Source organism: Pygocentrus nattereri, chromosome 5 (assembly GCF_015220715.1).
Source record: "Pygocentrus nattereri isolate fPygNat1 chromosome 5, fPygNat1.pri, whole genome shotgun sequence".
Lineage (NCBI taxonomy): Eukaryota > Metazoa > Chordata > Actinopteri > Characiformes > Serrasalmidae > Pygocentrus > Pygocentrus nattereri.
In genome coordinates this window covers 43,836,155-44,096,006 of record NC_051215.1, presented here as the reverse complement: position 1 = coordinate 44,096,006, position 259,852 = coordinate 43,836,155, and the positions used below count along the sequence as shown (strand labels likewise).

The window sequence follows — 259,852 nt, the reverse complement described above, 5'->3', positions numbered from 1 at the left end:
AACGAGGCGGCCGAGCGACGGACACTCGGTTCATACCGGCCTCAAAAGAGCCGCCTCCCGTTTCTCAAACGTCTCCGACCGCACCACAACACGGACACACGCAACTATCGCCCCAAGAGAGCGATTCAACCCTCTGCACTCCTCCCGAGAAGGTATTTTAGTCGAATAAGTAAAGAAAAGTAATTTTGTTGGTCACAAAAGAGAAGCCAGGAGGCTGGTTTTATACGAGGAGCCATCTTGCATTTATTCCTTCCTCCATGGTAGCCGCGGCCTGATTGGTTACATGGCCTTCGGGGGACCAATCAAAATGTAGATTTCGAGAGGAAGCAGGCGTCTGGATAAAAATAAAAATAAAAATAAAAAAATAAAAAACTCCTTGACAGGATATGTGATTCTTCTCGCCCATAGTCTGATCTACCTCTCACTCTTTCTAAAGACAGCGGATTCACCTTTTGGGTTAAAGTCCCTTTTGCCGAACCGAAACAGATGCGTAAAGAACTCAGTGGAGGTCCTAAGTTGTACAGCACTGAGGCATCCACAGGGGCTTTGATTTGTGCCTTTATCAGACTGCTAGTATATTGTGTAAAAACTAATCAACTTGGATAAAATGCTTTTAGATGTCATTTTTTTAATTAAAACGTTATTTTTTTGGTATAACTTTGATATCTGGGTGATAGCAAGCTTATCACCTGTATCTGCTGAAGCACCAAGCACCAGGCCTCTAATGCAGGCCTTGAAACGTCAGCTAACAGTGGATGAGTCACATTAGGAAGTACTACAGGCTGCGTTTTCAAACCTGTTTTGCAAAAAAACATTTGCCTCTAAAGAGGCAAAATGCAGTGTGAAGCAGGATTTTGATGCTGTCATGCATTTTTTTTTATACTACATGGCTCTGATGCTTCCAGAGTGGCTACCTGGACCAGCTCTTCAAGCCCATATACTGGAGTATCTGTGAACTGCACAGCACATGAAGGACATGACAATTAGCTAACAGCCTCAAGCAATTATACTGGAGTAGGCAAAATGTACTCAATCTCGCAATAGTTCATCTACGCCAGGTAGCCAGCATTGACTGTACACCTAAAAATAGATATCAATCAATCGTATTTGAAGGGTATCAGCTGTTACATTTCAAATGCAATAGCCCAAGACCAGGTTATGCTCTCAAGCTATGTTCTTATTTATGACAAACACTTTTAGGGTAGTGTTTTGTAGTGGTTTAGAGGCATCTGGCACCAATCAGAATAAATGAGCAAGCACTTAGTTTGTTCATCTAAAAAGAACCGCCATATGTACAAGTTCTGTCTGTGTAAGACAACCAGTCAGGTGTAAACAGTGCAGAGTCAGGTGTGGTTTAATGTGAAATGCTACATTGTAGAGAAACTGCCAACTCAGAATTCATTACGATGGTGATGAAAAGATCCAGGGGTCACAAGGTCTACGATGTACATGGAGCCATTTTATTATTAAATAAATTACAAACCTAAACTCAAACCTAAAACAGAGCCAGAGAACGTACATGTACCTTCTAATACGTGTCAACTGCATATTATTTTTGCAATGTACTTCTTATTTTTGTACTGCACATGATTTCTTTTATTGTTTTTAGTATATTTTTATTTTATTTTATTATTTATCTTTACTTTCTATTTATGCAGCTGTAAATAGTGTACAACATAATTTTTGCTCCTATTCATTGTGCTCTTGTTTTGCTCTTTACTGTGCTTTCTATCTATCTATCTATCTATCTATCTATCTATCTATCTATCTATCTATCTATCTATCTATCTATCTATCTATCTGTCTAATAATTAATATGTAATGCCGATAATATAAAATAGTGGTAAATCTGAGAAAAAGTTTTCTTTCTTACTACGTTATAAAATGAGGTCTATTAGCTGGTCCAAAGTATAGTGAAGAAATGCTGAGTTGGAATTGCTCATCATTAAAAGGCTGTAATTAGCTGAAATACTGTCAGGCTACTATGTAATAACTGTGCACATTCACTGTCTTTACTTTCCCTCAGTGTGCATGTCTACAAAATAGTTCATACCATTTTGGAAGTAAAGCTTTGCTGATATTAATAATGCTGTACGTGATTGTTGTCCACTATATCTAAGAGTGTGAGTTTTTATGTCTTGTATGATAAATTTATTGTTTATACACTTCTAGTTTTTGTTGACAGATGCTGCAACTAGCTATTGGGTTATACTGCAGTTTTGTTGATCAGCCGTAAAATTGTATTTTTAATGAAATGTCCTGACCATGCATATTTGTTTGTTTGGACATGGTACTGTATGTTCTCATTGAAGTTACTTTTATTCTTTTTACTAAAAGTATTGTTTGCCCTTTGGCCTTTGGCTTCTCTATGCTACCAGCTGGTATTTTTTTTTGGTAATTGCGCTTTTGAAAATATACTGTAGATTGTCTTGCAGAGCTGTTCACAGGAAGAAGCATATCAGTTTTTTCTGCCATGAGTTTGAGGAACCTGAGAGGACCACACTTCCCTATGATTTCTCTCCGCATAAGCCTGAACCGATGCTAATAGTCCTTAAATAAACTCAGTAAAGCTAGAAGGAACTGCCTGGCTTTCACTCTTATGTTAGTTTCATAGGATTCACGCAGACAGTGTTTAAATACTACTGGATTCATTTTTAAATTCTTTATAGTTATTCTTGGAATACTACGTCTGATTTTACAGTCTGTTCTCTTGGAGAATCAGTGTGGATAACCTAAAGGTGGAAAAGGAAGAACGAAGCTCTGACATGTCCCTAAAGACACTCCTGGTAAAAATCGAATAATAATCTATGTTCCAATAATTTGATCATGAATACCGGTACTTATCTTCATTTGAACAGTTTTAACAGTAAAATATACTCTGATTCATTTTTGCAACACCTGTTAAGAGGACTATAGAAAGTGTAGGAAGTGTGGATAGTTTTCCTAATGGAGACAGTAAATAACAATAGAAATAGTTAAAACATTTTTTTATTAGCTCAAGAAATATGACTATTCAAATTTGGCAGAGTTCTTAGCTATTAGAAATTCTGTGATATGAGACACACACACACACACACACACACACACACCATAGCAGACAAAGTAGAAAAACAAACTGAACTAAAGTAATATAACAAATCTAAGACATATAGACAGATATGCATCTTTATAGGTGAAATCAAATCAGACAACACTATGGCCTGAAATCCATCCATCCATCCATCCATTTTCTAAGCCGCTTCTCCGTCTGGCCTGAAATGAAAACCAAAAAGTAGGATTAATTAACACATCATGAAAAGATGGCAGAAAACAGTGGTAAACCTGTCTATGTAGAGTTTACACCACAGTTCTACAGGGTTTACAGCGTCTTGAGACTTCCCATGGAACTTGGACTTGGAAAAAAAAGTTTTACCCATTTACACTTCAATGGGCCCTGAGTTGGGACTGAGAGGCCTGACCCCTAGCACCCCTAGCTTTTATTGTGATTCCATCTATGTACAAGTACACGGTGGAGTGAAATTACGTTCCTCCAGGAACATCACGGTGCAACAAGGAACAAAAAGTACAAAGTGCAAATGTTCAGAAATTGTGTGCAAACAAAAAATTAAGCTTGAAACAATAAATACGATAAATTATACAGACAATAGACACAGTAAACAGACAGGGCAGCGCAGCACCAACACAGCACTCATTCTGGACATGAGGTAGTGGAATAAGGTGCAGAGATATTTAACATGCTGTGATCTGTGAGTCACGCAGTCAGATGACAGATGTAAACACAGCAGTTACTGAGGTAGAAAAACCTGAGCAAAACGGTGAAAACAGTGTTAGCAGCACTTTCCAGATAGTGCAAGTATTGCATCAAAAGAGGTGTGTGTGTGGAGTATGTGTGTGTGTGTGTGTGTGGGGGGGGGGGGTTAGCTCAGTCCTTGTGAGTTTAAAAACCTGATTGCTTGAGGAATAAAGCTGTATCAGAGTCTGGCAGTGATGGCATGGATGCTCCGGTACCTTCTGGCAGACGGCAGCAGTGAAAAAAGTCCATGTGAGGGATGGATGGGGTCGTCCACAATGCTGGTGGCAATGTGTGGTGTAAATGTCCATGATGGAGGGGAGAGAGACCCCAATGATCTTCTCAGCTGTCCTCACTATACGCTGTAGGGTCTTGAGGTCTGAGGCGGTGCAATTCCCAAACCAGGCGATGATGCAGCTGCTCAGGATGCTCTCCACAGTCCCCCTGTAGAACATGGTGAGGATGGGAGGGGGGAGATCAGCCTTTTTCAGTCTCCGCAGGAAGTAGAGGCGCTGCTGGGCTCTCTTGGCTATGGAGTTGGTGTTGAGGGACCAGGTGAGGATACCGATGTGGACAACGAGGAACTTGGTGCTCCTGACAATTTCCACAGCAGAGCCAGTGATGTTCAGTGGGGGGTGGTCACCTCGCACTCTTCGGAAGTCAACAACCATCTCCTTAGTTTTGTCTACATTCAGAGACAGGTTGTTGGTTCCGCACCAGTCCGTTAGCTACTGTACCTCCTCTCTGTATGCTGACTCATCGTTCTTGCTGATCAGACCCACCACAGTCGTGTCATCAGCGAATTTGATGATGTGATTTGAGCTGTTCTTTGCAGTACAGTCGTGAGTCAGTAGAGTGAACAGCAGTGGACTGAGCATACAGCGCTGAGGGGCACCGGTGATCAGTGTGGTGGCGCTGGAGATGTTATTTCCTATCCTAACTGACTGAGGTCTCTCAGATAGGAAATCCAGGATCCAGTTACAGAGGGAGGCGTTCAGGCCCAACAGGCTCAGTTTTCCAATCAGCTGCTGAGGAATGATGATGTTGAATGCTGAACAGAAGTCTATGAACAGCATTCTGACGTAAGTGTCTTTATTGTCCAGGTGGGTGAGAGCCAGGTGGAGTGTGATGGAAATGGCGTCGTCTGTTGAGCGGTTGGGGTGATATGCAAATTGTAGTGGGTCCAGTGAAGGAGGAATCTGGTCTTTAATGTGCCTCATGACAAGCCTCTCGAAGCACTTAGTGATGATGGGAGTGAGTGCAACAGGATGGTAGTCATTGAGAGGGATGATGGGATGGTGGACTTGAAGCACGTTGGAATGACTGCAGTGCTCAGAGAGATGTTGAATTTGTCTGTGAGAACATCAGCCAGCTGTTCAGCGCATTCTCTGAGCACTCTGCCTGGTATGCTGTTGGATCCTGGGGCTTTTTGTGGGTTGACTCTGTGTAGAATTCTCTGCACATCCGCAGTGGACAGACACAGTACCTGTTCACTTGGAGGACGTGTGGTTTTCCTCACCGTCGTGCCGTTCTGTGCCTCAAACCAAGCATAGAAGTTGTTAAGCATGTCTGGAAGGGAGGTATCACTATCACAAGCCGGTGGAGGTGATTTGTAGTTGGAAGGTATTAGAGTATTAATATTAGAGGATGAAGACCAGTGCGCTATTTAAAGCCAGAAATTCACATTCATTTTCTCAACTTCTGTTGATAAAGCTGCACCTGATATTTGCCCTTTGTGTCTTTGACTAGATCAAGTGATCATACAGCTCTTTGCTTTTAGATTATAGATCACTGGATACTTCCAGTATTTCACTGTTTGCGGATTTTAAAGCTCTTTGGATGCGTGTGTCTGCTGAATAAATCTAAATGGTCACTGTAAAAAAAAAAGTATTTTTATTTTCCTCCATGCTCTAAAAAACTATAGGTGTCCTTTATAGTGTGTGAATGTTTTATGATGAATGAACCAATAGAAATGCTCCAAAATTAGTAGGAGTAAAATCTCTTTCCATTACCTTGCATTGAAACTTAAACCCCTGTCTACTTATTTTCATGATTTTCTTCTATTACCTGTCTTCTAACTTTTATTTGTTATTGTGGTGTTTTTACTGGACTGGTGACCTGGCCAGGGTGTATCCTGCCTCCGCCTGATGACAGCTGGGATAGGCTCCAAAATGTGTGTGTGTGTGTGTGTGTGTGTGCGTGTGTATTTACTATGCAATGACAGAAAAAGAATGATATACATTTACGGCATTTGGCTGACACTTTTATCCAGAGCGACTTACAATGTGGTCATTTTATACATGCAGGCCAAGGCGGTGTTAGGAGTCTTGCCCAAGGACTCTTATTGGTATAATGTAGGGTGGTTACCCAGGTGGGGATTGAACCTCAGTTTACAGCATGGAAGGCAGAGGTGTTACCCACTACACTAACCAACTAGTAAACCAAACCAAATTACTTTCTCTGCCATTTTCCTCTGTTTGATTTGAGTAGACTGGGATTAACTTTGGCTTAAGTGATGTCAGATAGAAGTGCCAATCAGAGTTAGCAATATGGATACAGCAGCTTCCTTTCCCTCAGATAAAGTGGCTGCTGTCATGCTGCTGTGAGTACCGGCTAAAACCCTGAGCAAGAAGGTTATTTAAGACTCATAATGGGAACTTGTGGGACATCATTGTCAGGACCATGGCCCAACAGTTAGCTAGCTTACTATATATTAAGGATATTGCTGCTGAGCATTCAAATTTCCAACACAATATATCCATGATGTACATCCGGTATAGGTCAAAGGTCCACTTATAGGTCCAGTAGTGGACCTTAAATAAGTTTACATAAGTTTACAAGTACATATTTTATTTGTTCATAACCTAATATTTTAAAACAGACCAATAAAATGAAAACGCCTGGAGATGAGACGAGGTGGGTGGAGTCAATACAGCTTAGAAAATATCATTTCAAAAGATTATGACACAATTATGTTCCCACCCTGCTCCCTCAGGGTGCTGGAGCCTATCCCAGCGGTCATCGGGTGGAAGGCAGGATACACCCTGAACAGGTCGCCAGTCCATCGCAGGGCAGACAGACAGACAGACACACACACACACAGGGGAAATTTAGCATGTCCAGTTTGCCTGCATGTCTTTGGACTGTGGGAGGAAACCCTGAGAACCCGGAGGAAACCCACGCAGACACGGGAGAACATGAAAACTCCACACAGAGAGGACCCCAGTCACCCAGGGAATTGAACCCCCCGGGTGATATAAATTTATAGTGGATGCATTAAACTTAAATCATCATTTGGACCAGTGGTGCCCACTGCTCAACACTGCTCCTGGAGAGCTATTACCCTGCAGAGTGTTACCACTGTTACCGTTGTTGAGGAGTAACAAAATACAAAGTAACATGTTACAGTAAAGTGCTTCTATTATCCTGTAGTGAAACTACAGCTCTAATTACTGTAATCACATTACAGTTATTGACGCCATTTGATTTCTGCTACTTGCGTTACTCTCACCCACTACATGTATGTGTACATTTACAGCATTTAGCAGATGCTCTTATCCAGAGCGACTTACAAGAAAGAAGAACCCACTACAGAATCCAAAGAACATGCATTTTAGAATTATTCACTTACAAATGAATGTAGTCCAGCTTGTCTGATGGACAAAGCTTTATTTAAAGACAGAGTTTGAGAAAAAGAGTGATCTACATGGAAAAAAATGATGAAATACAAAAAAATAATAAAAAGAATATTATTCTTCTAAATCTATATCATAACATCCAAAACTAACAAAGAACATAAAATATGAAATATTTTTTTCTGTTAAACTAAAGGTTTAGTTTATAAAAACCTTAAATAACATCCTAATGCAGGTCCAGGGTGATGTACTTCCTTCTACATCCTCTTCCATCATAGCATCTGCCTCCTTCTGTGTTGTTCATGCCGGAATTTTAGAAGTCATTATTATTTTGCCCTCTCAAGTAGTGAGTCTCAGGTTCTTTGAGCATGATCAGGACTGCAGATGGCATTTTGCCCCAGGGACAGCTTTCCCACCCTGACGCTTGCCCCTCGTCATGGTGTTCTTATCGCTGAGGGAGGTGAGAGGAACATTCTGGCTGATATTTGGCAGCAGGTTAGGACGTAGCACAGCCTCATGGACATATTTGGGCTTGGCCTTCTGCATAGCCGCCCTCCTAGCCAGCAGAGGCTGTCTGTGTACCAAGTCAGGCCTACAAACAGCTTTTGGCTTCACCTCATTATACTGCATCCCACCAGCACGACCATGCACAATTCCTGGCTGTCCCAGAGGAGCATGTTCAGATGCATCTTTGCTTATTGCAGCCTTTGAAGGAGATCCAGCCTCCTTGGAGTCGGATGAGATCAAAACTTTCTGGTTACGGCGGATCCTGACAGTCGTTGACCGCTTTGGTTTGCCAGCAGGTGGCTCTGGGAATCTGCAAGGTTGACCAATGGCTTTAGGACCAAGGATCTTTCTGATCGGCGGAAGTTCTCTTGGCACCCTGCTGCAAATGGCTTTCATAGATGGTTCTCTGGCTGTACTGAGCTCTCTAGAAGCTCCATCGTAAAGGGTTTGGAACCTGGTGACCTTCCTGCTTTTTGTCGAGTAGGCAGGGAAGGCCTGAGGCTCTGCTGTCATGCTGGTAGCTCCAGCAATGCTTGGAAAGCAGGTGCTGCTCTCCTTTCTACGCTGACGTTTCAGCTTAGATTCTTTCACCAATTCAGGGAAGAAGTTCTTCCTTGTAGGGTTTCTACTATCATCCATAATGATAATCTACAGAGCAAATGCGATGTGAAAATAAGCAGTGTCAATACATAATGAGTAAATATGTTACTAATCATTTGTGTATGCGTCACATACAATGGCACATTTTACAGTTGTAAGCCAAAGTTTGAACACTCCTGGTCAAATGACATGTTTTATTGATTTTCTAAGTGAATATAACACATCTTCTACAGAGAATGCGCTTCAATATGACATTATTCAGCAAAGTTTAGTGCAACATTTAGGTTAATTTGCTGAATTTAACTGGAACATAAAACATAAAATCTGCCATAACGTTTGGTGAGAGAATTGTAATTCTCTCGAATCCTCTTGCAAGAAAAACAATATATAAATAAAAAGAATAAAAAAACACATAAAAAGAAAAACAAAATATTAACCTGATAATAAATATTAAAAGAAAATAGATCATTAATATGGTAATAGTAAACTTACCGTTCCTGATCTCTCCTGAGTCCAGTAAGGAATGACAAATGCAGCACGTGTCAGATCTTTATTACTGTTGGTGCCACTGTGACATCACAAGGGCAACATTCTGACAAGCTCCTCTTAGTTACTGTTGCTATGGCCATCAGACTCACTGCTCAACCTGGAAGCATACATAGTGCTAAAAGACTTTAGCAGCAATTTTTTAAACAGCCAGAAGACAGTTTTCAATTATCCTGGCTTCACAAGATGTTCAGAGCAAATAAAGAAAACAAAGAAAGAAAGAGGAAAAATAAAGCACATTTACACTATTCAAAACAGTGAAATCTTTTAGTCTGAGGAGGAGCTACATCTTTATGTGAGCTATTGAAGCTAGTGGTGCAGCTTCACCGAGGACTCATCTTTTACACAAAGTTTTTCAGCAAACTTTAATGAAACAGTTCTAACGCATGTCCTAATGGCATGTGCACAATTGCATCAATGTTTATCTGTACACAGAATGAGAGCACTGCTCATTTCTGATTAAACTGACTGATTTATAAAGCTAACTATCTATAGCTACGTTTAAAAGAGTGAACCTAACGTTGTCCTGTGGCATCATTTCACTGATAATATGTTAATGTGTTAGTAAGTACAGTAAACCAGATTTTTGAATAGTAAAAAAAGTAGCCATACATCTTGTTCCTATCACCACCACTGTAAAGAGATCCACTGAATTATGCAAAAAAAAATTTATACTTTATAGCAATTACATATTAGTAACTGCTTAAAGTTGGTTCTGGCTCCTGGTGACCAAATGAATAGCTGTCACACCTATTGGCCGCTCTGTCACGCCTACTGGCCGATCCTTCATTCGGACATCAGCTTCTCTGGAATATTGAGAAGCTGATTCCTCCCACACTCACACACCTGCCTACAATCTACTCATCAGTAACCCCTTATAACCCGGACTCTCACTCTGCCTCCTTGCGAGGTATCGCCACTCTCTGTGTCTTTATTGAGCCGTTATCCCTGTATTCTGGTCTGTCCTGGTTTTTTGACTCTTTGCCTGCCGGTACTATGATTTTGCTCTGTGGACTTTTGGTTTATTAAAGATTCTCTGCATTTGCATCTCTCTACCCTGTCTGAGTGTTACAATAGTGTTTCTCTACAACATCCTGACTTCTGTTGACTCTTCAAGCTTCACAGCTGGTTTATGATTCCACTGATTGTTTTCTGGAGTCGATGCCGAATCTCGATTCTTGTGGATGGAATCGACTACATTGAAAACAAGACAGCTCCAGCTGGTGATTAGAATGCAATGCAGCATATTCAACCATCCTAAACGTAGATTGCTGGTTATGCCGTGAATGGGGAAAGACCCTACCCCTCATTGTGGAGATCTGCAGTAGCCAGAACAACCGCCCCCCCCCCCCCCCCCCCCCCCCCCCAGAAAACAAGTTTTTTATGCATTACTGAGGCGACTCGAGATTCATATCTAGGTTTACTAATGACTTCAAATATGTTCTGACAGTAATTTGACTGACCTCAAGTTTTGAGTATTTTGGTCTCTCACCACAGAGAGCCCCGTTTTGTATGGCTGGAAAAAGCTGCCTGGGTCATTGCAAAGATGGCTGCTGAGTGAACAGCCTTTCCTTATAAAAACATTGAAATGACTTGACAAAATACTGAAAAAAATGCCCTTTATACTATTAATGAGCCAGCTATGGCATTTTCAACACTGCATGTACACAAAAAAGTGTGCAGTTTTTTTTTTTATTGAATTCCATCATTGTGATTTAAGGGATGACAGTGCAGTCATTTGAAAATCAAGTATATGGATTCTTTTGACAAGATATTTCTATGTGGTTCACAGTGCTGTAGGCTCTGCCGCCTCCACTCTAATCTCCCAGTCCATTCAGTGCTGTAGCCTCTAGCATCCCCATGCTAAACTTAGCCTCTTCTTCCTCTGTCTAGCCTTTGGCTGCCAGTGAAGCAGAGAACAGCGAGAATCTCTGGCAACTGGATCTGAACCTGACAGCGTTGGTGTTCACCCACCATCCCATGTTGAGCCAAGAGCATTTCCTGGCATACAGAGTGCTGGAGCTCTGTGAGCAATATTAAACCAAAACGAGACAGTGAGGTTCTAGACACCACACATACGGTTATCAGTATGCCACGGTTTATGATGGACTGATTTCTTATACTGCCTAGACAGATAACAAGGACATTTAGTAACAATGGTTCAGCGATTTGTTTGTTCTTTGTGCCAGTGTTTCAGTCTGAAACTCCAGCAGCACACATCAATTCTCGATGACTCACTGTAAACTTTTCATTTGGCCTGTTATCATGTTGTATTTTGTTTCGTTCGTGGGTATATGAGTGTGACGCACGGATTCATTCATTTTGCAGGAAAGTAAGCATTGGAAAAAGAAGAGAAGGTTCCTGTCTCTACTGGTCAAAGTAGAACTGGACATCCTCACAGCAACACATCTTCAGAAATGAGCAAAGGTTTATGCTGAATCTGTGGTAGATGTTGGCTTGAGTCTGCATTTAAGCGGACACTGCTTTGCTCTCTAGTTTAAAGAGAGCAAAGCTCTCCCCACAAAGGTGGTTTACTGAGTGTAGGGAATTCCTAAGAATGTAAACAGCGAGTGACTGAGTAGTGAAAGAGAGACTCATCTTTTGAATGTTTTGAATGCAGCAACATTTTTATTCCATAATATGGAATATGTTCTGATAGGCCTGCAAAGCAGCCAATTCACTTTCCTTCCTGTTTGTTTCATTGGCTTCTCATTCTTCTCTTCAGTAAGTGACATTTATGTTGACTGAGGTGCAGGTTGAGTGACAGAAACACTACAATCAATAACATTCCCCTTTATTACTTTGAGAAACACCACAGTTGCTTTAGTATGTTAGAGGTATTTGGAGCACAGAGCCAAAAGAACATAAACTGAGTCACTGTTCAGTATGTGCACTGCACCGTATGTCAAGAGACAGAATTGACCTAATATGCGTTTTATTTACATCAGCATTTCATTGTTTGACTTGAATAATTATTTCTAAAATGACTTACTATTTTGGTGATTAATGTGGCTGTTTTTCCTTGTGACAGAAGAAGGACCTTGGTACTGCAGTATTAGTCAGTGGCAATAAAATGAAGAGCTGCAGAGCCAGAAAACAGTCACAGAGCAATCTCTTAGTGTTATTACTGTTTGTTGGGTGCTAGTACATCCTTTTGCTTGAAGGACTAATATACATTAATACATTGGCTTCTTTGGAGGAGCCTGAAAGTCAAAGAAAAGTGTTAGCATTCAGCACTACATATGCATAAAATCAAAATAACCCAATAAAAATGAGTTATAGGATAGTTATTTGAATCATTTGCCTCTTGAATCATTTGTCTCTTCTGGTCAAAGTTACACTGGACAAATGCATTTCATTCCTTTTCTCTTCATTGATGAGTGAATGATGGACTTATAAAGCAACATGTTTCCTTATATACAATGAAAAGCTTACTTTGCTCCTCGCTAAGAATGCCAAATATAACATTAAAAATACAAAAGAGTATATATACAAGCATATATATTAATCAAGAAATACGTACTAAATATAGGCTACTAATAGAGGTTTTTAAATTTACAACAGGTTAGGTTACAGTGTATAAATTACAATGGTATGGATGGATAGTGCTGTAATAGTGCAATTGTAAACATGTGCTACAGTAAAGTGGCAGTAGGTGCAGGTTGTTCCTGAGGAAAGAGCTCAGTAGCCCAAACAGCCTGAAAATATTTTTTAAATGTTTTTTAATATGGAACCTTCAAGTTTAAGCATTTTGGTCTCTCCCCATTCAAAAACATAGGACTTTGGTCTTGAATATCTGGAAATAACTACCCGGTAGTGTTGCAAAGATGGTTACCAAGTCACCAATAAGGACTTTGTTCTAACTCTGGTATTGTGCTAAAGCTGCATACCTGCATAGTGACGTTTTACAACTAAACTAGCTACAAGAGTGAATCTTGGACATTATACATGTCTTGGCTGATTAACTGCATTCAGGGTCAGCAGAAAATCATGTCAATTTGAACCATTCCTATAAGTATTGCTTTTTAAAATATGTCATTCAATGTTTATACATGTAAGTAGCCTTCAAATAAATTGTTGACGATAACTGCACTTTGTCATATGTATGTTGTTGAGACATGATGAAAATGAATTTCACTTGGTTTTGTATCTTTTTAAAAAGAGGAACAACTAAGAGCTGCTGTGTCCTCGTTCAAGCTGTCAGTAAATGGAAAATGTGGAATCAACATCGAATGGACATTCATTGGAGGTACAAAATACTTTTTTCCCTTATAATTCTGATATATAATAAATTCTGAAATGTGTCATGTATTACCCTCTGCTTTCAGAACATCTAATAATCATGTTGGGATGATGAAAGTATGTAAATTTAGATGACCAGTCTCTGGCTTTGACATCCTGTTATCCGTTTTCAGTATTATTCTATAACAATGCAATAAATGCAATAAATGATGTGCCATACTTTAAGCTAATCCATGCAAAAGCATACAGAGTGCACCATCACAGTGATAGTGAACTGCTTTCGCAGGTGTATGAGTCTGTTACAATTGGCTAATGTCATTCTGGCCGCAGTATATTTACTGATCTCTGACAGGAACAGAGTGTCTGTTTGAGTGTCCACAGGTCAGAGTTAAGCAGTGAGCAGGTGGTCAGGTCTCATTACACAGGTGTTGGTACAGTAAGTAGAACAGTTCGCCTCGGTCCAGTAACTGGAGTCTTAACCTTCTGTCTGCAGGATAAATGACAGAAGCACCTGGATATTGAAATAGGAAACTGCCTACGCCCACCTAAGCCATGATTATTTATATAAGACATATCAAACACCAAATAGAGTTAATATGGCTTGAATATCGGCTGCTTTCAATCCTCAATATCACAATAAATATGATATTAACAATATAACTAAATAGTATAGGTGGAGTTTTTAAGCCAGATTTTTTTTAAGCTGAATTGCAATATTACTATATCACAATTCTACTCTTATGTATTTAAAATTTGGTTGACTTCTGGTCAAGGTAAATGTCTGAAGACATTCTAAACATGGAAGGCACAAATTTATTTTACCTCCAATATGAGACATGTAACACTACGTTTTGATGATTTTATAAATGAAAAGAACTTAGCACATCCTTTACAGGGAGCAAATTTAAATAGGGCAATTCTCTATCAATTTTAGTGCACAGCTTCTATTTATTGGCTTAATATAAGTTTAATATATTGAAAAAAAACCCCAATATAAAATGTGTCATAACTTTTATGCAGGTCAGATTTGATGTTTTTCCCAGTAATGTTAACTTCAGCAAATAAACAGTATTTAGGGTTACAGCTAATAATAATATGTATGCTTTATATTACTACATATTGTATACTGTATAATAATGTACATAACAAATAATAATATGTAATAATGCATACATGTATGTATACATATACAAAAAAGAAAACAAAATAGAAAACCTCTGTTTATCTGAGGACAGAGTGTCTTTTATATCTTTGTCTCATGTTCTCTGTGCATCTGTGTAATCAGTTTACTACATCCATCAATCCTCTAAATCCTCATTGTCCTCAAAATCAGCCCAACTTTCTGCAGTTGATTAGATACTCCTCCATACAGACAGAGTGCAGGGTTGTCATGACAACCTCGCCTTTTCCATTCTCTTCAGCTTCTATTGAGATCTTTCTCAGCAAAATCTGCTGGCAAGTATGTATGGCTGCTAATGTGTTTTGCACTCCCTCAGCCAAGTGCCAGCATAGTCCGGAGAGGTTGTTAATTGAGGTGGGTAACAGCACAAGGGTTTCACCCCAATCACCAAGCCAATTCCGAGCTCAGTCAGATGCTGGAGGTGAGTGAAGCCACTGGAAGAAATGCACAGCTCTAGAGCAGACAGTCTTCTCTTAGTACAGTATAGCTTGCTAAATTAAATACTTTTATTGGTGTGTCCAATTTAAAGTATCTGTTACAGGCTGAATTAGCTTCCCTTCAAGAAAATCCCAGTTCCATGTATTCATATATATGGAATATATGGCAGCATATTTTTCATGATCTTAAAAGGCCCATACCACCATCCTACATTTTGGAGGTCCACTTATGACATGCACCAAAAATGGTCATAATTCATTTTTAAAGGAGCATTCTCTGACATATTTTATCCTAGAATTACATAGATTGTTGTTGTTAATATGCTTGTAAGGCTAATATATGTAAATGAGTTCTGTGACCTCTGATTGGCTGCCCTGTATTTTATAAAACAAATTTTATAAAAATGATATAAAACACCTTATAATTTTAAAGTGAATATGCATGAATAAATAGCCATAGCTTGAATAAGTAGGACATGTCTAAATGGTTGGTTTCTGTGATATCACAAAAACAATAGATTCAAAAAGGCTGTTTTTATAGCTTAGTTTCCATATTTGGCTGTGTGGACTGGGGAGTGAATGGTATGTTTTGATTCTTTAACAATGTTTAGTATTGAAAATATATTTAAAGGTGTAATGTGTTTGATTTAAGGGGATGTATTAGCAGAAACACCCGCGACCCAGAAGGAGAAGTGGCTTAGAACGTGTGTCCTCCTCCAACTAATGCTGCAATTTTGTGCCACTATGTTCCTATAGTGGCCAAGAACAGACATGGTGCAGCCATCGCACCAGTTGGAAGATGTAGAAAGAAGAAGAATTTGTGGTCGCTGCTGATGCTGGCTAACCATTTTGTGTTGTGAGAGGTTTAAGAACCCAAATTTTGACAAATGGACTTACTAATTAGCACAAGAAAATGCAAGAGAGGATGAATCCCCATAATCAAAGAAGTGAAAACATGAATAGGAAAAACGAAATGGGGACAGGTGATGGCAGAATGCCTGGTGGACAGGTGGTGTAGGTTCTGCTAGACGCTTGGAAAGGGAGAGGTGAGGGAGGGGTGTTCCGTTGGTTGCAATCTGCAACCTCACCATTAGGAGCCAATAAACCTTACACACTGCTTCATTAGTCTTTTAGTGTAGTTGAATATTTTTTTACAGTAATCAAAATGAAATTCAGTCATAACAGATAGTTCTTCAACAAAATCTACATGCATTGGCTGATGTGCAGCTAGCAGCTAAATTATGGAATAATGTGAACGCAGGTTTCATTCCACCCTGTTGCCTCAAGTGTTCATGTGTCATCATTGTGCAGATACAGAAAACTATTTACCAATTCTTTCCAGACATTTTTGTGAGGTAAATCAGACGAGGCAAGTAGGCTATAGATTACCTGCTGCAAAAATAATATGCATATAATAACTGTAAAAGATGGAAAAAAGAGCTGACTCGTGGAAACAAAGCACAGTCTAATGTATAGATGAAAATGACCACTAATGGCTCTATGACGTAGAAATGCTCCGAAAATTTTGGACCCTTTTAATATTATAATACTAAAATATGCACTAGTTTAGTTAAATGACAGTCTTGGCCTTTTTGTGTTATGTGCTGTCAATTTGTTCCAAGGACAAATGTAAATAGTTGATGCCTTATTTCTTTCTAAAGCAACATGGGTGACTCTTTGAAGGTTTGAATACAGGGTTGGGACTGCGAGCCGGAGTCCAGCAAAAATTCTTGAGTTTTCTGCTCTATCACACCAACTTGACCTGGCAATTAACTGCTGAGTTGAATCAGCAAACTGTGCAGAAATCCGGCTTTCCGGTTATTTTTAGGTCCCCCACTCCCGGCTTAATGCTTTTTGGTCACTGCATCATTCCACATGTGTTATTTCATAGTTTTGATGCCTTCACTATTATCCCCAAATGTGGAAAATAGTGAAAAAGGAGAAAAGCCCTTTGAGAGTAGGTGTCCAAACTTTTGCCTGGAACTGTTTATTGCATGTGATACATAAGTGTGCATCATTTCCTCTATGAAGAATGTCATTAACTGACTTGGAAAAGAAACAACATGTTTTTCTTTTAAATCTACATGACTCTCTCAGGAGGTATGTGAGCAAAGGGGAGGACAGAATATCGCTTTTGTCTGGCCAGTCTGGACGAGGAGTTCTTATTCACCACAGACAAACAGTTGGACATGCCCAAGTGCTTCATGCTGACGGTGCTCTGAAGTCACCCCTTCAGGACTCTTTCCACTGCATGACCAAGAGATCACAGAGGAAATGCTAAAAGTTAGGCAAGAGGCTGAGCCTTACTGAGCTCTGTTTTGCTGCTGGTCTGTGGAGTCAGCCAAAAGAAATGGATTGGATGACCCATGCTAACCTTACGTAACTAAAATCAGGCCAGTTGGGTTGCAGGACTCCTAGTTTTCCTTGTTTCGCTTACATTACTGCCGTGGAATTTCAGGCTATGCTGATTCTTATTTTGCCCAGTGCGAGGCCCAGTCTGTCCTTTGCTGAAGGTAATACATCATATGTCATTATTGCATTACTTATAATTATCACACAGAAACACTTAAAGTGATATGAATTCCAGATATTCACCAAGTCAGCCATCACAACAATCATTAAGAACAATACAAATAGTATAAAAAGTTTTCTTATACTGTTAGCGTTTCTAGCTCTTTTAGCAGATGTCGTCACCTAGTTCCTCACCCAACCTGTCCCAGCTCTGCCTAGTCCCACCACCTTGTCCTGTCTTTGCAATTGATGATCCCCAGCTGTGCCTGGTTAGTCTTTGTGCATGTTTAGCCCTATTGTTCCTTTGTCAGTTATTGTGTGTGCAGGTGTGTTTGTTTCATGGAATATGGTCTTTGCAAGGTTGCGTTTATGTTTGCATGGTACTTCCTTTGTTGTTTTCTTTAAACTCAGTCTAGTTCTATTTTCATACACAGTTTTGGCTTGGTGAACACTTCTTCATTGTCTGGACTTCACTAATGAAAGACTCAAATGCCTATTGTCATGCTTCATACTATTTTCCAAGTAGGATTTTGAGAAAAGAACCTCTGTTTCAATAACTGCTGTGATCCTGAGCAGCAATAACTTCAATGAAATATCTCCCATAAATATTGTCTACGGCTACACTGCTTTAAATGAGTGACATTAGTAGATGAACTTCCACTTCAGGTCTTTCCACATGACTAATTGATAAGGGTCTGGATTTTGACTCATCCATTCCAAATCTGTGATACTGCCACCACCACGTTTCATAGTTAGGATAAGGTTCTTATGCTGGAATGCTGTAGTTTTTCACTAAATGTTTTTCATTTAAGCCATAAATTTCTATTTTTGCCTCATCAGTCCAGTCAGTTCCCTGCTATCATGCCATACACACTATTCTTGTTCAGTGTTTGCCTGAAGGTGCACTCATGAACACTGACATTAGCCTGCGCAAGAGAGGTCTGCAGATCCTTAGATATTATCCTGGAGGTCTTTATAAACTTCTAGAATATTATACACCATGATTTCGTCGTATGTCCACTTCTGGGAAGGGCAATAATGCTGTTGAATTTTTTCATCTGCCTGGGATTGGATTAATAACACTCAGACTCTCCTAAAATTGTTTAATAACCTCTTCTAGCATACTGAGCAGGTCCTCAGAAATCTCCCTTGACCGAGACATGGTGTGCACTCACAAATATATGTGGTGAAAACCAGACTTTGAATAGGGCAGGGTCACCAACAGTCACACTTGATGTAACAAGTAGCTAGTGAGCCTCAATGCTTTATTAAACATCGCAGATAGATAGATATAGATGGGCAAATGCTGAAATGAAAAAATAAGGAAACATGTTTACTTGTAATGAATCTTGTTTGTCTTTCATTTGTTATGATTGATATTTTTTCCCCATATGATCAGTTTGTATTATACCACTGAGGGCAGAAACCTCAACTCTTGGAGGTTTCAGTTTCTCTTAATCACCTCTTATTTTCTAATATTTCATTCATTCTCCTCATAGAAAACATCTTTTGTGTGTGTTGTGTGTGTTATAGTGTTATACCCATACTAAAGACTGAGTTTGGATAGATTTAGCATGTGTTTTGATTTGTTCACCATGGTGGTGTTTTGTGTTTAAATATGTCAGTATAGCTTGTCTTGCTGTGATAAAAGTAAACTGGTGGTGGTTTTTAAGCTTAGTAGTAATTGGCTGGACTCTCAGTAAGCAGCCTTCTGAGTTTTTACTCCAGTATCAGGGTGTCACATGTTTGAATCCTGGCAATGCCACAGCCACAAAAAGCCACTAATTATCGGTACATTGTTCTCAATAGTTTTGTTGGTTTTGCTAAATCCAGGTTGTCAGAAACGGCTGATCAGCACACCAATACATTGTTTGGGTCTGATGGAAGATGCAGGAGTTTTTTTGTCTTTTGATTTTTTTTTTAATGAAGTGAAGGAACTCTCCTATATATATATATATATTTATATATTTATATATATATATATATATATATATATATATATATATATATATATATATGTGTATATATATATATATATATATATATATATATATATATATATATATATATATATATATATATATATATATGCACCAAATATGTACTGTAATTTAGCTGAATTTTCCTAAAGGAATGACACAATTGTTTGTTAACCACTGATTTCTGGCCGGTATAATTTAACTGTTTTAACTGTTCATCCTAGTTACATTGCTGATTATTAAAAGCCCTCTTATTCTTTGTTTTTAATCACCCAAAAAGTGTTGTTGTACCCTAAACTATTATAAACCAACCACTGTTGGTTCACTAAAAGAGAGCTTTTCAAAGAGTTGTACTTTTACTTTTTTGTAGATGAGATGCATGAGCATGCAAAATCTGTTTAAAACATCAAGAACTTCCATATAATATAAAGGTTCAATACCAATCAAAGTTTTTTTCTAGAACTGTATGACCGTTTATGAACCCTCATTTTTAAGATAAAATTTTCCTGTGCTTGCCTGAAATATAGACATATGTTATACACCAATAAATGGGAAATGTGATTATTTTTTGTTGAGATATTGGAATTATAGCAGAAAATTGCAGCTGATAACTTGGTACTGCAGTTGTGCTTGCTCACCCACTGATACAGGTACAGTTGTATGTATCCCCCCGACGCACAAAGATTCCATTCCCCATCAAGGCAAGATTACGACTGCTGTACCAGTAATCAGTTATATTAGTTATTGTTAGAGGCCCAAAAATTCCATATTAGTGCATACCTATTTTTTTCTCGCAAACTTGTTTAACTGTATGTAGTTTTAGGTACTTAGGTACATATTTGATAATACAGTTGTGTTGCTTCTGTCATTTGTTTGGGGGAGATGAACATTTGGAGAGCTCTCTGTGATCCGCTTGGCAGCAGAAACACACAGAGAAGAGGACTCTTATACTCTTCTATTGGTCTCTCTCACATTCACTTCTACTCCTACGCACTAGACTGTTGGGAAAGATCATGATTAAAAAATCTCTCTCTCAACACTTATAGCCACAAACAGGGATTTCAGAGTGGCAAAGTGGCAGCATTGGCAAAGAATTTCCTACAACACTGAGGGGAGCAGTGCTATGACCAACAGACACTGACATTAAAAAAAGCACTCGAGGCAGGAACTGTTTTGGAGACGCAATATTTGAATGTAATTCCAGAAGATTGCAGTGAATTGCAAAGCATGTGTGCTTCTCCCAGGGTAAGAGTTCATAGACTGTTTAATACTAACAGGTGCTAAAATGTTCAGGAATTGCCTGGATTGTTCCAAAATCCTTAAATGTGACTACAACTGTGCTGAATGTTGGTCAAGTGTGGGTATTCAACACAATGGCAGGAACAAAACATCCAAAGTGGTTGTGCTAACAGACTTATGTGGCACAGAGAGAAGTAAATTGAAAACTTTTCATTTAAAAAAGTGAACTATAAACTGCCTTTTAAGCCAAGTTAAAGCAAATAGCTGCTCTGGAAACCATATTACCATCAGTGACACCAGGGAAACATTTTAGCCATTGGACATTAACACTTTGACTTATGGAGATTGCACCTTCAAATGAGCTCCTGCTACAACTGTGCATGGACTATTCTATTGAATCCCACAGTAATAAAAGTATTTTTAAAAACAATTTAGTATTCGGACCTTAGATATTTACAATGACAATGCTGACCTTTTTCATTTCTTTCAAAGTGAAGTTGAAGATTTAGATATATCACATGTTTAATATGTCTGCGTGGGTTTCCTCCAGGTTCTCCGGTTTCCTCCCACAGTCCAAAGACATGCAGTCAGGCCCATTGGACATGCTACATTGCCCCTAGGTGTGAGTGTGTGAGTGGGTGAGTGGGTGAGTGACTGTCTGTGTCTGTCTGTCTGCCCTGCGATGGACTGGCGACCTGTCCAGGGTGTATCCTGCCTTCCGCCCGAAGACTGCTGGGATAGGCTCCAGCACCCCCCCGCGACCCTGACCCATTGGAAAATGGATGGATGGATGGATGTGTTTAATATTCACACAAAAAAATCTGTCCTATGTTTTCATATCACTACTGAAACAAGACGAGTTTTAGTCCCCAATTGCTTTGCGTTTTAATGAGAAGTGTTATGATTTTATGGGTGTACAGCTGCTGAAAGATGTGTTTACTAGTCATGTGGCTAGCATTTTTGAGTTATGCTTATGAAATGTTCAGCATTTCAGTCTGGTTGACACTTTGGTGAATGGCATGCTTGTTAAAATGTTGACATGCTATGAAAGATTAGAGTTTCCTCCATGGATTCAGTCAGGCTCTGTCTGAATAAGGAGCTGCTCCTCTGGTCATTTTTAGCTACACTAATATCATCACTGTGCAAAGAAACACAAGCATCTCCAAAATAGCAACTTTACTGCACAGGGCAAAAACTTTCTGTACTTTTAATATAATTTGGAGCATTTCTTGGTCCATTCATTAAATTTTCACACAATCACTAATGACTCATCAGATGAGGAAAGCAACATGCTAAAAGTTAAATTGAGCAAGCTAGCTGACTATCTAGATACCTCACCTCAGTTTGGCTAATTTTTTCTGGTTCAAAGGGTAAAAAACATTTTTAACGCATCCATTTAATGCTGAATAAAGACAGAATCACTATATATTTTTTTGTGATTTGGTTTGATGACTGAGGTAAGAGTTACAGTAATGCTAACTAGGTTGAATTTATTAACATGTAGATCAGTGGCGAGGCCAGCAGTCTACTTGGTACTACAGGGATTTCCAGTGGTTGTATGACGCATTTCAGTGTTTCTCAACCCTGGTCCTGGAGGCCCACTGCTCTGCACCTTTTAGTATTTGGTGTATTTTAGTACATGCATTTAATCATTCACACAATTGGGTTTAATATGATATCGGCCCACCCTTTGCAGCACTTCACCACTTCAGCACTTCTTCCACAAGGTTTATCAGAGTGTCTAAGGGAATGTCTGACCATTCTTGCAGAAGCGCATTTGTGAGGTCAGACACTGAGTGTGTTCCATCGGGTTGAGGTCAGGACTCTGTGCAGGCCAGTCAAGTTCTTCCACACCAAGCTCGCTCATCCATGTCTTTATGGACCTGCTTTGTGCACTGTTGCGCAGTCATGTTGGAACAGGAAGGAACCGTCCCCAAACTGTTCCGACAAAGCTGGGAACAAAAAATTGTCCAAAATCTCTTGGTGCTGAAGCATTAAGAGTTCCTTTTACTAAGGGGCCTGAAAAACAACCCCACACCATAATCCCCCCTCCACCAAACTTTACACTTGGCACAGTGCAGTCAGACTAGTACCGTTCTCCTGGCAACCGCCAAACCCAGACTCGTCCATCGGATTGCCAGATGGAGAAGTGTGATTCATCACTCCAGAGAACACGTCTCCACTGACTGTGGAATATTTAGTAGTGAGGAAATTTCATGACTGGACTTGTTGCACAGGTGGCATTCTATCATGGTACCATGCTGGAATTCACTGAGCTCCTGAGAGTGACCCATTCTTTCACTAATGTTTGTAGAAGCAGTCTGCAGGCCTAGGTGCTTGATTTGATACACCTGTGGCCATGGAAGTCATTGGAACACTGAAATCCAATTATTTTGATGGGTGAGTGGAGACTTTTGGCAATATAGCATATGTAAGGGAATGAAATGGATTCAGAAACTAAAGCAGCATTGATAGTATTGCTTCTACAAAACAATGTTCAGCCTTCAAAAGTCACATTCTGATTCTCAAGTGACACTTGAGACTTGAACTGAACAAGAATCCAACCCAAGCTGGAGGGAGGAATTCATCTTTGATCTCAAAGAAGCCAAGCTAGACTGACATGTGTTAACTTGCTATGCATTTTTCAAAGGTCAATTCAATTCTATTCAGATACATAACAGGAATGTATTTCTGTTGCTCCATATAGTATCACTATAGTCTCCTGATGTCTCATGGAAAACTAGGTTTCATTTGAACTGATTGAGATAAATTCCATTGTGATTTTACAGTGTGCTCTTTTTTAAACGTATGATTGATGGAGATAAACAGACATGCTGGTGCTCTGGTCTTACTTTTTGCAGCTTTATTTCTTCATTTAGGTGCTCGTTTGAGTCCTTCATCTTTTATACCCTTTTATATTTTACTTCAAAGCTTGTTTCTGAATCTGTTTTTATGAATCATTTTGATGCTTTTTATTTTGCTTGTGTCACTCAGCTACATTGAAAATGAGGATTCACTTCAGTGTAAACCCAAACATAAATAAAGAATTAGATGATGAAGACGAGTTCTTTAGAGCGGTACTCACATTGTACATCGGCACTACAGTAGTCTGTAGAATAAGATTTTCCAGTTTAAGGACTGGCAAGACCCCTTTCTGATGATGGAAGATTCTGATGATTTGGAAGACTTGGGGTGGATTGTGATGGATTTTTGATTATTCATTTATTTATTTATTTTATTTGGCTGGTAAATGCAAAGGCAAATGGCTAACATTAATATTTGGAGGCTGAGTATCTTAATTTAGGAGTATAAATAATAGATTAATCAAACAACAAAAACTAGAAAAGGGCATTTCCTGAAAAAAATGCAGAGCGATTGCACAGCTCAAGCAGTTGATACATGGTTGGTAAACCTAGCAAGCTAGCTGGCTATCTAGATACCTCTCCTTAGTTTGGCTAATTTTCTCTAGTAGATCAGTAGCAAGGCTAGCAGTGTGGTTGGTACCACAGGGATTTCCAGTGGTTGTATGATGTATTTCATGGTTTCTCAACCCTGGTCCTGGGGGCCACTGCCCTGCACCTATTAGTATTTAATATAATTATATAAAGAAATTATATAAAACTGTGAATGCTTTTGAACTGATGAGGCTGAGCTATACAGTGCTGAGCTACAAAATGCTTGCAACAACATGCAACACTTAAACTTTTATGACACAACAAATAACATGTCTTAAGTCGAAATACTCCTTTAAATTGACATACATCTCAGTTATCAGTTGTCATAGCAGATACACCTTGTTACATTACTTTCACTCAAATATTGCAGCATTTTATTCTTTTACAAATGTCTTAAAAAGGAAATGCTGTAGCATCCCACTGCTTGCTTGTGCTGCTGTAGAGGCTCAGGTGCTGTGGCCATATGGGGAGGCTCATAGTAGATGTGCACCCTCTGGAAATGGATCTTATTATTCTTGTTTATGTGGTTATCTGTTTGTTAAATTATGTGTTATGTGCTATTTGTGTTATTTTGTGTGCAGGGGAGTCACCATGAGGTAGAAGCCTATGGCTACTGGTGTTTAACAAAGCGCACTTTGCATGTTGGAAATCATGGCCTCCCCTGTGTCTTATTCTACACTAATACTACAGTGGTGTCAGAAGTAGTATATTACCCCCCCAGCAGTCTGGAGTGGAATGGCACTACAAAGAACTTTAAGGCAAAAGGAGAGAGAAGCAGAGCCTGGTGAAAGGCCGTTATGGCAGGGACAGTGCTACATGATTCCACAGGGAACATGGGATGCCAAGGCTCCATGGTAGAACTGACACAGGGAGGCTCGATGACGAAGCTGGCAGGGGAAGGCCTGTTGATAGGGCCGGCATGTGAAAGCTGAACGGCAAAGCTGGCATGGTGAGGCTCGACAGTGGTGCTGGCGAGAGGGAGGACAGTGAAAGCAAAATCGTTGAAGACTTTAGAGTGGAAGTGCTGTGGCAAGCAGCAGAGCAGTTGGTGAGCTATTATTGTGTAGAAAGAGGACACTGAGCTTGGCGGTGTTACAGGTAAATGGATGCTGGCGAGGTTTAGTGGCAGAGTGGACAGCACACAGCTCATTGCACTCATCACTATGGGCTCGCTAATATCCCTACTGCAACCAGGGATGGTCCTACACACAGAGAGTGGTACATCACCAACGACCAGCTCAGATCAGTTTTGGCACAGTGAGTGGTAGAGAAACTGGATGACAGTTGGGTGGAGTACCATTGTGCCATTGCTGCTGCCATCACCTCCATCTGCATGAGGCTTGACATGGTGGACTGTGGGGAGTTCCACCACACACAAGAGGAGCTGTGACAGCAAGGTTGTTTTTGCTGGCTGGGATTGCACATGCCCTGGGACTTGGCTCGAGCTGGTGGGTTCCCGGGACGGTTGACCTTTGACGTGTGGGCTATGTAGTGTCCCACCACTATGCATCTATCTAGAGATCTGTTGCATTTCTGTTTTGCTCCATCATAGTGTTACTCAAATAGTATGCTTCTGTTTTGGTTACCCTATTAGGAAGACAGTAAATTTGATAGTACATAGTATTTCATTGTGCAGCAATAGGCAATGCTCTGGTTTTAACAATGATTATTATTAGCAGGCTTATTAAATTGACAAATTAGGTTCCACAAAGTAGACAGCAGCACTGTCTATGACATTTGCCCCTATCAATTATGAAACATTAGATCTTCCTGGGCTGTCCTGTTTTCCAGTGATTCTTCCTTTTCATCCAGCTCAGTGTCCTTGCCAGTTTGGTAAATCTTTTGCTGTAACTCATCAATACTGAAAACAAGTTCACTTTTGCGTTGCTATATATTTAAAAAATTTCTATATTTAGATTTTTTTTGACACACTCTTTTTCCATGACCCGGGTCTAAGACAAGTAAGTGGGGAATTTTAAATTGAAAATCTTTTGTTTTAAGATTAGATCTAAGACTAGGCTTTATCTGTGCTGTATACGTATTAGGCCTGTAAAAATTAGATATCTCTCACCTCCTCAATTCATCAGCCGGTTACAAAGAAAGTAAACTGATGCACACTGACTCAACCAAAAAAATGACGCTTTTTCCATTCAGAGAAGATAAGATGATTCAGCAGGACGTAACTATGACTAACGTTAGCACAGCCATTGATACTTGACTATGTGATTCATTTTACCTTCTGCTTTTTTTTGTGTTGAGAGCATCAGAGTCTCTAATAATCTACAGCTAAGAAAGAGCAATGAGCAATAGAGCAAAAGACAACAGAACTCTTTTTAGACTAGAACTTAGGCTGAAGGACAGTTTGGTTGATTGGAGGAGTTTGCTCCCGACACACTGGAACATCTACTGCTATTCTGCCTAGGCTGGAACACTAGCCCACTGCCTCCACTGCTGAATTAGAGATAATCACACTGTTGCACTCTTTCTATAAGGAACAGCTGAAGAAACACACACTTCTCTTGTACATTTTGCAAAACAGTAGCGTTGCTCAAAGATCAGCTTTGTTAGTACAAATGCTTCATTTGAATCGTAGGATACAGAATGCAAATCAGCATTTATACGTGAATAGATTTGACACAGCCAAAGCACAGGAGCAAAACTAATCAAGCAATACCTAAAGCTACACCATGTAAGTTTGGGGGATTTGGAGACCTCTGATGGAAATGCGCAATTGTATACAATGTGCGGAAGAACATTTGTAATGTTGGATGTGCTTTGTGCTCCTGGCATGAGCAGATGAAGCTGATGACTGTGAGTGTGTCAAAACTTGGTAAAGGAAATGTCTCCCGAGGATGTCGCTTATTTGCCCATCAACTATATCTTCCTCAGTATAATGTTGATTTTGCATTTGAGATCCAAACATTGAGCCGGACCTTCATTTCTTACGTTTGACATTGATACGTATACGTATGATGTGACCCAACACCTCCAAGTTATTTATTACCCTGCTACTTCATGTCCCTTGTGATTATAAGCACAATTCTTCATATATCATAACATTTCACACTCTTTATCTTTCATCAGAATGTAATGACTTTTGTTTGCCTCTAAAACATTGAGTTGGTGAAAAATAATGTAAATGTTACACCTCCCCTGCGTCTGTAGTATACTACTGATTTCCATGGACCATAATTCTAACACATTTTCCTGCCCTTAGTAGAACAACCGAAATTGTTCAATTGAAACCAACATAGCAGATACCAGAGGACATCAAATTACTGTCTACAGTAATCAACATCAACAATCAGCCATCACTGATGAGATGAAGTTGAAAATACCCTTTGCATAAATCTTTTAGGATGCATATTCTCACTTGTCTCTGATAACCAGATCCATCATTTATAACAGGAATGCTGATAAGGCTTTTGTGTATATAAGGATTGTGTATATAAAGTATGCGATCTTTGCTGCCTGGAACAAGAGAATCCACAACATAGATTCCTAATGTTGAATTTGCTTTTGCTCTCCACATTGAAGCCTGCCCCCATGACATCCTTTCTGAGTGGGTTTTCCTGGCCACAGTGGTCAGATGCCAGGAAGGAACCACTTATTTAGCATGACCGGGAAGCCTCGTAGTGAGCTGGTGACTCTGCTTCATAACTAGGATTTTGCCTTGTTCAGCACCAGAGAAAGAGGTTGGTTTCTCTGACTGTAGAGAAGCCAGACTGGGCCTTCACTGTTTGCTTAAACAAAGCTCATATTTTTCTAACTGACATCTTAAGCTGGATTTGCATTACTAGATGAAGTTGTGGAAGCACATACTTGTATGAAATGGTAGTAAATGAACTTCTTTTAAAGAAGCATCCAGTATGCAATCCCAGATCTTAAAGACTTTATTCAGCATAACCTTCATACCATGCCTAAACAAAGGTCATAAGAGGCTGAGATAATAAAGGCTCTCATGTGGAAAAATTATGAAAGAAATCATAATTTACTGGGAAAAAGTGCCATGGGGTTGTATTTCACCTCGTCTTTCAAGTGAGGAATCACACACTAAATTATTATTATTATTATTATTACTACTTTTAATAGAATACTCTAAGCACACTTAATTCATACTGCCTTAAGTATTACTAGTTGCTCTCAAACTGGTGGCTTTTCATAATTTTTGGTATAAAATGACTTCGCTTATCAATACAGTATTATGTTAATTGGGGGTACTCTAACGCCGGGAACTGCTAGAGAAATGGAACAGAAAAAATACACGATGGTACAACCAACATGTTGCATTTTATTTTAAAATATTCTGTACTAAAGTGCACTTGTAAGGTCGCAAGCTAATACTTTACATTCAACATTTCTGAGGTAGCTTGGCTGAAATTAAGTCATGAGTGCGCTGATGATAAAAATCACAGCATAATTTTCTATAGTTGCTTCTCCGTGTCACATACCTGCTTCATTAGCACACACACACAAAAATAACAATTCTCAGGAAAAAAAAAAGGAAAAATCCCAAAGGAAGGAAAGAGTGGATGAAACAGGCTTACAGTATTGCACATCTTAAACACTTTGCACCTCTTTTTTAGTCCTTATAATGCTTAGCATTTTTTTCCCCCAATGTATCTCACAATTTTCTTTTAAAAAGTCACCGAACAGCTCACATGGTCCTACTTCAGACAGTCTTTTTCAGAGTGTGTTGTGTATTCTCACAAACACTCAATGTTTCTTTTGTAGCAAAACCCGGTTTGTCACATGCATCCACCTGTCACTACTATCTGTCAAAGCATGGGGCTGTGCATGGGTAAACAGACGTCACCTGGTAGGGCCTGTTTGGTATGTTCATCTTAGTGTCCAGTGGTACAGACATGGTCTGAGGCTGTGCTTGCCCATGTGAAGAGGCACTAGAGGTATGCCGTGAGGCAGCGTGAGTCAGGTAGGCACTTGGGCCGTGGGCTGAGACGAGTACAGGTTGGCAGCTCTGCTGGGTATACTGTAAGGCAGGTCTGTGGATGTACTGGGTTATAGTGACATTCTGGTTCTGAGCAGGGAACACGGCCTGCCCAGGCTGCAGACTGGGCTGCTGCAGCTGCTGGCATTTCTGCTTGTTGGCTTCTTTTACATCACTGTCATGGGCCCTATAAGGATAAGATTAAGGTTTATAGTCTGATGCAAGAACAACAAGATACAAGAATACAAGTACAACACATTTATTGCATAGGTGCCATCTGTGATAATGTGATTTGAAAATTTACATTTACAAAATTACTCTCCCTAAAATACATTTTCTCACAGCAAGAAAAAAAAACTTTAAGCCCACCAGGCAGCCCACTTACATTAGCAGTTTCTCTACGCAAGGAAGCAGTTGCTCCCAAGTGTAGGCAGTGAGACGTTGTAGGCGAGGGGGCCACGACGGGGACAGGCGAAGAATGACTCGAGACGAGGCCACACAGGCAGCAGCTACCAGTGATGGGGCGAATCTCAGAAACGCATGGTCTGAGGAAGAAAACCAACACATTTTTGATAATGGAAAAATAACCAAGGTTTCAGTCTTTCCTGTTCAGTAATTGAGGTCAGTAACCAGTCTTAGATTTAGACGTTATACATTGTGTGTGAGTCCAGAAACGCATGTTGACCATTTTATGACATTTAAATGGACATTTAAATAAAACATAAAAACTAAAAACCTCCCCTTTACCTTGTAAGGAGACTTCCAGAAAGTAGTCTGCATATTTGGTCATGTACAGCATGGTCTTCTCCAAGCACACCATCGGCCAGCCATCATGTAGGTCCGTCTCTGTGACTGCGATTGACAGATAGTACTCTATGAAGTGGGCAGCCGTGGGTAGGTAGAGGTTCCAATGAAAGGTCTCTAGTAACAGCAGCTCCATGTGGAGTAAACCTTGTTTGGTCAGCACCAGGTTCATGGAGCTCATACAACCAAGGCTGTTGAGCGTCTCCAGCTTTGGCACTCTGTCCTCTCGCTCCTCAAATTTACCTGCAATTAAAGGGTTTAGGAAACCACTACGTAATATTTATATATTTATATATATATATATATATATATATATATATATATATATATATATATATATATATATATATATATATATATACACACACACACCCACACCCACACACACACACACCACTTTATTAGGTACACCTGTTCAATTGCTTGTTAAAACAAATAGCTAATCAGCCAATCACATGGCTGCAACTCAGTGCATTTAGGCGTGTAGAGGTGGTCAAGACAACTTGCTGAAGTGCAGACTGAGCATCAGAACGGGGAAGAAAGGTGATTTAAGTGACTTTGAACGTGGCGTGGTTGTTGGTGCCAGACGGGCTGGTCTGAGTATTTCAGAAACTGCTGATCTACTGGGATTTTCACGCACAACCATCTCTAGGGTTTACAGAGAATGGTCCGAAAAAGAGGAAATATCCAGTGAGCGGCAGTTGTGTGGATGAAAATGCCTTGTTGATGTGAGAGGTCAGAGGAGAACGGGCAGCCTGGTTCCAGAAGATAGAAAGGCAACAGGAACTCAAATAACCAACCAAAATCTCTGAGGAATGTTTCCAACACCTTGTTGAAAGTGTGCCATGAAGAATTAAGGCAGTTCTGAAGGCAAAAGGGGGTCCAACCTTTTACTAGCAACCTTTTAACTAGATGTACCTAATAAAGTGGCCAGTGAGTGTGTGTGATATGTATATACATACACACACACACACACACACACACACACACACACATCCTATAAATGGAGAAGCAGAGCTTTTGGACATCCAGCTTGAACCGACACACTGAAGCATTTACAACAGTGCAAAAGCTCTAACTCAGAGATGCATGAACAGCACAACCACATCAGCGAGGAAAGAAAGGTTGAGGAATCATGTCTAGCCAGCCACTTACTAGCCAAAAGCAGACAGGAAAGGGCCACCAAGTGAAGCTGCTGCACAGAGATGTCATAGCGGTCCATAAAAAGGTCCAGCAGGTAAACAGCCAAGTGCCTGGCAGACGGGCACAGCCGGAAGCGATTGCTCACTATAGCTATGAGGTCTGCAAAGTAGCGCCTGAGGTTGAGCTGTGGGGACTGACCTTTGTAGACAGGTAACCTCAGTTCCTTAAAGAAAAGAAAATCATCATCAACCTTTCTGAATTTTGCAAATGGGTGCAGACCAAGCGAGGTTCAGCTGCATATCCCTGGGTCATTTCTCAGCATGCATTGGTTCTACAAACAGCAAGCATTAATACAAAATCAACCTTGTAACGCAGAGCATGGTATATATCTCCAGCAAGTTGTTCTTTCCACCACTGGCCCTCCAGCTCCATTGGATGAAACGTGTTGGGGTGCCTTGTAGGTAGAGATCTTGGTTAGTGATGCAGCATATACAGGCCAACTACTACAAACGTGCAAGTCCCAACTAGTCTAACTGCAAAGCTCTGAACAGGGGCCCTGTATGAGCCATTATCGTTACCCATTGGCTCAATCTGTGTCCAATGGTGTCCTCAATCAAGAGCTGCTCATTTAGCCTGCCTTAACGAGTCTCAGCACCACACAGTCAACCACACAGAAAAGTTAGGCAAGCAACTGCCTCAAATAACATCAACTCAGTCCTGCTGGGCTGTCAACATGAAAAGAGGCCACCTAACGTAGTAACCGGTAAAAATAGAGTAATCAGATCAATCAGATCAGATGTGACTGAAGGCCATTTAAACCGGAGGCAGTCTTCGCTCCTCAGAGTCAGACTGACTTAACTTTGGTACTCACCCCCGGACAGTGAAACCCGCATACAGACTACAGAGGTCGGACTGGTAACTCGAAATCTAGTTATCCTTCACAACAAAGTTGTGAGACAACAATCTGAAAAGCACCACAGGCTCTGCTCGCGTCTGCGGTGAAACATCTGCGCACAAACAACAATGGACAACACGGCTTTGGACGGCTTCCGCCAATCAGATCGCTCCTTACAGCGGCAACCCTCAGTGACCGTCCAATCGGGAGTACGTTTGTTGTGACGTCACGGAGTACGTCCCCACAACAGATGAGCTGCAGGCAAAGGAGACAACTTTAATTCCTTCTTTAAAATATATTATTTAAGAGACTTTTTTTTGGGAGGAAACTTTGCCAACCTTTTCTTTATTCTTCTTATAAAAATGTTTTTCTAATGGTTTATTTCTTGTTATTTCTACCAGTTGCTCAGTCCATAGACAAAGAAAATGGCCCTCCACTCTGTAAATAACATGTAAAGAGCCCAAACGCAAAAAAAAGCAGGTAAATAAAAAAACTAAATAAATAAATATATAAAAGCTATTTATTGTTTTAAAGAAATATTCGCTGGCATTGTCTATATATAAAACCCTCTTTTTATTTTACTTTCTTTTTCTGTATTATTTTTACTTCCAACTTTATGTTTATGTAGGCCTCTCGGTTATTTTTTTTTATTTTAATATTTATTCATAGTTATTAGTGTTAATTACAAATTATGATTGACTTCTGTGCACTGTGTGTATTACCATATTAAACTAAGTGTGCTACTGTGGTCTATGAAATAAAAAAAAAATCCATCCATCCATTTTCTAAGCTGCTTCTCCGTCAGGGTCATCGCAGGGCAGACAGACAGACACAGACAGTCACTCACACCCAGGGGCAATGCAGCATGTCCAATTGGCCTGACTGCATGTCTTTGGACTGTGGGAGGAAACCGGAGAACCCAGAGGAAACCCATCTTTTATATAATCTTTGATGTAGAATATTGTTGTGCCTCAAGGTTTAAAATCCTCTATATTGGATTATTCTGTAGGGTTCACAACAGCTGAAGCACAATGTTCTGAGATTTCCTTCTAATTGACCATATTCCTCAGAAAGTACCAGCATCTGCTGAGATTAAAAGCAGTTCTTTTGGGATGGTGAAGCAATGTAAGTGTCTAGGATGGGGCAGGTGCTGGTAAACCTTTGGTAGCACCATGGACCTTGCCACTGCAATGTGTAATGCATTCGGTTTTTTGTTGTTGTTTAATTTTTTGCATGTGTAACTTCTGATGTGTGGATGAACTCTATATCAGGTACACAGATAATGGCCAGGTGAGTGAACTCTGATCTCTGCAAAGGGTCTGAGAGTGGTCCAGTATCTTTGATCAAAACATTAACAAGTACACCACTTAATGCAACAGTTCAGACACACTCTTACCAGCCAAATGTAGATCATAAAAGATCATCAAAACATCAGCAGTCACTGATCATCTCTTTTCCTGGGAGGTGCAGTGGTCGTGCAGTGGTCTAAGCCTAATGCTACTCTGTGCCCTGTTTTGTATAATATTAAGACCTTTCAAGAATCATAATGCACTTTCCTTATGGTATCAGGGAGGGTCTGAGCTAAGCATTTTTGCTCACAGATAGGGTGGTGGGAGGGGGAGATGAAACCGAAACATTATATCATTGGCTAATATTTTCCCAGCCCGCTGGTACCTGGTAATGTAATTAAATATGCTTTATAGGCTGGCAAACGTCTTTACATTTTTGAGGAAAAACAAAAATTTGGTACTTTAAATAAGATAATATTATAGCATCTTGGTAAAGAAGGAGACACAAGAAATGAGAACTGCTCTTTATTTTTTTTTACAGCTCTCAGCTGTCTTCATGCTGTCCACTATGCTGTCGACGCTAGCGAGGGTGCTGCTTGCGCATGCTGGAGCCCTGACTCTCTGCCATGGCTCTGTTGCTGGTGACTGACCTGTGCTGGTCTTTCTGATATGCCTCTCTCGGTGTGTGTGAGCACATGTGGTTGTAGTTGGAATAATGATGAGCCCATATCAAAGAGTCTGATGAGCCTACTGCCGTCTATGCTGTACTTGACCCAGTGTCCATGACTGCTGGCGATTCTCCAAGCTGGCTTCCGTTTCTCCACCAGCTCAGGTTTGTGCCATTGTCTGCCATGGTGTCCCCTCTTCCTGCAGCACTGAAACACCATGTGCTTGGCTGCAAGGACTCGCTCGGGGGCCATGCGGCACATATGTTCCTCTGCCGCACAATGATCAACGCATGTTCCTCTGTCGCACAATGCTGTGCTGATCATTGTGGTGCTTCCATGCTGAGCTCTGCTCTGCCGCCCCCTAGCTCGATGATGCCAGCCACTTTCTCAGATATCGTGCAGTATGCAGGGGAGCAACATCCCACTTCTGACACCAAAGGAGACATGGGAGAAGCCATGATAAAAAGAGGCAGGGGAAGGACTTTTCATCTCTACCTCTAAAGTACCCACTGACACTGACCACAAAAACACAACAAAACACAAGCAAACACAAATGTAGACACCTTCTAACTAACAAACAACAGTGTAAACAACAATGACAGCAGCAAGCAAGGAGGGGGAGGCTGAGCAGGCAGCCTAGTTCTGCATGCCTCTAGAGCCCCACATGCCAACCGGAGCAAGTAGCAGCTGCCACAATATGATAAATTATACTTACTATGACCAGGGACAACAAGTTAAAAAGGGGGTCATTTCTGATTTCAAGTTAACTTTGGTTCACCTGAACTATAACCTTTATTTAATGTCCTCTGTATAGAAAATATCAATAATAATGCTAATAATAATAATACATTTTAGTTATTTACATTGATTAAAAACTGCTTCAGAAGATCCACAGTTGGTCTTATTTTTCTGTTTTTACTACATACTTACAAACGGTTGAACTGAAAATCAAGCAGACCTGTCGTGGAGCAACTTGCCAAAGTAATGGAGCAGGTCTCCATCTGAATGCAACCTGACAACCATTAATAGGCCCATGCAACATATTGCACAATATAAAAGAAGCTTGTTCTAACGCTGTAGTTTCTACCTTTGTTGCTGTTTCGAATTCAGTACAACAAACTGACCTGATCGCATTGCATTGGCTGGCCTCAGTTCTCTGCCACTGTAACGCTGGCTGAACGAGTTAATACGACTGTTATAAACTGTTGATAGAAGCTCTAAAGAGGAAACACGTGCTGCCTAAAATAAGGGCACCGCTCTTGTGTAGAGTTTGCAGGCTACCTGCGCCCCGTGTCGGCGCTGTAAAAAAAAGACCTTACACACAGAAGCGACCGGACAATGCACGGACACGGCTGTTTCACTGAAGCGACGTGGTGGTAATCTATCGTTATCCGCTTTCCTCGCCGTCCCTGTCGGTTTAAAGCTTTCGCAGCGTCCCCGGATTTGACTGTCATGGCTGCCATCCGCTGTTGACTAAACTACGTTAGGTTTCGCTATGAGGACGTAACAGCGCGTAAGTCCGTTTGAAGCAGAAGTTTTGTGCTCTAGCTTTGCTTGGACATAGTCGTCAAGTGAAAACCGCAAGGTTTTCTGACTTATGTGTGTTTAATTGAAGTTGTGGTTGGCTTGCGCCGCTGGGGAAACAGGAGGTGGAAGTTAGTGTATGAGTAGCTAAACTCAGAGCTGCAACACGTACGTTAGGCTAATTTTACATAAGCCTGAGAAAAGCCTAGCTGAGTGACGAAGGGCGGTGAATAATGGTCTGTCGCGGGTAGTGTGTGCACTATAAGAAGTTTTCTTAACTGAAATGCCTTTTTCTGAAGTTTAAAACTAACTAACGCCTTTATTTCGGCACGGTGCAAAGTGCAGGCTATCTCTGCACTTACGCTACTTCACTACAGGTACAAACAATGGTTTGTTGTTGTCAGCTAACCAGCTAAGCGGGTAACGAGCAGTGTTTTCCGAGCCGTTTTACCGTTGTCCAATTCCGTGAACTGTAACGTTAAACTTGAGTGAATTAAAAATGCAGACGTGCGTAACGTTAAGCTTAGATGTGAGGAAGACTGGCAAAGTCGACCCTGAGCTCTCACACTTCACAGGTGGACGTTACTCGGTGGATCTGTAACGCTGTTTTGCTTAACGTACATGTTGCTTTGATGCCTGAGGACTAACGTGGCTTAAGTTCATTTAAACGGACTTTGCTTTGTAATAAAGACGTTGTAGCCAATGGTTTAAGGCTGAGGTCCCTAATGTACTGCCACAGCCACTGGGGAGCATTTCTGAAACAAACCCCAAACGTTTTGTGCAGCAGTGTGTAGTTTTGGCGCTGAATTATGCTTCAGTGATATGAAGATGCTGTATCTATTACCATGTGAATCACCCTAAGGTTATTAGTGTGAGTACAGACAGCACAGCTCCAGCCTCTGGGGGCTTTTCAGATGTTTTTGTAAAATAATGGGCTAGTCTGCCGTTAAAATGACATTTTATGATATGAAAGATGCCCTTTTTATTTATTTATTGTTTGCCTCTCATTAAGTAATAACATGATGTTAATTAGGCCTGGCAATGTTAGATTTATAGCATATCACTATATACAATAATGTTAACTCTCCAGGAGGTTATAATCAAACCAGAATCCACTTGTATCTGTAAATGAGCTGCTCTATCTCTGTATTCATGAGAGCAGATGTCATCAGTGGCATCCAGGCTATTCCAGGCAAATGGAATAGTCACATTTTAATGTGCTGGAAAGGCATTATATTTTATTTTACCGTGATTTCTTGAGCTTTTGGACCCTGTGGCTTCCAGCTTTTAATACTTTGTGGCATTTTGCCAGCTAGGAACCTACAATTTGTGATGATAAAGGTCCAGGATAAAGATCATAATGGGACAGTCATGGGCTGGAGTTTAGGGAACCAGCCTTGTGACCGGAAGGTCCCCGGTTCGATCCCCAGAGCCGACAGCACATGACTGAGGTGTCCTTGAGCAAGACACCTAACCCCCAACTGTTCCCTGGGCGCTGCGGATTGGCCTGCCCACCGCTCCGGGCAAGTGTGCTCACTAGTGTGTATGTGTTGTTTCACTTCATGGATGGGTTAAATGTGGAGGTGAAATTTCCCCATTGTGGCACTAATAAGGGTCACTTAATCTTAATTAATCTTAATCTTAAATATTCTGATATCCATATCTGTGACTTTGCTAATTAGCTAACTAATCAAGACGCCACAAACTTTATGATAATTGTTATGATTTAACTAGCTAAAATAATTTTGTGTGTGTTGTAGGGGTCTGTGAATTGAACATGGAAGTGGAACACACCAACCCAAGCAGCCATCCTGAGGATGCTAACCAAGCTGGTGACAATGAAAGAGGCAACTGGTATAGACGCCTACGACTCAGGAAATCCTCAGCTTCATCTCTTGCTGTGAAAAGTACGACAGAGGAGGAGAAAGTAGTTATAAAACCACTGAAGATGCCATCCCAAAATGAACCCCAGGCTCACCAAGGTGTCAACAGTTCTAGCAGCAAGCTCACATTCACTTGCTCTGACTGTAAGGACAACACAAAGTATAGTCCACCTGATTTGTTGAACCACTTCAGTGTCTTTCATGGAGGAAAAGGAGACCCACCAGTTTTTCCTTGTGACATATGCAGTTTTGCTACCCCTGAGTTCACTATCCTCCAGCAGCATCGCATGAAGCACAAACAGTGTAGGCTCACATGTGACATTTGTAATGACAATGTTTTACAAACATTATCCCAACTCAGAAAGCACTGTAAAACTCAGCACAGTCTAAATGGACAGTACCACTGTGGAAAGTGCAGTTTTTCAACTAAAGAGCTAAAGAGTTTTGTGCATCACTCTTGCCCAGCCAGGACTGACTTGCCCATAGATAGCACTGAGAAATCAGGTATTAAACCCATGAATGGGGAACTGAACGGAAATCATTTGGCTGCTGCTGGTGGAGCACCTCAGAAAGAGGAGCTCATAAAGCCCATAGCTACAGACTGCCGTCAGGGGTGGAGAAGAAAGAACTGGTGGAAAAAGAAAGATGTTCACCCAAAACATCACAGTATTAATGCACCAGACTTGAAAGTCCTGCTCACAAAACCAGAAACTCAGTGGACATCCTCAGGGTTTCTGCCTTTCTCAGCTGCAGGTTTGCTTGATGAAAACGGTGAACTTCTAAATCCAGCCAGGACCTTAGAGGAGACTCAGCAGTTTCTGGAGAGGACCGTGAACAGTGGAAAGAAATGGCCAGTCAGTCTAAAAGGTGAATCAGAGCTTGCATCTCAGCCTTGTACTGGATCTAAAATTAAGCAATACAGCATACCGCTCACTGGATTCAGGAATTCTGGGCAGAATAAACTCCCAGCTCTAATGGAAAAAAATAATATCTCAGTCCCTCCTGATTGCACTACAAAGGTGGTTGGTTTCAAGATGATGGATGGGAAAAAACATCTAATCCTCAAAGTCATACCATCAGCCAAGTCAGATGTTTCTCCAGACACAGGAAAAGAAGCGTCTCCCGGTTTAAATCCTGTAGAATTCAGTAGTGAATTGGGCAACACGATTACTAAAAAGTCCTTGTTTCACTTTTGTGATGATACCTCAAGTTCTGGCCAGTCAAAAAAACTCAATGAAAAGCTTCCTGAAGATTCAGCAGCACCTCAGGCAGACACTGTATATGACTGTAACCAAGGCAGGGGTGCATTCGCTGAAATTTCTAGTGAACCTCCACAACAAGCTGTCTCAGGAAGCGAGGAAGATTTTAATGTAGCAAGTCAGAAGAACACTGAAAAACAGTTGATGTCCCCTCATATAATGTCTCACCCACACACCATGCATCACCTTAATGAAGTTGTGGCAAACATATCAGTGGAAATAAGTTCTCTCAGAAAGGCGGATATCCAAACTCTCAATGCAAACATACAGGATGTAGAACACACAAAGAAGCATACAGACTCTCAGGAAAAAGCAGTAGAACATTTGACAGAAAACCATCCTAAGCTTACCACAAGCCAAAATGATTCAGGTTGTCATGGAGATTTGGCTTCCAGTTTTCCATCTGATTTAGACAGTTTGGAAGAGGGATTACAGTCCCAGCTCTCAACCCCGATGTGTGAGGAAGACAGAAGCTCAAATGTGGACTTGATCAACATAGATAAGAAGTCAGGTGAAGACTCCCCAGTAATGCAGTCACCTCTGCTTCCCTTGAATGAGCAGAAAATGGTGACAATGCCGTCCAGTGCAGTTTTACGCTCTTCTACAACTCAAGAGAAAGAAGCCATATTCGAACTGAATGTTATTAATCCAACAGTTGTTTCTTTGCAAAAACATACTACTGAGCCTCCGTTTAATTCCCCAGGTGAAGATGGGGGCTTGTTATTCCAAGACAGCGGTGATGAGTACACAAACAATGGAGACCCCAGAGATGCTCCTGTCCCCTTAGAGCAGAGCTGTACAACTGAAACTGTAGAGGAACCGAATTGCTTAGCAATATTATCACTAGGAGACTCTTGCCATAATCCGGACCTGTATCAGACACTAGAAGAGCTCCCTGTTACAACCATTAACCATTTGCTTGATGACCCTGAAGTTACATCCAGAGGTAAGCAATAATTTCATATTTATAACACAAGTGTTGCAGTGAATGCACTGAGCTTTTATCTTCAAAGCTCCTGCACAGCTATTTTTAACCCTAATCTTACTGCTTGGATTCATGTGGAATCATTATTGAACTTTTGTAGGCTGTGAAACTGTCTTCTCATTTCCTGTTGCAGTTCATTTTTTTTTACATAACTGTTGAAACACAGTGTTACCGTTTCAATACAATGAATCACATTGAAAATTAGACTTTTAAAAAGAATGAGTGATGCACCTATATGCAGGGAACTGTGGGCCAAAACAGATATGTGATGTCTTTTTTTGCACATATCTGCAGACTGATGCCAGCGCTGTTAAACTTTGAGAAAATGTACAAATTTCCTGGACTACCCTTACAGCTATGTATTACATATATTTCTATAAGGTTACATATGTAGTACACTGAATAAAATGCAGATATTGTAGCATGGTAACCCAGAGACACCTAAATACTCTGCCCTTCTACAATAAATACATCAACAGATATTAGTTTGAAACATCAGTTGAGTCATGTGAGATGCTGTACCATAAGTATATAAAGTAAATTTAAAAAGACCTTCACTGTTTTCTATTGCCATGGAAAATTGTAGCTTATTACAGAAGAGTTTTCGAAAATCTTGATTCTGCTTTGGAGAAACAGTTGAGGAATTAAGAGTTAAGTAATTTGCTATTCACTGACCTAAGTAAAAACCCTTAATGTCTGTGTAACAGGTTTGACATGAAATTACCTCTAATACAAAATTTTAAGGCATTTTGATGATCCGAATTATTAAAATGGCAGCTCGTTCCTTGTGGGACCTTTCATGGATTCTCTTTTTCTATGCTTCTGATATCTTTACAGGTGTTGCACACCAGCCAGGAGAACTAGGTAGCCTGTCTGCCCAACACGTGGGCCTGCAGTCACCCAAAGCCATACCAGTAGCAGCAACGGCAGCTACTGAGAAGAACTCTACACAGTCTGTGTGCCTGCCACCAGCAAATGAGCCAGCTATGAAAAGAAAGAGACTAGGACAGCCAACTACAAATGACTCTCAGGTGCCCTTCTCTAAATTTAGGAGGAAGCTGGTCCAAAATTCTCAAGACAAGAACCCACCAACATCCACCCCTTACTGGCAACCAATTCCAGAAGCACAGGAAAGGACCCTAAGGCTCTTGCCTTACAAGACCTCACAGCCTATAAAAGTTCCACGCCTAAACCAGCCTGTTATAGTTCTCAATCACCCAGACACAGACATTCCAGAGGTGGCGAACATTATGAGAATAGTTCATAAGCACAAGGGGGCAGTACAGAAGGTAGTACTGTCTCAGGGAACTCTGAAAGCCCTTTCGGAACTGAGCTGCGACACATTCCGGAAATCTCTTGGAGCTAACTGCCATTCTTCTCACTACAGAAGAGCTTGGCCGCAAGTGACCGTTAAAGAAAGGTTCATTCTGAAACTAAAGCTGAAGAGGTTGTGTGGTAGTAAGTATGAGGTGGCACCTTCAGCCTCTAAGACGAACAGGTACCAGTCAACCTTTAGGTGCTGGTTTTGTGGTCGGCTCTTTAAAAACCAGGAAGCGTGGGTAGGTCATGGTCAAAGACATCTTATGGAGGCCACTCGAGACTGGAACAAACTATTCAACGGTGAAGGCCAACGTAATAGCCCTGATCAGTCGTACTTCCATTGAGCTTTTGTTGTGACACTGAAACTGATGCACAGGCATTGCTTGTTGAAAAGACTGTATTTTACAAAAGCTTTTCATGGGCAGTGCTGGATTCAGAGGATGCGGAATAGACAGGCAGTCTGAAGTACGGTCTGCTTGTGTTTGTGCAGATCCTAATGTCGTTCAGGGTTTTGAGGTATAGCCTGCTATTTGTCAGCAATTTACTCTCGGTAGTGACGGGTTGATAAAACATCTCAGGGACAGTGGGCCAACGAAAGCAGCGTTATTTATTTATTTATTTATTTTCCTTTTAGCAGCATCTCACTGTGAAAAGCAATGTGCATTATTTGTATAAACAGAGGGTTAATAAGTCCTTGTTTCGATGTGGTCTGACCCAAATCTTCACATTGCTGTAGGAAAGCTTTAGTAATATTATGTGTGTTGAGAGGAGATCATTTGCCTGTATTGCTTTGCCCTTATTTGAATACCAAATAGAATTTCTTTCCTTGAGCTAAAGGCAGGACAATCTGTTTGAATACTTTATAGTTTGACCAGCTTGAATGGTTTCCTTCCAACTTGGTATTGAATGTGAAACTACTGTAGATAACTGGCATTTATAATGTATCTTAATGGCTACAGTGCATCCTTGTTTCTAGCATTAATGCACTGACGTCAGACATGTCCTTTTGAGTGCTGACTGATTTTAAACAAGAATACTCATTTTTCTCTTGATTTTTTTTTTTTTTTTGCCAGGAAGTTCATCGTCATTCACATTCCTCTGGCTTGGAGTTGTTTTTCAGCTCCACCAGGAATACATAAATATGTCTGCTGTTAGTCATATTGGAAGGTTTCTGAACCCAGTTGAATTGGAGCTATAGGCTATTCGTTGTTTAGCCTTGACAGTCTCACCTACATGCTTATGTTTTGGTGAATAGACTATAAGCAAATGTAAGTTATAAAGAGTTATAAAGCTTTAAAGGCATAGTGATATTTTGAGACTAGAGCACTTCACTGTCGACTGTGCTGAAACGCTGTTATGTTCTTAGAATCCTGTGACGTTTGTACACCAAGGGTGCTCACTGTTATTTTTTGCCTGTGCTGTAGTGATATTGCTGCAGATGATTGTTTCACTCTGCTGTAGGTAAAATGATTTTATTTATACCTAATTTGTAAAGACATCAGTATTGTCAAAGATCAAGCTTCATTCCAAATCATGTTTTGTGTTATACTCTTCACATCTTAATTCATTTCTATGTTGAGAACTTTTAAAAAAATCTGTGTTGCATCTTTTATTTCAGGTGAATTAGGCCAATACAAATGAATGTTTCTCTTGATTATCGTTGCACTTGGTTACGACTGTGATCCTTTCCGTTTGGATTCCAGTGTAGTAACTCAGATCCAAGCCAGATAAAATAATTGAAAATGATTATTTTTACTCTAGGCCTCTTCTTCTCTGAGTATAAGATCAAGATGTTGTCTTTTTTCTTTTCTAAGATTAAAACACTGGTAAAGGTGTGTGTAAACCGTGACAAACTGTGAATAACATTTCCTAATAATGTACTCAAGTGCCTTTCCTCAGGCTTGTTACACCCTGTCTCCTCGTGCTGTGTGTATACTTGCTGTTGGTGAACAGATGTCTGATTAAGAGAAATCCAGTTGAACTGACTGTTGTTTGAAGGTTTCAGGACAGCTGCATGTTTAGTAACTAACCACATATGTAGAACAAAATCAAGCGTAACTCTGAATGTTCCATATGTACACTAGAAATACACTGGACAATTTGAGCTTAAATGTCATTGCAAAAATAACCTCTGTTAGAAAAAGTATTCTAATAAACTATGAGTCAGAGGTACACATGGTTCTCCAATCTGGATATGATTTTGAGGAGAAACAAAATATACAAAGACCACAGAATACAGTTCCAAGTATTCATACTTTACACACTATTACACACCATTTTCTGTTTAACCAATCTAGACACCCCCTTTTTTTTGCAGGAAAACATTTCCATGCTTAGTCAGTATTTCCAAAGTCTGGTACTGTTTGGATGGATGTGGGAGAGTAGTGTGCCATCAAGCATGGCATCTCTTTTTACACAGTCACTGCCACAGTGGTTCTCACAGCTTCACTGCATGCCTCAGCTTGGTGGAGTCCTTGGTGTTGCTTTGTGTGTCCACCAACACAAGTGCATTCTTTTGGTGGTTCTCAATAATGTCGGAGACTGTACTAAACCGCTGCAAAAGAAAATGAGTGGAGATTTCAGTAAATGTTATCTAATAGCCCCAAGGATAGATACAAGTAATAATGGCACAATTGTTCTTTTTCGATACCAATATTGAAACCTTTAGTAATGTCCATCCCAAGGGTTCCAGTTTTTTCTTTAAAAATGGCTAAGCTATAACAGGACTATTTTACGTGTTATATATGTATACACTATGTACAAACACTAACATTTCACCCTTACTGTTATCGTATACGGTTACCAATGTTATACCGTGACTTACTTTAGTTCACTGTAGGTGTCACTGCAAGCAATTCTGTGATGTTTCTGATTACAGGAACAGAATTGGGTTCATTCTATTGTTTCCTCTGATATCTGATCCAACATTTTCTGCTGAAATCCGCCCGATACGTGTACCCAGCATCAGCTCTGTGCCACCACTTGTTAAGAGCCATAAACCATAAGAAATTCAAATTTGCTCATTGCTTTTGATTTTTAATCATCTGCTATAAACTAGGGGAAGGCAATATGATCACATGATTATCATGATAAATTATGTCAAAATAAGCTTTTCTGAGCATGTCGTAGATATCACCACTACATAAAGCACACTGACCAGCTGCATGGGTCGTTACAAAGAGAAATATTAAAAAAAGAATTAGTCCAATGTACTAGGACTTGATGTGCAGTGCGGAGTGTGAAACGTTGAATAAAATAAAAATCATTGTGTAATCGTATTCATGGTATTTGACAGTATTCTTTCAATGTGGCACTGCAGGGCTTTGTCTGTTCTAACTGATCAAGCTCATCTTTTCCACTTGATATATATTGTGTACTGTGAAAAGTATCATGATATTGTATTTTTGCCATATTGCCACCCCAGCTAAAGACTACTTTAAGCAATCTGTCGTGTTGCTCTTGGTGTTCAAATACCTTCAGCAGCTTAATAATGAAAGCATATCAGTGCACCTCATTCTAAACAAGCATAGCCACTTTTGAAGTCAGGCCGTATAATTCAAGGTGCAAAACAATACCTACTGATACTGTGGGACCTCTACAGATGCAGCTCAGCACCTGCGTACTGTGCTTTATATCTTACCTCCTCTCCATTCTTATGCTTGCCGAGGGCATATTGTTTTGTGGTGGGAATGTAGCGCACTGGGATGTTATACACTCTGCCATTGTAGAACACCACCAGGGTATAGGGCTGCAGAGCGTCAACACCTGAGCTTTTCCTCACTAGGTAAGACCCGTCCTGAGGGAGAAGAAACAGATAGCACCAGGGAAGAATGAAATGACCTATGCAGCATGCAGTGATGTAATGCTTTAAACATGTACTGGATAAAGTACACTACCATGTACAATGTAGTACAGCTGTTTATTAGACACTGTTTGGTGATTTCCCAGCACAAACACACCAACCAAAACCAGTAACTCCTGAGTTGAAGTGTTCTTGAACAGGGAAATCAGCAAACTGTGCTGGACTTTAAGCTTCGAAAACCAGAGCTGGACAAGCCGAGTTTATTAGTTGAGAAGTAAGGCAGGATAACATGCTGGCTATGTTTGTGTCTTCAGGTCAGGCTGACTTGCCTTGGCTGATCGAATCAGAGCGTCTTCTGCCTTTTTGCGGTCACAATCACTGGCATACCAGGGCCTCTTATAAACACTGGCCTCCTACAAGTGAAGAACAATGGTTATGGTCCAGCATAGAGAATGCAGGCAATCAGTGCCAATACTGACCTACTATATTTTTGTAATAAAGCAACTGGGCCTGGCAGGTGGCATGTTGTACCAATATGAAGGTTATTTATCCATATGATGATCTTATCATGGTTGTCTATTATCACAGTACTGTTAAATTATGATGAGTATTTTCAAGAAGCACTTATATTAATTGAAATCATTTCATGGAGAGACTTCTATTTCTTTGTATCACCAAAAATCAACTATAAAATCATTTCTGGTCCTGAAGATGTACTGTTCACTCTGATTAAGGTTTAACTCCAACCCTAATTGAAAACATCTCATCCAGGTAATAAGGGCCTTCAGAGGCTGTGGAATATTAGAGCCAGGTGTGTTGGATCTGAACTTTACAGGGTGGTACGACCAGGCTTGAGCACTATGGGTCCCACCCCGGCCTCACCCCAGTAGTCATGCCACTGGAATATATTTTTAAAGTAATTAGACAAAAACATGTTTAATAGATCGGTTTAACATCCATGTCAGACTACACAGTCAATCAAAGTGAAAGTGAAGTATAACCCCAGTTCCAATGAAGTTGGGATGTTGTGCAAAACATAAATAAAAACAGAATATGATCATTTGCATTTCAACCTATATTCAATTGAATACACTACAAAGACAAGATATTTAATGTTCAAATGGATAAACTTTATTGTTTTTTGCAAATATTCACTCATTTTGAATTTGATGCCTGCAACACGTTCCAAAGAAGTTGGGACAGGGGCATGTTTACCACTGTGTTACATCACCTTTCCTTTTAACAACACTCAGTAAGTGTTTGGGAACTGAGGACACTAACTGTTGAAGCTTTGTAGGTGGAATTCTTTCCCCTTCTTGCTTGATGTTCAACAGTCCGGGGTCTCTGTTGTCGTATTTTGCGCTTCATAATGCGCCACACATTTTCAATGGGAGACAGGTCTGGACTGCAGGCAGGCCAGTCTAGTACCCGCACTCTTTTACTACGAAGCCACGCTGTTGTAACATGTGCAGAATGTGGCTTGGCATTGTGTTGCTGAAATAAGCAGGACATCCCTGAAAAAGACGCTGCTTGGATGGCAGCATATGTTGCTCCAAAACCTGTATGTAGCTTTCAGCATTAATGGTGCCTTCACAGATGTGCAAGTTACCCCTGCCATGGGCACTAACACACCCCCACACCATCAGAGATGCTGGCTTTAGAACTTTGCACTGATAACAATCCAGACAGTCCTTTTCCTCTTTGGCCCGGAGGACACGATGTCCATGATTTCCAAAAACAATTTGATATGTGGACTTGTCAGACCACAGGACACTTTTCCACTTTGCGTCAGTCCATCTCAGATGAGCTCTGGCTCAGAGAAGCCGGCGGCGTTTCTGGGTGTTGTTGATATATGGCTTTCGCTTTGCATGGAGTTTTAACTTGCACTTGTAGATGGAGTGACGAACTCTGTTCACTGACAGTGGTTTTCTGAAGTGTTCCTGAGCCCATGTGGGAATATCCGTTACAGAATGATGTCGGTTTTTAATGCAGTGCTGCCTGAGGGATCGAAGGTCACGGGCATTCAGTGTTGGTTTTCTGCCTTGCTGCTTACTTGCAGAGATTTCTCCAGATTCTCTGAATCTTTTGATGATCTTATGGACTGTAGATGATGAAATCCCTAAATTCCTTGCAATTGCATGTTGAGAAACATTGTTCTTAAACTGTTGGACTATTTGCTCACGCAGTTGTTCACAAAGTGGTGAACCTCGCCCCGTCCTTGCTTGTGAACGACTGAGCCTTTCAGGGATGCTCCCTTTATACCCAATCCTGACACTCACCTGTTTCCAATTAACCTGTTCACCTGTGGAACGTTCCAAACAGGTGTTTTTTGAGCAATCCTTAACTTTCCCAGTCTTTTGTTGCCCCGTCCCAACGTTTTTGGAACGTGTTGCAGGCATCAAATTCAAAACGAGTGGATATTTGCAAAACACAATAAAGTTTATCCGTTTGAACATTAAATATCTTGTCTTTGTAGTGTATTCAATTGAATATAGGTTGAAAAGGATTTGCAAATCATCGTGTTCTGTTTTTATTTATGTTTTACACAAGGTTCCAACTTCATTGGAATTGGGGTTGTATAATGAATAACAATACTGTGTGTTATCACTGCACACAGAAAGCACTGCTTATGTGAGCTGTAACAAACCAAATTAAGGGAAGTGCTATTGTCCTATGGGGTGTGATGATCACCTCCTCTTGCTGTCTAGTTCCACTGTCCTCCCGAGATAAGCTTCCTCTCTCTGCTGCTGGGGGCTCTGCACAAACAGGAGCATAACAGACAAATTACAAAAACAACCAAGTGACCAGGGTGAAATGAAGTGTGGGGGTGTGTTTGCGTGCGATAAAATCTATTAATAGGAAAACTTACTCTGGTGGGGGATCTCGCGAGGCAGTGACATCCTACAGGTGCCATAAAAAATGAATAAGGACGTTCACCAATCATTAACCACACTAGACATGTGTTCAATTTGAATAGTGTTCTTTGATCACTTACTTTGCACGATAGAATCCAGGAGTTGGTGTCGCCCCAGGATTGGGTGGATCTCGAGCCATGCTTGCAGAAGAAGCTGTAAAGCATTAGATGCAACACTTAAAGTAACAGTGAGCTCCACTTTTCACACAGAGGCCCATTATACCATTTAGGTTGTGGTTCAAACAGACAGTATCCTCATTCCCTATAGAAACTTCACTTTGGCACTTTGAGAACTTTCTAAACCACCTTTCTGGGAAGACTCAATTACTTCCTGCAACCAAATCCGGTTCCTTTAAGTCATTTTCATGAACCAATATTTGCTGCTGCTTTGGCTTTGAGTTAGTGTTATTGTGAAATACACCGCCAAGCGTCATTAGGAGTCCAGAGCTAAAATGAAGGGGATTCTTCTTATAATCACAGGACCAATACTCATGAAAATATATAAGCTATGATTGCAGGAATGTGTGATAATAAAAGTCTGCACTTCTGCCAGTGAGTCAGTCATATTTACCTTCATGGTCTCTTGTTGAAATACCTGCTTTCTGAAAATTGAGAAACATGATTAGAAAACGTACTAAGTTCCAGAGATAAAGGAAACATCTTGCTGAAATATGTTTTTGTTTCATATTTCTTAATAACATACCGGAAAAACTGGCGGTTTTTGGAGCTTCCTAATGAATAGGGATGAAATATTAGTTAGAGTGATGTGTTCAGTATCTGAAAGACATTCTTCACTTCAGTTATGCCTCAATGTAATGGGGTGACCTACACTTCTCTTGGCAGTGGTACTGGGATGGACGGCCGTCTGTCCTCTGCAGCCTTCAACTTTGGCCTTTCAGCCAAACCTTGCAGGTTTGGAGATGAAGTTGGAGCTAGATTACAGTAAAAAGCAGAAGAAAATGACCTGGATGTCTATAGTATGTTGAAGACCTATGAAATGAATTTTCAGTTTTACTCAGTAAGTTGAACAATAAATGAAAATTTACAAGTCAAAGTTTCCATCCTTTCCGTTAAACCGATAACCTGCTCATTGGTACTATGTTGATAATATGGGCAATATGGCATTATAACATTATTTTGATGAATTATGTCATGTTAGGCTTTTAGTAGATTATTGTGGGTACTACTACTGTTTTTCATTAAAAAGAGTTTTATACGGTGCTCTGATGTGTTTGTCCCTATTGTCAGGACATCACAAGTTCAACTCCTGTAAAGAGCATAAACAGGTGTTTCTGAAAATGGTTCTATATAACACCAAAAAGGGTTCTTCTATTGTTATGCTGTCAAGTTTGTAGCTATAAAAGAACCCGTCTTGATGCGATATAGAACCATGCACAATTCATTCTCCATCAGTCTGAAGAACAGGTTAATCACGCAAAGAAGCAAGCATGAAAAGCTTCTATATAAAACTCCTGGTGCTAAAGAAAAACACTGCCTTTGCTGAAGAATCCTTGATGAACTATCTTTTTTAAGTGTGTGCAAAAAAACCCCTCTTTATTTATTTAATTTCCAGTCAAAGCAGCATATCAGTAGAGCTTCAGGAAAAAGCAGAAAACCTATGTTTGACAGAAAATTACACAGAAGCGTCAACAACAAGTATAATAATCCATTTTTTAGTATTTTGTGAGTTTACACTTTGGCTTTCTTATAGCTTTCACTCTTTTCAGGAGACTTGCTTTTAGCCTTTTGAAGGAATCTGCAGAGATGTTCTTCCACACCTCCAAGTTCAGTCTTAGAAGTTAGGTGCATTTTCTGCTTCTCATCACCAACCATGTAATCCCAATTAGATCCAGTGATGTTGAGGTCCAGACTCTGGGGTGCTCACTCCATTGTTTTGAGAACACCAGCAGCTTCTTTGTTTGATTTGCAAATTTCCTTCTTATTTTATGTGTTTCTATTTCTCAGTATCAGCTCCTTGACAGCTACATCCTTTCAGACTCAGAGTGTTGAGTTGTCTTTTCACAGTGGAAGGATGGACAGACACTCCTGTGCATTTTTTCAGAGCTGATAAAGTTCTTCTCTCTCTTCTCTCTCTCTCTTTATCTCGAAACGAGATAAATGGGTGGTCTCTGACTTTTGCACAGCACTGAAATGTTGAATGAACATTTTTCTGTTCAGTTTTTTTCATGCCTTTTTAATGTGCCACTACAACTCTGCTGGTATTGTTCCAACTTTCATGGTATCATGGGTCGTGAAAACATCTTCAGTGATATATTTTTGCCGAACTGCCCACTTTAAATACAGTGTTTCAGCGCATACTCACAATCATCAGCATTGCACACTTCATAGTCATCATCATCCTCTGGCTCCTGTGAAAGCAGATAACATAGCAGGCCATTCATTGTGTAACATGAATTTTGTATTCAAATCCTCATAAAGACTTCCACACATGCACACATAAACACAAAGCCTCATTATGGGCAGATAGAATGATTTCTTTGTACATTTCTCTTTTTGTAATGCTTACTGGACAGGGAGCTGGCTTCTTAATATTCGCTCTGCAAAGATAAAAGAGAACAACAACAGCTGCATTAACAGATGTGGGAAGGTTACTTTCAAAACGCATATTAATGAAAACCTGATTAAAATTCCTCTCCGTAACATAAGCTATTCTGTACACTTGTCAGCTGGACATGCCTTTGGCTGACATTGCCATGTGGCTTGAAAATGTATTCCGTGTTGGGAGGGTTTATTTTCTTTAAACACTGAAAATAATTTAGTAATTTCAAAACAAGCCTGTCCTTAATATGATTCATATTTTTAGCTTTATTTAGTGAATCAAGTATTTTTAGTTTTAAACTTCCAGTCAAAAGCTTAGACACAACAACTCATAGTTTTCTTATTTTAGCCTACTGTTTTAGTCATTTTAGCATAAAAGGAAAGACATCAAACCATGAAATAACATATATCACTCCCCTAACAAACCACCTACCTCCAAAGTGGCAACTTTACCGGAGAAAGTAATAATATTTTTTACTTTAAATGTAAAGAGGCTTTAATTTTAAGTAAGTTTAAGTAACACTGGTCCATCCATTCATACAATGTAGGAGCTGCTGTGCTCAAATGAAAAATACACTGACGATTCATTAGGTACACCTCCTTGAATCCACAGTCACTGTTCGTTTTTAGCAGCTCCATTTACTATACAGGTGCACTGTAGTTCTACAATTACAGACTGTAGTCCATCTGTTTCTCTGTGCTGCTGGAGTTTTAAACACTGTGTTGACTCACTGTCCACTGTATTACACACTACCTAGTTGCTCCACCTTGCAGATGTTAAGTCAGAGGCAGTAGTTCATCTGTTGCTGCACAGTTTTTGTTAGTCACCTTCTAATTCTCTAGTCCACAGGACGCTGTTTTTGGTTGGTGGACTATTCTCAGTCCAGCAGTGACACTGAGGTGTTAAAAAACTCCAGCAGCACTGCTGAGTCTGAGCCACTCAGACCAGCACAACACACACTAACACACCACCACCACGTCAGTATCACTGCAGTGCTGAGAATGATCCACCGCCCAAATAATACCTGCTCTGTGTTGGTCCTGTGGGGGTCCTGACCATTGAGGAACAGGGTGAAAGGGGGCTAACAAAGAATCTGAGAATCAGATGGACTACAGCAGCCTGTAACTGTAGAACTACAACGTGCTCCTATAAGGTGGTCCTATAAGTGGAGCTGATAAAATGAAAAATCTGTGTAGATACAAGTGTACTGGCCAAAGTGGCTGGTCAGTGTACATGGCACAATATTGTGGAATCATACTTTTTTTGCCTTTATATCAGGTTTATACACCCTCTAAAGGAGCTTAATGAGGAGCCACTTGGATTCTCCTTAAACATTCTTAAACCTTTCATCTTGATGGATCTTTTTAAAAAAAAAGAGAAAGTAATTCTTATTTTCATGATGAATTTAAGGAAATAGTTAGTTCAGGATATCTTTAGCTCAAGTTAGTTCAAGATATCTTTCAGATACTGAAAAATATACATTAAACTAAAACTTTTGTTTTGTAGTTTGGTAGTGAATGTCATGCTTCTTATACTGTATTTAAAAAATGCTTTTACATTTTACATCAGTTGTTTGCACTGTCTTTCAGTCTACCTCTCTGGGGAAAGCATTATGTTGATGTCCAGTAAAATGTTGATGTTACATTTCATGATGTCTGGATAGATATTAATAGAAATGACTGCAATGACTTTGATCATGTACATTTAAGTGAAGTGAAAGTAGCTGATTCATACATTGGGATCATTTCAAAATAACACTTTTTCAATGTGTTTGTTCATGAGCATTATTATTTAAACACTGTATAACTATGGCCCACTGCAAGTGTAATACCTTGGACTGGGTTTAGGGGGCAGCCTTAGAGCAGGAGTTTGATGCTTTGCGCTGCACCTGTGGACCAGAAACAGGAAGCATTGGGAACAATTGAAGAAATAAGCCAGTTTTAGTAGTTCCTGAAAGTTCAGGTATCAGATTATGCAATACGGCAGGTGTCACAAAACTCAGATGAAGCATTTTACACACTGCTGACTGCACACGTCTCTGAGCACTTGAGTGGAGCTGATTACTCAAACATGACACTGGAGTGCTCTTATTTAAAGACAGCAACATATCTGACCTGATTTATTTACCACCACAGTGACATGAGGAGGCTAAACTGGAGGGAAATCATAGACTCACCTACTGGTGACTGGAGAATCCTCCTTTAAACAGAGAAATTAAGCTTTTCAAAGCACATATGAAAAAACAGATATTTCACAGATTAGAGAAATGTGAGCTTAATGTTACTCAAACTAACTTCTATGGATCACAGAATCCAACCCAACATTTAAAACTCACCGTGTCAGGAACTTCATACACATCTGAAAACAATCAGAAAGGAATCAGTGATGGTGCGGAATCTGTTACACTCTGAAACGTCTATTGCATTTCATAAGTAATTGGATTTTTTTGGTTTTGCCCTTCATACAAAACTGTTAACGTCAGCACATTAGATTTGGATTAAAATTGTAACTATAAGTTAAAAAAGAGCATTCTATCGCAATTGTAATTCAAGGGTATTCATATTTGCATTGGGTGAACCATACAGGACAGATAGCCTGTTCAGGAGAGCAGATATAACTGGACAAGTGAACATAAATGAAATCACTATGTTTTGTACTGCTTGAAGTCTGTGATCCTCATACATGTCCTGCACCACCCTAACATACTTTTCAGCTACACCTGACTTCCTCATACAGTACCACAGTTCCTCTCTTGGCACCCTATCATATGCCTTCTCTAGATCCACAAAGACACAATGTAGCTCCTTCTGACCTTCTCTGTACTTCTCTACCAACACTCTCAACGCAAAAATTGCATCTGTGGTGCTCTTTCTGGGCATGAAACCAAACTGCTGCTCACTGATCTGAACCTCTCGCCTTAGCCTTGCTTCAACAACTCTTTCCCATACCTTCATGACCGACCATGGTCAACTTTATACCTCTGTAGTTACTGCAGCTCTGCACATCACCCTTGTTCTTAAAAATGGGGACCAATGGGGGCTTCTCCACTCATTAGGCATCCTCTCACTCTCCAGGATTTTGTTAAACAACCTGGTTAGAAAGTCCACTGCCTTCTCTCCTAAACATCTCCATACCTCCACAGGTATGTCACAGGTATGCCTTTCCATTCTTCATCCTTTTTAAAGCTGCCCTCACTTCCACCTTACTAATTCTCTGCACTTCCTGATCCACTATCTCTCCCCCCGTTGTCCTCTTCTCTCTCTCGTTTTCCTCATTCAATAGTTCTTCAAAGTACTCCTTCCATCTACTCAACACTCTCTGTTCACTCACTAGTACATTTCCCTCTCTATCCTTTATCAGCCTAACCTGCTGTACATTCTTTCCAGCTCTATTTCTCTGTTTAGCCAAACGATACAAGTCCTTTACTCCTTCTTTCCTGTCCAGCCTCTCATACAGCTCATCATAGGCCTGAGCCTTTGCCTTTGCCACCATTCTTTTCGCTATGCGACTAGCCTCACAGTATTCCTGCCTAGTTCCTTCATCTCTCTGGTTATCCCACTTTTTCTTAGCTGCCTTCTTCTTCTGAATGCTCTCCTGGACTTCCTCATTCCACCACCAACTTTCCTTGTCTTCTTTCCTCTGACCAGACGAAACACCCAACACATTCATGCCAGTTTCTCTCACCACCTTAGCTGGTTTCCCAGTCCTCAGGTAGCTCCTCACTGCCCCCAAGGGCCTGTTGCAATTTTTCCCTGAACTGCCTGCAACCATCCTCCTCCTTCAGCTTCCACCATCTAATCTTTGGCTCTGTCTTCACTCTCTTCCTCTTCTTTGTTTCTAATCTCATTCTACAGACAACCACCCTATGCTGCCTTGCTACACTTTCCCCTGGCACCACTTTACAATGTCCAATCTCCTTTAGGTGGCATCTCCTGCTAAGGATATAATCCACCTGTGTGCACCTCCCTCCACTCTTGTATGTCACCCTGTGTTCTTCCCTCTTCTGAACATATGTGTTCACCACAGCCATTTCCATTCTCTTTGCAAAAACTACAACCGTCTGACCTTCCGCATTTCTGTCTTTCACACCATACATACCCAGCACCTCTTCATCCCCTCTGTTCCCTTCACCAACATGTCCATTGAAGTCTGCACCAATCACCAATCTCTCCTCTCTAAGGACACCATCTACCACTTCATCCATCTTACTCCAAAATTCCTCTTTCTCCTCTAACTGACAACCAACCTGTGGTGCATATGAACTGACCACATTCAAAATTACACCATCAACATCCGACTTCAGGCTCATGATCCTGTCTGACACTCTCTTTACATCCAGAACACTTTTCCGAAGCTGCTCCTTTAGGATTATCCCTACTCCATTTCTCTTCCTCTCTACACCATGATAGAACAGTTTGAATCCACCTCCAATGTTCCTGGCCTTGCTTCCTTCCCATCTGGTCTCCTGGACACACAGAATATCTACTTTCCTTCTCTCCATCATGTCTGCAAGCTCTCTGTCTTTACCAGTCATTGTCCCTATGTTCAGAGTCCCTCCTCTAACCTCTACAATCCAGCCTTTCCTTCTCTCTCGCTGCCTTCTAACCTGCCTTCCTCCTCTCCTGTTTGATGGTCTTCAACCTACAGTAGTCCAATTTCCACCGGCACCCTGCTGGTCAACAGCACCGGAGGCGATCGTTGTTAACCCGGGCCTCGACCGATCCGGTATGGCAAGAAACAAAAAGTAGTGTAATGATGAAAATGTTTGGAAAAACGGGTAAAATAGTGTTTTGCCTTACAGCGCCTACATGTTTTTTTCACTGCTGTGAATGGATTTAAAAAGGTACATTTTAAGCCAAATGCTTACCACAAAACTATTGTAAAAGAATGCCTCACATGCATCAGCTGCATATTTCAAGTAATGACTTTCTCTGTCAGGAGCTTTTATAGGCATTGAGCACTTGAGACATCTGGTTCCTATCACCATCACTGTGAACAATTTTGACTCTGAATGTTTCTCTAAACAGAGCATTTCACATCAAACCACTCTGATTGACTTTGTTTACATCTTAACCATTTATGTAAATAATCTAGCCCAGTAAATTTCACAGAAATATATAAAAACAACAGAAATTGAATTTAGTCCAAAACTGGATCAGCATACCTGGGCTGTGTGAACGCCTTGGGATGCCCAGGTGTTTTCCTTTGTTTCCACGTGTGTCTGTGGAGAGAAAGAGAAAATTACTCACAATGTGCAGTGATTTTTTTTTACTTTGTTTGAACATTCTACACATATCTTCTACTGTAGTTTATCTCTATTTGTACTGTATTAGTGGTGAAACCAGGTTAATGCCATTTTAGGAGGAATGCCAAAACACAGGTACTTATCCACAGTAAGGCAGTAAAACCAGTGCAAATTCATAATCTAGGGAGACCTGGAAGAATCCTTCACTGCCACATGACTTTGATTCCCATTAACATCAACAAGACACCAAATACTGGAAAGTTTTGTTATTACCAGTCATACTCAGTTCAGCTGAAATTGCATCATGTGTTTTGCTAATGATAGTGGAAAATCCTGTTAGTAATCACATTATTTCCACAATTATATCTCATGCTGTTTTCATTTGTGTTTAGGTTTACTGTCTAAAAGAAGAGTGTCATGTGGGTGACACTACTCTTTCAACCATTCTGTGAATCCTGTAAACAGTAGATAGGTCTATGGAGCGCATAGGGAAGAAGGATGTGCTTTATTTTTGTCAAGTTCATCAGTGTTTGTCTCGCTGTTTCTGGTGGAAATGATAAACCGTAGTGCAGATGTATCATTTTTAAAGTGGTCTTGCAAGATGTCAGCTGTTTATCTGCAGGACCTTTCTCAGAAGGATCGATGTAGTTATCCTCATCTGTGCCGTCCTCTGGATCAATGTAGTCTTCCTGCAAAGAAAAGAATATGATATCAGATTTAGAGAAGTATTAGCCTAGCAGGTTACAACACAGGCCTGTGTTGAATAATTTTATCCAGGCCGGATTTAAACTACCTCCTACAGCACAATTTCCCAAAAGACAAAAATACACCAGATATGAACTAAATCCACTTACATCATCCTTTGCTGCTTGATTTTGCTTCTCTGAAAATGGAGGTTTGGCTGGCAGGAAGGGTTTGATCCGTTTTGTTTGTGTTGGCCGACCAGGACATTTGTCTTGAATAAGGAAGTAATACCAGAGACAGGAAGTCAGTTTTTGCACACTGCATACTATTCTAACCCATGCTGCGGTGTTAAAAATCCTAGTTTTATTTCTGCTGAATGGTGTGACCCCAGCTTCCACCGCTTGACGTGTTTGACCACATGGTTTTTTCCATCTGCAGATGTTGGGGATGTTTGCAATGCAGCAGCCATTAAATAAGCAGCAATCTGACACCATATGGCTGAATGCGTACATCCAACATATATGACACTGAGGCAGTGTTAGAGCAGAAACAATACAATACAGAATGACTGAATCATGGATTCAGAATTTGAAGAGGAAAACAAAATGTCTCTTGTTTGCTCTACAGCTTTTTCTCTATGGTTTGTCGTCATGGTTTCATTTTTGCATCAGGTTTATTAATCAAATACGCATCTGAGCACTTTGACCAGCTTAATATGCTGCTTAACTGATACATTTAGATTATATGGAAGAGACAATTTCCCCATACTCACTGACTGATAAATGAATAAAATACGGCTTTCTTGACCTTTTTTGATTGTGTTTCCTAGTAAGAAAGAATTCTATTAACCCAACTCGGTCCTTGGGGTCCCCAGACAGTCCACATTTTTGCTCCAACTCATAAAGATGAAGAAATGTGGTCCTTCTGGAGGACCTGAGGACTCAGTTGGAAACCTCTGCCTTAAACTCTAACTTAAATTCCTCACTCTCATAACCACATAGATTCATATTAAGCACCATTTGGATTTGTTTTACACATTCAAACGGGACACTCCATAATGTAATGTGGAAAATGTTTGATTGGCCAATTCACAAGACAAAGTATCTGTGTAATTTTTCCACATGACCAGAGACAATCCAAATTTTCAGGGTTCAGGGCAAGGTTCACAAATTTAATACATTTTATTAAATATTACATTTAAAGTATTCTGAGTATTTCCTATTCAAAATACATTTACTTCTATTCAAGCACACTGTATTTTCCAAAAGTATCCAGATAGCCCTCCTGAGTAGTGAAGTTGGCATATGCACCAATTGCTGATGTGGGTGTTCATTTGGGCACCCTCAGCTCGTATAATCATTACAGAAAAGCATTAACAATAGAAAGTGACCCCTTTGAGTAGCTGCACATAAGCATGTATGTCACCATGCCCAATGTCCGGAGTTGGCTAGAGGCATATAAAGCACCCCCTCCACAGCAGTTGGCTGTGAAGGAGTTCTCTGGAGTTCTTTGAAACAAGCACTGGATGAGCAGGTGTCTACAAACATTTAGGCCTGTAGCTTTCTCACAGTAAGACTGGTTAGACCTTTGGGCAAAAGAATTCTGAAAGAGAGAAAGGTAGTGCCTAACAAACTTCATTTCAAATACCGACAGATGCTAGATGTTCTATGAAGTTCTGCCACAGTTCTTTAAGTCTCTGAAGTACTGAGTTGTTTTTTGACTGGACGCTATTGTAATTCTACTCGATTTCTATTTCTTTAAAAGCACTTTTACTCGAGTTGTTATTTCTTAAAAGTAACTAAAGTAATACTTTAGTTTGAATATGGGTTAATCTCATTTCCCATTTCATCATTAACGTGTCGCATTGTCTTCAAATTGTGGTCTGTTCAGAGAGATGCAGAGTGGGCTGGGTGGTTTTAGATGCTGATAATTGTGTGATGGCCCTTACCCAGGTATTCACCTTCAGGGTAACTGTTGGATGGGGCAGAAGTGAAGACCCTTTCACACGGGGGAGGCTCATAGTTGTCGTCATGTTCACCCTGTGGGTCTTCATACACATCACTGTCCTGCAAAGAGCATCAGTCCATAAATCTGTATACTGCTCTCTAAAAAAAAAGGCTGACTGATTTATTCCTTTAACTGTATTATATTGTTTGCTACAGAAGAGAGAGTGAACAAAGACATGTGTAACTCACAAACTCTGACCCAGACCACTCAGCGTCATGGCTGTCACCTAAAATGGAGTAGAAAATGGACCATATTGATTCTGTACTGCTCTTTAGAACATTTAGCTTCCGTTTACATTTTGAACTACAGCACATTCACTTCACAAAAAAGGTAAAAAAGTCACAAACAACTTGCCAGGATAGTCTCTTGCTGGCACCTTCGGAGGTCCTTTGTTTTTTATTCTGAAATAGAGTTGACATGCATGGTGTATTTACATGTATCTCTTTATAGGCACAACCGATGAGCTGTAATATCCTGTGTAAATATGTGTGAGTAATAATGCGTTTCCATAGAAATCACATTGGCACTTTGCTCTATAACTTCTCATAAAGATAAGTATATTACATTAATGATGCTTAGACCTAGGGAGAGGGTAGATTGCAGAAGGCACTTAATTTCATCATTATGTTCCTGAAACTCTGCTTGACTTTGTTTAGACATGGGCCAAGTAAAAAAAAAAAAAACACATTTTTTTCTTCTTAAGGACAAGAAACATTGCAGCAACACATTTTCTTATTCCTTCATCTTTTGCTAATGCTGTAGGCATTCAATACAAAACGCTGTCCCCAAAAATAACACCTGACGTAGTGAAAAAGGCTGTTTTTAACACCTCAACATTCTTACCATTCTGTGGACATTCTATAAGCCTAAAAGTGCTCTTCACATGTCATTGACCAAAAGACTTCTCTAAATTCCCATCGACTGAAAGATGTTTTAGGGAACCAAAAGTGGTTTTTCTATGGAATTGCTCAGAAAAGCCTCTGGCACATAACAGTGCACCACTTCCACACACAAACCTACTTCTTTGGTCACAGCAAACATCATAACTGTAGCTGTAGGAGCACATGAACAGGAAGGTGACTTTACACTGCTTAAAACATTAAATGGCGATGATTAAGCTGTGGTCATTTTTGTGGGCGTTGTGACTGTCTAACTATCATTGAACTTATGACCATTGTTCTTCTTTTTCCATGAAGTTAGTCCATGTTTGTTACATGCTGTAATGATATTTGACACTTTACATGTTGACATATGACTCATTTTTAGGGGTTTTGTGACTAATGTAGCTGCAATTGATGTACAGACCTGTAAATACGTTCAGAGTAACAGTTGCAAGGTTTTCAATCTGTCTATCTATCTATCTATCTATCTATCTATCTATCTATCTATCTATCTATCTATCTATCTATCTATCTATCTATCTATCTATCTATCTGTGTGTGTGTGTGTATTAAACCTGTCCAGCAGTTGCTACAAACTCAATTCAGTTACCAACTGTGCTGCCTTATTGACAGGGATGGGGAAGTAGCTAAGTAGCAAGCTACTTTTTTGTATCTAGCTACTATTTAGCTAATAGCTGTAGCCGCTACAGTTTTATGAAATGTACACCTACAGATTTTTGTGTAGATATAGCGAAAATTTTCGCTACAAGCTTCAGTCAATCGCACAAAACGAACCACAGAATGTGGCCGTTCACTGGGCTGGAGGCGACCGTGCAAACCTGAATGAGCCACGGACAGCTCGAGCAGATGGGTGCTGGTCACCCCTACCTAGTAAGCTTAGCTCAGGGGCCGCAACCGAAACGTGAAAAATGTTCTGTCTGTTTTACCATCTTGGCTGTAAGTATGTCGAAGTGTGAGCTGATGTTGTAGTGCAGGCTGAAAATATAAACCCAAACTCAGACTCACTTTGCTCTGCTTTAACCTTTAGCTCAGCTGTTACCGCTTTTCTCGCATCTCGGGAAACTTCTCAGTTTCTTGTAAAATGTCTCTCAATGTTTGACTTTTTATGAGGTTGAAGTTCCTTCTCATCATCCAGCGTTCAAATTGTCCCGTTCCATCTTAAATGGTGCCTGAGGCGCCAGATTGACCTGCTGCGCCATTTAAGGTGGAATGGGAGAATTCGGACGAGAAGCAGGAGAAAGAGAAGCTGACTTAAGTTCAGTGAGTTGCTGCAGATTAAATGTATCAGGAACCCAGAGGGATGTATAAATATATAGATGTCTGCTCATCTCCAAATTATGGATGTTCGTCTTCTTTCTCTTTGCTGTTTCATTTTCTGCATTGCTGTGTGTCCAGCAGTTTGCGCTGATCTTCAGCGTTGAAGGTTATGTTTTGCTGGTATGAGTGGATCAGACACAGCAGTGCTGCTGGAGTTTTAAACACTGTGTCCACTCACTGTCCACTCTATTAGACACACCAGCGTTGGCGGTTCACCCTGTAGATGTAAAGCCAGAGACGACAGCTCATCTCTTGCTGTACAGTGTGAGCTAATCATCCTCTGGTCCTTCATCAGTGGTCACAGGACGTTGCCCACAGGACGCTGTTGGCTGGATATATTTGGTTGGCGGGCTATTCTCTGTCCAGCAGTGACACTGGGGTGTTTAAAAACTCCAGCAGCACTGATGGGTCTGATCCACTCAGACCAGCGCAACACACACTAACACACCAGTGTGTCAGTGTTACTGCAGTGCTGATAATGATCCACCACCCAAATAGTACCTGCTTTCCATGGGGGTCCTGACCACTGAAGAACAGGGTAAAAGGGGGCAAACAAAGTATCAGAGAAACAGATGGACTACAGTCTGTAACTGTAGAACTACAAAGTGCAGCTATACAGTAAGTGGAGCTGATAAAATGGACAATGAGTGTCAAAAAAAGGAGGTGGTCAGAATGCTATGCCTGATCAGTGTATCTTGCTGAAATGTTTAAATTAGAGCAGTTTTATTTCAGCGGTTGACAAAATTCTCTGGTTTGTTTTGGTTATTTTTGTTGATTTTTGTTAGGAAAACTCTGGAATGACTGACTTTGCTTTTCATCTTAATTTTTGTTGAATATCAACACACTTTGGGTGTGTAAGTTTGATTAAACTGTTGATTAAACCTTTTGATGATTTTTTTGTATATTTACAGCTTTTTAATTGTGTGTTTCTTTCTGGCACAGGATTAAATGCAGTGTCTTGTTCACACTGTCAGTTGGGCCTGTTGGTGTGTCAGGTGGAGATTCACAAACATTCTGACAATCACGCTTTGAAAGTAGCTAAAAAGTAGCCACTACTCTGGAAAAGTAGCTAAATTGTAACTGCTACAAGTTTTGGGAAAGTAGCTACAAAGTAGCTAACTACTAATTTTTCAGTAGCTATCCCAACCCTGCTTTTTGACATAGTTACATGCTGATGAACCACCCTTCACTTCATTTCCAGTCTTCTGGAAATTGAGTTGTTCATTTCATTAAAGGTTGAAAAAAATATATTTCTCAAGAGATTACATAAAGGATAATCCACTTACACAAGGAAAGAGAAATTTGAAGGAAAATAAGTGAAAAAACACTCCAAAACTGGAGTTTCAAAAAAGCTATAGTGAAAATAGGACTAACAACCATGGAAGACCTGCTAGACCACCAAAACAGTCTCCACCAGATAAACAGCACTGAAAGCTTTCATCTTCGAGAGAGATTGTTTTAATGATACAGAAAAATGAATAATTTGTACTTAAGGTCCATTTTTGACTAGAAATTAAATTAATAAAGGGTTGTCTTTTTTGCACAGTACTTAGTTATATTATTAATTATGTTAAAGCCCTTTACATATTTTGGGATGCTTTATTTGTCTGACTACTGTATACAAGCCAGGTCAACCTTCTTTGGTCTCTTTTGTGAAAAACCTGTTTCTGACCACAGAGAAGGCCTAAGAGAGTGAGGGAGGAAACGGTTACAAACTAAGAGATATTTGCATTCAAATCCTAGTGAAACTCCTTTTCCGCCAAGTCAAGCCATTCTGTAGCAGCACGTGGCCTCTCTAAAAGGCATACTGTACAACGTCTGTGCACTCATATTTGTATTACAGTGTAGATTGAGCCGAGATGATGAATTTCTTAAGTGCTGTTCTTTGTTGAAATACCTTCATGCCTCATGCAAATCCCTGTACTCAGTGGTATTGTTGTAAAAACCCTGTCTTTACAACGAATATTAGTGTACTTTAACAAGCAGATCTAAACTAATAAGGAGCACACAACACTTATCAGGGGTGGAACATCACACACCAGAACCTTATTCTGGGAGTAAAATCAGGATGTTATGGTGTTCAGGCTCAGATTTAGAACATCTAGGAAACTATTTTTCGGGAAAACATGTACAGTTGTTTTACTTCTAATCTAAAGTGTGCAAATGAAGCAAAATGTCTGTTGAACGCACCTCAGGTTTAGCCTACAGCCAATCCAGCCAATGGAGAGTCACACTGCAATAGGGTCCACACCACCCAGTCTCCATGGTAACGACTTGTGTGTTATTTAACGATAACTTAGCGTGTTAGGTAATGCCATTCAAATGTGTGGTAATGACTGATGCTGGGCTAACTAGCCCTCTATCAACTATTCATTGTGAGGGGGGCAGGTTTCCAAATATAAACCTTTCTACGATAAAAGTAACTGGACACTGGATGTTCTTGAAAGCCTAAATTACATCATGAAAGAGGTAGTTTAGTATTTCAGTTGAAATACGGGTTGGTTTACAACAGTGGGCGTCTTTTTCTGGCTTTTTGTAGTCTCTGCTTTGTTTGGAATCCTTTCAGTGAAAGTACCATTACCTTTCAGGAGATGTTTTTCTATGGAGCTGTTAATTTTTAGAAAAAAAATTCTACTTCTTAGTTTCTAAACCTGTTCAATGATGTGTTTAAGCATTCAAAAAAACAGATTTTGTCACTTTTATCTGACTCTTATTAATACATTTTCCTGCTCTCCACAGAAATGGTATTATAGGCATAGAAGAAAAATAAATATGTGTAGGTACTGAGGTTCCAGTTCAAATGAAAGTGTTCTGAATAAGTGTTTAATCAAAGAATTAATGATGATAAGCTATGTAAAGTAAATGCCCAAGCTAGATAGAGGCCTAGATTTTAATAAGCATTTTCAACTTTGAAAAAAAGTTCCCCAGTAAAACCAAAAACTGGCCATTATTTCCATATAATATTTCAGAATTTACCCCACCCCCGAATAGTTAAACTGAAGAGGAGTGTTTTTTTCCTATGAAGACTTTCCATTTCAGATGCTCAAAGTAAGCAAACTTGCCCTTGATGGAAAACCACAGCATGCAATCGAAATATGACAACATTATCTTCTGGCATCACTGGACTCAACACTTCTATTAATAATTCTGGCCAAATTGGTTCTAAACGATTTTGTCTTTCACTCAAATACTTTTAATATGACAGAATCACTTCACTATTTAGCGATGTGATTTTTAATTGGTGACACAAATGTATCCTGCCAAGAAATGCATGTATGAGTCCAGTACAACACTAATGCTGAGCCTATCATGCACGAACATGTGCACTACAGAGGAGACTGTTCAGTTCAATCATCCCTCAAAAAAGTTTAGTTACATTAAAATTAATAACTGATCATCACATTGATTTTTTAGTCTACTCAGGCTTTAGCAGAGCTCAGTAACGCTGAGATTAATAACTGATCACATTGATTTATCAGTCTACTCAGGCTTTAGCAGAGCTCAGTAACACTGAGATTAATAACTGATCATCACATTGATTTATCAGTCTACTCAGGCTTTAGCAGAACTCAGTAATGCTGAGATTAATAACTGATCACAGTGATTTATCAGTCTACTCAGGCTTTAGCAGAGCTCAGTAACACTGAGATTAATAACTGATCATCACATTGATTTATCAGTCTACTCAGGCTTTAGCAGAGCTCAGTAACACTGAGATTAATAACTGATCACATTGGTTTATCAGTCTACTCAGGCTTTAGCAGAGCTCAGTAACACTGAGATTAATAACTGATCACATTGATTTATCAGTCTACTCAGACTTTAGCAGAGCTCAGTAACACTGAGATTAATAATTGATCATCACATTGATTTATCAGTCTACTCAGGCTTTAGCAGAGCTCAGTAACACTGAGATTAATAACTGATCATCACTTTTGTTTTTCAGTCTACTCTGGCTTTAGCAGAGCTCAGTAACACTGAGATTAATAACTGATCAACACATTGATTTATCAGTTTACTCAGGCTTTAGCAGAGCTCACTAACACTGAGATTAATAACTGATCATCACATTGATTTATCAGTCTACTCAGGCTTTAGCAGAGCTCAGTAACACTGAGATTAATAACTGATCACATTGATTTATCAGTCTACTCAGGCTTTAGCAGAGCTCAGTAACACTGAGATTAATAACTGATCACATTGATTTATCAGTCTACTCAGGCTTTAGCAGAGCTCAGTAACACTGAAATTAATAACTGATCATCACATTGATTTATCAGTCTACTCAGGCTTTAGCAGAGCTCACTAACACTGAGATTAATAACCGATCACATTGATTTATCAGTCTACTCAGGCTTTAGCAGAGCTCACTAACACTGAGATTAATAACCGATCACATTGATTTATCAGTCTACTCAGGCTTTAGCAGAGCTCAGTAACACTGAGATTAATAACCGATCATCACATTGATTTATCAGTCTACTCAGGCCTTAGCAGAGCTCAGTAACACTGGGATATACTTTTACTACAACAGAATTACTTTACTGGATTTTATATTAATAGAAAATCAATGATTATAAAACCATGTCCTGGCCTTAATTAACTTTAATTTTTTATACTACTTGGCTCAACTAAGTTCCTGTGAAGTTGGTATTGTGTAGCCGTTTTTTGATTTTTTGTAAAGTAAAACAACAGGGCCACATGACTGGATATTGTCACTGTCCAGACAAAACCTTCTAGCTCCAAACTGTAACAGAAATGAAAACAACGTGCATAACTTTTAATGGAAGTAATGTCACATGACTTTCTTCCAAGTCTGTTTTTTTGGCTTTGGTCCACTTGTCATGAATGTTCACAAAACGTAAAAAGGCAACTGCCGATATCAAATTTCAAATAAATAAAAATGACAATAAAAATATGACTAAATGACATACACACCACAGACAGTGTCACTGAATCAGAGGGTTAAATTGAATGAAATGAATGCTTTATGAACAGATCAGCCAGAAGTTGAGTTGAAACAGTGCCTGGACTGTATCATACCTGTCCAATGTGTTGCGTCCCGTTTTGAGAATATTAGCCGTCTGTTCAGTCTGAAACCTGAAGCATAACCAAAAAGAGTGCCATTATAATTATGATAACGTTTAGGTTACTACTTTACATTCTCTCCTTGTTTAGCTGATCTCACCTCTACTGCGAAAAAGTTACACATAATAATACACAGCATGACATCGAAAGGTGCATTTTCATCTGTTAGAGCAGGTGTGCTTTGTGATTGAAAACAACCAAATTATTTTGACCATATTAGCCCTGAGCATAAAACTCTTCAATGCACACGCACATACACATACACAAATGCATGCATATATATGCAAGCTCCCCTCATATGAGGTTTCTGTCATGTACGGCAAGGCTGAACGCTCTGCTGCATCTCTGTGTGTGCACTCATGGTTCCTGTTGTGACTGGTCTGAGAGAGGAACTGAGAGGCACATCCGTCCACAGATGTTTCCCTCCCTTTTTAGCACTTTACCAACACCTTTCTATTCATTTCACTCATTTTCTTTAGAAATGTGATGTCAGTCTCTCCATTTCGTAACCAGTTGATTCCTCATTATCTTTATCCTTCATTGTTTCTATCAAATATGGATATACACCACACCAGATGTCCAATAGTATGCAGACACCCCTTCCAATTAGTGAATTACATTAAGGTGCCCCAATTGTTGACACAGGCTATCGGTTGCACATAGACAGCTCATACAGTCTCCATAGAAAAGCATTGTTAATAGAATGGGATGCTCTAGAGCAGCTGCACATGAGCCTAAAACCACCATGCACAATGCCAAGTGTCAGTGAGAGGGGTTTAAAGGCCACTAGGGTTGGGCTGTGGAGTGATGCAGTTGTGATTTCTGGAGAGATGGAGCTCCATCCAATACCTTCAAGTGGTGTTTGTGATCTAGAACTAGTCATCCAACATCAGCACCTGACTTCACTAAAGCGTTTGTGGCTGAAAGCAATCGAATCCTCACACCAATGTTCCAACAGCAAGTCTAAAGGCTTCTTTGAAAAAGCAGAGGCTGTTACTGCAGCAAAGCAAGGACAAACCTCTTGTTAATACCCAGAAGAAATACTGGATAAGCAGGGGTCTTTGGGACACACAGTATGTGAAAAGTCTATTAGGGTCCTGAGTGCTGCAACCCACTAAGTGTTCTCTCTGTTTTTGAGAGACTGCAAGTTCAATCTTCAGTGTAGTTACAGCATTTAATGACTGGGAGTCCAAGAGAGCATAAGTAGCCTTGCTCTCTCAGAGTGGGGATTGTCCTCTCTCTGCCTATGTGGGTGCCTGTTAGCTGATGTAACAGCATTGGCAGTTAGTGTTCTCCTCCAAATGTGTTGAGGAAAAGATGCAACGACTGGCTTCATGTGAAGAAGCACATGCTAGCCTGTCTATTCAGTTTGTTAGTACTGTGTGAGGGGGAGACCTAGCTAGCAGGTGGAATCAGCAGTGACTAATTTTGGGGAAAAATGGATTAAAAAAATATCAGATGTTGCGTATCATTGCTGATTAAATAAAGAAATAAATAAAATAATGAATATATTATAATAATAAAATGCATCTCCAAAAAATACAGGACAAAGCAATAATGTTCCCAAGTGTTAATGTCAATCTAATGTTTTTCTTAGTATGTTCACCAAATGTAAAAGACAGCTGCCGTGTTCAAATGACATAGAAAAAAACGCAGACATTTTTTTTTTGGATAACCCATTTAAATCCCAGGCTTACTACACACGAAGGCTTTTTATTCAGTGACTACAGGGTTTTTAGTACAAACTGGAAGAGCTATTCTTGGGTTATAGACGTGTAATAAAACTTATACATCGTTAAGCGTTAAACATCTGCAAACTTACCTTTTCAATCTGTTAAAAATGCTGTCGTCATTCTTTTTGATATCCTGGACCATTTTTTGGAGCTGCCTGAAAGACAAATAAAAATCTGAAATATGAAACTTTTATGGACATTACCACATGATTAGAAACTTTTCACATGGGCAGTGACCTGGTTGGACTCATGGCAAATGAAGTTGATATAATGAAATCAGAGTTAAAATGAAAAACGTAAAAAAAAAATTTGGCCATATGCTTACAATTTCTTTTTCCCAACATTGATCACATATGAATCATTATTGCACTGCAATCAGCACTGAACCGATCTGCTAAGCGAGTCCGCAGTCTGCTGTTACTTTCACCCGTGCTGCAGGTTCCTGAGCCTCAGTGCTCAGACCCATACTTAGCAGCTTTACATTGGACTAACATTAACATTAACAGACTAACGTTAGCGTGTGAGGCAACCTCTTTCCTCATGATTCTGTGTTTGTTACCAACAGAACTGACTCACGGCTCCCGAGTGTCTGAAGGCCTCTCAGCTTCGTGCACTGTGGAGTAGCTGGTGTGCCTATGTGTGTGTGGGTGTGTGGGAGAGGGTGTGTAGATGACTGAGTGAGCGTACTAAGACGTATAATTAAGATCATAAAGTTTGTTGAGTCTGCTATCTTCTCCGCACACACTCTCAAGAGTAAATGATGAGCTGGCCAGAAAAAAAAGACCTCAAAATATATCAAAAATGACCTCATTTGCCTTTCAAAGGAACGTATTTTAACCACAGGACCTGAAACAGGCTCACTGGCTGCATTACAGATTAACACTGAGACACAAAGCACTGTTATGATTGCTGCAACTTGCTCCTATCACAAATGAAATTCAGCCATCTGAAGTAAATCAATGTTTGAATGTACTAAATTTAATCCAGGGTGCGAGCTGTGGAGTTTCTGTTGACCAATATCTCTAAAACGTTCTCCCATAACTCACTATACACAAAAAAACCCTTCAAAACCATTTAGAACAGATAATAATCAAAAAGTCCTCCTTATGTGCCCGGCTTAAATGATCTTTGAACTGGAAAGACGTTGAAAATCCCAGATCTGGCTGCCCCTTGATAAACACGGCAACTTTTTGTACATACTGACTCTTAAATGTGGCCATATAGCGCACAAACAGTTTAGAGTGGCTGAAAAACAAAGCCAACTAGCTAAAAAAGAGTAAGCCTATCTTACCGAAGCTTCTCACCAGCAGGAGCAGTGATCTTGCTGAGTGTCTCCATGCTGTGCGAAGGAGTGAGGATGAGTGTGTGAGTGTGTGTGTGTGTGTGTGAGCTCTCTCTTAAAGAGGAGATTGGCAAACGGCCAGCGGTTAGACACATGACATGACTCCTTTCCTTCTTTTTCTTTCTTTTACAGGCCACACCCTGATTTATTATAACAATAACAATTATAGTAACAACAACAATAATAAATGCAATTAGTACAGGGCTAACGGCTTAGACGATCTGTGTGTATGTGTGTGTGTGTGTGTGTGTGTGTGTGTGTGTGTGTGTGTGTGTGTGTGTGTGCACAATTGTTCCAAGTCATTTATAACAACGAATTACTGAAAGCATTTAGAGTATGTGTCAGACACAAACAAGCAAAAAAAAAGAGAGAAATAATAAGTAAATTCTTAGAAAAGATGGTTCTTCAAGGGTTCTTTAGTAAAGTGAATGGCTCTATCCAGAACCATGAATTCTATATAGAACCATTTCATGCTTAAATGGTTCTTTGCATGGTGAAATGGTTCTTCAGATTGATGGAGAATGTTTTGTATATGGTGCTATATCCAACCTCTCTGATGATGGTTCTATTTAGGGCCAAAAAGGTTCTTTTATTGTTACTATGTCAAGCTTGTAACAACACATGAACCCTTTTCGGTGCTATATATAGAGGTTTTATACGGCACCATATTCAACACATTCTCCCTCAATCTGAAGAACCATTTCACCATGCAAAGAACACGCCTTAAATGACCAGGGCCTGTCAAGTTTTTTACACACTTCTATCATCCATGAATAGCTCAGCCAAGTCCCTGTACTTTATTACTGAATTAAAAGCCTTAGTATGTACTAAGCCTGGGATTTTAAGGGCTTAAGCATGCAAATGGTTCTTTGATTGTTCACGATTCTATATAGAATCATTGTCTTTTCTAAAGAACCCCTGAAGAACCTTCTTTTTAAAGATTGTTTACTGAGACTGGTTTTGTTAATTCTGTTAATGCTTGTTAGTAGATTACAGTACATGGATCATACTGGATCATTATGACAAAAGACTTTTAAAGCACACTGTAATACATATTCAGCCTAAATTTCATATACTTTTTAAATATCAGAATGTTGGTAAGAGAGGTGGTATTGGTTACTGATTATGCAATATAATTTCTTATAATATATACACTACCAGTCAAAAGCTTGGAATAGTGGCTGAAAAGTTTAAAATCAGTGTTTTCAATCATATAAAACAAATTTTGATGCAGTGTATGATTATAATATGTTAGCTCTGTACAACATCACAGTTCTTATTCATAGGACGATACTGGGATCCTGAGAAATGGCTAAGAAAGCTGAATATCATTGAGAATGTTATTAAAATAGAACGACTGATATATATCTGATTATAAATGTGGAGCTCAAACCTTAAGGCAGGTAACTTGTCAAAAAATGAACCTAAATAAATCTTGTTCACAGAATTGAAATGTTGAATTAAACAACTAAGATGTAATGAGGAGAAGATTTAAATACATTCCGTATTACATCATGTTAGTGATATTCGAATAATACACGCCATATGAATTATCACTGCATGTGACATAGCAAAAAAATGTGATTCCAAACTTTTGAAGAGTAGCGAAGATTCCGCAAGGCCGGGTTTTTGTATTGTTTTCTAAAAAACCTCATCTGAGGAGCTGTGTGTCTAGCAGAGGCGACAGCTATTGAAGCTGCCCGGCTATTTTTAAAGCCTGATGACTGACCAAGATTTCACAATAGACCTCATGGCTTTGAGAACAGGAAGAAATTGCATCCACTTTTAATATGAGGAAATCAATCTGTTGTCTGAGGTACAACATTGCGATGTTAAAAGGGACGAATGCAAATGAACAGCTTTGCATGGAAACCTAAATTATGGTAAAATTAGTACCTCATAGTCTACACCTATGAGGGGGTGGGGAGGGGGGGTTAACCCTCCTTCTCTGGGGGTGGTTGAGGGAAGGCAGTGGGGTTTGGGGGGGAACTGTTGCTGTTCCTAACAGGCCTAATGGCCTAAACTCAGTCCTATCAGTCTTTGAAACCAGGTGCCAAACAAAAACGTTTCTTGCTGCTGCTCCATACAGCTAGCTAACCAGCACATGATCTTTTATAAAACATAATAAAACCTAGCTACCGATGTAATCTTTGAATGTTACGTTAGCACTCTAGAACATATGTGTAAGCACAGGAGAAAAGAATAAAATGGGCTTGACATTTTGTGGTCATTTCTACAGATTCAGATTAAGCTCTACCTTCAGGCTTTGTCCTTACACTTTACACCTCGTATGTATTTGCTTTAATAACAGATTTTTATCACAGTTAGTTTGACACTGGTGTACAGGAACATGCTAAGATTTTTAAAATCTAGATCTTGCCCTGCGATGGACTGGCGACCTGTCCAGGGTGTATCCTGCCTTCCGCCCGATGTCTGCTGGGATAGGCTTCAGCACCCCCCCGCGGCCCTGACAGAGAAGCGGCTTGGAAAATGGACGGATGGATGGATAGATCTTAAATATGTTGATGTATTTGATCTACTGTTTGTTTGCCTGGAGTGATCCCATCACTACCTGTAAGCATGTACAGCAATGTAAATATTACTTCACTCAGACTTCTTATGGCTGTTATCGGCTTCTTTCTTTCATTTTTGATAGTCCATTTATAGCCAATTGTTGGCAACCAACCAACACACATATAGCGGCATGAAAACTGGACGATTAGGCCACGTGATTGTTTCTACGCTCATTGTCCATTTTCTCAGCTCCACTTACTATATAGGTGTTCTTTGTAGTTCTACAGTTAACCCTACAGTCTACAGTCTAACCCTGTTCCTCAGTAGTAAGGACTCCCACAGGACCACCACAGACAAATACCATTTGGGTGGTGGGTCATTCTCAGCACTTTAGTGACCCCAACATGGTGGTGGTGTGTTAGTGGGTGTTGCGCTGGCATGAGTGCATCAGACACAGCAGTGCTGATGCAGTTTTTTTAAACATCTCAGTGTCACTGCTGGACTGAGAATAGCCCACCAATCAGAAATATCCAGCCAACAGCGTCCTGTGGGCAGCGTCCTGTGACCACTGATGAAATACTAGAGCATGACTAACACAAACTGTTCAGCAAGACTGTTTAGACTTTACATCTACAAGGTGGACCAACAAGGTATGTGTGTCTAATAGAGTGGACAGTGGGTGGACACGGAGTTTAAAAACTCCAGCAGCACTGCTGTGTCCAATCCAGCTGCTAGTGTGTATGTATGTGTTTCAGTCAGGGCCTATTGTGCTGTAGTACATGTAGCAACTTTTTAAAAACAAAAATTTCCACCAGCAAGGGAAAGTCCCTGGAGGGACAAGGGGCTCTAACACACATGCATGCATGCACATGTTCAGCTCTGAACAGGCTCGTGTAAATACTTCCGATTTCCCTTTAGTTCAAAAAGTTATATAGGTGGGTACCCTAAACCCTTACGTAAAAACCCTTAAGTAAAAGCATTTTCACTGAAGTGAAATAAAAAGTAGTGGGTCAAAATTACTTAAGTAGCAAGTTTCATAGATAACTGCAGCAGAACTTCTTACTACATCCAGTACCTATCATCAAAAGAGCTGAAGTTAGGCACATCTGTCTCATCTGTTTGAGGCCTACTGGGTCGAAAATAAAGTGGTAAAATTCTAAAGCCAGGGTGTGACCAATCACAAAGCAACACAGATGCCATCACTAATGTAACATTGAAATTAAACTCTGAATTTGAATGAGTTAATTCAACTATGTAACTGAGTAAGACGGTGTTTTCTTTTCTCACAGACAGATCGTACTGTGCGACATAATCAGATGTCATAGTCAGATCAGCTGGAGTCGTTAGCCACACTCTGTAAATGTTTACATTCCCTGTTTATGTACAAACGGATAGAATAAACTAATTCCATTTACCTGCTTTCTTTCCGAGTATACAATCACCCATATGTCCGGCTGGACACTGAAGGACGAATGACTGCCGAGCCCTCCTGCTACCCACTTCAGACCAGCTGCCCACACCCCAGCTACCACCACCTACCTTGGATGAGCTGCCCGCCCTACGCTGATGTTCTCATAGACTCCTAGTTATTCCTAATACCAATATTACTGCTGTTAATATTAGTAGTATAATCACTTGTAGGTAGTTTGACCAGAGGAGGATGGGTCCCCCCTGGTGAGCCTGGTTCCTCCCAAGGTTTCTTCCTCAGTTCTGAGGGAGTTTTTCCTTGCCACTGTTGCCCCTGGCTTGCCCACCGGGGGGTTTCTGTACATTTGTGACAACATCCGTTGTAAAAAGCGCTATACAAATAAATTTGATTTGATTTGATTTGATTTGACAGTCAGAGAACACCCTTCATTTACTTAATATCTAATGAAAATGGTTATTAATTTTTCAGTGTCAGGAAAAAAGCAGAAGACACATATTTAACAGACAATTACACAAAACAACTACACAACTAAATATAATTTTAACATTTTTAGTATTTAGTGTTTTTACATTGGCTTTATTACAACTTCCATTCTTTTCAGGAGACTTTTTTTGTCTTTAGACGAAACCCTACATGCATATTTTTCCTCCTCCAAAGTTCAGTCTTAGAAGTTGGTTGCATTTTCTGCTTTTCCGTGAACCAGGTTATCCTGAACTCATGAGGTTAGGGCTCTGGAGTGGTCAGTCCATTGTTCTGAGAACACCAGCAGCTTCTTTGTTTGATTTGCACATTTTCTTTTGTCAGTAAAGGCTTCTGGAAAGCAACACATCTTCAGTAGATATTATTATGCAGGTTAACGTATTTCTAATCCTCCAAAATATCTCCTGGAAAATGAATAACTTGTACTTATTGGCTGTTTTGACTGGACATGAAATAAAGAAAGGGTGGCCTCTGACTTCTGCACAGTACTGTACTTCAGTAAGGGTAACAGTAACAGTTTTATGGTTTGTTTGATATTGAAATCTTTGTATTTATTCATTTGTGTATATCCAGTTAATAGAAAAGAGAAAAAAGGGAAAAGTGTCTTACGGTCGATGGATGAGACTGAACTTGTTCAAGTCTGTATCAGAGAGGCTCTGTGGAAACAAGAAGAAGTGAGATTAAAGAGACAAGACATCTCTCAGTCTAGCCCTGCTTACCTTTCACACCACCTTATAGGACTGTTTCTAACTATCCTTTCAGTTCACGACTCCCTGTTAACTGCTCTCTATATCTACTGCATAGCTGCCCTTTTCCTGACTTTCTTTGTGTATTAAGTTATAGTCAACGGTATTGTCATTCCATCTTTTGAACTCACTTTGGATATCAATTTTGCATTTTCATTTGAATTTTGTCAGATTTGGAGCCGATCGCTATGAAAAAGAAATAAGAAAGTAAACTTTGCATTTTGATGTTAGTTTTGACACGAATTCTGCTTTTCATGAAGAAAAGCCAAAGAGAAGTTTGTGTTTTCTTTTGTCTGTTAGCGTTTTCATTTTAGATTTGGCCGTGAAAAACCAGAATAACGACTAAAAAGAAATGAAAAATAGGCGTTTTCAATTTATTTTTATATTTGTCACAAACGGCTCGTGCTCATATGAAAAATGAAATAGCAAATGAATGCATTTCATTTCACTTTCAGTTTTGGCAGGATATTTGCGCATGTGTTTGGAAAAAGAAATGGCAAAAAGAGGTTTGCATTTACATTTTATTGTTTTCATTTTCATTTCCTTTTTGGCTGGATTTGCCTCCCATATACCACAACACAGCACTGTTTAATGCAAAAAACCTGAATTTCTGAATCTGAGATGGCTGCCTGCTCCCTACATTGTGATCTATGTAGGAATTTAAATACTGGATCCTGCACACCAATGGTGTGAAATATAGCTAAGAAATGGTCATTTGGGATAAATAACACACTATTTGGCTGTAGAGACTAGAATTTCTGAAGTTTCATAGCTAACTAACATGCTAGCTATTTAGGAAGTACAGTGCCAATTGGGATGCTGCCTGGGTTTGACATTACTTCTGACTGAAACACAGATATTTTAAGTGTGTAAACCATTAAAGCAACATTTTTTTGAGTTATTTAGGCCATTGGCTATGTTTTAGCATGTTAGCTGGCTGACCAGCCTAGCTCTAGATAAGTACATACGTTGCCAGCCCCTCAGTTTAAACAAAAAACAGGTTTTTGCCTCATTAAAATACTTAGAGGTCCATGTGAGCAGCATTAGAGTCAAATATTATTCCATTAAGAGCACAAGGATTTTTCGTGATGTGGTGCAGTAATACGGAGCTCAGTTGGTGGGAGGCAGTTAGCTATAGGTGTAGGTATAGATTTACAAAAGCTTTGAGTGCAGCTCAGCCAATCAGCTTTTAGGACCAGAACTATCCATTTTATAACAGGATTTTAAAATGTTTAAAATGTAGAGAAACTGGCCTTCTCTACATTTAGTTATAGTGTAAAAGTAGTCTTGGGAAACTCTGAATACAATTGTTTTGTCTAAAAACACAAGTTTTTTAAGCACTATATGTTGGGTTAGTCTGCCCTGTGACTGGTGAGTGTTTCCTGCCTCCTACCCAATTAGTACTGGGATAAGCTCAAGAGCCCCCCCAGGAGGATAAGTTGCTTAGATGACAAATGGACAAATGAATGAATGAATGTTGAATTAGGTGTGCTACTCTTTGTCAACACTAGATGGAGACATCTCTCAGTTTTAAAATTGTGAGTCTTCAATAAGTTAAAAACTTCAAGACTCAAAAAAGGAAGTGGCTCTTTTACTCTTATCGATACATTCAGTAAGAAGCTTTAGAGCAGTGTTTCCCACCCTTGCTCCCAGAGGCCCACTGTCTGGCGTTCCCTGCTTGAACTCAGCCACCTCACCTCAATAACAGGCTGTTGGATCGGGTGTGCAGGGAGCAGTGAAAACAGGGCAGCGCAGCGGGCCTGCAGGACCATGGTTGAGAAACACCTAGAGCACATAGTAAGTCACTTTTTCTTACCCCATATTCAACCTCATGTCCTCATGGCACCTTGGAATTATGGAAAATTATACAGTCGCACCTCAGTGATTTTTAATAAATTATCCACGATCTCTTTGAAGGAAGGAAGTCAGCATTTCCGGGGCAAAAAGCATCATGAAATAATGAACACAATCTGATTTAAATCATGTCTCCAGACTTGGCTCATTTATCATTTATTTCTGAAAATCTGATCCTTTCCTCATGCAGCTTCTCTTCATTCTAACCACATTATGATTGATAGCATAGAGTGTCCAGCCCTGCCCCGGGTGATCCTCTGGCCTCAGCTTGGTTTCAGTCTAATGAAACACACCTGCCTCTAAAGTTTAGATGCTCCAGATGACATTGATTGATTTGTCAGTTTACTGCTGGAATTAAATTTTACAGGCAGTTAGATCTCTGGACCCACATCTCTGGAGTTAAAATGGAATATGCAGAATTATATGCATATTTCTGTGTTGCACAGTGTTGCATCACTCCGTCCGTGAGGTAATGCAACATGTTGCTCTCGCTTCTTTAGCCAGAGTCAAATGTTTTTTTGTCCACTTTCCAGGTAAGATGTTTTTGGAATGATTAGCCAAAAAGCTAAAACCAATAGCCAGTAATTATGGTTATATAGAGGCTGTTTACACTTTGCATCAACATGGCTTTTAGGTGATCACTTTAGGTGATGTCCATATGAAAGAATTCAAACTGTGAACGGAGACTTATTTAAGTGGAAAGCGTGAATGAAATCTGGTCAAAGTTCATTCAGATACGACGAGCTGGACATAAAACACATTAATGCAAGGTCTATAACAGCTTGTGGAGTCAAGCTAATTTGTAGATGCTTGCTTTGGGGTCCATCACTTGGTTCCCAGAGCCATTTATCATTTATTAATGGATTTCTAGGAAATTGCACCCAGGTGTATGTATGGTGACCCCAGAGCTCTAACCGTGACTTTAGTAACTCTTTCATTGGAGCAACACCAAGAAAATGGTGAATGCAGGTGCAGAAATGTCCCGACGTCAGCACTTTTTTACACTCTTTCCAAAGAACAACTTTCTTTCTGAAGGTCAACAGGGATGGTTGATGTCCATCTTTAAACAAGGCCGAAGTGGGCATCCTGTTTGCCAGCCTCTTAATCGGATGTAGCACCTTAAATGCTACAGCCTGTATGGGTGTCAGAGTGCAACTGCAGCACTATTTAACTTCCGTGCACGCATCTTTAATTAGAGCCTGGACAACATTATTTCAGAGCTGTTAGCTCGTTCTGCACATTTAACTCTGGGCACTTTCTCAATCCTAAGACAATTTCAGGAATCACTGAGGATTTACTCAGTGTTTGACAAAGAGAAGATTGAAGAGGTGAGCAGTTCCAACTTTATTAGCATCACAACCTCATCTGTAACCTGTAAGTACCAGCCATGTTGTTTGATGTTATCCACTTTTTGATGGTGGAAACCAGGTGATCTTACACTAAAAGCTTCATAGAGAGCTAACAACTTTACTTTACTTTGTGTTGTTGTCTAGATGGAAAGCAAGTAGCCAGCATGGGTAACATTAGCTACTAACAAGCTCCAAGTGACTAGCATATCTAACTAAATGGTATGATGACCTAGATTATTTACTTATTATTTATTTTATTTTCTTTACACCATCTCAACATTTCATGATGAATGGACTAACAGAAATGCTCAAATCTCTTTAAACGATCTTACATTAAATGTAAGTAAAGTATTTGACTTCTCCAGTCCACTAATTTCGACATGTTTTTCTTTGGACAGCAACAATATGGTGATTTGATGTTTTATATCAAGATCTAAGGGGATGTACGGACCATAGACAGCACTGGGCAAAATACTTTGTAGTGATGGATGTAGGGAATACATTTAGAATACATCTTAATAAGGCACATGGTAATTTTTGTACTTAATTCATGCTGTTCCTCGTTGTTGCTAGATCGTAGTTTTCTTCCTATAATTCTTCTCTTAATATGTTTAATGAAAAACTTGCTCCCACAGCTCTCACTGCTGCACCCACAGAAGTTTGATGATCCCTCAACACCGACACTGACATTAATAACTGATCATTATATTGATTTATCAGTCTACTCAGGCTTTAACAGAGCTCAGTAACACAGAGATTAATAACTGATCACATTGATTTATCAGTCTACTCAGGCTTTAGCAGAGCTCAGTAACGCTGAGATTAATAACTGATCACATTGATTTATCAGTCTACTCAGGCTTTAGCAGAGCTCAGTAACGCTGAGATTAATAACCGATCACATTGATTTATCAGTCTACTCAGGCTTTAGCAGAGCTCAGTAACACTGAGATTAATAACTGATCACATTGATTTATCAGTCTACTCAGGCTTTAACAGAGCTCAGTAACACTGAGATTAATAACTGATCACATTGATTTATCAGTCTACTCAGGCTTTAACAGAGCTCAGTAACACTGAGATTAATAACTGATCACATTGATTTATCAGTCTACTCAGGCTTTAGCAGAGCTCAGTAACACTGAGATTAATAACTGATCACATTGATTTATCAGTCTACTCAGGCTTTAGCAGAGCTCAGTAACACTGAGATTAATAACTGATCATCACATTGATTTATCAGTCTACTCAGGCTTTAGCAGAGCTCAGTAACACTGAGATTAATAACTGATCACATTGATTTATCAGTCTACTCAGGCTTTAGCAGAGCTCAGTAACACTGAGATTAATAACTGATCTCACTGATTTATCAGTCTACTCAGGCTTTAGCAGAGCTCAGTAACACTGAGATTAATAACTGATCATCACATTGATTTATCAGTCTACTCAGGCTTTAGCAGAGCTCAGTAACACTGAGATTAATAACCGATCACATTGATTTATCAGTCTACTCAGGCTTTAGCAGAGCTCAGTAACGCTGAGATTAATAACTGATCATCACATTGATTTATCAGTCTACTCAGGCTTTAGCAGAGCTCAGTAACACTGAGATGAATAACTGATCACATTGATTTATCAGTCTACTCAGGCTTTAGCAGAGCTCAGTAACACTGAGATTAATAACTGATCACATTGATTTATCAGTCTACTCAGGCTTTAGCAGAGCTCAGTAACACTGAGATTAATAACTGATCAACACATTGATTTATCAGTCTACTCAGGCTTTAGCAGAGCTCAGTAACACTGAGATTAATAACTGATCATCACATTGATTTATCAGTCTACTCAGGCTTTAGCAGAGCTCACTAACACTGAGATTAATAACTGATCACATTGATTTATCAGTTTACTCAGGCTTTAGCAGAGCTCAGTAACACTGAGATTAATAACCGATCACATTGATTTATCAGTTTACTCAGGCTTTAGCAGAGCTCAGTAACACTGAGATTAATAACTGATCACATTGATTTATCAGTCTACTCAGGCTTTAGCAGAGCTCAGTAACACTGAGATTAATAACTGATCCCATTGATTTATCAGTCTACTCAGGCTTTAGCAGAGCTCAGTAACACTGAGATTAATAACTGATCATCACATTGATTTATCAGTCTACTCAGGCTTTAGCAGAGCTCAGTAACACTGAGATTAATAACTGATCACATTGGTTTATCAGTCTACTCAGGCTTTAGCAGAGCTCAGTAACACTGGGATTAATAACTGATCACATTGATTTATCAGTCTACTCAGGCTTTAGCAGAGCTCAGTAACACTGAGATTAATAACTCATCACATTGATTAATTAGTCTGCTCAGGCTTTAATTAATAGCTGATTTATCAGAAACTTTAGTGTTTGTGAAGAAGCCATTAATTTAGTTCCTCTTTAGAGTTAGTCTACTGAGCATGTTTGCTACAGGCCATGTGCAGATTTTGAAATGTTTGGTAAACAAGCACTGATGGTGTTTCTTTTGAAGATTGTAAGTTTTTTTTTTTTTTTTGTTGGTAAGTATTCTGAAATTCTGAAATTCTCCTATAAATATGGAAAGAAACTGTATTCTGAATAAAAAATGTAACTTAGACTGAATACTGATTCTTCACTTCTGCATTCAGAATATATTCTCAATACTTATATTGCTTTTTATTCCAACCCCGCCCACAAAAAAACAGGGCACGTTCCCCTAGCTAGCATGTTTACTCGAGCTATGGTCAAGGCATTCCTTTAAGGACGCACACAAACCCAAGTGAACGGAGACCTAGAGAGAAAGAAGACAGGCAAATGCACAGAGAGAATGAAAAGTGTGACAGAACAGAGCTACTGTCTCTGTGTGCGTCTGCTTCTTTATTGACTTCAAATACAGACGCTTGAAGACAGTGACAGTGGCAGAGCCTGTGATGGTTTAGGGTGTTCAGCTAAGGACATTATCAACTAAAAGTACGAGTACAATAATCCTTTAAGATATCAATGTTTGTCATGCACTGATATTAATGAACTGGCACGTCACCAGAGAACATCTTCAACCTTTTATAAGAAAAACTATTTGATGGGGATCTTTGAAATTCAAATGATGACTACATTTCTCCTACTTGTGTGGGCCTGGCTTCCTCTTTTCTACGCTCAAATAAAAGATCAACTTGCCTTCATCTTATAAAGCATATCTCTAAAGAAGTAGCAGCAAAACAGTGTTGTGAGTTTTCCCCTCAAATTCAGTGTTTTTGTAATTTAAGTACCTGCTCCGAACGGATTAATCATACCCACACGACAGCATTCACAGACGAGAAAGTGTCAGAAAGTAGAGATGAGCCTGGCAGCTTCCGCCATGGGGGCCGTGCACGGCCTGCATAATGTATAGGGAGAGGCAGCAGAGCTTGGATTGAAGAAATAGACTAGATTGTTTGAACCTTCATGTCAGTCCTTCTAGGATCAACATAACCCACCAAAATAAATCCCGAAACAGTCAGTGGTGCATTCTGGGAATCAGCCAAACAACTCCACACCTAAACAAGGTGTTTTCTTCTGAACACGAGCTGGTAAAGCCACTGACAGGTGTTATTTTGATGGAGCATTTGTGATAACTCCGGCTTTGTTGAATTAGTTTGACCGGAACAAGGCACTGTTGCAACATGTTTGTGCTTTCCCTTGATTCCCTCCTCCTCTCCACGCTCAGGCAGGGAGCAAGGGAAAATCTCCCACACCTGACTAAAAATCAAGCTTAGCCTTTTGACACGGAATAAAATATCAAATATTTCAGCCGGGCGCCTCCGTGGATCTTGAGAGCCGCTGTGAATTATTTATGTAGAGTTTCTCCAGAAGCCGGAGCGAGACATGAGCCACCCCAGTGGCCTGGAAGCCCCAACTGCATATTAAAGACGAGCGCTAACCCCCCAAAAGCAGGCCACTGTGAGTCCCTCAGCCCCACGCTGAGCACGCAGGCGGCTCCGGCAACTCGCACCCAGAGATTTGAAAGAAGGATTGACCAAGAGCGCTGACTTTGACCTAAATTTCCTCTATGAAGAAATACAAGTCTGCAGAGGGACCAGAAAAAAAAGAATCCTGCTGAGAAGGGGTGGGCAGATCAATAACTTCCAATGATTCATTTTTCGACCCACAAATAAAATTATTTAGACATTCAACTGAGTATCGATTCATTTGAAGGGCCCATATCATAACATTCTTTCTTTCCCAGACTGCTGTTTGGATGAGGTGCAACACAGGGTAGCCAATGAGAACGAAGTTCACTTACATATATTAAAGGTGTAGCCTGTTTAATTCTAAGGGATAAAGAGAGGCTGGAAAATGGTCATATAAGAATATTTTATGATTGTTTCTAATACATACGGCCACATAAATGGTACAAGTGGACCTCACGGGTAAATATCAAAGTACGAGAAAAAACATACAGGATACAGATCCTTTAACCACTCAAAATCCCAGGATTATTACATACTCAGGCTTATTATTCAGAACCTATGGGGACTGGCTGAGCTATCCCTGTTTTAAAAGTGTATAATAAAACTTTGGGCCAGCTGGCAAGCCCTGACTGTTTAAGGGGTTATTTATTCATGTATACGCCACTAATGTTTTATTGACTCTTGAAAAAAAAAATCTGAGTAATAAAAAATCCTTTTCCTTCTGCCCTCTCCTTTCAGTCTTCATATACACAAAGGCACAAACAGTGTTGCAGAGTGAATGATCTGTGGTAACGTGTTTTGGGTGACCATAGTATAAGTTTTTGGTGGACTGGGGGCCAAAAAGACAGTATAAAGGAGCCTAAAGTGAGCACTAAGCTAGAAAGCTAGAAACTCGTTAGCCTTATGTTTTTGCATGTAGCCAGTGTACGTGGAGAACCTCGTAGCATGTTTGCTTTTCTGTGTTGCTGAATGTTGCATTCTATACATATCACAGTGGTTTCTTTACATACGTGGCATGTTGCCTCGCCTTTAATCTCCGCCAAAGCTTTTCGGTGGGCCAAATCAAATGCCCTGATGGGCTAAAGTTTCTCTGTGGACCCCTGCACTAAATAGTACATACAAATAAATGTGGTACATAGATACATATAATCAAAATATAATCTATCTCCATTTTTTGTTTTTGTTTGTTTTTTTTTTCAATGGCAGCTGTCCTTTACATTGTGTCATGATGGATAGAAATGTGCCAAAATGACTTTATAACATAAAATAAAACTAGATGTGCATTTACTGAAGGAACTGCAAGAGTGCTTGAAAAGAGCTGCAAGTGTGTGTGTGTTTCTGTGTGTGTGTGTGTTTCTGTGTAGGTGAACAATACCTCCTTAGGTATGTGTCTGTTTGTGTGTGTGTGTGTGTGTGTGTGTGTGTGAGAGAGAGAGGGAGAGATGTATGTGTTTGAGGGGGAAGGGGGAGAGTCATTCAAATGAACTGTCACTCTGCTATTATGCAGCTCTTAGTGGAGAAGCCTTGTTTGAGTCTGATTTGCACCCTCTGAACAAACATCAGAGTCATAACTCGGGAAATGTTCACTCTATCCCTTAACCAGATAGATGGTGTAAGATAAGACCCCTTGAGGATTATTTTGGTATAATATTGTGTGTGTTGATATGAAAATGTCTGAGTTATGACAAGTTAAACAGTATTGAGAAATTTACATGGGAGTGAATGGGGCAGTTTTCTGTTCTGAACATTCCGATATTCATTCTTATGGGAGGTTTTTAATTTTTAAACTTAATTTTATTAAAATCTACAAATCCGATCAACTCCACAAATATGCAGTTTGAACAGAGTCTGTACGTTAAGCGGTTTGGGCTGTATTAATCGCAGAAAAGTGTGAAAGAAGAATAAGAAGAAGTATGAGAGATAACAACAGAATGCTTTTTCAAGCACCCCGAATAAAACATAAAACATCTTTACATTAACTTCCATGAAGAATGCTTTTGCCTTGTCCTGTAAAGTTACATATTTGGGACAGTGATGATATGGTAGTTATGCAGGTTCATTATTTCCTAAAACTGAGGAATAGACCTTCTAATTCTTATTTATATTAAAAACCAAGCACCGGGGGTCCCGAGGGGCACAACTGTCTAAGTGTTGGCCCTATCATCAAGAGTGCAAGAGAGCACAACTGGCCTTGGCGCTGGTGTCTGTTAGCTGACGTAACAGATCTGGCGGTTGGGAGGAAGTCTGTGTTAGCCTTCACCTTCCTAGCACTGATAGTATCGTGTGATTGGGGGAGTCCTAACCAGTGGGAGGAATTGGAAATGACTAAATTAGGGAGATAATTGGGTAAACAAAAATAAGGCAAGCACCATTGGTTGTTAAGGTTCTTAAACAAAGAATAAAATGTACTTACTGAACAAACTACAGCCCACCATGTATATTAACCTATAGGCTTTTTTATCTCTGACTTGTCTTGGACTCCATAATATTTGTTGTTTTTTGAGTGTGTGGTAATGTGAACATACTCAAACTCAAAACTAAATCAGTGCAACAGTTTCTGTTTAATTTAACCAATTGACATTTGTTTTGGTTGGGTTCATTCAGAGTGCAGAATGCATGATCATTTTCTGTAAATTCCCTCAGAGTCAGAAATCTGTTGGTACACAATGTATCCGGAATGTAATGTTTTACATAACTATGTAATGAGTAATGCAATCACCTAATTTCATTTAAACAGTACAGCAAAATTACAAGGACTACTTTGTATTACAATAGCCTGCATGTATCTCTCTAGCAAGAATGTGTTTTAGGCCTTTTTTTATCTTAGAACTACTGGGAAACAATGTCTCAGGCATCAGGCAGCATATTCATAACCATTTTATCTTATAACTTTCAGTGAGGGAGCTTTTAGAGGCATTAATTGCTGTGGACATCTGGTTGCTTTCTCCACCACTGTGAACATTTCTGACGAAGGAGGTCTCTCTAGACTCATGCATTTCACATCAAACCACTCGGAATGACTTTGTGTACAATGATTTCATTATGCAGAAATTTTGGGAGATTGGCGGAATTCCCGTTCAAGACATGAAGTACTTTTTAGACTCTCAATCTTAAACGGTTAGACTTGGACACGACAAAGGTGGTCTTGATGCCACTATGCTCTGGTGACCGATTCAGAAGCGAGAAATCATTTCAGCAAATAACTCATTTCTAAATGAATCCTACCAAACCGAAGTGAAAATGAAGACCTCAAATGTTCTCCACTAGGAAGAAGAACCACTGTTTGCTTCTCCTCCTTATAACACCACTAATCATGTATATGCTTTTGATTTGTCTTACTTCACTGCAGCACCATATGTTTGGCATGACACCATGATCTGCGAGTAATTCAGCAAACGCTGTGAAATTCTGTGAGGTATATATTATGTTTCATTTAGCTTGCACCAATGGCTCAAATCCAAATGAGCTACTCAGTGAGGATTTACTCGCTTCCTGTGCTCACCTAGTCCCAGGCAATGTTATTTTAATCTACTGACTCATTTGCCAGGCACCCCATAATAGGAGCAGATGGTTAAACGCATAAATGGCACTTGAATATGCAAACTCATTCATTGCGTGTCGTTCTTAGCGCCCACTGAGTGTGACATTATGTACAGTGTGGAGATGACTAGCGTGGAGAGCGTATATCTTCTCTGGTTCACATGCTCACAGCAGATATAAGAGACATACCGCTGAGTTCTCTTTAAAGAAGAACTTTTGACCCTATTCTGGATTTATCTCGAGCCCTGTCTTTGACTATTAAAGCAGGAGAAAGCCGGCGTCCGCAGTGTGAATCATACGACCGCAGTGTGTGTTTCTAGTATGTACACAAACAAACACGCTTTTATAGATTTTTATAGATATATGTGAGAGAGAATCTGATGAAAAATTCAGAAATGAGGGAAATGCAGCCAGGCCCAGGCCAGCACTCTGAATCAATGCCAGTCTGCTCTGCTTGATTCATGTGTGCTTGAATCCTACACAAGGTTTACTTATTCACATATCAAAAGAAAGCTGTTTAAACTTTCATAGTCCTGATTGATTTACCCCACATGGTCCATGTTGACCTTATTCTGGAATGATGAAACTTAAAACTGTGTTGAATGAAAGATAATTTGGAGGATAATTCTTCAAAACAGTTTTGAAATGTTCATGCAGAATGTACTTTTGCACAGCCCCATGCACAAAAGTAATACATTTAAAGGTTCCTGTTTTTGCCTGAAGCTTCTCCTTACATCTTCTTACATCACCCTATAGCAACACAAAACTGGAGCAACTGCATCCATAAAACACCTGAGATTAAAAACCATCTGTGATTATTACTTTAGAGAGAAAATACAGTAGACCAACAGCATTATCAGGGGTAGTACCAGAGATGGGCATATCCCAATATATTCCCACATATTTCAACCCCAGCCTTCTACATTTCACACATTTAAGCTCTAGCTTTTATGCTGTTTTCCTCACTGAAGCTGAGAATTATGTAGAGACTGTAAATAACAAACATTAACAGCAAACAGCTTATTATCAGTTACAAGCTGTACTGTAACAGCTTTCCTTAATAGAATGTATTCATGGTGGGACGGTGTGGCTAGCTGAGTGTACCCAGCTTGAACCCTTAGCAAAAGGGTTGTATATAGTAATGACAAATTTGACTCCTTTTTTAGATGATTTATAGAGCCATTTTAAAAAGGTTCTTTGAATGTTCATGATTCTATACAACCTGCAACCTTCTATCCACCTTTATTAAAGAACCCTTAACTAACCATTTGTTTTAGTTTAGTGACCAAACTGTAGAAATCATGTCTGGTGTGAAAAAATATTGCTCCTTAGACCTCCATTCAAAATGACCTTTTCTGCATCATTGGAACACAGTGCCTGCCCTTTACATTGTGTGAAAATTTCATAAAGAATGGACCAATAGCAATGCACTAAAACTACTTGGAATAAAATATCTTCACATTGACTTACATTAAAAGTTCATGTTTTTGCCCCGTGACCCTGAGGGAGAAGTGGCTTAGAAAATGTGTGTGTGTGTGTGTGTGTGTGTGTGTGTGTTTGTTTTTGCCCTGTCCTGTAAAGTTACCATTTTGGAGATACTTGTTTTTCTTTGGACAACAACAATGTGCATATTAATGAATTCTTTTTTTGTTTCATTTGTTTTCATTCAGAGCATGAAAAAGTATTTTTTCCCCTTGTCTCATGGTTTTTATGTCGCTGCATATGCATAAGTGAGGATCACCAATTTGAAGATGGTGTCATCAGCCAATCATTGTTAACACACCCGTCCTCTGCATTTAGACCTGGTAATGTGATCAGTCACATGAAATTTACTCATGTAACTGGTTCAAAATTGGTGTAAAAGAAGGTCCCCATGAAATAAAGCTTACAGGATTCGGGACAGGTACTTATGTACAGCAGCAACTTTCACTGATTCCACTGAAAAAGTGTTAATGCTAATGACTTTCTCCTGGTAATTTTATAGACATCTGCTAATCCAATGTTTCTCCAGAAGGGTATTAAGGGTATTAAAGCATACTAAGGAGCACTAGTGAGGTCAGGTACTGTTGTCAGGTGATGAATTCTGGATCACAAATATCACTCACAACTCATTCCAAATGTATTTGATGATGCCTGGGAGTATTATAGCCCTCTAGCAGATGCTTGGCATTGCTCATAGTGACCATTGAAACGTGTTCAAGCTATAGTTGAGCACATGTGTCAGCAATTGGTGCACCTTAATGCAGGTCTATTCACTAATTAGAACGGGTGATTGGATACTTTCGGACATACAGCGTACCTCCATGGATATATTGATAAATAAATGAGAACCTCATAGACATCAACACTCCTTTACAGGCATACACACACTTGTATACACTCCTTATACTTGCAAGCTTGTATAAGTTGTTGAGGCCAAGGAGTCTCCAAAAGAATACAAAATGAAACCTAAAGCATGGAGCTCCACTCAGCTGCAGTTAAGCTGTACAAATGTGAAGAGAATGTAGGACAACAGAAAATCTTCCCTGGAGTGGCCATCCTGCTGCAGGCTCTTAAATAGTAAAGCATAAAATCATCCATCTCAAACAGTAAGGCATAAAATCAACAAAGAAAAGCTCTAGAAAAATGTCCAGGGATCTATATGCCTCTGCTAGCAGTGTACATGGCTTTCAGGAAGGCTGCCCACTGCTGAGAACATGAACGCTTGTTTGAAGTTAGTGGATAATCAATCATGAGCGGAACTTTTTGGATGACAAGGCCCTCTAGTGTTTATTAAAAAACTGAACACAATTAACAGCAACAACTGTAGTCACTGCTGAATAAAAGATGAGCAAATGCATGTAAACATTGTACAGGGGGACGTGAGGACGTCTGTCCAATATTTCATCAATAAAAGAGCTATATCTCTCAGGGATTCTATGGCAGGATCTGAACGAAACAGTTCATGAGTAAAGAAAAAACGGAGTTCAGAAAGCTCTGTTAGAAAGTGGGTCACGAATCTTCCATGGTGTTGGGAGAGACAATCAATAAGTACATTGTGCAGTTTAGATGTAGTCAAGCTGCGCTACAGATATAATGAAGTACATGGGCAATTACTGTCTGACCAGCATTTTTTAAGTAACTTTCTGAAAGTAGGTCACTGACTCAGCTAAATGTTACATACAGGTCTATGGAGCTTAAAGGACCCATAATCCTATTATTTTATTTATCTCCATATTTCACTTATAACATTTATGTGGTTTCATGTAAAAATCACATTTCTTTTTACATGACAATTCTCTATGCTCTATTCATCTTATAGAATAAAAAACAGAGACTTTAAGACTGTTGTGTAATTCTAACAAAACACCTGGTGGAACAGCTCTCAATTAATTAAATTCAGAGAATCCAGAGAAATCTCTCAATGCAATGGACAAGGCCAAAAAACAGTATTTGCTGGCAATGATTTTTGGGCCCCCAGGAGGCACTGCATTAAAGATTTGGGCTCAATGACACTTCTGAAAACTAGTGCCTGTGAAAACAGTTTGTCACTCCCTCCACAACTGCAAGTTAAAGCATAAAAAGAAAAAATCTTATATAGACAGGATCCAGAAATGCTGCTGCATTCATTTAAGATGAAGCGCAAATGTGTTCTGTAATTCTTTTTGGAAATGATGGTTGCCACATCCTCTAGGCTAAAGAGGGCAGGGACTGTCTTTCTTGTTATTAGCACACCGTTCACAAGCTAGTATCAGTGATGGTATAGGGTGCACATGGTATGAGTGACTGACATATCTGTGAAGGCACCAATAATGCTGAATAATATGTGCATGTTTTGGAGCAATATATGCTGCCATCCAGACAGCTTTATCAGGCAAGGCCTTGCTTATATCAACAAGACAATGCCATACTGAATTCTGCATGTATTACAACAGCATAACACCATAGTAAAAGGGTCCAGGTGCTAAACTGGCCTGCCTGCAGCTCAGACCTGTCACTCATGGAAAACATGTGGTGCATTATTATTATTATTATTATTATTATTATTATTATTATTATTATTATTATTATTATTACTATAATTTTTATTTTATGTTTTTGAGAAGAAGTGATGCAACACAGTGATAAATATGCCCATGTCTCAATGTTTGTGGAAGATGTTGCTGGCATAATATTCAAAATGGGCATATATTTAAAAAGAAATCACAATTCCAACTTTTTTTTTCTTTGTAGTATTGTCAATTAAATATAGGGTTTAAATCATTTATACATGGTTGCGTTGTTTTCATTTAGATTTTGCAGACTGGTTTTTGGAAACGAGGTTGTGTGCATATAAATGTATGTATATAAATAAATGTTTTTATTATTAGAATTTTTTTTTTAACGTTAAAATTGAATTTTTTCTTCTCCTGTAAAGTTGCTTTTTGGGAACTTAAAACTTTATTCTAACTTGCTGTCCTGTATTGCAGTCCAGGCTAAAACACTCTTTTTAACTTCAGTGTGAACTGAGCGGAACTAAATAAAGATGAAGGTAGATGAATGGAGAAATGTAAATGCTTTGGCTGTTTGTCACTACAAAAACAATGAATTCAAAACAAACTTATATATATTTATATATACATTTATATTTATATTATATATCAGCACTTAAACGTAAGCGTTTAGATCAAGTTCTTTAAAATGACGAAAACGTACATTTAATGGTGTGCCCAAACTTTGGACTGGTATTGTATGCTGACAGTTCTGAATTTAGTCCTGGTGAGTAGAGAACAGAACTCATTTGATGGTTTAATGGTTGTGTATTTATTAAAAGAAGGAGGAAAAGCTGGGCCACAAATATCTTCATACAGTTTCAAAGCACTTTTATCTTATTGCATTGATTCCTGTGATTAAATATTCATAGGAATCTGTATAAGCCAACTTGTATTGAATAAAAGATGCTTGTGGCATAGATGTTTTAGCAGTAACACAAACAAAGCTTTATATGCTTAAGGAGAGGTCTATAATATTTAAGTCTTTAACTAGCTAATGCTTCTGCCTTTTGTGAGCAAAGCTGACTGAAAGGAAGCCTCCACAGTGCTTAAGAGACACGTTATAATGACTTTTAGAGGCTTCCTAATTTCACTTTATGTACTATGCTGTATTCTCAGCTTGCTATGAGTGACTGATCACCAGACTGACCAGCCTATGCTTGAATGAATCTTACTCTTATTTCTTGCTTAACTAAACATGTCATGTTACAGGATGTCCTCATCTGTGACCTCATCACAACATACGGTTTGTACATTTCTTATTGAAGGAAGTGCCTTCATTCTGTAACATCACTTCTGCAATCATGCTCATTTACTTTCTCATCCTTTTTTTAATTATAATTCATGTCATCGCTGTGGCAGCAGTTTCAACTGACAAAAACCTCTTGATCTAATGCCTAGCCCCTTGGGCATTAAATGAACAGAAGAGGTGGATAGAATAGCCATTGACAAGATTAATTAAAGCTTAGTGGCAAACCTTTGTGGCTTTTTCTATTGAAATATACACCAATCAGCCATAACAATAAAACCACTGCATGGTTTCTATACTTATTATCCATTTTATCAGCTCCACTTACCATATAGGTGGACTTTGCAGTTCTACAATTACAGACTGTACTCCACTGGTTCTCTGTATACTTTGTTAGCCCCCTTTTACTCAATGGTCTTCAATGGTCAGGACTCCCACAGGACCAGCACAGAGAGCTATTATTTGGGTGGTGGGTCTTTCTCGCACTTCAGTGACACTGATATGATGGTGGTGTGTTAGTGTGTGTGCAGGCGTAGAGCAGGGGTGCACAACTCCAGTCCTGGAGGGACAGTGTCCAGTAGAGTTTGGTAGCTTCCCTACACAATCACACCTATTACACTTGGCAATCAGGGCCAGAGTTGTGTACCCTTGGTCTAGAGGATGATCAACACAAGCTGTGCACCCACAGAGGAGCTACTGTTACTGACTTTACATCTACAAGGTGGACCAACAATGTGTGTCTAATAGAGTGGACAGTGTTTATAAACTACAGCAGCTCTGCTGTGTCTGGTCCACTTGTTTCAGCACAAAACACACTAACACACGACCACAACGTCAGTGTCACTGCAGTGCTGAGAATGACCTAACACCCAAATAATACCTTCTCTGTGGTGGTCCTGTGATGCTCCTGACCATGAAGTAACAGGGTAAAAGGGGGCTAACAAAGTGTGCAGAGAAACAGATGGACTACAGTCTGTAACTGTAGAACTACAAAGAGCACCTATATAGTAAGTGGAGCTGATAAAGTGGACAATGAGTGTAGAAACAAGGAGGTGGTCAGAATGTTAAGATTAAGTGACCCTTATTAGTCCCACAACAGGGAAATTTCACCTCCGCATTTAACCCATCTGTGAAGTGAAACACCATTTACACTCTAGTGAGCACACACAGACTGGGGGCAGTGAGCACACTTGCCCGGAGCGGTGGGAGCCCAATCTGCAGCGCCCGAGGAGCAGTTGGGGGTTAGGTGTCTTGCTCAAGGACATCTCAATCATGTGCTGTCGGCTCTGGGGATCGAACCGGTGACCTTCCGGTCACGAGGCTGGCTCCTTAACCTCCAGCCCATGACTGTTATGTCTGATTGGTGTATGTACAGACATGACATTCAGAGTCTTTATAAAACTACAGCAACAATTTAGCCTCAAAATCCTCATCAGTGACTGTGACTCTGTTTGGGGTGAGAATCAGGTCTGAAATGATCTCTGCATTGCTGCAGAGCTGCTGCAGCTCCTCAGCAGAACTAGATTTTGGAGTTAATGCATAACTGCTAGTTCACCAACACTTTGACACTGAAGACTGACGCACAGACTGTTGATCATACAGCAATGCAGAAAACAAAAAGAAACAATAATTTGGAGATGAATACACTTTACATTTACATTTATAAATGACTGGTTTCCTGATACGCTTAATCGCGAAAATGAAGTCAGCTTCTCATTCTCCGGCTTTGCGTTCGAATTGTCCCGTTCCACCTTAAATGGTGCAGCAGCACAATCTGGCGACTCAGGCACTGTTTAAGGTAGAACGGGACAATTCCAACATAAACTGCTGTGCCTCCCAAGGTGGTTTTATTATTGCTGAAAAGACAAAATGGCTCTTCTTAACATTTCGGTTGCGACTCCTGAGTTAAGCCTACTAGTAAGGGGTGATCAGCATGTGGGGCACACGCGTGCCCATTTGCTCGAGCTGTCCATGGCTCAATCAGGATTGCACAGTCGCCACCTGCCCAGTAAACGACCACTCTCTACCGTGCTATAGCTACACAAAAGTTTGTAGGCGCTACAGCTACTAGCTACCAATATTTTTAGCTAACTACAAAAAGTAGCCCTCTACTTCGCTACTTCCCCATCCCTGGGTACCAGTTAGCATTATGTCATTATTAGCCATACCAGCATGTGTGGTCCTCTGCATACAGTAACTAAATTATTATTGTCTTCCACTGCTTTTGCTTGACACTGATATTACACTGGAAAAAGTGGTACATTATATTTGCCTCACTGAAATAATTGGCACATGACATATCAACAATATCAAAATGAGCACCAATATTGCCAAAAGCAAGTGACCTGAAGGCCAGAATTGTGTTGATATGTTTTATCTGTGCAGAAATCTTCAATCAAGTAAATTCAATGCATCAACTTTTTCTCTGTTGATCATGCAAGTAAGTTCAGAGGAGAAAAAGAAAGAACATTCAAGATAACTACTGATAACCAGAAATTCCTTCTACCTACCAGAAACCGGCGGCCATCAATCTTCATTTTCTGCACTGTCGTGGCACATTCTCGCATCTTATTCTGTGAGAAACGGGCACAGCATTTCATTTCTACTTCTCTTCTCCATGATGACAAATCTTTCATCCCCAAGACCGAAAGGAACTTCACCACCTTTTCTGCTAATTTGAAGATCATTTTGCACTTCTATGTGAATTGTAAACAATTCCAGTTCACTCCAGTGTTTGTCAGCCTAATCACCACCCGCTGAATCTATAGCGCATATTCAATTACCACTGACAAAAAAAGCTTTTCCCAGAAAATGTGTTCACACACTTAAAACAGAAGCCAATGTGGAGGTGAAGAAACTTGATCATAATTGTGCTTTGAAATTGAAATTATGATCTGTGCTAATTGTCTGAATGCTACTGATGTGTCAGATTAGAGGTTATCCCTTTAAGCCCACAACAGATGACTTCTTGGAGAGTCTTTCTGCCCACTTACCTGAGACAGGTAACTAGCCACCTGTGCTGGACTCCACTCCTCAAACTGCTCCCTGGTTGGCAGACTCATCTCTGCCTCAACTACTCCACAGAGAGATCACAAACTGCTCTGAAAGGAACTGCTGGACCGCAGGGGTTTTACTGTAACTATGCTGCAACCAAGCTTGACATAATGTGGGAGGTGTGGGAAGTTCCTCTTGCGCCAGTGATTGTCTGTCTAACTAACTCTTTCTCTTTATGCTGAGTAGTTCCCAATTCTGCATCTGGAGTTGTCCTGGCTTGCACAATTTACTGTTTTCCTATACAAGAAGAAAGAACATGCTGACCATCAGCATTATATTCTAGGTGATCTTCATATTCTTCTTCATTAAAGACCCTCAGCTGTTTGGCTGGACTAGTAAAAAGCCTGAGCTAAGTCGTTCACATTTGATGTGTTTCTTCATGTGATTTGGCAGAACATCACCCTTTAAAAGCTCGGCTAGAGCAACGCTAGAAAAGGAAATGAAAGGCACAGCACGGTCGCAAGCGTTCACTTACAAAACATTCATATCGTGTTTAGATGCAGAACCGAGCACTTTGAGGTACAGCCTGAAGCACACATAGGGCTAAATTATACCTCGCCTGACTTCTAAGCAACTCTATATTTATGCTTTCACTTCTGATCAGGGCTCAGCTATCACAGGACATGACATGCTGATAGTGTTAAACTGAGCAGCATGCTGTAGGTTATTTCCACCCACAGGACCACCACAGAGCAGGTATTATTTGGGTGGTGGATCATTCTTAGCACTGCAGTGACACTGATGTAGTGGTGGCATGTTAGTGTATATTGTGCTGCTACAAGTGGATCATAGATAGCAGAGCTGCTGGAGTGTTTAACACTGTGTCCACTCACTGTCCACTCTATTAGTCACACCTAACTTGTTGGTCAGAAACAGTAGCTCATTGATTGCAACACAGTTTCTGTTGATCATCCTCTAGTGCTTTGTCAGTGGTCACTGGATGCTGCCGCCAAGACACTGAATATTTCTGGTTGGTGGACTAAGTCCAGCTGTGACACTGAGGTGTTTGAAAACTCTAGCTGCCGTTCGTTCAACCAACCAAATAATACCTGCTCTGTGCTGGTCCTGTGGTGGTCCTGACCGTTGAAATGCAGGCTACTCTAGCTACCATGGTTGTGCAGATCTCCACAACAAAAAGGGGCATTGGTGCAGTAACCAGAAAGCTGAGTGGCACTTTTTATTGAAAGACATGGCTTACTCTGTAAACAGACACCATGTTGAGAGTTACGAGCTTTCACATTCATATTTCCATCAGTGGTCGGTTTCCTCATTCATATAATGTCTCTGTTAATATTATTACTTTTTTTAAAAAATATTATTACTTACATGCTAGAAAAGATAGCATAGACCATCACAGCTGGCCACCAGCAAGACCATCACTTGTGTTTAAGATAACTGCAGACTACTACTAACTAATAATGTGTCTGTGTAATGCACTAATAAAGAAACACTGTACATTAAGCAAAACAACTGATAAATAATAAGCTCGACAGGTTATGTCGTATCAAATATTACACTTCAAATATTTCTACCATTGAAGAGAAAGGTTAACCCAGGGTGAGGTGTTTGTATGGTGGAGATATTGCTTCTGTGCTGCACGTGTACAAGGTTAGGCCATTTGTCAGCCAGGCTGGGTTTTACTTTGGATGGAAGCCAACCCAAGCGCACAGATGAGAGATTGGGAGGAAGTGGGCAAAGAATTGCACAAAAGCAACAGCATGGCACCAGTTAACCTCACATCACTGAGCTAATGTTTCCTAGCGTCATTGTTTAACACACACACACACACACACACACACACACACACACACACACACACACACACACACACACACACACAGTTTAAAGATGGAGCTAGCTAGTCATCAGCTCTCTACAGCTGGGGCAAAGGGAAAGTGACCAACAGTGAGCCGGTGTCATGTCTTCTTCTGCTCTCATTTCTATTTCAGCTCAGTTAAATCCTTCTGTTTTTGATAGCAAGTTCTGTGCATGAGGGTCCTTTCCTACAGATGTGTGTTTAGAGCTTTTACGCAACACCTCTAGCCTTTTCTCATGGTCTAGTATCTATTTCACCATATATGTGTGTAAGTGCAGGCAAGTCATCAAACTGAGTGCAAGAATGTTATTTTTCAGATTAGTTTGTGTGTTAATATATTGTTTTCCTGGCATTGATTATAGGAATGTGCTTAAACTAGTTTTCAATGTGTATTTTCACACATTGTCTTTTGTCTGTCTTCACTGCAACTGGGTAGTCTGATGTTCCATTTAAAAAATGTCATGTTTGTCTGTTTTGTCAAAACAAGAGCATTTGAAGTGAAGGAGTCAGGCGTAGGAGAGTAGCTGTTGGTTTACCATATGAAATGAATTCCATGAGGCTGTACTAGAAATGAAATACAATTCCATCAAATTATATCTCCAATGTTAATTGTAAACTCTAATTATTGTTAATAATTATTGTCTAATTATTACTGGCTTTAAAAAGCAATGAGTTTGCTCGACTATAAAAACACTATAAAAAAAAAACACTATAAAAGTTTCTCTGTTATTTGTTTGACACACAAGTTGTGTCATGCTTTGCACCTGCCTTGATAGCAGGAGATGATTGTCACAACTGTGAGTTCATGTTTCAGCATCCTTAAAAGGAAGAGAAAGAAGAAGAAGGAATAGAAGCAAGGGTACGAAGCCCCAGAAGAAGAAGCAAAGCATAGATGCAGGAACCATGAAATATTGAAGACAGAAGCAGAAGAATAAAGAGAGCAAAAAGGCCCTGACTGACCATTCCCACATATGTTGCTTTGTGGCTACTGAGTAGCTAATGAAGGGTTCCATCTTCGATGATGTGCTCATTAGCTGGCTGGAGCAGATGGACAAACTAGCAGGAACAGGATAAGGTGCTGGGCCACATATGGGCAGCGGGTGGGGGGACGCTGCTGGACATCAGTGGACAGCTGTGAAGGTCCATAATGGTGATGAGTTACCCAAAATCCCCTAGAGAAACAGGCAGAACAAAGCTTTAGTCAGACAAGCCCAGCATGACCAGTCTCTGTCCCACATAGATTCATGATGTAGCTATGCACTTCCACTTCCACTGGTCATATTCACTGTTCCTATTTTTGCTAAGTTCTTAGCATATTGTTCTCTTTTGTACACAGGCTATATGGAGAAATGATCTTTAGCACTTTAGTAATTTCAACCACATTCACATGAATATTACACCTCCTCAGCCCTTACCCACCCATCCCTCTGCTGTTTTCTTCTCTGGTCTCAATTCATCTCCATTACTTAACCCTGGTAGTTAAAATGAGTGCCAAATCAGGAACACCTGTTTCTAGTCTCTCTTCCTCTATGCCAAGTCACAAACACACACTCCACCACGCCAACTGCCAGTTCTCTGCCTCAAAGAAAAATAAGACATTGATGCCATCACCATTGCAGGAGAGGAGTCTACTCTGAGTGTATCATTAACAAAGCATAACCACAATATTACTGTCACAATCTGAAAGTGTCTTCGAATTCTGCTAATAATATTCAAGATGTTTCAGACGACCCTTTCGACTCTTTTGAGGAAACGCCGGCGACCTGAATCAACCCCTGTTCATCCTCAACAGGGAATGAAGTTTGGGGAGGTGACCATGTACCTGGTGGAGAGAAGAATGGGCACAAGCAGGAGGAATTTCCTGACCAGCTTGGCCAGGTCAAAGGGCTTCTGTGTGGATGACAACCTGAGGTATGATGCCAAGTTACAAATACATTTATATTTATGGCATTTGGCAGACACTTTAATCCAGAGCAATTTACAGTTTAGTCATGTTTACATAGAATGGTGAATGTAACTTGTTGCCCAAGAACTCTTGTTGGTAGAGGCTGGTGTATCTGCCAGAATGAGGAATCAAACCAACCCCAGACACCCGCTATGCTCTACCGCTTACTTTACCCCTTACCAAGCTACGGGAGAGTCAGTGGGCCCAACGTTATATTATTCACATCTATGACCTAAGAAAAACTCCATTAGTTTATGAAAAGTTTAAAAGCTTCATTAGAAAAGCTCCATTAGTTATTCATTAGCAGTTAATGAATAATAATCCGTAGTATGTAATAAGCCTGAAATGTCAAGGGGTTAACCTTATACTGAATTATAAGCCATTAATAAGCCGTAGGGGTAAAAAATGGTGGATGACTACAGGCACAGTTCACTGGCTTGGTTAGAACTGTGGTTTTAGTCATACATTGTAAGCTTTTACTCCAGGAAATGTTGATTAGTTGCTGATTTGATTGACACGAGGCACACCGCTCTAAGAATTCTTTTCATACAGTGTTGTACAAGCTGCCAGTCTGAGGTTCGTTCAATTTTTATGCAAATCATAATGATAATGTGAAGGTATTTAGCCTCGTTTCTAAGAACACAGAAATTATGACAGCATAATAACAAAGAAGATGAAAATCTATCAGTCTCTGCGAGGTGTGACAGGGTAACTAGCTGCTACAATCAACCGATTGCTTGAAGAAATGACATTTGCGAACTCTGCAAGCTGAGAACATTTGCACATGAACTGGTGGTGCAGCATCTAATTTCAGTCTTTTTTATGCTGATTGCACACAGAACAGCCTGTAAGAAGAGGTCAAAGACAGCATGTATAAAGTGTGACCCATAATAAAATGAGGGTATGGCTCCCTGTCCTCCTCTATTTCAAAGCTTTGTTATCTGGGTTTTTGCATGCCTTTGGATGCTAGCTGAGGGTAGTAGTCCTGCCTGGCTGGGGCTGATACTAGCCTGCTTTCTGCCAGTTGGTGGTGGGTGCCAGGCCTGCACAGCTGGCTATTGGCAGCAGTGGGAGTTGTTTTGGGCAGGCTGGCATAACCGCAGCCAACAACTCACTGTGGCATAGCGTGCCATGCACAGCTGAGGGATGGCACCATTCCCAGAAATGCAGCTTGAACTCCTACAGTACCCCAACACCCAATGAGCTATTGTCTAAAGCCAACCACAGGAAACAGGCTGAAAGAGACGCAAACTGACATTTTACAAGCCAGTAAGGATTAGATATCAGTGGCAGTTTGATAATACATTGGCCGAATCTAAATCCCACTGGTGTTACTGAGAAAACAAAATGGATTAAAATGCACACACACACACACACACACACACACACACACACACACACACACACACACACACACACACACACACACACACACACACACACACACACACACATATCTATATCTATGGACTACACAATTCAAGACAAAAACAGAAGGCCTGGCATTGGTTTTATGTTTGTACAGAGCAATGCTGAAATTTCCATGTGAAAGACAGGGGGCTAGTCAGGGTGGGGTTGGAAGTGGTGACTTACCCACAGGACTTTTTCATTGAGGAAATCAACGTCCTGGACTTCCGAGCCTTCTGAGAAACTAGATAACATAAGACGAAACAATATTCCACATTTTAATATTTTACACCTGCTACATTTGTTAAGCTAAGCTTTCACCTCATGTAATCTACACTGTATAAGAATAGACAATGCCTTACTATTGTTTTATAGAGGCTTATATAAAATACAATTATGTATGCAATACCTCTTATTTATCTTAATCCCACTTCACTGTCTAAAACGACACTGGAATCATGCAAAGGTAAAACATTTTCATCAACAGGCTGTTTTCACGCTGTTGTGCTGACTAATGAATTATTAATGATAAAAAACAGACCCATCTTCCTTAATGTATTTCTTCAGCAGAGTTCGGAAAGCATTATTCAAATGCTGCTTAAGGTGAGTTCCTGAGGTTGAATCAATGTGCTGTCCAGCACATCAACTACTTCCACCACTGCAGCCCGTATGCATAATCACACTCTTATTTCAAATTCGATCAGTATAGGTGAGGATAAAAGTGCTTCATATTGTTATTCTTAGAATTATTAACCTGAGGCATTTGCTATTGTACTCATGTATTTAATTTAAACATGCATTTTAACCAGCCAGGGTAGCTAAGTACCACAGCTGTCCTAGTATAGTTCACATAGGTTAACAATGGCCTATTTTTCCACTGCAGGCCCGAATGGTTCTGAGCATGCAGGGTAACCGTTCCAGTGGTGTTTCCACATGGACACAGTTTAACACGGAGTGATAAAAAATCTAGCCACAGAACCGTTTGGTGGGATGACGTAATGATATAGCTATATGCTGATTGGTAAGCACCATTTAATACATATCAAAGCTTCAATGTAACACCAATTTCTTAATATTAAACGGCACTGATAACCAGGAGAGAGTAACTGGTTAGTGTTAGCTTAGTTGGCACGCAGCCAGCTCTGCTCACCACAGAACAGGTTTGATTCTGACCGAATCAAACAGAAGCTTTACTGACAAAAATTCCGATGATAATGACTCATCTCTGAAGAAGCGAAGTCGGGCGGTTGATGCTATGCTGCCTTCAAGTCCTCCTCAGAAGTTCCTACTTAGGACTTCGTAGGTCATAAGTACGATGTGATTTGTGTTCAAGTGGTTTGGTTGGACTACACTGTATTCGTTCGTCTGCCTTCACACACATAAGAACTTGAGTGACATGCCATTCTTAATCCATAGGGTTTAATATGATGTCGGCCCACCCTTTGCAGCTATAACAGCTTCATCTTTTCTGGGAAGGCTTTCCACAAGGGTTAGGAATGTGTTTATGGGAATTTTTGACCATTCTTCCAGAAACACATTTGTGAGGTCAGACACTGATGTTGGATGAGAAGGCCTGGCTTGCAGCCTCTGCTCTAATTCATCCCAAAGATGTTCTATCGGGTTGAGGTCAGGACTCTGTGCAGGCCAGTCAAGTTTTTCCACACCAAACTAGCTCATCCATGTCTTTATGGATCTTGCTTTGTGCACTGGTATGCAGTCATTTTGGAACAGGAAGGGGCCGTCCCCAAACTGGAAATTTCATGACTGTACACAGGTGGCATCCTGTCATGGCATCATGCTGGAATTCACTGAGCTCCTGAGAGCGACCCATTCTTTCACTAATGTCTATAGAAGCAGTCTGCAGGACTATGTGCTTGGTTTTATACACTTGTGGCCATGGAAGTGATTGGAACACCTAAATTGAATGATTTGGATGGGTGACTGAATACTTTTGGAAATATAGTGTAAGTTGGAGTGACAGATGGAATCAAATTTATTAAGGCTAAGATACTACACTTTTTAGAACCAAAATGTGGTATTTTAACTACATCAATTAAACATTTACTTACTGGAAAGAAGCTTTAATGCTCATAACTGCAATTATTGCCTAGGCTACTGTGTAGAAGGACATAAAAAGTAAACCTAATGAAGAGCAGCCACTGTTCTTCACTGACCAAGTTCACAGTTCAAAGATTATTAGGAATACTTTAGCCAAACAGCCAAATTGTGAAAAATGTTCTTTTAACCTTGTAATAGATATTTTAAAAAGCTATGTAAAATACTTTATCAGAAATAAAGTGAAGCAAAAATAAAATGGCTCAATTATATTAAAAATGCCATCAAAAGATACTTTTTACCTCAGCCTACCCATCATTTATACAAATCATTTGACTCATTTGAACAGCAACAAATATTTGAACAGGTGTTTACAAATAGAGACTGTAGAACCGAATCCTCTATGACTATTTGTGCTACAGATCAAACACAGATAACAATAGTTATGTTTGGTTTTTGGATAAAGAAGAGGCGTGGCATGTTACAGCTTTGATTTCAGAGGGTTCAAACATCAAAAAGATCAAACGGAGTGGAAGGTATTTGACCATTCAATGTACAAAACTAGCTTAATTTTAAGGAGGCACAGGAGAAAGATTAGAAGTGGTCCAAAAGTAATCAGTAAATGACTTTTTAAGTAAAAGATTACCTGTGAGAGATTAAAAGTTCACTTCAGAGTCGTTGGAGGTATTAGCCTCATGCTGACACCACCATGCAAACACAACCCAAATACAGTAGCTGTTAATAATAGTGGGTCACATATGCTGCCCTAAAAAAGAGCAGAGACAACACGAGGACTGAAACTAAGAAACACAACTTCAAAGCAAGTGTGTTACCGAAACGTTCACACACTCTCTTGTTTAAAAAAACTTTTGACATACATGACTTTTGACATACATACTTTTGACAAAAATAAAGCTGATCTTCCCCCACTTGATTTCAGTCGTAACTCAGTTATGACCCAAACTGCATTTGCTGTGTTTCGCCTTTATACTGCAGTCTGCAACTCTTTCAGATCTCATAGCCATGGTTACCTGCTAGAGACAAAGACTGATCAAGATTAAAGCACAGAGAACATAATATTCTGCAGAGCTGAAGTACTACTGCACATGTAAATCAGGCCGCAGTCTATTTGGGCTTAATATTTATTGAAAAACCACGGCCTGTGGTTTATGCAATTCCACTCTTTGTACAATGAAACAGCAAAATGAGAGGAACTTCTCTGCGAGGGATTTGGCTCACCTGCGGTTCATCGGATTACTATAATACACACAAACAAACAAACACACACTCACATGCCCACACATTCCTGCCTCTTTCGTTATCTCTTCCAATTGGAACGTCCAGGGAGTTGTGGCTGTTGTACTATTCTACCTCTCTGGGACTTTAGTGGCGGAGCTGTACACTAGGGGTAATTATGCACGGGTGACTGCACTCACTGGCACTGTAATTAAACAAAGCAACAAACACAAGGGTGGCTGGCACATGGGATGGCTGCGGCGGATGTTTGTGTGTTCATGTAGGTGTGTGTGTGAGAGATTTGACTGCTGGCTTTCTTCAGACTCCAGCTTCTGTTTTCAGTGATGGGAATTCTCTGGTGCTCATGCTTCCACAGTGGTGGCAGAAAGTTGGAAATAAATAGTCATAATAAGTGAGAGTGGAATAAAGGGATGAGTAAGAAGATTAATGGCACTAAGGCCTTGCAGAGACATGGCGCAGACATTTAAAAATCTGTGTGGTGCTAAAATATGTTGCAGCACTAAGAGAATCTTTGTAGTTGCATGTCATGTCAAATGTCAGATTTGAATATTATCTGCTTAGAAGAGGTTTTGTTGGGTTATATTTATGGGTGTTTAATCACTGCTTTAAACAACTGTGGTAGAAGTGATATGTCACTGTGGTCTACCACTTCGCTCAGACACTAAGATGTAACTTATTAGATTTTTTATGCATTCCTGAATGACAAACAGTGAAAGAAAGAGCACTAGGCTGGAGAGGGATTATTTTCAGATCGGAAGTTACATGATGCTTACCCCAAACTGTATTTCTCCTACAACACACACACACACACACACACACACACACACACACACACACACACACACACACACACACACACACACACACACACACACACACACATTGCCTTCATGCAAAAGAGCTTTTTCTCATTTTCATCTTCTTAATTTCACTGTCTAATTTATTATTTATGCTATACTGAAATGGCTCGCTACTGATAAAGTGCTTTATCTTTTGTGACAAATGTGACAATCATGACAGTCTAGTGCTAACGAAGTGGTTAAGGTGACCTCTTGCTTAATATGTCCTCATTTTCCTCAAGGAGCTTTTTCTTGTCTTCTTGGTACCTTGTTTTTTTCCATGATTCACACGTGTAAACTGCAACACTGGTAATGCTAAGCTAATGAATGTGTTTAATGAATTGGATATGCCAAGCTGTTAGCTTATTTTCACATTTCTGTTGCACCTAAAATAGTGCAGCAGTTACAGCCATCTGAACATTAACACTGCATCATGGAAAACGGAACAGGAAATGAGAATAAGAATTTCAGCTTCATCTAATCGATCCACTTTACCAGACACCTTTACAATCAGCAACTGTGGCTGCAGGTTTAAAGCCTATAGTATTATATATACAGATATGCGGCGGATATAACTATATATACAATTTGTCTGATTGCTCCTGTGCTTTTATGTGTGAGTTTATTCATTAGTTCAAAGTTACCAGCCTAAAATGCTGCTGACCCACGGGCAATTCTCCCGACTCTCCACCATTGCAGAGCACTAATATTTAAACAAAACTGATTGGGAGGATGTTTATGTCTGGTGCTGGAAAGTCAGGCAGCAGTTGATCATTGAGGGTTATTTTCTAGTGAGCATATATACTGTATATATATATATATATGGGGTGCGGGAAAAAATCGATTCTTAGACGCATCGCAATGCGGACACGAATGATTCTGAATCGATTCACACATGTCAAACATTGATTTTCTAAATTTTAATTTATAACTTAATGTTGAAGGAATGCAAACGATGGAACTTGGAAGTGGATAAGTGCAGCGCCCGAACAGTCTGTGGCGACACATAACCAAAAAAACGCTACTGGATGAGTGAGAAATCCAACCGACTCATTAAAGCCAGGTTAGATCAGGAGTCACAACCCAAATGTTCAGGAAAGACATTCTGTCCTTTCAACAAAAGCCACAACATTTAATGCCCAGTATGTCTCCGTGTGTGCTAATGTCCTAGTATAGTCTAAAAAATCTGAACCAAAACGCCGACTCACATTGCTCTGATTTAAGCTCTAGTTAGCTCAGCTATAGCGGCTTTCCTCCCGTCTCCACCAGAAAACTTTTCCTCAGGACTAGAGCAGCTTATTGTTAAATGTCTCTCATCGTTCAGCTGTTTTACGAGGCTGAAGTCGCTTCTTATTCGCCAGCTTCTTGTTCGAACTTTTCCGCTCCACCTTAAATGCAACACCCTTTAAGGTGGAATGGGAAAATTCAAAAGAGAAGCGACTTCATCTTTGCAACTTTTAAGTGATTGACAGTCTTGTTGCAGATTTAACATTCCAGGAAACCAACTGCGCTGCTCATAAATGCGAATAAGTCCATTCATCTTCAAATTGTTCATCTTAGCTAAATCTCTCTCTTTCCCTTTTCGTTCGTTATTAGGCAGGAGAGACTGTGTTGCTAAGTGACCTGCAGTCTGCAGTTCGTTGAGAAACAGGGCTTTCGCACTGTGTTGCTCACATCACACCTCACAGATATTTTACTGACATAGTGAGCCCTGACTCTCTACAACATGACCAAATCTGAAGTTATAAAATCACTAAAGAGAACAGGCAGGACAGCTGTAACATGAAGTTTGGACATCTATTACCAATGAATCTTATTTCACCCTAATAGCGCATTTTATCACACATGAGTGGCAGCAGCGTCTCGTGCTCCGAGGGAAAGCAGTAAATGACAGCGTTCCCGTTTACTTGCCAAATCACTTCCATTTGATTTATTAATAAAAGATATTGGAAGTAAATTCATTATAGATTATTACAAATACTTTGCTTTAAAAGCACCAAGTTGTCACACATTGAGAAAAAAGAACTCCTGTATAGAAAAAAAAAGATGCATTGATAATTGTTTATATAATCGCATCGCAGCCCTCTGAATCGTAATTGAATCATGAGATGCCAAGAGATTCCCACCCCTAATATATACATATATATATATATAGGGCAGCACGGTGGCGTATTGGGTAGTGCTGTTGCCTCACAGCAAAGAGGGCCTGGGTTCGATTCCCCAACCAGGTGACGTGGGTTTCCTCCGGGTTCTCTGGTTTCCTCCCACAGTCCAAAGACATGCAGTCAGGTCGATTGGACGTGCTAAATTGCCGTGAGTGTCTGTCTGTCTGCCCTGCGATGGACTGGTGGCCTGTCCAGGGTGTATCCTGCCTTCTGCCTGAAGACTGTTGGGATAGGCTCCAGCACCAACCCTGACAAGGAGCGAATTAAAAAAAGGATGGATATATATATATATATGAACTTTTATAATCAGTGCTCCATGTGTAGCAAACATGCGTTTTAGATGAATTCTAAAAAGAAATCCTTAATTAACAGCTTCTTTACAAACACTGAAGTTTGGATGGGTGAGTAAATACTTTTGGCATTATAGTGTAGCTGAGCTTACAAACAGTTCTTCCTTCTTTCTCAGTGATTTCGAGTGATTTCCTTGACTGTCCTCTAGGAATGGGTGTAGATCAGTGATCTGTGTAGTAGTGGTTTAGTCAACTTCAGATAGACATTTATCAGTCAACCCATTATAATTATGTTTCTACCTAGATTGCAAAAGCTGGGCAGCAAACGTAGACCTACCTTATTTAGTGATTTCCCTCACAACTTCCGGCTGCCTTTGTCCTGGGCGGCAAACAGAATTTTGAAAAGTGAGCAAGGAAAACTAACCCAAGGATGGCCCATGTCTGGTCTTTGCAGTGCCAGCGTGACTCACGTTGTAGCCGAAGACAACCCGGGGCAGGAGCTGTGGCCATGGTTACAGGAACAGGGCCTCCCACACCTGGACAATACCAATGTGGTGGACATCACTTGGTTTACAGAGAGTATGAGAGCTGGCAGGCCTGTTCCAGTAGAGGCGCAACATCGCATACAAGTGAGTACAGCTGGGAGTGTGTGTTTGTGTGTATGTGTATGTGTATGTGTGTGTGTGTGTGTGTGTGTGTGTGTGTGTGTGAGAGAGAGAGAGTGAGAGAGAGAGTATTAAGCAAGCAAGCTGGAGAGCCTTTGAAGCAAATGTACAGAGATCTATCAAGCCAATGAAAGGCAGCAGAGACTGGCTAAGTGTGATAAGAAGCCTCACAAGCTCATATAGACTGGATGTTTCTAATGAAGCCTGGAAGAGAGGTTACTGAGAGTGAATATGCATGCGATGGACACTAGGTGGAGCTGTAAGCCCAAAGGGATGCACTCCAGGGGCACCAAAGGTTTGGTTAAGCACGGTTAAAATAGCAAATAAATAAATATTACAGAATATGAGAAAGAAGCACTGAGAGGGTAGGAGATTTGATACATATTCAAAAGAGTAACGATCAGTCGTATAATCAGACGCTCTGTTCAGATGTTTAGACTTCTCACTGCTGCTTCTTCCTTAATGAGATATTCTTATATAAGTTCGGATGATAAACTTACTCTCAACGCTCAGATGATCAGAGAATCATCATGTTCTGCATTATTCGTCATTCAAAAGGTGAGCCAGTGTGCTGCTGAGAAAGGCGCCCTCTCTCTCCACCCTCCTTCACTCCCTCTCACCTCTCCGTTTGGCTCGGGCGTGGAACTGGGAGAGACGCGAACGCCTCAATTACACTGTCAGTTACAGTGTCTGAGAGCAGGTTTATCTGTACGCTGGGAAATAATGGGGAGCATTTCTTGGGCTGGCCGCAACGCCACATTTCATACCGCCTGCTGTCTGACAGCAGCAGAGTGATGCTCAGCGCTGTGGGCGCCGGTGCCAAATAGACCCATCAGTGCAGCGCCTGCGCTCGTAGCGCATCACTAACCAACGCTAAAGACAGATTCCTTCCCCTGGATTCCACTGTAAGGGGCTTCCACGAGCATATGTGCCGAAAATAAAGAAATCTGCCGCCCGTTTTGGGAGACCCATCAATCTCGTCGCGTGCGCTCAGTGGGGAAAACAAGAGACAGAAGTTGTCCATCTTGCGCCTCCGCCAGGCGCGCCCGCAAGCCTCACTCTCCTCTGCGTCAGCGAAGAGTTATGGCCGTGAACTTGCGCTTGTCTTCTAGCCAGGGGCAACGCTAGCCTATTTTTAGGGGGGCTTTAGCCCACTCAAATCAACATACACCATAATTCCATTCCTCATTACTCAGCTGTACCGCTGTGTGTCCAAATTCACAACATTCTGTGATAGTAAAGGTGTAAACTGGCGCAGGCGCTGCTGCTGCCCCCATCCAGCGCTGCCTGGACTGACCTTTCTAACATAAACGAAGAGGAGACGGCAGTAGGCCCTTTTCACAAGAAAGTGCGAAAAACACTGGGTAAAAGAATTTACGCTACACAAAAAGGTGTGACCCTGTCACTGGGCCGGTTCCCCTCTTATCACTGTGGTGGGACCCTCAGGGGTACATCTCAGTACCTTTAGTCAGGGAACAGAACTGAACCATAGTCCATCACAATTATATCTTCTAAGCTGTACTGACTCCACACACCCCGCCTCGTCTCCAGGCTTTTATTTTATTGTTCTGATTTAAAACATCAGTCGATAAGATTCAAATGTCTGCTTTTCCACTGGGAAAAACTTATTTAAGGTTCACAATTGGACCTTAAAACCACTTCTGTACCTTTGAGGGTGCACTTACATTGTTCATACCTTCATGAATGAATCATGTACTTGCATAGTACGAATATTTCTAGCAGTGTCCAGCCCTGGACTAGTCCAGTTAAAGAGATTTGAAATACCATCTCTATCCGACTGAGCGAGGTGGGTAATCCTGTAAAACGTCTGTTCAAGAGATAATCATATAGACGCCTGTTTCCAATTACATTCCCAATCTAAAGGTTTAAGAAGGCTCTGTGTGCGTTCACGTCATAGCTAAAGTTTTTAATGTTCACAGGGACGGGGGAGTAGCTAAGTAATGTGCTGCATTTTGTAGCTAACTATGAGATTTTGTAGCTAGTAGCTGTCACCGCTACAGTTTTATGAAATGTAACTTGTAGCTGTAGCACCTACAAATTTTTGTGTAGCTATTGCAAAAACTTTTGCCAATATTTCGCTACAGGCTTCAGACAATCTGTGCAAAATTTGAACCATAGAACACAGTCACTAACTGAGCTAATGGCGATTGCGGAGGCCTAACTGAGCCGCAGACAGTTTAAACTGAAATGAAAATGAAACCACTTCCGGAGCCACAACATTTTATGTCCATCATAACTGTGAATATGTTTCAGTATATTATTTCTTTGAAAACTAATGTTTGTCCGCAACCACTAAAGTTATGACGACTTGAAAATGGATGGATGGATGGATGGAACTTTTGGCTGAAAGCTAACCGAAATAAACATTAGGCTTTATTTAAAACCCAGCATGTGCAGAGTGAGACATTAAGCAGTTATAGAGTGAGAATACCTGCCTAGGGTACAGATTTATGATCTGTTATGGTCAGTATAGCCGGTTATCAAGTTTTACCGGTTTCTTCTTTACTAATGTTAGCTAGCTTTAGGTTTAAGTTATGTGAGGTAAAGAAAAGAGACGATTTCACATTATTGTTATCCAACTATGTTATTGTAAGCTTGAATTTTACGAAACTTCACAGACAGTGAGAGTGTGAATGAGTGAAAGAGGTAGAAATAATGTAAGTGACAGCTTTTTATATATTTTCTTGTTAATCTTTCTCTTCACTGTTTGAAACAGTGACATGATTAGTAGCCACAGACTGTCTTTCAGCACGATAATGTTAGTGAAAAGGTCACACAGTCTTGTATCCCTGAGTTCCTCAGTCTGCAGGTTAATTGAATGCTAAAAAGGCAAGGAGAGAAAGTAGCTGAAGGAGTCTGACAGGGCTGAAGGAACAGGTCTGGTCAGGTACTAATCTATGGCCTGTATATTTGAATAACAAGGTTTGGATTACTTGACTTGAAGGATCTGGTATTACTTGACTTTAGCACAAGTGGATGGATAGTATTTATGTCATATGAGATTCATACCTAATGCAACAAACTATGAAGAGATGGGTTTTTGATCAACAAATTGTTGCCTATAGCCAGTCTGGAAGTTCATGATGAACCAACACTTTGGGGCCATAAAAGACCTCCCTAGTAAAGGTTTAGCCCCTATTCACTGATCTGTAGTTACCCCCCTGCTTCTAGCTACTTTTAGCGTGTTGCGAGTTTCATGGTTATAATCATGAAAAAGAAATAAAGCTGTGTTGACATATATTGACCGTTTCACTCATTCCATTCTTACTGTGTTTTTCTGCTTTTATGCAGGGTAGACTCTGTACACAGAGGCGTTTTATGGACTTCACACTTCCAATGGATTGTTTTTTATGGGTTATGAAAAAGGAGGATGGTGAAAAGGGACAGCATTGAGTAAAGCTGCCTTTGTGAACATATCCGCCTTTGCCTTGAGGGCTTTGCCTGCTAGACATTGAAAAATGCCTCAATTTTGTGATTATTCATTTCTCTGCCTCCTGTGCTCCTCTTTTAAGGGGAGTACGAACTATTAAACCCATTGACTTGTGATAGCCTCTCTGGTGTGGGCAGAGTGAATTATAGTCAAAAGTCAATAAGAACTTTATAGTCACTCCATCCTTATACAAATATACAAAGGAATGAAATAATGGTCCTCCAGGGCCCCAGAGTAATATACAGGTTGGGCAACCCAGCTGTGTATGCTATGCCCCTGTTTTATATATATATATATATATATATATGTGTGTGTGTGTGTGTGTGTGTGTGTGTGTGTGTGTGTGTGTGTGTATCATTGTTACTTACATTCTTGGAGAGAATGCTTGTTCTTCTTAAATCAAGAACAAAGCACTGAACTGGACAAAATATATACAATATATATTGTCGTGTTGTGAAATGTCCTCAACTTAAGGATCAATTTTTTTTTTTCCAAATCATTTTGATGCATTTTTCCTGGTCCATTAATTGTGAGATTTTAAAACACTGGAAAGAACAACAGCCATTTCCAAATTCAGCAAAGAATGAAAAAATGGACAAACAAGATTTCCTTATGCATGCCAGTGTGCAAAATACACCTTTGCAGTCCAGGGGTCTGTATGATCCACCCTGAGTTGGACACTGTGAGCTGTTGTCGGGGAAAAAAAAAAAAAAAACTTGTATATCCATTTTTGACATTTTCCAGCTATTGACATCATCTGAAAATACCTCTTACCCTTTACATTGTGTGTAAATTTTAGGATGAATGGATCAAAAGAAATGGCCCAAAATGACTTGGTCTGGTAACATTGACATTAAAAGTAAAGTAGGTTTTTTCTTCTCCTGTAAAGTTCTCATTTTGGAGGTACACGATTTTCTTCTGACAATAGAGATGTATTAATAATTTACAATAATGCTGCATATGCAATGCATAACATAACTAGATAAATCACATCATACATATATATACTACTCAATCAGTAAACAATAATACACCGCTGTGCTTCTGACCAGAATCCCACTGTCCATAACACACATGAGTCTGGGCTAAGCCACTTTCCTTACTGTTTTTGCTTATTTGCTATTTTAGCTAGAATTGAATCCATCCATGCCAGCCTGGGTGGAATGGCAATGGAGTGCCACTGGAAATCTACTGGTGCACTGGTTTTTGTTTACTCACTGGGACAGGGCCTTATGGCAACAGTGGAATGGGAGGCATCTGTGTGCCTACACTGGCTTCTATCAATCCTGATCTGAGAGTGACAGGAGATGGCAATGTCATTATCAGGAGGGATTTGACCACATTCCTGGTCAGTCTGAGGGCTATGATCTCATTAACCTCAATGGATGCAGCTCACCTGTATGTGTGTAGATCATTATCCTTAGCACATGCTCTCCTCACCTGAACCTGAAACTGGGATTGCTCTCTCTTTCTCTCTCTCTCTCTCTCTCTCTCTCTCTCTCTCTCTCTCTCTCACTCACACACACACACACACACACATACACACACACACACACACATTCACACAGGTTAGTCTGTGATTTTTCTCTATCCCAGGCTCAGGCTGCATTATGGTTTTGGGCCTGTACTATGACAATATATATATATTATGGCAATACATATATATATATGGCAAGCTGGACAGGAAATATTTAATGAACTTTGATATATGTATGGAATGAACATTGATATATATGGAATGAATATTGATATATATGGAATGAACATTAATACACTGCTCAAAAAAATAAAGGGAGCACTTAAACAACACAATATAACCCCAAGTAAATCAAACTTCTGTGAAATCAAACTGTGCACTTAGGAAGCAACACTGACTGACAATCAATTTCACATGCTGGAAATTATTGGCGATTAGCAAGACGCACTCAATAAAGGAGTGGTTCTGCAGGTGGGGACCACAGACCACTTCTCAGTACCTTTCTGCTTTCTGGCTGATGTTTTGGTCACTTTTGAATGTTGGTGGTGCTTTCACACTCGTGGTAGCATGAGACGGACTCTACAACCCACACAAGTGGCTCAGGTAGTGCAGCTCATCCAGGATGGCACATCAATGCGAGCTGTGGCAAGAAGGTTTGCTGTGTCTGTCAGCGTAGTGTCCAGAGGCTGGAGGCGCTACCAGGAGACGGGCCAGTACACCAGGAGACGTGGAGGAGGCTGTAGGAGGGCAACAACCCAGCAGCAGGCCCGCTACCTCTGCCTTTGTGCAAGGAGGAACAGGAGGAGCACTGCCAGAGCCCTGCAAAATGACCTCCAGCAGGCCACAAATGTGCATGTGTCTGCACAAACCGACTCCATGAGGATGGTATGAGGGCCTGATGTCCACAGATGGGGGGTTGTGCTCACAGCCCAACACCGTGCAGGACGCTTGGCATTTGCCAGAGAACACCAGGATTGGCAAATTCGCCACTGGCGCCCTGTGCTCGTCACCGATGAAAGCAGGTTCACACTGAGCACACTGAGCAGACGTGACAGAGTCTGGAGATGCCGTGGAGAGCGCTCTGCTGCCTGCAACAACCTTCAGCGTGACTGGTTTGGCAGTGGGTCAGTAATGGTGTGGGGTGGCATTTCTTTGGAGGGCCGCTCAGCCCTCCATGTGCTCGCCAGAGGTAGCCTGACTGCCATTAGGTACCGAGATGAGATCCTCAGACCCCTTGTGAGACCATATGCTGGTGCGGTTGGCCCTGGGTTCCTCCTAATGCAGGACAATGCTAGACCTCATGTGGCTGGAGTGTGTCAGCTGTTCCTGCAAGATGAAGGCATTGAAGCTATGGACTGGCCCGCCCGTTCCCCAGACCTGAATCTGAAAAAAAGTGTTTTTCCACTTTAATTTTGTGTGTGAGTCCAAATCCAGGCCTTCATTGGTTAATAAATTTGATTTCCATTGATGATTTTTGTGTGATTTTGTTGTCAGCACATTCAACTTTGTACAGAACAAAGTATTCAATGAGAATATTTCATTCATTCAGATCTGGGATGTGTTATTTGAGTGTTCCCTTTATTTTTTTGAGCAGTGTATATATGGAATGAACATCGACATAAATTGAAAGAATATTGATTATATCTGCAATGGATATGGATGTACATGGAATAAACAATGATATATACAGAAAGAACACTGATATATGTGGAATGAACCTTGATATATATGGAGCCAACATTGACAAACAAATGAATAATATAATTCATAAAATGTTTTATTCAGACACAGAGTGTAACACGGAGTAAGGAGGTGGACGTATATGCGGAGATAAGTGAGATTTATTAAGAGCAAATCCAGGGTCATCGTCATAACAGTCCAGGTTCAAGTAACCAGTACAGAGATATTGGAGGGCAGACATAACAGACACCAGAAAGCAACAGAACATACAACACAGCAAATAACAAACAAAGATTCAAGCAAAGACCAGTGAATACTAAGGGCAAACACAGGGCTTAAATAACAAAGGGTAAACGAGGGACAGGCAGGAAACAGGTGAAAACAATCATGGGCGGAGACATGAAACAAGGGGCTGGACTAAACCAAAACAAATGCACATGGAAGATCAAAACACAACATGAACACACGGACAGGACTGGGGGGGCCAATCGTGACACAGAGGGACTTTTGGAGTTGTGTGTGTTGTAGCCTTGGCCCTCCCCCACCTGCTAAATAGGCTGTTTACGTTGTTTTTTAATGTAGTAATGTTGTTGTTTTTCAGTTACAGTGTGTGTGTGTGCATGTTTACTGAGTTATTTTGTGTCCAGCCCAGAGTTAGTGAGAGTGTGTTTGTGTTTGGTGACCATCAGAAGAAAGAGTAGAGCTAGGAATGGCCTACCTCAATTTTCAGTTGCTTTTCAAGTGGCACTGTGTTGCCTTGCTCTCAATAAAAGAGCATTTTTCAAATAAAATTTAGGGCCTCATCTGACTCCTCTTCTGCACCATGTCAAATTATTGAAGCTCCACTCATCTGTGGCTTCACATCATATATCAGCCACTCTCAGATCACTCTGTCCAAGGGATCATTGTGTATACATACTGGTCACTTTATCAGAATTCCTTTCCTTTAAGCTCCATCTGGAGTTTGTTAATGCCCATTTATTAATGAACAGTTACTGCTGGCCATCCTCAACCCTTCAACAGTGACTTTCATTCAATATATATCAATGTCCATTCTATATATATATATATATATATATATATATATATATATATATATATATATACAGTGAGTATATTTTGTCCCTTTAGCATGCATACATAAGTAAGATTCATAGGGTAGTGGAAATTATTTAAGACCCACATAAGTGCAAGTTGATCTAAACCCTCCTGAAATTTAATGCTTACCCATAATACAAAATGAATATTTAAATTCATTGGAGCCCTACTGGAACTCTTTTTTTACTGGCTCTCATTGTGTTTCCCTATCAGTCAGCTTTTCTGTTATCTTTTAGTATTCTATTAAATTGTATTCTCTTTTATTTCACTCTTTCAGTATTTTTTAATTCTTCTGTAAAGCAGAAAACTTGTTTTAAAAAGATGTTGAATGGCTCGTTCTGCTGAATTAGTTCAAGCTGACCTTCAGTACAAAAAAAATCTATTTAAAAAACAAGTATTTTGGACATTAGATATTTATTATGCTATGATTTATTGAAACCCAAGGCTTCAGTTGAGATAGTGCTAAGCTAAATATATACAACATCATCATTTTTGAGGACTTTCTACTGAGAAGTTCCTGTCTGAAATCCGAACCTCTAAATTCCAACTTGAGAAAATAGTATTTACGTCTTATTTGAACATTGTTCAAAGATCTTTTTCATTTCTTGTGAACATTTATATTTATTGTGAGTTTATTATTTTTTTTAAACTTTGTTTCTTTTGTTCCTGCCGTCAGAATGTCGGCTGTATTTCTCAGCTGAATTTGAGGGATACTTGTGATTGGAACAGTCACTGATGATGCAATGCACTCCATAGGTTTCTAGATTGTAGCCTAGATTTGGAGCTCAACTTATCTGACAATGGCTTGCGAAACTAGTTCAGAAGTGACTGAAGAGAACAGAGCAAGTCTTCTTTCATATCTCCAGTATACATCATGCCTCTAATGCTTCTCCTGGAGATCTACTTTCCTGCAGAGTTATTTCCAACCTACATCTGACATTCTGCCCCTTACTTACCTAACAGTAATGGTCCAGCCAATCAAGGACTTCTGACAAAATTACTTAACTGGAGCAGGTGTGGCAGATTATAGTTGGAACAACACTATATGTCCAAAACTATCCAGACACCTCTTCTAATTGTTGAATCCAGCTACTGAATTAATGCATTCTAGTGCTCCCATTGCTGACACATCAGTTCAATGGCCCTAACGCAACTTGTGTAATCTTAATAGAAAAGCATTGCCAACAGAATAGGACATTTCAGAGCAGCCGCACATGAACCTGAGGTCACCATGACCAGTGCAACGTGTCGAGAGGTAAACTCACTGGACAAAATAGTCACCTGTGACTCAAAATGACCTAATAATGTGTAATACCTCCATGAGCATAAATAAAAGCTATGAGTCGATTTGGCATGGATTATACAAGTTTCTGGATGTAGGCTATCAATGTTCAGCTCTTGCCTCAAAGAACTATGCAGTTCAGCCAGATTTCCTGGATGTCTTCCCAGGCCTCTTACTCGTTGTTCAGGTAGTCCCAGATTTTCAGGAAAATTCAAATCTTAGAAATTTTGTAGGCCAGTCCAGATGTGTGAATGCTCTTGAACGTTCATCATACAAATCAGCCACATTTTCAGCTCTGTGAACACGAGAACTGTTGTCTTGAAATACAGGGATAGAAATGTTATGTTTGGTAAGATGTTGATCAAAAGGCCAAACCCGGTTGTCCAGCAGCTCAATGTAGGCACTTGGGTTCAAATTTACTATCACCTCAACCAAAGGACCCATTTTAACAAATTTAAAACACCCCCAGAACATCACCGAATCTCCTCCAGCTTGAGCCACACCTTGCACGTAGTCCTCATTGAAGTCTTCCTGAAGTCTACAATGAACACGATGCCCAGCAGCATTCACATACAGGCAGAAATGAGATTCATCTGCTCAGACAACATGTTTCTAGTACATGTACATGTCATTGTTTGAGAAAAAAGCGATTTTTATTCACAAGTTGTGAAACACGGCAGCGGTCCCTGCCCATTAGTTTCACAGACCACAGTTCTAATGAGAATTTCCGTAGACAGAGATTTTTGCCATATCTGGAGGACGGGTATGACCATACACTTCAGTACACCTGCAAATTCAGCTGCTTCCTTCACACTATGGCCTTTGTAACGCCCAAATGTACCACCTATTCTCAATCTATGAATCCCATCACACACCACACAAGTCTTTATAGTCTGATCATCCTCGTGCAACACCATCTGCAGGAGCCTGAACTTTGGAAATAGCTAGAGTGGCTTTTGTTATCCAGAACTACTCATCTAACATCAGAACCTAACCTCACTAATGCTCTTGTGGCTGAATGCAATCAAATCCTCACAGCAACGTTCCAACAGCCAGTATAAAGCCTGGAGAATAAAGAATGGAGAATACCCTTGATTTCAGAAGAATCGCTGGATGAGCATACTCTGGATATGCTGGATAAGTGTACAAACCTTTTAGTACACAGTAGTTAAATGGCAGGTTTGGTTACCACTGATCCAGGCATTTTGTGTGTAGATAAGAATTTTGAGGAGACAAACAAAAGCAAACTAATGACTCAGTGTTGATCTTCATCAGCCGCTTCCACCATCCATAAGATTTTTTTCTTTTCTGTGGAACGACGCTGTACATAAACCCCTGGTTCCTGTAGAGCATCAGATAGACTCATGCAGTAAGTGGCTTGTTCACAGAAGAGGAGACCCATGGACTGAAAAGCACCTTTGATTGTCAAACATAATGAGAAACAAGAGCGTGAGATTAGTTCCTGATATGGAGTGAAATTTGCATTAGGGAATATAGTTGGTGACTGTTGGTGTTTTTTAAGGAGATGCCACAGGCACTGAGAACAAGTGTTTTCTATTTTCAGTGCTGATGCTGCAAGACAAGACACAATATCCTTCTTTGTCTATTCTAATAAGTAACTAAATGCCTTTTTACTGACTCGGAACAGCTTGGGAGTGGCTGCATTTACATTTCCTGAACTCAGCAATGACACAATGTGTCTACAGGTAATTTCCACAGACTCAGAGCTCTGCTGCATATTAATTCCCCTGAATACTAAAGTCACAAGCATAATCCTTTTGATACCTTACGGACGGGCGGAGTGATTTCTGTGCTGAAATGAAAAGGCAATTTACAGGAGGCAAATTGAATTACAGCTTGGTGAATTTTTTATAGGCCTGGCTGCAGGAAGTAATCGATTGCGGTGCTTTCTTATCTCTACGATGAGCAGAAGCTGTTAATGTGTTGTCCTGACACTGGTGAGATTTAACACTGAGGTTAAGTAGTGCACACTCAATTGGTTAGATTTCAGCTCTTGAAAGATGAAAGTTCTAGTACATTCATGTAAACTCATGAGATGTGGGAGGAGGTGTATACATGGACATGTATTGTATGTATGCTTGCTTAAAGTTCCAGGGAAGAGATAACTAAAACATATCAAAAATGTTTGTATGATACTAAACATGAGTGTTATATTAAACATCCAGCAAAGCTTAAATGAAAAATATAGATATAACTATGGTAATAAGACAATAGAACACAGGAAGGAGTGTGTTTTGTTTTATTGCTTTTATACAACCGTTAAAACATTTAAGTAAGAATTAAATAAACTGGGCTGTGAATGTGGCCTTTAATATGTTTTAATGTTAGCAGTTCCTTCTGCCAAACTATAGTTCCTCAACAAGCAGCTTGTTGCTATGTCGGAGTTCATTCGCTGCACAGCTGGCAGTTCGTAATCCAGCTCTTTGCACAGACCAACTGACTTTTTCAGAATCTAGTGTAGTCTCATCTTCAGAATCTGACCAAATCAGCTGTTGGTCAAATGTGATCTTAAAAGTATGCACTTTCTGTTTGTAGCAAAGTAAGAAAAACATTTAAATGGCTTGAGTGTCTCCTACAGCGGAGTGATACAGTGTTTGTGAAAAACCTGTGATGTTATGGCAAAATAACAGCACAGTTAGAACGCTTCTCGACCAATCACCTTGCATGGCTGGAACTAACTATCCTATAAAACACACTAATAAGACCTAACTGAGAACTGTATGGGGGTGTGGCTAATTTGCAGCTTGATTGACAACTCCCAGCCTGCTCCACCACTTATACATGATTTTTTTATACTAAAACCATTATCTAGCTCTTATGTGACAGAAACTGGATGAAAAAAGTCATGGACAAACCAACAAATGGATAGAAGAAACAACGTGTGAAGGAAAGGACGTACAGACATTCAGACGAACAAATGGCTGGATGAAGCAATGAGTAAATGCAGGAATGGACAAACAAACAATGTTCATGTGTGGATAAAGGAATGAATGGGCAGCAGGCGGCTACAGACAGATGGTCCAGCTTGCAAGCTTTCAGCTATGCTTTGTTTTCTTTAGTTTGTTAACTTTCTCTGACTCTGAAACTCTTTGGTGTGGGCGGGGCAGAGACATTTGCCTTGTGATTGATAAGGGGAATGCTTATGGAAGCATTACTCAAGATTAAGGCCACCCAGTTTACATCAAGAGGAGAGAGATGGTGTAATATATCAGCCATTTATTGGTCATTGGAACATTTTTGAAAGGGTAAAATTAGCAAATGTTTACTGTTTGCCTGCAAGAACATGATTAACCTAGTTGGAAAGAAAACCCAGATTTAGCTTCCCTGAGCCTTTAACCTTCAGTAGTTGCAGTTTTGTTTCTGCGTATGTTATGTTGCTGTTTTATCATAATCATTTCTCACGTATGGCACGAAAATTACAGCAAATTTGAACTTTGAACTTTGTTATGCTGTAGTACTGATTTGTGGAAAGAAAAATCTTCCTTTACATTTTTGGACGAGTCTGGGTTTGGTGGTTGCCAGGAGAATGGTACTTGTCTGACTGCATTGTGCCAAGTGTAAAGTTTGGTGGAGGGGGGATTATGGGATTATGGTGTGGGGTTGTTTTTCAGGAGTTGGGCTCGGCCCCTTAGTTCCAGTGAAAGGAACTCTTAATGCTTCAGAAGACCAAGAGATTTTGGACAATTTCATGCTCCCAACTTCATTTAGGGATGGCTCCTTTCTGTTCCAACATGACTGCGCACCACGGCACAAAGCAAGGTCCATAAGGACATGGATCAGTGAGGCTTGATCTCAACCCGATAGAACACCTTTGGGATGAATTAGAGCATGAGCCAGGCCCTCTCGTCCAACATCAGTGTCTCACCTCACAAATGCGCTTCTGGATGAATGGTCAAAAATTCCCGTAAACACACTCCTAAACCTTGTGGAAAGCCTTCTCAGAAGAGATGAAGCTGTTATAGCTGCAAAGGGTGGGCCAACATCATATTAAACCCTATAGATTTAGAATGGGATCTCACTCATGTTTATATTTGTGTGAAGGCATGGGCGAATACTTTTAGAAATATAATGTACTTAAGGAAATTTTCTCAATACACAATATATATATATATATACAATGATATCAAATTTTTTTTGATAAACTGGAACAGTGAAAAAAACTTGTTTGTTGTTTGGGATGTTGTTTGATATGTTTGAGGTTTGATGTGTTGTATGTTGTTTGATCTTCCGGCCCTGTTGTTTGTTTAACCTGTTCATTTTCATTATGTCCATCCCACCTTATCTTCGTGTTGGCTCTCTGACCGTGGACCGTCTAGACCCTGATTTTGGATTTGCCCGTAATAAATCTTGCTTTTCTCCACACATGCGATTAAGAATTAAGACAGAAATTACACTACATGTGAAATCTGTTTTAATTGTATAATCATGGTTGTACCTTCACCTATACTTGATTGTTAGTTGCTTTGAGTTATATTGCAATGAAAAAGCAACAAAATGTACTAAGGCATACTTTAAAACCCATTGCTTAAGAATACACTTTTGCTTAAGTTTGCTTCAGTTTGTTAAGAAATACATTTATTTCCGTGTATTTCCATACAGCATACTTAAATATCATTTAAAATCTCAATTTAAATATTATTCATAAATACTTTATGAAAAATACAGAACATTTGAGGTGTATTTCCATAAAATACATTAAATAAAAAAAATATATGTTAAGCATTCTCTATATACTGCAAGTATACTACTGATGTACTTAAGTATGCTTCTGTTTTACAGAGGGACACATGCAGTTGTTCTGTATTCTTTGTTAAGTGACTATATCCACAATATGCTCAGAAAAACAGGCTGTTATGTAATATGATGTAATATGTCACAATAATTTTGGGCAACCCTAAGTAATGTAATTCATTATGTAACTGATTATATAAGTAATTATGTGACTTCATAATCACATGTAACCTTTTAAATAGTCTGGCGATGCCGGCAGGTCTAGACTTCCTATTCATACTCCTACAACTTAAGAATAACTCAGTTTGGACTTCTTAGCATGTAATTATTTTAATGCTTTAAACTACAAATATATGTTGAGTATGAGTAAATGTTTTTCAGTTCATGCTGATACCAATAGAGACAGAGTGACCGTCTTAGAATTGTGTAGTGTGTTTGTGTAAATGAGTGCAATATACCTTAATAATTGAATCACTAAATTAAGTTGCTTTTAATGATGTGCATTAACTAGCTATGAGATATTAATTATTTTGAGTACCTTGAGTTGTGTTGCAGTGGAGTGCAAGTTAGAAAAGCCCTTCTACAGCTATGAAGTAATGTATGTTTCATAGTTTTGATCCTATGCTCCTCATCTTTAACTTTCCATAGCATTCTGTGTCGCACACGATTGTGTGACAGCACGATTTACGTTGGAGGTTAATCTGGAGGAGCTCACTTGTGAAGTTTTATGTCTTTGTGGAGTCTTTTGATTGGCTGGTTGAGCTGTAGTTGAATGTCCAGCCATACAATGTGTGATTTTAATAATCCTGTTGCTTGGTGACTCATACTGTACATTTGAATGGACTGTGTACAAAGCATATTATTTACATTATTTACTGACTGCCATGAGGTCAGCAGCCCTTCTCTGTGTGAAAAGACCCTTGTTTACTGCCAGCTTCAAACTTTGGTTCATTTGTGTGGCTTTAGTGCATTTTTATAGTATGAGTCGTAAATGAGCACGATCAATACCAGTAACAGTATTGATGCATCTGTAGTTTAAGTAGCTCAGCTATATGGTAATAATGCTAAATATATAAAAACTAATACATGTAAACATCTGGGACTAACACTCTCTCTCTCTCTCTCTCTCTCTCTCTCTCTCTTTTATTCTGTCCTTCTCTTTGTGAGCAGAAACCTTTGCTGCAGACATCTCTGCCAGGTACCTCTTTGCCTGCTGTGTCTCAGTACGCATGCCAGAGAAGGACCACACTGGACAACCATAACAAACTCCTCACTGTGAGTACACACACACACACACACAGACACACACACAGAGATACACACATATGCACAGGCATGTGGGGAAGAAAGGTTTCTTCAGTCTGTCAATCACAATGTGAGTATTTTCAACCTTGACCAATTTCAAATACAACACAGACCAAATATGAGGAGTGGGAATGCACACACACACACACACACACACACACACACACACACACACACACACACACACACACACACACACACACACACACACACACACAACACACACACACACACACATTTGCAGGTTTTTGTCCAAATGGAGGAGTATAGCGCCGAAGGTAAATTATGGTAACACTTTATTTTAATCATATTGGGTGTTTATTAAGAACTTCTTCTTTGTTCAAAGAAACCCAAAATTAGACACTTCTACTCTTCTTTATGCAATAAGCTACTTCTATTATGACCTGTATTAGTGCATAATTGGGTGGTTGATTATGTGAAAACCACTAATAAATGCAATATTAGCTATATTACTTGGCTATGAAAATCATCGGGCATGAATTCATTACCTTAATTCATATCTAATTACTGTTAAATACATTCTTAACAACAGGAGAGCTGCATTTACAGCAAATGTCTTCACGTTTATGATGCCAGACCTGGGTAGCATCATGTTGCTTTTGGAGTTTATTGCATTACAACATATATGAGTTTAATAAGTCAGTAATGCTTCAAGATTGTTATAAAGTGTGGTGTGAGTTATCACTAGAGGCTAAAAAGGGCTAAATCAATTTTCTTTAAGTCAATTTGCATCTTACATTCTACAGTAAACATAATTTTATAGCTTTGTGGTAGGCAAAAACATACAGACTATTACTACATATTAAGTTAGTTTAAAACCATTTTAACAATCAAATGCAGATACATAAAATGTTCAGAGGAGTTTTCAAAATTTTTTTGTGATCAAACTATCATGAATGATATTGAAACAAACTGACTTACTGAAAATGTTTGCCTCTAATTAGTGCTAACTAAATCTCTACTAAAAGATCTAGTGTTGAATTTATAACAATAAAATATTGCTAATTTTTTCAAGATGTGAACTTAAGTAATTAACTAATTTGCCTAACACTGTCTTATCAAAGTGTTTATTGTGCATTATCACAACTATTAATGCAGTTATTACAGATTTTCACATAACTGACGTCCAATTCTGTACTAATTCAAGCAGGGATGCGGGAAGGTGTTTTAAGCTGGGGGTGCTGGGATTTTATTCAGCATATGTGTGATGTGAACAATGGTGTCATGCAAAATGATTTGTCTTTTTTTATTTGGATTTTTTGACAATTTGCATAAAACAGAATGTCATAATGTGTTATAATGAACTGAACCATATCTAACACTCTCTCTGCTCTTTTGAGCTAAATAATTGCAGCATGCTTATAATCACAGGCTGAGTTTTAGCACTGAAACGCACGCTGAGTGAGAGATATAATGGGGGATAAAAACTGTTATTGTTATATTAGATTATTTTTTTTATTTTAAACTTTAAATATATAAATAACATATTTTCAAATGTGTACATCCACTCCACATGAATGAAATGTTGCACCAACATAATCGCTATGTGAAAATACACAATAAACTTGACATAAGTTGATGTAACACAGGTCATTTGTGTGGAACTGATGTACATATTTGACTCATGTACATTTACAACTTTTTATTTTATAATAAATTTAGTTTTACTGTTTTAATTTTGACGTGGTATGTTTATTATTTTTTATTAGTATTATTACCTTTAGAGGTGGCAGAGTGGTGCTGTTTCCTCACAGTAAGAAGGGCCTGGGTTTGATCCCCCAGCTGGGCATCAAGGGTCCTTTCTGTGTGGAGTTTGCATTTTCTCCTTGTCAGTGTGGGTTTCCTCCAAGTTCTCTGGTTTCCTCCCAACAGTCCAAAGACATGCAGTCATGCCAAGTGGACATGCTAAATTGCCCATGGATATGAATGTGTGTGTGACTGTAAACATCCGTGTGTCTGCACTGCGATGGACTGGTGACCTGTCCAGGTTGTTTGTGGCCTTCCACCCAATGACTGCTGGGATAGGCTCTAGCGACCCAGAAGGTTTAATGGCTTAGAGTGTATGTATCTGTATTACTTTTAGCAGTTTTTTACTTGATGCATAGTGAATAAACCCTTTAAAAGTGTCAAATTTGAGCTTTACTGAACAAACAAGGCCTTGATAAACCCCCAGTATGTGCCTTTAAAATAAAGTGTTGCATAAATGATAAATGGAAAACTGAATACAGATCTACTGAATTTGGACATTCTCACATAAAAATGAGCAGACTCAGCATGTTACTTTGATGAAAGTAAAGAAAACTTTTGTTTTGCAAGGTCAACTGAAGTATCATGTAGGAAGATAAATAAAAGATCCTGTCTTTTAACAATAGCATGGATGCATGATTAAAATCAGCCAGTGTGAAGATTATACAGTTTCACCCTTGAGCTGATCTGAACCTACTCAGCAACATCATCACATATTAATGAAAATGCGTAATCTGGATTGCTCAGATGCCAGCGGAGCAAACACGCTTTCAAAGCAAACAGATTCCTGAGAACAATCCCTGCCTGATAAAAGCCGGAAGTGATAATAGCAACAATGTTATTTCTTTCTTTCGTTATTTATTGTGAGGCAAAACTGTCTCTGATATCTCTGACTATGTGGAGTGAAGGATGTACTCCTTACTGCCTGCTGGTGACTTTTTCTAACAAGAGAGTAAGAGTGAGTGAAGAGCAAAGTATGATGGAGAAGAGACAGGCAGAGATAAGAGAGGTGAGAGAGAGGTAGAACCACAGAAAAGGGCATAGAGAAAAAAAGGGCAAGGGGATAGACAAGAAACAGGCATAGAAAGTATCGCTACAGATAGAAAGTATAGCTACAGAAAGAAAGCCTGTCAGAAAAAGGCTGGAAAAAGAGAAAAAACTAAGGTAGAGAAGAAGAGAGTATAGAGAGAGAGGAGATTGGCAAAGATAAAAGTGGTGAGAGAAAGGTTGAACCTCAGGGAGAGAAGGAGAGAAATGAGGAGATCTAGAAATAGAGAGAAAAAAGCATAGATAAAAATGAAGGCAGAGAGACAAAGGTACAGAGAGAAGTTGGATCAAAGTGAGATTAGCATAAGGAGAGAGGAAGAGAGAGTGAGGGGAGAGATAGATAAAGATGAAGCCATACAAAACGGTGTAGGCCTATTTGTCAGGAAATCACACTGAAGTCTCCAAGACTAAGCATAATATCAAACCAGTATTTGATGTGTCCACTCTTTACCTTTGTGCACTCTACTGCCACTTTAGCCATCCGGTCAGTCTTAAAGCCAAAGGCTTACAGCTGTGTCCTCCCAACAAAAAGTGTTCCTAAAGGTGTCACTGGCTTTGTTATCCTTCCAATAGACACTGACATTCACACAAGCAACTACCTAAACACACCTTGCTGCATCTAAAAATGGCTAAAGGAGATATTGCTGAGATTGGACACAAGATCATCCACTTGCATAAGGAAGAACAACGTCAAATGAAAACTGAATAATAAAACAAGAGTTTGGAGTTTAGAAAAACCATGCAAGACCTGGTTGACCACCAAAACTGTCACCATCAGATAAGCAGTACTTAAAGCCTTCATTTTTGAGAGAGAGAGGGGAGAAAATGAAGCTTTTACTTCAGAAAAACTCCAGAGGTGTTTCTATTCATCTTTTCACAGTGAGAAAACAGCTCCACACTATAACTGTGAAAGGACAAGAAGTTGCCAAGAAGCCGTTACTGAGAAAAAAATAAAAAGAAAAGAATGGAAGCTGTAATAAAGGCAAAGGGTGGACACAGGAAAAAAAACCTAGAAAAAATATATGTAGTTCTTTAAGGTTCTGTGTAATTTTGTGTTAAATAGATGATTTCTACTTTTATTTCTGAAACTGTAAAATGAACAACTTGTACTCAATGGCTGTTTTAACTGGAAATGAAATAAATGAGTAGTACCTGACTTTTGCACAGTACTGTGCAAATAGACCAGAGCATATAGAGGATAAGAGCCAAATACCAGACTGGTAAAAACATTACGAAAAAGACATTATGGAGAAGAAGAGAAGAAGGGCTAACAGGGCATTTGGGGGCATGGAACCAGTACGCTGGAGGTGAGGAATCCCGAGTGGTAGAGATATGACATGTCACCTCCAGCACATGCCATGAGCATGATTTCCACTCCACTACCAGTGTGTGTCAATCAACACAAACCTGTTCCTCAGACACACACACTGCTGATTTATTCATCTGGTGTTTTTCTGTCCATCTACCCCTTTCGCCCACAGCTTTCATAACCTGCTTTGTGATGCACGACAGCCCAGCCTGACACACTGTATAAGCGGCTCTTAGACATGCCTGACATGCAGTGTCTATGTGTGTGTGTTGGGAGTTGTGAAGTTGGTTGGCTCGGTGGTTGATGTTTAAACAATAATGAGCAGGGAACCCAAGTTCCCTTCCATGTTATTTCCCTTCACCATGCGGCCTGTAGTAGCGCGCTGGATGCCCTGCCAGTGGCCCTGAAATCATGCTGTGCGCTCCACTGAGCAGCAACACAGATGGATCGAACTCTTTAACAATCCTGTGGGCCGTGCTCTCTCACATTCCTGCACTTAATCACAGCAGGAGTACACACATATGCTCATTCTCACGCTCGCACACAATGTTGGTATTCCTATCTTTGTGCTGTATTTTGATTGATTTGCGCATGACTAGTTAAATGCTGCTATGCTACACCTAACCCAACCCTAAGATCATTTCTAGGCCTGCAAGTCGACCTCAAAATGAATCGACTTTCTGATCCTAGACATCTGGGAATTGCAAGTCGACTCTAAAGCTTTGGGCAAGTTCAAGTAAAATGTAACAAAAAAGATGCTTAAAATCAGCTTCGCAAGTGCTGAAACATCTTCCCACCTGAAGATGAGAATCAGGTAGAGTTAATTGATCTTAGGCTCTGATCTTAGACTCTGAGTTCTGTTTCATCCTGCATGTAAACACAATCACTAAAGTAGCTTTTTATCATTTGAGAAATGTTGCTCACGTTTGTCCTTTTCCATCTCACATACTGACCTTCTACAAACACCTATAAAATATAGAGAACATGGAGAGGCTTCAAAACTGTGAAATTCAGTTGCACCTTTTATTAGACAGTCAAGCTCAGCGCTCACTTAGATGCTAAGAAGCATCTAAATATGTATCTCTTTAGCATTTAATTAAAACCCTACATCTCATTATTTGTTTTAATTTGATCTGTCTAATATATTTCTACATTAATACTTAGAATTTCTTGCATTCCTGTTTAACTTTATCACCTGTCTGTAAAGCACTTTGAGCTGCCACTGGCATGAAAAGTGTTATATAAATAAAAATATTTAATAAAATTATTATTACTAATTTGACTAGCAGTATAAACAAGACAAACTGCCTTGCTAAGACCAAATAGACAGATTAAACATTTAAAAGATTAGATTATTGGCAAACATCCGTCTCTAAGTTTAGATATTTGCAATCAAGAATCGTGAATATGAAGTTGTGAAATTGACTGTTGAAGTCGACTCCATCAATTTCCATCACTTGGAATTGGAGTCTGAACAGACACCACAATGGAAGTTTTTGGGTTCTTTTCAATTTTTTAATAAAATCTACATTTTGGGGAAAAATTGGGACGTCCAGTCAAATGTCTTCAGAACATTTTCACAAAATCTTCTGGACATTTGGTCCTCAGAAAGAGCTAAATACTTGACTGCATGCACAGTCACCCCCACACAATCATATCATATCAACATAACAGATGTTGTTACATAGTTAGCCTACGTGTGAAAGCTGAACAGTTCCATGTTGACAACAAACTGTGACCTGTAGGTTAGTCCTCTCTTAGTGAGCAGCAACATTCACCCTTTATAAGGCAGAGCAAATCCACTAAATACAGTGGTAAATGTTCTCTTTCCTGATTTTATCCACACTTTGTGTGTACAGTTGTACACAGACTTTGTACAGTGTTAAGGGAGAAACATTAACTAAGAGGGACAACAGTTTTACTGCTGTAATTGAGTGTGAACACACTCTGCACGTGCACTAGACAAGACGTGCTCTCTGACTTCGTGGAGGACGAGAAGAGATTGTGAATTGTTTTGGTGGTTCTAATTTAGCAAGGACACTGAACTATCTCAGCCCATTGAGCTTGCTGGTCAAGAGGCCTTTAGAGTATGCACCTCATCTCAATGCAACTACAAACAAGCTGAGCTTTGTTCTGCTGCTAAATTAAAGAAAAGACATTCAAGGCTGAACATTCTTGCTGTTAGATGAAATTTGGATCCAGAATTATAACATTTTATACAATTTCCTTTATACAGTTCAATGCTTAAATTCAATTATCTGCTAGCGACCATGAACTCGTTTGCTTCACTCTATATTCTTAGCGAAAAGGGTTCTACATAGTACCAAAATGTTTGTAATAATAGCAGAATAACTTTTAGTGCTGTATAGAACCACTTTTAAAAAGGTGCTTTAGAGAACCATGGATGTTTGGCAGGTTTTAGGGAAGAACCATTTAACCGAGCAAATAACCATTTAAGCATTCAACTTGTAGTATTGACAGTCATGTATAACTATTGCCTTCACTAAAGAACTCTTGAAAAACAGTTTTTTGCACTCAAATCACAACAAACTGCACCTTAAGTGTACCTTGTTCTTTTTTCCAGGTAAACACAGTACCAAAATATACAAAAAAGGAAAAGTTAACAGAGCCTCCACTTTAGGGATGAGCCAGAAGTATATACAACTGAAAGGTATATTAAATTTATTGGTTACACTTTACTGTAGATTTCTATTCATAAACCTACCTATATAAGCACCTATATAAGCTTGACAACTGACATAACCCTATATAAATGTTTCTTAATGCTCATTCCAATAGACATCATCAGCCATAAAAGCTACCTTAGTGAACTTTGATCAAATTTAGCATATGTAACTTTTATAGTGAATGATGTCTACTGGAATAAGTGTTTATAAACATTTACGTAGGGTTGTGTCAGTTGTCATCACAAGCTTTTGTAGGTTTCATGTACCCTTATGAACAGAACGCTACCATGAATTTTTTGACAAGCAAATTGGCTCCCTGCTAATTTTATTCAGTTTTATATTTATGAACAATGAGATGTCTGAACTCTCTTCTCCATCAGAGGGTGAGGCAGAACCTACGTTTTGGTCAGGGGTTCTAATCCATGTAATTTGTTGAAGGAAACGTAAGCTGTGTCCCAATTCAGGGGCTGCATCCTTCGAAGGACGCCGTCTATAAAGGGGTGTCCTTCGGAGGCTGCGTAGACCCGTGAAGGCTGAACTGAAATCAGTCTTATAAATCTCTCTGCCTGTTCCTTGCTCCCTAAAACAAAACAAAACAAAACATTAGTGCATGTTTTGCTTCAGACCAGATTGGCTTTTTCTTTTAACATTTGTGTTGTTAACTATTTGACATAGTTCAAAACTTACATTCAAAAGCGTCCTCCTCAGGCACTGTTCAGTTCTCTGTTGATGCCGCCATGTTTTCCATCCTCACCAGCATGCAATGAACCTCTGGATATGTCGGCTGGTGAAGGATCCACTCGTTGGATCTTGTGTTGCCATGGAAAAGGAGGACACATTTCTTGGCCGCATATAAAGGAGCCTTCAAAATGGGACAGCCTAGTCACATCACTGTGACGCAGTCAGCCATCAAATGCAGCCTCCGAAGGATGCAGCCCCTGAATTGGGACACAGTAATAGAAAGACTACTGCAGCTATCTAAAGACTACCAGTAGTGCTTACCGCTTCACTACAGAAAAGTTGCAGTATTTACATTTTTTCTCCGCAGCTTAGAAAGTGAATGGATGGAATTAATGTGCTAGATTAGCTTTGACTAGTTTTCTATAGCTGCGTCTCAATTCAGGGGCTGCTCCCCACACCCCCCAACCCCACTTACCTTGCAGGAATAAGGGGAACAAATACTTAGCATTAGAGTGCTCATTGTTAGCCAGTTATTTTTTTCTCACCCAGTCCTTGAAGGATAATGGAAAAAACACAGTCACCTCCTGCTGGTCAAAGCTGGTGTAACATACTAAGTGCACCCATTTTTTTACGTTACCCATTTGGTGCAGATCAGAAGAGGCAAAAACACCATGAAGGAAAGTGGAATTTAAACTTAGGAACTCACTTTGGTTTATTTTCGTCTTCCCCTCATTATACCTTCCGTACTTCACCTCTGACCTCCTAAAGTAATAGTTTTTTTTATAGGGTAAGTTGATGAAATGACATATGATTTAAATGATTATGGTCAACTTGTTCTTATGCACTTAGTTACACTTAAAGTCAGGTGTGGATGATCCATTTGTTCAGGTGTGGTCCTTCAGGCCAACAGTCCTTTGTGATGCTCTAACCTGAATATAACCTGATCCAGTTAACCTGAATTTTAATCTGAGCCCTTTAAGGCTTTCTTGCTATTCCATTGTTAACCACTGTTACAAACAATTGCATTCGTTGCAGCTGTAATGTTTTTCACGAAAGAGGTCTCTGTTGATATTGAAAATGGTAAAGGATTTTTGAATTTTGAAAAGTATTGTATTGAAATTGAAAATGCTAATATCATGACAACACTACGAGAAAGGAAAGTGCTTTTTGAACGAAGTAGCTGACTGGTGTGGAAAGGCTAGGCTCTGCTCTTATCACACACCCCAGGAAGCTGCAGTGCTGCAATTCTCAGCACAGCAGGCCTTCAACCTCTCAACCTCACCATTACCAGCCATACAAACTCATTAACCACTGTTGTGAGGGGAGCCCTCTGAGTGTGTGTCTGTGTGTGTGTGTTAAAACAACTGTGGTAAAAGATGACTGTATATGTACTTGATTCATGAAATATATGATTTGTACAAGTGTTTGTACAAGCGTATGCAGTAGAGGTGTCAGTCTCTCAACTTAAAATTTTGATTGTGATTCTGTATCACATGATTAGATTCTGTTCATTAATTTTAGTACAATTAAGAATTACATTAAAAGTTCACTGAATATGATGAAATATATACACCAAGCTTTTAACATTTGCAAATAAGCTGAGATTATTTCTTTCGGTGTAACTGAATTGCCATCTTTAGATGAATTTTTATGCCCCTATCAGGAATACATGTACAATGAGGCCTTCACATAACATCACAGAACATAGGATATTTGTGTGTGGGCATGTCTAACACAGGAATACATGAACATAGAGGCCTGCACCCTGTCAGCCTCGCCTTTACCGGCCTAGCACAATAATTAACCACTGGTGTGAAGGAGTTGTGTGCATATGAGTGTGTGTTTGTTAGAGACCACCTCTTATTTGTTTTATTTCCAGTAAAAACATGATTCTGTCATGACTGGTTAAAAAGGAGCATCGAAGAAAGGCTCAGTCAGCACTTTGTTAAAACTGTGTGAATGAATAGTCCAGATGTTTAAGGACAATGTTTCTCAACACACTTAGGAATTTAGGACATTTACACATCTACATCTACAGTACATTACAGTATCAAATGCGTTGGAGAATCCAAAACAACCTCTTTAAAGGACAAGGCCAAAAACTGGTATTGAATGCCTGTGACCTTTGATGGCTCAGACAGCACTGTATTAACAAAAGCAACATCCAGAAATGCCTCTGACGTCTCTGGGCTAAAGCTCATCTGAGATAAACTGATGCGTAATGCGAAAATAATGGATGCCATGTTTTCTGGGCCAAAGAGGAACAACACCATCCCGATTGTTCCCTATGCAAAGTGCAAAATTCAGTGTCTGTCATTGTGTGCAACTGCGTTAGTGCCAATGGCATGAGTAACAGACACATCTGTGAAGGCACTATTAGTGCTGAGTGTACATTCGCATTTTGAAGCAACATATGCTGCCATCTGTGATGTCTTTTTTTCAGGAACGTCTCTGCTTATTTAATTAAGACAATGCCAAGCCACATTCTGCAAGCGTTACTACAGTGTGGCTTTGTAATAAGAGAGTGTAGGTGCTACACTTGTGTTGCATTATGAAGCACTGTCACGATTGGCCCCTCCCAGTCCTGTATGTGTTTGTGTTTTGGTATAGTCCACGTGCTTCTTTGTTTTGGTATCCGTAGTCCTGCCCCTTGTTTTGTGACTCCGCCCCTGATTGTTTTCACCTGTCCCTCGTCTTCCCGGTGTCGTATTTAAGCCCTGTGTTTGTGCTTTGTTTTCGCTGGTCTTTGTTTGCTTTGTTGGTTGTACTGGTGTTATTTGTACTGATCTATGTACTGTTGGATTCTGGTGTCTGTCATGTCTGCCCCTCGTTCAATCCGTGTTGGCTCTATGACCCTGGACTGTCTCGACCCTGATTTTGGATTTGCCCATAATAAATCTTGCTTATCTCCGCTGACCACCACCGAGTCCAGACCTTAACATTGCTGAATGTGTTCGGGATTACTTGGATTGTGAGAAGAAGGACGTGGATCCAACTTCTAAGACTGACCTTAGCGGTGTGGAAAAATATCCCTGTGGATTTCTTGGAAAACTGAAAGCAAGTCTTCCAAAAAGAATGGGTTCTGTAAAAAAGTAGACACACAATATTCTGAAAAATATATTTAGTTGTTGAATGTTTTGAGTAATTTTGTGTTAAATGTCTGGTTTTGGCTTTTTTTCCTGCTGCTGACTGGAAATTAAATAAACGAGGGGTAATCTCTGACTTTTGCACAGTACTGTACATACATGTTTGTACCATATGCTTTTATCATGTGTTTGAGGCTAATTTAGCAGAGGTGAATATCAATGACAGCTTAGAGAAATGAATTGCTGTATGCTTTTCTATTATTGTGCATTTTTAGTATGAACATCATGTGGTGTGTGCAAATTGTCAAGACCACTAGAAATGGACAGTGGATGCCTCTCATCCTTCCTTGATGATACTGAAAGCTTAACAGAGTGTAAACCACTTCAGGGAGGAAGCAGCACATTAATGCTAAAATACCATAAAACTAATTCAGTTAAATGATTAACAAAATTTGTGTTTCTCCTGTAGGTCTGTGCATTCATTTATTGCCATAACTGTACAGTGTGTGTCTGTGATGTACTGAATTTACTGAATATTCCTAATTTACGGATCATTTCAGTGTTACCCTGCTCCCAACCCACCTGATTCAGTTTATCAGCTAATGAAGCCTTTCAAATGGGAGGCTGTCCAAAATGACCAGCGAACCAAATGATGAGTGAACCTGAGTTTTTACATGCAATGTTGACAATTGTAAAATAGTGATAAATCAAAGTCTTTGCATGTTATAAATCACATTTCTTTGGGTGCTATATTGCTTTACAGTGTTCTGCATGTACCTTTCCACTGTGAAAACAGTACATTTTAAGCCAAATCAGACATCATTTAGCATATTCATAACCATCATAATAACTTTCTGTGAAGGAGCTTAGCTTTAGAGGTTACAGATGTTTGGTTAACATCACAGTCACTATGAACAATTCTGTTCCTCTTGAACAGAGCATTTCATGTCAAACCACTCCAAATGGCTTTGTTTGTTTTGTTTTTGAAAAATTGCTGTAATTCCTCCTTAAAGAGAAGAATGAAGCTTATTAGAAAGTGGTGGGATGCAGCAGACAGACAGAAAAAAACATTTACACAACTGTCCTTTTACCCTAAATTTAGGCCATCAGCCAAAGACCGATAACTTCTTTAGATTTGCACTGGAGTTATGAAGTTAATGTTGCTAACAAGTGTTGTCACTGTGCAAACTGCATAATTAAATGATTACACACGTTTATCAAATCATGTTGAGTTGTTAAGCAATAAACTTGATAATGTGGTTTATGACACCACATGACATACTGTTCATAAATTGATCAAATTGGTGCAAAAATATGAACAAAATTCAGGCTATAACATAACTGCTACTGTTTTTAGCTATACTTTGGTCAAATACATTTGGAGTAAGTAAAAAAACGAAAATGAGATTTTTTTTTGTTTGGCTGAACTATTCCTTTAAATATGTTATCCATTTGAATATGCATATCTAAAACAAATATTTTATCTGCCGCAAAGTCCTCAGCTTTATATATTAACTGCTTTTCAACAGCAGTTCATCATCACTTTCTGACACGCTCAGTCCCACAATATGCACATCAATGTAGGAGTATATTAATTCCTGCATATTTCATGCACTGCCTACTTACTCCAAGATTACATCTGCATATTACTATGCAGACATACACTTAACAAATGCAGTCATTGGTTGCTCATTTTGAGCTAGACTAAGCAGCCCATGCTGCCACTTTCAACCATTCATCTGCAACAGAGTGACTGGCCAACCGTCCCCTCAGACAAAGATACTCAACTCTGTTTTTTTTGCAGTTTTGTCATGTTTGCAGTGTCAGCTTGGCCCTGGTTTGTATTTTATGCGTAAGGAGTAAGCATTCCCATCAGTCATCATTAATCAACTGCACATGCTGAAATCAGCTCCATCTTTCAAAATCGAGCCTTCCGCCACTCCGCAGCATACAGAGATAGTGTGCTGTCTGACTGGGGTGTCAGAAATGTCTTAACAGTTTTTGGCAGCTCTAAATGTGTTTGGCCCTGTAGGACTGGAGTCTGACATCCCTGATCTATCCTATAACGTTATATGGCAATCTTTACTTATGAAATGGGAGTTTAGGTTGAAAATGCAGGAGGAGCATTGAGTATTAGCAGACGATCCCTAAGCTTTCCTGCCAGTCTTGTCATGCCGTTACAAATGTGCTATTTATGCCATTTCCATTGACAGCTTTTCTCTCAGTTGCTGTCAGCATTTTCCACACATCAGACCAAAGAAAGCTCGCTTCCAAATAATCCTGAACATGTTGCTGTTTCACAGCTCATCTAATATGACTACCGTTTCAGTGAAGTGTGAGCAGTGAATGCTACTACCAAGCTAACAAGCAACCTACCCATCACCTACAAATGTCTTTGCTCTTAGATCTATATCCACAGTGAAGTTTGTGAGTGGTTTAATGTGTCTGGCCAGGCGTGAACTTGTGTCCCCAAGATGCAGTAATAGTTTAAATACACTGAGAAATCTGATTATCCAATTTCTTAATCAGATTTCTAGACCTTACCTCTGATCTCAGAAATAGGAGTATTTTGGGAGGAGCTAGCTGCTTATTGGCCTGGGTTCCTGCTTGGTTTGGTTCAGATAGTCAGAAGTGGCTACTATTTCTAACTATTTTTATGTAGCCTATTTTTTGGTGAATACGTTTGCAAATCAGCTTATATTATCATTAGCTACATCAGCTACACAGATTTTCACAATGGACACATACGTGTCACATCGATGATCACAAGATCGGATTTGGGCCATTTTTACCTGCTGTTTAAACGTAGCCTTAGTTTTCTATGAAGTGACATTGATGTTCATCTATTATTTTCTTTTTACTTCAGTTCTTTTATATTTCTTTGCTCACTTTGCTGTTTGTCAGTCACGCTAGTTTATATTCAGTTTTGGCACTTTTGGAGATTTTTTTCTGCTGTTTTTTTTCTCAAAGGAACTGTCTAGAAATCTGTGCATAGTGCTAGCTATTTAAAACTAAGGCCAGACATGGCTTTCGGCATGAAAACATCACTGAAAAATGCTGGAGGGCGCCTATGAGTGAGTCCTCAGTGAATAGGGGAGAATGTAGCTAAAAACAAAAAATGAAACTTACTTCTAGACATTTGTGACGGACCCTCTTTTAATTTTGAAAAGTAGAAGGATATATTTCATTTACAAAACTGAAAGAAAACTTTACCTGTGTTTTTCCATTTTTTTTACAGCAAATAGGTTTTGGGCCACAGGATGCTAACATTACTGCTCCTGAATGCTGATTGGTTGGCTGATCAGCTTATTGGCTGAGTAGAATGGTTTGCTCACATTGATGCCATGAACAAACACCAGATACTATTAGGAACTATTAGGCCCAACAAATGATTTTTTTGCACCAGTGTGTTTCTCTCTATAAAAAACAAATCAAGTATTTACAAACTATGATTTGCAAAACAAAACCAAAGAAAAAAAAAACGGTAAGCCACTCATTTTGGCTTGCTCTGGAGCACCCTCTAGTGTCTGACAAACCTGGAGGACACCTGAGGATAAATTTTATTGATAGCTGCTAGATCGTGACAAGAAATGCTTTAAGAAATTGATCAGGCCTTAAATCGCTGACCATCTAATGGTATAGAAGACATAGCAGTTAGTAGGGTTAACATGCATACACACACACACACACACACACACACAATCCTAAAGATTAGTACAAACTCGCACATTCATACAAATGTACTTTCTATCAACATTCTCAAAAAACAATGAACAACCATTTGTTTTAAAGAAGAAAGGTGTTTCAGGGTGTGTGTGTGTGTGTGTGGGGGGGGTGTGTGTGTGTGTGTGTGTTTTCCCCTGGGAGAAGATGTTGTAAACAAGTGGAAAATGACAGGTCTCTCTCCGGCACTCACAAAGCCGCATGTCGCTGTGCGGTCATCCAGAAGACGCCCTGGCACCGCAGAGCAAGAAAGAGTAAGATAGATAGAGAGAGGGAGAGAGAGAGAGAGAGAGAGAGAGAGAGAGAGAGAGAGAGAGAGAGAGATGTGAGGATGGAGGGAGAGAGAGTGAGAGGAAGAAGAAAAGAATGTGTTCTAGCCTGTTCTTTGATCCCTGTCTGCCTGCCAGGTCAGTGCTTATGGAGCATGGGCACATACCTGACACATTAATTCTTTATACTCTCTCTCTCTCTCTCTCTCTCTCTCTCTCTCTCTCTCTCTCTCTCTTTCTCTCTCTCTCTCTCTCTCTCTCTCTCTCTCTCTCTCTCTCTCTCACTCTCTCTCTCTTTCTCTCTCTCTCTCTTTCTCTCTCTCTCACTCTCTCTCTTTCTCTTTCACTCTCTCATTCTCTCTGCCTGCTGTATTCCTTCTATCTGAACAAACCACATATGGTGACTGTACATACAGTAGAAGGAAAACACGTAACTTTATTATACACTACAGTGGAAAAGGACACACAGTTTTGATTGGACTGCAATGAAATCTATACATTTTTCTCATCTGTGTGTATCTGTTAAGGGTCCATACCATGGAAAACGCTTTTTTGCTTTTTTTATGCTTTCTTGAGATAAAAAAGTATATACGTGGTAGAGGTTTTAAAACATGGCGTCTGTGGCATGGAGAGCTTTGGAGGTGCATGCAAAGTAGCTCTCAGGGTGCGCCACACTCTTGGTTAAAAAGGATAGTAATTATTGTTGTCGTCGTTATTAGTGAAGTAGTTCCTGTTTATTGAAAATGTGTCAGAGCAAAGTGGGCTTAGTCTGTTGGAAGTGTCTACCCACCTTGTGCGTTGTGTCCTCCCTGTGTTTTGTGCTGGAGGAGTGCTGGGCTGGGCATTTTACTGGCCTTGATTTTGTGCCTTTGGAAAAAGAACAATGTTGTCTTTTTTGTGTCGACGCTATAAGAGCATTCACTTCTTAGATCCATATGTGGAAACTCCACTGTGAAAACACTCGATTCATGGAAACCAACATACATGCATCTATTCAGTCTACATCACTTTCGCTCTGTCAATTCACACTGAAGTTATTTGTATTTCATTCAGAACTGCTTTTTGAATGGGACACAAAAAATAAATGACACCTGCTTTTGGTACATAAAACCACATAAATGTTATTTGTGGACCTAAAGTGGAGGATATGAAAAAGAAGAAAAAAGTGCAGGATATGAGCCTTTTAAATTTTTATTACTTGTGATTGAACTTATTTTCCCTGGGTGTCATTATTTATTGTAGTTCTTCCTGCACTTTCCTTCATTATCTTCCACCTCCTTCTCTCCTGTGTATATTTCCTATATGTTTTATGTGCTCCACTGTAGGATGCATTGGAGGTTCTGGCAGAGAACTGTGAGTTCAATGACAGTAAGGGTCCGTGTTTGGGCTTCCGGAGGGCAGCATCTGTGCTGAAGAGCCTGACCACTGCACTGAGCTGCCTGCAGGATGCCGTGGGCCTGCCCTGTCTGGGAGATGAGAGCAAGAACGTCATAGAGGTGTGGTATAACTCCTCAATCTGAAAATGACTGGACTGGTTTTTCCACAAGACCTGCTTACATACAAACATCTATTGTTTCTCTCGCTTGGTTAAGATTCCTTGTTTTAAACTTTGTTAAGAGTTTAAACATTTACTTTTAAACTAAAAACAGCCTGTTTTGAGGTCATCATGGCTGTAATGTTGAGACTGTGGACACTTTTACATATGACCATTCAGATATACCTACTGCACATGTAACACAGTGGCATAGGCAGAATTTGATTTTTGGGTAGGCCTGTGAAAAAGGAAGTTGGTCAACAAAGTAATGTTTTTCTCCTTAGGCATAGGTTACACTTTCCAAACGCAATGCCATGACATGAAGCTATAGTGTATTGCTTCCAGCAGATCAGTTGTAATTAAACCTATTTGAACTCCTCTGCCTTATAGTGATGTCAAAACAATAGACATACTGGGCACAAATCAAGCAGAATGCTGGATTCACATATATAAAAACACTGCAACACCCTTCACTATAAAGCAAAATGAGACAGCTAAGATGTCAAGCTTAAAAACCTAAATCATTAAGCTACCTAGGTTGTAGCATCTTGGCAAGGACAAATGGACCATTTATATCTTACCTTTGATGGTTTTATACATAAAACTAGATATTTGCTTTGAAATTTTGACAACTTTTATCTTTTGTAGTAAAAGAGTACCAAATTTGTCATGATTTCCTAACAACTGTTAAGAACCTGTGTGGTCTGAGGTGAGTTTGCGAGTAATGCTGTTTACATTGTTAATTGGTGGAGTATAATGTTGCATATCATGTTAAATATGTTAGCTTTGTAGCTCCGGTGCTGTATTTTTATTTTTCTGCCAAAGTGTCAATTTAAGCACATAGACAGTCAATAAAACTCCTCCCATGAATCACTGCCTTCATTACCTCCTAGTTGAATTGATTTGCTTCAGTTTTTCTCATCATTTTTGTCAATTAACAAAATATAGCAAAATGCACCATTCACTCTGTTTATCATGAAAGAATACAAAGAAAACTGAAATGTAAAAATAAGTTCAAGTGTAAAAAACAAATGAGCTAAACAAAGAGATGTCATGCGGAAAGACGTCAGTGAGAGTCAAGGAGCCTTAGTGTGTGAAGCGTGAGGAGCGGAAAGTGTGAGTTTGTGTGTGTTTGCATATGTTACTGTGTGAGCTTGTGAGTGTGTGTGTGTGTGTGTGTGTGTGTGTGTGTGTGTGTGTGTGTGTGTGTGTGAATTTGGTCTGTCAGTTTTGGAGGCCTGGAGCCATCGGTGGTAATCAGAATGCAGTGCCTGAACTGAACAGTGTTGCATGCAGTCGGAGAGAGAGCTGAATTCTAACATCCCAACAAGCTTTTCTCTCTCACATGGGGAAAACACTACATTACACACTTTTTTTATGTGCATCATCATACTGAATTGGTTCAGACTTTTGACTTAGATTTTAGACTAGAATCATTTTGCTTTGAGTTGCCCTATATTTTAATTCTGTTTATTTTATTGACCTGAAAATAAAAATATAAAAAGCCATTTAACTTTACCAAATGTTTTGTAGTGAATGTTTCAAAAATTCCAATTTTAGCTAATTTTGAGCGTAACTCAAAAACGCTGGCCAGTTCATGACTAGCCAAAACAGCTTTAAACACACATAAAATCATAGTTTTTTTTTATTAAAACACATACATATTATTATTTTTATTTGTTTGGGAAAGACTATTTTTACTGTTACACACCAATTCTCAGAGTTTGGGTCACATTTAAACATTTACTTAAAAGAAATCAAAAAGATAAAAATAAAGACACAAACACAAACAAAAAAATGTAACATAAGTAGTATTTTCACTATTCAAGTTGATTTTTAGCGGTAAGGGTTTCGGAAAGACATCTCCCAACAGAAAGTACCCTATAAATTATGATTTTGTATATATTTATCTTATTACTATCTTAATGAATACCTTGGGTTAAGTAGATAATAATACAAAATATAATTCTTGTAAAGATCTTAGTTTTCGACAGTGTTTTTAAACTGAGATCTGTAGCTTCAAAGCTGGAAATGCTTGTACCTTTATTTCATCCTTACATTGACTGTTGTAGTGCTGTTTGCCTACAGGCAATTCAGAATGCTTACTAGGTCTAAAAGAAGGTCTCATATAGGCCATTTGTTGATCTCTTCACTGGTTTCCTGTTGCAAATAGGATCCAGTTTTAAATTCTTACTCTTACCTAAAGAGCACTTCACATGCAAGCTCTTGCATATATTGCTGATCGACTTCAACATCATTTGTCAGCTTGTTCTCTTGGTCTCCGCTTCCATGCACCTGCTGTGGTAATTGAACATTTGAGGTCATAGCACCTAAACCAGGGGTCAGCAACCCAAATGTTAAGAAAAGCCATTTTGTCCTTTTAATAAAAAACAGACTACTTTGAGAGCCACATTTTATGTCCGTTTTACCATCATGTCTGTAAATATTTCTCAGTATGTGCTGATGTCCTAGTATAGGCTAAAAATATAATGTAAACAAAAAATGTAGACTTACTTTGCTTTGAGCTTGAACTCAGCTATAGCTGCTTTTCTCACATTCCCAACAGGAAACTTGTCTGCCAAAGTGGAACAGTTTCTTGTAAAATGCCTCTCAACGTTAGACTTATTACAAGGCTGAAGTCAACTTCTCATTGGACAGATTTTGTTTGAATGTAACTACGGCACCATTTAAGGCAGAATGAGAAAATTCAAACAAGAAGCTTTAGCTTCGTGACTTTTTAGTGTTGGACAGTTTCTCATTGCAGATTAAAGTCCATTCGTCTCCAAATGATCAATTTTTGTCTTAAATCTTTCTCTTTGCCTTTTTATTAGCTACTAGCTAGGCAAGATTATTGTTGTTGCTATGGTGATCAGCAGTCTACATGCCAATCCTCCGGGTTACAGGGCTGTGAATTAGTAGATATACTAATTCACTAGATATATAGTAGGTATACACTTCATTTAGTGTTAAAACTGTGTTGGGACAATCAACAAGGCTTTATTTTACTGCAAAAGAGGATTCTTTTTATTTTGACCTAAAAATCCAATTCTGCTACGAAGCCACAACAGGGCTGTGAAAGAGCTTCATGCGGCTCCGGAGGTGCATGTTGCTGAGCCCGGACCTAAACTGTGTGTAACGATTGGCCCTTCCCAGCCCTGTCCATGTGCTCGTGTTTTGTTTCTTCCCGGTCCTGCCCTTGTTTTCAGACCCCGCCCTTGACTGTTACCACCTGTTTTCCTCCTGTGCCTTGTTAGCCATCATTATCCTTGTTGTATTTAAGCCCTGTGTTTTCCCCCTGTGTGTTGGCTGCTCTTTGTTTGATATGTATTGTTTGGTCTCTGTATGGTTTTGTTTCTTCAGCTTTCTGTTTGTTTAGTCTGTGTTTATTTCATTATGTCTGTCCCTCCTGCTCTCTGTGTTGGCTCTCTGACCCTGGACCGTCTCGATGCTGATTTTGGATTTGCCCTCAATAAATCTCGCTCTTCTCAGCACATGTGTCCGCCTCCTCATCGCTCTGCAGCATTACAGGAAAGCTCTGCCCACCCTTTTAATGTCTGCTGATTCTGTGGAATCTTTTAAAAAGCAGGTGAAGACTTATCTTTTTAAAAGAAGTTTGGGTAATTCATGTGCATCAGGTCTGCATTTGCTGTGTACTTTGTATCTGTATTCTTTTATGTTGTGTAATGTCTCTGTAATGTGACTTATGTCTGTCCGTCCGTCCATCCTATGGCCTCAACTTGTTTTCTATAGCAACATGCACATGCCACTACCATGTGAGTGTTATTGTGAACCACTCAAATATCTGGTGGTCCCTTTCTATTTATTGAGGGTAGACAGGGGGGTGGGGCGCTGATAAGTTGTGCAAGCTACTGTTGAAAAGGTGCACCTATATGGTAAGTGTACCTGATAAAATGATCAATGAGTGTAAGTACAAGGTAGTTATACCAAATAAACTGGCAAATTGGGGTATAGCGATTAGAGACAAAGTGAACTGCCTGTTTATAAATGAGAAATAGAGATCTTTCTGTTTCTGTACGTGTCTCTTGCAGGAGATCTTTGTATGTGGATCGTCCTCCAGGGTTGAAGACATACTAGCAGATGAGAGATATCAAACACTGAAGGTAAGCTGCTGAGAAGTGAAGGTGATTTGTTGTTTATAGAGAAATGAAAGATCAGATGTATTGATGTTTTGTGAATGGGAAAAGAGAGAAACAAATGATCATAGAAGTGCTGCCCTTCAAACAAACACTGGACACTTTTTATTGTTTCTCCAATGATCGACTGATCTTCACAGTGTTTTCTCCTGTTAGAAATCAGTATCATGATGTTAGGGTTGTAGTGATTATTCAAGCATTATTTAAATACATCTGTGCTTCTGTATGTTGAGTATCTTTGCATGTACACGTGTGAAATGCCACAATTAAAATTTTGATGCATAAATATTTACATTTACAGCATTTGGTTGACGCTCTTATCCAGAGCGACTTACAATTTGATCATTTTTACACAAGTAGGCGAAGGTGGTGTTAGGAATCTTGCCCAATGACTCTGATATAGTGTAGGGTGTTTACCCAGGTGGGGGATTGAACCCCAGTCTGCAGAGTAGAAGGCAGAGGTGTTAACCACTACACTAACCAACCACATTAATGAATTAATTAATTAATGAAGCTGCTGTATGTCACTTCTATTCAGAGCATTCTAGTTCTGCAGGAACTTATTTAAAAAGCTCCATTATTACCATGCATTACTTGGTGTGTCTGTGTTTGTGTGTATAACAGCTGTTCACCAGTGTGTTTGGAGTTGGACCCAAAACAGCAGAGAAGTGGTACCGCAGAGGTCTGCGTAGCCTGGAGGAAATCTGTGCTGATTCTAGTATCCACTTAAACAGGATGCAGGAAGCAGGTACCACACTCATTCCGACCAGTGCTTAACACAAACCAGACTGTCATTCTGTAAGAACATCTCCAAAATATTCTTGAGAACATCTGTTAGTATGAGATTACACTTAGTTACACATCTACCAGTCAATTTATCATGAATGGTTCATGCTGAATAATAATAATAATAATAATAATAATAATAATAATAAATGCTTTTATACATCTTTCATGCCTTAGAATGCAGCTCTAAATGTGTTGCAATGACAAAGGCAAGTAAAAGCCAATGTAAGTGAAGTAGAAAAGAGTAAAAACATTGATAAAAGTGAGAAACAAAAATGTAAAAAAAAGCAAAAAATAATAGCGTAACATTAAAAATATAGAAATATAAACAATAAGATCATCGTTAAATGGAACAAGAAATTGTAATAAAAAAATGAAAATGTAAACAAATTTGCTTGTAAAGTCAAATGAGACCATAAACTTACTAATTGAACATGCATGTCATACAAATTGTGGGAGGCAGTTCCACAGCTTGGTTGTTTTAACCTTGTGTTTTAAGTAAGGCTGTGTTTGATGGTGTTACACATTATTGGTGAACATATTGGTTTAGACATTCTGACCAAGAGTGTCACTAGAGATCAATGGATGGGAGGCTAAACCTTTTTTTGGGGGGGGGTTAGATTAGCAATAGACAAAGAAGTGTTCATCAAAAACACGGCTATTTGGTGTCACTGAGAAGAAAAAAGACCTGCCTCTTTATATTTTGTTGTATAAGGGACAGATGTCATATGTCCTAACCCCTTAAATGGCCGGGGCCTACTGGTTTTACTACACTCTTCTCTCAGTTGAGAGTAACTCAGTTTGCATTGAAGTCCGTGTAGTTACTGAATAATAAGCTTAGTATTTCATAAGCCTGGCATTAAGGGGTCAAAAACGACCCATCCACTCACAACTAGCACAGAACATGCAACAGGACTAAGACATGTGATTCAAATACACAGGCTATAGATTACTACCTGATCAGACTCTACTCCTTCAGCCCTGTCAGACTTCTTTAGCTTCTTTCTCTGCCTCTCCCTCTGCCTCATTTAGGATCACATTTTTTATTAAAATCACTCACAAGAAGTAAATGCTTGATAAAATATCAGTCTGCTCTGGTTTTTATTTTAATAGGCAAAAATCTTCTTACCTGTCTGGCCTTTAGCAGAGCTGTCGCTTCTTTTAAAGAAATTCTGTATATCGATCTGCAGGTTGAGGAACACTGTGACCTTTTCGCTGACGTTATCGTACCTAAGTGACTGTCTGCGACTACTAATGATGTCACTGTTTCAAACCCTGAAAAGAAATATAAACACAAAGAATATAGAGCTGTCACTATTGCTATTTCAATGTCTTACTCGTTCACACTCTCACTGTCTGAAGTTTCTTAAAATTCACATACATTAAAATATGTGACCTTTGATCTTCAATTTGAATGATCACACTTACATACTAATTTCTAGAAGTAAGCTAGATAATCTTATTATTAAGTGTGAAACCATTATAAAATGGGAAATATTAGATATATTTACTTTTAAGATAATTTTGCTTGACAACTGACCATTTTTTGCATCATATGTAACAGTGACTTGCCAGATTTGCTAGTTTGGTCAATGCAACCTTATATACCTAAATTCCCTTTTTTCTTTGGCCCCTGCTGCCATGTACTTGCATACTGGGCATGTCTTTCCTTCTCTTTCCATCCTCCATTAGTTGAATGTAACCATATTAAGTTAAAAGAAAGTACAGGCAATTCACAAAAAATGAACAATCCAGTTACTTTGCATTTACCTAATTCCCTTTGCATTGATTTGAGTTGGCTGTGTACACAGTATTCATTCAGCTATGTAAGAAGCTACTTAATGTGTGGAACCACTTGATAAAACAATTTTGAGTAGAGAATTTATTTTAGAGAAGCTAAAACCTGAAAAGGGAATTTAAGACTTTATTAGAAGAGTTTTATATAAAATAGTCTAAAATGCACAAATGCTCATTAAAGCACACACAGAAGAATCATTAGTGCAATTCAGCAGTTGAGCAGCAACATATGGTACACAGTCATTTTGTTAAGGAAGAAAAAATAAATCCACAGTGAGGCAACTGAGCACTTGATGCACCTTCTCCAGGCCACCATGCAGGGAAAAGGATGACCCAACTCGCTGAACCATGTTGCTACAATCTCAAGCAGCTTGGGGTTCAATGTCCATATCAAGGACACCACAGCAGCGGTCAGAGAAAGGGCACTTGAGCCTAGTGCACTCCAGTGCTGATTAATTATTATTATTTTTAGGTGCTGCCACTACCTAAAGCATTCCTGTTCAGAAGCCAAATAACTACCTACAAAATTAGAGAACTTTATAATTGATATATAATACAATAATAATAAAAAAGACTATTCTGGAAACATGATCTTGAGAGAGCTTGATGGAGGTCAACTGAAAGACTTACAGCTTTGGGGTCGCCCCATTGCTTATCATCCAAGACTTCTATCAACCTGCTCAAACTGCAGCCAGCTCTTCATTAAGGTCTTGCAGACTTGTGGTTGTGGTTGTTTAGAGGACAGTTTGACTCACTGTAAAGTACGAGAACTGAACGTCACTATTTTGTTGCGTCATTTGAATTATTATTATTTTTTTTTTTAAACACGTTCATTTGGAAAATTCCAAAAGTTATGACATTGTATACATGAAACAGTGGCGATATTCAGCACCACACCCCTTTTGTCTGTCCTGTTGTTACACTGCAGTGTTCAGCTGCACGGTAAAGTTTTGTTCATTGTTTTAGCTCACAGTGAGTCATACTGCATCCTAAACCACATCGACAAGTCTCTGCTACCATATGGCAGGCAGGGATGCAGCTTGTATGGTTGAGAGAAGTTCTGGAAAAGATATGGATGACGGTTGTCTCCTAGTGTTTGATAGCAACATTAACCCTAAAGCTTCAGTGTAAAATTGAATAAGGCAAAATGTGGACATCAAACATGTCTTCACTAATCAACTCCATCTGAACCAATCCTTTAACAGCTCATCTGTATGAACACTCCTCTGCATTCTCACTGTAACCCTTTTAATTCCCTTCAATTCAAATTTATTTGAATAGTGCTTTTTGCAATGGGGCCCTCACAAAGCAGCTTTAAAGAAATGAGTCCAAGCCTCAAAGAAACAAGCTGAAGTTGATGGTGCTAAATAAAAACTCTCTAAGAGCAAGAGGAAGAAACAGGAGGACCAATTTCCTGAAACAAAAGCAATATAAATGAAGATCAAAGAAACGGCAATGACTTCGTAAAATGGTGAATATTGAATAAAGAAAAGAGCCTAAAGTATTTAGATTAACCAATGAAAGAAATATTTAGATTAACTTAAGAACCAGACTGCTGGGATAGGCTCCAGCTCCCCCTGTGACCCAGAAGGATAATCAGAACCATTAAATAACTATCAGAGTATCAATGAGAAATGGATCTATTACAACTAGGGATTCCTGTTGTGAATGTCCTATTTGAATGCAAGTGAGAATAAACTCTATGAAAACCAAGACTGCTGTTAGAAGCCTAAACTTTGGACTTTGAATTGTATAACTTTGATTATATTTGTTAACAGCGAAGGATGATTGACGGTTAAATCTTTGTTCAGCGTTACAATCTGCTTGTATTTTTCTTCTTTGCCTTGGCCACTCTGAAATAACACCAGATTGCTCTCCCAAAAGTTGGAAGGCATGACAGAGAAATGATGAATGTCCCTATCAAAATGGCAGTCATCATTTGGCTGTCATTGTGTTGATACTGGCTCCGCCACTTGTCTGACTGTCTTCAGGCTGTTGTGTCTGGGGGGGCTGTATGGGTTACTGGACAGTTAAATAGCCCGAGCCATGCTTTGTGGCTTAATTTACTTTGGATCTCTTGTCTGCTTTGGTGTCTCTTTCTCTTCCCTCTTTGTGTAAGGTGAGTGCTATGCCCTGCAGACTATAAACATGCTCCAGTGACAGGCCTGCCACCACATGGGACCTCCCACATTCAGATGGCACTGAGAAGATGAGCTAGAGAGAGCAGAGTGAAATGCCAAGGCTCTGCGACTCTTTCGCAGAAACACACCAACACACTGCCTCATCAATCAGGCAGCTAAAAAGGCCAGCGAACAAAAGGCCACCCTCGCTTCCGTTATGATGCCTTTCATGAGTTACAATCTGATCGTGTTATTGCATCTTTTAAAAACAGTGCATTAGCTGACCTGCGCCAAAGCGGGTGAGACATAAGAAGCGCTGTGTCTCTGTTTGGGTTTCTAATGGAGGGTTGTGTTGTTAACTGCTGATTGTTATGAAAATCTGTTGTGAGGTGAAAGTTTAATGAGGCTCAGGTTTTCACTGCCACTGTGCAACTGATTTTTAATAGGCAGCGCTGGTAGTTTTCACACATGCATAACACACAACACACACATACACAGGCACACAGGCACTCATTTGCAACCTGCTGGCCTATAAACAAGCTCGCTCCTAAACAATTATGCAGATTGAGTTGAGGAACTTTCTCGGAAATATATGAGATGCCTCAGGTGCACTGCATGGCTAAACACATTGGCTGGTCGCCTGAATAGATTTGGATTTTTTCCAGCATATTCTTATAAGACTATATGTGCTCATGGTGTTTCTGCAGGAAATTAAATTTACTCTAATGAAATGCAATGAGAAATCTGTACAGGGAAAGGAAGTTATTCCAGCATGGCTTTATACAGTGTGGTATGGTGAATGTCAACCTTTCAGCTAGAGGACCCTGTTCAAGGAATTCTGACAGACAATCAAAGTAACATACATCATATGTCCAAGTGTTTGTATGTTTCTTCTAAAATCAATGGTATAAATAGGGGCTGCAGTCACAGGCTCTACTCTTCTGGAAAGTATATACACTAGATGTTGTAACATTGCTGCGAAAGCAAGGGTATTAGTGAGGTCAGGGGCTAGATTACTAGATTACTAATGCCAGATTACTAATGCCGCACCACTCATCCCTAAGGTATTGGGTGCTCTATCACTCCAGAGATCACAGTTCCACAGCTCTGCAGCCTAATGCTGGGATTTATACCCCTGTAGACATAGCTTGGCTTTGGAAATGGTGACTTGGGCTCATGTCAGAATATCCCGTTCTGTTGGCAGTGCTTTTCTATAGAAAGTAGCTGATAAACTGTGCTTGGTACTTAACCAACAGCAAATGTATATTACTGCACCTCAGCCTTAAACCACAAAAGACTAACCTTTTGCGAGTAATGCTGCTATATGAAAGTTTGAAAAATATTTGCTAAAAGGAAATATATTTAAAGTCCATATGGGCACATATTATGGAATGAATTATTTCTAAATATATAGGACTGCTTATTCATGCTTTGCACAATCGGGATCATGGGGGTATTTTGAGGGAAACTGGCATGCTTGAGTTTTCTAGCAAGCTTGGGATGTCCAAATTTTGCTTCTTTAGCTTAGCACTGGAGCTAACATAGCTAACAAGAACAGGAAGTCATTAGTCACATGAATCTTTTCCATAAATACATCCTCAAAACTTCTCACTCCCCTTTAACTGCACCCAGGCCTTTACTAACCACTTACCATGCCATAGGCCCAAAGTTTTATTACACTATAGTCTAAGAACAGCTTCATTAGTTCATACTGAAGACCCCAAACTTCACTTTGTAGAGGACCACTGCTGGCATCTGTTTTATTCTGCCAAATTCTGCCTCCCACGTTTGACTCCCCTTTGTATGCTCACACATTAGGCAGACACATGCATGCTATATTACGTTTGATAGTTCTGTTTTTATCTCTAACCTTATTGTAGTTTATAAAAATTTGTCATTTGTAAAAGGAAACTGGTGTATTCAACTTCAGGCTCATGTACAGCTGCCTCAGAGCCTCTTATTCCATTGGCAAGGCTTTTCTATGGAGATTATACATGCTGTATGTGCACAATTGAACACCTGAGCCGGCAGTGGGACTACCTTAAAGTACCTGAAAATAATTACAAGCAATGTCCGGATACTTACAGTGAAGACATGCTCTGTATATACCTTTTGTGTAGATTTCTATTCACAATAACAAACAATACATATTGGAACAAAATTATTTAGGCTTGTTATTGACATTCTTAACTGAAATGTACCAATTGTACTGCTCTCTGCTTTCTGAAGCTACTGAACAGTAGCTGTACATTGGACTGTTTTGGCATGCAGAATGGCTTATTATATTAGAAGCCAGTCTGGAGGCATTAGTAGGTGATACTTAGATAACAGTTGCGATAAACTGTGCTACGTTCTAATAAGTTAACAGCTCTGAGACATTTTGAGAAAATAATAAAGGCATTTAACCACCAGCAGAGGGTAATGATCATTACCGCTGCCTCTGCCATAAGCCACAAAAGACTAACCTTAGTGGGTGATGCTGCCATATGAAAGCTTTAGAAATATTTGCAGCATTTGCTAATAGGAAATAGATAATTAAAGTACTTTGGATCTTGGAACAAAAAATCTGTGTAGGAGTTAAACTGCTCTATTTAGGCCATCTCGATCCCTGAAGAAAATGAAGCGACGGTGTCTGTGGGCGAAAGCTTTCGCTTCCAACCTGCTATGAGCACGTCTTGAGCGCTACTTGTCAGGAAATTGGTGAGCACGCCAATTTTCTCCAAAATGCCCATGTGACCCATTCCAGATTTTGCTAATCACGCATTAGCAGCACTCTAGTCAGAAATAAATGGTTCAGTGGTGCATTGCTACTGCTACCCCATATGCCTTCTCTGATGTAATTAATGAAGTGTATGCGGCAGGGTGCACTACAACACTTCCGCAGCACAGTCTGAGTTTGGTATGCTGACATTCATGTACTCCAAATGTTTCACTTAACACTGCACACACAACTCAGGACTGTGGGCAGCAGCGCTTGTGCACAGGCTTTGATTTTATTGCCTTAGAAGTCTAGAGTAATATAATTACTTGTATAATTACCTAGTTTTATTCAATGTATGTTTTGAGTTTCCACATAATTTTTTTTTTTTTTTTTTTTCTGTTTGAATTTTTTTCAGTGTGAGAAAATGTAAGAAATGTAACTTCATCAATTTGAATTCATAACAAAATATCTTCTCTTCTACTTACAAGCACAAAAGTGCTGCAAATGTCCTTTGAAAAGAATTTGTCCACTTATTTAGTGATACCAAATCTAGTAATACCAAATTTCAGCGTGTTTTATCAGTGTCCAAGGGTTATAGGACAAGGGGACATAAGTGAGGGCCACTGATTTATTTGTAGGGTGAAAAAGTTGTCTATTTTTATTCAATCATTTATCCATTCATTTATTCTCGCTCATTCATTCGGTAACTTGTTTATTCTTTTATCCTTTAATTCTTTACTTATTCATTGTTCATTCATTTATCAATTAATTAATTCATTCATCTTGTCTCCAGGATTCCTGTACTATGAAGATATCTCAAAGCCTGTAACTGTAGCTGAGGCCAAAGCGATGGACTGCATTATCAAGGAGGCTGCCAGCTGTTTCGGTTCTGGTGTCACTATCAATCTGACTGGAGGCTTTCGCAGGTAAACAATTCAAGATGACAGCCAAGTGGCTCTGTTTGCAGCAAGAGTTTGGTTTTGCCATGGACTGTGGTAATTTCCTTATGTTTCACAATGTACATCACGTTGGACTGTTTGTCATTTATATCAGTAGTTAAGTCTTCAGTGTTTCATTTGGCTCCACAGTTCAGTGACAACACACGCTCAGTTTGTGTTTGCAGAATGTAGAACTCATACAGAGTCAGATTAGATTAAGTTAAGTAACTTTACTGTGTGTTCTAAAATGTGTCACGTTGCACTGCGTGCCAGCCGTTGCAGCCTGAACTGTTTTCACAATAATGCTTTGGTGTCTATTAAAAAAGCATGTCCTACCATTGATTTAAATGAAACCAGACATTATACTCACATAATTTATTATACGTTATAACTCACCAGAATTGAACTTTTGATGAAGCATACTTTAAGCATAAACTCGTACATCAGCCAATAGACAGTGTGGGGCAGGGCTTGAGTCAGACACTCTATATTAAACAGTCATTGAGACACAAATGACTCCTGTTAGTTCATATCCAGAGCAGTAAAATCCAGCTCTAAAGGTTCAGTACGACAGCAACTAGTTTATTTAAACACTTTTTCTTTATTCTGCCAAAACAATAGATTTCCACAAACAAGCTTTCTTATTTGAATAACTTTTTCCATTCACAGCTCTCCCCACCCACAAGCACAGCCACAACAAACCAGTTACATGTATCAATACGTTTTTATGACTGATACAAGTCCTTGCAAATGCAGCCTTACAGAAATGAACATATAGGGGGGTCTGGGGCCCTCTAATTAACCTCTTGGACACCCAAAATGTCAAAATTCTGGGGGAGAGCCTGAAAATAAACTTGTCATGACATTATGCAGTTCATTAGAGCAAAATAGATGCTAAAATACAGATTCAGGAAAAGGTCACATGGTTTAGCCTGCTTTGCTCAAAAAACTGAGTTTGCTGTTGTTGATATTCTTAACTAAGTAGAGATTCAGCTCTGACCTGCCTCAGGGTGGTGCTGTAGTAAATCTGTAACCATGGCTAGGATACCTCTGAAAAACTTTACAGTACACCACAGTTGCAATGTGCCAGGTCGTTCACCTCATGTGAGAATCAAACTCATAACCTTTGTGATGGTAAACTGGAGTCCTAAGGGACAAACCACTCTGCAGACACTAAAGGGTGGCCTCAAGTGCAGAGCAATAGGGACTCAAGGGGAACATTTAACTTGAGAATAACATGGGGCTAAGTACTTGGGAAAAACATCCAAACAGTCTTGAAGGAATAAGAATATGAAAGGAAATGAAGTAAATGAATGAGGTTAGTGGTTGTGGGGGAGGATCAAACCCTTGACATTCATATTGTGGGACCAATGTACTGTACACCACCTCAAAAAGTAGGGGTGATGCCAGCTAAAGGGTTCACAAAGAATACTCTTGAACCACTTAGAGCTGCTTAAAATAAAAACAATAATCTTTACTCGTTCACTAAGGGCGTCTCAAACAAACAGAACAGTATTTTTCTTTATTTAATAGAAGTGCCCAGATACAAGGAGGAATGAGAGTTGAAATTCCTTTCTGGCCTAGTACGTTACAGTACCCCATCCCCCCCCCCGAGGAATGGCTGCCGACATTCCCAAATCACCTTCCTGGTCCCTTCTGAAGGCTCTAATGAGAAGGTAGTAAGATGTGCTTCGCCAGTACCAACACTGCTCTTCTGGCCCATACCCCTCCAAGTCTACGAGGTACTGGCTTCCGGTACCCGATGAGAATCCAGAGAGTGCCGCACAGTATAAGTTGGAGAACCAGCAATTACTTGTCGTGGCAGAGGTGTAGGGGCAGTGTTCAGAGGGCTGTGGAGGACTGGTTTCAAGCACGAGACCCTCCTAATGGCTAGAGGTGGCCTAGCAGTCCATCTGGACGTTACAGCAGTATATTTTTAAATCTGAAAACTTGCCCAAGAGTTACGTGGAAAGGGTGAATTTTCCAAACCAAAGACACAAAAGGAGATGTGCAAGTTCTCAAACTGGAAAAGCATATTTCCAGAAAAGGAATTGTTAAACCAAACATTTTGCTGTTATTGATGCCATCGTCAGCGGCACACGGGACCCCCTGAATACCAGGGGGTATTTCACACACTAACAACCAAGCCTGATCAAACTGTCTTGCATCAGTAGTGTGATTTCTCCTTTTCATAGCAGATGAGCAGTTGGACAAGTCTCTGATAACAGTGGTTTACTTGCATAAACATATGTGATGAATCATCACCATTCTCAAAGATCAGGTAAAGCAGCTCACACCGCTCTACTGCCCCTCTACTGTCCCAGTTTTTAACTGTTTAACTGGCTGTGATTCTCAATCACTCTCCTAAGTACTGAGTGTTTTAATCACCACAGTGGCATAAGAATGCTTGCTGAGTTTGAGTAGAAGAACTGTGCATTTGCAATATGTTGGCTCGGCCGTTATTTGTGCTGGCATACTTGTTTTGCGTATGTTTGACCAAACTCTTGAGAGAGTAATTTAAGTGATGGTCTGCTGTGTTGATCTGCCACCACTACATTTTCATCTACTGACTGCACTGCATTGTTGAGTGTTTTATGCATTAAGGCTAAGTTGGTCATCCATTCCTACCATCCATCTCTAATGAGAGCATGGCCAGTTGCACTCTGGAGGACTCTTCGTAATGGCAATGTTGCCAATGCAGTCAATTTAGGACCACTGTCAGAAATGGAGTCAGTTAATTATTTGCTAAATTAATTAACTGAGGAATCTGATATGTATCAGTGAACGGCAGTTTGTCAGCTGAGCCGGCTCATCAAAGCCAAATGATTTGAAACGGCATGGAGGCCAACTCTCCACAGCAAGGTTTTGAATCTAAGTAGGATCTGAGTCATATCACAGCAGTGTTTTCCCTGCATGCACCAATCGCAGTTGCACGGTATGACCTTGTTAACAAAGGCCCACTCACTTCATTTTTGAGTTGATTAAATTATCTCTATGACTCATCAATGATGCAGCACAGCAATCACTAAATCGCCACTCAGCCATGATCACCACTCAGTTCTGACTGGCAAGCCTGAATCTTTAGCTCCTCTCAGAATAGATTTTCTCATTAAATGACATTAAAGTAACTGTCCATAAGCCTCATAAGAAGGCAGTGCACTGTGAGTGTTGCTAATGTGATGTGCACTAGTGTGCTAACACTTGAGTTTCTGTTAATGGAGTGATGGAGTTGTTTAAAGCTCATATTTTTGGGAAGGCTGAAATCTTGTGCATTTTGATGTCTCCAAAGTACTAAACCATAGCACTCAACAGAGGCCAAAGAGTACTTTTTCAAACTCTTCACCACCTGTTTTCACTAATGAGCCCATGCTCTTAAGAAAAAAGGGAAACTCATTAGTGAAATCAGGTGTTCTGCTGCATGACAGGAACAAATATCGATCAGATAATTAAAGGTTTTGAGTTTTTTTTGCCACTTGTGCCCATATGGAAAAACTCCAAATGCATTTCAGATATATATTTTTGGCAATGTATGAAAATGGCCAAAAATGCATTGTGAACTATATTTTGAAAATGCATTTATTTGTATTTGTTACTATATTTTTATTTTCATTGCATGTAGTTTTAACAAATATTACAGATATAACTACATGTACATAAACTCAATGAATGGGGCTGACTTCTGGGTTTTAAACTACTTTGCATTATCTATGAACATATGCACTAAGCCACTCACACAAAATGTATTTCAAATAAACAAGATATCAAACTGCATTTTCAGTGTACCTCTACCTACAACACTTGCTTTTGCCATGTTAATCATTCATTTGCTAATACTTAAAATAAGATATTGAAATCTAAATTTCAAAGGTGTTCCAAACAGTGCATTACACAGATATTTAGGCATTTTTAAATGGATTTGATTAATGCATTTAGATACATTTACGATCCCATTTCCAAAAAGGCTGTGCTGCTGTGCTGAATGTAAATAAAAACAGCATGCAATGATATGCAAATCAAGTAAACCATATTTTAAAAAGAAAATAATATAAAGACACCACATCAAATGGTGAAACTGAGAAATGTCAGTTTTTTGAAAAATATATGCCCAATTTGAATTTGATGCTAACACGTTCCAAAAAAAGTTGGGATGGGGGCCTGTTTACCACTTTTTCATCACCTCTTCTTTTAACACATTGTAAGCACTTGGGAACTGAGGACAAGCTGCTGCAGTTTTGAAAGTGGAATGTTTTTCATTCTTGCTTTATATAAGATTTCTACTGCCCAACAGTTTGGGGTCTCCTTTGTCATATTTTTCACTTCATAATGCAGCAAAAGTTATCAGTGGTGACAGATCTAGACTGCAGTGTCCAGACTCTTTTAATACAAAGCAATGCTGCTGTATTACATGCAGAAAGTGGTTTGGCATTGTCTTGCTGAAGTGATCAAGGTCTTCCCTGAAAAAGATTTCGTTGGGATGGCAGCATGTGTTGCCAAAAGATATCTATTGCTCAGTATTAATGGTGTCTTCATAGATGTACACATCACCCATGTCATGCGTACTAATGTACGATCATGAATACTCACTTCTGTACTGTGCCCTGATAACAAGCTGAGTGGTCTTTAGCCCAGAGGACATGGTGTCCATGATTTCCAAAAAGAATTTCAAATGCTGATTTGTCAGACCACAGGATACTTTTCCACTTTGCCATTTTAAATAAGCTCGGGCCCAGAGAAGGTGGCAGCATTTCTGGATCCTGTTTATATATATGGTTTCTTCTTTGCGTTTTCACTCAAAAGTATGGATGCAGTGATGAACTGTTTTCACAGACAGTGGTTTTCAGAAGTGTTTCTGAGCCCATACAGTGATTTTTCACTATGGAATCATGTCTGATTTTTATGTAATGCTACCTGCGGGCCCAAAAATTATTGCCAGCAAATATTGATTTTTGGCCTTGTCCCTTGCATACAGAGAATTCTCCAGATTCTCTGAATCTTTTAATGACTCTATGTACTGTAGGTTAAGAAATCCCCAAGTTCTTTGCTATTTTACATTGAGAATTGTTGTTCTTAAATTGTTACATCATTTGATCATGCAGTCTTTAACAGAGTGGTCAACCCCTCTGCATCTTAACTTCTGAAAGACTAAAACTCTCTGGAATGCTCTTTTTGTATTGTTGCCAATTAACCACCAGGTTTTTATTTTATTTCTTTTTATTAAAGCGTTACACAACTTTACAACTTTTAATTTAAAATGAGCATATTTTTCAAAAAATACATTTTCTCAGTTTCAACTGGGTTCAAGGGGTTACATTTCTGTTTATTTTCTCATATATTTGTAAGGGTAATGATTTAAATACAGTATTGAATATTCATTCTGATTTATGTTTGAAATGTTATCAGTATCTATAACTGTAGTATTGGTGCACTCCTTAATCTCTTTTAAAGGTGCATACTCTGTTATTGTATGGTTTACAGCTCAGTTGCCCTGTTTTATAAGAGCACTATATTGACATGCTCCTTTATAATCTTTTATCTTGAAATCAAATTTGTATTTTTCTGAGCCAAACCAATCTGTGTAGTATATAGTTAAGCCTCAATAGAATCAAGGCATGTTGACACATGAAATACTGAAATTCAAAATAGAGCTATGACATAACTGAAGTTTGAGGAAAGACCACACCTAAAACACCTTCTCAATTCCAGCTTCTTTAAATACCAGTCCTTTTACTCCTCTTTCTCATGCCAAAATTCTTCTCCACCTTGATGGTTGACGTGATTTTGTACCTTTTATTTCTGAGTGTACATATTTTTGCATAACATTTAGAGGCACAGTATTACTTTGAGTTCATTTAGAAACACATTCTTTTAAGCTCAGTTAGAAATGCAGTATCCCTATAGACTTAGAAGTACAGTGATTCTATAAATTCACTTAGAAGCTCTCTCTGATGTTCTCTCTCTCTGATTCCTCAGCCCACATCCCTTATTCTCATATGTACCATCACCGACAGATTAAGAAACACCATATCAGACTTTTTTTTTTTTTCTCTATTCATCATCCCTCTTTTGAATATTGCACCTGCTTTGCTCTCTTGCGCATATCTTCCTACAGACACGAAGCCTTTAATGAATATGCACATGCATCACCTCCGAGCTGCTCCGGTCTGTCACCCTGCTAAATGAGCTCGCTTCACTTGCTCTGCTTATGTCACACTGGCCGATGGGCACAGAGCTAGCAAAATCCCATTTTCTGACATGCTCTACTCCATGTAAATAATATGTGAAATGTTATTTTGTCATGGCCTTGGGCTCTGTTACCTCTGATTAAGCATGAAAGAAACGAAACATAAATAAAGTGGATGTTGCAATTACATGCAACAGCATAGACTGTTATACTGATAACGCAGCATGAGCATACATTGTTCTTCTCTATTAGATTCTACTCACTGCATCTGGTAACATTCTTTCTATTCTTTTAATCATAAAGATACACTCTCTTGGCTACTTTCTCCTTTTTCACTCTGGTCCACATCTATGATGTGGCCTGAGGTCCTGGTGGTTTGTCTTTAAAAGAATTTTAGCTTTAACTTCTGTATTCTGCTGTAAATTATTCAGGAGCAAGCTGTCTTGAAGGACAGAGTAAGTCCCTGCTCAGTGGGAGTGACAGACCTTCTGTGCTGTTTATGTAGCCACAGGTCTCCTAGATCCTGCAGGTACCTTCCCCTTGCTTCTAGTGAAAATGGTTCAGGGAATAAAGCTTCTTCGCTGGCTTGCAATTGTCTGCTGCCTCAGCCCAATGACTAATCAGACTCTCAGGAGCTTCACCATCCCAACCTGGACATGCTACACTTCCAGATATGTCTGTTTTTAATGTCCTCCATGGCGAGTAGGGAGAATAACTGAGTAGAGAAGGTTGCGGGTAAAAGGGTTTGCTGTGTCAGTGTGGCAGTGTTTTTATGCTGTAAAATGCAACTATGTCTGTGGGGACTAGTTTGTGGTCTGCTTCTGTTGCTTCTAGCACTCACAGCCAGGAATGCATCAATATCATTTTTTTCCAGGCCTAGTATGAGTGCATGTTTTCTGGTAAAAGCCGATACCAACATAGATACCATGATGCGTAATCTGCTTCTAATGTTGTTACTATAAATGACTGCAATGCACCTCAACAGTTAAATTATTACAATCTAGCTAATATTAAATGAAGTGTAGCGCTGCAGTGGAGAGGACTGATTTTAGTGCCACATCAGCGCAGCACTTCTGTACATATGTAAGTAAGTACATGTTATAGTTATGATCCTATGCTTCTCATCTGTCTCCTTCAGCAACAGTTTCAATAGCACAGTGACAGCAGGAATCATATCTGAGGCTAATCTGAGGACCTCACTTGTTGAGTTTTAGATCTTGAAGTCTTTTTTTGCCTGGTTTGCTGGTTGACATGTAGCTGAATGTCCTCTACAGTCAGGCATGTACTGTACGATTTTAGAAACCTTGTTCTTTGGTGAGTCACACTGTATGGTTAAATAGACCACTCTATATGGACAAAGCTTAGCATCTATATGCTCACACTGTATAAAAATACTCAGTCTGATTGACATGCTGTGTGAAATGCAGCCTCTACAGAGTGCATTGTCTAGGGACAATTATCAGAAAAGCCGTTTCATTCAAAATGACGCACTACACACACACGCTGAGTACCTTATGCCACTCCGAGCACTGAAACTAAAACCAGGTGCTGATGTATGAATAGGACAATGCAGTCTCTGTACAGTTAAAAAAACACACGTATGTATGTATGTATGTATGTATGTATGTATGTATGTATGTATGTATGTATGTATGTATGTATGTATGTATGTATGTATGTATGTATGTATGTATGTATGTATGTATGTAATAAAGTTGTCATAGACGTTATTGCCACAAATGTCAACTTTGTGTGTTCATCTCGCAGACAAAATGTCTAAAGTGACTGTGAGCAGACCTTCGATCACTGCCAGCTTAAGACATTTTGTTTTTTTAGTGCAGCAGCTTATGCTAGGCTTATGTCGCACAGTATCAGGTGATTTCATATTTTAATATTGGTATATTTTGAGTATAACAAGCAAAATATTGAGCCAGTGTCCACTACCAGTGTTGGTATTAAAGCATCCCTTCTCATAACACAAACATGGAGATAGGAGTAGCATGCCACTCAAAATCCAGAATTTAATCTGAGTTCTTACCAAGTTTTTAGTGGACATTTGTAAGTCCATCTTCAATAGATAGAGATGAATGATTTTCTGAAACAAGAGAAGCCATGTTGCTCTCATGTCACTGTAATACACTGCAATATGCTTGAACAAACGTGTATTGTTTAAATTCTGCAATGTCCCAAGTGAAGAGGTGGTACAAGGAAGAATTCCAAGATATGTGTGGTGCTCTGTTAATTTAGGACACAGACAGACTTGTGGGTGCAGCCAGAGAACTGAGCTCCACCTGTTAAGTGATTTGGATTATTATAAATTCTACAGTGTATAACAATAGCACAGAACTGGCTAAGCCAGGGGTGTCCAATCTTTTCCACAAAAGGCCACTGTGGTTGTAGATTTTCATTCCAACACAAAAGGAGCACACAGGAACACGTACTGAAGACCGAGACCAACGAATTAAGCAAGTAGGATCAGCTGTTTTTCATCTTGTTTGAAATGAGAACCTGCAGCCACACTAGCCCACTGTGGATAAGATTGGGCAATTGATTAAGCTGAGGCACATGGCTAATGTCTACACCAGGGGCACTAAAGGGCTACTATGGCTGTAGGTTTTCATTCTGGCAAAGCAGGGGCACACATGACCAATTGTTTGACCGAGGCCAGTTGATTAATGATGTGGAATCAGGTGTGCTCCTGCTTAATAGGAACGAAAAACCTGCACTCTGGGCCTTTGAAGATGAAACTGGACACCACTAGTCCACACTATAGTAAGGCATCATGCAGGATTATGAATATGCAGATGAGTGACGCACACAAAGCGTCGATCACTACAATAAAAACATAATTTTGTTGTTCTACAAAAGTGGTTTAAAACACTGTCCTGACCTCTTTAATAAGCATATGTTTGAAGTGATTAAACAGAAACTAAATCATATTTAGAGACATCTCATTTAATACTTGACAACACAACTGAGCTATTTTAAATAATTATTTGATACATTTAATGAAATATTTATTATACAGTGAGGTCCCAAAGTTTGAGAACACTTTAAAAATGTATGTTTATTTACAGTATTAAATAAAAGTTATAAGAAATATTTAAGATTTCACACTATTTCTAGGCTACCAATGAAATGTAAGGCAACTTGTGATATTAACCATGTTGTAAAGCAAAAGGGCACACGAGATGCTGTCATTGTAAATGTTAAAACTTTAAAGATTTTATTGTTCCTTCAGATGGTTATGCTGATTATTTAATCTGGAATATAAAATTTGTATAATGTCACGCATCCTTCCGGCTCCATCACACACAGGAACACCATTTCTCAGAATCCTGTGGGAGATCATGTGACAGTTGGACTTCCACAATCCACCAATAACCATTCAATCATCTGAGTACTGATCTGTGGCACCTGCTGTTTGTGACCAGTTGTAGTTTAGGGTAAAATCCCAGGGTTTAGGTTAGTTACTTTACAAGGTTTTGCTTCTCCCAGTAGAGCTACTGAAAGTTTCCTGATTGATTTTGCCTTCTTGTGTATTTGACCTTGTTTCTGGATTATCTTACTTTTGCTTTTTGCCTTTGCCCTCTTTAGATTTGGTTGCATTTTATGTTTGTCCTTCTCTTCTCTTTTGTCTTTTTTGGATTTGACCTACATGTGTTCAACACTACGATTCTTGTCAAGCCCTTTACAAGTAAAGCCTCATTTCTTGTTTTTAACCGAGAGCATCTGGCTGGTTCACGTTACACCTAATGTCTGAAATTACACTGAAGATTAAAACAATACTAAATAATAAATAATTGACAAATTATTTACATCAAATTTGCCATTTCAATTCCTTTTAAGATGAAGTGGAAATATGCTGTAGCATCTTAAAAAAATATGCATGAGGTTTCATGTCCTGAAGAAGTAATAAACCTTTTCTTCCACTGTGACCTTGTGCCGAGTAGATGATGGTGAGTAGGGTGGATCTCCTGTCTTTAATCATTCATCCTGGTTTGCTTTTCTCCTTTCCTAGAGTCTTAGCTCCTCCCTCTGAGGTGAAGTCGTGAGGACAAAGGAATCCGCGTCAAATGTGTTTGTCAAAAATAATGTCCTTCACTCAGTCGTGTCTTTCACAGACACCACCTCAAAGATGGTAACATATGATGGGGTCCAGTTCATGGGCTGGAGGAGGTAGAACAGAGGAATGGGGGAGTAGCGATTAGAGATATGAGATCCACCCCATGTCTTTATTCCTATTTTAAATGTTATACATGCTTTTAAAAGGTGTCACTACCAAACACTTACTCTTACAAAATATCATTTTTGATGTTTGATAACATATAATGTGTCTTTCACAAAAAAAGGATTGCTTCTAGCTTCTTGTACACATTTAAGTATAATTGCAAAATTAGCACGGATTGTCACAACTAAAGCAATGTTTCTACCAAAACAAATTTTGTTTGGTAACATATTTGTTTCAGTAGTAATGTTCAGTTATCAATTTGTCTGAACAGTAAAAGGTCATCATTTTACATTTATTTATTTTTTTTACCAAAACGGTTCTCAAAATAAGGAATCCTAATTGTTCATTCAACAAAAAATAAAAATAATTGCCATTTATAAATTATTTTCTGTGATGTTTCGATGGAGAGAAATGTAGACGAAAGGTTGAAACTAGATACACTTCTGAAAATATGTCAATTTTAGTTAATATGCAACACAAGGGAATTTTAAATAGGAAAGGAGATGCCTTTTTCTCTTATCCCCAGTTTGAACCACTTCTGTGTGTCACTGGTTAGTTTATCATGCACACCTATGTTGTATTCATGGCCTTCTCAAACTAAAGGATATGTGGCAATGCCCCATCTCCCACCCACCTGCATCCTACATATAACAGTCTGATGTCAGCTGCTATAGTAAAAGTGCATTAACAGAAGGGTTTTATTAAGCATGCAGGGTCGTTACAGCAACTAGGATAACTGTGCTGTTTTCTACATCCATGTGAATTTTCTATAGTCATGGAGTTTTTATTTGAACTGCTTTCTTTGAAAATGAAATTTCCTTTAAATGTATATCGATTCTGGTGTTGAACAACTGGCAACCCAAAGACACACACAGAGTAAGAGAAGTGACCTTTCAGATTTGTGAGTTGCAAAAATGATTTTGATAAATACAGTATGTTTTGCCCTGTGATGGACTAGCAACCAGTCCAGGGTGAATCCTGCCTTCTGCCCAGTGACCACTGGGATAGGCTCCAACACCACACCATGACCCAAAAGGATAAGCAGTTTAGAAAGTGTGTTTTTCACACCCTGTTTCAGACGTTTACGTTTGAACACATTTTGGATCGGTTTCAGCATCTGGTGGGTTTTTAAGTAAACTTTCAGCTGCCTGTTCTGTTGCACTCCATGGGGCAGGAATGTGGGTCATTCACACATGCAGTTTCCTAAGCGCAGCAACAATATGGTTGTACAGATATCCTTTACCAAAAGCGCCCATGCTTGAATCTACACTCACTGTCGAATTCTAACAGGTCTTAATGTAACTTGTTCTAATATCACTCTTGCAAATATGAGTATAGTTTGGAGCTGGTCCAGACACTAATACTCCTTTTAAGTTTGGAGAACATCTTGTAATGAATATATGCTAGAAGACCTACAGATTTGATTGTACTGAAAGTGACCTATTAATATGGACAGTGTTTGACGAGGTTGCTATGGCTGTTGCTTTGGCAGTATTTGAACATGATTGGCTAAACGGTCAATAACCCATACTGATCCACAGTTTAGCTAAACAGTGAATCTGGTGTGGAGAAGATTCAATATGAAGGTTTAGTAATCAAGCATCTGTGGCTTGCTGTAACCTGTTTCATCAAGACTAAGACTTTCAGCTCTGCATGTACTTTTGCTCTTCAAAACTAAATCTGCTGCATTTTAGCGCCTATGAAAAAGCATGTAGGCTAACTGGGTAGATGTAGTTTCCAAATGCGTAATGCCCCGCAATGTCTTAAAATCAGGCTATTGTCTTTTGCAATGAAGTCATCACCCTACCTATTCTAGTGCTTCTGCCTTATAGCGAAACGCTATTAAGACTGTGTACACATTAACCAGAATGCTGGATTCACATAAACACGTACATCACTTTACTTCACTAACCAACACCACAGTATAAAGCATGTGTCCACTTAACACAGGTACAACTTTTTTGCCCAATGAAGACAACGTAATTTAGGTAAAGTTAGTCAGACTGCTAAGCTATAGAAAGATGAGGAAAAGCAACAAAGCAAACTTAAAATCTATACTAGGCCAGGAGCATCACACGAGGTTTATGGATGGGGGCTAAGCCTTTACTATGGGGTCTGGGGACAAGATCTCTCTTAATTTCTGTGCCGTCAAAATTTTAATCATGCAGTTGAACTTAAGTGAAGTCTCCTCTCTTTTAGATTAGTTGCAAAGTTCTAAATATAGTCTATTATTCAAAAACACATTATCAGTTCAGTCTCAGTTGCTGCAATTAGAGTGATTTTGCTCTGTAGGCATGTCTAATAGGCTAATAAGTACTTATTTAAATTACATTCAGTATTTAGTTTTAATTAAGAACTTTAACAACACCTCCCCCAGGTGCATCCTGCTATCTGTCTATATATTGTGAACTTGAAAAAGCAATGCCACATGATAGCTGAATAATGATTTCAACTAATGATGGACATTTATTTGGGAGGCTAAATAACATAAATAAAACTGGTCTACCAATGCCCCTGTCCTAGGCTAAAGTACACTGCCATCATGGTCATAAATTCTGGACCATCTATGTCTTTTCTTTGATGATTCAGTGAAGTAGACATTTGCTTTGAGGTTTTGACACAGCCCATTTTAAATTTTGTAGTAAAAAAAAAGTATTGTAAATACCAAATTCACCAGTGACAATAGCAATGTTATTTAAATGTGTATTTTGGCTTTGATTGGATAGAAAGCTACATACATTATATTGCCAAAAGTATGGTCACCCATCCAAATAATTAAAATCAGGTGTTCCAATCACTTCTGTGATCACAGGTGTATAAAACCAAGCACCTAGGTCTGCAGACTGCTTCTACAAACATTAGTGAAAGAATTAGTCACTAGAGCTCAGTGAATACCAGCGTGGTACACCGATAGGATGCCACCTGTGCACCAAGTCCAGTTGTTGAATTTCCTCGCTACTAAATATATTCCACGGTCAACTGTCAGTGGTATTGTAACAAAGTGGAAGCGATTGGGAACGACAGCAACTCAGCCATGAAGTGGTCGGCCATGTAAAATGACAGGAGTCATTGGATGCTGAGGTGCATAGTGCGCAGAGGTCACCAACTTTCTGCAGGGTCAATTGCTACAGACCTCTGAACTTTGTGTGGCCTTCAGATCAGCTCAAGAACAGCATAGAGAGCTTCATGGAATGGGTTTCCAAGGCCAAGCATCTGCATCCAAGCCTTACATCTCCAAGCGCAATGCAAAGTGTCGAATGCAGTGGTGTAAAGCGCCTCCACTGGATTCTAGAGCAGAGAGTGCTCTCTGGAGTGATGAATTATGCTTCTCTGTCTGGCAATCCGATGGATGACTCTGGGTTTGCCTGGAGAATAGTACTTGTTCGACTGCATTGTGCCAAGTGTAAAGTTTGGTGGAGGGGTGATTATGATGTGGGGTTTTTGATTAGTCTTGGTTTGGTGCTGTGTTCCACAGTGGCATGCTGTCTTGAAATAAACTGGGCAAAGGAACTACAAAAGAATAAATCCATCCAGAATAGATCCTAAAACTTTTACCAATCTTTGTAGGTCTGTAATAACTTGAAATCAATCATGCCTGTGTTGTAGCAGACTACATGTAAAGCCAAATTCACACTAGAGGTTTGCAGTGAATATACCCTGTTGCAGTGCACCACATAGAGAAATGCTATGCTTTTTGTACAAAAGATGTTAGAATGTTATTTACCAACGTTTTTAGATAACATGCTAGTTTTACGGTAATAAGAGCGATCAACTAATGTAGTCTAAACAATAATGAGTGCATGTCCAGATGCCATCAGGCGTTTGAGCTTGCAGCATTGGTGTGAACAGCCTGCTTTCATAAGATTTTGTTACAGCTAGTTACAACCTGTGTCTCGTTGCTAAAATGTGTGTCTAAACTGGGCCTAGAGTGAGCTTAGGGCTAATGGTCCTTCTCTGTTGTACTTTTCTGGTTGTGCAGTAAGCTCTGGCTGTGTATGTGCGTATCTGCTTCAGGAGAGTGTGGAGGCTTCGCTGACAGCGCTGACATTATTCTTATTGAAGGGACATCTGTGCAAGAGCCGCTCACAGACGAGCATGAAGAGGATTAAAAATAGCTGTCAGACCGTCTCCGCCGTCAGCACAGTGTGAAAAGACTGCCAGGCACCTGGAAAAAAAAAATCCTGCCGTTCAGCTCCACAATCAAATCTTTCCCAAACTTTTGTGGGAGCACTCAAAGACCAGTGTGATGTTGACGCTGACGGAAAGTGCGAAAACAAAATTGCATTTGTTTATTTATGAACTGCTAAACACAAACAAAAATGGATGCATAATCGGAAACAGTGCTAACGATGATAAAGAAAAATAACAGTTATCGAAAGTAAAAAAAAAATGATGTGGTGATCTGGGAGGTCCTTGCAGCTATTTTATTGGAGGATCATTTCTGAAGGCAGGAGTAAAGCACTTGTAAATTCAGAAGAGCTCACTTTTAAATGGCATTTCTCAATTTCTCTTACTGGATGACTCCTGCAGCAACTGGATTTAGTACTGCTGTAGGCTAATGGATAAATGACCCATAAATACTTAATTTCTCCCAGTAGTTTAAACGTTTGATTGAAAGGTGAGGTTGCAAAGATGGAGAGCATGGCATCACCCTTCACTCTCTCGTGGATGGATGGATGGATGGGGGGTGGGCGGGTTTAGTGGGTAGGTAGGTAAAAAGATTCGCTATAATCTACATAGAGAATCACTACCAATAGAACTGGACTCTCTGGAACAGCCACACGAGTTTGTCACCATGCCCAATGCCATGCATCAACCAGAGGAGACTAAAGCTGCCCAGCATTGCGCTGTGGAGCAGTGGAACTGTGTTCTCTGGAGAGATGGAACTCCATCCAGTACCTTTGGGATGAGCTGGAGTGGAATTTGGGATTCAAATATCCAAACCATTACCTGACCTAACTAATGACCTCTTGTGGAATATTAGATAAACAGGCGTTTACAAATATTTGAACATTTAGTGTAGGTGAATATTATACTTTAACTTGAAGGTCCTTAATGGCCCTTAATGAGATTTAAAGTTTGTGTGCTGTAGGCTCAGAACACGTCAGTGTGAAGGAGGTCTTCAAATGCTTTTTGTTAGCCAAGACATGTTTGGTCCTCAGGTTTTGCTTCTTTAGTTTAGAATGGGAGCATCCAGGCTAATGGTGATAACATTGTCTGTGCATGGTTTGATCAGGTTAAGAGACGTTTGGGCATATATTTATGAAAGTGGTTTGATGTGTGTTGCCAGCGTAGTGTGGTTTATTTCAATAGCAATGTTGTGAAGGTGAAGGAAGAAACTCTTTGGTGACACCCGTCTCTTGAATGGAAAGGTTTATTTGCATTTAGAGATCGAAGTCTCTAGAGATCGAATGTGCGCCGATTATTCTCGACACAATGCTTTAAGTCCCCAGTATAAAACATATATACCATAGTCCACATCGGTTTTTGTCACGCGAAGCTTTCAGATAACGCTCTCCTGGATGCATATGCGAGGCCCCCTTTAGTCAAGCTAAACGTTCATATGAAGTGAAAAACCCCACATAGTTTCTATATCAAGGCTTAGATATTTCAGTAGCCTTGCATCTCTCGTTCTAAACTAAAGAAGCAAGATTTTGACACCACACGTCTTGGCTGATCAACTGCCTGTGGAATAAATGCACAATTATGGAAGCTTATTTTTTGCTCTATTCATCTTAAATAAATTAAGGATAGTGTCTGATTTTTGCACAACACCATGTGTCAAATTTTTCCCCCATAGGTTTGTATTTAGGACATCTACCTCCCCTAAAATCCTGGTCTCAAGTGAGTTATGACAAATTAGAACAGTAATACTGAGCCTTTGATATTGTAATGGTGATCCTGGGTACTCCGTTAATTTATATCAACTACATTTAACTGACTTTTTGAGGGACGTATCCTGAATTTGATGCTTTGTCATGAACATTTTAAGGGAGCTTTGAAAAGCATATGCCTACAGGATTCCTTGGTCAGTGTTGTCACTGATTTGAAGAAGAACCAACTTGAGTGATATATATTTAGGTCTTCAAGGTGAAGAAGTGGACAAAAAGTGGTGTTGATGACAAACTATCTGAAGAATAGTAGATAAAAGCGATCTCAGCATCTTTTTTTAGGGGTGTTGGTTGTGAGAATCCATGCAAGCCAATGCTTCCAAGCCCTATATTATTCATTTGTCTTTTTACCTTATGGGCTTGTAAATATGCATGTATATTTCATATGTGTGGTAGGAGAAATGCTGAATAATTTAGTTTTCTCTCATGCAACAGAAGGTAACACACTACCTAAAAGAGAGAACCACTGCCTGCATAGAAATCTACAGTAGGGGAGTGTGGGGAGAAACTTAACGTGGGGCACATTTTAACAGTTTTTATATTGTTACACAAAGTCAAGCGGCGTGTACTTTTCTGACCACATTACTAGCCACAGTCTCCTGTAGAAAGTCAGAGCAGTTTGTCAGCATTTTAAAGAAATCTGTGCAAAAGACTTCAGGGCATGTAAGTAATTTTTCCCCCACAACTTTTTTCAGTTACTGAGCTGTTTTTATACAACCTTCTAGTACTTTAATCAACATCTTGTTGCTGACATCTTTGTGCCATTCTGAAGCAGTGACAGGTGCTAGCTAAGCTTAAGCAAAGCCTTTGTACTGCGGGGATAGTTGTTACAAGGCAGTTCAACTGAGAGCCACCTTTAGTAAACAAAGACAAATCAAATAAAGTGTCTTTTTTTTCCAAGTGTTTCTGCACATTTTCAAATGACCAAAAGAAAACATCTGAAAACAGGGATTGAGCATCGGTTAAGCTGTCTGTCTCACTTATAGATGGATAATATGGATGGAAAATATTATAACATAGAATTATATTGACTTTGTTTGCACTAATTCATCAGACTTTTGTATCAAGTGTTACATCTAACCCTCTGTCGGTTACAGTTAATCACACTCATGGGATAAACTTTAACACTGTGCTTCCTGTCATTTTTGGTGGAATTTTACATCAGCAGTCGGTGCTAGAAACAAAGTTCAGGTGCTAGTTTGTAGCAGAGATGTATTATTGTATTATTATTGTATTGTATTAATTATTAACCAAAATGCGTTTTTGTGGTTGTGCCCCACTCTCCCATTGCAGGTAGGCTTTTGAAAACTCTATCAGTCTACCAAGCTGTTGTGCTGGGTGATTGTGCTGGACACTTAATATGAGATAATAATGCTGTGTTTGCACCATCAGAGAGATGACAGCTCCAAGGCTGAGAGGCAGACTGGAGGATGATACTGTTTGGCTCTCTTTTCTTGCCAACTGGGGCTGATAAAAGTTTAGTTAAACCTCAAAACCATTGAATTACCATGCAAAGCTGTAACAGAAACCTTAGTCTCAAATGTGGCCAAGATTAATGTACTGTAGGAGAGTGTTTATAAGGATGAAGAAGTGATGGCTGTCAGACGGTCTCCGCCATCAGCACAGTGTGAAAAGACTGCCCGGCGCCTGGAAATGTTCAGCTCTCCAATCAAATCTTTCCCAAACTTTTGTGAGAGCACTCAGAAAGACCAGTGTGATGTGACGCTGACAGGAAGTGCGGAAACAAATTTGTATTTGTTTATTTATGAACTGTTAAACAACACAAACAAAAATGGATGCATAATCAGAAAGAGTGCTAAAGAAGGTAAAAAATTCAGAAGAGCTCACTTTTAAATGGCATTTCTCAATTTCTCTTTCTGCATGACTCATGCAGCAATGACTGGATTTAGTACTGCTCTAGGCTAATGGATAAATAACCCATAAATAGTTAATTTCTTCCAGTAGTTTAAACGTTTGATTGAAAGGTGAGGTTGCAAAGATGGAGAGCATGGCATCACCCTTCACTCTCTCGTGGATGGACTGACGGATGGATGGATGGATGGATGGATGGATGTATGGATGGATGGGGGATGGGCGGGTTTAGTGGGTAGGTAGGTAAAAAGATTTGCTGTAATCTACATAGAAAATCACTACCCACAGAATGGGACGCTCTGGAGCAGCCACACAAATTTAAGGTCACCATGCCCAATGCCATGCATCAACCAGAGGAGACCAAAGCTGCCCAGCATTGGGCTGTGGAGCAGTGGAACTGTGTTCTCTGGAGAGATGAAACTCCATACAATACGTTTGGGATGAGCTGGAGTGGAATTTGGGAATCAAATATCCAACAGGACAGTGGGACAGTGTTTATAAGGATGCATAAGCCCTTCCACTGACAGAGGCCTACATTCATAAACATTTATAAACACTTGTCTAAGAGGCGTCAGTTTTCATGAAGGTTACATTTGAGAACTTTGAAAACATTCCTACTGAAAACAACAGCATAGACCAGCATGCATTCAATGTTGGTCTATGCTGGTTCATGCTAGTCTAGTGCTGGTCTGGTGCTGATTTAGCTGGTTATCCAGCATGATCATGCTAGTTGACCAGCATACCAACATCTAAAACACAACACATGCTGGTTTTGCTGGTGATCAGCCTAATAACTTCCATTGCTGCTGACCAGCATGTCAGTATCCAGACACAACACATGCTGGTTTTTCTATAACATTTCTATCAATAGACCTGGATTTTTTTCTTACATTTGGTTGTGTTATGGGGTAAAATGTCTGTGTCTGGGAGGATCTGTCTCCATTTGCTAGAAAATGCAAATTCAGACACGGGCTAGATCACTGGTTCTGGGAGCATAGGGACACTGATGACTCAGTTACATGTGATATGGATACAGAGACTGTACACAATGATATAGTATCAACACCGACTGGAAAGCTCACCCATTAAGTTGTGCTTAGCCATACTGTCATTTTTAGGTCATTTCGTGAACATTTTCTTTTTGTTTACACTGAGACCCAGACACAGCGATGCTTCAGTCAAACCTAGCGATGTTTAATGCAATTAAGCCATTCTTCATTTAATTAACACATTATCATAATGCTAATTAACCTTAGCATTGCTAGCACTGGGTGGTCAAATAAACAGTTCATGACAGCTGTAGCTAAAGCATAATTAGCTGATGACTAATAGCCATAAAGTTAACATGTCAGTAATGTTTCAGCTGATTGTGTCAGTAAAGATCTAAGCTTATAGCCCGTAACTGAATATTTCCAAAGGGGCCTAATTAGACTGTTAGGCAGTTAGAGGAAAACATTATCATTAATGTATGTAAGTGAACTTAAATTAGAGAAAAATACAACTGGTTGCTCTAAACCTTTCAGTTAGCAGAAAACGGATAATGAGTATCTTTCTAGAGCAGATACTCATCTTTCTTACTGTTGGTAGGATGTTTTTTTATTCATGAGAGTGAAAAATAGATATTGAAACATTTTTCTATGTGGAGAGACAAGTGAAATACAATACAGCATTTATCCCCCATTGTAAATCTTTTCAAAAAGTTAAGCTGGAGACGTGACACTATTTCTGGTCAGGGAACAGAGCAAACAGGTGATGCTAATTGTTTTTATGATGCATTGTGGAAACTTTCAGGGGACAAAACTTCTGGTGCATTGAAATGAACCATAGAAATGCCTGATTCCCTGAGCAGTATGCTTACTACTGCACTGTTGAGCTCTTTGAGACACAACCAAAGACTTTGTAGCCCAGCGAATGTCACAGTGACATAATAGTAATAACAGGCTGGTTGAACAAAAGTGGATATGTGACCTTTGGGTTAGTCCTAAATTTTACCATTAAAAAGATTTAAGCCAAGTCACATCTTCAGCGTTATGTCACTGTGATGGACCATTCTACTGAATTAGTTCAAATCAAATGAGTTCAAAGTGGTCCCACAGTAAAAATAAAAAATCTCATCATATATCATTTCTAGTATACTTTCTGTTGGGAGTTGGCTGCCTCAGACGCTAACCCTTAAAGTTAAACATTTTCTTGTTAAAAAAGTTTTTTTTTTATTTCTGTTAAAGTGACATTAATAGATTCAGATTTATCAAGAAAACCTTACTCAAAAAATGCTGTCTCACACTTTCATGTCACTACTGAAACTTTTCAGCATTTTAGTCCATAGGCGGATCCTTATTTTAGCCACGCTGCATTTTAGAGCAAGACGTAAGGCTACATCCTGTCCCTCATGGCCACATGGCGAGCAGTTAGATTCCATTATTCTAAAGCAATGGTGTCCCAAAGTCTGATATGTAACCTGGATGGAACCTGAAGAACTGTCGCTTTAAGTAAAGTTTGGAGACATTATTATTTTACATTTATGGCATTTTGCTGATGCTCTTATCCAGAGCGACTTTTTGATCATTTTGCACAGGTAGGCCAAGGTGGTGTTAGGAGTCTTGCCCAAGGACCCTTATTGGTATAGTGTAGGGAGCTTGACCTGGTCGGGGATTGAACCCCAGTCTACAGCATAGAAGGCAAAGGTGTTGACCACTACACTAACCAATTTTACTAGTAGTGACAAAATGGAATGTTCAATCATTTATTTTAATAAAAAGGATTGTAGTGTAAGTCTTATATGTGCTTTCAGCTCCTTGAACCAATTTGGTAGAATGATCCATATAAGAAGTTACAAAGTCATTTGTTATGCACCACCCAGTGTCAGAAAAAATCGATATTAAAGCTGACAAACACAGCCTTCAAGGCAGACAGTGCCTTTTGGAATAAGCTGTTGTAAATGTTCATGTAGGTTTATGTTAATTGTTATGATCAGCTTATATTGGTGTCATGTAGCTTTATGAACACTACAGTAAAGTGCTAAACCAAAATAGCCTCATTAACTCAAACAAACCTTTTACTTTCTCAATAAGATGGATTAAAGATATGATAAGCGATTGCAACAAGTAACAAACCCCCATCTTGTTGGCAACATATTAAGGACAAGCTGTGTTACTGACTGGTCCTCATATAAAATACTGACAAAATTCATTCTAAAAGCAAATCCTTCATAAACCACCTTTAAACAAAACACAAAGACACTTTTTAACCGGTATTTTTTTCCTGGTTGCTATTAAAAATAAATATATTTTCATTCCCTGGGTTGCTGTTAACAGCAGATATGCTCTCCATGAACAGTTGAGTGAATTTTGCCAGCACAGCAAGTCAGAGCTGAGATTTGTGCGCCTGTCTTGCTATGTAAGAGAGGATGAGGGCCTATATGAACCTGCCACTGCATCTCGGCACAGCTAATTGGAAATAGAAGAGACTTTTGATACTTCAGCGCTGAGAATGCAGCTTGCACATGTCTCATACATTAATCATAAATATGTGAGTCTCCCTAGATAAAGTGTTAAGTGCAGGTAAAAGGAAAGAAAAGTGCAAAGTGTTCAAGGCTGAAGACTGTAGTTTCCCTAGAGGCTAGTTTCTTGGACTCCATTCAAACTTTCTCCTGGTTTAGCAGCACATAGCGAACTTGCCTATGCAACTTTGTCTTTAACGTGAAGAACGCATTGTATTTTGGAAATGGTAACTTTATCGGAGAGAAAAAAAATGGTATTAACATTTATTATTAACAAGATATTATTCCAAGTCATTTTTAACCATTTATGTTGGTTAATTTGTCCTTTATTGTTCTGCTGTTTTCAAAATGGTGTAAAAAATGGAAAAAGGGTAACACTTTCTATGAATACTACATCTATGAACATCTATAAATGCATTCATAATACATTATAATGCATTCATAAGGCATTTTAAAAATGAACAGAAATATTCCTAAAAATGAATTATACTCTTTAGCCATGTGTATTATGCATTATGAATTGAAACCCCCTCTGCCATCACACTGACCATTTTTAGTTATTGTGGATTGAAGGCATGGAGAGTAAGAGGCAAGACAAGTCATCATTATTTGCTCTCTCACTGGTTCTAAACTTAACCACTAGAAACTTTCACATTGTCAGTAGGCTTTGTTTGTCTGATTATCCTCACTACAGTACTACTAATTTCCACTAAGATTCTGTTGGATATGTAGTGTTAAGTAAGCCTTAAGTTAACAGTGGTGTAAATTGACCTCACATTGGGTTAATACTACTGATGGCACCACTAGTTTGTGACATTTAAATCATATTTAGATAATAGTCAGTCCATGGCTTCAATGGGAAATCATTCATCAAAAAGATTTGCCATTTCTTGTGGAGTCCCTCAAGGTTCAGTTTTAGGGCGTTTGCTTACCTCTGGGTGATGCCATTAGGAAGCATAATATAAATTTTCTAGCTATGCTCGTGACACCCAGTTATTTTCATTTTCGTTCCTTCTGATGATCAAGACTCTGTAGACAGGCTAACCATCTGTGTGTCAGATATTTCTCAGTGGATTTTCTACAATTAATTCATGACAAAATAAAATAAATAAAATACTGATCATTGGTACAAAAACTTGGTTCTTTAGCTTTAAGTACCAAACCTGCAGTAGGAAACCTGGATGTGATTATCCCACATGTAAAAACAGTCACTAAAGTAGCTTTTTATCATTTGAGAAATGATAAAGTTTTGCCTTTTCTACCTCAGAGTGATGCAAAGAAACTTGTTCATGCATTTGTTACAAGCGGACTGGATCACTGTAATGCTCTTCTTACTGGACTCCCTAAGAAAACAATACATCCCTTACAACTCGTACAAAATGCAGCAGCATCCTAACAAAAACAAAACAGAGAGATCATATCACTCAGGTTTTAAAATAACTACACTAACTACCTGTATTGTTCAGGATAGATTTTAAAGCTCTATTAAAGGCATTATTATTATTATTATTATTATTATTATTATTATATTTTGGGGCAGTCATGGGCTGGAGTTTAGGGAACCTGCCTCGTGACCGGAAGGTCACCCATTAGATCCCCAGAGCCGACAACGCATGACAGGTGTCCTTGAGCAAGACGCCTAACCCCCAACTGCTCCCTGGGTGCTGCAGATTGGGCTGCCCACCGCTCCAGGCAAGTGTGCTAACTGCCCCCTAGTCTGTGTGTGCTCACTAGAGTGTATCTGGTGTTTCACTTCACGGATGGGTTAAATGCGGAGGTGAAATTTCCCCGTTGTGGAACTAATAAGGGTCACTTAATCTTAATCTTATTATTAAGCTTGTAAGACCCGTTTTATTTTGTATGTTGCAGTGTTCCAGTAAATCCTTGAGTAAATACTTATAATATTGATATTGTATTGATATAATAATATGGGAGGAGCCTTTAATATAGTAAGTCTCACTTTACTCAGAGCTGACATATACAGCTTACGAGCTCTTATAATGCGATTATAATATCATAAGTCTAATAAAAGAAATCTGTACCCGTAATGACAAGTACATCAATTCTTTGTTTGTTTTTGAGAAAGTAGCTTTGTTAGTCAGTCAGTTTCTTTGGCACAGTATAATGAGTTATGAACACTTATAATGCATTAACAATTCATAATGCATAAAAATGGCTGCAAAGTATCATGCATTTTATAAATATTTATAGACGTATTTATGATGCATTGTGACTGCATACAAACATGTTTTGAATGCGTTCATAGGTTCTTATGGACATGAATTCTTCGACCGTGTTACCAAACAGAGTTAGGATGTCTTAAAACAGCAGTGATGTGCAGTTGTGCACCAATGTTGATATCGACCCTATATTTCTATGTGTTATGTCTTAGTTTATCATATACAACATAGTCACAGTAGAGTTTGTGACATATAATACAGGGTTGACTCAGATAATCCTCTTATGTAGAGACGTAAGCTGCAGATTGGCAGAAGAAAAAACTTTGATCCAACTCTGTCAAAGGACTAATAAATCACATAGATAGGCACAGATGTAATTTAACAGACACCAAGTGTAAGGGGGACAATGAACAGAAAGCGTGATGACATTAGATTTAGACGAAGACACCAAGCAGTCATTCGAGTAGAAGGAGACAGTTATCTTTCCCAGCCTTTTCTCATGTTGGTTCAAGATGTCTGCAACAGTCTGATAATGACATCATTCGTGCTCTTTCAAGCCTTGCAGTTGTGTGTGTATGTATGTGTGTGTCTCACATCTCTCTGTGGTTCTAGCTCTTTATTTTCCAGGCTCTGACAGAAGTGTGGCAGGTTTGATTTAACATTGCTCAAATGGAAATCTTGTCAGCTTTAAGCTCTTCAAAAGACTGATTTTTGTATCTGTGGTACAGACTGCTCTCCCCAAATTTGTGAGTTATTTCACCATGAACCATTGAAATGTTTGGGGTGTAAAGCCGTGGTCAGGAATTGCTGAAACAGAGGCACAAGGCTAAGCTAGTGCTAAAACATAAAATGACAACACAGCGGATAGTAACTGTTCACCTTTACTTCATTACATGTACTTCTTTAAAGTTCTGTTTTATTTGTACTTTACTGAGTATTTTCAGTTACATTTTACATTTGTAAGTCTATATGACTCTCAGAAGTGGGAACAAGTGTTGAAGTTGCAAGTATCACGAAAGTCTTAAGTCAACACTTGAGTCCCAGGCAAGTCTCAGTTCAAGTCAGTATGCATTGTTCAGTAATGACAGTATTCAAGCATACACTGCTACCATGCTCAGGCTTTTTACCCTTCAAAATAACTCCTGCACCAATCAAGGTGGAACACAAATTCTGAATACGAAGCTGAGCATTAAAGAAGTCAACATCTTTGTAGTGAATGTTGCAATAGCTGTTAAAATAATTCAAATTGTTTGCTGGTCTATTATTCACTACCATTGCCTTGGCATAAAATACTGGGGCTACACATTTTGATGTAAGCATTTGACCTGCTGCTTGTCAACCCACACCACTGACCTGTTGTAAAGTCCTGTCTACTGGTGTAGAATTGGGTTTGTGGTATCAGTCATAGGTATTGGTATTCCCAATGTTGATGCTGAGATGCTGAGAAGTGCCAGTATTGGCATAGATTCTAATACAGTATCTGTGCAACTCCATCCATCCATCCATCCATCCATCCATCCATCCATCCATCCATCCATCCATCCATCCATTTATGGTATTATTTGATGCAACTCTGGCATGCTTACAGCAGGAGACTCATTCAAATGAAAAAGCAATTTCACATACCTCTTCACATTTCTTCCACTTTGGGCCTCAGTTCATTCCAAGTCATGAGACTCAAGACCAGGTCAAAATCTGAATAACTGGTGTTGAAGTCAAAGTCACAAGTCTTTTTTGATTTTTTTGAGTTGAGTCTCAAGTCATTAAATTGTGACTAGTTTGAATCAAGTCATATAACTTGACACATGAGCCTTTTATGACAAGTGGCATACATCCTACATTAACTTCTCGGCATTGTATAAACATTTATAAACAAGCATCAGTTGTCATAAAGGCTGCTTTATTATGTAGTTTATAAACTGATGCTTCCCATCTAGCCATGAAATTCTGGCCTTCTTCTGGCCCAGTTTCTGCCAGCTGAGTGTGCCGGTGATCACACTGTTCCAGCTGTTCCAATGGTCCATCTCTCTTTTTTTTTTTTTTTTTTTTTTTTTTTGAATGCCCTAAATCCATATGCCAGATCTGTACAGGCTCTGCCATAACTGGGCTGGAAACACTCTAGAATCCTTATGATGATTACCAGTTTGAGGTACAACAACCTAACTAAAGGCTTTTTCTCCAAAATGCATTGAACACCACATGAATGTTCTTTTTTAAATTATATTCATTGTTAGGAGTGGGCTTTACACATAGAAGAAATATCAGTGAAAAATCAAGGCTGTATTGTGTTGAATAGCATGAAAAACCCTCAGATAATACAATTCTCATATAAACATTTACCCTCTACTCTTGAGCGTAGCTAGGTTTGAGGTAGCTATTGCTAACTAAAGCTTTTCAGAGATGTTTGGTTAATACCAGGAGATAAAGGTAACTGTAAAAGCAAAAATGAGTGTTCAGTGTCCTTTTACCTCAGGATGCAGAAGTTCATCAAAATGTTAATAGACTTTAGTTAAGTAAATTAACTGCTAGCCTGAATTTAACTTTACCTGATGAGAAACTGTGGGAGCTGCTTGAGTTTAAGTTGCCTTTCTTTTTCTGTGGTTTTCTGTGTCTTTCTTTGCTCCTTTGCTATGGTGATAATGAAGTTATTGGTATGCAGTTACGGTAATGCTGGAATTATCGGAATGTGGGTGCAGGGCCACAGCAGTCTGGCAAGAATCGGCCAGAGGTACTAGCCAAAGCCAGTTCTGGCAAAACTGGGCTATTACTGGTCAGATAGCTTCTGGTCGCATCTGACACTCTGACAACTGTGCCAACAGTAAAGTGGGAATTGGGCCAGATGATTTTGTTAGTTGGATTGTTCGAATTTGCTAGCTCTAGAGGTTTATATTATAAAGTGTAGCTTTATGAACAATGTTGCCATACTTTAAAATGCTACAACCCCAATTCCAATGAAGTTGGGATGTTGTGTAAAACATAAATAAAAACAGAATATTTTACAAATTTGCAAATCCTTTTCCACCTATATTCAACTGAATACACTACAAAGACAAGATATTTAATGTTCAAATGGATAAACTTTATTGTTCTTTGCAAATATTCACTCATTTTGAATTTGATGCCTGCAACACGTTCCAAAGAAGTTGGGAGAGGGGCGTGTTTACCACTGTATTACATCACCTTTCCTTTAAACAAAACTCAATAAGTATTTGGGACGTTGCTTGGATGGCAGCAGATGTTGCTCCAAAACCTGTATGTACCTTTCAGCATTAATGGTGCCTTCACAGATGTGCAAGTGTGCTAGGCTTACGATTTGTGTTCATGGCTCACTCAACCCACACCAACCACCCCACAGCCCAACACTGAACAGCACATGCATCACATAGACACATCCAAAATTAACAGGACAACTTAAACGATGTCACAACAGCAAATATTATCTAGTTCTTGCCGGATTTGTGATCCCTCCCAAAAGCCTCTCTGTTTTTTTTGGTTTGCCAACCTGTTGTTCAGAACACATGCAGTATCAAAGACCGGCTCTCCAAATATAGTTATTCCAGACTGTACATTACATTTATATTACATTTGGATAATACTACTTTATACTACTTCAATAATACCTTATTGTTCTGGAAATTGAATATTTTATAATGTTGTATTATAGGCTACATCTTGTTTGAAAAGCCAACCTGCAGAAAGTACACAAACTTCCTCTCCGGCACTCCATAGTGTATGCAGGCAGGCGTGCATGCAGATATATGTAAAGTGGTCAAATCAATCCCAGAGCTCCCTGAGGCTGATCATAACAAATCTGTTTCACAGAAATTTCCCATTTATTGCGGGGTTCTGTGTGCTCTAGCAGCGCTACTCCTCAACAACCCACAAAATTAATATGCCTTTTACGAGAGCTGATGCAAATTTTCCCAAGTGGTTATACACTCCTTGCCCATGCGTAAGTTTTGATGTATTATAGGTCTTAACGCTGCTGTGAGGATGAGACTGTTTCTGACTGTGAACTATAGCATGTCTAGTTAATCTCTGAGTGGATGTTCATTCATATTCCTGCAAGTTAGCCATGCTAAACTGAGCTCTCATGCTCTCTCTCTTTCACTCTCCTCCTGGTCTCCCTCTCTTACGCTTGGTGACTCTGTCTCCGTCTTGCTTACTCCCTCTTTTGCTTGCTCTCTTAGTAACTCTTTTACTCACCCTTTTTGACTCACTCTCTCTTTTTCTTACTCTCTTTCTTTAGTTTCTCTTTAACCTGCACTCACTCACACTCTTTGTCGCTCTCTCCCTGCTTGTTATATTTTTTCTTTATCTTTTTACTGCTCTCACTCTTTTTTCTCACTCTGTCTGTTTCTCTTGGTCTGTCTGTCTCTTTGACTCGCTGTCACTTTGCTCTTACTTTGGTTTGATTTCTCACTCTTTGTCTTGATCTTTTGTTTTGCTTTCTTTAATTTGCACTTTCACTCGCACTCTCCCTCCTTTATTTCTCTCTCTCTCTTTCTCTTTCTTTCTTTCTCTCTCTCTCTTTTCTCTATCTTGCTCTCTTTCTTTTTTTGCACTGTCACTCTTTCTCTTGTTCTCTCTCTCTCTTTAACTTGCTCTCTTACTCTCCCTCACACTGTTTCTTTTTCCTTCTTGCTCTCTCTCTCTTTTAATTGCTGTTTTTCTCTCTCTTTCTTGCTCACCATTTTTTCTCTTGCTCTATCCCTCTTTCTCTTGCGCGCTGGCTGGCTTTCTCTCTCTCTCTCTCTCTCTCTCTCTCTCTCTCTCTCTCTCTCTATCTATCTATCTATCTATCTCTCTCTCTCTCTCTCTCTCTCTCTCTCTCTCTCTCTCTCTCTCTCTCTCTCTCTCTCTCTCTCTCTCTCTCTGACTCACTGCCTCTCACTCTCTCTCTTTTGGTTTGCATTACTATTACATTTACATTACTATTGTCAAAGCATTGCACCAGTAAAAGTTCACTCACACCAGCTTCCCTTTTTTTTCTCTCCCTCTCTCTTTCTCTTGGTCTTTTTCTCTTGGTCACTTTTTCTGTCCTTTTTTCTCACTCTCTTTTTGTCTTGCTCTCTCTTTTTCAGTTTTCTAGCTTTTTTCTCTTGATCTTTCTTTTGCTGTCTCTATCGGTTTGACTTCCTCTCACTTTGTTGCTCCCTCTCTCTTTACCCACTTTTACCTTTTCTCATTCTTTTTCTCACTCTGTCAATCCTCCTGCCATTAGTATGTCAGTGGTTGGTGAGATGAAGCGTAGCAGATACAGGGCCCATTTATTCTCCGTTATCTGTCTCCTTAACTGGGAGATGTGCAGCTTTGCATCTGTTCGTTCAACAGATCTCCATCAAAGGGCATGGATTGAGGCTAAGATAACACAGACACTGCTTCTGTGCGCCGGATGGTTTGAAGCAGAGCAAGCTGCAGACAAAAAGGCCTGGATTCTCTGTGTAAAACAAAAAAAAAAAACGGATCTGAAAACCTACAGCACAGAGCAGCGTCCTGTGTATGTGTGTGTGTGTCACTGTAGCTCTCTCTCGGCTCTGTCATGTTCAGCACACTCAGTGTGCTCCCAGCTACAAATGGCTGTGAATTTGCAACAGTTTTTTACACAAACACATGTAAGTATGCTAGAAACTTCATCACACAGGTCTCCAGGCGGGCCACTGGAGATCGTCTGGTCCTTTTACACTCCTGTGCCCCAAACTGTTTTTCTGGACCACTGAAGAAATCTTTGCATCACCAGAAAATCCAACCACTACATTGCAGAAATGCATGTATTGCTTGTTTGTGAAGTCGGATGCACACAGGCAGGAATGTTGAACTGTCAAATCGTGGTCAAAAAAAAAAAAAAAACTTAAAAGAAGTGTTTTGAGGGAACTGCGAAGCATAAAAGCTTATGATGAAAATAGCAGTTTCTTTATGGTGTGATGAAAGGCACAGTGTGATAGCAGAATAGGCAGCTGAGTTTACACTGCACCTGTGTGATTCTACCTTTGACAGCAAAAGAGGCAAGAAATGCAAGGTTTGAATTTGGAGACACACCATATATGTATCCTCTGCCTGCTCTGGTGTTTTCACCTCTGAGTTCTCTTTCCCCCCATCTGGCTTGACTACAGAAGGCACACAGGCATTTAAACTCATGTTTCAAGACAGTTTGGGGGCTGTAAACTCGTGAGCTCTAGAGGCTGAGCAAAGAAATTTTTTGCATGGTGTGTTTGTGCTCTAAGGCAAACGAGAGAACTTTGATTCTTCATAGCTCTGAGGTGTTTGCCACTGAATTCTGTTTCACTTGTGCATCTTCTATGGTTTAAAAAGCTTTACAAAAGGCTTTTTTAGGTAACTGCTTAACTTTTGTTCTCCTCAGTGTGTCTTTGCTGTGTACCCAGAGGGGCCCAGTGTAACACACTCCCATTACCATAATCCTAAAACAGTGACACTCATAAAGGAGACAGCAGCCCTGGCAGCTGAGACAACGTGGAGAGGAACAGAGAGCTGCAGGGCCTAATGATGCATTGCAAATAGCTTGTTTGAATTATAGGAAAGAGCCAAAGCTATTACACATAGCAAATATCCACGTAATGTTATGCACTAGGTTAGTGTACCTTCATATTTACACTGCAGCCTAGTATACAATCTTATGAGGTTTAATGAAGGGGTATGATGAGATGAACATGAAGCATAAAATGTCCTTTCGCCATTGTGGTAAATCTTTCTATATGTGTATGTTTTATCACGCAGGGGGAAAACATTTGGGCACGATGTCGATTTCATTCTGACTGTACCTGAGCCTGGTAAAGAGGATGGACTGCTGCCTATGGTGATAGGCAGACTCAGGAGTCAGGTATGGAAAGACTTATAATTTGTAAATTTGAGCCTCTTAGCTTCTCATGGCTAGCCATCAGCAACGTTGCAGTAAAGTCTGGATTTATTTCACTGTGAGGACTGAAGAGATCCAAAATACTGTTTAGAAAATGGATAGTTCTGGTCCTAAAATGTGTTTGACTGAGCCGTGCATGAAGCCATTGTAAAATCCATGACACCTATGATCGTCTCACAGTGAAAAAACTCTAATGCAGCTCGCAGGATATACCGATTGTACTGATAAAAGGAAGATACTGTTTTTTGTTTAAACTGAGCGGCTGGCACCTTATTTTCTTAACTAGAACTAGGCTGGTCAGCTGGCTAACAGGCTACAAGATAGCTAACAGCCTAAACAACTCAATCATTAGTATCACAGGCTTGCATTAACGTTCAATATGATTCACTGTAAAAAAAACACAAATTGTCACATGAATGGATTACACACTAAAAAAATGCCTGTGTTTCAGTCAGAAGTAGCATCAAACCCAGGCTGAATCCCAAATGACTCTGTACTCCCTAAATAGTGTGCTAGCTATGGTAGTTCTAGCCTCTACAGCCAAATGGTAACATTACATCATTTATTGAGTATGGATGTTGCTGAATTCCCAATGGCAATTTTTTAGATGTATTAATCACTGTTGGGTTGCAGAAAGCCATTTTGGAGTCAGCCCCAGTGTCAAAAGGGGGCGCCTTGGAATTGGTGCAAAATTTGGTAATTTGGTGACAAAGTACCAAAAAAGTAAAGCAAAGGTTTTTGCTTTAAACGGCGTTATCATGTTCATTGTTATACAACAAAAAGTTAAAAACTTCAAGAAATGACTGTAATATACAGCGATGGCCCACTGAGCGTTCTCCTCCTTTTGGCAGTTCATGGTTTCTCGGCAAAGAAACCACATGTCAAAAGACGATTATTATTGATAACGTATTTTATGAAGAAGTATGTATTTTATCATGGGTTATGTCGGCTGCTATTTTATAAGAGCAATATGCCACTTGTTACTATGCATTACTGCGATTTTATCATCAGGAAGGGCACGACATGAAGCAGAAAAATTGCATGGCCTTTCAAGGCTTATTGCTTTAATGCACTATGCAAAACAAATTCAAATTATTTGATTTGAGGAAAAAAAAGACACCAAAGTAAACAGCCTAGATGAGAGAGATATTTACTTAACTATTACTTTAGAAAATGGTGTGTGTGTATATGTATATATATATATATATATATATATATATATATATATATATACCACTACCACCAAAGGTTAAGTCAAATCTACATGATTTGATTGGGTCCGTCCACACTGATCACACTCCTATCCAGTCAAAATGGGAAAGAATATTCCTTACATTTTTTTGAATGCTGATACGGTGTTGTGGCCAATCAAATCATTAAGGTCTTTGCCAAGCTTTGCCTTCTTTTCACACCCCCCAGGTGCTGCTTAGCAGTGCTTGCTATCAGCCTTTGCCTCAAGCCTTCAGTTTTAAGCTCCAGTTGTGGTTAAAAGAGTAACTGAGGATGTTTAAAAGGGTCACTTCATCCTATTGAGTGTCAATTTCTACTTATCCAAAGCCAAAAACAAATTAAAAAAGACTTTGTCATCAGTTTGCTGCAAATGTGATACTTACATAGCTTTTTTACTGCAGTAACTGAAACTGTATTTGTGAAAATGTCGAAGCAAATGTCTTACAATATTTGTATGCTTTGGATACAGTATGTTTGTTTTCTGCATTGTTTTGCCTCATCTTTGCACATCTCAGCTGTCTGATTTTATCATGTCGTCTTCTTTGAGTGTACCCGCTCTGGCAATATGCTCTAGCCTAAGACGATTAAGTTTAGGTCTATGTTTGCCTTCTTGGTTTGCTTATTGTTGTATGTCTCAACTGCCTGATTTAAATTAAATTATGCTATCTTCATTGGGCAAACGTGCCTGTAGTGAGTGGACACATGCTTTAGAGTGAAGAGGGTTGCAGTGTTGGTTGGATTTATGTGAATCCAGCTTTCTGGTTGATTGCTATTGTTTTGTGACACCATAGTGTGGAAGTGTTTGAACAGGTAAGTTGATGATTGCACAGTTGTCACGATTAGGCCTGATTGAGTCCATCCAGTTTGTGCACTCACTTTTTCACAGGCCTGCCCTAAAATGTATCTCTCCCTATGCAATCGCTTAAGAGGTTGTCTTTGAAATTTCTAAATAGTCAAGTGTTTTGTAAAGGTGCAGCTAGATGTGTAACGACTATGAAATTTTAGCTGATCATTAAATGTCATAGCTCTAATGTAATTACAGACATAATTCCACTCAATTAAACGTGATGCACTGAAATGCCACAGGTTAAGTCATTATGATAGGAGAATAATGCAAAAATGGCAGTACGTGACTAGCAAACAGTTTGTACAGACATAAACATACTATTCAAGCACGAAAAATCAACTTAATTGCAGAAAAAGATATGTATTTTTGTAGTGATCATTCTAAATGTTTCACACTAATTTTCAGATTTTGGGTCAAATTTACTTCAAAACAATTGGACCTAACTGCTCACTGTGTGGCCATGAGGGACAGGGATGCAGTCTCACTTCCTGCTCTAAAATACAGGGTAATAGCTAAAATAAGACTCCACCTACAGACCATATGGACCATACCTCTAAACACCTTTGTGTTTCTGTAGTAAACATGAGACAGCATTTTTTAATAAACCTTTTGTTTTTATCTTAAAATGAAATGCTTGATAAATTTTAGTTCCACCTTCAAAGAAATCAGTGATTTTAAAAAGTCAGATGGCTATTTGCGACAGCAGTTTGGGACCGCCACCTCCCTATAGATAGTACCTTATAAATTATGATTCTGTATATATTAAGTTTATTGCTATCTCAATTAATGACTTGGATTTAAATATTAATATCAGACACTTGTGTGCGCTGAAAAGTAAGGGAACATGCAGAAGAAGTGTACCGGCATGTATTTTAGAATAGAGCTGAAAAATAAAGGTGATATTGTTATCAGAAATGGGGAAAGCTGTCAATGTGCACATACACAGGACGCCATGGAAGACTGTAAAGGGTAATGTTTCTACCTAGTGAGTGACAACAGGCTTTGATTTACATGAGGGCCATTCTACAGAAATGTCCTCTATTTTTTGTCCATAGGAGTCACTTGTGTTACCAGTCCTCATTGGTGCTACACATATGAAAGCTAACACCAGAGACAGTAACACCAGTGACATTTTTAATAAAAAATGCTTTTTACAAAACGGCTGCTGCAGAGCATCAGACCACATGTTGTCAGTCATGGAATATCCACTAAAATATCAAGTTTAATCAATTTGTATTATCACCTATGGAGAAACAAGGTCATACCAGTGACATCAACTAAAAACTTCATATGAAATCATGAGCTAAACGAGCACATTTCTGATAACTGAGACACAGTGGACTTACCATTTTCTTCATAGATCTTCAGAAAATGGCAAATAGAAGTCAAATTATGTCATCGGTGGGATTTTTATTTCAAAATAAGAGATTTTTATCATGCAGTTGTAGTATTTGTTTGGCATTTGTTTTCTTTGTGTCATTTAATTAATACATTTTATAGTCACATATAGATTATTGCACTTAAAATATCAGAAAAATGTTTTTTACCTGAATAATATGGCTCTCACCCTTGACGCATGACTGTGAGGACGAGCACTTCTGTGGTGCTTGGAATTTTTAAAAATTGATTGAAAAACCATTATTGCTAAATTGCTGGCTCAAGAAGGTGCAATTGTTAAATAAAAAAATAACTTATTGTTTTATTTTAAAGTATAAATAAATTGTAACCCTAACATGTTTTAATTTTAATATATTTTTTAAAGCTACGGATACAAAAAATGTACATTTCTGGATAGAATGACACATGATCCCTCAGTAATAAGGCAGAATTATGTTATACATGATACAACATGGCTTTGTCAATAGCAGGGCTTCAGTGTAGCAATGACAAAATAACAAATTATGTTCCTCTTGATAAAATGTACTTGTCTATGTAAAATGTAACATTCAAAATAAAGGTAAATGCATTTTTTTTCATTTTCATTAAAACATGTTACAATTAATGCCACCCTCACTTTCTTAAGGCCGTAATGCTGGATGATGTGAGAGAGCAAGTACAAAAAGATCTAAGACAAAATTTCTCAGGCAACTATTGCTTTCATATTTTCAGGTAAAAAGATGAAAAACTTTCTTGGTTCTTCTGGTGGGCGATATCGGAGGTCACCTGCATCTAACCAGTTAAAAGGATCAGCGTTATATCATCAAGATATATCAAGAGAATAGTTTATGCATACTTTAAATGTCCCTTGTGTTTGCTTCACTTCTCGTTAGTTTAGTCAATTTTTGTGGTGATAATGTATGAATGAAAGCAATCTACACTGAGAGAATGTGTTCCAAGTGAGACTTTGAGTAATGAGTAAGATAGCCTATCTGTTCCCCTTTTGTATCATTTATTCATTTCTTTTACTTGTAAGCCTTGTGCCTGTACATATGTGCCCAATTGGATTTTGAAGAAATGAACTGAACGTTAGGCTGTCTGTACTGTACTCCAGTTCTCACTCTGAGTAGATCAGTTACTTGATTCCTTAAAAATGGGTCAAGGCTTCAAACAAAGGTGTTAAGGACTGAGGTAGACCCACGGGTCAAATTCCCACGACAGGGAACAAGATGAGGAAAGAGAACAAATCTATATTTCACACCCCAAAGAAACCTCAACTCGAAGCATCTCTCTACAACACCATGAGAAAACCCAGCGCTTCTCTCCTTACTGCCTCTCTCAGGAGCTCTTACAGCATAGTCCTTCTCTACACACTTGTTACTCTGCCAAACTGAAATGCAAGAACACTCTTTACATCATTCTCAGCACATGAGCACAGAAATCTGAACTCGCCTCAGAGACTCTATGCTTTCTATGCCCTGCTAAAAACAGGGAATTTTCAAACTATATGCTTTTTCTCATGCTCATATTCACTAAGCAGCTATGCTATAAATAACTAATGGTATTTTAAATACCTGCATAGCACCACTTAACTGTCATGAAAGAAGGATTTCTCTAAACTGGCAACTGAGATGTTCTTATGATAGTCATAATAAATGATTCCCTTAGTGTTTCCTGGTCAGTTTCACACAGAAGTTAGATGGGCACACAAATCTACCAGTTACACACCGTGAGGGGCAGATGACCTGTTTCTCAACCTTCATTGCCTAATAACTCTGGATGTGAGTCACATATGATCTCTTGATAAGATGGAATGGAAAGGAAATGTTTGAACTGTGTGGCAACACAGCGCAGAAATAAAGACAGAGAAACATATTGCTGTTGTCAGAACAAAACCTTGTATCTCCATTGTTGTCAATTTTTGTTTTTTGACATTTAAAAAGGCCTTTACGTCGTCTGTAAATTTAATGGAGAATCGACCAAAAGAAAGGGCCCAAAATGACTTGGAAATGCATCTGGTTCCATTGACTTACAGTGGTGCTTGAAAGTTTGTGAACCCTTTAGAATTTTCTGTATTTTTGCATAAATATGACATAAAATATCAGATTTTGACACAAGTCCTAAAAGTAGATAAAAAGAACCCAGTTAAACAAATGACACAATAATATTATACTTGGTCATTACTACTTGTTTATTGAGGAAAATGATCCAATGTTACATATTTGTGAGTGGCAAAAGTATGTGAACCTGTAGGACTAGCAATTAATTTGAAGGTGAAATTAGAGTCAGGTGTTTTCAATCAATGGGATGACAATCAGGTGTGAGTGGGAACCCTGATTTATTTTAAAGTCCGTGGCCCGAACAAAAGAGATTTCTGAGGACCTCAGAAAAAGAGTTGTTGATGCTCATCAGGCTGGAAAAGGTTACAAAACCATCTCTAAAGAGTTTGGACTCCACTAATCCACAGTCAGACAGATTGTGTACAAATGGAAGAAATTCAAGACCATTGTTTCCCTCCCCAGGAGTGGTCGACCAACAAAGATCACTCCAAGAGCAAGGTGTGTAATAGTCGGCGAGGTTACAAAGGACCCCAGGGTAACTTTTAAGCAACTGAAGGCCTCTCTCACATTGGCTGATGTTCATGAGTCCACCATCAGGAGAACACTGAACAACTATGGTGTGCATGGAAGGGTTGCAAGGAGAAAGCCACTGCTCTCCAAATAGAACATTGCTGCTCGTCTGCAGTTTGCTAAAGATCACGTGGACAAGCCAGAAGGCTATTGGAAGAATGGTGGAATTTTGTGGATGGATGAGACCAAAATAGAATTTCTTTGGTTTAAATAAAAAGCATTATGTTTGGAGAAAGGAAAGCACTGCATTCCTGCATAAGAACCTTATCCCATCTGTGAAACATGGTGGTGGTAGTATCATGATTTGGGCCTGTTTTGCTGCATCTGGGCCAAGACGGCTTGCCATCATTGATGGAACAATGAATTCTGAATTATATCAGAGAATTCTAAAGGAAAATGTCAGGACATCTGTCCATGAACTGAATCTTAAGAGAAGGTGGGTCATGCAACAAGACAACGATCCTAAGCATACAAGTCACAAGTCGTTCTACCAAAGAATGGTTAAAGAAGAATAAAGTTAATATTTTGGATTGGCCAGGTCAAAGTCCTAACCTTAATCTCATCAAAATGTTGTGGAAGGACATGAAGCGAGCAGTTAATGTGAGGACACCCACCAACAGCCCAGAGTTAAAGCTGTTCTGTACAGAGGAATGGGCTAAAATTCCTCCAAGCCAGTGTGCAGGACTGATCAATGGTTACCGGAAACATTTAGTTGCAGTTATTGCTGCACAGGGGGGTCACACCAGATACTGAAAGTAAAGGTTCACATAATTTTGCCACTCACAAATATGTAATATTGGATCATTTTCCTCAATAAACAAATATTATATATTTATATATTTATATTATAGGATAATATTTTTGTGTCATTTGTTTAATTGGGTTCTCTTTATCTACTTTCAGGACTGTGAAAATCTGCTGATGTTTTAGGTCATATTTATGCAGAAATATAGAAAATACTAAAGGGTTCACAAACTTTCAAGCACCGCTGTACATTAAAAATAAAGTTTGTTTTTTCCTTTTTCTGTAAAGTTATCATTTTTGAGATGTCACGATTGGCTCCTCCCACTCCACCATGTGCTTTTCTGTTTTGGACTAGTCCACATAATTACTTTGTTTTCCTAGTCCAGCCCCCTTGTTTTCTTGACTCCGCCCTGATTGTTGCCACCTGTGTTTCAATCTGTGTCCTGTTATCCCTAGTTAGCCCTCTTGTATTTAAGCCCTGTGTTTGCCCCTTGTTTTCGTTGGTCTTTGTTTGATTGTGCTTTATATATTGTTTGAAATGTTTGTATGTTTGGCATGGATGTATTGTTTTCTGTGTTCTAGTCTGTTTCGCTGATTATTATGTCTGTTCCCCAATCTGTTCGTGTTGACTCCTTGCCTATGGACTATCTAGACCATGATTTTGGATTTGTCCATAGTAAGTCTTGCTTTTCTCAGCACGTGTCTCCGCCTCCACATTGCTCCATGTTACATGAGATATGAGGTTTTGTTCTGACAGCAACAATATGTACATCAAATTGGACGTGTGGGCAAAGTTCATGGACCCAAAAGTGTTATACAGTTTTGAGGAATTTGTGAAGAAATACCTTCTAAAACATTGCAAACAGTCCTCTAAAACCTCTTACCTGTTCTTGTCAAGGCTGCTGACCAAAAGTGTGCTGCCTCTGGAGCAGAGGTGGATAATTCATTATGGAACAACAAGCCTACAAACTCTCTGGTCAGCCCAGATTGTTAAGAGCATAGTGCCCAGAAGAGGGTCAAATGCTAAAAATGAAAAATGAAAAAAGAAAAAAAATGAACACGGCTCACGTTGTTCTTCTCAGCACATGTCAGGACCCTTTCCATCATCAGCTTTATTATTAAAATCTGGAAGCCCACCAGGCCCGAATGAGAGGCTTTTTTGGGGGGCATAGAAACACTGAGCTCTAAATAGCAGAGGGAAGGAAGGCGAGAGAGAGAGAGACTGAGTGAGAGTGTGTGAAAGAGACAGCAAATGTGATCAACAGCAAAAGAGAGAGAAAGACGGTGAGGGAACGATGGAGCCATATTTGCAGATGGTGTAAGAGAGGGGGATGGATAGAAAAAGAGAAAGACAGAAAGAGAAAGATATAGAGAGAGAGAGAGATACCTGTCAGCACCTGGCTGGTGTGGGGAGTGTGTAGCAGAGGGGATAATGAGTGGGAGGTGTTTGATAAAGCTCACTCGGTGGCAGTAGCTGCACTGCTGATGTCGTTGCCTGCTGGCCCTCTGTCATCTCCCAGTTTAAAAATAACCCAGCGCCCACCAGCCGCTCTCTTCATTGTTTCTCTCTCTCTCTCTCTCGCTCTCTCGCTCTCTTGCTCTCTCTCGCTCGCTTTACCCCTCTTTTTGTTTCATACTTTCTCTCACTCTTACTCTCCTTTCATTCTCTCACTCTCTCTTACTCTCTCACTCAAATTAAATCAAATCAGAGATGCTTTGCTGGCATGACAGGATATGAAATTGTATAATACATTCCAAATTGAGTGATAATTAATGTATAACATCATAAAAGTTCATAAGGATAAATAATTAAAATAAAGCTGTAAAGTTTAATTAGTAGTAGTATAATTAAAAACAAACAAACAAATAAAAAGCTTAGGGAAGCAGCCGTGTGACTGGAAGGTTGCCGGTTTGATCCCCTGAGCCGACAGTACGTGTCAAATCAAATTTATTTGTATAGCACTTTTAACAACGGATGTTGTCACAAAGCAGCTTTACAGAATTTCGGAAAAGACAAAGTTTCAACAGGACTGTAAGAATGTACAGAAACCCCCTGGTAGGCAAGCCAGGGGCAACAGTGGCAAGGAAAAACTCCCTCAGAACTGAGGAAGAAACCTTGGGAGGAACCAGGCTCACCAGGGGGGACCCATCCTCCTCTGGTCAAACTACCTACAAGTGATTATACTACTAATATTAATAGCAGTAATATTGGTATTAGGAATAGCTAGGAGTCTATGAGAACATCAGCGTAGGGTGGGCAGCTCGTCCAAGGCAGGTGGTGGTCTGAAGTGGGTAGCAGGAGGGCTCAGCAGTCAGTCGTCCTTCAGTGTCCAACCGAACATATGGGTGATTGTATACTCGGAAAGAAAGCAGGTAAATGGAATTTGTTTTGTTCTATTCGTTTGTACATAAACAGGGAAGGTAAACATTTACAGAGTGTGGCTAATGACTCCAGCAGATCTGACTACAGCTTAACTAAAAGGAGAGAACCAGAAGGACACACAGACACGGCAGCACTCTGAAACAGTTTGGCATCCCTCCGCTCCACCATCCACAAACTTGAGTGACCGCGTGCGAGCAGCAGGACGACAGCACCAGCGTCTCAGTTTACTATAATTCCCTGTGTCCATGGACCCCTGGATCTGCTGCTTTTATCTAAGGGGGAACATTAGCTACCAAAAGCTAAACTGAACTGAAGTGCCCTTTAGCAAGGCACCTAACCCCCAACTGCTCCCCGGACGCTGCGGATAGGGCTGTCCACTGCTCCAGGCAAGTGTGCTCACTGCCCCCTAATGTGTGTGTGTGTGTGTGTGTGTGTGTGTGTGTGTGTGTGTGTGCTCACTAGTAGTGTGTATGTGGTGTTTCACTGCACCGATGGGTTAAATGCAGAGGTGAAAATTCCCTGTTGTGGGACTTATAAAGGTCACTTAATCTGAATCTTAATCTTAATCTAATCAAACACAAAAATGAAAGTAATATGGGCATGCAACAAAGATGTATACATAAATAAATAAATCAATTACAAAAACAAAGAAGACAAGTAAACTTGGAAAATTAGGGAGTATATCCAAACATCAGGAATCAGAAATAGTAATTAAATAACTGAAGATGCAATGTTACATTTTTTCTGTGATCTTATTGCACTTCTGAATAAACTGTCCTGCTAAATCTGTTGTTTCCCATCTTTCCCAAGTAATATCTTCATGTTTTCAGTATCGGGCAGTAAAGGGACAGTGAGGATTTTTTTTTTGTAAATCTTGGCAGAAAAGAATCTCTGTGTAACGTTGGGGAGCGATGAAGAGGCGGACGCACATGCTGAGAAAAGCGAGATTTATTACGGGCAAATACAGAGTCAGGGTCAAAATGGTCCAGGGTCAGACAGCCAACACAGACAGATGGAGGAACAGACATAACAAAAAGGAAAACAGGAAAAACACACAACGGAGGCTGGAAGAATGACCAGCAAACAACTAGGAAAAAACACAGGGCTTAAATACAGCAGGGTTAACAAGACACAGGTGGTAAACACAGGTGAGAACAATCAAGGGCAGAGTCTAGAAACAAGGGGGCAGGACAGGGAAGAATCAAAACAAAGAAAGCACATACAAAAGACCGTGCTTCCTGTTTCAATGACCAGTTTAAGATCACTCAGTCTGTATGTTGTTAGGGTTTGCTTTCTAATTTTAAAGAGAACATTCAAAACTGTATATTTCTGATTAAGTATTAATAACATTTCAGTTTATTTTGCTGTGCAATTTCTTTAAGGGCCAAGTCATTACAGCAAGTCTCTAATGCTGATTCTGTTAATGTGTCTTTTGTTGGTGCTAATTCTACCAAATCATCTGCATATTAAACATTTTCACACATACACTAGTACACTTTTACACATGCATAATATAATGATCTTCAGGTTTGCATACCTATGATTTTAGATCAGTCCAGACATTTTAAGCAGATGAGAACCAGCATGTCTCTGATTTGGCTTTATGTGTCTCGCTCTGCTGTTCATTTTGAAGTCACTGCAGCGTAACTTTCCATCTGTACTCCTGCTTATTGTGTCTGGCTGGGTGTTCTTCTGCCATGGGTGGGGACAAGGCTGCTGTGTGGTGTTGACTCGTAGACTGCTGGTGTAGGATGTCTTGGTGGAGGGACTTCAAGGCTGTCTTTATGTTGCTGTGTGTCCATTGATGATTGAAGTTGTGTGTGAATCTGTGGTGTAGTCAGGCTTTTCTTCTCCCTCTCTCAATCTATCTCTCAATCTCCCTGAAGCGCTCTCTCTCTCTCTCTCTCTCTCTCTCTCTCTCTCTCTCTCTCTCTCTCTCTCTCTCTCGCGCTCGTGCTCGCTTTCTTGCTCGCTTTCTCTTTGTTTCACTCTGTCTATCTCTGTCTCTCACTCCTTCTTTCCTATTCTCTCTTTCTTTTTGGTTCACCCTCTGGCTGTGTCCAAAACTGAAGGCAGATCTCTCAACGCCTTGCTGCCTGTGTTATCTCATAAGTCAGTGCCTCAGAGGCAGTGCTGTGATGAAGGTATCTGTAGCCTATTCACATTTAAGATGTGCTTCAAAGTCAGCAATATGTCATGTAATTGCCAAGATATGATAGCTGTTAGCATTACCATCTATCACCCAGTTAACTTTTTATAATGAAAAACCAGTCTCTCTCTCTCTCTCTCTCTCTCTCTCTCTCTCTCTCTCTCTCTCTCTCTCTCTCTCTCTCTCTCTTCTGCTGTGCTAGTGCTGGTGTTTGCTGATATTTTTTCTAACCATATTGGTGCTGACACAAAGGATTTTGGGATATGTAAGGCAGCAAAAGATACACCTACACGGCTTTCAAAAGCTGGCCGAATGAAGGAACCTTAGCAGGCGGCGTTTCATACAAACATTTGATTCAGACATGACTGGGTGCCTTCCTGCTTCTGAATACTGTATGGGTAGGCAGTGTTTATTACATTTCAGACACAGCCATTCCCTCTCACTCATATTCTCTCGCTCTCTCTCTCTCTTGCACCCTCTACCTACAGTCCCTGCTGGTAATTAGCCCTTGTGTTGGCCTGTTAACTCTCTCTCTGCCTGTAGCTGTGCTGTGCTGTGGAGCTGCCGGTCCCTGCAGGCTGGTGGTTGAGGGCCGGCCTCTGCAGGCCTCCCTGGGGCAAGTCAGTGTGAGAGAGCCGCTGATTAAGTGGAGGTAGCGGAGGTCGCAGTAAGGCATGTAACCTTGTCATGGCTGAGCTGGGCCTCAGGGGTGCACATGCCGTCGCTGAGGCTCAATATCACACACTTGCGCTTCATTCTTTCAGCCTGCGGGGAGGTAAAAATACATCCTCAGAAAAAAATGTCCTTGTGAAAATGGGCTTCATCATCTTTCATTATTTTTTTGACCTACAGCTGGATATAAAAGCATAATTGTGGGGCAGAAAAAAGGGCAGCCAGTCGCTCACACAGAGACAGATGAGAGCAAATTCTGGCCTAGAATCAGAAGACATGATGAACTTGCTTGCCGCTCGCCTCTGTGCTGTTCACCGTCTCATTTTGTCAGTTTGATTAGTGAGTTTGTGGTGGTTCGAGATTTATCCTGTTCATTCTAGTGCTATGGTGTAGTTGACCTTTCCAATTCTGCTGTTGAAGGTCAGGGTGCAGTATGACCTGTAAGTTGTTTATATACACTTAACAAGCACTTTATTAGGAACCTTTTGTACACCTACTCATTTATGCAATTATCTAATTAGACAATCGTGTGGCAGCAATGCAGTGCATAAAATCGTCAGATACAGGCAGCAGCTTCAGGTAATATTCACATTAACCATCAGAATGGGTAAAATATGAGATCTCAGTGATTTCGACCATGGCATGGTTGTTGGTACCAGATGGGCTGGTTTGAGTAACTGCTGAACTGCTTACTTAGAATCACACAATAAAGAATCTCAGAATGCATACCACATTGGATCTTTAGGCGGATGGGCTACAACAGCAGAAAATCATGTCTATTTCTGTCAGTTAAGAACAGAAAACTGAAAAGTTGAATTTGAAGACTGGAAAAATTTTACCTTGTCTGATGAGGCCCACAAGATGTTGAGGTCAGAATTTGGCACCAACAGCAAGAATTCAAGGACCTAACTTGCTATGTGTCAACAGTCCAGGCTGGTGGAGGTACTGTAATGTCATGTGGGGAATGTTTTCTGGGTACAGTTTAGGCCCATAATAACAGTCAATCATCTCTTGAATGCCACAGCCTAATTGAGTGTTGTTGCTGAGCCTGTGCCCCAATGCATAGCCACAATGTACCTATTTTTAATGGCTATTTCAAGCATGAAAATGCACCATATAGCAAAGTTGTCTCAAGCTTGTTTCGTGAACATGACGGTGAGTTCAGTGTTCTTCAGTGGCTTTCCTGTTCACCAGATCTAAATTCAGTAGAACAGATTTGGTAGAACGAGAAATTTACAGCATGAAAATGCACCTGAAAAATCTGTAGGAATTGCATGATGTCATCATGGACCAGCGCCTCAACAGAATGTTTCCAATATCTCGTGGACCCCATGTCACTAAAAACTGATGCTGTTTTGAGAGCAAAGGGAGAACAGTATTAGTATAGTGTTCCTAATGATGTATTTGATGAGTGTATATGTATGTGAACTGGTGATGTCTGTATGTGAACATGTATGTACACTATCATTCAAAAGTTTGGAATCTCTTATTATTTTAGCTTTTTTGTAATTTTGTAGTAGACCTTGCACTATCACGAAATTTGCAATGGCAATTAATCAACATATAGACCATTTTATTTTTTCTTTCAAATCACACTGGGCTAGCATATTACAATCACTTTATACATTTATCTACAGCCATTTTAGATACGACTGAAAACATTCATTAAAATTTTTGAAAAGTAGTCTAAAATGCTTTTCAGATGGAAATAGTTTGACATTGGGATGTGAGGTATTACCAGAGTATCTCAGTTAATACACATGCATTTGTTTTCTCAATGGAAAGGGTCATATTTGTATCTTTTTCAGAACCTAATGTTTTAAAACAGAACAATAAAAAAGCCTGTAGGCAGAATGGAGTGTAGAGAGTCAATACAATCTAAAAAGAACAGTTGCAACGGTTTTTGGGACAATTATGTTCCCTGACTAAAGGTACTGAAGACTTACCCTTCAAGGTACCACCACAGTCACAAGATGAGTGCAGCCCTTTGATAGTGAGTATGTGGATGCTGTAAAATGTCATACTCTCAGACTGCAATGCTGTATTTAATTCACTTGTTCATCAAAGTGCTGCCTAAATGTAAACTCTGTCACTGTATAGATACATGTACTCTCTCTCTCTCTCTCTCTCTCTCTCTCTCTCTCTCTATATATATATATATATATATATATATATATATATATATATATATATATATATATATATATATATATTACAAGCTTAGATATTTAAAACACAACCGTAATCTGAATAGTACTAAAGTGTTCCCTGCGCATCATTAAGCTGTCATTAGCTGCTAGATCGGGGTCTGTTTTTTAAAACTGTTATAACTGTGTAGCTGTGGGCAGGAGAGCATGCAGAGTTAGCCCAGGGGTTTTTCACCTGTCATGGACAAATGTGTAAGTAATTACCAGCACTGTTGGATATGTCATGAAGTAAATTACAGTTGCAAATGGTGTAGGGAATACTCCAGTCAGATTTAGTGTGCAGAGTGCATGCACACTACACCCTTCATGACTTTCTGTATTTTTTGTAAGTGAAAATGTATCACTCACTCATGTGCACACACACACACACACACACCTACACACACACACACACACACACACACCGCTATTAAACTCTTTAACTCGTCTGCTTGGTCATTTCACTGATCGAACTTAACAGTTCCCTGCACAGCTCCTAAAATCAAAGGAAAGAGCAGTTCAAACGTGTTGTGCTAACACGGGCCAGTCTCGCTGTGAAGACGGAGAGGTTTGAAGTCTCCCACTCCACCTCATAGCCATCGTGACATTGGATCAGGCCGGCCGCTGTCCTGTGAGTCTAATGGGAAGAACGTGGCAGCTGTTTATGGCCCACTTTAAAGAAAGAGGGAAATATGATATTTTTAAAAAGCTGACCTTTTTGATAGTATTTGCAGAAGCTGCAACTGTCACGTCTGTTTTTGTGCGATTTTGCGAGTGTGTATGGTGAAATACAGATGGATTCCCACATCACCTGCAGAGCAGAGCATGATTTCTGTAGTTTATTTGGCTTTAGTCCCCTCAGCAGTAGGTTGGCACAAAGCTTAGATAGGCTCCTTATCTTTTACATAATGTATTTAAGTTGTATTTTCAAATGTGACAGCTGTGAGCATTTCATTTAGAACGTATACATCAGGCTCTTACAAGCATATTTGGAATGATAGTAGACGCATCTGAATGCAGGGCATTTAAATATTGCTGAAGCTTTTAACATAGTGATTTACATTAGGTAGTATGAGGAAAGCCGCTATGGAGTAACTCAGGCCTATGTGCTTTGCTCAAGAGTACAATCATATAAATATATCACTGCAAAACTTGCGAAGGCTGTGAATGTGTTAACTTGTTAAAACCGATTGGAAAAGTAGTTTACTGTAGCTCCTGGTCTGTAGATAGATTGGTTTCACTATTTCAGTGTGGGGTTGGAGCTGGTTGTGTGTGGGAGCACAGGCCAGCTGTAGGTGACTGGGGTTACAGATTGATTCATGGATGTGGCTCTGCACTGATGGGGAATGAAATACTCCATGTAATTACTCACCAAATCAGCTCCTCACATCACGGATGAGGAAGATCCTCTGCATGTCTGTTCCGCCGCTCGCTGCGACTAATTAGAAGAGCGTGTATATGTGTGAGTGATAGAAAAAGGGGGCAGGAGGGCAGAAGTGAATGAAGACATTTTCCCCCTTTTGTTGTAAATGATGTCCTTGTATCTGCAGTCTCACTGGCCCTGTGACTTTTAAAACCAGACCAGTCTATCAATTGAAGTCCTGTGTATTTGTGGGGAGGGAAAGTGCAGACCTACGCTGTCATTTTCAATTTATTTTGCCTTATGCCATTTTTTCTAATGGTTTAAAGGTGGAACTTTTGTGAAACAAAAGTATCTGTCTAATAGCAGAATGTGTCACTGAGCCGAAAACGTTCAAAGATTAAAATGCATTTGAACCACAAAAACAGAGGCTCAGTGCCAGCTCTGCTTTGAAGGAAACATCGCCATTTGGAACATCGCCATAGTGGCAAATATTACTGAATATAGGGGTGACATGGCAATCCTCAGTTTAGTTATGTCCATTTCCACCAGCTAGCTATGTCCTCCATGTGATGCTACATAGTTGAGAAGAAGACTAGCACATGCTTCCTTGAGTCACATGAAGCCAGCCACCTTTTCTTTGAACTGTTGCTAATACCTTGCACAGCGCAATATCCTTGGAGGGCTCTAACGGGCAATTCTCTTACTTTAGTTAATAGATGCCTTTGTTGGCTGATATTATGTTGAGGGGTGAGGGAGATGGAGGACCATCCTATCCACCCAGAGAAAGTGATGCCGGTTATGCTTTCTTGGATGCAGGTGACAGGGCATCACTGCGCATCACAGGGCATTAACTGATCCAATTATCTTTCTTTGTTGTGCTCAAATTTGTATTAGTTTTTAATAAATATGTTGTATATTCCTTTTTAAATGCAAACAAGCATGAATAAGTACAGTAGGTTAAAGCACAGAACCTGATTGTTTCTCGGACTCATTAAATGTGATAGTTGAGGCTGTTTGCCAGATACAATTGGATTTAGATGCCTATATGCTATGTTTAGTCTCCAGTCTGTAGATGGCCCAGTCTCACGGTCTTTCCTTTTGAAAGACAGATTTTTATCCATTTTTCCATAATAAATTTTGCCCAATTGAAAAGTTTCACACTGGCTTGCACTGCCCAGCCAGCATTTTGTCTGACCAATCAAAAAGCTTGATATAGTTATGATGTTTTATTTTTGCTTATAATATTTGTCAGATTTAAAATGTTCTTATTTAATTTATTGTATATATTGTAACACATTTTTGTGGTTTAACCCCATAACATTTCAGGGTTATTACATACTAAGACCTATTATTCAGTAACTACAGGGACTTGCGCAGTGCAAACTAATGGAGCTATTCTTCAGTCATAGAAGCGCATAATAATACTTTGTGTCCATGGCTTGTTAAGGGGTTAAAAATAAGCCATCATCCTGTTACAACGACCACTAGCCCACAGACTAGTTTAAATAAAACTATGGAGTCTATTTAATTCTTGATCATGTTGAATTACAACAGCCAACTGAAGTGTTGGCTCCTTAAAATCATTACCACTCACAAAATTGGTCATGCCCTTCATGACTCCGTCACCTTGTACTGTATTGACTTGGTGTGTGGTGCTTATATTACATTGCTGGATGGAGTGGGCTGTTTGGTAAAGGAAGAGTTACAGGCACTTTCCTGCATAGTACACCACAATTACAATGAGTGCCTGTCACCACTCCTGACCAGAAGAGAGACAGAGAGGCTGTGAAGGTATGCGTATGTGAGAGAGAGAAAGAGGAAGAAAGTGCTGTAGCTCCTGTGGCAATTATTGCTCCTTAGTAAGAGTGCTGCAGATTTATGGGCTACAAGAGGGATATAGTAACTCAACAATTATTGCGGATACTGGAATTAAACCGACAATTTGTAATGTTAATCGCCTTAGTGCTGCCCCCATCAGGAGCTGAATAATCAGAGTGGGCACAGGCCCAGAGGAAATCAATTTACAGCCTCTATCCACAGCCAACCCAGACTATCTCTCGCCCTCCCTCCCTCTCTCTTCCTCCCTTTTCCTTCTCACTGCATCTCTTTCTGAACCCTACCCTCAGCTTTCCTTTATTTTTGTCTCTCTCTTTTGAACCTACCTCATTTTCTTGCTTGATTTTCTCCAGCCCACTCTTGCTTCTTTCCTTTTTTTTTTCCACATTAGCTTTTCTTCATCCTCCTCTTCACCACCTATCTGTCTGTCTTACTCTTTCGTTCTCTCCTTCCTCTAATTTTCTCTCTGTCTCTCCCTCTTCCTCTCACCTTGCCTGTGCTGTTTCCTGCTTGCCTGCATCCTCTCTGTGGTAAAGTCTGGAATTGATTTCATTTCCTATGGAGTGGAACCATTTAGCACAGATTGAGAATGGCATCCTGCTGCTGCTGCTGCATTAAGGGTTACAATTTAGTGAGGTGTGTGTATCAAGAAAATGTGCCCTCTAACAGTCTCGGTTCTTCAACTAAATTGGCCCAGACTGAAAATGGTGGCTAGTCAGTGTTTCAGTGCAGGATGTGCCCATATATACTTTCAAGAAGGCATTCATAAGCAGTCATCAGATTCACTTACCAAATCACACATGCTTGTTCCATTTACTTATTTCAGTATCTCAGGAGCACACATGGCTCAGTGTGGCCACTAGGTTGTGAGATTATTCAAGAGTGTGCGAGCATGTACACCAATAAATCGATCATTATTGGATTAGAGCAGTTATGCGATTATTCCAGTGGTCATGTAAATAACACATTCCAATGTCTTAACTTGTTTTAAACTAATGTCTTAAGCCGTTTTTCACAAAATCTGATATGGAGACATGGATTTTTACTCAGTAATTGTTTTTTAGGGCATGATTACCTTTACTCTTGTTTGTTCTGGTTTTGTTTGTGTTGTTTTGTTTTTCTTAGTGTGAGTTAATGAGTTAAATTTTCTGCAGTTATCAGATTTTTATTGTGATCAGGTTATTAAGTTCATGCAAGTGACAATTTTAATCAGTGAAATTACTGAATGACTAAATAAATTTAGTACACTTTAGTTGAAAGAAGCCTGCATGACACAGTCATACATAAACACTAAACTAATGTTTAAATCAACATTCATAAAGCACACATGCTCTACATGACCGAGCCCGAGGTCTCGTTTCTGGACAGCCGAAATAAAAATGAACTGACTGAGACCTTTTGGATAGAAAGTGCTTTGACACTTTAACCACTTTTTGCCTGATCTTTTAACTTATTGTTAATTATTTGTCTTCTCTTAAGCATTTGTATTTTATGCTTCATTATTCTTTCTCTACTTTACTGTATGTCTTCTTTAAAATGATTGCTTTGTGGCAGAGGGTTAATTCAGACTTTAGATGTTTTATATTATTTTTATTTTATGTGTTGTTCTTACTCACTTATGGTTTTGGAAAAAGCATGAATATAATTGTATCTGTTATCCTATGTTTAATTGACACTCTTTGAGTTTGAATGTTATATACACTGCAAAGCATTTGCTGTCCAGAAGGTCAAAGCCAGGTCATTTTTTATTTTGGCTTTCCAGAAATGAGGAGTTTCACTAAAATAATAAAGCTGTTCAAAATACAAAGTGGGATCTTTTATTTAAAAAAAGAAAAATGACATCGTAGTTCATATTAATGTCATGTAAAACATGCATGCTTTGTGAATGCCAATTTAAACATTCGTGAGCATGTTATGCTGGCTGACCGTAACACCATGGAGGATTTTTTTCATTGCCAAATTTTTGCTAACATCCTCGGTCACACAAACTGCGGAAGTCCAGTGTTTAATGCTACATTTGCCTACCTCTTTAACATTGAAACCTGGATAAGAGCATCTGCCAACTATGGTAAATGTAAGCATATACTAGCACATTAATGAATCCATTTCACAGTAATAGCAAATATTTTCAATAAGTCCATAAAACCTTTCTCCCTTTCTAGGGTCTTCTCCTGTTCTCAGATTTCCAGGAGTCGACCTTTGACCTGAACAAAATGCCCAGTCATCGGTTTGAGGCCATGGACCACTTCCAGAAATGCTTTCTAATTTTGAAGCTGAGGACGGCGTTGGAGGAGGGCAAGCAGAGAGGTCCCACCCGTAGGAGAGACTGGAAAGCTGTGCGCGTGGACCTGGTTGTCCCCCCAGTTGACCGTTACGCCTTCTGCCTGCTGGGCTGGTCGGGCTCCACGGTACGGGATAATGGCTGGGGGAGGGTTGTTAGATGAGCAAAAACCTCAAAATTTAGGACCGTCAGATTAAGGGCAGTAGTGAAAGACGGGTACAGGTTGATTTGGGTCGTTTCTAAAAGCGTGGCACTCATGCTCTGTGTGCCCGTGCTGCCTGCTGGGCTGCTCTACCCATCAGCTGTAATTATAACCTCATTCTTTGACCTTTCCCTAGAGAGCCATCCCACAATGCTTTGCAGGGCCTGTGGAGCTTTCATTGAGTTACAGAGTGAGTAAGAGTGAGAGAAAGAAGACTGACAAGGTTTGAAAAGAAAAATAATTTTATATGGCTTAAGTTGTTCCATAGTGTCTGTAAGCTGCGTATCTTGAGTGCTTCTTGTGCAGGACTGTAAAAGATTAAGAAGTATTTTATTTCGTTTATCCTTCATTGCGTTTTTTTTCCATCTGAAGAAACTATTAATTTGTTCCACCATTCTTTCCTTCATGCATTCCTTTGTTCGTTTGCGAGCTCTGCAGTGTCCCATGGCCTCCGCTTCAAACTTTTTGTTGATAAACAAAGCTAAAATGGCCATGACCTTCAGGAGATTAACATAATTCAAAAAGCATTAGAGTTTAGAGGAGATTAATAGAATGCAATTTAAATAAGTCTGCTGTCCATGATAAGGCTTTCTAAAGAGATTAATGTCAAGCGGTGCACTTAATTCAACATATCAGCAAAGCTGCATTTAGATAGCTAGTCCAGATTAGGACCACCCCTAACTGAGGCGCTGCAACTTAAATGAGTGTTTACTCTTTGTTTAGTTTTGATAAACAAAGAAAGAAAGAAAGAATTGACTCTGTGAAAGAAGGTGATTGACAGGTTGTGGATGCAGTTTGGTGATGGACACTCTGAAGTCATTTAACTTGCATGAAGGCAATCTAGCAATTAGCCATGCTGCCAGTTTGTGATCAACTGGTAATTGCTTATTTCATTTGTGAGTTAGGGGCTTCCAGCATAAGAACTTTGTTAAAATGACCTGAGTGTGGTTCTGTCTCTGCAGCAGTTTGAGAGAGACCTGAGGAGGTTTGCCAGGCTGGAGCGAGGGATGCTGCTGGACAACCATGGCCTTTATGACAAAGCTGCAGTGAGTATACAAACACTCACTCACTCACGTTCTCTCGCACACACGATGCTCAGATCTGCGTTACTGTGAGGTTCTGTTGTTAGTCGGCAGAAACCAGTATGTACTCCTTCCAGCACCATTGTAGCACACACTACAGAAGTACTTTAGATCTTAGACCAGAGGCTATTCAACATTAGTCTGTTTTTGTGTGAGTTTGGCTCTTATTTGTGTAGCAGCATCATTGGGGATGATGTAATGCTAAAGTAATTTGTTACACTGAACAAATAATATAACAATTATGACAATTGGCTGATACTCTGATCCACAATTTGATTGTTTTAAACAGGTAGGCGAAGGTAATGTTAGGAATCTTGCCCAAGGACTCTACAGCGTCTACAGCGTAGACAGCAGAGGTGTTACCCTCCACACTACACCAACCACACCATAACATATTACAGTTTAAATTCTCATAAGCACACTACAATTACTGTCTCAATAAGAATAATGATGCTTGTGCTGCACATACATATAACAATGTTGATTATGAATAATGCATTTCAATAATATATTTCCTCTATAACCATTATCCGTGCCTGTATTTTTTAAACATTAAACATTATAAACATTGTCCTGTATTTTGCGTGCATGAGTTGATTGTGCTACCTGTGTCAGCTGACTGGGTGACTTTAGTTCTGTATATGAGCATGCTGGGGGTCTTTCTAATATGAAACCGAACAGTGAATAACCCCACCTAAATAAGGCTTCTTTCAGGAACAGCTCTGTAAGCTTTGTGTTTATTTTTTTAACATTTTGTTTTAAAGCAGCTGTTTTCGAACTGTTTCTATTAGCTAGTTTCTTGGTTTTCAGATAACACTAGCTGTTCATAATTTTTGAACAATAACAGGTTATACTGTTCAGAGACATGCCTCATGAAAGGCGTGGCTATTACGTTCTAAATAAATTACTAAAATGGACTACTGTTTTTTTCTGTTGTACTTTCTAGTTGGTATTTTTATTTTTTTTTTATTTTTAATACTAAACAGAAAACAAGGTGTACAATGACAACACAGGCACAAATAAATGCTCTCTCTCTGAACTCCCTCTCGTGTGTCCATCCACCCTCAGCTGGAAAACCAAAACGCAAGAAAATTAACACAAACAAACCATAAACACCAGGAATTAAAAATGGCTTAGTATATATGTCTATATATAGTTGTTAGGACTAAGTGATGACATAAAGAGATTAATCTGCTGTCCTGTTCTAGCATGCATGACAGAATGGGTACTCGATAAGATTTATATAGGTTTTATAGAGTAACACAGGAGAATGTGTAATCTGCTTACAGTTTGAGATGAGTAATTAAGGATTTGTAATGTATTTTCTTTGAGGAACTGCACCAACACTTCCAGCAGTATATGTGCTCTTTGGGTATTGAATCCTTGGCCTTGGCCTTGCTTGACCCATGCTCTTTCAGCTGAGGTAAAGAAACACTGTGTTTATGCATTCATCTGTATGTGTGTGCATATTCTCCACATTTGAAATGTGTCTAAACTCGGCTCAGAAGCGGAATAAAAACATCACTTTATTCGCTCTGAGCAGAATTGATATTTTAACATTCCCGCTCTTGCATTCCAACCCTGACATAACATTTTCAGTTTTATTCTTTCTACAAACAGGCGTGGTTATCTGTCTGATGCATGCTTTACCGTACTGAGATTATATATTGAGAAAACATTTATGTTGAGTAGAATTTACCCTGTTTCTTCATCCATAAACTGAAGGCATGTAATGTTATAGCCCATGGTGTGCAGTGCGAGTAAAATGATTGAATGAAATCAGGCGAGACGTGATGTTGATTCAGAAAGTGTATATGTGAAACAAATAATAAGCTAGTGGCCTACATGGATTGAAAAATGATGTTATTAACTGGTAACAGAGATTTCAGATTTCTGTTTTGCTGCAGTTAAGGATGATTACGTTTTTGTTCCTAGCTAAATACCATTGTTAATTCAGTAATGTTACATCACAAAGATTACAAAACCCTCTTCAGCTCAGCGAGGGTGCTAGCTTGAGTTTCCTCTGCGTCTGCGTCTGCCTCTCAGGTTTGTGTTTATGGATGTAAAGAGTGATTTGCTGCAGAGCCTCTTGTTCCTGAGCAGAAGGATTAGGGGTGCTTATAGGCAGATGTCTCATGCGGGAATATATACATGCATTCTAGTGCTTTCATGCAAAAGCTTGGTGTCAATGTGCAGGCTTTGTTTCAATCAGCGCTTTGCCTCTCTTGAGTGCGAATGCATTGATGTATCAGGTAATGTTTTCTGTTTGAGTAGCAGCAGCACGGAACACATCAGGCTTCCACTGGGAATGTAAAATAGCTAATATTTTTTTTTTGTTGTTATCTGGATGCTTGCTTAGGTGTGGCTAATTGAAATGGGAAACACGAGATGTGTTAATGCTTTTTTGTGTTTATTTATTTATTTAAATCAAATACATTTCTTCCCTCAGTATACTCTGATGGAACTTGACTCATTATAGTACCGTGGATGATGTGAACCTGTAGACACACACACATTCACGCGGGAGGCATACACTCACTAATGGAAGGGACTCTGCATATTACACATGTGATTGTGTGGAAAATGATTCTAATGCCTTCTTAATTGGGTAATTAACTTAATCGACAGCCACTCAAATGCAAATAGTCCTTGTCTTCCCCCAACAGCATATGATCAACTCAGTCGCATAAAATTTCTCAAAAAGTCTTAATCAAATTTCCTTTTAAGGTGCATTAAAGTATTTACCCCGATAACCCCCAACATTAACATGTAATGACTTCCACACTGTTTCTGTGTAACACAGTAATCCATCACTGTCGTCACACAATGGCTGTCTATGACAGCTCGACCTCAGCAATGCTGACAGCCAATCAGGACTGACACCTTGGGAGGTTTCCTCCAATGAGCCAGCAATAATATAATATGTCCTGTCATAGCTGTCACATACGGTGGCAGTCTTATCAACGAACACCTCGAATCAGTCAATTTATGACCCAAACCCAGGAAGACTAATGGAGGTAGTCCAGCGCATTGGTTATTCCCTTTCTCTCTTTCACATGTCCTCTGTCTCCTTCTTGCTTACTCCTGTTATTCTTTCTTCTCATGAACGTTTTCATGCATCTTGCTGCAAAAAAAACCACATTATTACAATGACATTTGTAAGATTTATCTCCAAATGGCTTCAGGAAGACAAAATTGTGTAAGATCATGGCTTTTGAATGATTTCTTTGAGGAATTCAAAGTGAAGAAGATAAATTTGGTGAACAGTGATCTAATAAATTCATTCCAAATCCCACTTCTAACTTTAGTTGATTGAAATATAAAACTTTTTGGTAATAACATATAACTACATTAGATTATATTAGATCGTGATCCAAATAAAAACTAGTATTTCCAAAATGGTAACTTTAGACAAGAGACCAAAACCGCTCTTTCCAGTACAGGCTATTGTAAAGAAATATTACTGGAGCATTTCTATTTGTCCATTTATGATGACATTTTCACGCAATAGCCACGTTTACATGCAGCTTGATAATCCATTAATAATCTAATAGCTCAATTGGAATAGAATACATCCATGTATACACCTCATTGAAGCCATTTGGGATACAATTTCTATCTTCGTGAACAAGGTGGGTAATTTTGTAAAAAATTTGTTAAATAGAAGAATAGTGTACATGTAAACACCTGTATCCAATTCATTCCAAATGGGTATGTTCTGTGCATGTGTGTCATGTAGCAAAAATTTGTAACGTTCACCATGGCACAAGCAGAAACTGGTCTGCAGAAGACACAATGTTTATGCTTTAATAGGTGGCGACAGGATGGGAGTCAAGCTTATGCATCTCAGATCATGACATTTTCCTCTCACCCTTCTTTAATAAGTACAAGTGAAGTATGTTTTCCTGAGATGTGCCATCATTTCATGTCATTAAAAACACAAGCACACCAGCTGAAAATTCAGGCAAACACACTGCTGCTTGTCTCACTCTGACTGGACTCACGTGATGCTTGTTGTCATGGTAACGTCTACACTACATGGTACTTTATTTATGCCACATCGTTTTTGATCAGATTATGTATGGTGTGCATGCAAGACTGTTTAGGAGAGTGTAAATAAACATCTTATTCTTAATCTATAAGCAGAATGTATTAAATTGAAATGGCAAAAATCTTTACGTGCAAATACAGCCAATGTAAAGGACAGTTGCTGAGCTGAAATGATGTAGGAAAGCAAACATTTTTCTTTAGACAGCATCAATATATATATCTTTTTTCAACAGTAATAGAACATAAGTCATCATGCTAGACATGGTATATGTTAAAGCATATGCCTTTTTGCACGAATCTGAAGGCTATCTTTCCACCAAGTTCAAAGCCTGGCTTGTCTTTAATATGTCAGCAGCTGCATTTAACACCTGGAGGGTGATTTATAGATCCTGCATTAACTCCTTTTCAAAGTAGCTACAGAATACAATTCCTGCTTGTGTTGGCAGTCCTGCAGTTATTTCTTCATGTTGATGGAATATACTGAGGAAAATTTACAAGCTGGAAGAGAGCTAAAGGCCTATAGGAGACTTGCAGAAAAAGGGTTAAATGATCCAGTGATATATTTTTTTTGGCTTTGCAGTTGGTGTAGCATAGTGGGTAACATCCCTTGGCAAGGAAGACTATGGAAAAGAATGCTGCCTGGGCAGTCACATCACACTACACTAATAGTTCTTGTGGTGCAACGTTCCTAACACTCCATCTGCCTACCTCTGTAGCATGATTAAAACTGTAAGTGGATCTGAATAAAAACATTGGCCAAATGCCATAAATGTAATATGTAAATATGTTAATACAACCCAGAGAGTTTTGACTAGTTCTAGGGCCTTAGTTCCACAGATATTCTTATGACAGCTCAACTAAATATTTACTTTAGTGCTGACAACTGAATGTCCCTTAGTATAGCTATTTGCTTATAGAACTAGACAAGTGGTTATTGGAGCTAAGATTAGTACTTACATGTACTTGATACTCTTTTTAATCCCCTGGCCACTGCAGGCTCAAGGTATTATTGCACACCTCTATAATGTAAGAATAGCTCTGCCAGTTTGCATCAAAGTCCCTGTAGTTACTGAATAATAAGGTGGTTGGTTAGTGTAGTGGGTAACACCTCTGCCTTGTCGACTGGGGTTCAATCTCCACCTGGGCAAACACCCTACACTATTCCAATAAGAGTCCTTGAGCAAGACTCCTAACACCACCTTGGCCTACCTGTGTAAAATGATCAACTTGTAAGCCGCTCTGGATAAGAGCGTCAGCCAAATGCCATAAATGTAAATGAATAATGAGCCTTACTATGTAATAAGCCTGGGAATTTAAGGGGTTTGGCTCATTTTTTACAATGTAACATTTGATTGATAAAATGAGCAGAACCATTTGCACTAACTGTAGAAAAAGTTTAGTTGACATTAAGTTTACAAACAGAAGTTAACTAATTTGTAATTCCACCCCTGTTGGTATCAGGCACAATATAGACAGACAGTACACTACAAACAGTACAACCAGACAGGCCAACCAGAATAAAGCATTATGAGAGATTATGATTTTAAATATAGTTTACAATATTCCAAAAATGGGAGTATGTGATTGTATAAAACCTCAACAGAGCAGGGTGGAGGAGGCTTTCATTTTCAGACATAAGATGCTTATTCACCTCAAGTGTGAACTTTTACTACATATAAGTTATTTATTTCATTGTTTCTCTAGTTGAAGGAAACAACAAAAACAGCCAAAAAATGTATGACTCGAGTCCCCTCTCTGCGTCAGACAGGACTGTCAGAATAAGATATGGCGCATACAAAGCAGATTCAAATGAGATGTTTCTCCAGCTGATGGACAGAGTGCTGAGTCTCCTGCCACTCTGATCTTCAGGTCCTGCTCCCTGGACTCATTTGCATTGTGTGTTTGTCACAGGGACACCCAGCCATCTTGAACAGGGATGTGGGTTTTCCAAACATGCCACTGGAGTGACTGAGAGGGACACACCCTGTCACTGTCAGTCTACAGGGAGCAAAGAGGGTCAGAATTCTGGCAGATATGGAGGACAAAATTACATATTTACGATGTTAATTCAGAAGCAAGGGCAGTGATGGTCAGTGACTTTGTGAGGACTGCTGCTGTTCTGCAGAGGAGGAGATGACCCTGGTGATGTTTATTCAGAGACTGAGACAGGAGTTCAGCTCTCAGGGTTACACACATATAAACACACATAGACATGTTTGTTATATGCCTTGCCCCATATATATTAATGTTGTGTATTACCTAAAATTGTCACTATCGAAACAGTTGAAGTTAATATATGTAGAACTCTATCAATGGTTTCAATAGTGACACTTTTAGTTAGTCTTTTTATTAAAACAAAAAACATACACAGAAAATACATGCTTTATAGTTCTTAATGTTACACAGTGATTTTTAGGCTTTGGGATGTATTTAATTCAAAACAACGTTCACCATGTGGCTATAAGGGGATGTAGTTTCACTTCTTGCTCTAAAATGCAGGGTATGGCTAAAATAAATCTCTGCCTATGGACTGATACTCCTTGTGTTTTGGTGCTGACATGAAAACATGGGAGAGCATTTTTAATAAGGTTTTTTTTCTTTGTGAAATTCATGACACGCAAATCTGTCAACTCCACTGTCTTTCAACAATACCTTCTGTATTGAGTTTATTACTGTCTTGATTGCAGTGTGTTATACTGTTATATAAATATGTAAGGTCATTTATTTGTTCAAAGACCTCAACCAAAATAATCAATATAAATAAACAAATATACCGTGCCTTGTGCTTTGATGTGGGTAAGTGTGTTTACCAAGCAGCTGCTTAGATGCTTATAGATGATATCCAGATGAGTTTGAATATGCATTTAAATGTCCAATTCCTCTTTATTTGACAAATTTCACATATTTGGGGAAAGGATAAACTGCTACCTGTGCAAAAGTTTCTGATCTAATTTTCTAGTATTTTAAACCCAGTAAATAAAATTGTTCACTAAAAGTTGCATAGAAATGTGATAAATAAGGTTGTTCCCTGTAGAGCATGTCTTAATTTACTTTACTTAATTTACTTAATTTCACTTAGAAAATCAACAGAACAAGTTTTTTGGCTGGGAGTTTTCAACTCTGTTTACATATGACTTCAAATAACTATAAATACATTAAAAAGTAAGTAAAAGATTTTTTTTGTTTTTAAAAAACCTAAGAAAATGCTTTTGGATGGTAACTGTAAATACTGAAATACCTTGAGAAGAGCTTTGGGAAAATCTCACACACACATCAAATCACAATGTATTGTTTATTTTTTTATTTATATGTATTCTTAATCTCTGTTAAACTCTTTATTGTTTATTTGAAACAAACGCTAACTAGCCAGATAGAGTTTTACTAATTATTTTCTAGACTAGGACTTTTGCATAGTATTGTGTGTCACAATACTAATGTAGCACAATTTAATGACATAGTTTTGAACCATATCCATTGGTCTCCATAGAATGTTCTCATAATGTTCACACAATGTTAATTGCAAACTTATCTAACACTCTTTTGCCTGTGATGCTGGTGTATCCCTCAGTATATCACCCTCAGACTGGTGAAGGTCAACCTGAATTGTCGTTGGAGATTAAGGAGATGCTCTGCTGAAGGAATTGTTGGACAGTGTGATCCGCTCCTCTACCGCACAGTGCTATTAGAGCTTTAATCAAGCTAATGAAGATCAATTAGGTGTCTCCTTCTCTGAGCCTCTGCTTGCACACATCGTTGAGCTTCCCTTTTGTTCCACTGCCCAAGGCTTCGAGCAGCGGCCTGACATCCGTTACCGTGAAGGCTTAATTAATTGGACGAACGTATGGCCGCCACTGCCGAGATAATGATACTTTTATCTTTGTGGAGTGCTCTAATTGACCCTCCTCCCTCTCTAGAGATGGAATGAACTATGTCTTGTTCCTATCTAATGGGTGTATGTGGAGACAGGGTGGTAGTGTGGTTTGGTGAAGCTGGCTAATCATCTCATGACTGAGGACTTGACAAGGTCATCCTGAGCACTTTTTGATCTCTCTGACTGTGGCCAGCCCTTTCCTCTCCTGATGAGAGATTACACTGTCACATTATGGAGCGATCAAGGAAAGGTCAGGGCTGAACATGCACAAATTATATCAATTACAACCCAGCACTTAGACAAACAATAGCTTTCTGAGGGTGGCAATTATTGACTAATAGGAGTCTGTGGCACATTATTTCATAACACTTGACTTTGGTATGCCATGACACCTCAGAGGATCATACCATTCTCAAGGAGTGCTGAAATGCGCTGCTTTAGGCCTGGTGTGCATTTTGCAGTATTTTTTGAATTCTTGTTTGAAGGTACAGAGAAAGTTAAAGACTATTGTTTCTAGCTCTTTCTAGTTAGCAGTATTAGGGATGTACCAATAGTAGATTCTGAGTTCTTTACAGCCAGTTCTTTTTTTTTTTTTTTTTTTACAGCAAACTCACTCTATGTGGGCTAAATAAACACATAAATTACACACATTGAACACATTGGCAGCGCTTTCTTGTAGCCAAGTTCACAATATTTTCACGACTGGCCCCTCCCAGTCCTGTCCATGTGTTCGTGTTGTGTTTTGGTTTAGCCTGCCTGTCCTTGTTTTGGTTTTTCAGTCCAGCCCCCTCATTTTGTGACTCCACCCCTGACTGTGTTCCCGCCTGTTCCTCTGCCTGTATTTGAAGCCTGTGTTTTCCCCTGTCTGGTCGCTGGTCTTTGTACTGGTCTATGTACTGTTGTTTGTTCTGTTTGTACTGTTCTGCTTGTTCTGCTTGTTCTGTTTGATTCTGGTTTCTGTCATGTCTGCCCCCCGATCAATCTGTGTTGGCTCTATGACCCTGGACTGTTTAGACTATGACCCTGGATTTGCCCATAATAAACATCGCTTATCTCCGCATATGTGTCCGCCTCCTCGCTCCCCGTTACTAATATAAACTTTATTTGCTCCTTAAATTTTTAACTCTGATGCAAAAGTGTAGCTATTTCTGGTGTTTAAACTGATACTCTCTGTTAATAAGGGGGATTTCTCAGTGTCTCAGTATCTCACATGTAGAGAACTTGATCTAATAAAGCTGAATATTTGTAGATTTTTGTTAAAATATATCCATCCATTTTATAAGCTGCTTGTCCCTCAGGGTCACGGGGGGTGCTGCAGCCTATCCCAGCAGTCATCAGGCAGAAGGCAGGATACACCCTGGACAGGTCGCCAGTCCATCGCAGGGCAGACAGACAGACAGACACAGACAGTCACTCACACTCTCACACCCAGGGGCAAGTTAGCACGTCCAATTGGCCTGACTGCATGTCTTTGGACTGTGGGAGGAAACTGGGGAGAACCCGGAGGAAACCCACGCGGACACGGGGAGAACATGCAAACTCCACACAGAGAGGACCCTGGTCACCCGGCCGGGGAATCGAACCCAGGCCCTCCTCCCTGTGAGACGACAGCGCTACCCACCGTCTTGTGTCCTCGCTCTGAAAAAAAATAACATTGCATCCAGCAATAAAGGAAGCCTTGTGCATCTTTTACACAGTGATAGAAAACATTGCAGCACATAAAAAGCTCCGGTCTAACATGCTGATACATTTCACTGTGGCCAGCATGAATATGTGAGCTCTGTAACTGGTGAGACACTGGAGAGATGGTCAGTTTGATAAGTTTAACAGGCTACACTAGCATTTTAAATTGTTGGATGAAAAGTCAGTTACCTGAATAAATAACAAAAAATAAAATGTTATATGGCCATGTAGCACAGCGGGTATAATTATGCTTTCATAGTTAAGTATAGGTTTAGCAGCAGCCCTCAATACACTGTGAGTGCACTTAACTGGCTCAAGTTAGTTATGTTATTAAAATTGTCACATAGACTGGACAAACAATACATTTGCTGATTGCATATGTGGAGCAAAAATCTGCTGATTCTGATCTTGTTTGATTCTGATTGTTGATCACTGGGCAGTAAGTCATACAGTGTCAGAAACCACATAAGCAAGTCTATTAGCATTTGCTCAACAGCTTGGTTTAATGCTAGTGTGTGTGATTTAGACATGCAGTTTGATGCAAATACAAACGCAATTCCAAAAAAGTTGGCATACTGTGAATGCAATGATTCGCAAATCTCATAGACCCATATTTTATTCACAGTAGAACATATAACAGATGTTGAAAGTGAGACATTTTGCCATTTAATGAAAAATATTAACTAATTTAGAACTTGATGGCAGTAACACGTCTCAAAAAAGTTGGGACAGGGCCGTGTCCACCATTATGTAGCTTCACCTCTTCCTTAACAACAGTATGTGAATGTCTGGGAATTGAGGAGACCAAATTGTTGGAGTTTTTGGAGAGGAATGTTGTCCCATTCTTGTCTGATGTAGGATTCTAGCTGCTCAACAGTCCTGCGTCTTCTTTGCTGGATTTTTTGTCTCATGATGTGCCAAATGTTTTCTATTGTTGAAAGGTCTGTACTGCAGGCGGTCAGTTCAGCACTCGTACTCTTCTTCTGCGAAGCCATGCTATTGTGATGAATGCAGAATGTGGTTTAGCATTGTCTTGCAGAATTATGCAAGGCCTTCCCTGAAAGAGATGCAGTCTGGATGGGAGCATACATTGTTCTAAAACCTCTACATACTGTTCAGCATTGATGGCGCCTTTCCAGATGTATGAGTTGTCCATGCCATAGGCACTAATGCAACCCCATACCATCAAAGATGCAGGCTTTTGAACTGTGTGCTCATAACAAGCTGGATGGTCCCTCTCCTCTTGAGTCCACAGGACGCAGCGTCCATAGTTTCCAAAAATGTTGTTTCATTTGACCAAAGAACAGTTTTCCATTTTGCCTCAGTCCATTTTAAATGTGCTCCGGCCAAGAGAGGAGAGCACCATTTCTGGATCATGTTGACCTGTGGCTTCGTCTTGCATGATACAGCTTTCACTTGCTTTTGGATTGCGTGGCGTATATTTATTTTACAATTCCAGTACAAAACCACAGAAGGAAACAGACACGACATCTGTTTTTATTAATTAATTACATACAACAAAATCAATTAGATTTTTCACTGAACTATACGTGTAAAAGTTGATTTTAGTTTGTTTACTATGGCCCAATGTAAACTGAACATGCTTTTAGGAGTTGATATGATGTTGAAGCCTGTCATCTGTCATTCTCTTAGATGTGTGTGTAGGAGTGTAGACTTGTACAAATGTTCGTCTGTGTGTGTGTGTGTGTGTGTGTGTGTGTGTGTGTGTGCACGTCTTATGTGGCTAACTGTGTCCTCTACTGTTGGGCTGAAGGTGGAGGATAATTAATATGTGGTGTGGGCTTTGATGAATGAGGACATTGGAGGATTTCATCAGCCTCAGACAATCCTGCACCCTCCCCAAACAGGACGGCTGTGTGACCCCACTGACACCTCCTAAAACACCCCCTCACACTTTGGCGGTCAGCATCAAACTTTCTGTGTGCGCACAAGTGCATCTTTGTGTGTGTACACTGACGTTTAAAGACAAAATGTAGCATTTTGTATATTTTGTTTTCTTTGTTCTTATTCTTCACTCTTCTTTCTGGCATCTTTGGGTTTTGGGTTGTGCCTTATGTTAGTGCTATGTGTGTGCGTGGGTGGTGGTGGGGGTGTGTGTGTGGTAGGGTAATTACTCATAGCCAGGTGTAAGTGTATGATTAATAACCCGGTAGTGTGCAGGCTTTGAGGCCGGATGTCCTGGCAGAGGGGCTGTAGCTGTGTCTGTCGTATAACAGAGCAAAATTAATATCCCCTCATCTGCACCAGTCTCACTCCAGTCTTTCTCACTGAGTGCTCCTACCAGGGGCAAAACCCCCGGCATGTCCAGCAGGTGTACGCAGGGACACTGCAGAAATACAGCTTTAAATTTCAGCTCTTCTATAACTCGTTTAAGGCCAAGGCAAAACAAAAAAGATTACTTCTGCTTTCCATCTACTCTTCTCTGTTAATAACAAAGGGCCACCATTCACCAACATCTTCAAGTTTATTTCTTAAATTTGTAGAGGTTTTGTAGAATTGCTTCACTTCAACCACTTTGGAAGGCTTTTGAACACTAACTGGCTGTTTAAGATCTTTAACTGGTCTTAAATTAAAATACTTATTATTTTTTACTCAGAGTGTCTTTGTCTTACATTACACATTGTTTGAAGATCTGAAACAATCATGTACAACAAATGTGCAAAAATAGACAAAATCAAGAGGGTGCAAATACTTTTTTTCACAGCAGTGCATAAAGAACGTAATTGAACTGAACGTTTTTGGGTTTTTTTGTGTCCTTTTTTTTTCACCATTTACTTAGAAATGTACTTCACCTTTCACATTTTTGTCACTTTTAACATTTCAAAAAATCAGTAACAAGCACTGTGAAATGTGAATTCTGATCTGAATGTTTGTGCACACTTACTCGTGCTACTTTTATATAATAATAGAAATCACTGAACCCCACAGAAAGCTCTGACTTCACATGCTGATACATTTTATTATGACAAGCATGGACATGCAAACAGACCAACTATTCCAAGAGCAGATTTTAATGGGTTAAAGGGGAAAAAGTATTGATGCATTATGTAAGATAGGATTAGCATGAGCTTATTCTTGCTTTGGCACCTAAGTAGATGGCTATCCTACATTAGGAGTCACTGTGTTGTTGCAGAAGAGGGAGACGCATTTGTCAATAAATGCTAGTAAAATTCTTGTGCTGGAATCCTTCCCAAAAATCTTTCATCTCATATTATTTCTCTCAAAGGAAACAAGCATTTAATTTCTCCAAAAGAGTCTTTAAACCCAGAGAATAATGCTGGACTAGAAACGTGGTCCTGGCTGAGAAACGGCCGAGTTAAGATTCTTAAAGAACACATATGTCAGTTCTATTAATGTGTAAAACAGGAATGACCTTGTAAATTCCTTTACAATCTTTTGGAAATATCTGCTGTGCACTGTATGAACATTTCTTAACATTTCCAATCAAAATTCTCTCAAATTACTCAGAATAAAATCATTACATGAGCATACATTTAATCATTTTTCCTTCTTCTATTAATTTGCTGTTTTATTATGACAGTGATGATAGTCATGTTATATTTGCTTCAGGTGTCCAGTCCAACAGAGTTTGGTGATTTCCATGCTAATGCATACATCTGCTGAGCATGGTCACTAACTGCTGAGTTGAATCAGCTGTGTGAGCAGAGAAATCTCCAGACCGTGCTGGACTAAGACCTTCCAGGGCTGTAACTGCACGTCCCTGCTTTGGATCATCCGCCAAAGCAGTGGAAGATTTATTTACAGAGTAGAAGGTAGAAATCCCATTTACACACCAAAAGTATCAGTGCTACAGCATGCAACGTCTAACAGCAGGTGTCCTCAGCATTTGTGGAGTTCAAAGAGAAGTTCTTAGATGTGTCATTGCTGTCTGTCTGCCTGTCTGTCTGCCTGTCTGTCTGTCTGCCTCTGTTATTATGATAGAGATATAAATACTGTATTGAAAGAAGGAATTTGTGCTATCACAGTTGGATCAGACCAGCTGTGGGTGGTGGTTATAAGCAGATGTAAACATGCACAAACACCAAGCAAGAATGTTTTCAGGCTTGGCAACATAAGTGTGTGTTTTCAGCATCACACACACACACACACACACACACACACACACACACACACACACACACACACACACACATCATTGTTCATTAAGCAATTTTTCATTATTATGACAACAAATGTTGACACATGTATAAAATGATTTTATGATGTATGACTTACTTGTATCTTGTGTTTTGTAGGAAGCTGTAAAAAGTGAAGAAATATTAGATGTGTCTAGAATCATGAACAGAGATGTAGATAATTCCTTTAAAAAATCAGTTCAACACTGAAAGTGAAGTTATAATAAAATGTCCATAATGCCTCTTATTTGAAAAGTGACGATCAAATCTCGAGGCAGGTGTCTCATCCAGAAATGACTGTAAATAGATCATTACCCGAGGGGAGCTCTCAGGGACTTCTAGATTTTTGGATTTTGTTGAAATAAAAAAACATGTGCCTCAAATTCTTATTTAACCCCTTGAAATCCAAAGGTTATAACATACTGAGGATTATAATTTAGTAACTACAAGGTTTTCAATGCAAATTCATTGAGCTACTGTTAGATTATAAAAGTATGTAATAAACTTTGGGTCCACTGGCAGGCCCAGGCATTTTAAGGGATTAATAAAATCATAATGATTTATAAAATCATAATGACTTGTTGAATTTAAACTCTGTATATATTGTAGTAACCGTCTTTTTCATTCTTAGGTCTTGGTTGGAAACAAAAGAGTTTAACTATCCAATCTGTGGTCTTTTGAGCACTCACACTGGTTAGGCCTTCAGGAGCTGAACTAAAGACCTAATGTATTATAGTAAGTACAAGCACAATTAGGAAGTGACAGTGGAATCAACCAGTCATATTTTTATATACAGTGGGTTGGATCAGCTTTATGAGAAACAGCATCACTCTAGGCCTTCTGGAAGTCCTAGAGACAATATTGATTGCAAAAACTGTTTTCTAACCAGATTACAGTTAAAATGGAAAATACATGACAACATAGATTGTATGTACAAGCTTGTCAGTGCTTAATCCAAAACAGTCAAATAATGTGGGTAATAATGTTAACCGCCTTCAGTTAAGTGCTAACATACTGCTAGGATCCTATAAGGGTGCTAGCAGAAGTAACATTATTGTAAAGATTTTTTTTTTTTACATTTAAGGGACCAAATGCCTAACTGTAATGCTCATGGTTTACTCCTGATAATTACAGCACATTTTATATCAATTAATAACAAAAGTGATTCCAAACTAGAACAGTAGTGTAAATACTTTTACACTGAACCTAGTGCTGAAATGCAAACTGTACACATTTACATTCTCTTTGTAATAAATCTTGACCATCATTCCCTCTGTAAGACTCAAGCACACATACACGCACACACCTCTCAGCAGTGGATGAGTGGACAATAACAGGGCAATTGCGTTGGGCTTTAGGGAGTGACGCTTTTGAAAACTCCCAGCTGGTGTGATTGGTGTGTGTGTGTGTATATGTGTGAATGAATGTGTATGTATGTGCAGTGAAGTGTGTATGATGAGGGTGGGGTCCACCATAAGGGTAGGGAACAAAAATGAGTAGAATGGACAGTATGTTTTAATTTAGTCTCACTTTATACCTCTAGACTACTGAGCACTGTACACACACACACACACACACACATTCTTGAATGTCCTTAAATAGATGCATGTTGATGCCTTTAATTTATAGTCTTTTCATGAATAAAATACAAGTAAAATAAATAAAAAGGCTGCAACCTATGATGATTTGCATTTTAGACTAATTGGTTCTTTATGGCTTTGATTAATCCGTAAACCAAGAAAAGAAAAACTGCAGCAAGTAATCTTTCAATAACTGAATATTTCACAACATACACATTGTTTCTTTTATTAACATTAAAAACACAATGGTCCAGACTTCTAAATCATTTGCAAAAAAGGAGAACCCTTTTCAAGGTCAGATCAGTAACAGAACAGATAAATGCTATTTTACTAGGTGTGAAAGATGCAGAAATAATAAAAGAATAATATGGAATCAAATCTTACATGGCAAGACAAGGACTATTACAGAGGTAATCTTTGCACTGCTATTTAAATGATTTCTCCTGTAATGAAAGGGAAAAGATAAATTCATTTGTGTGGCTGGTAACATCGTATTCCCGAACACACAGACTTAGTCTGGTTGTCAGCCGTGTCAGACTCACAGTGGCCTAAAGCATGTTCACCACTTGTAAGACAAAAATAGCCAAGTGTGCGTGTGAGTGTTTTTGAAAACACCCATCCTCATGAAAACACAGGAAAATTCTGTTATAAAATCTCCACTTTGGAGAGCATCGCTCTCGTCAGTGACCTCAAGTGCTGTCGTGTTAGGCTGGAAGGCCAAAATAGAGAAAAATATATATATTTTCCAAAAATATGTATCGACGAGCAGGTCTGTTTGCATTAGTGTGCACTCTGATAACCATGCTGCTCATCCTTTCAGCTAAAGGACTAAAACAGAGCTAGGTGGAAAGCAGACAACAACATGCTGTTTTTATCCTTTGACCACAGTTTCAGCAGTTACTCGTGCTGAGCTTTCATCATTTTCTGCCGCGAACGTGCTTTCTTTAGTTGCTTACCAGTGACATTCGTACTGCTGTCAAAGGTGAGCTCAGATTTACACATTGCACAGGAGACTCTTTTTAGATAAGATAAAAGTAAAGGGTTCTCTTATTTTTTGTCATGTGTGACCCTGTATTGTATTCTCTGCCATCTGTAGTTTCTCTCTTTTAGTCAGGTGATGCAAATGGGGAATGCAAGTGTCATCAAGTAAATATGTGTTCTATATAACATTATAAATATGCATTATATCAGTGCAATTATTGCTAAGAGTATGTAAACTGAAAGCCAGTTGTGCTGATGCAGGCATGTGGAAAAGATGAACACATTTGAATCGAGTCAATTTAATGCACTGCTTTTTTTCAGCGCAGCCTTGCACATGCTGTCACACTGCACAAGTGCTGGAGAGGATGCATGTATCATCTTCCTTAATTAGGCCTATTGACGCATGTGTTGCAGGGGAATAGATTGCCATCTTTGGCTCTTTCCCCCTCCAGAGCTTTGACTCACTAGTTGGGTGCGAATGTGTGCGTGTTGTTTGCTGGTGCCCAGGGCACAGCAGAGGAGACTTCAGCCTCTTTGTTGCTCCTGAATGATTGCTGAAGCTCGTCCAGTGAACACAGATAGTGGAGATAAAAGATAGAGTTTCATTAGCTGCGGCCACAGCGGACCACATGGCCTTGTTGGTCAGGGCACCGGTGGCCCGTACTGCTTTAGCAGCCAAGGTCAGCCTCTGTGACACATGCTTGGCTTGCAGAGTGAATCAGACTCCTTTGATATATGGCTGCGTTTGTTCAGAGTGATTATAAAAAGCATCAAGCCTTTGGGCTTTCAAGCCTACTATGCTCTGTCAGTCGTGCATATGGCGAGATTTTTTAGTTGCAAGTTAGGAACTGCACGTGGGTGGACCACACATTTGACAGCAGAAGAATTAGATCTGCAGTATTGGAAGTGCAAGTGGCTTGAATGGACACAAAGCACATACATTCATATTTCGAACATGTTTGTTGAAACATGACTACATGCATGTGCCATTGTTGTACATGCAGGCAAATAATGACCTCTGAAATCACCATTCTGTAGTCACCGCCCAAATTTGGTGCAAATAATAAATAAATGAAATGATAACTAAAATGTTTAATGTATAGTAATTGCTGTTTTATCAGTCTAATATATTGCTCTGGCATTGTTTGTTTTCTCTAATTGTATTTTTAATTGCTTAATGAATCACATATAGTAGATTGCTGTTTGTATGTGGCAATAAGTCTAAGAATAGACCTCAGAAATCATGTCATGGGCCTGTAGTCAGCATCATGCCCATATTAGGACCTCCATGTCTATGTATGTTTTTTTTGGCTATGGTAAAATAAACGGCATTTTAAAAATATGCACCTTGTAATAAACAAAAATGGCCCAAACACCAAACATTTTGGATCCACAGGATCCACAGGATCCTTAGAATTATGAGGCCATTACAGGGTCCCTACGCAGTATGGAAAAGTATGGAATTTGATTTTAGTAAATTCCAGGTCTAGATATGTATGGAAAAAAGAAAAGAGAGTATGGGAAAAAATGTGGTGTTTCCAGACTATTTCCCTTATTCTATTTTCTAAAACATAAAATTCTGAATTTCTAAAAGTAAGTCGATCATACAAGCAATATTTCCTGGCATGTGAGAGAGAGCAGGCCAGAGTGAGCTTGATGTTGTTGAAAACAAGGCGTGCAACTGAATGATGAAGAGATGGCGTGCAACTGAATGCACCTCCTACGCAGAGCTACCTCTATACCTGCATGTCACAGAACAGCTCTGCCCTGAGTACCTAATAACGAGAGTTGGGATAGCTACTGAAAAATTAGTAGTTAGCAACTTTGTAGCTACTTTGCCAAAATTTGTAGCAGCTACAATTTAGCTACTTTTCCAGAAAGAGTATCGGCTACTTTTTAGCTACTTTCAAAGCGTGATTGTCAGAATGTTTGTGAATCTCCACCTGACACACCAACAGGCCCAACTGACAGTGTGAACAGGACACTGCATTTAATCCTGTGCCAGAAAGAAACACACAATTAAAAACTACAAATATACAAAAAAATCATCAAAAACTGTAATCAACAATCAAACATACAACCAAAGGTGTGATATCCAACAAGAATTAAGACTAAAGGCAAAATCAATCATTCCAGGCTTTTTCTAACAAAAATCAACAAAAATAACCAAAACAAACCAGAGGATTTTGTGCAAAGCGTTTTCAACTGTTAAAATAAAACTGCTCCAATTTAAACATTTCAGCAAGATACACTGATCAGACATAACATTATGACCACCTCCTTGTTTTGACGCTCATTGTCCATTTTATCAGCTCCACTTACTGTATAGTTGCACTTTGTAGTTCTACAATTACAGACTGTAGTCCATTTGTTTCCCTCATACTTTGGTAGCCCCCTTTTACCCTGTTCTTCAGTGGTCAGGACCCCTATGGAGAGCGGGTACTATTTGGGTGGTGGATCATTCTCAGCACTGCAGTAACACTGACATGGTGGTGGTGTGGTAGTGCATGTTGCTCTGGTCTGAGTGGATCTGACAGTAAGTGGACACAGTGTTTAAAAACTCCAGCAGCACTGCTAACACACTAACACACCACCACCATGTCAGTGTTACTGCAGTGCTGAGAATGACCAACCACCCAAAACAGTACCTGCTCTGTGAGGGTCCATGGGGGTCTTGACCAGTGGAGGACCCCCATCCCTGCTAACACTACCAAATCTGGACATCCGCTACCAAATTAGTTTGAAAAAAAATGCACTAATATCTTTCAATTGCAAATATACATAAACATCACAACTAACCAAGTATTAAGCTTGTCTGAACATGTATGAGTGATGCAGTGATGTAGTTATCAAAAAAGTAAATATTGTCTTTTCTGTGTAAGGAAACAACTTTTCTCAACTCATTTTTGGTTCTTATTTATAAAAGAGACTGAAAATATGGGGAGAACAGTAATATAGTATTGTTTATTCAATATGTTAAGGGTAGTCTAGGTAGCACCCATTAGTTTACTTTTTCTTGGGGCATAAATAATTGACAGTGGAATGTTGTCCAAGTTTCTGCATAGAAAACTGAATGGAACTGTATGAACTGAATGGCCACAATGGTAAATTCAAGTTTTCTAAGGGCTGGAAAAAGTCTGAAAGATCTACTGAGAAATCCGGAAAAGTATGGAATTATCATAATATATTTAAGGAATATTGAAACCACATATATTACTTAAACACCAAGATCTGATGGAATATTTCTCCTAAAAAAAAGAAAAAAGAATGCATCATCTGGATTATGAATGAGACTGGAGACCACCCCTGTTCTAAGACCAGATTCAGGCGCAGAGACACTTGCACATTTCTATGACCATGGCAAAGTGACTAAATATGTTTTTACTTCTTATTTATCAGGTTTTTAGAGGATATTACAGCTTGGCAATGTGGCTCTATATAATCAAAATAAAGGCTTAATTAGAATTTATATACAGTTTTATGTGGGAGATGTGGAAGACATGAGTGAGTTCAGTAAACACGCAGTTCATGAGTGCATGTGTAAACATGGTCATTATTGACACTCTCACTGTACATTATCCCACTCATTACATGGCTGCTTGGCCTAGCAGATAAATTAATTGCTTTCCATGAAACATAAAATTGTTGAGACTCTGGCTATAAAATCCAGGCCATCTGGGAAACTAACTGCAGCAGTAATTCTCTGCTGTATACTAAAGCAGAACATTTGATTATTGAGGATTTTTATGTCTCACTGCATACCCTCACCATTTGTTTCATTACAAACACTTACCTTACTTCTGCCCACAGGTCTTTATGAGGTCCTTCTAACTTATAGGTCCACTGTATAGATGCACAATTACAGACTGTAGCCCATCTGCTATGAACTATAATTCAGCCATATTTCATAACTGGTCAGTTTTTGATGAAAGCACCGTTGTTGGCCAGATATTTTTTGGATGGCAGATCTGAAACCATGTTGGGAGTAACATGGTACAGAGTAATGTAACTTATTATAGTTTAAATTATTGAAATCACATTACAGTTCTGTATACATGAGAATTACATTACTTGTATTACTCATACGTCTCTAAGACAGCAAATTGCATGCTGTCTTACAAGCTCTACAAGTTCTACAATTACAGACTGTAATCCGTCTGTTTCTTTGCATAATTTGTTAGCATTTGTTAGCATGTTCTTCAATGGTCAGGCCCCACAAGACACTACGAAACAGGTATTATAAAACCAAGCACCTAGGCCTGCAGACTGCTTCTACAAACATTTCTAAAAGAATGAGTTGCTCTCAGGAGCTCAGTGAGTTCCAGCATGCCACCTGTGCAGTCCAGTCGTGAAATTTCCTCGCTACTAAATATTCCAGAGTCAACTGTGAGTGGTATTATAACAAAGTGGAAGCGATTGGGAACGACGGCAACTCAGCCACAAAGTGGTAGGCTATATAAAATGACAGAATGGGGTCAGCAGATGCTGAGGCGCATAGTGTGCAGAGGTCACCAACTTTCTGCAGAGTCAGTCACTACAGACCTCCAAACTACATCACCAAGTGCAATGCAAAGCGTCAAATGCAGTGGTGTAAAGCGGTGCTACTGGACTCGAGAGCAGGGGATACGTGTTCCCTGGAGTGACGAATCGCGCTTCTCTGTCTGGCAATCTGAGTTTGGCGGTTGCCAGGAGAACGGTTCTTGTCTGACTGCATTGTTGCAAGTGTAAAGTTTGGTGGAGGAGGGGTTACAGTGTGGGGCTGTTTTCAGGAGTTGGGCTCGGGCCCTTAGTTCCAGTAAAAGGAACTCTTAATGCCTCAGGGTGGGCCAACATCATAAAAATAAACCCTATGGATTAAGGATGGGATGCCACTCAATTTCATATGCGTGTGAAGTCAGGCCAGAGAATACCTTTGGAAATATAATGTAGCTGCTATAGTTTTAAAACACTGTCCGCCTGCTGTCCACTCTATTAGATTCTCCTGTCTTGTTGGCTCCATGGGGTTCCTGTCTACCGAAGAACAGGGTAAAAGGGGGCTAACATAAAATATGCAGAGAAACAGACGGACTACAGTCTTTTAAGTGTTTAAGCTCTTCTACAGTATAAGCTTTTTTGGAGGCAGGTGTTCTACTGGCTAGCATTGGACTTGCACTTTAGATTTAGTACAGTTGTTTGTGTTGTATAGACTAACATAGAAGTAAAGTAATTAGTAATAATCAGTAATTAGATCAATTTGTTTCCTGGAAGTAATGAATAAAGCAACGCCATTACAGTAACACTGAAATGGTAGTGGTACAGCAGTGAGTGTGGTGCTAAAATGAGTGTGCAGTGGTGCTGCTGGGATTTTTGCCCACGTCATTGTCACTGCTGAGTTGAGTGGTCTACCAACCAAAAATATCCAGTAAGTGTGTAGGTGAGTCATTCAGTGAGATCAGCACCAAACAGAGGTGCTAATTTTATTTTTTTCCTCATTAAGAAATCATTTTGTCCTCCATAGTTTCAATTATACATATTGCTTTTACCCATTAAATGACTTCCCCACTGCAGTAACCATTTTTATATTTGGAAAGTATCAGTAGTAAGTATAGCTCCATCACACTTGCGATAGAGGGGAATGTGCTGAGGTGGAATATTCAAGGCTAAACTGGTTGCCTTGCTGACTGTTATAAAGCATAGTCCTTCTAACATCAGTTTTTTGAACAGTTCATTACATGGCTGTTCTATGAGTATTGCAAAAAAATGCAGCTCGACCCCGGAGAAAACATCAAATGATCAGTATTGAAAATTAACAGCTTTTGATCCCGGCACGTAAGACTAAATGAAGGCTAAATGATGTCAGTTCCTCTTCAATATATAGTTTGATGTGATATTAGAATATTTTATAGCTGCATAAGTTGAAAAATTCAAAGAATACCAATAAATTAGTATATTGTTCTTTAAATTAATATTTAATATTAAATGTATGTATCTGAGGTCAATCCAACTCTTATGATTTTAACAATTAACTATTAAAATCCTTTATTATTAACATCAAACTTGTTTTATCAAATATATTACTAATATTTGAGATATACCTTCAATGACTGTGGATATGGACATATAGAAATGTCTGCATTTGCATTTCATAGTAAAATATGTATTCATTGTTGGCATATTTTATGATTTTATATATATATATATATATATATATATATATATATTGCTGCTATCAGAACTAAGCTTCATATGTAGACTTTTTTCAGTTTTTGCCATCATTTAGAAATGGCTGTTGCCATTTACACTGTATATAAATATCATGACGAATGGCCCAGAATGACTTGGAAAAAAGTCTGGTTCCATTAACTTACATTAAATGTCAAGTATGTTTTTTCTTTGTTTCTTCTGTGAAGTTACCATTTTGGAGATACAAGGTTTTGTTCCGACAACAGCAATATGCACATGCATTTACATATCACCATGTGTTGCCCATAAACTACGTTAATCTGGAAATATGAACTCTGAATTCATATATTCACTTTCATTATTTCTCTCTAGATTTTCTGAACTCAAATGAAGTGGCCTACCTTCCAAAATTTACCTGAAAGCGCAGTTACAGTTAACTACACAGCTGCGAAGCTGCTAACAAGCTTAAAGGTTTTTGTCAGTGGACTGATTTTCTGCACAACCAACTTGCATCATTTTTTAATCAAGGGAGCAAATGTGCATTTGGGGAAAAACTTTTTTTTAAAAAAGGGAAACTTTTCTAAAAAGTCAGACATATGGAATCTTTGGAATCTTCGTCTTCTATTATATTACTGTATGCTAGTCTTGAGGATCAGTCGGCAAACCCAACGCATTAGCGGTGATGTATTTTGACTGGAGACAACAGGCCTGTTCGACTCCAACCTGCTGCACATCATAGGGAATAAAAAAATGATTACACACAATATCTCTCATGGCTCAATTTTTCAGAACAATAGTCCTTGCTGAGTGTATGCTAATGTCTCTCAGCAGGAAGTGCATGGCTGTTCTTTGCTGGCTGCTATCTGCTTTTGTCTCTTCAGTTCACCCTGAAGAGGGGAGAGAAGAATATGTGCGACTCATTGTCAGACATTATATGCCATGCTTTCCACATTCTGGTGTTAATCGCAGTATTGAAGCTCCGTCAGCATGGAGATGAGATCTCAGTGTGTGGCTGGCTTACAGGCAGAGCAGCATTGATCCTCACAACTCTTAATGTGTGCGGGGTCATCTCCAAGCACTGCCGCTCGAACAGACTTTATAGCTCATCTATATAGCTCATCTATATAGCTCGTCTGGTATGAAAATGAGCAGTATAAGTTTAGAATAAGTTTTTCTTATTACTTACTCGGACACTAGAGTTCAGTTCAGCTGGTAATGTATGTGTGGGGTGTACTGAGTAGGGGTATATTTGTGTATGTGTGGTCTTGGAGGGCTGATCTTGTGATAAACTCTAGTTTATGATGTATTTAGTAGGCCCACAGCAATATGCTGATTCACTCAAATGCTTATATGCTTCTATAGAAGTTTTTTTAATCTTTCATTATGCAGGGACTGCACTGAAGCATAATGCTGGAATGCACAAGAAAAGCAATAGTTATTTAATTATAATGCACAAAAGAGTTATAATGCACCAAAACATAGCTGAAAGAATTCTGAGAAACATTCATCAGCACCACTCTGAAAGAGCTCAGTGACAACAATTCAATATTTGTGGTGCATTAAGGCTACACTATACGTCCAGAAGTATTCAGACAACCTTTCAAATCAGTGAATTCAGCTACTTTAAGGTGCACTCATTGCTGACACGGGCATTTGATTGCCAATACACAGTTTATATAATCTCCATAGAAAGGCATTGACAATAGAACAGCACAGGACAGTCTGAAGCAGCAGCACATTAGCCTAGGGCAGAGGTGTAAAATGTGGATGCATGCTTGCACACACACACACACACACACACACACACACACACACACACACACACACACACCGATATATATGCAAAAGTTTGATGTTCTACGTGAAAATTACTACACATCTACAGAGAACACATTTCAGAAGTTTTTAAAATACACAATTATTATTAATCTGCTTAATGTAACATTAGAAAAAATGTGGCCTGTGTAAACACTGGGAAAATGTAAATAAAAACAGAATGCAATCATGTGCAAATCATTTAAACCTGTATTCAATTAAAATAGGTAAAACAACATGTAATGGTGGGGGAGCGATGAGGAGGTTGGCGCAAGTGCTGAAAAAAGCAAGATTTATTTGGGGCAAATCCAAGGTCATGGTCAAAACAGTCCAGGTTCAGGGAGCCAACACGGATATAAGGAGGGACAGACATAATAAGAAATGAACACGGGCTGAACAGACTACGGAGGCTGGAAGAAACACCAAACAAAACAATTCAAACATCCAATACATACAACACAAACAATACATATACTTCAACCAAATCAAACACTACCAAACAATACATACAAAGACCAGCCAACACACAGGGGGAAACACAGGACTTAAATACAAGAGAGCTAAAAAGGGATAACAGGACACAGGTTGAAAACACAGGTGGTGACACTCAGGGGCGGAGTCAGAAAACAAGGGGGCCGGACTGGGAAGAAATCGAAACAAAAGCACATGACAGGACTAAAAGGAAAACATAAGCACATGAGGAGTGGGAGGGGCCAATCGTGACACGGCTTGTCAAATGTTAAACCTGAGATGTTTTAGTGTTTTTTATATATATATATATATATATATATATATATATATATATATATATATATATATATATATGTCCATTTTGAAATTGATGTCAGCAAGATGTTTGGAAAAAAAAAGTTGGGACAGGGGCATGTTTACCCACTGTGCTACATCTGCTCTTTTTGCTGTTTTGTTTGTTTTACTGTAGTTTTGAAGGAGAAATATTTTCCAATTTCAAATTTTGATTCGTCGAACTACAAGACACTTTCCACTTTGCCTCAGTCCATTTTAAGAAGAAGGCGTCTGCATATCAGGATCCTGTTTATATATGGTTTCTGCTTTTTATGGTAGAGTTCTAACTTGCATTTGTGGATGCAGCGACTAACTGTTTTAACAGACAGTGAAAAGTGGCTTTATGAAGTTTTCTTGAGCCCATGCAATGATTTTAAGGCTGTTTTTAATGCCGTGCTTCCTGACGATCTTGAAGACCACGGCTAGCCAATTTTAGTTTTTGGCCTTGTCCCTTGCATACAGACATTTTCTATATTATGTACTGTAGATGATGACATCCCGAAGTTCTCTGCTAATTTACATTGAGTAGCATTATTCTTTAATATATATATATATATATATATATATATATATATATATATATATAGTATGATAAGCTGTCCTCTGTCAGATCTCATCATGAAGTGTGTGTATTTTTATGGGTTTTATAGGTTTATGATCTATGCTATTGACTGAAAACTAGCGCACACACATGTACACACAAAACCTGCTGGATCCTGGCAAATCACCCACATTTTCCCTGGAACGGAATTAAAAGAGGAGAGCCTTGCCTTTCATTTCAAGCCTCAGTCATTTTGTGGGGTTTTATTCTGTGGAGGTCAGGAAAACAATTAAGGGAGGTGTAATAGAAGTGTAAGGAGGAGAGGAGAGGATGTAAAATTGATGGTGCACGAGTGCTGAGTAGTGGATGGGGCGTTAAACTGGTGTGAGATGGTTTGGTAATGTGTGGGTGTCAACCTCTGTGTGACAGTGTATGTCATCAGGTACTCTGTGTGTGTGTCTATGTGGAATATGAAATTTTTTTTCCTGGGTGTATAAAATGAGCTACACTCTTTTCACTCTGAAATGTGTTCATGATGTGTAAAACAAGGTTCAGGTTTTTAAACTTTCTAGTTTGCTCCAGATGAAACTACATCAGTTCCAATTCACAGACCTGTACTAGATACTGTCAATATTGTGTGAAAATGATTCAGTATGATAGCTGATAGTCTGCAGTGTTGTGTCTGATAACTGTGCAGTGGAGATATAAAGAGACAGATGGTCGGAGACTAATACTACGTGATGGGCATTCAGAGATGGACTGAGAGATACAGGGGGTGAAAAGTAAATTTAATCTATCAAACAATATGATAGATCATAGCATTATATTTGATGGATTCAATTAATTTTTACTAATCCCTTTTGATATATCTTGAGGTCAATTTTATTTTTCTTACTTTCTCTCTCTCTCTCTTTCTCACTACTTTTCAGGAGAAGAAAAACAGATCTTAACTTCTCCTTGGTTATATTTTTCATTTCACAATATCCCAAATATTTTCAGTGTGTGACAGATCCGGACTGCAAGCTGGCCAGTTTAGCTCCAAATGAATATTATATAAACAATAATTAGGAGAGATGTTTCCCTACTTTTATCTATCTATCTATCTATATATATACTGCTCAAAAAATAAGGGGAACACTCAAATAACACATCCTAGATCTGAATGAATGAAATATTCTCATTGAATACTTTGTTCTGTACAAAGTTGAATGTGCTGACAACAAAATCACACAAAAATCATCAATGGAAATCAAATTTATTAACCAATGAAGGCCTGGATTTGCAGTCACACACAAAATTAAAGTGGAAAAACACATGACAGGCTGATCCAACTTTGATGTGATGTCCTTAAAACAAGTCAAAATGAGGCTCAGTATTGTGTGTGGCCTCCACGTGCCTGTATGACCTCCCTACAGCGCCTGGGCATGCTCCTGATGAGGTGGCGGATGGTCTCCTGAGGGATCTCCTCCCAGACCTGGACTAAAGCATCCGCCAACTCCTGGACAGTCTGTGGTGCAACGTGGCGTTGGTGGATGGAGCGAGACATGATGTCCCAGATGTGCTCAATCGGATTCAGGTCTGGGGAACGGGCGGGCCAGTCCATAGCTTCAATGCCTTCATCTTGCAGGAACTGCTGACACACTCCAGCCACATGAGGTCTAGCATTGTCCTGCATTAGGAGGAACCCAGGGCCAACCGCACCAGCATATGGTCTCACAAGGGGTCTGAGGATCTCATCTCGGTACCTAATGGCAGTCAGGCTAACTCTGGCGAGCACATGGAGGGCTGTGCGGCCCTCCAAAGAAATGCCACCCCACGCCATTACTGACCCACTGCCAAACCGGTCATGCTGAAGGATGTTGCAGGCAGCAGATCGCTCTCCACGGCGTCTCCAGACTCTGTCACGTCTTTCACATGTGCTCAGTGTGAACTTGCTTTCATCTGTGAAGAGCACAGGGCGCCAGTGGCGAATTTGCCAATCCTGGTGTTCTCTGGCAAATGCCAAGCATCCTGCACGGTGTTGGGCTGTGAGCACAACCCCCATCTGTGGATGTCGGGCCCTCATACCATCCTCATGGAGTCGGTTTCTAACCGTTTGTGCAGACACATGCACATTTGTGGCCTGCTGGAGGTCATTTTGCAGGCCTCTGGCAGTGCTCCTCCTGTTCCTCCTTGCACAAAGGCGGAGGTAGCGGTCCTGCTGCTGGGTTGTTGCCCTCCTACAGCCTTCTCCACGTCTCCTGGTGTACTGGCCCGTCTCCTGGTAGCGCCTCCAGCCTCTGGACACTACGCTGACAAACACAGCAAACCTTCTTGCCACAGCTCGCATTGATGTGCCATCCTGGATGAGCTGCACTACCTGAGCCACTTGTGTGGGTTGTAGAGTCCGTCTCATGCTACCACGAGTGTGAAAGCACCACCAGCATTCAAAAGTGACCAAAACATCAGCCAGAAAGCAAAAAGGTACTGAGAAGTGGTCTGTGGTCCCCACCTGCAGAACCACTCCTTTTATTGAGTGTGTCTTGCTGATTGCCAATAATTTCCACCTGTTTTCTGTTCCATTTGCACAACAGCTGTGAAATTGATTGTCAATCAGTGTTGCTTCCTAAGTGGACAGTTTGATTTCACAGAAGTTTGATTTACTTGGAGTTATGTTGTGTTGTTTAAGTGTTCCCTTTATTTTTTTGGAGCAGTGTATATATATATATATATATATATATATATATATACACAAAATGTATGTATGTGTGTGTGTGTATGTATGTATATATGTATATGTATATAGTATCTCACAAAAGTGAGTACACCCCTCACATTTCTGCAAATATTTTATTATATCTTTTCATGGGACAACAGTATAGAATTGAAACTTGGATACAACTTAAAGCAGTCAGTGTACAGCTTGTATAGCAGTACAGATTTGCTGTCCTCTGAAAAGAACTCAACACACAGCCTTTAATGTCTGGAATAGCTGGAAACACAAGTGAGTGCACCTCACAGTGTCCACATTGTGTCCAACTGTGTCGTTGTCCCTCCCTGGTATCATGTGACTTGTTAGAGTTACAAGGTTCCAGGTGTGAATGGGGAGCAGGGCTATTAAATTTGGTATTTTGGGTACAATTTGCTCACACTGGCCACTGGATATTCAACATGGCACCTCATGGCAAAGAACTCTTTGAGGATGTGAGAAATAGAATTTTTGCTCTCCACAAAGATGGTCTAGGCTATAAGAAGACTGAGACTGAGCTATAGCACAGTGGCCAAGGTTATACAGTGGTTTTCCAGGACAGGTTCCACTTGGAACATGCCTCGCCAGGGTCAGCCAAAGAAGTTGAGTCCACGTGTTCAGCATCATATTCAGAGGTTGGCTTCAAAAAATAGACGCATGAGGTTGAAGAAGTGGGAGGTCAGCCTGTCAGTGTTCAGACCATATGCCGCACAATGCATCAACTCTGTCTGCATGGCCGTCATCCCAGAAGGAAGCCTCTTCTGAAGCTGACGCACAAGAAAGCCCGGAAACAGTTTGCTGAAGACAAGCAGTCCAAGAACATGGATTACTCAAACCATGTTCTGTGGTCTGACGAGACCAAGATTTGTTTTTGTTTGGCTCAGATGGCGTCCAGCATGTGTGGTGACACCCTGGTGAGGAAAACCAAAACAACTGTCTCTTGTCTGCAGTCAAGATTGGTGGTGGTAGCATCATGGTCTGGAGCTGCATGAGTGCTGCTGGCACTGAGGAGAGGAGGTGATGGACTGGCCAAGTATGTCTCCAAACCTAACTTCAATTGAGCACCTGTGGGGCATCATATATATATATATGTGTGTATGTGTATATGTATGTGTATACAGCGATTTGTATATCTGTGTATATGTGTGTATCTCTCTCTCTCTCTCTCTCTCTCTCTCTCTCTCTCATATATATATATATATATATATATATATATATATATATATATATCTCGCTGTTGTCAGAAGAAAACCTCATATCTCCAAAATGGTAACTTTACAGCAGAAGGGAAAAAGCCTACTTTACTTTTAATGTAAGTCAATGGAACCAGACATAAGTAATTTTGGGACATTTCTTTTGGTTCATTCACACATACGTGTATATTACTTATATAACATTAGTTTTGGACCATTTATATTGTCCATTTGTGACAGCTGGTGTTTTTAAAATTAAAAACAAACATAAAATATAAAATCTCTCTCTCTCTCTCTCTCTCTCTCTCTCTCTCTCTCTCTCTCTCTCTCTCTCTCTGTCTCTCCGTCATACTTCCCTTGAAACTCTGACATTTTCCTCCTTGTCACTCAATTTCTAAATTAGCAATTTGGACTTGTTCCTAATGTATCTCATCCCATCTTTTAAACCCTACAGTCCCACCCCATCCCCAAAAGGCCCATTATCCCAAAGAGAGAGAGAGGGGATTGAGAAGGAGCTAGGCATGTACACAGGAAAGAAGAGAAACGTGAAGGAGTCTAAAGAAGAGCAGAAAGAAACTGCTGTTTAGCAGCTACTGCTTCTTTCTTTGTCATTCAAAAGGAATTTAATGCCAGGCATTTACCTCCTAATCCAATGTGCGCAATCTACAGACCACTTATTATGATATAAATGGGAAAAAGTGGAAGGAACAAAGGGAGTGCTAACTTAGTATGAGAAGGAAAGAGGAATAAAGCAGAGCAGACAGAAGGAAATGGTGGCTGCGGCTACATTATTGATGAGGGAGAAGGGCTGAGATTTGACTTGTGGGGTCTGTGTGCTTGTCATGTAGTATTAATTTGCATGGTGATTGTGGTGACGGGAACAGGACATGGCTGCAGATCCAGTTTCACTAAGGCCCATGATTAATTCAGATCAATCTCTCTCTCTCCTCTCTCTCTCTCTCTCTCTCTCTGTCTGACTATGTATCTCTCTCTCGCCTCTGTTTGCAATCCAGGCCTTTATCTTTATCCCAGGTCAGGAAATGACTCAGATTTACAAAGCCATCAGTAAGTTAGAGAGAGTACAACCACACGCAGCCAAACAAGATTAATATGCTGTATAATCCCTATTGTCACAGTATTATACAGACATCAAAAATTCAGCTATGATTGATAAGATGTATTATCATACTCATACTCAGCCATCAATAAACATATCAAAAGTATTTATTGATATGAGCAATGTGATATAGTGCAATATTGAATGAAAAGAATTGCAATATGGTATTATTATCATGATGAGTTACAGTACTATGCAAAAGTCAGAGACCACCCTCATTTATTTAATTTCCAGTCAAAACTGCCATTCAGTACGAATCACCAAGTTTTATCCAGATGTTCCTGAGAAGATTAGATAAAAGATAATCACTCCACTTGCACAAGGATGAAGAAAGTCAAAATAAGTGAAAAATCAGGAGGTCACAAAACTGGTAAACAACGCCTAAAGCGTCTTATAAGCTCCACTTTTGCTTCTGTCCATCCACTGTGAGACGATGACTAAACAGTATTGGTGTGAAAGGTTGTGTAGCTGTCAAGAAGCCCTAACTGAGAAAAGGAAGCAGACAAGAGGGAAGAACATTTGCAAATCAAACAAAGAAGCTGCTAGTGTTTTCACTGATATAGACCTACAGCGGTTCAGGTCATTAGCAACAATTTATCATGTTAGGTCCACTTAAGTTCTCTACCTCTCCTGTTACATGTGGTGTTTCTCAGGGTTCAGTTCTTGGGCCCCTTCTTTCCTAATCTACATTCTACCCCTTGGCTAGATTATTCATAGCCATACCATTAACTTTCATGTTACACTTTCAGTTATATTCAGTTGTATCTCTTTTCACACTCCCCATCAGACTCCCTGCCCAATACACTAACAAATATCAAGCATATCACACATCAATTCCACACGAAGACTGAATTCTTCCTGATTGATAATGATGCACTTTGGGTCATGCCTTCATTATGTTGTGGATTGACTACTACATCTGCATCTGGCCTCCCTGATAAATTCTGTATAAACGCAGTATATTCAGAACTCTGCCTAGAGTTGCCACCCATACTAAATGTTTCGTTCCATTCCCTCTCAGCTACACTGGCCACCAGTTCTGTCCCATATAAAGTTAAAAATTTTTATTAATTTCTTCATTTTCTTAATTTACTTGTAGAAGTAGCTTTGATTTGTTCTCCTGTTGCTTCCTCAAAAGTAATAATAATAAATGAAAAGACAAGTCAGTTCACACTACTTCATTATATCATTAATTCATTTTTACTAGTTGCTTGATTTCCCTTTCTGTTCCTCATTAAATAGTTTCTTTGTGAAAATGTTGAATTAAACTATAGTATCATAATTCATAGCCACTTTTAAAATTTAGCACTACTTTACATGCATATTTGGTCTATTCCATCCTGCATTAAACCATGCGAGATGTTGTGTACTGGGAAAATGCACAACACACGAAGGATACTAATATGTTGTGACACCATGAGGGAGGCATGGCTGATTTTTTAGAACAACTCATATACAGTAAGATGTTTTGATGATGGAATCAAAACATGGTTTTGACAAACTTAAGACATGATGCGTTCACATTCACAGGATGAAGCAACAGTCTAACAGTCTAGTAAAACAGAGCTGATGTTTCATTATTGCTATGTAGGGCAACTGTCAAATTACCCTCACCTTCCTTGTTCTGTGGACTTTGCTGCGTACAGATCAGGTTCAATCCCTTGTGTGTCTCGCTTTCTAGAATGATCCGAATCTCCTGAAATGCAAAGCAGAAAGGTTTGGCTCCCTTTGATCATGCACCCGCCTCTGCAAGTTCCACATAAACTGGCTTATAATGAATGAGCATGTTTATTCAGATATAAAACGCTGGCTAAATCAAATTACCTAGCATCTGTCTTCCTGGGAAGCATCTTGGGATTTTATTGGAATGGACGGTGGCGTGTCTGTGGAATTAGATTCAGAGCAGACATCAAACGTATGGCTTAATTAGAGCTTTTACTCTCTCTCTCTCTCTCTCTCTCTCTCATTACAGCGTCACACATAGTCATCTACCAGACACTCTCTTATTGGCGATATTACCATTATCATTACTGTACTCATTACCTTTTTCCATCTCTCTCTCGCTCTCTCTCTCTCTCTCTCTCTCTCTCTCTCTCTCTCTCCCTCTCTCTCTCTCTCTCTCTCCCTCTAATTCTCCCCATCTCATGGTCTCTGTTTTTTTGTATATCACTTTCTCTGTCTGTGTCTCTGTGTCTGTCTCTTGCTTTTTTATTATTATTATGTTCACTATCTTTCTCAACCTGTTGCTTTCTTTTTCCCTGTTGTGCAGCATCTTCGCTTAGTGTATATACACATACACACACACACACACACACCCTTATGCTCTCTCTCTCTCTCTCTCTCTCTCTCTCTCTCTCTCTCTCATAATAGCAGGTGCAGACTGGTGGCCAATACAGTACAGAACCCCAATTCCAATGAAGTTATACGATGATTTGCAAATCCTTTTCAACCTATATTCAATTGAATACACTACAAAGACAAGATATTTAATGTTCAAACGGATAAACTTTATTGTTTTTTGCAAATATTCACTCATTTTGAATTTGATGCCTGCAATATGTTCCAAAGAAGTTGGGACAGGGGCAACAAAAGATTGGGAAAGTTGAGGAATGCTCAAAAACACCTATTTGGAACATTCCACAGGTGAACAAGTTAATTTGAAACAGGTGAGTGTCAGGATTGGGTATAAGGTAGCATCCCTGAAAGGCTCAGTCGTTCACAAGCGAGGATGAGGCGAGGTTCACCACTTTGTGAACAACTGCGTGAGCAAATAGTCCAACAGTTTAAGAACAATGTTTCTCAATGTGCAATTGCAAGGAATTTAGGGATTTCATCATCTACAGTCCATCAAAAGATTCAGGGAATCTGGAGAAATCTCTGCAAGTAAGCAGCAAGGCAGAAAACCAGCATTGAATGCCCGTGACCTTTGATCCCTCAGGCAGCACTGCATTAAAAACCCACATCATTCTGTAACGGATATTCCCACATGGGCTCAGGAACACTTCAGAAAACCACTGTCAGTGAACACAGTTCGTCGCTCCATCTATAAGTACAAGTTAAAACTCTGCCATGCAAAGCAAAGCCATATATCAACAACACCCAGAAACACCACCGTTTCCCTGGGCCCGAGCTCAGATTTACAGTGGTAAACATGCCCCTGTCCCAACTTCTTTGGAATGTGTTGCAGGCATCAAATTCAAAATGAGTGAATATTTGCAAAAACAATAAAGTTTATCCGTTTGAACGTTAAATATCTTGTCTTTGCAGTGTATTCAATTGAATATAGGTTGAAAAGGATTTGCAAATCATCGTATTCTGTTTGTATTTATGCTTTACACAACGTCCCAACTTCATTGGAATTGAAGTTGTATAATCCAGGGTGTGTGTGATCTTATCCTCAAACAGCCATTGTGGCTGCAGACTTTCATTCCAATCAAGCAGCAACACACCTGATTCCTCTTGTTTATTCGGTTTGTCTCAGTTTTGAAGCATAGTTTGTGTGTGCTTCTCCTTTGTTAGATTTAAAACCCCTGGCCCTTTGTGGATTGAATTCAACTGAGGTAATCCAACTGAGTGATTCCACAAATGGGGTGCCTTTTGTAAATTGCATTTACAAATATGTATGTGAAGTAAAGGTGAAAGAGATTTTAAACATAAGTGTCCTTAATAACAACTTACACTATATGGACAAAAGTATTGGGACAGTTACACCTTACACCCACAGGAGCTTTTATGACATGCCATCCTAAACCCATAGGCATTAACATGGAGTTGGTCCCCGTGTGCAGCTTTAACAGCTTTCACTATTCTGGGAAGCTTTCTACAACATTTTGGAGAGGGACTGACTTGCAATCTCTGTTCTAGCTCATCTCAAAGGTCTTCGATGGGGTTCAGGTCAGGGCTCTGTGTGGGCCAATCAAGTTCTTCCACACCTAGCTCACCCAAGCCTGTCTTTATGGGCCTTGCTTAGTGCGCTGGGGCACAATCATACTGAAACAGCAAAACCCATTTTGTGGAGCTCCTAATGTGTCGTTCTTTTGATGATGTTGCTTCCAGAGGTGATTTGGAACTCTATAGTGAGTGATTCAACAGAAGATAGACCCCACATTTTGAGTTTGTGGGGTTTACCGCTTTGTGGCTAAGCTGCTGTTGCTCCTAGGTGCTTCCATTTCACAACAATACCACAGTTGACGGGGCAGATCTAGCAGGACAGACATTTCACAAACTGACTTGTGGCAGACAGGGTATCCTATGACAGTGCCATGTTTAAAGTCACTGAGCTCATCAGTATGACCCTGCTGCCGTTGTTTGTCTACTGAGATTACAAGGTAATGTGCTTAATCTGATCCACCTGTTAACAGTGGGTGCGGCTAAAACACCTGAACTCAATAATTAGGAGCAGTGTCCCAATACTTTTGTCTACATTTATATTTACAGCTTTTAGCAGACGTTCTTATCCAGAGCGACTTACAAGAAGTGCTTTGTCTATCTAGAGAAAGTATCTTTGCTAGTTACCAATAGGTTAGAGAGAAAGATGGTCCTGAGCTCAGATACTACTAGAAACAAAACATCACTGTTCATACTGAGAGAAAAGGGACTGAGTTCAACACAGAACTTTGCACAATACAATACAAAACAATACAATGCAATACAATAAAATACAATATATAAGTGCGGCACAATATATTGCAATCAATACTTAACTCAATGCTTCATTTAAGTGCTGTATAAAGAGGTTTGTCTCGTATAAAGAGGCTGTTCGGGCAGCCAGTGGGAGTTCATTCCACCTGGGCGCCAGTACAGAGAACATTCTCAACGCTTGTCTTCCATGCACCTTGAAGGATGGCAGGTCAAGACGAGCTGTACTCGGGCTCGTGGTACAGTTTGAGATTTCACCATTGCCATCAAGTAGGTAGGGGCTAGTCCATTTTTGGCTTTGTAGGCAAGCATTAGGGTTTTAAATCTGATGCGTGCAGCTACAGGAAGCCAGTGAAGGGAGCGCAGCAGTGGGGTGACGTGGCTGAACCGGGGAGATTGAAGACGAGCCGTGCTGCCGCATTCTGGATGAGTTGCAGAGGCTTGATGGCCTGCATGGGAAGACCAACTATATAGTGTATGTGCCTAAGATAGCTGTCTTAAAACAGTAATAAAACCCCTCTACAATGCTTAGAAAGCAGTATATTTGTCTATCCCAGCCCACTATTACCACACTTTCCAATGATTATAACAGTTTACTGTAGGGTGCTGTTCATAAGGCTATATAAAACCTACATAAGCTTGTCATGACAACTGATATTATCCATACATAAATGATTATAAATGCTTATTCCAATATACATCATTCACTTTAAAGGCTACATTTACTAATTTTGATCAAAGTTAGATTAAGTAGACTTTATGACAGATGACGTCTATTGGAATAAACGCTTATAAACATTTATGTGAGATTATGTCAGTTGCCATTAAAGCTTTTGTGGGTGTGACAAAGCCTTAGGAACCCTACAGTAAAGTGTTACCCAAAAACTCAATGCTAAAAAAGCTCAACACTGTCACTCATTGATGCCACTGTCAGCAAACACACCTTGTTGAAATGATCTATAGTTCCTGAGATGGGTTAACTCAAAAAAAATGTTTAAATATTAAAAGTTACAAGGGCTGAATGGTACTTCAAATATGGCATCACCCCAGAATAGTCAAATATTTAGGTCAAAATAGTACAAGTTATTTAAGCAAGTTACATTATAGATTCACTAATGTATTTTTAATATATGGCGAGGTGTTTCACAGTTGCAGTATGTAGCACTGGAATCACATCAATAGTATTTTCTCCATATTGTGCAGCTCCATCAGATTAGCTTTCTCCGCTCTTCTCTCCTTGTATACCCCTGTTTCTCCTACTGTTGCCTTCACGCCTTTAGAATTCAAAGCCCCTCTGTGTCTCTCACACTGCTAGCGATAGTTTAACACAACAGATAATAAAGTGCGCGCAGGCAGAACACTTGTGATGGTGTTTGAAGCCGAAACAGCTCCAGTGCTGAAACAGCAGCCCTGCTGGATGCTGGTGTCTGGGGCAGGAGGGGGGGATTTGTCATGCAAAACCAGGTACTTTTGAAACAAACCAATTAATTATTTACAGGCTTCAGCAGAGCAGGGAAACTTAATTTATTGTTATCATAAGAGGCCCGCACTTTCTGTGCCTGGAGAGAGTGAGAAAGTGAGAGGGAGAGACTGAGAGACAGACAGAGAGAGAGAATATCTCTTATAAGAGAAGCCTGTGCTATAACAGGAAAGTATGAACTTGCTAAGAGAGGCCATCATTAATGAAATGCTGTGGGGTGTCATTAGAAGAATAATGAAAAGCTGTTTTTTGCATCACATGACCTCCAGCGACTCTTTTGTTCCTGACATGCCAAATAATCAACAGTGGTTTATGTGACAGCCTCTTCATTAGTTTGTTTTTGTTTTGCATTCTTAAGGTGAACACAGAGACAGTTATAGACTCACAGCATCAGCCTGCACTTTCTTGAAAATGTTATTGTCTGAGCTCAGGACTGATGAATGTGCGTGTCAGAAGTTATCTTTCTGCACTTTCCTTTTGAACATCTTGTTGGTGGTTTCGCTGATTAGGATGACAGATGACAGGTGACAGACAAGGCAGGAGCCTACACATTCATCAAAGAAAGGTAGCACAGCACAGAGAGGTAACTCACAATACAGCAGAAACTCATCAGAGTCCGTCATTTTCATCAAGCGATCTGATGACTTTTAGCTTGTTAACATACCATCAAACAGCCTCCATAAAGCTTTTTTTGTGGTGCCATTACTGGTTTAGTTATGATGTTTACTTGACATAACACACACACACACACACACACACACACACACACACACACACACACACACACACACACACACCCACACACACATACATTTTCTAAGCTGCTACTCCCTCAGCGTTGTTGGGGGGTGCTGGAGCCTATCCCAGCGGTCATTGGGTGGAAGGCCTTGAAACAACAGAATAATATTTTATTGAGCTAAATTGTGAGGCTTAGTCTGGTTGCTGTAAGTGATCCATTTTATTCTGGCCACTCAAGTCTATTTTTTGCTGCTTGTAATGACCGTCATGGTAGTAGAAGCAACAACTCCCATAGTGTTCTTCACAATGTCATGGAAATGCCCACTTTGTAGGCCATTTCCTCCATTTCTTGGATAGTTTATGGTCATTTATAACCCATATTCCAATGAAGTTGGGACGTTGTGTAAAACATAAATAAAAACAGAATATGATGATTTCCAAATCCTTTTCAACCTATATTCAATTAAATACACTAAAAAGACAAGATATTTAATGTTCAAACGGATAAACTTTATTGTTTTTTTGCAAATATTCACTCATTTTGAATTTTATGCCTGCAACACGTTCCAAAGAAGTTGGGACAGGGGCGTGTTTACTACTGTGTTACATCACCTTACTTTAAACAACACTCAATAAGCGTTTGGGAACTGAGGACACTAACTGTTGAAGCTTTTTAGGTGGAATTCTTTCCCATTCTTGCTTGATGTACAACTTCAGTTGCTCAACAGTCCGGGGTCTCCGTTGTCGTATTTTGCGCTTCATAATGCGCCACGCATTTTCAATGGGAGACCAGTCTGGACTGCAGGCAGGCCAGTCTAGTACCTGCACTCTTTTACTACGAAGCCACGCTGTTGTAACACGTGCAGAATGTGGCGACGAACTGTGTTCACTGACAGTGGTTTTCTGAAGTGTTCCTGAGCCCATGTGGGAATATCCATTACAGAATGATGTCGGTTTTTAATGCAGTTATTATGGACTGTAGATGATGAAATCCCTAAATTACTTGCAACTGCACATTGAGAAACGTTGTTCTTAAACTGTTGGACTATTTGCTCATGCAGTTGTTCACAAAGTGGTGAACCTCGCCGCGTCCTTGCTTGTGAATGACTGAGCCTTTCAGGGATGCTCCCTTTATACCCAATCCTGACACTCACCTGTTTCCAATTAACCTGTTCACCTTTGGAATGTTCCAAACAGGTGTTTTTTGAGCATTCCTCAACTTTCCCAGTCTTTTGTTGCCCCTGTCCCAACTTCTTTGGAATGTGTTGCAGGCATCAAATTCAAAATGAGTGAATATTTGCAAAAAACTATAAAGTTTATCTGTTTGAACATTAAATATCTTGTCTTTGTAGTGTATTCAATTCAATATAGGTTGAAAAGGATTTGCAAATCATCGTATTCTGTTTTTATTTACGTTTTACACAACGTCCCAACTTCATTGGAATTGGGGTTGTACTTCCAAACTAAGCATGTGCTAAACTGAGAAATGAGGAATCATAAACAAAATGCAACCATTTTCCCCTGATATCTAAAAAGAAGTAATAGATACCAAACTCAACCTAATAAAGCTGCCAGCTTCTAAAAAGTATCTAAAAAGTATCTGGAAGTTTTGTTGCCTTCAACTTGACACCCACTAATTACCTTTTCTTTTTTCTTTCTCTCGCTTTATATTTTAAATCCCAAAATACAGCTTCTTTTCTTGATTGCTTTTTGTGTTTTTGTTCCTCAGCTATTCAAGGCTTGAGGGAAAATGCTTTGTACAAGCTCATTTGGGCTATTTTTGATTTTCCCTGCATAGTTTTTAGCTGCTGTTTCTGTTCTTTTATCATTATTATGAGGAAAAAATTCCTCCCATCTCTCGGATTTGGCCTCATCTCTAAGATCATGGGGCAGGGGTCCAGATTCATTGTCCTTGGACAGGACAGCCAAAACCACCCCCTACCCCCCACTGACCAGTGCCATCAGCATGCATTTATGGTCACAGTGCTGGAATTATCGGGCAGCAGGTAGGCGGATTAGTGGTGTAAGAAGCTGTAATGTGGCTGAAGGTGTGCAGCACTGAGCTGCTTTTATAGTGTAGATTGGCCTATTATGCTGGAAGTAATTGTAGGATTGATTAGTAAGCAATGGTATTCTTTCTCCTCTGCGTGTGTGTGTCTGTGGGGGTGAGGAAGAAGCCGTTCCGACAGAGAGAGCAGAGAGAGTGGGTGTCTAATCGACTTCCCTGGTTTCTGCCTTCATCAGCCGTTTCTGCCTATGTCTGCCAGCAATATAGACAAATTAGCTTTAGGGCAATCAAAAGACTATTGAATTTATCACTTCCCTGCTACTAACAGCCACTTTTTTTCCTGCTTTGCAATAAAACCCAGAGACAGAAAGGAGCAGTAAATTCATGGGCCGCAATGTCAGGAGCAATTTTGTCTCATATTGAATTGTCTATGAGGTGTTGACCCATGGGAACTGGATGTTGTGTATGTGTGATTGTAATCTGCACACATTATTTCCATCCCTCTAAAGAATCTGAAACTCCAAATAAGTATGGATTCATAGTAAATGATCACAAAGAAACAGGCCAGTGCTCAGATATTTGCTCTTTTTCTTTGCATTACCTCATCTAAGAAACCTCGTTTCATCTTCTGCAAATGAGGAGACACAAATCAGAGGTGCTTCATCTCGCCAGTCTTTTTTTTTGGTCCTGTTTTATTTATGCATCAAGTGAATGAAGGAGCTGCTTTATAGACCAGTGCTTCGAAAACGTCCTGCATTTCCCACACGTGTCAAAATTGGCATCCGTTTAGTAGGAGATTTTTTTTGGTCTCAGCTTTTTATGGTGCCTGGGATATGAAAGGCAGCAGCCAGTGGCTGCATTCCTGTCTCTATTCAGCAGCACTTCCCTTTGGACATACTCACTACTGCAGCTTTGATGAAAGCCTTTTTTACCTCTTGGCTTAAAAGAGCTGTTCAGTGCTATATGATGGGGCTCATAATGACTTCCGAACCGTGCGAAGCTGGTTACATCACTCAGCCATGGCTTTATCACAAAGTTTTTAAGCAACAAAAAGCTACTTTTACCTTCCGAGTGCAGCCCTGAGGCCAGATCACTCTTTCTGGGGTAGTTTTGTAGTTCTGTTTTTGTAACAAAAGCATTTTATGATTATTATTCAAACTTATATAATTTATGCTTATTATAAGAATCATAATGTGACAAAGTGCCAAAATGTTTGCAGTAATTCTGTATAATTCATTTTAAATGGAGAGGATCTGTGTATGTCTCTGGCGCAAGCAAAACCATCACTGTCATAAGAAAACCTTAGATCTCCATAATGATAACTTTAGAGGAGAATGAAAATAATCATTAGTGTCATAAAATAAAGTTATTACACTGAAATGACAAGTTTACAGGAGTGTTCTTCATTTTTCTTCTACTTTAATTTTTCCTTTGAGGTTCACTTATGACATTTGTGTGGTTTTATATTAATTCATTTATACATGAACATTTTCCAACCTGTTATCCCTCAGGATTAAACAGGCTGTTTTGTTGCTATGCCTGTAGCCTGATATAAGGTAAAGGTGCACTGTTCTGATTGGCTGCCCTGCATTGTGCCTCATTCAAAAAGCACTTATAGCCGAAAAACTCCTTAGAGCAGGGGTGTCCAATCCTGGTCCTGCAGATCTATTACCTTGTAGAGTTTAGCTCCACCTCTAATCTACCACACCTGATTCAGGTGATGAAGGCTTTTTGGTAAATCTGAATATGAGAGAATATGAGTGTTGGATCTGAACTCTTCAGGGCAGTAGGACCAGGACCAGGATTGAGCACCCCTGCCTTAGAACTTTGGTGTGAACTGAACTGCTGTAGGCTTAATAGGTGGATATATGTAAATGAGTTTCTAGTGGCATCATTGAAACTGTTTGAGGTAGTGAATGTTTTGAACTTGTGTAGACATTTTGCATATCAAACTTCTTTATTTCAAACAACTGAATTTGGTTTTAGATTATAAGGGCCCTTTTTCAAAATTCAAAATATTAAAAGGTTTTTATATGACAGTGACAACATCCAGGCTGAAAACTAAGGGCCTGTACATGAAAGACAGTAAAGATGGTGTTAGGTACTTTGAGCTCTTTTACGTAATATGAGCCCCTTTTTGAAATTTCTGTTTTCATTGGTCAGGAAATTAACCCCCAATGTAAAAGTGATTTCAAATGGTGTAAAAAACCAAAACAAAAAAGGCTTTTCGTATGGCAGTGGCAAAATCTAGGCAGAAAACAAAGGGCATGTATAAGAAAGACAATAGAGATGATGTTCAGTGCTTTGAGCTGCTGCTCTGTTGCTCTGTTGAAGGTTATGGCCTCAGATGACTGGTCAGAGGCGATAGCAGCTTTGAGTGTGTTTTGGCCCTCAGTCCAGCCCATGGCCACCAGCCTGTCCTTGAGATGTGCTCTGCTTTGCATTTTCACAGAAAGCAACTTTTTCATTATGAAATGTAATAAGCGCTGTAAACATGCTCTGCAGCCAAGCTTTTTGTTTACTGTTGCTATGACAGTATTGTCCTGTTTACTCATTATGAGCAACATGCTTGCAGTAATCTTATTAATGTCACAGGAAGCAGGGAACAGAAGTGTGTGATGAGTTTGTTGAGGAATCTACCTCACAGTCCTGTCCTGTCTCTGTTCTCAGAAAGAACAACAACATAACTCTAGTACTTGGAAAGTGTTTATTTTGGGAATAGAGGGCTGAGGAATATGTTGGGCTTTGGTTGGTTCTGTTCTATGTGTGTACAGAACAGCTATATAGGGGACCAGCGTGGGTACCTGACCAGACTTAATGAATAATGTAAGTGCAATGAACTTGCTTACTCACATGTATAGTTTGCATGTTGTGCTTAATAAGTTTCTATTTGATTTAAAACAAGCAATTATTGTCATCAGTGATGGCTGATCATTATATTGGTTTGAAGGGCTGAAAAACACCTATGAATAGCTCACATGATGTAGCATTACATTTTCTTTCCAGCTACAGCAATGAAACTGAAATGACCTGTCTATTTGGTCACATATAAATGTTTAAATGTTGACATGTACCATTATCTAGTGCTATAGCAAGCTAACAAAATAATCGCACTATACTTCACAGCAGCACTGCAAAGACAACATTACATGTTATAAGTTCAAATCATTAGTAAAAAACTATAACATGCAAAGTAAAGATATCTTACCTGGAAGTTCGTACCAAGCAGTTATAAGTTCTAAATGTCTGTATTTAAGTGTTATAGCATCCTGTTGGAATAGCGCCAACCTGATATTGTAAACTTCATAAGCTATTTGGAAATTAGCATCATTACAGTCATGGGAATTAAATAAATGCAGGCTTCTGATGAAGCATATTGCAATGTTTCAGCATTAAACATTGTCACGTAGTGACGCTCTCACAGTCTGACTATCTCTGACTTCAAATTTTAGAAACAGACCCATTCACCCCAACTGTTATTGATGGTGGACTGTCAGAAGTCAGAGTTAGGCACTGTGGACTTAGATTAGCCCAAATGGATAACAACTCTACGGAGTGTTTCATATGTAATAGCTCACAACACATTTGCCACAGAGTCCTGATTGGACTCTCCAGAGTGAATCAGGGATAGATATAAATCAGTCCCATCTTAGCCAATTCATAATCGTCATACTGTCCTTATGTGGTAGTTTTGCTCTCAGGTCCATAGATAATAAACTGAATAATCAACTTTCAGTCATTATTAGCTCGAGTTAACGGTTACTATTTGTATAAGAATTTCATTAATACTTTTTTGTCAATTGGCTCTTAACTCTATCAGTCTACATATGTACTACAATTAAAAGTACAAACTAAGATACAAAAAGATTTACCTTGCTTTGCGTATGGTGCCAAATACATTACTGCCCTCTTGTATCAGGCATGTGAAATACTGGGTATAGTTGGAGACAAAATGTTGATAGCTTTTAACTTTAAACTATGAACTGCACTAAGCTACTAAACTCTCAGCTCAAATTTAAATATATCAGCTTACAGAGTTAAAACATCACAAAGGAGTAGAAATGAACCAACCAGTACTTACAGTAGAGTGAGATGAGGAGGATCATTTAAACATATAGCTTCATTTAAATGAATTTGAACGGTTGTGTATATCACATTGATTTATGGACATCTTAAAGTGGGGGTGCTAAGGGTGTTGCAGCACTTCCTATTTTCAGGACAGCTGCTGTTAAAAATACTACTAATAACAAAATGCTCTGAACTTTAATAATTTGGGCTTAGTAGAGACCCATGTATGCAAAAGTCAAACTTATTTGTTTATTAAATGTCAAGTACATTTAATGCAGGATATTTTATTTTTCAGCAACATTAAAAAAACAGGAAAAAATAGGATATATTCAGCAGAAAATTAAATTACACTAAACCCTTCTAGACTAAGTACACTATATGGCCATAAGTATACTATATTTCCCAAAGCACCCCATCCACTCTAATTCATCCCAAAGGTATTCTATCGGGTTGAGGTCAGGACTCTGTGCAGGCCAGTCAAGTTCTTCCACACCAAACTTGGTTCATCCATGTCTTTATGGAACTTGCTTTGTGCACTGGTTGCAGTCATGCTGGAATAGGAAGGGGCCGTCCCCAAACTGTTCTCACAAAGTTGGGAGCATGAAATTGTCCAAAATCTCTTGGTCTGCTGTAGCATTAAGAGTTCCTTTCACTGGAACTAAGGGGCCGAGCCCAACTCCCGAAATGCAACCTGACACCATAATCCCCCCTCCACCAAACTTTACTCTTGGCACAATGCAGTCAGAAAAGTACTGTTCTCCTTGCAAATGCTCTAGAGTCCAGTGGCGGTGCTTTACACCACTACATTTGACAATTTCCATTGCGCTTGGTGATGTAATGCTTGGATGCAGCTGCTCAGCCATTGAAAGCTATTCCATGAAGCTTTCCATGCTGTTCCTGAGCTAATCTGAAGGCCACATGATGGTTGGAGGTCTGTAGCGATTGACTCTGCAGAAAGTTGGTGACCTCTGCACACTATGCATCTCCACATCCGCTGACCCCGCTCTGTCATTTTACGTGGCTGACCACTTCATGTCTGAGTTGCTGTCGTTCCCAATTGCTTCCACTTTGTTATAATACCACTGACAGTTGACTGTGGAATATTTAGTAGTGAGGAAATTTCATGCCTGGACGGTACCATGCTGGAATTCACATCTCCTGAGAGCAACCCATTCTTTCACTAGTGTTTGTAGAAGCAGACTGCATGCCTAGGTGATTGGTTTTATACGCCTGCGGCCATGTTTGGAACACCTGAATTCAATGATTTGGATGGGTAAGTGAATACTTTTGGCAATATAGTGTATGTGGACACCTGAACCTCCTATATAAGCTCTTGTTTTCTTTTTTAAACACCCTAATCCAAAAAAAATGAGCATTAATATGGAATTGGCAGTATCTTTGCTGCTATAACACTTTTGGGAGAGGTTTACACAGGATTTGCACAGGATGTTTCTGTGGGAGTTTGTGTCCATTCAGTCAAAAAAGCATTGGTGAGGTCAGTATTCAGTGGGGCTGAGGTCAGATCTCTTAGCCAGTTACTGGAGTTCCTTAATACAAAACGCATCAAACCATATCTTTATGGTCTTTGCTTTATGCACAGGGGCACCATCATGCTGGAACAAGAAAGGACTTTCCCCAAACTTTTGTCCCAAAGTTAGGCATATAATTATCTAAAATATATTTTTGTGCTGTAGTATTAGCATTATTTTTCACAGGAGCTGTGCCAAACCCTGAAAAACAGCCCCAGATCATTATCCCTCCTCTACTAAACTTTTTACTTTTGGCACCATGCATCTTCCATCTTTCCAATATTAAAACCAATAAGGTGCAGCTGTGTCTTTCTAACAAAAGCTGTTTGCAAAGTTGTTACTGATTTTGTTTCCCTTCAAAGACCCTAACTATTACACAAACAATTACGCAAACACACCTTAGCAGCCTTGCAAATTCTTTTTTTATGTGGAGGTGTGGAAAAATTGCCCTACAGATAGCTCTGCGGTCTACCAGAAATAATGGAAGATATAATAAAGTCAAACAGTTACACAATAAATACTGAAAAATTGGTATTGTATTTAATTTAATATTTAGGCTCCTTGTAATTTTCTGATAAATACTTTATAGCCATAGAAATTAAACGAGTGAAAGGGTGGTCACAGATGTTTGCACTGTACTGTATATACACTGGAAACTTTAGTTAACTGATTTGCCTTTACTCATTTGACATCATTGACATCCCTTTACATCCTCTAATTAATAACTTAAATAACTTAGGCTGGCCCTTCAAATGGTCTGAAGTGGTCATTTTCAATTAAGTAAAATCTACTAACTGAATCCAACACAAGACAGTAATTGCACTGTTTTGGGTTCATACAGCTGTGCAGTTTGCTCCTGGCCTTTTATATTAAATGTCAACCAGCTCTCACTAACAACTTTAATTTAATATCACAGCTATTTTCAAAAATATCACAGCTTAGTAGGACCACTGAAGTGTTTTCTCACTCGCTATTTTGAAACAGAGTAATAGCTTTTGTGTTTCTGTGCTTTTGCAATAGATATAGAGAGCAGTAATATCATACTGCTGTGAACAGACTGTGCTGCATGTACAACTGTGTCAGAACCAGTTCTACCATTGAAAACAGGCACAGTCAGCAGCCACAGTGGAGCCAATAGAACGGAAATGACAGAGTTAGATTATCTGACCTTGTGATTACAGGCATCTATACATAAACACACACAAATCTGTGTCTGCAGGATTCAGTGTTGCTTTCTCTGCATATGACTGAAGTTTGTGAAACACTGTTGACTCCATTGCCCTTATGGAGAGCTGCCTCATGAGAACAAGCTGTCAGTTAGAATGTGACTGACGTTAGTGTTTATGAAGAGCATGTCATCTTCTCTTCTTGGCTTCAGTTGAGAGATTTAAACAACTGCATACATGAGACTCATTTTAGTACCCCAATTCAGTCAAAAATGTACCCTGAAGCTACTGCCAAAGTGCTTCTATGGAGAAAACACTGATTAACATTTTAATTAGATGACTAGGTAATGACTGATAAAGTGCAAGGAATTAATTTAAGTAGAAATCAGAAACATGTTTGGTAAAGAATACTACTTAGCTATGGTAAGGCAGCCAGTGCACTACACTCTAGTGGAGAAATACTGTTGAGCACAGGTTCCCAACCCCGATACCAAAAGGGTTCTGTGGAGAGATAACATAGAGCACAGGTTCACAAATCTGGTACCAAAATGGCTCTATGGAGAGATACCATCGAGCACATGTTCCCAACCGTGTTATCAAAAGGATCCTGTGGAGAGATGCCATAGAGCACAGGTCCCCAACCCTGGTACCAAAAGGGTTCTGTGCAGAGATACCATAGAGCACAGGTTCTCGACCTTTGTGCCAAAAGGGTTCTTTGGAGAGATACCATAGAATGCAGGTTACCAACTCTGGTCCTGGAGTACTCTGTCAGCCTCCTGCCCTTCACATTTTAGTGTACTCCTTGCTGAAGCAACTGCCTCAACTCAGGAAGGACTTGTCAATTAAGTGTTAAGATGGATTAGGTGTGTTGTGCAGGGTATAGGTACTCCAGGACCAGGGATGGGAATCATTACCACAGCAAAAACACATTTCATTACTTGGATTTTCATGGCTTGTTGTTTGAACGTTTTTCAACCTAATGTCTGTTGCTAATCTGTATGGTCACTTAACATGAACAATAATTTCAATGCAGTAAGTTAGTTTCAGCATTTAAATACACTACCCTATGACTTCTATAGACTTCTGAAATCATTCTGTAGTCAGCATCTTAACCATGTTAGGAACTCTGCGTCGAAGTAATTTTTCTTGATGTGGAAATTTATTAGCAGTTTTGGTAATTGCCTCTGTTGCACCCTGTGGTAAACAAAATTTTCAATAACTGATATTTTTGGATTTTTGTCCTGTGTACACTTCACCTCAGAATGTCACTGGATCCTTTGCATTACAAGGTCATACATATGCATGCTACAAGCTACAACATTACTGAGCATGGAAATGATATGAAATTAAGTCTATTATTAAACTTCAATTTTCTCCCCAATTTAGTCGTCTCCAATTCCATCCACTTGTTAGGACGTCCCCAATCACACAATATTACCAATGCTAGGAGGGCGAAGGCTAACACAGGCTTCCTCCGAGTCCAGTGAAACGCCACCGCACCTCTTTAGAACTGTCGCTCACACATCACTGGACAGCTGAACGCACTCGGAGGAAAGCTCCAACTGCCAGATCTGCTATGTCAGTTAGCTGAAATAGACACCTGCGCTGACTAGCATCACATTGAGTAATGGGGGAGAAGGGGGGGGGGCATCCTATCCTAACCTAACTTGCGATATTCTGATGATAGGGTCAACACATAGATGGTTGCATGACTCATTCATTGTGCTGCAGTTTTATTCCAGCTCATTAATGAATTTGTAGTTCAGAGGATCTGATGACATTAGGAGAAATACTGTCCATGCAAATCAGTCCTATGCTACAGTGGCAATAAGAGAGATTAAGGTGAAAAACACTGGAGTGTTCTTTTGAAGAACCATTCATTGAAAATCTGTTTAGGGAACCAAAGGTAGTTCTTCTACGCATCACTTCAAAGAAGAGTGTACCTGGTTGAGACATGTTTGGAGTGTAAAGTTCAGGACAACTAGACTGACCAACAGTTTCTATTCACAGGCCATCAGGCTGGTGAACACCTCACTAACTACCTCTTCCCCCCTCCCAATCTGAACTGATTTAACCTTGCACTCAACAACTGCACCTTACCTGCACTGTACTGCTGCTGTTAGAACAATACTGTTTACATCTATTACTGCACAGAGTAATATTGTTTACTATTCTTATATTTTCTTTTTTTTATTCTCTTAAGAGTATATATGGTGAATGGAGGAACAGCAAAGAATTTCATTGTACAGTGCAACTGCCTGTTCTGCTGTGCACATGACAATAAAACTCTTTTGAATCTTGAATCTAATTCTCCCTGGAAGATGACAGTGGCTTCATTCCTCTGTCACCTGGGGATGTCTTGGATTTTTGCCAGCCTGTATGGTTGCATGGCAAATCAGAAGCTTAGTGTTCTCCTCTGATTGTATTGAGATGGTCAAAGGTACCATAGTATGCAGCTGCTAGTTGTCACGATTTGCCCCTCCCGGTCATCCATGTGCTTTTGGTCTGGTCCATGTGCTTTCTGTGTTTTGATTCTTCCCTGTCCTGCCCCCTTGTTTCTTGACTCTGCCCTTAATTGTTCTCCCTGTATTTAAACTCTGAGTTTTCCCTAGTCCCTTGCTGGTCTTTGTTTTATATGCTTTGTTTGAAGTGTTTGAATTGGGTGGGGTTTTGTTTCTTCTGTTGTGTTTATCCTGTGTTCCTTTGTTGTCATGTCTGTACCCCAATCTCTCTGTGTTGGCTCTTAGACCCTAGACTGTCTTGACCATGACTCTGGATTTGCACCTAATAAATCTTGCTCTACTCAGCATAATCGTCTGCCTCCTCACCACTCCACGACATTACACTAGTTTGGAAAGACGCAGTGTAAGGTTTTGTGAACAACAGAAGAGGATAGGCAAGAAACTTACTACTGTGGCAATGAACTCACAGGAAATTAGAGACAATAGTGAACAAATGACATGACAGTGGAATCACTTTAAATTTGTTTTCTCAAGTTTCTGTATAATTGCTAATATTACTTATGTTACACATAAGCTATTGACCTGCATATATTTTTAGCTCTTCTTCCTTTTTTCTAGAACTGTTTTTTTTTTTCAAATATATGAAGGAATGAGAATGTGTAGGAAGTATTAACTCAAGATATGAACTAGAGAATTTTCCTAACTCTATTGTGGAAGCGTGCAGTATCTATATGGACAAAAACAGCCAAGCTTACAGCTGGCATGTGTGTCTGTGCCATGGATGCAGCTCTGTGTTCTGCACGGTAATTAATGCTGAGTATCAGAGGGATTGAGGGGATTTTAGGGAATGGGCTTCTCACAAGCCCAGCTTAGCTCCGCTCCGTGGCCGGGCCTAATTTGAGTGCTGCGGAGAACCGCTCCAAAGCTGCCCTCTGTCCACCTGATGCTGTATCTCTCTCTGCTAGACCCTCTCAGCTGTGAGTGTCCGGCATCTTGTTAGCGAAGTCTCCCCACATGCCTTCCAGATTTCATCAAATCCTGATGAACGGAGCACAAAATCCCTGTTTTTGTCAAAACTGCTGTCTTGTGTTTTCACAAACACTTCACTAGATTTTGATGCACTCAGAGTCTAAATAAATGATGCACACCCCTGGATTACAACGATAAATCAAAGCCCTTTTCTTTGTAGTGAACAACAGAAAAAGAGAGAGAGGGGGAGAGGTTGCAAACTCTGTCAAAGGAGAGATCAAGAAGAGAAGTTAGTTGAAACACGGGGTGAAGCTAGAGGGGTTGAAATGAGGAGAGGAGAGAAGTTATGAGGATTTAATTGAGATGCATAATTTACACATTGTGTGTTGTTCCTTTGATTTTTATCAGGAAGGACAAAAATCAAATAAACACGGAGTAATATTTGCTCAGTGGGAGAGTGGGTGTCCTCTGTTGCCTGCACTCGTTCGGCACACAAACCAGTGTAAACATACATGCACCTCTCTGACCACTCTGTGTCTAATTAACATTTTAAACACGGCTTCGGTAGGAAATATGAGCTGGATGCTTGCGGCTCTCGTGGCCACTGTGTGCTCACGGAGGAATGTGGGTTTTTTTTTGGGTTTTTTTTACCTCCTTTCTGCTTCATCTTCTGCCTCATTCTGACACGTTAGTTCCAGTTTAACACTCTCAGGCAGGATGTGTCAGATTTACAGCATGCTCTTGGCTGTGGCGCTGCAGAGGTAAGTCAACCTCACCTCATGCCCGTTGATATTTGCCTCATTATGACATTATGGCATGAAGGTGCTGAGAGGCTGACTCATTGGCCTGTGTAAATCCCCTTATTACACATTAAATGTTCACACTTGATGCAACATTTTCTGTCCTTATTACACCCACATCTTATGACATATCAGGAAAGACATCCATAATGACTGCCTTAGAGTGCTCTCACCGTGAGCTTTCAGGGCAAGGTCACAGCCTTTTTTCTAAACGCTGACCCTGGCCTCAGACTCAGCCCTGCTCTGTATTAACATAGTCACGCAATCTGGAGCTGCTTTTCAGTCAGATGCACTCTGACAGGTGCATTCCTCACTGGTATTGCCTGCATGGAGAGCTGAGGGAAACAGGAATGCTATCATGAGAAATCAGGAGGAGAGACGTGTCGTAACACTGCAGATTGTTCTGTGCTAGTCAAGATTTAGAAACTTAGCCCTGTTAATTTGAGATTAATCTTCTTGTTCTAAAAGGTATTTACTAGTTTCTGTCTTTGAATTCATGGTATATTCCTAATTTGATGATGAATAAATCTTTTATGCCTCAGTTAGTCAGGAAATCTTAAGATTCGTCAATTGAATTCGTTCTGTTCTGTTTGTCAATAAATGTTAGGGGAAGTTTCACGTGCAGTCCTGGTTATGATTTCAGTAAAACCATTTTCTGGGTTTCTGAGATTAAGGACTAGTTTGAAATAGAATATAGGTTTAGGCCTACCTATTTCAAGAGGAGCCAATTTCCTTCAAGTAACAGTGTAATCATACTCCACTAGTTTTAAGTCATTTCCGCCTAAATTAGTGCTTTATTTTCTTGCTCTTTGGCCCTCAATTTTTAGCGTGCTAAAATAGTTTTTTGCTAATATTCAGTATATTTCACTTGTGCGGTAGCAAGTCTGATCTCAAGTAAATGTATCTACAAAACACTTATTTCAAACCTATTTATTTCTAGACTGGAACAAACTTCAAGATTTTTTGTCAAGTAAAACTATCTTGCTTTCTATCAAACTATCATTTTCTCCTCACATTTGTTTATTTCTTGTATTTTGGTTAATGTTTTCTGCAGTGAGGAATACATAGTTAGCTGACCTCTTAGGCACAGCCTTCTATAAAGCCAAGGAATCCAGCAGGTAGAGCAATTTTGAAGTCTGATGTAAGACTGTTAGGATTAAATTTTTAATTTCTGTCTGCAGGATCACTGTAAATCACTCGCGAACCTTGAATGAGCATCATTAACTATAAAAGTGACAAAGTTATCTGAGTGCTGGTATGGGTTGAGATGGAAGGGATGGGGTGGAGGTCATCCACATCACATGGTTGACTTGCTTCTCTGCAAGTGCTGTGGGTGATGCCATGTAGCATCACTCTCTTTTACTCTTTACACAGATGCAACTGCCCTTTTAAAGCTTTTTTAATGGTTGGAAATAGCTCAAAAAATAAATGTTGCATTCTTTTTTTACTATAATTATTATGACTATAAAATGACATTTCAAAATCCATACAAGTGAACCATTTTTGCCGCCATAATACTTAATATAAAAACATCAGAAGTAACAATGAGCACAGTGTGATGTTTGCACACAGTGCATTTTTGCTCTTTTCGCATTTTTGATGTCTGAAATGGAGAAATCAACAGTTTCTGAAGCAGAGCCAGGAGTTAACTGAGGCTGAAACAGGGGACTGCATTGGAAAATGTACAACTTTGTCACCTTGAACGTGTTTAAAAGTTATCATTACTATGTGCCTTTCTAATCAGGGTTCACAGAAGCTCTAGAAAACTTTCATGAACTGTCATGAAGGAGTTCTCACATTTCAAGATAAGCAAACTTATCTGTCAATGCAATAAAACAAATGGGTAAAATTTATAAGAAACATAAAAAAAGTATAAATGTCTAGAAATAGGTTTTATGATCTTACTGGTCACATGTTGAATGATATTATTAATTCAATCTCATAAAATTAATATAGTACAAAACAGGGGTCAGAAACATGAGCATGCTGCTCTTTCACTGCCCTGTTGTGGCTCCACAGCTGAATTCGATTTTTTGTGGAAACTAAAATAATCCTCCTTTACAGTAAAATAAAGCTCTGCTGATTGTTCTAACAATTGTTTAACAATAAATGATCTTAAATGCTGGAGTTACTGTATAACTGCTAATTCACCCTTTAGCCCTGAAGGTTGGCACACAGACTGCAGGTCACATAGCAATGCAGACAACAATCTTGCCTAGATAGTAGAAAGATTTAAGATGAGCATTGATAGTTTAGAGACGAATGGTCTTATTTGTATTTATAAGCACACTCTTTTCCAGACACGTTTAATTTGCAGCAAGAAGCTTTAAAATGATAAAGTCACAAAGCTGAAGTTAGTTTCTTATTTGCCAGCTTCTTGTTTGAATTTTCCCCTTCCACCTTAAATGGTGCCTGAGGTTCCAGAATGTAACTGGTGCAATATTTAAGGTGGAATGGGGAAATTCAAACAAGAAGCTGGCAAATGAGAAACTGATTTCTGCTTTGTGACTTTTTAGCATTTTAAAGTTTTAAAGAAAATTCAAACAAGATGTGAGAAAAGTGGCTACTGCTGAGCTAAAGCTTAAAGTCTGAGTTTTCATTCATGTTACATTTTTATCCTATACTATGCTGTACAGCAGCACATACTGAGACATATTTACAGCCATGATGGTAAAATGGACTTAAAATATTGTGGCTCCCAAGGTGGTTTAATTTTTGTTGAAAGGACAAAATGGCTTTTCTTAACATTTGGATTGCTGACTGCTGGTATAGCCCAATGAGATTAAAGATGATTGAAATATAATTTGCAGAGTTTGCAGTGTGGTTAGCTTGAATTATAAACAACAGTGCTATGTTCTGGAAGCAAAAGCGTCATTACTTATTTCATCTTCTCCTGTCGGTTCAAACACAGAGAATGGTAAGTGCTCCCATAAGAGTGAACATACCTGTACTGAAACCTTGTCTTGTTCGACCGTATGGAGCAGAGCATCATCAGCAGCGTAGCTCTTTGTCTCTGTCACGACCTCTCAGCGAAATCGTTGGTCAAATGCAGTCATTGTCCTCCCAGCATGCCAGCTCATCTCTGTCTTTGTCCTCCTTTGACGTTTGTTATAAACTTTCAAGCAGGCTAATCGTTAGACTCATCACTTCACTGGTGTTTTGTGTTTCTCCCCCTTTTTTTCTCTCTCTCTAGAATACCTTCCTGCCGGCCAAGACAGAGGAGGACATCTTTGCCCATTTGGGGTTGGACTATATTGAGCCTTGGCAGAGGAACGCATAGGCCTTGTCTTATTCATCATCTGCAGTCCTGCAGCTGTTCCCCTTCCCCGCTGCTTTGATAGCACACTGCTGGACTCACTTAATGCCATCAGTCACTGATTCATCTTACTCAAAAGCCAAAGCGTTGAAAAATGCTTTGCCATTAAGGTTCATTGTGTGCTAATAACACAAAACAGCTTCTGCTTTTGAAACTCTTCTTTCTGCATGTGCTACAAAAGCGAATGTACAGTATGTGATGTATATATGTGGTGCATGCTTTTCTTTTTTCTCCTTTTATGCAATCATTGAGTCTCTCATGAGTAAGGGTGAAAGAGAGAAGGCGTGAAAGGAAGACAGGTAGAGGAGAGAGCAGGATATAATAAGTGCAGGTGGAGCTGAATAGCAGTATAACTGGTATTGGATTCCATATTCACTGAACATCATTTACTGAATACTGGCATCTAAGGTCTTCATTAGTGTAGAATGGCTCTAGACTGCTGAAATAACAGTGCACACTCAGTCATAGATTCCATATGATCTTCATCCTTAATCCCAGTGTTTAGAGATTTAGCAGCACAAAAACACTGAAGAGCTTTTCTGTTTAGCTTTCACCTCTGGTAAAAAGCCAGAGTGATACAGGAGTCGAACTACATCATGAATAAAATCACAGTAGCAGATTAGCTTGATATACATCTCTGAAAAGTCTTTTTTTTTTATTCAATTTGTTTGATTATTAACTCATTGTCTAATAGGAGCTTATATATTTCTATACTTTGAAGTGATTTAATTCATCCAACATTCAGATGCTTATTTTTATTTTCGCTGTAAACAGTGCACTGATGCATTCATGTGTGCTTTACAATATGCTTCCATTTCTGGAGATTGACATTTTTTTCATAGATCTAACTGCCGGCATGCGTTCGATTTTGTTGCTTAAAGCTGATTTGGGGCTTGAAGGTCCTGCATTCACTTGGCAAACTTTCCTTTTGATATGTAGTGCAGTTTACACAAATAAATAACCAATAAACTGTATTATGAACTTTAAAATATAAACAGAAATCTATGGAACTACTTTTTGCACTTCTCAGTGATATTAATATATATATTTATCTCTCATGTTTGCAGTTAGATAAAACAGTGAAGATGTGATGATCATTACGGTATCAATGATTTTTACTGGATATTCAATACAAGGTACTGAAAAAGTGGGATGGCTTTATAATTTACATAATAGAACTAAACCAAACACAAATCAAAACACAATAAAACAATTAAATAGAAAACAAATGGTGCATTGTAAATGCGGAGGCCTTTCATTCCAATTTTCCTTTGAAAACATGCTGGTAGCATTCAAGTGCAGTACAGCTTCAAACCCCACCACACAGGTTCATAGACCCTTTCACACTTCTGTATTCAATGCAAGGTAAGTCATCATTGTAGGGAAAACATTACAGGAGTGGCAGAGTTTGTGAATGAGAATGCAGAGGACTCATATTTTTACAAGGTCTACACTGAAAGTAGGCTGTTTACACTTGCTGCTTCAATGCTGGAGGGACAAACAAATTTGCTAAATTTCCTTCAGGATCATTAAACTATCTATCTATCTATCTATCTATCTATCTATCTATCTATCTATCTATCTATCTATCTATCTATCTATCTATCTATCTATCTGTCTGTCTGTCTGTCTGTCTGTCTGTCTGTCTGTCTGTCTGTCTCTATCTATCTATCTATCTATCTATCTATCTATCTATCTATCTATCTATCTATCTATCTATCTATCTAAACAGTATGGATTTAAACAAGGTAAAACAACTGTGAATGGGAGACGGAATATGGACATCATCTATAAATGAAATAGATGGTGTTACCGTTCTGACATTGGGCAGGGCCAGTGCACTGAGGCCAGACTGTAGTGTTCTGTATGGTGATTGTAATGATCAGTACTGTTATGTTTTAAATCTTTTCCACAGTAATATTAAACATTAATGTTAGTTAATTATATTACAGCTTAAACACTTAAGTGATTAAACAATGTCATAGCGGGTAACTTACAAAGGAGTACTAACCAGCCCATCTTAATGCTTGACCAGGCACAAAGCAACACTAACATCAAACAGGAGAAAATGTATAATTGTTAAGTTCAATCAGAAAATACAATCATGGTATTGACAATGTCATGGTAGACAATGAGGTATAACTGGCTCCAATCATTTTACTTCCAATCTGCACAACGTTTACTATAACCTAGTAACTTCTGTAGCCAAGCCGATAATTCACAAAGAAAAGCTTGAAGGCCTTGTCAAGCCTGCTTCTGTCCAAAAATGAAAAAATAAGTAGGCCAATTTGGTAGAAATAACTTCTAAATGCGCTGATGTCTTGCAATGTCATTACATCAGGGTTTAAGCTATTGCTGATCACTGAGCACTCATCATTTGACCTATTCCAGCACTTCCACCCACTATGGTGTTACCACAATATTCTGGCAATCAACCAAAAAACACAACACAATGCAGCACCCATGAGTATAGAGATCATATAGCATGCGTCTTCTTGCCACAGGCACATTTGACCAATGAACACAATGTCACTAATTTTAAGCTAAAGTTAGACAGCAGAGATGTACAAAGGTGAGGAAAAGTGACACAGCAAACTTAAAAACCCAAGCGTAATCATTCTAGGCTAAATGCACAGCAGGAAGGTCCAAAGAAAACAACATGACTGAGATAAATTCAGACAGCTGAGATGTGCAAGGATGAGAAAATACAGCAGACATAAAAAAACTAAACCTTACATTAATCACTGAGGCCAAAAACATATTGCCATGGCCGGCATTCAAATGTTTAAGATCGATTCGTGTCTTACCTATGATTCAATAAAATAATGTTAGATTTCAGCTCTTGTAGTTAAAACTGGTGAAGACAGAAAACTGACATTTTTTGGCTTTGGATAGGAAAAAAAATGAAATGCTCTACAGGATGGAATCTCCCAGAACCTCCTTAATTACATCTTTTAACTGCAGCTGGAGCTAAAAATTCAAGCACTTCCACATTGGTAACAAACAGCTTGGAACAATGGTGGATAGCTGTGCATTGATAGGACGGTTGAGGAGCTTGGCAGAGAGCATAATAATTTGACTGGCCATGATACAGTGACAGCGCTCACAGAAAACAAATCAAATTGAATTATCTTAAAAAAAAAACATAACGTAATAAATATTCCTTCCCAATATTCCTTTCCAATGATTGAGTGGGCAACCCAGGCCTTCCCCTGGCTACGCCCCTGTGCCAGAGTAATGATTTTCTCAGTTTCCGGTCAAAGCTTGAGCTCTCTTCAGGAACCTCATCATATGAAATATGTGAAATTATGTGAATTTGACAAATTAATCTGCTGCACCATTCGTCCAGCTACCTGATATTACTATATGTTTATGCATTAATAATTATGCATTTTCATTGTATCACTACAATCTGTTCTATAGTGAAACTATACAAAAACTGGTCAGCGTTTAGGAAGATTTAATATCTCCTTTATCACAGGCACTGGAGCTATCTTGGTTTTAAATTCAGTGAAGTTGCATCGTCAAGAGTCAACTGTCAGCTTCTGTCTGTCTGTCTGTCTGCCTGTCTGTCTGTCTGTCTGTCTGTCTGTCTGTCTGTCTGTCTGTCTGTCTAATCCAGAAAACCTGAAGCTGTGCATCACTAGGCTTCATTTGTGCTCTGACTTGTCTCACAGAAATAGCATGCAGGGTAGTGAGGGTAATGGGTGGGGTTTAGAAACAAGGAGGCAAGGGGGTGTTAATAATTTTCATAAAATCATGTATATTCATAGCTCTTAGCATTCTTGAGTTTCAGGTTCAGGGACACTCCTATGCAATTTTAGTACTTTCTAATGCATAACAATAATATATAAAACAACACATAATTCAGTTTCAATGTATGACTGTACGACTACTTTCATTCATTTCTTTGCTCTGTATGAAGGAAGTAGGGTAATATATAATTCAGTCCCATACCATAAAACCAAGTAGATGTAACATTTGCTTATACTTACCTCCTAAAAACCCTTTGCGGGACTTTCTTCTCAGCACTCACTGGGGTCCCTTTTCATCTATATTGTAACATCACAGTGAGAGTCTCCTGTGTTCTGGCCAAAGAGCTGCCCTTTTTTACACGTGAGGCTTTCATAGGGCCAATATGTGTCATCATGTCTTAAAGAAGAACGCAGAAGCAAGCTCCAACCAGTGATGCTCCTATTTAAAGAGCCTTAAATAGAGCAGTCCAGGCATTTCCAGGACTCGACCCCAGGGCCTTCTCTCTTTCTCTCTTTCTCTCTCTTTCCTTCACTCTGTGTGTGCAAAATGGCCAAAGCATCCTATATTACCCAAACGGAAGTGAACGGCCTAAACCACACGCTACAGTATTCGCCCTCTGAACTAGGTTAGGTTCTGTTGTTTTGGCCTTAAATTGCTTTACATTGAATTACAAGGTCCACAGCAGCATCATTATTTACTATTGCTGTGACAGCTTTCATTGCCAGCAGTGAAGTCCCTATGAGTAATCGCCACATGTTCTCCAGTAATGAAGGTTTTTGGGCTTCTGACTTGTTTGTTGGCAAATATGACCAGCAAAGGGAAGGCACAGATCTAACGCATCATGTTTTATTGTTGTTCAGTGCTGTGGGGAATGTAAATTCTGCTGTTCATGAAAGAAAAAAGATAATCTCCTGTTAGTTTGCTGTTTTGTTCACACTTTACTGAGCAAGATCTGGTAGAGACCACGGCTTTAGTTAACTGTTTCTTCAATGCTCCATTAACTATCAAGTATATGCCATAGATAATTATATATCTATGTACAAAAACAACTGTACATCAGACTAATTCTTTCAGATAGTAGTGGTTGAAGTACCATGTTGGTAAATACACCAGGGATCTATAATAAATTAAAAACAAACAGAGCATAAATGTTTCCAGATTCATATTCACTGAGATATAGAGGACAATCTACCCAGCGCACTACTGCTTAAGGGATTTGTGAAAATCTGATGTTCCAGTACTAACAAATTGCTCTGATAGCAGATGGACACAATGGACAGAGCTCATTCTCTCGGCTTTGTGCGTGCTGATAATTGGGCCTGCCCCAGGTTTCACTGTGCACGATTTTGCATATCTAATTCTCATATTTATTTTTCTCTTCAAATTTATTTGGATACTGGCAGTACAAATGCTAATCAGGCCTTTGCATAATTGTATGCTTTAAAATTGTATGTTCAGCTTTGACACAATCACAAGTGATTAGCATACTTCTGTGTTTGAGGTTCTTGGGCTCTCTCTAGAGGTCCTTTCTTAAATTGGCTAGTTGGAGAATCTAAATTGTTATTGAAAGTAGTTTTTAACATGCCCATGGCACTCATAGCTAACACTGTGTAATGTTCTGACAAAAAGGATCTTTAATCAGTCTTTCTTTCCTTCTTTCACAGGGTCTTCTTCTTTCATGCCATTTGTTTCCAGCAGAAATCCATGCAATCTGTAAGCAGACAGTGAAGCATCCAGTCTGAATCGCACACGGTCAGAGTGATGCTGAGCGGTAGAGCTGGAGATGGAGAACAATCTGTTGGTGTCGTTAAAAGTGAGGTTTG

The 259,852-nt window shown here is 39.5% G+C and overlaps 4 protein-coding genes and 1 long non-coding RNA gene across 11 annotated transcripts; 2 read left to right on the top strand and 3 right to left on the bottom strand.

Annotated features, from left to right (window-relative positions):
• Nucleotides 1–28,392: 28,392 nt before the first annotated feature.
• Nucleotides 28,393–32,079, bottom strand: ccnj (cyclin J). Of its 4 annotated transcripts, none has more exons than XM_017696673.2 (6): nt 31,888–32,079; nt 31,380–31,470; nt 31,029–31,239; nt 29,817–30,116; nt 29,455–29,614; nt 28,393–29,256 (listed from the first exon to the last, which is right to left on the bottom strand). In XM_017696673.2, the coding sequence occupies exons 2-6, from the start codon at nt 31,446–31,448 to the stop codon at nt 28,893–28,895; spliced, it is 1,104 nt and encodes a 367-aa protein (XP_017552162.1). In that variant the 5' UTR covers nt 31,449–31,470; nt 31,888–32,079; the 3' UTR covers nt 28,393–28,892. The 4 variants fall into 4 exon arrangements, with proteins under 4 accessions (XP_017552162.1, XP_017552164.1, XP_037394237.1 ...); XM_017696675.2 differs by having other exon boundaries at nt 31,215–31,239; nt 31,888–32,078; XM_037538340.1 differs by lacking the exon at nt 31,380–31,470 and having other exon boundaries at nt 31,888–32,078.
• A 1,630-nt stretch (nt 32,080–33,709) lies between these two features.
• On the bottom strand, nt 33,710–35,107 carry LOC108426864. The gene is made up of 2 exons (XR_001857806.2): nt 34,993–35,107; nt 33,710–34,295 (listed from the first exon to the last, which is right to left on the bottom strand). It is a non-coding gene; the product is annotated as an uncharacterized LOC108426864 (long non-coding RNA).
• Nucleotides 35,108–35,119: 12 nt separating this feature from the next.
• On the top strand, nt 35,120–42,968 carry LOC108426862 (zinc finger protein 518A). Of its 2 annotated transcripts, none has more exons than XM_017696669.2 (3): nt 35,120–35,244; nt 37,153–39,480; nt 40,357–42,968. In XM_017696669.2, the coding sequence occupies exons 2-3, from the start codon at nt 37,170–37,172 to the stop codon at nt 41,181–41,183; spliced, it is 3,138 nt and encodes a 1,045-aa protein (XP_017552158.1). In that variant the 5' UTR covers nt 35,120–35,244; nt 37,153–37,169; the 3' UTR covers nt 41,184–42,968. The 2 variants fall into 2 exon arrangements, with proteins under 2 accessions (XP_017552158.1, XP_017552157.1); XM_017696668.2 differs by lacking the exon at nt 35,120–35,244 and adding an exon at nt 35,248–35,381.
• Nucleotides 42,573–92,672, bottom strand: blnk (B cell linker). 3 transcript variants are annotated; one of them, XM_017696671.2, is made up of 25 exons: nt 92,564–92,672; nt 92,081–92,143; nt 73,466–73,512; nt 67,181–67,246; nt 65,314–65,370; nt 58,406–58,452; nt 58,240–58,277; nt 58,005–58,110; nt 56,215–56,315; nt 55,986–56,049; nt 55,280–55,336; nt 52,451–52,473; nt 52,292–52,314; nt 51,947–52,003; nt 50,083–50,113; nt 49,879–49,924; nt 48,385–48,487; nt 48,259–48,286; nt 48,127–48,157; nt 47,637–47,709; nt 47,511–47,542; nt 47,333–47,397; nt 44,971–45,054; nt 44,480–44,635; nt 42,573–43,393 (listed from the first exon to the last, which is right to left on the bottom strand). In XM_017696671.2, exons 1-25 carry the CDS (start codon nt 92,630–92,632, stop codon nt 43,277–43,279), a joined length of 1,584 nt encoding a protein of 527 aa, XP_017552160.2. In that variant the 5' UTR covers nt 92,633–92,672; the 3' UTR covers nt 42,573–43,276. The 3 variants fall into 3 exon arrangements, with proteins under 3 accessions (XP_017552160.2, XP_017552159.2, XP_017552161.2); XM_017696670.2 differs by having other exon boundaries at nt 57,993–58,110; nt 92,564–92,671; XM_017696672.2 differs by lacking the exons at nt 73,466–73,512; nt 92,081–92,143; nt 92,564–92,672 and adding an exon at nt 68,383–68,455 and having other exon boundaries at nt 57,993–58,110.
• A 3,375-nt stretch (nt 92,673–96,047) lies between these two features.
• On the top strand, nt 96,048–255,184 carry dntt (deoxynucleotidyltransferase, terminal). Its single transcript, XM_017696493.2, has 11 exons — nt 96,048–96,351; nt 104,853–105,027; nt 119,974–120,078; nt 136,003–136,173; nt 140,261–140,332; nt 140,990–141,113; nt 148,563–148,695; nt 179,297–179,399; nt 199,015–199,260; nt 200,298–200,381; nt 254,151–255,184. The coding sequence occupies exons 1-11, from the start codon at nt 96,158–96,160 to the stop codon at nt 254,235–254,237; spliced, it is 1,494 nt and encodes a 497-aa protein (XP_017551982.2). The 5' UTR covers nt 96,048–96,157; the 3' UTR covers nt 254,238–255,184.
• The last annotated feature ends 4,668 nt before the right edge of the window (nt 255,185–259,852 follow it).

Coding starts and splice junctions, on each gene's coding strand:
- dntt (XM_017696493.2), top strand. CDS start 96,158: ATGTTTCAGACGACCCTTTCGACTCTTTTGAGGAAACGCCGGCGACCT. Junction 96,352..104,852: donor TGTGTGGATGACAACCTGAG/GTATGATGCCAA, acceptor TGGTCTTTGCAG/TGCCAGCGTGACTCACGTTG. Junction 179,400..199,014: donor TAGGCAGACTCAGGAGTCAG/GTATGGAAAGAC, acceptor CTCCCTTTCTAG/GGTCTTCTCCTGTTCTCAGA.
- LOC108426862 (XM_017696669.2), top strand. CDS start 37,170: ATGGAAGTGGAACACACCAACCCAAGCAGCCATCCTGAGGATGCTAAC. Junction 39,481..40,356: donor CCCTGAAGTTACATCCAGAG/GTAAGCAATAAT, acceptor ATATCTTTACAG/GTGTTGCACACCAGCCAGGA.
- blnk (XM_017696670.2), bottom strand. CDS start 92,632: ATGAGTCTGCCAACCAGGGAGCAGTTTGAGGAGTGGAGTCCAGCACAG. Junction 48,158..48,258: donor AAAAACCGCCAGTTTTTCCG/GTATGTTATTAA, acceptor CTCAATTTTCAG/AAAGCAGGTATTTCAACAAG. Junction 45,055..47,332: donor GAACTAGACAGCAAGAGGAG/GTGATCATCACA, acceptor CTTCACTTGTAG/GAGGCCAGTGTTTATAAGAG.
- ccnj (XM_017696673.2), bottom strand. CDS start 31,448: ATGGAGCTGGAGGGCCAGTGGTGGAAAGAACAACTTGCTGGAGATATA. Junction 31,240..31,379: donor ACCATGCTCTGCGTTACAAG/GTTGATTTTGTA, acceptor CTTTTCTTTAAG/GAACTGAGGTTACCTGTCTA. Junction 29,257..29,454: donor TGCGTAGAGAAACTGCTAAT/GTAAGTGGGCTG, acceptor TTATCCTTATAG/GGCCCATGACAGTGATGTAA.